This window comes from Hesperophylax consimilis, chromosome 1 (assembly GCF_061612785.1).
Source record: "Hesperophylax consimilis isolate HC1 chromosome 1, BYU_Hcon_1.0, whole genome shotgun sequence".
NCBI lineage: Eukaryota > Metazoa > Arthropoda > Insecta > Trichoptera > Limnephilidae > Hesperophylax > Hesperophylax consimilis.
Genome location: NC_142836.1, coordinates 27,855,631 through 28,094,352, shown reverse-complemented (window position 1 = coordinate 28,094,352; position 238,722 = coordinate 27,855,631). Strand labels below are relative to the sequence as shown.

The 238,722-nt window shown below is 33.9% G+C and overlaps 1 protein-coding gene across 1 annotated transcript; it reads left to right on the top strand.

Moving 5' to 3' along the window:
- The first annotated feature begins 34,656 nt into the window (after positions 1-34,656).
- Positions 34,657-167,082, top strand: LOC149426560 (GATA-binding factor C-like). The gene is made up of 8 exons (XM_089637472.1): positions 34,657-35,223; positions 45,648-46,311; positions 71,631-72,095; positions 79,711-79,862; positions 124,906-125,040; positions 162,406-162,667; positions 163,182-163,342; positions 164,314-167,082. Exons 2-8 carry the CDS (start codon positions 46,146-46,148, stop codon positions 164,338-164,340), a joined length of 1,368 nt encoding a protein of 455 aa, XP_089493598.1. The 5' UTR covers positions 34,657-35,223; positions 45,648-46,145; the 3' UTR covers positions 164,341-167,082.
- The last annotated feature ends 71,640 nt before the right edge of the window (positions 167,083-238,722 follow it).

Genomic DNA, 238,722 nt, shown 5'->3' with positions numbered 1-238,722 from the left:
ACTACAGATCCGAAGGTCGCGGGTTCGAACCCGGCGTGCGCAAATAAATTTTATTTGATTAATTTGTGTTATTTCACAATTAATTAATTTAAAATAATATATAGTATATTTGCGGCACGTTCCAGAGTGGAAGATACTCTCAGTATCGCCCTGGTGTAAGACCACCATTCAGAATTGAAACGTTGCTTGAAATGGCTTTAGCCGTGTTTGGTGACCAGATCTGAATAGCCAGGTAATTCCCCACCTTCCTCTTCCCCATCTCCCTCCCCTCCCCAATACCCTCAGCCTCACAACATACCCCAATTGGGGATGCCATAGTCTCACTGGCTCCAGACGGGAGCAGTTGGGATTCTTGTGCGGTAATACTGTAAAATAAACATCAATTATTTACAATATTAGATCAATAATGTTCCATTAATTCTAGCCGTTGATTCAATATTGCACCTATACAATATATTTATAAATGACAAAGAAATATAAAGAATAAACATTAATAGGAATTACAAAATGTTAAAAACAATTAAAGACAATTAGTAGTAATACAGTTTTCTCATGATCATAATAAAATCAATAAAATAAACTAAGATGATAGGATTATTTCACAAAATAACAAATTAGGTTATCAGTTTAGTAAGTTGCATTTTATATGTTTTCAAGTTACATGAAAATGTCTACATCTCGTAAGGCATTTTGAGTTTTACAGATACGTCCTAATTATATTTATAACCAAATAATTAAATAGACATGTATACGGGTTCGACAGTTGTATTTAACTGACTAAATAAAATAAATTTGCATACAAAAAATGCATAATTAACACGCAAAATGTCTGTTTTCCTGTATTATGTTTTGAAAAAAGTTGTTTCTAATAAAATAATATAAAAAAATATTTGATTTCAATATCTTACAAAATTTGTGGGTTTATTTTTATTAATTTAATTGGCACCCAAGTGTCACCCTTGCGCGATGTTTGGTGCCGCACTGTATCCAGTAGATGAGGGTAGGTACCTAAGCAACTCCCCCTCGTCCGATACATTTCGCAAGTTGTGTAGAGTCGCCGGGCACGTGGTAGTGATCCATCAGCGGACTTTACATGTGTTATTAGTATCCTCGTGGGAAAGGACTTCCGAACTCTTGAACCCCAGTGGCGACATTAGCCCGACGGCAAACACGGTACGGTGATTGTTTGTTTTGCTTCAATGGATCAGCGGAATTATAAAGGGATTTATTCTTTTCCCGATAGAAAAAAAACTCTGGGATGCATATTGCGATATTTGGGTTGGTATTTGCTATAAACACTAGAAGTTTTGTGAACATTGAAGTTAACTCGCGTCCAAAAATATGTTTGCAATTTGCTTTTATCTAATAAATCAAAACCAGGATTTCCTATGAAATCATAAGATTTTTAAGTACCTACCCAGGTGCATAAATTAATTATCAACCATAAATGTTTTACGTAATTTTTAAAATATTTCAAATAAGGAATTGTATAATTTATCCAAAGAAACATCCAAGTTTGTTAAAATTCTATTAACCATGAACGACACCATCTCGATGACAACATTTTTTTCAAACTTTCTTTTGGCCGGTAGGTACGATAACATTGTTTATTTCGATTTTTTTCCAGCTCGTAGTAAGAACCATGATTAAGAGAACTCTGGCGGCACAAAAATGTAGTTATCGACACTTCAACTATCTTGAACCGGAACAGGAACGCAATGAAAAGATTTACATAAGATGAAATGCCAAATGGGGATGTTAAAACAGTTACCCCCAGTCAACTAAAATCCTAGCCTGCAGCATCACACAGTTAACTTTGCAGGCGGCCATATGAGAATATAACGAACAAACCTACTATTTTTAAATCTATAAATGTTTGTATTCACAATATCTATAGTAGCCACTGGACCAAATACACCAATTACATGTTTGCAACTCTGTGTTCCCCTATTGGAGGGACTATTAATCGTATTTATATTACTTTCATATGTTGCCAGAAAAACACCTGAAAAAATGATACTAATAATTAGATAGTTACCGAAGTACTTACCTATTTTGTAGGCATTCTAATTCGTCCCACTCGTCCTAACTGTTTGTTCTCGTAAAAATTTCAACTAGATACATACGGACTCACCTGCCTTCTTGCATTGTTAATGGTGCGTTGAACCAAAACCTCCTAGATCACAAGGCCGGGACAATCATTCAAAGCAGCCTTTTAACTTGTATGGGATTTTAGAAAAAAAATCATTTTTAATAATTTAATTTTTAATTATTCTTATTTTTGAAAACCTCAATGTTTTAGTTAATTTAATTTTGAAGTGAAAATTCTTTACGCGCGTCATGCAATTTCGAGGACCGGAGTAAAACCGACTCATGACCGTCACGAAAAACCGTGATCATTTCGCTATAGGAGCCTAGCTAATATTATATACCTAGTTTAGGTCACTCTCCAAACTCGGCTTCGCGGTCTAGAGGCAGAGCGCCCGACTGTCGTCATGAAGAACCGAGGTTCGATCCCCGCTTTAACTATTTTTTTTTCTTTTTGTGATTTTTTTAATACGAGGAAAAGTGATAAAATGCTCTCGTGCTGCGACTTTTAGATATTTTGACTATATGATATTTTGGTCGAAATATAGCTTACAAATCAAGCCGGTAGAGTCGCTCGGTATTTTGATTAATTATTTTTATTTTGAATCATTAAAATTACTAATCAAGGCGACTAATTATACCCTCGCAGACGTGCGTGACAAGTTTTTTTAGTAAAAAACACAGCCGTAAGTGAGTTTTTCAAAATTTAGAAATGTTTTTAATATTCAGACTCCATACGGGTATGAGACTGTTAAAACAAGATAGATCTTTTCCAAAGCGGACAAATATACGGAAATATTTTGAAAAACGACAGATATGACTTCACACTGCCGATATATCTTCGATTCGACCCTATATAAAGCGTTAACGAGACGTTATGTGATATTATTCATTTGCCGTGTTTGAAAATGAAAATTTGCTTGGGACAAGTCAATTGAGGAGTACACGTTGTATACGCGGTTCTCGTCGCGCGAGATACCTCTCCTCGCGGTCTAGAGGCAGAGCGTTCGACACTCGTTATGCAGGACCCGGGTCCGAATCCCATATTTTTATAACTTTTAATTTTTTTTATCACATGCTACTTATAAATATGTCAATAGACAGAAAAAAAGAGAGAATGAAATGAATAGAGAGAGAGAAGAATACTAAAAGTTTCACTTCCGTCGTGCGTAGGCTTGCCACACACTGTATTCTTTTTTGGAGGTTCCCATACAAGTTGATTCAGTGTCCTGACTTTGTGATCTAGGAGGTTTTGGTTGAACTGATCGATTTCAATGAGAACATATGACCAATTTTATTGTATTACATTTTAATTATTTATTGCCTTTTCTTTTTATTAATATGGCTTCTACAATCCAGCTTGAATCTATTAAATCAGACTTTATGGTTTCCGGCAGCGCATTAATTTATACTAGCAGTTAAAAACCCGCTCCGCGGGTTTTTGCTGCTAGGCCCTGCGGGCGGCACTTACTTCGGCTGCGCCCAGTTTAAGTGATATTAACAACAGTTACATTTAATAGATAGATATTAGGTCATTCACAGAGAGAGGGTGAGTATATATTGTTAAAACACGGAACAGGAAGGAGTTAATGAATAATAACATGCTCAATTTAGGCATAATAAGAATGACAGTTGTTTGAATAAATGAAATTTTACGTATTTGTGATGGATTATTTCAAATGAAACACTATTATTGACTACATGTCTACAACTGATATTAACTGTTATGGTACCTAATATAATTTGCTCATAGGAGACTTGCAGTGCTTAAATATGTGTTACAACCGTCAATGTCTATAAGTTGAATCAATATCGTATAGTTTGTCACAACAATTAAAGATAGTTACAACAAAGTTGACTGAAATAATACATTATTACATATTGATTAATTGTACCCGTGTTTATGGATAAAAGGAGGGTAATTGTGCAATGTGATTAGCAGTCGGTTTAATTAAAAGGTGTGAATTTTACTCCAACTGGTGGTAATTCTTTTCCTAAAACTGTTACTGTATCTAATAAAGTTTAAAGTTAGATTATATATACACCTTCATCAGGAGAGTAAAAATCTATATATAAAGGTAGATTATTACAATATAGCGCCCCTGAGGTGATATCTCACAAAAGCGGCGCCATGCAAATTGTCCAATTAATAAATAAATATAATGTTTACATTTTATTATGTACGTATGCATTGATATACAATGGAAATAGATAAAATAATGTTATCCGATTAAACTTTATTTTATTAAAAAACAAATAACTTTTTTAACTTCACTTTATTATATACAACCAATACATGTTTCATGAACGAAGTATACACCGAAGTCAAAAATTAAATATAGATTACAATTGGAAAAAAGAAGTGGAAGGAGGGGGGAGGGGTAAGAGTAGGCTGGGTTTATAAGAATTAGGAATTACAATATGAAAGACCAGTTAAGTGGGAAAATATTTAAAAGAGAGTTTATAAAAAAAAAATCTTGTTAATTACATCTACTTTTATAAACATGTTCTCTTATTTCTAAAATTTCGAAATTATTTATTTGTGATGCTTTATATCCTGTGTGAAGTATTTTAAGACCTGAAATTTTTTTTTGCATATAACCATAAAACAATATATTCATAAGACAAATAACATTTAATAACGGTTATTCTAATAAATTGATAGTTGAAATACTAAATAAAATAATTAAACATATTATCTTCAAACGGTATTTTTACCCTAGTTCTTAAGATATAAATAAACAATGGCGTAGAATTCTGTTTGTGGATAACGACACTTCTAAAATTATATATGTATATAAACATTCCTGGTACTATTCAACCGGCGTTTTACACTAATAACAGAATGAATAAATATATTCTTAATAATTAATATAGATTAATAAGTAATATAGATATAGATATATAAGTAATATAGATTGCGAAAATCAAACAAAAAAATCAGGAGTTTATAAACTCAATTGGGCTGGATTGTAATTTATTTTACAAAGGTAGAACCAATAGAAACTTTGAAGTCAGAACTAAAAAACATCTCAGGGTTCTAAATGGAAATAGTGAATATGAGTTTGCAAATCATCTTTTGAATCACACTTTCGATAAAAATTCAGGTCTTAAAATACTTCACTCAGGATTAAAGCATCGCAAATAAATAATTTAGAAATTTTAGAAATTAGAAAACATGTCAATATAAAATCAGATGTAATTAATAAGCAAAAATAAAATTATAAATAATAATGAAAAATGCCATTGCAAAGTAGAACTAAACTTCCAGAAGAAATCTTATTATTAAACACTTGATGTTCAAGTAATTTTGCATATTTAAATATACGCGCCAGTCATTTGATTCGTTTCTTCACCGCCAGAGGGGCGCTCTGTCGGCCACCTAGCCGCGATGCGTATTCGGGTATCGGCCATATTGAATTAACGCGTGCTTTTTTTGTCAAACGTCAAACGTAATCACGTAATTGTGGATAATTTTCACTGTAATGTAATTAATCCAATGGATTATGAACTTTCTAAGACATATTTTCTTCGATATTATCCAAAAATTGTATAAGCAGAAACGATATTTTTTAAGAAATATCGTATTACATGTGGCGATTCTATTTCAGTATGAAATGGTGTCTTAATCTTTAAAGTCTTATTTAAACACAATTTGAATTTGACCAATCACAGGGCCTACACCGTCCAGACGCTGGAGTAATAATATTATCAGATCACAAAAGTTGGAAACGATTTATCTTTGGGCTTCTATTTCATAGAAAAGCCTGTGCTCACTAATCTATTTTAAAAACTCTATTAAATAGATCAGGTGGTTATTACTTAATATGAATTACATAAAAAAATCACCTTTAGTTTGTACCAGAGACATATTAATAGTATTTAAAAAGCTTCTTTAAAAAAAAAAACATTTTACGACCGATACCTACCTACCTACCTAGGTAGATACCTACCTGTCAAGAATGTATTTTTTGAATTTCAGTGTAGATTGTACCTTACGACAATTAGTTTCAATTAGCATCGTACCAGAGTTCTTCCACGTAGCGCGTAACGATTACTCTCCAGCCGGTGGTCGTAGGAAAAAGCTTTCACTCACCCGGTGGCCTGACGCAGTAAAACGGCACTAGAGCTGACAGCTCTGCTCACACCGCGTGTGCCCACAGATCAGGTGTTCCAACACTCCGGCACGAGCGTGTCCGTAAAATAGAATATTTTGTTTCCGCGTATTGAATAGACATTCGAGTAATCTACAGAAAGAGGTAGTCAATAACAATTCAGCAGATGCAGCGCGAAGCTCGGAAAGCACTCCACAGCTACTTTATAGCTGGGTAGGTAGAGTATAAGCGCCGTGGAACAATGGGGTCGCCTCGGAACAAGGGCATTCTGAATCGTTTTGTCAAACAGCCCATTGTCTTCGAGTGTCATAGAGAGACCTACATCAGCGAAAATGCAACGAAATGTAACGCAACGTTACACGGTGTTAGTTACACCGTACGGTTCTCCCGATCCCGATCCCGGGTCTGGGGTCCTACCTCCCGCACTCTATGTGCCTATGTGCCTATGTGGCTGTGTGTCTGTGTGGCGGGTGACTCGAGAGACCCCGGGATAGTCGCTATCTGCTTTTTATTGTGCCGCGAAAATCTGAAGGGGAATCACCGATCACCGTTCCATTGTTTCATCGGGAAACGTTATACGGTGAAATTACCTATAGACAACAAATCATGCTTTAAGTTTCAAAAATCCATTGAAATAATTCTGGAGTAGGTTGAGTTCGTTTGAAGAGCAATGGGATAAACCACTTTTAAATAACTTTTGTTAACGTACGAGGTTATGTTTGCTATTCACCGTGGTTTCACCTTTCCCGTACAGAAAATAACGCAATCTAATTGAAAATTTATTAATTCAAATACTTGCCTCAATCATTGTTTTAAAAAGATTGAGTTTTCACGATAGGATCGTTCCTATTCATTATTAAATAAAATATTATTAACTTCTTATGAGAAGTGTCTAATTTAAAGGAAAGTATGTAAGAAGTGAACTTTGGTCGCAGAGGCCTATTTTGTAGTAAAGAGGAGACACAAAAATTGATAAATAATTTCACAGCGGAACTGTCGAGCATATCCAGTCGTATAAATACTCTTGCGGAAAATGCTCCGGTGCCGAGGGATCAAAAGCACATTCCATTGGAATACCGGGAGAATGAAACATTCTTACTTGACGTCTATGTTTTAAATATTCAATCCATCCATCAAGTTATCGGAATCTAAATGACGGATTGATAGTGTTTCGATGTTTTAGGGGTAGAATCGGCCATTATAGAAATTAAGAATTAGCATATAATTCGTACTTTCTGGTTGCATATATCAAGAAGATATTCATATTGATGTATCCAGCGAGGGATGGTTGTTTGGTTGGTTAGTCTCGCCACGCGGCCCGGTGCAGGGTGCGGGGGCACCGGGAGGGGGCGGCGGAGCCCGGCCGGGGGGCGCTAATCGGCCGGGGCGCCACGTGCCGCCCGCTTATCTGCCCGGACACTCTCGACACCGATACCTCATCACACCCCATCCAGTTGCAGCGAAGAATATAAAAAGAGATTTATACTTTTCCGAACGCGAGTGGAAATAAAAATATAAACGAGATTTGCGGTTTGCGGCGGGTGACGAAACCCCCCGACTGCCCCGTGACCCTAAAGGTGGTTTTAAGTTTTTAATAGCTAACTATTTCACACGCAAGGGTTGGTAAATGCGCCCGCCAAATTTAATGTTCGACTTCTAATGTTCTGTGTCCCAATGGGCAGTGGTTTGTGTTACTTCGTCGTAGTTTCAAACTTAAGCGAATATCCACCACTGAAGAGATAAAACTATAGGTATGTGTGCGTGTCCGTGTGCCCGAAAAACTATTTTTCCTAACTTCTGCTAAAATTTATCAGACATTTTAAAACGTGGTAGTTACTCTTTAAGAAGAAAAACATAGTTTTTTGCCTACATGGAACTTCGAGTTGAAGGTCTATTTTAAATGGGTAATATCAGTTTCTTTCAAATCGGTTTAAATCACACTTCTGGAGATTATCTGTTCAGTGCATTACACTACTCAGAATGAAGTACCTAAGGGCTTAAGGTGTTCGGATGAATATAATAAATAATAATAATATTATGCGACTGTATGATTGTTTTGGCTGGTAGTTTATTTAGAAACGCGTTAATTACAAAATCTTTTTATTGTGTTTGTTTAGTTAGGCGTGATAGTAATAACCCAATCGAAGTCAATCTTGGAGGTTGCAATAGTTATGAGTATATTCTATATTTTTCATTTCAAATAATACATATATTTCCATGATAGTTACAAACAACAAATACTTTTTTTTTGTATAAGCCACCTAACTAGGCTGAGCTGTTCGACTGTTCCTTTTCTCTAAGTATCGTAGAATGAAGCGACTCTAGATATTTTTTCATGATTTTTTTAAAGTTTCTGGTAAACTAGCAGGGAGAAAAATCTTAAAATATTCATTTAATAAATTTGAATGATTTTAACTTTTTCAAAAAATAAGCATAATATGTTCTCGCAGTCACCACGCCAAGAGTGGTGACTGCGAACAGCTACGTAATTATCTCTGTAAACCGTATTAAACTTTGTCAATTGGCAATACATACTCATGTTTTTATTAATTTATGAAAACATATATTTATGGGGAGGTGGGTTCAAAGTTGATATTTGTAACACGTTAATCGATTTATTGTCTTAGAAAAACATACACGCTTAGTAATGATTGATCTAGCAATTAAAATGCAAACGTATAGAACAGAAGTGCAGAGATGCGTGTATAATAACGTATTGAGTAAAATATGATTCATATGTTCCAAAAAAAAAAAATATTGTTAAAGAGATATAAAAATCTATGTTGAAAGAAAGTGAATAAACGGGAACGAAACAGACCTATTATACAATTTATTGATTAACGATAAATGAATGTTAAAATAGTGTCGCCCACGTTTTTCCGTGATCGGTGTAATTTTTGATTTTTGGTCATTGTGATTTAGGTTTTTTGCAAAAACCTCCTTTTAAAAATCGATCTTGTATTGTGCTTTAAGGTACAATTTTTTTTCTGTAGGAATTTTTAAATTTCTTATTTCGTACCTCCGATACGGCTTTTACAAAAATTTCTGGAGCATAATATTGTTAAGGCTTTCCTACATTCTTTTTTATATACTTTTGTAGCGTGTTAAAAAAATTACACTAAATTGCAGATAGGTATGCTAACTTTATTCAAAAGTGTTCTAAAATAATTAATCATTTTAAATAAGAAATATTATTGATTAATCATAATTTATTTATTCATTTTCGGGAAATCGACATTATATAGTAAAATAAAACCAAATATGGATTTCCTCCTTGTGACCTTACCTCTACTGAGGCAACATAATATGGAATAAGTAAATTAAATTTGTGAGAAAGGAACATGAATTAAAAAATTGGTACAAAACAAAAGATTATATAAAACGAAAAATTTACAAAACAATACATTTATAGTCATGGAGAGAGCTTGTAGATATAAATCCAATCGCAACTGATAATATCAACCTTGGAAAATACGATATTGTAATTATTGCATAGTCTGTTCAGGCAAGAATTCAGCTTATACTGACCTTCACAGTAGTTTATACAACACGTTAATAAAAAAATCAAATTTTAAAAATTCCATGAAAGTGAATTTTTAAGCAAACTCACAAAGACTGGCATTAATTAACAACACACGTACATCCAACTGAAAACTTATAACCGCGAATCCTTTCTTGTCAAGGGCACGTGATATGTGAATGTCATGCACAATGCACATATCCAGAGTGGTTCACTTTGTCCGAAGTCACATCATTCTACGGTAGCAATCTCCAAAAAAACATAATTTAAATGACATTTTAGACGTTTGCACGCAAACGGACGTACCTATGAAATTTTCAGAAAAAAACTATTTTCACCTGGCAATTTCAATTTCATAAAGAACTTAAAATTTGCAATCAGTAAATATACTAATTTTAGTTGTCTGTGCGTGGTTGCTAGTCCCTGTGAAATCTAATTCAATGAACACAAGTTTACTTTGAATTTAAGAAGCGTATTAAAAATTGAAATTAATGTAATTTGAGTAAAGAATTCAGATATGTGATGAGGTTACTTAAGTATAATATAATATTTAATAATTTCAAAAATTGGAACTGATTTGTCAACAATCAATAATTCCTACAATTCCGAGATTTTTCACGGGTCTTTGATAGTTCAACATAAAAAGTAATGTTGTTGAAACAGTATGTATAAATTGTTCTTTAATATTTAGGTAAAAATGTGTTGAAACTCGGAGGAAACCGGGTAGAAGTTTGCATATTATTTTACAAATTAAAGTCAAACACACCACTCAGATGAGAAAATTAGGATGCCATTTCGGTCGCAAATCTTGTTTGACTTTTCTTGTGCTGAAATGTGGCAGAAAAAATGAAATGTCGAGCCAAGTTGAGTGGTAACAAAGTAAATGTAATATATTATACTAAGCGGTAGAAAGCATTAGATTAAAACAGTTAATAAATCCAGTAATCCCCTAATTTCTCATAAATGTGCAAGAATGTCTCTAAATCTAGTCTAAATACTAAAGACATCGCGAGGGCCCCGCGAGATAAGGGCCACGCGCCCTTGATAGCGTATCTGGGATATCATTTATTACGGCCGCCCCTTGTCACCGGGCTTAAATCATAAAACTTAACGGCCCACTATGGCTGAGCCTCACTAGGGCTGGTCCGGGGGCGGTAGGGGAGATCCGCCCCCCCGACCGGCCCTAGCTCACGTGTTGGTATTGTTATTGTGTACGGATTAAGTTACTCTAATACTTATTCAAAAATTATTACGCTAATAAATTAGAATTATGATATCTTGTAGGTACTTACTTATGATGTCGGGTAGGTACCTACTTATTCTTTTCGCAAATAAGATTTTAATAGAGGAATAGTGTAATGTTGCAATACTTTTTGACAAGTATAATTTATTTATTTTATCAATTACAACATTTTTTTCAGACGTAAGAAAACTTAAAAATGAAGTTTTTTTGGATTTATAACAAGTTTTCATATTTTTTTCTGTTTAATTTGAAGATTTGGAGCTAGGTAAACTCTCCATTGTCGAGCAAGTAAAATTATTTGGCAACACTATTCGATTATTTTTGGCAATGGGTCATAAAAAATTCTCCATTCTTTGAAATTATTATCATCCTTCGAATGTTTTAGTTTTACCTTTATTAAGTATAAGCAGGCTCTCTGAAATCGCTTTGAATTTTAACGAAATATCGTACTCCTTGCGCAGGTGGCGATATTGATGAAATTACGTTGGTCATCTGTCTCGAATTGGTAAGAAAGGTCGAAATTTTTTTTTTTTCAAGAAGCAAATTTTCCACATAATATTGTAATAAAACCACCTGGAAAAACTCATTTACTACTCACTCTAATTTTTACCCGCGAAAAATCCCGCGTCGTAACTTGTCTTGCATATTATTTTTTAAATGAACAGCAGAAGTAAGCCATAATATACGCGCATTTAAAAAATATAATTAAAAAAATAAATGTGTGCAAAAATATCTCCTAGGGTGGTAGGTAGGTACTATTATTATTATAACTACTATAAGTACCTACTCGATAGCTTGTCAGATTTAAAAAAAAATCAGTTCCAATTTATAAAAGTTTACGTCGAAATTAAACTTTATGCATAGAATAATATAATTTTGAAAAATTAAAATGACGTTTTACAAACTAAATTTTTAACAGTAAAAGGATCAACCCGCAAAAACAAACACTTTAACACTTATTTTTTACTATAGTAAATCTATTTTCAATTTTCGACCTTCTTGCGCTATCTCTTAGATGTTTTTTTTTGGTTTTACTGTGGATTAAACCTTCCTCCCCAGGAACTGAAGACAACCGAGCTAACATCTGAGTCAAATCCCAATTGACATTTATTACCTTTATTAACTGCTGTAATGTAATCCAATTTCCACCAAAGGTGGATAGAATGCATTGGAATCACCAACGAGTCGATCTGCCGAGTTTTGGCTTTGCAGCTGGGTTGATTTCCAATTCGAAAGTTCCATTGCATTCTTAAATAATTTAAGAAAACAAAATCGAAATTCAAATAGTTATATTTAAAAAGAAGTTTACGGAGACTCAAAAAGGAATTTATTATATTGTTAAATTCAACGACCTCCATGGTCTAAGGGTAAAGCTCTCGACTAGCAAACGAGAGGTCGCCGGTTCAAATCCCGACGTGCGATAGTTAATTTTGTGTTACTTCACAAATTATAATACCTATATAATATATTTGCGGCACGTTCCAGAGTGGAAAATACCCTCAGTATCGGCATGGTATAAGACCACCATTCAGAATTGAAACATTGCTTGAAATTGCTTTGTTCGTGTTTGGTGACCATATTTGAACAGCCAGGTAGGTGCTTCTCACATTTCCTCTTCTCCATCTCTTTCCTCTCTACCAATCGTGCATTGCCATATTACCAAAGCTAAGCTGTGTGTATTTTTGTAATCCGAGTATTAATTAATTGTGCAAGAAATATTTCAAAATTTCCATTTTACTATCATATTCCATATGTTTTTGTGTTTAATTCGTAGAACTCCATTTTAAAATTAATTACAATCAAATTTAATCATTTTAAATTGAGTAATAAATCATTTAAAATTGGGAGGGGGTAAAATAGAATCATATGAATAAGTCGTCTAAACGTGGTTAAACCACATTTTGAAAATGGCCTTGAAAGCCGAAACAGCTGTAACAATAACGAAAACCAAAAAATACTTGTAGAACTTAATAATTATATTATTAAATACGATTTTAATTAAATTAAAAAAAATCATATTCAGTAATTAATGTGGCCATAGAATAAAGAAGAGAACATTCCTGGCAGACGTGTTTCGTGATTCAAATTTTGGCCAATCGGTCCTTAAAATTCCAACACAAAACTGTGTTTCACCATTATTACGAAAATCAAATGGGATAGAGATCTACGATGTCTGGCAAGTGTAAGTGAGACAGAGCACGTGCTAAATGGAATTTGTTCCATTCGAATTTGTTTGGAAGGCACTTCTAGTTTTCTTTTTTATTTTATGGTTGTGGCCAACTGAATAAATGAGCTGCACAGAGACAAATTACTGATAAAAAAAAAATAGATAACTTATTAAGAATATCTTCAAAATATTCATAATCCGGATAAAAACGGGAATGCAGGCCATTAACGAATAAATTGATAGGTATCCTGATAAATTTTTAGTAAAATACCAATAATTTGTCACAATTTCTGAACAATTCATAAAAATCCTAACATTTTCGCATGTCGGCATTAAGATGTTCCCATATTATTACGATTTTACTAAAAGTTTATCAGGAATCAGCTTGCAATCCCGTTTTTAACCGGAACACCAATTATTTGAAGAGATTTCTAATAAATCAGCAATACCCATTTTTCACAAGTACAATTTCTTAGAAATTTGTCAAAATTTTCCAAATTATTCTATTAACTTTTTTATTTATTTTCAACGTTCTTTTTGAAGTGAAACTTCTTTACGCGCGTCATGCAATTTCGAGGACCGGAGTAAAACCGACTCATGACCGAAACGAAAATGCGGGTACCCCCACCACCGATTAAAGTTCATTTGATCTAGTCAAAGTTTTGAAGTAACATATAAATGCTTCTTAGCTCATCCCGACAACTGGCGTTGGTGGTGTAATGGTCAGCATAGTTGCCTTCCAAGCAGTTGATCCGAGTTCGATTCTCGGCCATCGCACATTATTTTTGAAGTGAAACTTCTTTACGCGCGTCATGCAATTTCGAGGACCGGAGTAAAACCGACTCATGACCGAAACGAAAATGCGGGTACCCCCACCACCGATTAAAGTTCATTTGATCTAGTCAAAGTTTTGAAGTAACATATAAATGCTTCTTAGCTCATCCCGACAACTGGCGTTGGTGGTGTAATGGTCAGCATAGTTGCCTTCCAAGCAGTTGATCCGAGTTCGATTCTCGGCCATCGCACATTATTTTTTGTTTTTAACGCCTTTTTCATTCAATATCTTATTTTTTAGTAGGTCAGAACATTTTTTAAAAGAAAATAATATTGCAAAATAATAAAAACACTTATCTCACTGTGATAAAACATTACTCCGCTAGAGCGCGCTTTGCGTTATTGTGTTGGATTAAAATTATTATCTAATCCGTATATTATGATAATTGTATTACATTTATTTAATTAATTTATTTATTTTGATAATATGTAATAATTTACAGAAAAAAAAATTAAAACTATCTCCCTCTGATAAAATATCCGTTCGCTAGAGCGCACTACGCGATCTTGTGTGGGATTCTATTTCTGTACATTGTACATTATTTTTAAAAATATATTATATTTTGGGTGTGATGTAGGTAACATTATAAAACATAACAAGCTCTCATATTTTCAGAACCTACATAATATAATCAATTTATGCGGCTTTGCTTACAGTTGGTGCTCAGCGTGGTTGGCTTTCAATCAGTTAAGCGAGGTTCGATTCTCGGCTGTGGCATTTTTGAAGTGAAACCTTGTTGAGGTGGGGGAGCCGCTCACGAACGTTCTCTCTCTTCTCTTCTTTCCTCTCTCTCAGACACCAGCGAACTGCGCCACGCCAAGCATCAGCTGAAACTAGAAGTTTCACTTCTGTCTTGCGTAGGCTTGACACACCCACTTTTTTTTCGTAGATAGGCTTTTCATCCTCTGTGATCTGCACGCCAATGAAAATTGATGATACCATAGTTCTGTCCACCGGCTCCGGCCATTAGGGATTCTTGTGTGGAAGTAATAATAGTAACCGAAGAAAACAGAAGAGTGACAACATAGAACATGATAAAATAATAGTTTAAGTTATGTTAGTTCACTTTGAGTATGGTTAGGTTGGGTTGATTTTTTTTCTTCATTTTTCTTAAATATCCTGTTTTGTCATGGAACCTAACCAACCAACTACGCGTGTAATGTATATATTATTTGCAACAGCAATTTCACGAAAGTATTGTCTGCAACGCGGAGGGTGGATTTATTGGTTTACGCTTTAACACGTTATGGATAAACAAGGTTAAATGTATGGAAGACGGGAGATAAGCAAACCGGGGGGAGGCCCGTGGAACTGATTGTGTCAGATGTGGACCATCCCGCCTCGTTTTGTATCTATCTCCGCGTTACTTTGTTCCGGCAATAAAAACAACTATATTCACACGGATGGCGCTGTTACCTTGTATTGTGATACACATTCACATCAGTATACATAGTTTAGTAGTTGAGTGAATCTTCATCATCGATCTTCAAGTGCAAATGCTCCCAATAGGCTGTAGCCAGTGAGACTATGGCATCCTCTATTGGGGTATATATAATATTCTGATCTAGTAACTAAACACGAGTAACGTCGGTTTTGGTTATGGATGGTGGTCTTTTACTGGGGCGATAATGATTGTATGTACCACTCTGGATAATGAACCACTCAAGCGTCGTGAATTCAATTCTTCTGTTAGCTCAGTCCTCTATCATTGCACAAACAGCATTTTTCGCTCATAATGATGGTAGTAGGAGTTTAAAAAAAATATATTGTCAGGTTATTGGTAACCTCGAATATTTAAAAAAATAAACGTTTACGTAGAGGAGATAAAAAGAAGAACTATTTTTTACGTCGTGTCTCATATAAATGGGATAATCTGAATTCTCGAAAAATTTGTTTCAATTTTAAAAATTGCAATTGAAACATTTTTCTGTTAAAATTATTACGTTATATCTCAGTACTTAGTATCTTAGTACTTTATTGAATTCTCTAAACAAACACTTGTAATTTAGAAAATGAATCTGAAATTCAAAGCATAACTGGATTTACATAGAAAGCACAATCGAAATGAATGTTTTTAATCATACGTAGGTACACAATGGTAATCACATTCAAAGATAGGTACTAAAATCGTCATAAGAAATTTAAAATTACAACATTTCTACAGCAAAAATATAATACAAATGGTTCGACAACCCGATCCGTAAGTTTTAATCTGAAAGGAAAGCATACAAATCCAAATGCGTATTTAACCCACCCCCGAGATTTGCAAGTCGAAAGCGCGCAGCATCTCCAGAAAGAGCCGGAACCTTGTCGGTGATTTAAAAATGATATTTTTAGTAAACGCTCGGGTACATAAGTATTGTGTTATACGTGCGAGTACCAGGAACCCAGAGCAGAGCGGCGGCGGCAGGATGCGAATCATGGCCTTAGGTCTGCGATAGGGGTGTAGGGTGTAGCAGCGCGTCGCCCGGCCGAGCCACCATATCTTCGCCGTAAATCAAGCTACGAATAAAATTTATGGTCCAAGATAAAAACGCGCGAGCTTTTCTCTTTTCTGCTCCCCGCGCCCTCCCGCCCGCTCTACCCGCTAGGGGCTGGTGCTTTAAATGGAAAATGTTTTGAAATTTTCCACAAAGAAGCAATATGGAACTAGATCGCACAGGCACGCTGGTACGAGCATAATACGAAAATGTTTTTTTATGAATCGGAAAATCATCTACGTGGATTTTTGTGAGTGTGTAAGTAGGAGTTATTTATTTATTTATATTATTCGCCCATACGGGCTTTTACGAACATGTGATATACGTAATACTTAATATAGTGGAACAGTCTCAAGTTATATGGAACCCACGCAGAAGAATAGTTTTATGCTAAAATTGATTTTAATCATTGCAGTATGTTATTATAGCCTTCCTGTAACTATATTCCGTGTAGTTCACCACATCTACTATATCTGCGAAAGTATTTGCAACTGCATGAAATCTTTGCATAATATACATACATAAACGGTTTTCTGGGCGACATGTCTAACTACAAAATAATATATTACGCATAGGTACCTATTACCTATGTTTTACATAAACTATCAAGTTATAGATAAACAATAGTGCTAATGGATATTTATTACATGTCCTGTATACCGTTTAGATTTTGGTAATTTAAATTAAATGGGGGTGGATAATGTTCATAAATAAATATCACTTGCAGTGGCGTGCAATTGTTCCTCTGTGATTCGTGTTCTGATTCGAATCAGATATTTGGTCATATATTATATTTTTAAGTTTTTGAAAAAGATGTTTTCATTTTGTATATATTTTATAAATGGATTTGCACTTCATCTGTTATGATTTTTAACTTGTCCCTAGATTCGTATTATATTATTTTTGAACAATACATTATTGTGTACAACTGTGTTTTTGGAATTGTATAGGGCTGACGGTTTCAAACCTTTTTTTTATGACCACATCTAATCTCAAAACAAGGACCATAGATACTAACAACAGATATTATAAGACAATGGGCAGATTCCTATACTAGTATTAGGTGAATCTCCATTCGCTGACCATGACACTTATTAGCAAATAAGTGGTTACCTGCTAGATGCAAAACATGTTTGGTGCAAGATAATCAGTCAGACTGTATTTCACTGACGGATTCACTTTCAGAAACCATTAAAACCCGTCTCCACTTGTTATCATATTTTATTTTTTATTTTTTTTATTTAACCTTTTACAAAAAATAACGAAAACAATAGATATATATATACAACAAAAGAAAAGTCAGAATAAACTTCTTTTTGTATCTAGTTTGTCAATTATTTCAATATCTTTGAATAACGCCACTTCCCGACCCCCATGAGATGGAGTACTTCAAAGTATTTTATTTTAGTACATTTTATCCTTAAAATAGGTAATTTTATACATTTGTAATAACATAGTAGGTACCTAGGTACCTTTCTTTTAAAATTCTCAAGAAAATAGATATTTTTTATTTTTTATTTTTATTTTTTATTTATTTATTTCTGTTTATTTAGGAAGCAAAAAGTCGTACAGTAAAAAATTATAACAATAAACATTCATATGTTCTAGACCAATTAAGTTCCATTGAGTAAAATGTTGATTTAGTATTTTTTACCTACACAACATATTAAATGGCAAAAAAATAAACATAATAAAGAAATACATTAAATTAAAAACAAATAGAAAAAATACAAATTTTCGCATAGCTATACTATTCACTGCGGGTGATAATAATGTAATTTTCACAACAAAAAAAAATGAATAAAATAAAAGTATTTTAATTTATTAAGCTGAATTTTATATGATATCAAGTTATGGTTGAAAATGTCTACATCTCGTAAGGCATTGTGAGTTTCATAGATAAGTACTATTACAGAGTTTTGTTCGTATTTGGATTTACAATGTGGTATTCTAAATACCTAAATCGTTCGATCTGGTGTTTTGCTTGGGGCAACGAAATGCAATCCTTTATGTATGTTTTTCACATTATATGTGCTCTTATTTTGCAGTAATTTCTCTTTGTCACTCGTTTACCTACATAGTATATTGTTAATGGAAAATTTGTCCGTAAAATAATAAATAACCAAAATCTACACAATTATACCCACAGGACTTCAAAATCTAAAATCGTTTTAGCAAGACATAATTTTTAATATCTTTCATACGCCAGAAACTATATCCAATTGGATGATTTGTAGCCAAATGGAAATAATTCTATGTTTACGTTATGTTTTATCGAGCACCGACCTAGACCTCCGATCTCATGATCAAAAAATATGATTGCACGCCACTGGTAACTAACTACAAGTACAACAAATACCAAATTTGCAGGAATATACATCAACAAAAAAACGTAAAGCCTAGACAGAAGATGAATAGGTACCTCCTGAAAAAATAAGGTCTTGATTATTATTTTCTTGAGAATTTAATATTATCTATCATTGACGTCTTTATAGCTTTAAAGTGTGAAAGGTTTTATAATAGCTTTGTACCATTCAAATGCAGCCACTGAACTGCTAATCCCTAGAAGTGTGATCTATACAGATTTTAATGAAAGTTGATGTCACCAATTTACATTGATTTACAATTTACATAGACCACTCAACCTCCTGAAATATATACCTCAGGTATATTATCATTTATTTATTTATTAATTAACGCCCCTTTTCGGGAGTTTTACATATGAATATTAAGAAATATACATTATTTATTGTACATAACTGAACTGCTTCATTAACAACTTTTTATATTTGTTTAAAGATAAATTGAAGATGTCCACTGACTCGGTATACTTGTTTCCCTCCATTAGTATTCTGGGCAAAGAAGAATACATATGGTAGTTAGTCCCAGAATTTCTGCACTGAAATAAATCCTGACTTCATCATCTTTTATCGGTATATAACAACGAATATTCCTTTCAAATATTTGAAGAAATTTGCTATTTATTTAACGCCAAGACAGCTATTACACGCCGGTGGTAGTAGAAGCTTAACATGGGAAATAATATTGAACCTGAAAAAGATATAATATAAATTAAATTCAAAGAGAAAAATACAATAAATAAAAAAGAAGAAAAAATAATGGGAAAGATTTGTATAAAGACAACAAAGTTTTAAAATTTGGTTGGAATAAGTATTTAATATGGTCACGTAAAAAAAATACAAAACCGTCATACAATTGTCAATAATTTAAAATATGTTTGTTCAAAACGTAATGTTAATTGCTTACAATAATATATGTTACTATTTGAGTCAGTAGTTCAAATATTAATTATTTAATAAATATGTTTGTACAGCGCCCTTGGGGTGATTTTTCACGAAAATGGCGCTATATAAATTAGCCAAATATTATTATTAATGAAATAGTAATTTTTATAATTTTATTTATTTAATAATACATACGGTGTACTAGATACTCCCATACTTAAGCCAAGCTTATTGTGTATTGTGGTGACCGGATAAATCAACGCAATGACAATTCGACACACCTTTAAAAAGTGATAAAAAGTCATGAAAAGTGGTGAAACAAAAACAAGGTTAAACAGGTTACGTAGGTTAGGTTTACAAGTTAGATTTTTTCATCGCCTTTAAAGACTTTATACCACTTTTTAAACGTGTATTGTTAAAATATTATCGTTATTTGTTTGTTTATGGGCTATTATTGTATTCAGAGGACATTTTTAGTGTAATTTTTTTTTTCTATTATGGTTTGCATTGAGTGGAATCGGCAATGTAGTCGTGTTTAGGTAGGTATGCTTCAGTAGAATTGCGGGTTATTCTTGTCGGTATACGTAGGTGTATGAGTTACAGGAGTATAGAAAAGGCATGATTAATAACATCACCAGTAAGGACAAATTGAGCTTACTTTTGGCATACGGAAGCGCCCATAACACTCTTCTATTTGTTTGTCTCTTCAGCGAGTGCAGGGAACATCCCTATCTAATGTTTGAAAACATCAATTTCACGGGCGGGATTCCTTGCCGGCACGACGAATTGGGTGCCCCACCGCGGTCCAATCATAACATTCGCGCCGCGCAATTAGCATTAGTGTTGCCAGAGTCCCTAGCCGGCACAATGCTAAATGGCCGGAGTTATTGGTCGGGCAACAAACACCTCGCAAGCATTATTCATTTTTACTATGGGAAAAGGCAAATTAGGGAACATTTAGCGATTGAGCTGTGAAAAAAATATAATTCAATGAACTATGAATTAGGAACCAATGATTATTATTTAATATGACCGACTTAGTTACGATTAGCTTTATTTTATATTAGCACAGATCCGTGAAAATCACGGTGAGATTTAAGAATTTGAGAAAATATCTCAAATTTCGGAAAATGATTTTCTGTTTTAACAATATGGTATTAAATGTCCGGTCGGTGGCTGAGTTGACATCGCGTTTGGGTCCGACCCAGGCGTGGTGTGTTCAATTCCTCGGCTGGCTAAGTCCTCCATCACAACACAAGCAACATTTTCCACATAAAGTGGTGGTAGCAGGAGATTAACCGTAACCCGGGAATGTTTGTCTTTCTTCTAAAAAAAAGGTAGGTGCAATCAGTTCCAATTTTGAAAATGACACTCAAATTCAAAGCAAATTTGAGTTCATCGAACCAAAATTACGCAGGACGCACATACAACCAAAATTAGTATTTTTGAAGATTATGATTTGATATTCTCACGATATGATATATATCGTGATTGATTTTTTGTGTATTGTGCCGTAATATCGTATCAAACTGATGATGGAAATTACAAAGCTGTCTGAAACGTTGGCTAAAAGAGGAGGAAGCGCAACACAGCATAATATCCCAAACATCACGGTAATTATAATATTACCTAAGTTGTGCAGACGTATTAGCTTTGATATTTCATCTAACCATAAAACATGTTTAATAAATTAATTTTCAGTATAATACATGAAAAAAATTTATAAGCGCTATGCAAATTTAAGCATAGATTCTTACAATTACCATTTTCAATGTCCTAACATAGGACGCAAGCAATTTATTAAGACTTATTATTAAAAATATTCTGATTTTTCAGAATTAAGTTTTATTTATATTTAGAGATATTATGATGTCAAATTTGTATAAGAATATCATGAAAATCTTATTTTAGGTAGGTACTTGTACATAAAATTAATTTTTAAATTATAGTTAGTTAAAAAACTTTATATATTTAACGACGTAAGTCTACAAATAAATGTTATTTACGATAATTTATAGCGTATTTTTACAAAGAAGAACATTTCTCCTCACTCCATAATTATATGTTCACTCTCATTAGATTCCACTTGGATTGTCCTAAAAAATCTCAATGAAAATAGAAATTTAATTAAAATGAAAATCATGTCTCGCTTGAGTTTTCTTCCTATTAAGAAATCCAATTTAATTGAAAGTCTCGTTTGAGTTTTCTTCATATCAAGAAATCCAATTTAATTGAAAGTCTCGTTTGAGTTTTGTTCATATTAAGAAATCGAATTTAATTGAAAGTCTCGTTTGAGTTTTCTCCATATTAAGAAATCCAATTTAATTACAGAATATTGTTTGAGTTTTCTTAAAAAATAATAACAGATTGATTTTACTATGGATTATCATGGTACACGTATAAAAAAAAGTATTTATGATTTTTTTGTAAAGGTCTGATTAGATAAACATGGACGAGTTATGAAGAATATTTTATGAGTATTATTACGACGCAATACAACCAAAACGCGAAAATTGTGTCGAAATCTGGACATCTTCATTTATCTGATTTCATTTGATAGTAGGTACCTACTTCATATTCACATAGGTTTAATATATTATCTAGCTTATCAGCATTTAGATATTCGTAGTCTAGGTAACTAACTACTTATCTAATCATCGACTGTATTTTTTTCAGCATTTTAATTTTTCGACGTGCAATCCCTCATTGTTAAGTACGTAGGTACCCATCCATGACGCCTTAAAGAGGTGCAAATTAAGAAAATCGGTGTTTCATCCATGCAGCCGATGAAGGTCATCTGCGTTTAGATTAATACTCGTAAGTACATACTTCCCCAAGAATTACTTGTAGTAATCATATTTTTGAAATGTGAATACCGCACAGTGGGACTGTGGCATCCCAAATTGAGTCATTTCTAAGGCTGAAGAAGACGGAAAGGAAAGAGATGAGAAAGAGAAAGGTTGGGAAGTACCTGCCTATTCTATAAGATAAGATCTGGTCTCTAAACGCCTTTTAGCAGCGCGATACTTGTAATTTTAATGACCTGATCACTTATTCATTTGTTTCTCAAAATTCTATTTTTGGGTTTGCCATATTCCCGTTTTATTCGAAGTATGGTAACATTTTTGTGGGCTGTAAAAACCAAAAAAACTTTTTCTTGCAACGTATGTTTTTGGGTTAGGTACTAGAATTTAAAGTGAACTGAAATCGTTTTAGAATCATTTGCACGTGCTTATTATTAGATACATAAATTAAATATGGACCTACCTCGTTTAATGAAGATTCACAGAACGAAGCCTCGTTACAAAATTAAGAACCAGTACTTTTATTTCTATTTTGTACTGCGATTCAATCTAATATTGCGTACACATTTGCGAGCCGAAACGCGAGCCGAGCCACGGATTATGGGAAAGGAACGTAGCAACCGCAAGCGTTGTTTTGCGCCAATTGCCGTTGTTTCGCTGCATTCCCATAATTCGAGGCTCGGCTCGCGTTTTGGCTGGCAAATGTATTTGCGCCATAAGAATGCATAGAATCTTTGGAGGAATGTGAAGAATTTCAGTGAAAAGCTGATCTTGAACAACTGCAATCTTAAATTATCAATTATTTCTTACCATATGTAGGTATTGTTATTACATATTATAGACATTTAGGTGTTTACGATATGAAAGTAGTAGATAAGTGGAGCCTTTTTAAAATTTAAGATAGTTACATATACCAAGGTTTACAGAAGCACATAGGGGATGGAAACAAACTTGCAACATAGCAGAAACAAAATTTCATAGTGCGCCAATAATAATAATGTAATATTTTTGTCGAAAAATCTTGTTTTTGATTTAGATGTGAAAAGTCGTCCATTAGTAACATATCGCAAGGAAAGATGAGTTGAAAATAAGGATTTTGATGAGGAATGATAAAGAAAATTGATCAGTTCAATCAACGTTTTGAACAGTACTTCTTGATAAGTGCATCGGATCAAATGCAATGTATTTTGAAGGTGACAGAAGTTTGAACAAGGTTTAATAAAAAATCTATTTCTATCTCTCGTGAGTAAATTGGATTCAGTATGTACCTACATATCTGGAAGAACAAGCTGAGTGTACTCATTTCGTTAATATTGATTTATCGACTTTTTATTTTTGCACGTAAAAATGATATCAGATGATAATGGTTATGTTATAAGAGTTAGCGGGGATGGTGGATGGTACACATGTAAAGGAGTCTAGATGGATTCATACCAGTTTGATGTAGTAGTGAGCGGAGAAAAGAGGAGAGAGGGCGAGTGTCTCCAGCTTCCTAGATCTGCCAATGCCGCAGTGGAATCCCTGCGTATCTCACTACCTATTTGGTCTTTACCAAGCCAGACCGTTATTTATGTGACGTCGCATAAATCTCCTCCCCCCCCCCGCGCGGGCCGGGCCCTGGGGGTGGGTTGGGGAGGGGGAGCGGAGGTAGCCCCGGGCCCACTTGACACTATCTGAAGGCCGAATCGGGAAGCGGGATATTTTCTTTATGCGTCAGACAGCAGAACCAATTTCAGGGGGATGGGGTGGAGGGACTTGAATTAAGACGAAATTACTAATAGAAGAGCGAATTTTTAACAAAATATTAAGTACCAATGAAAAAAACACCTTTCTGGTGTAATCTTGCATACTATAAAACGGAAAACCGGTTTGTATGAAGCAGCGTATACTAAAATTACATAAAAAAAATAAATGCATACAAAATTTCAGCCTTACTAAAAAACGTGAAAATAAACTTTTGACAAAAAGAAAAATTTTGACTTTTATAATGATTTTTTGGTTAAAACGGTCTTTACCACGCCAATGTTGAACGGGCGTGGAAGAATCTAATTAGTAAGATAATGTTAATTAAGTATTAATCTCAAGTGACCTACCAAGTAAGTATTGTACTGTATATTTTCTCCATAAATAGTTAAGTAATAACATAGATCACTGTAGAATGTATTATAAGTTTGTACAGCGCCCTTGAGGTGATTTTGCACAAAAACGGCGCTATACAAGTCATCCAATTATTATTATTAAGACGGTTTGTGTGATTTTCTAACTGCAAAATTAGAATCAATTTTAGTTCGTAGTCAACTAACTGTGAGTTTATGTTTTAAAGAAGGTCAAATCTGTTTTAGGTACCAGGTTACAAATCTGACAATATTTGAATTCCTCCCACTAATATTATAATAAGTCGAAAATATTGCTTGTGCAGTGTTTGATTACGGAGCCCCTTATCGACCGTATCAACATTAAAAGCCATTGAGCTCGCAAGTTTGTGGCTGCGAAAGTGAACTGTATTGAACCAGCGCAATTAAGAAAAGCGAAAGAAGTAAAAAAACGGTAAGTCGGGATTCCAGAATTCCAATCCTCTTATATCCACCGTGCGACGGTACCTTGATTCCGTCCACAACATGCAGTGATTTAAGATTCGGCTAGCAGAGGATCAAACCTGCAACGTCTGGGAAATTTGCAGAGTTCTACCTCTTTCGGATAATGTGGACAATACAAACCGCATCCGGTACAATCACAGTCGCTGTGCGTACATGATGTACAAATGCGGACTTGAGGATTCCGCATTGCGTGAATATGAACACGTTCAAAACACGGATCACATTACACATAGTGTTCTCTCTCTACTAGTTTCTCGGGAAAGAGCGATGTTGCTGATGACGCAGTACGCCTATAAATGACTGCAAAACCACAGCCTACCTATGTACCCACCATTTCTCTCCATTCTCTAATGGCATGTTCATAAAAAAACTAGAATTTGCAAAGAAGTGTCAGATATCCGCCATAAAATATTTAATATGCGTATGTAAATTATTTACGAAATATAAATTTAAAAACAAAATATAATTTTGACGAAAATGATAACAAAATTAGAAAAAGGACCACAAACCAATCTATTACTACCTATTTATACGTGAAAATATTTTACCTTAACAAATTCAAATGTCTAATAAAATATCACACTATAATATAAAACAATAAAAATTATGATTTAGGTGTGTATTTTTATTTTTATTAAAACGTCTTTTAAAGACTTTTACATACAATACAGTACATCTTTTTTCGAAATATTATATCGAAAGAATATGGATAAAATATAAATAAGTGACATAAAAATAGATAATCTGCCACTGTCCCCCAAATCAAAGATAATATCAAATAAAAAGTATAAAATTGTTGTTAACAAAAATTTATAATAGGTATGTTGAAGCACTATTCCCATCGATTATTTGTAAACTTTTATATTTCAGCTTTCACTACAATATCACATACCTACCTAATGCAATGTTACAATTGCATACTAGCTTGTTGTATTTAAAAAAACATTAAATCATGAATTCTACATATTGTATACTTAATATATATTTGTAAAAATGTTAACATATATTTGTTAAATTTAATGTAATTTGTATTTTAGCCAACTTACCTTGTTTATTTCTACTTATAGGTAGGTAAATTACTGCTTCGATTCACTAGAATATTATAAATGAATTATTCATCCCACATGCTAAATTTTGGTTACATTACCCACAGGCCTTAGTGGGTTCCCATTACTTGCTTTTGTTATATTATATTATATTCGGGAAAAAATAAAAGTTAGGAAAAAAATTGGATAATTATATTCATGATAACAGGATTATATGTTTGCAATTGTATTATTATAGAACATTGCTTGCGATTGTCATTAAAGTATATAACAACCTTCCACGTAGCATCAAAAAAATAACCGACATACTTAAATTTAAATCATCACTAAAAACATTTCTTTTCAAATCACAAATGTCACTACACCATAAATGAATACCTTACATAAATTAAATACCTCTGTTTTTTTTTTATTTTTTATTCACATACATTTGTTATCACGTAATTGTTGGGTTATGTAATATAATGTGTATTTGTTGGGTTAGCTGGAAGAAATAGGATGTAACCTATAAGCTATACCCTTTGTACTCTTTTTGTGCAATAAATATTTTTTTAATTTAATTTTTTTGAATTGATTATGAAGATCGATTCCAAATATCGGAAAAATGAAAACCGCAATATGAACAGTGGCGGCTCGTGACTTTTGGGTGTACTAGAGTGCTAATATTACAAGAAATTACATTATTGATGTTGTTGTAGCTGAAAACGATTTTTTTTTTGAAAATTACACTTTGGCCATGCGCCGCACGGATTTCCTGAAAATCTTCATACAAAAAATCGAATTTTCAAAAAAAAAAAAATCGTTTTCAGCTACAACAACATCAACAATGTCATTTCTTGTAATATTAGCACTCTAGTACACCCAAAAGTCACGAGCCGCCACTGAAAATGAACACACGTTTGAATTTGTTTTCCGAAAGAATGAGATTGTTGAGAATGACCTATGAATTGGTTGAGAATGCAGAGTTGTGTAATGCGTTACTTTCGGATAGGTTAATAATTTCTATGTTCTTTGAAGATAGTTAATATTCTTTAAAAAATCAATTAATAATTAGCTATATTCAAATGAAACAGTATCAATTCCAAGGTAGGCAAGAATATGAATTTGAATGTAAATTACTTTTACGGTAATTAACATTGGCGAACGAATTTTTCATGTTAAAAAAGGGACTGTAGGCCTTTAACGAATGAATTGAAAGTGTTCATAACAAATAATAAGTTAAAAGCGAATGTTTTATGAGGACGGTGGAATACGTGTTCATACAAATATTGATTTTGATAAACTGATATTGTCGCATTCCGACAAAAGAAAACGTGTTCTCAATATATTCTGAATGACTAAAATTTTATCAGTTAATTGGGATGCTATGGCATTTTAACAGGATCATTTTTCTCCTTGCGGTAATGACATTATTAATTTTGTAGCTCCCTCTATTCGTACGCAAATAGTGATATGTAATAGGAACAATGCCACATACTCGAAACTCCATGTAAATTTTATATTACTACTCCGATTTTGTTATTTGCCAGTAGGTAGCGGTAGACACAATAATTATCGCCCTGGTGAAAAACCACCATTCCGTTGCTTTAAATGGATTTAACCATGTAATGGCCAGATGTAAATAGCCAAGATCTTCCCAACCTTCATTTTCTCCAACTTCTTCCCCTTCCAACATACTTCACCAACACAAAACACTCCATTTATGAATAACATCGTCCCAGTCCCACTCCCAGCTCCGGGCAGTTGAGAGTCATGTTCGGTATTCACTTGTCCTAAATATCAACTTAACCTAATATGCACAATTCGTCTAATCCGATTTACCCAAAAATAAACTTTCCATCTATTTCTGAAATATCAGATTAACACATAAAACATTTTGCCATCTAATTTGGGAGATGTGATTTTGCCAAGTAATCACGAAATATTATTTTTTGAATTATTGACCATACACTTTTCTCATATTTTTTACGAGGTTTTACAGATTCCATCAACTGCATACCTTTGGTAAATATAACTTCATATAATCTTAAAAATCCTATTAGTCATTACTTTTATATACCTACACAATACAATGCAAAAATCCATCCAATACGCATAATTAATTATTACAGTTCAGTGTGCAAATCTTTATGCTCTTGTGATGTATTCGTTTTCCAGAGATAATTTTTTCTGTTAATCAAAGTAGGTACATTATCTACATATATTATTTCTAAAAATCAATACAAGTACCTACCTACACACATAATATAATAAAGTAATGTTTTCAGCTTGTACGTGAAAATAACTTGTGTCAATCTCGCAATCACGTCGGATTTACGATTGACGAGTGCGGATGTTAGCCCAGATCTACATAGTATCTCGGTCCAATGTCGGGCATTATTAGATACAAATCCGCGCCCTAAACCCGCCCGGGTTCGCTTGTTCACCGCGCAGAGTACAATGGCCGAATTGATGAAGTGGCACCTCGCTGAAGGGCATTGTTCGTCACTCGGCGGCGGGCCCGGCACAACGGAGCCCTTGACTGGCGGCCGCGTGGCAAGGGGCACCCATCGCGCACACTGCACGTGGCGGGGGCTCCGATCCCCCAGTTTGCGGAGGAAGTGGTGACTGATGGGTTAATCTGGTCTTTTGGGATTAAATAGATACTAATATTTTTGGATTAGATGGCAAGAAGTTGTAGGTTTATTTGATATTTCGGGATTAGATGGGAATATATTTTTAGGATTAATCTGATATTTTGGGATTAGAGGGTAGGATGTTTTGGATTAATCTTATATTTTGGTATTAGATGGAACGAAGTTTTAGGTTAACCTGATAATTTGATATAAGATGGGAATATATTTTTTGGGTTAATCTGATATTTTGGAATAAGATGGAATTATGCTTTTTGAGGCTAATCTGAAATTACGGGATTAAATGGGTGTTTTTTGGTTATTTTTAGTTTTGTGACTATATGGAAGATGTTTCACAGGTTAGTATGATATTTTTGGGTTGATTTGATATCTTGGAATTAGTCAGGAAGACGTTTATTTGGAGTTTGGAGTTGGAATTAGTACCCATCTATAGAGGGCCATGATTGGAAAATACAAAATAACCAATATTCTTATATTTATAGATGGTAAGTATTTTTTTAAAATAATTATTTTATTGTGTGAAGATTTCAGCTGCCCAAGACTGCTAATATCTTCATAAAAAAAAAATTAAAATACCTAACTGAAAAACACTATTTAGGCCACAACAATACTGCCGTGGCAAATAAAGACACAGTGCCTTCAGTCTCAAGGACTAAAAACGCAGTGTTTTCCTTGAGAGTCTCAAGGATTACCCAAACACCTATAGAATATGAACACTTTTTAGAAAAATTATTTTAACTATATTTAAATAATATTTTGACAGTCGAAAGTAGCTATTTAGTAAATTGGTCTATTTGGTCTATTCAAATTTACGAGCCCTGAAAAACTTTAATATGGCAATATGATTAACAGCTTCATGTTCAGTTTTGAGTTTTGATGCTGAATCTGATTTCTACTGTCGGTATTCATAGGCCCCTTAATTAGTACCTACCCACTCAGCTGGTCCATTCCTTGATTTCATTTATTAATTTTCCATGCTTCTGGGCCTCCGTGGTCGAGGGGTAAGGCTCTGAATCTAAAACCGGGCTTGATTTAATAAATTTGTGTAGTTTTACATTTGAATCATTCAAAATAACATACGAGTACCTAAATGCCTATATCTAATCGGTTAAGAGTTGAAGATACTGTCAGTACCTATTGTCCTGATGAAAGACCACTATTCAGAATTGACTCGTTGCTTGAAATTACTTTATCCGTGTTTGGTGAACAGATCTGTATAGCCAGGTATGACCAACTTCCTTATCACCATTTCCGCCCCTTCCCCACCCCCTTTAGCCGCACATCATACCCCGATTGGGGATGCCGTAGTCTCACTGGATCTAGACTGTTGGGAGCAGCTGGGACTCTTGCGAGGTACTCACATAAAAATAAAAATAAAATTTAGATACTCTTCTCCCAGAGATCATCCCCTATACCTAGGCTTAATGTGTTCACCCCTTTATATGTTTGAAGAAATTAATTTAACGATATATGCATTTCATAATGGGTGTCGTCGGCCAGCTGGCCTGGTTCAAAACTTTGGCCTTAGGTGTGAAGAAATTTCCATGTAAAAGTATTATGTAGACGCAGTTCGCAAATCATATTAAAGAGGACGCAATTGAATACATTTGTACAAATCATGTTAAAGACAACGCGTTTGAATATATCTGTGAAAATCATATTAAAGAGGACGCGATTGAATGCATCTGTGCAATCATGTTAAAGAGAACACGTTTGAATGTATCTGTGAAAAACATAGAGGATGCGTTTTAATGTATCTGTGTAAATTATGTTAGAGAGAACGCGTTTTAATGTATCTGTGTATATCATGTTAGAGAGAACGCGTTTGAATGCATCTGTGAAAATCATGTTAATGAGGACGCGTTTTAATGTATCTGTGCAAATCATGAAAGAGGACGCTATAGAATGTGTATGTGCACATTGAAAGATTCAACAAAGTTTTAACTAGTTTAGAACACCCGCTTGCAGTCCTCTCTTACCCTGCGAATCCCCAAAGATTTGTAGTGAGTAGCGACGTTTATCGTTCATATTGTATTTAGTATTGATATTTATTGAAAAAACAAAAAAATGAATTTCAAATAATCATTTTATTTATTCCAAGTACCTACTCGTAGAAATAAACCTTATAATAAAATACTTTAAAAAAAGTACAATAATTTACAATTATGCATACTTTTGCATCCAATTAAAGATTGCCTTGCCAATAGAGTAGTGGAAGCATGTAACACACTTATACAAACTGTCATCGATGTTACAAATTTTTTAATTTCGAATATATTCTCATTTGGAGAGAAGAAATGGTTGACTGATTTTTAAAATAAAATTAACTCATTTACCATTAAACTTATTGTGAAATAATTCAATATGAGCGCATCAGCAGAATGCTGCCTGCTTATTAACTAATAACAATAATGTTCATTTAATGTATGTATTTTTACCTTTTTAAGGTACCTAGCCTTTGTTGGCGTAAAAAAATCAGTAGGTACACCATTACAAAAGCAAGGGTGTCTATAAAATGATTTACCTGTAATCACTAATGATTTTTCTCATGGTCCACATTGGTTAATGATTTTGGAGTTTGTTGATTAGCTTATTGCTTAGCAATGCAATTTTTGCATCCATGTTGAAGCGTATGACTTAATGTCTAACATAAACACTTAATTTTAACAGTATTTCATATTAGTAAGTTTTCTCCGTGTATGTGTACCTACCTAATTTTTAGCCGAAGGTACTTACATGTTTTCCATAATTATTTTAAAATGGCCCCATGCACGGAGATAAATTATTGAATCTTGGCGGTTAAATGATTTTGAAAAAATGTTCGAAAAGTGGAAGCCTTTCGATACGGTTTCGCAAAATAGCGGAGACGCTAGGAAATGCGATGGGTTGATTAAATACGTCGATAACACCGACGACCTCGTATTTAACTCCTTACTTTACCCAGGATCTTGGGAGTAGTTACTTTGGATGGGGTTTAACCCAGCTTAATTAGCCGAGCTGCATAGAGCACATCCAATGCAAATTATTTTTTATTAAATATATTATTTTACTATGCACTATTAAATAAATGAATTGCACACTGATTTATGGGTATTTGCAATATGATTTCAGTTTTTTTGGGTGAACAACTTGGTGTACCTAATTAAAGTATACTTAATAGAGTTCAACAAAATTCACACAAAAACAGTTGTTCCAAAAGACTATAAAACTAACTAGGTCAATTAAAAAAAAGGTACATATTTCAAGGTCAAATAAAAAATGGAATCGTTGATGTAACAATGACAAGTCTAGGCACCTACCCAGTAAAAATAACTCTTGAAAAGGTTATTGAACACATCAGGGGAAAATGGTAGGTGCCTAAATAATTTTCGGATTTTTCCGATTTTCCTGATTTTACTAACAAAATATTTTCGAGAAAACTTCCTAGTAAAAAAATTTTTTTTTAAGAATATTAAAGTTATTCGTATTCCTATTAAAAGCGGGATTGTAGGCCATTAACGAATGAATTGATATGTAACCTGATAAACTTGATGTAAAATACCAATGTTTTGGTTTTTAGATTTAAGATTAAGTGGAATGCTGTCCATAAAAGCTGAAAATCTGTGCCTACCCTGGGAAAAAAACAAACAATTAAAGAAAATTAAATCATTTTTGATAGTGATTTTTGATGATGATTTTTTCCACAATTTTGTTTATATTTTTAATATCACAATCATTCTACGTTGATACATTGTTTCTGTATAACAATTTTGTCTGGCGGAAAAATGAAATATCAATTTTCTAATATCAAATGCACAATTAATGCTAGAACCTTTGGTCATAGATCAATGTACGCCACTGGTAGATTAATATTTAGGTGGGTACGTTAGTGCAATGTCGCTTCTAAAAATCATGTAAAATCACGCTGAAAAGGTAAACCACAATAATTGTATGACTAGGATGAAATAACTCTTTAAGGTAACCAGTAACCACCCAGTGGCGTGCCTGGTCTGTACAACTATTATTGGACTTGCCATTTTTGAGAAACAAAAGAGATATAATATTTTTCAAATTACGGAAAATAAACGTTTACAGTCTTAAAGTTGGGATGTAGTTTTTAACAGTGGTAATTTTACGAAAATATTATATGATAGGTATCTACCTAGGTAGTTTTCTCATATAGGTAATATTTACGTTGATTATTTTTAAGAGGAATATATCTGGAAACCTATTATTAGACTTGCCATTTTTGAGAATCAAAAGAGATATAATATTTTTCAAATTACGGAAAATAAATGTTTACAGTATTAAAGTTGGGATGTAGTTTTTAACAGTGGTAATTTTACGAAAATATCATATGATAGGTATCTACCTAGGTAGGTTTTTCATATAGGTAATATTTACGTTGATTATTTTTAAGAGGAATACCAAGTAGCTATCAATGCTAAACTTAACATTTCTCCACAATAATCCCTTTTAGTCCTACAGGGGTGCTTTTCTTCAGAAAGGGATGAGGTACCAATACTATAATGATGAAAAACCTATTATTTTTAGGCGGCTGTTAATATTTGTATAACAATAAGTACCTACCCACGTAGTAGGTAGCGAAATAAAATGATGACATTTTTTTAAGAACCTACTCGGTAGGTAGATACCCAACTACGTGGCTTAAAAACTTTTCCAGTATGAGAATACCCATCAATATTTTTTCAAGAACACCGCTAAATTTAAAAAAAATATACTGTACGCCACTGTACCTACCTACCCACAACGGTATTTTTCAATATTTTTCGATGTTAGTAATACGTTGGAAGATACTTATTGTTATTAACTCTGTTAGGTAGGTAGGTACCTTGTACCTACTAACCTACGTAGATATTATTTGTTTATATAATTTTAAACTTTTCACCAATTCTTCCATTTTGTTGTCTTTCCCCGATTACGGTTTTTTATACATTTTAATTTTGGTTAGTACCACATATTATGTAGGTGGATAAGAAATCTAAATAATTTAGCTATCCACAAATTGTACACTAAAATTACAAAATCCAATTTAATCCGCAAGAATATTCCCGCCAAACCTTATTTTAGTAGAAAAGAGTTTTGTTTCAGCAGGAAAACGGTGGAAAAAGGACGGGGTAGGCAGTTAGGTATGAATATTAGATGTGTGTTTTAAAATAATTCCGTCTCCCCAGAGCAGAGTGCAGATAGAGATAGAGCGAGTGCGCAGATCTGAGTAGAGCCGATAGCGCAGAGCCGCCGGCTGCGGCTGGGGAACTAGGAACTAGGAACTAGGACTAACTAACTACCAACTACTACCTCCCTTTACTAGACACAATATCACTTCCTCTTTAATCTACGTCTTCCCAAACAAACATTTGTTAGCCTTAAATGGAACAAGCATAAATCTTATTAAGATATTTCCGTATTAAACAAAAAGGCGAGATAAAAAACATTAAGTTGTCAAACGAATAAAAAAGCTCGGCGATAAATAAATTATGATTTATAAAAGTGTGTTCAAAACATTCGGAGGGCCAAAAGAATCGTTTGTACTCAAACATATATTCCATAATTAAAAACAGCCATTGTTCTCCGCACAAAACAATCTATCAAACACAACAAGCAAAACAACACTAAAAATACACGACAAATGAAAAAAAAACTGAAAAAACTACAAAAAAGCTGTCAAGAACACACCCCAGCGAAGCCTTTTTTGTCCATAAGCACCTCCCACTCGGCGTGGCCCCGCCCCCCTCGCGCCGGCTGGCCAATCAGCGCGCGGCTCATATCGAGTCCCATGGCAACCGTCACGGAACAGTACGAAGAAGCACGAAGTTACACGAAATGGGGAGGCAAAGCAAAAAACTCGCGTTTCATATTTAGTATCGGGTCGTATCCCATCGGTGTCGTGTCGGGACGTTTTGTTGATTTTCTTTGGGGTACACGTTCGAACGAATTTAATCATATGTTATGTTTACCTGTCTACCGGTGTGAATGTTACCACGGATTGACACTGTGATATCGCTTTCGAAATTACCAATCTTTCGATTTGCATGGCGGAAATACGGAGCGGCGGCATTGTTGATATTTTCCAAAAATGCATCGAATAAAAATTAGTATCGATTTTCTGAAAATACATTTATGTTTTCGGGATGAAAAGTGCTTTTGACGATTGAGAGAGAGAGATATTTGACAACATTCAGTTTGACAGTTTGCGTGGCACTGCCAGTGAGCAGCGTGGAAAATCGCCGGGAAAAGTGCCGCCGAGTGAAGTGACAATGGAAAACTGTTTAGTGTGCAGGACACATTGCAATAGATGAATAGTACCTCCACATGTTGTGTACTCCTTGCAAGCAGGTACTATTGTGAAAACAGTGATTAGTTCCTACATAGGTACTAATAACCTAACATACCACCATCAAACTCTGGCAGTATATTTTGTAAATACTGCTAACTTAACGGAATTGAACCGTAAGTACCTACCTACATATCCCTCTTTTAAAAATAACTTATGAATAGACAAACAGAACAAATGAATTTTAAATTTATTCATTTTTCCACATTTTTGTGCAATTTTTATACCTATCGGTCCGAAAAATACAAAGCTGCTGTCGGTATCACCGTAATGTATCGAGGATTTGAGGGGTTGGAAAAATCGAATACAATAATCTACCTAAGCTAGAAGCTGTGTACCTATCTAGGTAGCTACTTGCACTCCTTCCATAGAAAAATTATAGCATATTGAAAAGAAATGCAGGGCAATAAGGTTATCAACCTATGGAACTAAGAATGAATAAATAATTAGTTTCCTGCAGAAAAAATATTATTTTATTTTGAATCATGCTTCACATTTCTATACAAAGGTAAAATTGCGACTAAAAGAAAAATGACTAGTCACCTCTATAAAATTAAGTTTTACCTACCTGAGATAAAACCTTTATTTTTTTCGTCGCATTCTGTCAGGATAAAAATAAATTGTGACAAAATGGAGGGAAATTTTTTAAATTTCGAACACGGTGTAAAAAAAGTCCTACGTTAGGGCTAATTTATGGCCTAAGCGAGTTACATCCCAGGCTTAGGAAAACATACACATATATTCCCTCATGGCTCAGGTGTGAATCAGATTGACGTTTCAAATAAGTTTATAAATTTATTACTCTTTTCCCCTTACTAATAAACGTGTTTTAAAATTTACACAACTGATAAACCATCATTTACCATTATTCATTTTTGGTTTTTTATAAGTGCGTAAAATTTTGAAAACGTTTATCATAATGCCCCACGTACCAAGATACATAACTAGTAAAAAAAGTACAATGGAACAGTGAAAATATTTTTTGATAACTAAGTTAGTTTAGTAGATAGGTGGGTAGGTACCTACTTACCTAAAAATCGTCATTTTTTTACGTTGCGAGCTATTCCAACAATTATTAGACACAAAACTATTTATACTATATGAAATACATATTTAATCGTTAAAAATTATTGGCTTAATTCCCAACAAAGTGAATTTTTCCGAACCCAAACTTTTAAAATGATTTTTTCGCATCACAAAGCTTTTAGAGACTACAGAAAAATCGCGACGGAAAATTAGCTAGATGAAATTGGGGTGGTTTTTCCTACGCACCCTCCTTTCCTTCTCAATATCTCATTTCACAACATTTGCCGATCGTGGGAATCATAGTCTCACAGGTCCCAAACTCCAAAACTCTTGCGTGATGTTAATACTAAACTGTATGACTTTAAGTGCTTAGAACGATTTTAAACATCTACCTTAATAGAGAAAAATAAATACGTTTAAAATTATTCATAAAGTAATATCTTTTAAGTAGCCTATATGTATTTATTAAGGAAGAAGGTAATAGACATAATATAAATCCCAAGTAGGTACTTAGTTCACTTTTACATGTAAATGAATACTCGATTCTTGCTTACTTTTCTAGTTAGGCCCAAATTGTCTGTGCAATTTACCCTCCAGGGGCGGAGCTTTATTATTTTATGTTGGCGTGGAACCTCTTAAGTCCCGCCGTGAAATGCTTCTTAATGACTCCTCACCGCCGAACACCGCATATATTTATTTTCAGTACGTGTAAATACCCACTAAACTCATTCGAATAAAAACACACAACACCAACACACGTCGCTTCATATGCTGGCCTTTTTCCCGCGAAGTGAACACCTACCTATAATGAAAATGCTAATGCAAAAGGTGGTATACACGAAAATTAGAATGCGCGAAAGACACACACTCGCGCATAAGTATGCATTTATTCACAAGTATTGATAATTTATTATTGGGGCGTTTTTTGTCGGATCGGCTACGGCTGTCAGATGCGCAACGGAAAGGTCTCTGCCAGGAATGGATGTCTGTCATAATAAGGCTCGTTTAGCATTGCTTCTAATTTTATTCAGTAGGTAGGTAATGTAGGTAGTTAAACAAGTATTCTTTCATAATACCATAAAAAATAATATTCTAAAAGTAATATTGATAGTTTTAAGAAATTGGAGGCGGGAAAATTCTCAGCCTTTTCTCATTAGATGCTATTAACTTTTCGCTCGCAAAACAAGATTCTTGGTGGAATTTACATATTTGTAGTTAGAAAATACAACAATAGTATTGTTTATTGAAAAATACTATGAATACTAATTTCGGTTGTAATTTTGAATATAACTCCGGTTCAATGAACTCTAGAAGTTGAATTTACTTTGAATTTAAGTAAAATTGGAACTGATTGGTAACAATATATTCAGGCGATGAAGTAGTACAAAAATTAACATTTTATTAAATTAATAATTCTTTATTTGAAATGCATTTTTCCTTTGATTAAATTTTTGACAGATGTCGTAATTTATCAAGTTACTAACGGTGCTCATTCGAAAGATGAATTTCTGATGGTTGTTTCTGAAAGGCAGCAATTATCCTCAGGCAAATGTTTTTTTTATGAATACTTTCACTACACACAAATCCCACAATTATTATAATATCCCGTGATTTTTACGGGTCTGCGCTAGAATTTTCTAGCATAGGAATAATTATTGTCGTGTAAAATAAGTTTTGAAAACCACGCGTTTTTTCCACGTTAAAATGTTAACCATCTTTGGATGGGTAGCTCATTCATATTATGTCGTCCAATAAATTACGTTTTCGGCGCGAGTGCTAAAAATCTACACTAAAACAAGCACATGAATTTAGATGGTAGAATTATCATTGAGTTTAGAATAAATAAACAATTAAATGGAACGCAGGGTTTTCATAAGATACCGAAATATTTGAACAAATAATAAAAAAAAACATCTGGGTTAAAAAATTTTTATTGGAGGGAGGTACTTCAGCTGTCTACCTGTAATATGATTTAATGTTTTATTTTATTATATTAGAATCAAGAGATTTTTTCATAAAATGAATACACGAAAAGAGATATATTGCGTAGGAAGCCAGAAAGTTATTTTTTGGGGTATCATGTAGGTACCTACAAATATTATAATATTTTGTAAGTATTTTAAATAGAAAGCGTGCCAGATAAATTTGCTGTTTTTTTTCCAAAAACCATTTAGTAAATAAATGAGTCAAAAAAGTTTATTTCGGTTGTTAGTCTGAATACTGTGATGTCGATTGTAAATATGGTTTTATGGATGTCGTCATTAAAATTCATAAAAATTTTAAATTTCCTCATACATTCACATAAATAAATAATTATTCTTCTCCAGTTTATTTTGTATAGCTATAGCTTTTTTAAAGATGCAATAATTCATGGTACCTATCTAGCATGTTTTAATTCTATTGTTATTTAAGCAACAAACGTGCTCACAATAAACAAGCCATGATGGAAGTGTGCGAAGACGTTAACATTGACAATACTAATTACATTTCTCTAATTACCTTCCCAATTACCGTCTGCTTCAGGAAGTAATTCGGGCCCTGATGCAAATCGGGGTCCAATACTCTGCAATTAGTTTCCAGAAATTTATTGTATTTTAACTACGTAATCTTAGATAGGTAGACAATGTTAGAATTATATTTTTTCTGAAATAAGTGCCCAGATATGGCAAGTTTTTGTGCTGAACGGCCTAAAAGAATATTAGAACTTCATTTCAAACGTAAGAAATTTTTGGGAGACTAGGAAAATATTCGGTTTGGAAAACTGACAACGTTCTTGTAATATTAGTAGGTACTTACCTACATTTTTAAAGTTTAAAATAACAAATTTCAGGTTGTGTAATTTTGTGAAAATTTATTTGCTCTTACAAAAATTTACGTAGGTATCTACAATGTACGAATAAAATACTATGATTAGGTGCCTAGGGATTTTAAAAACATTAAATTAGTTTAAACAACTTAATACACAACTGAGATATTATTAGATAATATTTACTAAACCATACAAAAATTAAGAAGAAATATTTTAAGGTAAATAGGTAAGCATACATATAATAACAATTTAATACTTACATCTAATTCATACTTCATGTTCACTTTTTATCGCTGTGTTAATTTAGTTATGTTATGTAAAACTCCCAATCTGGCGTAAGTAAGGTTTGCTAAATGTAAGCATTCTTTGCAAAAAACTCTTCATGTTTATTTTATTAATATCAATATAGTTACTGCACATTGTTCTGTAACTACTTTCAAAGTACTTATTTTGTACTCTTGTTATTGTATACAATTATTGAAATCCTTTGTACAACAAAACTCTCTATTCTTAAATCGTTTTTACTCAGTTTATTATGTTATGTACGAAAACTATGAAAATAGTGGTTTATTGAATATTTGAAATGTTAATATAACTTTATGAAGAGGTAAACTGCTTATAAATATTATATTATTAATAAAATTAATTGAAGTGAGAAGAAATAAATTTAGTTGTTACTAATCCGGGAGCGAGAACACGAATGAATTTCGCTGGGGCAGTCTGCCTATAACTACAGATATTTATTTTCTTCTGTTTCGAATATTTTGAATTAATTGTGAGCTGTTACTGGTAGGTACCGATGGTAGGTATCTACAATATTAATAATTGACTGGCAGATAAAAACACACTGCCGCAGTTTGAAAACTTTATGTTCTTTAAAAAAAACAGAGGGCGCCACTTCTGTTTACAACAATCCCAAACAGTACAGTTAATAAGATAATAAAAATTTCTAGCGTGTTTAAATAAATAATTACAATTATTTTCTGATGCTGGTGTCAAACAATGGAGAACGTAGAAATTATAAATATATAATATGATGTTTGTAAAGCAGTTTTTTATGTTTACCTACTATACCTATAACAAGATTTGAGGCAAACATAGAACATAGTTGTACTCTTATGCAACTATGCACTAAATGCCATAATAACGCTATGTTACTCTGTGAAACAATAGTATATTATTTTTATTGTACACCATTCTAAATCGTTTTTGTTTTTATTTTGGAGAGTTGTTGGTCGAGTGCGTGCTCCACTGCGAACAATCCACTAAAAGTGAGTCAACAAGGCACCTATTTATTGACAATAGACTAATTAGCCTGGCCGCGATTGCCCCGCGGGGTAGGAAGTGGTTGTAACAGCGGTTCAGCTTCTAAATAATACTATACGAGTCGGTAGGTACCTACTCAGTGCCGCCGCTCGCCTTGGCCAAGTTGCCGTCGGCTAGCCAAAACTTCTTGCTCGGTATGCAGCGCTGATAATGCGGATGTATCGTAAATTACTATAAAAGTATTAACTGCCTACTGTTAACCGGTGGCACGATGTTTTTTTTCCTGGCTGGTTTTGACAGTCAGAAATATGACTTCGTTTCGGACAGATAACTATTAATTTTGCTTTATGAATATTATACTTTCGTTCTGACAATTTGCTGACAAGTGAGGAATATTGTGGTATTGTGGACATAGATAATTAATTCGGAGATACGATCGGAGAGAGTTTAACATTTTCTTGTTGTAATATATTATGTTATGTGTGGTAGATCGAAACGGAATTTAAGTAATTTACATATGCTTTTAAAAAACTTTTTGAAAATTACAATTCTTAAAAAATATCTAATTAATGTTAATTTTGTGGAAAATGGGTGGTTCAATCATCGGATATAGTATTACGTAGAAGGTACAAAAATTAAAACGTAATACGTACCCAAGTACATAAATAATTTAAAATAAGTTCAAGGATCACGAAAAATCACTTTAAATTCATCTGACATCATCAAATGCACTAGATTAAAACAATCATCTTGTCAGTTTTGAGGAATAGATTAGATTATTTGCCGTTGAACAAAAATAAATATTGGTTGATCACGTACAGAAACCGTGTTAGGCAAATAGGTAGATAGGTAGGTATCTACCTATCTACCTACCTGCCTATCGGCTGCAAGTAAATAAGATCACGTCGATTAGCGATATCGGTAGATCTATTCGAGCACTGCTTACGTTCATGTAAATTTTATCATTTTAATAATAAAATCGATAATGTCATATCAGTAAAATTATTTTATTTTTATGACAATTTGGCAGGTTAAAGTCGGCAAAACGTTGCGAGTAGGTGTTCACTCGCCTTAATTAATAATATTATTTTATTACCAACCCACTACATTGATGGAGTCATGTGATTATGAAATTGATATCATAATTAAAATAGATGACATAAAAAATATTGATTTATGAGTGCGTACATGACTTTTATTTGGTAAGTCCCTCTTACCTATATTTACGAAAACGAAATTTATGTGCATAAAATCAACCTTCCTGCCAAGGGACTGACTAAATGAGTGAATACCGCTATCACTTAAGCTGAATCCTAATTGCATGGTACCGAGATTTATTTAATATATTATTAACTTATGAAATTGTTGATAGCTTCATCCACTTTCATGCCATCAAAAGTTGTTTGAATGCATTGTCATCGACAACAAGTCTATCTGTCGAGTTCAGCTCAATCGGATGTCAGAAAGTGGGTTAATTTCCACAGCACGAAGATTCCATTTTATTCATTAATTAATTGATTCAATAAATCAAGAGAACAAAATCGAAATTCAAATAGATGTAGGTATTTGAAAATATTTGGATGATAAATAACAATTTGGGAGGCGGGTTTTGGTACCGCCGTCTCGGGAACTATTTATTAGATAACCAACACCTCTGCTACAGGTCATCCTAAATGGTTCCCTATATTTGGTGATTTAGCAGGGGTGCCCGGGTTCATCGATGCGCCTACCCAACAGCTGCATGGCGTTCTAGATCGAGAGAGGCTGTTTTGGGGAGATCCTTTGACATTTCCAACTAGTTTCTCGACCCATCGTCTTGCACCGCAGTCGGATATATTCATATGTCCATCACTCCTGGACACATTGATGCCTATATTACTACCCAACCCTCATACCTTTTACCATACCAGAAATTCCTCTCCTTCCTGTCCATAAAAAGACCCTTTACATAACATCCCAAAAGATGACAGGTCTTGAGGGAAATTATTTTCCTCAGGGCCTCCTATATGGAGTATTTGTGAAAAAAACACAGCTATAGTGAAAAAAACCACGACAAGGCACTTTAAAATAGTAATAGTTTCTCAACCCAAATTGATTTTTATTGTAACATAGGTATGTAGGGATACTTATATATTGTGTTTTTGCTATTGTATTGACAGTTAGAAAAATATATACGAAGATATTGACAGAAATGAATTTGAAGCTCAAAGATAGTTACGATGTCTTAGATATTCCATACAAAATATATGTGTAAATTTCATGACGCCGGAGTTCATTGTTCAAGATTTACCCCAAGAACAAAAAGATTTTCTTAGACTCATACCTAGGGTGATAAATTATAATTAAAATAATATGCTTCATTATTTTGCTATGTGGATAGAATTTTTTTAATTAAAATTTAAGCATTTATTTGTTTTTGTATATATTGTATTTCCAGAAAGAGTGTGAGAAAATATCATTAATTTCGGTACATAATTATGTATCTATTTGTGTGGCCGCTAAATAGGATTTTTCATATTTTCTATTAGTAGCCGTCTGATATTTCTTTTATAGTAGTCAAAAATCCGATAATATCAATTTATTCTATGCTCTGAGAAAATTTACATCGAATTTTATGAAAGTATTTGCTGAACAAATTAATAATATTGTTTAATGATAACTGTCAGTCTCCTGCATGTAGGCAATATTACTAACATCAATACTATCGAGATTGGAATATAACAATTAAGAAAACATAACAATACAATAATTTATTTTTTTTGGGTAAAATCAGTTTTTATTAATATAATCCATATCTTAAAGATGTTTTTAGCACTTTCCATATTATGATCGATCTGAAAATAAAAAACCTGATAAAAATAAAAATTTTAACCCTCTACAACGCAAATAATGATATTTTTTATTTATTAACGTCCTTTTGGGGCTTTCAGTAAAAATTATACAATATTTATTATTCATAACAGCATCAGTAACAAAGTTTTGAATTTGTTAAGTGATAAATTAAAGATGTCCATGGTAAAATTTCTTCCCTCCACAAGTATTCTGGGCAACGAGGAATACATATGGTGGTTAGTCCTAGAATTTCTGCATAAAATAAATCCCTACATTTTTTTTTGTAAGTATCATACTAATATACTCTAAGAATTAAGGTACGACCTACTATAAATGTTTATATGACAACCGATAAGGTATAGCTGCAGATATTGACAGAACCTAATAAGGACACCTAAACGTATTTGCAGAAAATTACGAAATACAAATATTTTTTTTGTTCTTGACTGGGTCCAGAGGGTTCAAAAAACGGGGTTCTTTATCAGCACAGGTAATGTTACAAAACTCGTGATAAAACTTTTGATAAGTTCAAGTTGTTTGCGATTGTGACTAAGATTGGGCAGAGATTGCACCTGTTCCAAATCCAAAAATATTGATAAAACTGTCATCGACTGTGGAAGAAAAGTTAAGAGTAATTAATCAATTATGATTTTTAAAAATCATAATTACAAAGAAAGGCAAATCAATCAAACCATTCTCCGTTTAACAAAAATAGTATGAAATAAACATAACATTACACCATCAAGCTTATCTTTGAAATGACGGCAATTAAAATAAATCGGTTTAATTACATTACCTATGCATTATCTGTAGCAAGAAACAGTGATGGATTTGATTTATTGGTGTTTATATTTGCCAAGGGTGAACTTTGCCGATATTTTAAGCAATTTAAAACAATAACAAAAATCTGTGGAAACAAAAATTTTGTTCTCTGAATTTTGAACACTATTTCTGATATTCCAAGTTCGATGCAACTATTTTCAGCTGGCAGATTCTTTTACATGACTTGTTATCGAGATTTTAAATGTCCAATAGATTGTTCCGTGTTTTGCAATAGTTCTATACGAAGAGAGAACATTTAATAATATATAGATATATTTTGCAACTAGTTGAGGAAACCGGATAACTCAACACAATAGTAATTCAACTCACTTTTGAAAAGTGATTTAAAGTCATGAAAAAAAAAAAAAAAAAAACTAGGTAAACAGATTTAATAGGTTACGTGAGGTTGACGGCCGGCGTGGTCTAGTGGTATACGCTTTTGACTACAGATCCGAAGGTCGCGGGTTCGAACCCGGCGTGCGCAAATAAATTTTATTTGATTAATTTGTGTTATTTCACAATTAATTAATTAAAAATAATATATAGTATATTTGCGGCACGTTCCAGAGTGGAAGATACTCTCAGTATCGCCCTGGTGTAAGACCACCATTCAGAATTGAAACGTTGCTTGAAATGGCTTTAGCCGTGTTTGGTGACCAGATCTGAATAGCCAGGTACTTCCCCACCTTCCTCTTCCCCATCTCCCTCCCCTCCCCAATACCCTCAGCCTCACAACATACCCCAATTGGGGATGCCATAGTCTCACTGGCTCCAGACGGGAGCAGTTGGGACTCTTGTGCGGTAATACTGTAAAAAAAAAAAAAAAAATATGTTAGTTTCGTTTCATCGCTTTTAAAGACTTTATATCAATTTTCAAAGGTGTTTTGATTTGTCGCTGCGTTGAGTTGTCATGAATCCCTAATTAAAATATTCACTAATGTAATTCTTCCATAGTTAGTAATCTTATTATACAAGAAGATTTTTTGATTTTTAAGCTGTACTATTAAACGTCATGTATTAAGCCAAATATGTATTTAGTAATACGTAATAGTCGTGACGTTAAATAAATCAAAGCATGTAAAAGCAATATATTTTTTCTGATTATGATGTTCGAGTACTCGCACGAAATAGAGTTTGTGTTCTCAGCTGAAATTCGACACTTTATCCTGTCTTTCCTTGTAATAATAATAATTTTAAAAGATAAATCTTATCACCGAATCGCCTTCAAACACATTTTTAAGGTTATCGATTCATTTATTGTCAAGATACCGTCGTATTAGGTTGTGATTTTGATTTGTACAGTTCTGTATCAGCGTTATGATAAGGTAATATCTTCAATAATGTACCCTACATTTATTTTTGATAAGAATCTGACAATTTGATTTAATTTTTTTAAATATTTTATGTTTAAAGAATAATTCTATTTGAACAGGCCTCAGATATTAGTTACGTATATAATACCTGCATTTTAAATATTTTATGTTTTCCTAGATTAATAAAAAACTGTTCAAAAGATGTACCGAAAAATTCCTGCAGGTTTCAAAATAAATGTTTTCAATTGATTCAAATTGTTTGCCTTATGTTTGCAAAACGGTGGTAAATGTAATCGAATATTGAATTATGTGGTGTAAATATCACGGTGTAAATTGGTAGGTTATCAGTAATCGTTTCTCAAGAATAAAATAAATCAAGTCGGTGGATACCTATCGACAACCATTACGGTTTAGAAAAAAACTGAAATATAATAACTTCAAATAACTGATAAAATGTTTATTTTTGTTACAGATCCTGCAACCAGTGCATTTTGGACATATGCTAATTTTCATCACAGTCGAGGAAATATTCGAAGAAAGGCTTCTCCGTCGGAAGATTTCCTTGTGTTCTATCTAGTCGAATCAATAATTTAGTCTTTAAATTAATTCAGTGGAATGAAAAAGTTTATTTTATTGACAATTTAATTGCAATTCATTTTGATTTTACGACGGCAATAACTCACTCAAGCTCCAACAAGGTAACTTTACTATTATTCGATATTCAATCGGACTCCGCAACGTCAGTGTAGCATATAAACGTTTTATTATCCGTAGAGATCTTATTAATTAAAAATATATTTTACTTCTTAAACAGTGTTTGCCTATTATAAAATACGTACGTATATAGTGCTTCCAAATAAAAACTGGTTTATTGAGTCGTGATTCGAATAAGTGCAACGGTACGGAGAATATACTGAGAAGACATTGGGCGGAGGAGAGAGGGGTGGAAGACATCGAAGGCTCCGCGCTGATGATGGAGACAGAGCAACCCGGGAGGTGGTGCGGGGGAGGGGGTGGAGAGGAGGAGGGCCTGTTCCACCCGCTGGAGGGCGGTGGGCACCACTCCAGGGGGAGGTACTACCACCACAACCCCGTGCATCCCGCCTACCCCGCGCATCCCTCACACCCTTCACACGGTAATATTACCTATATTATTAAATTATACATATTTTATCTACCAACAATACAAAATAAGTTACGCGGTATGTTGTCAACATTTTTAAATAATTAAACTATTCGTATAAATAATTGTAAGCCGACTTAGAATTAGAAATATAACAACGATACATGCAATTAGTCATAGTGTGGATAGTTATCATGTGAAAAATTAGGCTTTGTGTTCTGTGAGAAGCAATAAATAAATAAATAAAAATCTTATTATTAAGGGAAAAACGGAAAAATTTAAGGTTCTTACAGGTAGGTTAAAAAAATATAATTTTTATATCGATATCAATTTCATATAAATTTTAATTTTCTCGCCATACAGCCTCAGTAATTTAATATAGAATATGTACGTACCTACCAGATGAGGAGAAGTAAAATTTCATCCACACTAGCTCGACAAGATCATTGTGGATATTAAAAAAAAACTCGACTTCCCAGATAATAAATACATGCACAAAGGAGATGCTCCAGTTACTTCGCCAACGTGAAGTTTATATTTTACATCGCTTTTAGAAACACAAACACAAGCTTTTACCTGGAGATATTATGTTAAGATAAATACATCTTCAATTATAATTTTAATAATTATTACGCGATTGAGATAGAACAGTCATCGCTGCGTATAGTAGAACCAACGTTATAAATTTCTGTTATATTTTGACATCAACAGAGATGAAGCATATTATTTTCAATTTATGTATGTTTCTAAAGTTCCCCGACTGTCCTTCCACGAAAGGTGATCGTAAAGCGTCGCGCCCGGCCAGGACATCTGATAGGCCCCGATATTCGTCGCGTTTATTTACAGTGAAAGGTTTTATATACTGTTTACTGACTGTTACCGCTGAGCTCGGGTCCCCGTAATGATATCGGCTTACCTGGTAATAAATTCACGTTTCTAACTACTCGGCTCATGGGAAAATTGTTGAAGATGTTATATTGACCTGCCTCCGCTCGGTAAAACTTTCGGTAGCGCACGGGACGAATTGGACACTCATCCTCGTATAATCGTGAGGTACCTCACACCAACCAGGTACCTCATTCACGTGAACACCTTGTGTCGTTAAATTAACGCCTTTTAGTACATCATATCTTGTTTCCAATTAATACAACATCTATCTACGTGAAGCTCTCGTCATTCGTAATGCAACTTTTAAAACGTGAGAACTTTTTTGGTTTAGAATTTTTTCATCTTTTTTACCATTTTTTTTCGTAGTTCCCTGAGATTTCATATTTAATTTATTGAAGCATAAGATAATACTAATAAATCTAAAATAAATATGAAACAAAACAAGACACAGAAAAAAAAGTAACGGTCTCAACTGGGAATCGAACCCCGAATCTCTAACCACTCGACCATTGGGATTTAATTATTTTACGTCATTTTAGTCGATCTGTTTTATGTTTCCTTTCATATTAATTTATTTGTACTACATTTAAACTGTAAAAATTGACTAACCATTAACCATAATGTTTGTACTGCGTAATAAATTAAAAAAAAGTGGGTGTGTCAAGCCTACGCAAGACAGAAGTGAAACTTCTAGTTTCAGCTGATGCTTGGCGTGGCGCAGTTCGCTGGTGTCTGAGAGAGAGGAAAGAAGAGAAGAGAGAGAACGTTCGTGAGCGGCTCCCCCACCTCAACAAGGTTTCACTTCAAAAATGCCACAGCCGAGAATCGAACCTCGCTTAACTGATTGAAAGCCAACCACGCTGAGCACCAACTGTAAGCAAAGCCGCATAAATTGATTATATTATGTAGGTTCTGAAAATATGAGAGCTTGTTATGTTTTATAATGTTACCTACATCACACCCAAAATATAATATATTTTTAAAAATAATGTACAATGTACAGAAATAGAATCCCACACAAGATCGCGTAGTGCGCTCTAGCGAACGGATATTTTATCAGAGGGAGATAGTTTTAATTTTTTTTTCTGTAAATTATTACATATTATCAAAATAAATAAATTAATTAAATAAATGTAATACAATTATCATAATATACGGATTAGATAATAATTTTAATCCAACACAATAACGCAAAGCGCGCTCTAGCGGAGTAATGTTTTATCACAGTGAGATAAGTGTTTTTATTATTTTGCAATATTATTTTCTTTTAAAAAATGTTCTGACCTACTAAAAAATAAGATATTGAATGAAAAAGGCGTTAAAAACAAAAAAATAATGTGCGATGGCCGAGAATCGAACTCGGATCAACTGCTTGGAAGGCAACTATGCTGACCATTACACCACCAACGCCAGTTGTCGGGATGAGCTAAGAAGCATTTATATGTTACTTCAAAACTTTGACTAGATCAAATGAACTTTAATCGGTGGTGGGGGTACCCGCATTTTCGTTTCGGTCATGAGTCGGTTTTACTCCGGTCCTCGAAATTGCATGACGCGCGTAAAGAAGTTTCACTTCAATAAATATGATCATTGGAACATAATGAAAATACATAAATATGATATCTCAGGTAGATAAGTAAACTGCTAAATGAAAATCTTCTTAAATGAAATATTTTTCGATACTTATAAATCCGGTGTAACTATATCCAATCAACGTTTTATAAAATTAATTCTCAATATTAGTGACATGCGATGGCCTTAATGGTACTGCTAATAAGGCACGCGAATCTAAAACATCTCGTGGTTACATATAACATTAACCTGCAGTGTGTATCTGGCTTGGCAATGCGTAGATACAATTCAGAACGTATTTGTTATTCTTCCGATTAATATTAACGGTCAAAGTTGGGCCGATCGCGTTATTCGTGGCGGGGCAAGTTTTCTCATCAGGCAGAAACACTTTAATTAAGCCACGAGCGTGCCACAACTTATTGTGCCCCCTGCGAATGAAAGCTGGTCCGTTTTCTGTTTACCGCATGTTAACTTCGGCAATTTAACTTCAATTTCATATTGAAATGAGTAAAATAAATAAACACGCTGATAGTTGCGCAGGGATTATCTACTCGGTGGTGGTGGCGGTGCTTTGATTGCGTCCTCTGACAGGAGATGGAGTTTGTGTTTAATAAAGTACCAAACTTCAACAGAATATTAATTTGTTTTTCGATAGATTTAGCGTTACGTACTACGGAATAAATATATTTTCTTTATAGGTAATTATTTTCAGCGTTGATAATCTTCTTAAAAAATATATATAAATAAAAGTTCGGCCAACACATTTAAAAAAAATCTTAATCCCATTTTTTATTTTTATTTTTAAATGTCAAACCGCACAAGAGACCCAACTGCACATAGCCGTCTGGAGCCAGTAAGATTATTGGATCCCCAATTGGGGAATGTTGCGAGGCTGAAGGTAATGAAAAGGGGAAGGAGATGGGGACGAGGAAGGTGGGGAAGTACCTGGCTATTCAGATCTGGTCAGCAAACACGGCCAAATCAATTTCGAGCAACGTTTCAATTCTGAATGGTGGTCTTACACCAGGGTGATACTGAGAGTGTCTTCCACTCTGGAATGTGCTGCAAATTTACTGTAAATTATTTTCAATAAACTGTGAAATAACACAAATTGATCAAATAAAATATATGTGCGAACGCCAGGATTTGACCCACGACCTCTGGCTTGCTAGTCTATAGCCTTACCCCTTGACAACGAAGGTCGTCGAATGTCGCCAAAAGCATTAAACATGAATCAATCGCCACTGTTTGCACGTTTTATTTTCATTATGTATTATTCTATACGGCTATATTATTTCAATAGTAGAACATCACTCCACATAGCCACGTGATATTATGTTATTCAGTATAAGGCATTTTCAGCTACATATGTCGGATAAATTGATTATAGTTGTAGGTTACGGGTTACGGGCGATGTCACACAAGACGAACAGAGTTGGTAGGTTGGTAGTAGTTGGCTGTAGCTACCATCACCAGCCACGGGTGTCGGGCTCGGTTTAAAGTTTCATGCGAGCTCCAGTGGAGCAGTGATTTGTGGTAGCTAGCGCGTGTAGTATTATTTGAGCGCGGCGCGCGGATGGATATCTAAATTGCTCAATCGCTGTGAAATTGGTTAAATATCCAAACCGAAGCGCCATATTGGTGCCCGTCCTGGACACACCAAGCACTCTCAACACACCGAGTCATGGACAGGCGCGGACCTGTCTACCAATGATATAAAGATACCACAATTCTATATATTATTATCACCAGATTGTTCTAGAAAAAACAACATTGCAAAGCATTTGAGCTGAACCGAAATAGTATTCTCATTTCAATCAAAATATATTAGGTATTTTCTCGTTATTTTGGGTTATAATTCAATGTTAAGGCGATGCACTACGTCGTGTAATATTTTAAATTGAGCCGCTATCAATAACAACCCTTACGTAGATGGCGATAAGGTTTAAATTCCCGCTCAACACCATCCGCCTGTTTTGATTTATGCAAGAAAAAAAACATGGCCAAAAAGTGCCTTTTATTTTATTTTGTGGATGTTCATGCATAAATATTTTTTTTCCGATCATTTTATAAATAACTTAATTTGCCACATTATACAATAAAATTATAACCGAAAATGGGTTCGTAAGTAGGAGATTTTGAACTTTAAAGCAGTTTTAATAGGCCTTATACATTATTTTTTTCTGGTCTTAAAAATACTCGATTATTTCAAAGGCCAAGATGTATTCTACTCGCCGTATTTAATTAAAGCATCTGAAACATTTCTAGGCGACCAAATATTCAAACCAAAAACACATGCTTTTGCATTACTACGTATGGCATCGCCTTAAACTTTCTCCTTCTTTAATTTCTAAGATTGTTATATCATTTAAACTTGGACTAAGTGCCGTACTGCAGTCTTATGAGAAACGACTCCAATACTTCAAATTTACGACCCTGGATAAAAGAAGACAATTTTCTGACTTAATATGTCTATACAAAATTATTCATGACAAGCTTGAAACAACTCATTGTGTGAGCAATATTCTTATTAAAGTTCCTAATAGACGTAATCTAAGGAGTCAGGATATATTCCATCTAGAATTATTTAAGAACAATATTGTATACTTCAATCCATTGTCTAGAATGTGTCGTCTGTACAATTCTATTGAGTGTAACTACATTGACATATATATGCAAATAGTCTCGCTTATTTTAAAAAGCAAATTAGCAATAGATTGTGAATGTTTGTTTGTTTTTTTTATTTACTCTATTTGTTTTGTGTTTTATTTTTGTTGCTTTCGTTTATTGGATCATATATTTATCTGTATGTTTTGTTTTTGATATCTCTTTTTTTGCCTTTGCTCACGTTTTGCTTTTTATATTTTTTTGTTAATACATAGTGTATAGTGACACTTAAATTGTACATGATGTGAACATTTTTAAGTGGACTTTTGACATATACGTTTTTTGCAGCGCTTATCTAATGATTTTTTTCATGTTAATAGTCTGTAAATCTGCCTAAACAATAAATAAATAAATAGATAAATGAATGTTTCGAAAATTGTAATGCTGTTCAAAATCCAAAAAATAATCACGATGCTACTCCCAAGAGTTTGTGAAATAGCTTTTCCCCGAAAGCATTTAAAAAAGTAAGATCATAATATTTAATTGGGTTTGAAAGGGGCATAATTTAAGTGTTTAGAATTTAGATATTCAGGCACTTTTTTTGAATAAAATACCTTTGTCTAAAGATTTTACAAATGAATTGGTGAGGAGGTTGAACCCTGCGGTGATACAGTGTGAAAACCAAACTTTATCAATTAATAATGGTGAACACCATAAATAACACATGTACGATCATAATGCGGTAAAACCTTATATTCATGTTAATTAAATTACCTCATTTGCTATATATTTTAAATGTTTACATAAAAAAATATATTCTTGATGATCACAGTACGAGCACAGTGCTAAGGAGATTCATTGTTTTATGTAAATAATTAATTGCGTTTCTTTCGTGTTAATTATTCGCAAAGCACGGTATTATTACATTTTCCATCCGAACATAATAAATAAATAACTTCATTAAACTCATTATCAGGCATTTAAAAATGCGTTACTTTAGTAACCACGCCAAACGTCGTGTAATTAAAATTAAGTATAATTGTGTATTATGATAAATGTTGGGAATTTAGTAACGATGCTTACTATTTCAAGCTCAGAACATAGAACTTATTGTAGAGAAGATTAGTACAGTGACGATGCTAACTATCGACTTAGAACCTATTAGTACCCATTGTTGATTCTTCCAGTAACGATGCTTACTTTTGTAAGTTAAAAATCAGAACCTGTACATAAGTACCCAGAGTAGATTCATACAGAAAAGACGCTTACTTTTCTCTTTTTGCTTGCCATTATTCACTAAAGCCAGAACGAAGTACCAATCCATAAGAACCCATAGTAGATTTATTCAGAAACGATGCTTACTGTTTAAGTAATTTTGATACTTTAAAAACTTGGAACTTAATAATAAGTACCCAGGGAAGCTTTGTACATATAATTCTCACCGTGCATTCAAACAAATAATGACGTTGAATGAGTCCAGCTCTGATTCAAAATACGTCGCGGCAATGCGTGTTTTACTAAATCGAAAATAATTAGATCAGATATCGACAATTTAAATAGACCTCCGATAGCATTATGCGGCGGTATGTCTCAATTGGGCCACTCCACTCGTATAATATAACTGCTGGACTGTATTACGTAGGTTCCCATCAAATTCATAAATAATTAGACTAATGGCTGGTATGATTATGATGTTAGCCGCTATTTTGGCACTCTAATGGAATTGCATTATTCAGTGAAGTATTCTCGTTCTGCAGAGAGGTTACTGTACTAGCGTGATGTTGGCTTTAATGATATTCAGCAATCATCAACTAACTGAATTCAGGGACTAATTTAATTTAGTGCTATTAAACCTATAGATTTTTGGAATTTCGTTATGTAAACAGAACAATTTTCCATTCAATGTTAAATCTCTCAATTGTATTGAAAAAATGTTATATATTTTGTTATTGTTATACAGAGCACACACTGATCATAATTTAATATTATATTTTTATGTAATAAATAGAGTTGATGATATCCTTACTGGATCTCCCGTGCTGAGGATTTTATTTACATAATTATTAAATTTCAGTTGAATTAATAATTTTAAGTAATTATAAATATATTATGTAGTGTTTTTCCGAAATAATTGTAAATTTATTAAATGATGTTTTTAGTGCAGTTGAGTGTTTGAGGTTTCAGTCTATATTTGGTGTCAGTTTATTTTCTATTTCTGATCTCCTTATGTTTTGTAGCTTTCTATCTGAGATTTACATGTTATAATATTGTTGTGATTTTTTTTAATGAGAGTGGGATTTTGTTGTCGAGTTTAGTATCATAGTATTTGTAGCTGCTTGTTGGATATGTTTTTGACCCTGATCTTTAGTGTTACTAATATACGTAATAATGTACCTATGTGCAGGAATGATAGAAAAATGCACAGAAAATATAAAACTGGATGATACAAGCGTCATTTCAAATGAAAACCTTCCAGAAAATATGACAAATTAAATTTTAAGTTCCCAATGCAAAAAAAATATGACTGACTTTTAACTATTTCTTAAATTTTTTAAATTCTTTTATTTTTATCAATTTTTTTACATTTATTACATACAATATTATATAAATCAATACGATAATGAGAACCCAGTAAGGCGCAGCCTGTGCGTGAGTAATATATTGAAATAATTATATTAATATACCTAGAAAGAAACGATATTCGTTCATTGTTTTTATTATTTGAATCTAATTGAACAATAACAGTGCACAAATTATTGAAATTATGTTTGTGGGGGTGCCTTGACAATGTAATGTTTTCAAATACGATAAACTTTTTGTTCAGCACTGTAGGTACGATTCCTAAGAATATGTTTTATACTTGGTATAAACATAATATAAACAGTTAAAACGGGTTGTTTGGCAGAATTTAAACAATTCATAAAATTTCAAAGTTGATTTTCAAGTTCTGTAAAAGTTCTATTCAAGTTCTGTTACTATTTCAACTGGCCAGTAATGATATAAGAACAGAACTTCAATAGAACTTTCATAGATATTGAAAATTTATGAATTGAATTTCGATGAATCGTTCAAATTCTGGGAAACATCCCGTCCTTAGTCTACAAAACTATTCTTAACTTTCATATTTAGAATCGAAATTTTGAAATGCTCCAACGATGCCATTACACATTCATGCGGAGGACCTACTTTGATAACCGTGGAAGTGTTTTCCATTAGAAAGAACACCTTCCAACTACCTGCTTCTAATTACTGAGTACACAGCACATGAACAAATGCACGGACAGGTACCGGCAAACCGACAACTAACAACCAGCACACCCACACAGTACCACACAGAGCCACAACAGTACTAGTCGGCATCGCAAGTTGCTAAAAGTCAGTGTGGATGTGCGAGTGTACGTAGAAGTGGAAGTACCTACTCAATTAATAACAGAACTGACGTCCGATTTCACCGGGCCACGCAAGATTTCTTTTAATGCGAAAAGGCATTCTTAAGTCATATTATTATTTCCATTAGTTGGCAGAACATTTCGGTGAACAGGAAATGAGTGTTGCATGTCGGTATTTACATAAAATGATCGCTTTTTTGCCATAGTTATCCTTTGAACCTTGAGAGCGTGCAACTATGCTTGGCAGCAATTTGGTTCAGGGTGCATGCACAATCACATTGCACGGTGCATGTACGCCGTACGGATGCATGTCCAAATAACCACTTGCAAATAATAATAACATCTCTGTCATTCATTCTGCTCAAATAATTAGAGCCAAACATTTCACTTTTAGGAAGCAAGCATAAACATACAAGTCATGGATCGAGAAATATTTTTAAAAAACATGCTTACTCATAAGTTGTAATTCCTTTTTCATCCATCATTAAAAACATAGATAAATTAATACGTTAAAAGTATATGCGACATTATTCAACGGGAACTTCGATTCTAAAATAGGTTTACGTTCCGCAGCTTACCAGCCCAGGAATGCGCTATGCAAGAATTAATTTAAAGCTAATTGAACGCATCTGATTACCGGGCGGCAGATTTGCGTAGACTACCGTAGCCATGTATCCGCCTACGTTGGCCTCACACACACGGGCACACAATAATGTCAACCTCCGCACACACTATCGGCTGGGAGGTAGGACTGACGCTGGTGTACTCGCTGTGTACGTATTGTACTTGCATATACGTATGCAAAATTGTCATCCTCCCGCATGTGTGCATGCCCGCACACTCGCGCAGCAATTACCCGGCTTCCCATTGGCCGGCCGATATGCTTGTCGGATTTTTACAAGTCTGCGGTTGACGTTTGGACTTTTTGTGCTATTGGCTTTTCCGCGGGGGAGAGAGGGACGCAGCGCGGGCACCGAGGTCCTCCTCACGGCGGTCGCGGCCATGCGCTCCCATTGTACCATCTCAAGCAAACTAACTACTCCGCAGATACTGCCGCGGTACAATGCACTTGACGAAATCCGGATAAAAGTATTTCAACTCCCACATAACTGAAATTTTAAGAAACCGGGATCTTTGAAAACTCGATAAGAACACTCTTTTATTTAAGTTCTAAAATATTAGAGTATTCACAAACACACAGATATAAATTTTAGGTCTAAATCTAAGTTTTATCCGAAAATATTTAAAAACTTATCAAATACTAATATTTTACATATAAACATAAAACAGGAGGAATTTTACTGATCGTGACAATTTCAACGTATTTTTTTAAAATTTTATTTATTCATTTATTCTTAAATATATTTGTATTACAAAGGTATAGTATATTTTCCTCCACGCTAGGAGTTCACCTGTGTTGTGGAGGACTTTTTCAATTATAAAGTTATATAATACTAAAACAATACAGTGTAGTTAGTTACATAGAGAAACAATAAAAATTAAAATATAAAATAGATTTTGCCATAGTTATAACAAAAAAAGTGAAATATAAAAAATTAAATATTAAAAGGATTGTAGCCAGTTCCATGTGTGTTTTTTGTATTCTGTAAGATTAGATGTTTTATATTGTGTTGGAAGTGAATTGTATAGTTTTATAGCCTGGAATCTGTAGTATTTTTGTCCAAAGGATGTGTTTTTTGGTATTAGTAGTTGGTGTGCATGTCTTGTTCTAGTATTGCGAGAAGTTTGTGAATATCCGATATGAATACATGTTTAAATTTTTAACATACCTAGGTATCTTCTATTATGTATAATAAAAAAGATATCAATATGATTATGTAGCTGCGTACGTACCTACACAAGTGTAGATTCTTTCTGTCTAGAAAAAGCGGCCCAGATGAAAAAATGCATATTAAAATAATGCAGTTAAGGTTGCTGCATTTCTGCGTAAGTTTTGTAATATACCTACATATAATGAAAAGGAACGGAACAAGCTCTCCCTTACTAGAGACTGCACAGAAAACACGCCATTTTGCACGGCGTAATGTTTGACAGGAAATAGGCGAGGTGTAAACACGGATTTTTCATTTTTTTTTTTATTTCACCCCACAGTAAAGTTTTATTTTAGCATAATAATGTAGTAGTAACAAGTTAAAATAACATGATACTAAATTAGTTCTATCGGATGATAAAATACATTCGTGCCTGACATTTTATGTTTTTGCAGTTACTTTGATTATTACTGATATGTTGAAAAACATTAAAAAAATTTCAATATTTAAATCAATATAAATATAAATAGAAGGTTCTTTCATTCCTTAGAAAAAATGTGCGTTCAGCATAAAATAATGATAAGTAAATGTCAGATTTAAAGACGCGATGCACTAATTACAAATAAAACAAGTATCCTTAATTAAACTGAATGTTTAAGGCGAAGCACTACGAAGAAATACAAAATCATGTGTTTTTGATTCGAATATTTGATCGTTTACAAATATTTTAGATGTCTTAATAAAATGCTGCGAGTAGAAAAACTCTTCGTCTTTGAAATATCGAGCTTCTTTAAAAAATAATACTTTTTATAAGCCCAGAAAAAAATTAGTATCAGGCCTATAAAAACTGTTGTAAAGTTCAAAATCTCCTAATTATGAACGCCCTTTCGGTTTTGGTTTTATTGTTTAATGATTAATTATTAATATGGGAAATTAAGTTCTTTGAAAAACTATCATAAAACATTTAAATATTTGTAGCTGGTGTTAGGTGGGAATTTAAACCTTATCGCCATATACATAATATTGTTAGCGACTTGATTCAAACTATTACACGAAGTGGCGCATCCCCTTAAAATGATTTTTCCAAGTCAGCGCTAATAGGATGTCATTAAAAATAATTCAAGTATGAAATGCGTTTTGGTTTCGTCGAGGCGTAGATAATGATTGAGATTTCCACAAATAAAACATAATTTAAAGCAGCAGTACGCGACATGCATAAAACGTCTATGTGTTTCAGTCTTTAAAAGAGTGCTTCAAAATTATACCTAATTATCGTAATTTAATTTCATGTACCGCAGAGTTAATTGAGTATAAAATAAAAATAAGCACCTAATTGTTTCTCAAGAGAATTATGGTATAATTGCAGTAAATTGTGGCTTTTCATGGTGAACAATAAATTGTAAGCTATGAGGCCATTACATACTTATCTACGTAACGTAATTTCACCATTGTCATTTGCGTAAAATATAGCCTCTGTCAAAAAATGAAATGTATCAGTCACTGTCGGTTTCCACTTAATCTACGCCGTAGCTCATTTTTCTTGTCAAGATCTTCGTTTGGGGGATTTCAAAATTAACCTTTTAAAAATAATTAAATTACAAAATAATTTTCTAAAACCTAATGATGTTTAGGTTACTTGATTAAAAGCGTGGCTTTGAATGGCAAAAAAAATTGATTCAACACAATGCAAACAAATAAAATTTACTAAGTACTTAAGAAAGATCAGTACTAAGATAGGGTTTTTTTCTTTTCAATCCTCAATAAAATCATAAAAGGCAATTGTGTCGGTGAAAAGTTAGTTGGTTATTAGACTCGTCAGTGGTTGTTTCGCCTCGAGCGGCCGTGGGAATTGGTGAATAATGGTTTATCCGTCGCTTTTTTGTCAACGCTAATTCAATACAATTACGTTGGAAAATAAGTCGAGTGGCTGTCTCTTGGGTTAAGCAATTCACACGCATGTTCAGATTTTCACAGGGCGGGTGACTGCTATAGTTTTCAGTGGGGCCGAGGTAAGAAGACAGTGGACAGGCCCGAGTTACAGATAGAAAGCGAGATAAGAGATACTGCATAGCGACAATCGTTGCCACTTAAAAACATATAATAACCACAATAAGCCAAACAATGATTTGATAAGTACTATAAATTGATTTTAATTATCTTAGCATGATTTACGATTATTATTCAATGGCTACTTAACGCCTATATTTTAATTCATACTAACTTGAGCTCTGATGTCGAACTTTTTTCTATCGACAAAACCTTACGAAGTTTTGATAACATTAAGTTCACCATAAGAACACATTAAATATCTTGCCATCTCGTCTTGGAATAACAAAGATATTGATGTTCAAAGTTTGAAGTCTGAATAAAATAAATTTATGAAAAAGAAGAAATTTACGACAAACGTATTGTAATTGATTTTTATATGGGTTAAAGAACAAATTTTGTGCAAAAAATGACAGATGAAACCTTGTTGCTTAGAAACTCAGAGCAACGGGGCCCTATCTGATTATTTTATTTAGTTTTTTTGGTAAATGACATGCTTTTTTCGTAAGGAATGTTCTCAAACCTAAAAATAATACAATTACAATACCCACGTTCTGCACATTTACTCTTTCACTAATGTCATTTTAGCTGCTTTGACAGTTTAGCGGATTAGTTTCAAGCAATTGGTAGATAGAACCTCGTTGTCCCAAGCAAATGAGCACAAAGCACAAAGCAAATGGAACCACACGGAGAAAAGGAGTATTGCTAATTTATTGAATATCTTAAAATTATTGACAATTTATTAAATTTTATCAAGATGTAAGTTGTCCGTAGTTGGAACTTTTTTGTAATAAAATAATTATAAGATAATTTAAATAGAAGTTTGTTGCATAATTTGTAAGGAGAATGATCAGAGAAGGAACTCAACTTCTAAGAAACTTGGTGCAAAAACGTCAATTTTGGCAGAAATTTCAGATAGAACTTTGTTGCTTGAAGGGAACATCATAGCGAAGCTATTGCACATAATAAGCTGTAAATAATAAGGACTACCTACTAACGTATTTAAATATATGAAGAATGTAGATAGGTCCACACCTATCTACTCTCGTTACGAGTTTTAATACAGAGAGAAGTAGCAATAATAAATGTTTAAATTAGGTAGGTACATATAGATTGGAGATTTCAATCTCGTTTCATGCTTATATTGCTAGGAAGCATTCTGTGTTTAAACATTCATAGTGGGAAATAAATGTTGTTTTGAAGGTTTAAAGGAAAAGCACGCGCGACGTCCAGAGTGAGGAATGGTCCCACCTCGGCAGGAAGAACGTTGCATGAATGACGATTTTTAAAGCCAACGACGAGACCGCTTGTTTATGACATTGCATTTTCTAGGAAAAAAAATCCAACGAAATAATTTGTTTAAAAAAATCAGCGGTGGCCCCAACATGACTTGTATCTAAGATACAGTCTGTTCGGATATTAACATTTTACATAAATCACATAAAAAAAGTTAATAGTTTGATTGTCAATTTTGGAACAAAGAGTCTGAATTTCACATTTTTCTTTTTAAAAAGTTCGGAAGTACATAGGTATGTACATGTTAAACATACTAATTTGGGTTGTATGTGATTATGTGCGTGATGTGAAATATTCCTGCGTAGTGTAATGTAATTCATGTTACTGTTCATTTTATAAATTGGAACTGATTGTGGGAACCAAGGAATAAAGAAGGTACCAAAATTATTATTTATTTTACAATAATAATACTATTTAAAATGTGCATTTCTTATGTTTAAGTTTCCTAAAGGTGTTCGTTTGAAAGGTAAAGTTCTGATCGTCTCTCTTATTATTTTTTAGGAAAATATTTTATAAATACCTTCAGCTTAACAAATCCAAAAATTATAATACCCCGTAATTTTTCACGGGTCTACGATACGGCAAACCTTTTGTATAATTAAAGCAATCTCATTTGTATTTTGATTTAGGCGTTTGTACGTAATCGCTTGAAATTATATTCCGAAAGAAAAATCTGTCATCAACAAAACATAAAAATCTTACATTAGGCCCTTCTTCCACAGAGATACTCAAGTATCGGATACTCATATTGCGGACAACTTGTCGCGCATCGTCCGTACCGTAACGTCGCTACTGATATCACGAGACCTGCGTTGCCACCAATCATTGTTGAATTTGTCGAAACATCAAAACAAGAATACTTTCATAACCTCACTGACAACCAAACAGTTGCTGTGGCAGTCGTTTGTATATTTTGTAGTTTTGCTGTTGACCATTTTGTTCTTATCAGCACACGCATTGTTTCGAAATGCCTGACACAATAATGATGAAGCTACGCCTAAGCAGGCTGGCCGCGGGCGACTGGTATCGTCGATGAGTTTACAAAATGTCTGCAACATTTACTCTGTACGAACCTTAGCGCAGATCTATTGTATGGTGGTAGTCACCACGATACTTAATACAAGATACGATACAGTATCGGGTACTTGCTTACTCCTGTGGAAGAAGGGCCTAAACCTTACAAAACATAATGTACTGTGTGATTAAGAAAACAAAGCAGGTATGAAATGTTCCTAAGAATGTGGAACGCGGTTTGCTGTTCCCAGAAAAGTCGTAGCCAGCTCCATAGCAAAGTATAACGTCATAAACCAGTTCCTCAAATAGACGAGTCAACACCCGCCCGCCTGTAATTAGTATTCTAATCGATATAATTATCGCCTGAATCAATGGTGCATTATATCCCAGCGGAGGCTCTACACTCTAGACTTCCGGGGTTTTTTTCTGTCAGTACACTCGTTGACAGTTTGTTTCCTCTCATTTCACGTGTAGTTCCGATCGCACATGATCAGCTCTGTCAATTTCAAATATTTACCAAACAGAAACAATATTCAAAAACTTAAGTTATGTTTTTACACCACTTTTATTTTGAATTAATATTAACAGCCAACCAGGTTTCGCTTAGCTCAAGCTTCATCAGGGCTTATTATATGTTTTTACCACTACGCTAAAATATATTGCCACCCGATTGATACTACTCCTCAATTTTTTAGAAGAACTGTGCAAAATAATTGTATTACTCTTCACCACTATTCTAATCTTACAAATATACCTATTTGATTTGCGGTTTTTGTATTTAATTTGTCGAACTCAGGGCAGATGTGTTGAATGATGCCCAGAACGTTGGCTAAAGAAAGAGGTAGCACACGGCATAATACCCTAATAATAAATCAACATAATTCTTTCGGCCGTGAAAATCTCGAATCATATATTCTGGGATATTTTTTATCACATCTACATTTTTACACATATTTGATGTTAGCACTTGTAAAGATCAAAAGTAATTTATTTTTTCTTTAAACTCTGATTCAACCGCCTTTGAGAATGACCACGAACAGCCACTGACACTGCTAGGTACTAATAAAATAGGTAATTTAATTGGGTAGGTCGGTAGTAAAGTTATACGTCAGCAAAAAAGTTTTCATTGGGAAATCCTCAATATTTGAACATTCTTGCCACCCCACAATGTATTCTTTTAATTTAAATGTTGAATTCGTGACGGTACTTTTTGCTGAACAATTTCACTTATTTCATGGTATTCGTAAATATGAAAATTTTTATGTAATTTGAATCGTTGGTAATTTAAAAAAATCAATTTTATCGCTGCGCATGCAAAAAAGGAGATTTAATCTCACAGTAAGTAACGCAGACAAGGAAATGAAGAGGGATACCAAGAGATTGTTTTTAAACCCGCCATTGCACTCAGCAAGTCATTTCATGCGGCATGTGCATCGTAAATTACGTGAAATATGGGTAATTGAGCTAAGATATTGGTAAAGGCAATAAAAAGCAATAATCGTGACATTAACAACAACCCGTACAGTAGCCGAAGGAATCTCTTAGTATTCAGGTGGAAAGTGTCGCCTACAGAGAAGAATTTATAGCCAGAAAAGTTCGGGTGGCGGAGGACTACTATCGACACACACTCCGGGGTGGCGCCCATGCACTCCTTATTGGTATTCCCCGTGGATTCAGGAAATATACAAATATATTATAACTAGCCAGTAGCCAACAGTTTTCCGAGAATCAAACGAATTTTATGACTTGACAATGCTTGATATTGATGGATTACTTCTTGTTGTTAGCCGCCCGGAGGAGTTGTGATGAAGCTACCTGTATACTTACTGAACCCCTTGAAATTTCTTGTTGATATATTTGTAAAGTGTGTTGAAAACAATACATTTGAATTCTGCTTAGAAAGTAATAAATTCGTGCTTAAAACAAATACAAACAGCTTTTCTCTCGTTCATTATATTATCATATTAACAATTTTAACGTAACTATCATTTGGCGTAGTATTTAGGAAGACTAACAAAACTGGTTATCGATGACTAAATAATATTACGGCACTGAAGTGTTGAATATAACTAATATTATAATGGAACGAATTTAATCACCTATTGATTCATCGGTACAAACCGCTTTTTGTTAGTTTACGTGGAACTCTGTAATTATCATAAAACAAGCTTTTATTCCTCACGTACGGCACTTGGAAATTTGTTTATGAATATGATTATTTAATAACGATACGTGATTGAACTGGGAATATTGCATTATCTTTGATTATTTTTAAGGTATCTTGTCTAAGATTGGAAATATTTAAGAGGAGGGAAATGCTAAAACAGGAGACGTAGAAAACTTGTAACTTTTTTTAGAATTCAAAAGTTAATGTGTACGTTTTTGGTGCCTAATATTTACCAAAAAATATATCTCTATAATGGGTAGGTTATACCGACCAGGAATAAAAGGATATAAAATAAAAATTACCTACGTTTAACCCCATTACTTCCATTGAGCTTATTGCAAAAGCAGTTTGTCTCGCTTTGAATGGCAGTTTGTCGCCGGGTTATAATTCGTTCATCTTTGTAGGTTTATTCGTCGCGACAATAATAGCACAAGCGCACTCTAACTCCAGAAGGCGCGGGCGCGGGGTCGGGCATTCAAATGAATGCTCCCCCGAACTGTGTATAATAATGAAGAGCCAAAAGCATTGTGTCACCGGCTCTACTGTGGCTCCGGTGACCTCGTCACCGTCCACCGTTCTCCTCCTCTGCTGGGCTGGTACCCGGTACTCTATACTACACACAATGGGCAGCCCAGTGAGGAGTGGCTGCGCACAATCCCGGGAGATGAAACCTCCCAGATAAGTCCACACTCCAGCTCTATCTCCCGGCTCATCTCTCTGTGCCCTTGTTCCAACAAAAGATCCCCCCTGCGTACGACCTCTGCGAGATGAAGTTTGATGTTTGGACTGTTGGATTGAATGGCGGCTGCGTCGGGCCGCATTATTCCACGGGATTTACAAACTGGTAAACTTCCGATCGGCGAGGGTGTTCATGTTCATGTTCAAGTCATTATTGTGAAAGCTGCGGGAAAATACGACGCACTTACCCGTGGCTGTTTCTGTGTGCCTGGTTAAACACTCGTACATACACTTAGCATGTTAAGCACTAAGCACTAAGCAGTAGGCCACAGGCACCCACCCAACCCAATTCAATACATTAGCCGGTAAAACGTATCGCGTTTAGATTAAAAGCGAGACATTACTTTGAATCTAAACAAACCCTAATACTTATTATTTATTCAATGCATTTCTATAAAGAACAGCAGTACGTTAAATATGCTTAAAGTATTTGAATAAATTTTAGATATAAATCTGCTTTTATGAAATTTGGATTGTGTAAAAGCACTTGCAGATAATTATGAACATTTCAAAATCACGCGAAAAATGCATCAAGTTAATGGCGTAATGGAAAAGCGATGTAATTTTATCACTTTCATCGGCTAATCCTATGAATTTTTAAGAAGGTAATGAATGGGTAGCTTACCTATAATTTATTTTTGTTAATAGATAGGTATCCATTGTCTAGCCCAATGTGGATACTGTAAATGAGAAACTACCGAAAAGACGCAGAAATAAAAATAATCAGACCTTAACGTTAAATATAAAAAAGATAATGACATTTGTTAAATATTACGAATATATTTTGTTACACAGTTAGGCACCGAAATAGCGAAAAAGGGGTATTTTGATGTGAATATTTATTTTTTATTACGATACGTCTCGTTGGAGTTATATTTCTCACTGCAAGCCGTAAAACTGCCTTCAGTTACTTCAGTATGCAAATTTCCGTTGAATATAGGTTAAATGAAGAAGAAATGTAGTTTAATTTTCCGTTTTTTTATTTAGAAATGTTGAGTAATCCTGATTGAAGCCATGGAGGGGTGTAGCACCGGAAGGTTGCGCGCTAGATCGCCCAGGTTGATAGGACACGTTTTAATGCACACCATGATGGTTCACATCACAGACACACGGCTACTCCGTACAATGTACCTATATACCGTACCCCCTTCCAACACACACACCCCCACACCGGCAACTAACACTAGCCAATATTGTATTATCGATGCCTGGTTGGTTCTAACGCAGCGGTCCATGTGTGGGAAATGTGACTGATGGGATTTTATGGCCTCGAGAACTGCACTGAAAGAATCGCATAATACCCGTAACTATCCGTGCTACGCGATTCAAGACTTTGTCACGTTTTACGTTTTATTTATATAACTTTGAAATAAATGAGAAAAAACATGCATTCTTAAAACTGCACATGAAAAGTTCTAGTCTTGATTTTTTACTATAATTGTGTCCGAAAAGAAAAAGAGGACATGTCAAATAGTTAATTTTGATGTAATGTATAAAAAAAATTAATTTTAACACATTATGCAAGGAAAAAGTGTATCAGTGGAAATATAAAATGATTTAAAATTTGACTGAAGCTAACGATTAAATAAGTTATAGGGTACGTTTCAGTATTGACAAGGAATATAGGATTTGTTAACTCTACTTCTCTCGTTACTATATTTGACTCAAATCCTTCCATTCAATTTTTTTTTAATATAATTTAAAACACGTTTATTAGTAAAGGGTTATAGATTTTACTCAACTCAGATGAAATTTCAACAGTCAGAGTGCAACAGCTCATGCTTTTAAATAAAATTTAAATAAAATAAGTTTAATATTATCCCGTGGCGGAATTCGAACTTGCAACATTAAAAAAAACAAAATTATATCCGTAGCCACGCTGTGTATGAAGGCTGTCAGATCTTTAGCATATATCTGTATAGATACTCGTAAGATTTGCTCATTAGACTTATATAATAATAGGTAGATGCTTCAGAGTTAGTATCACGTAAGGTCGTATCGTATATTCCGTTGTGCGGTGGCGGGCGTCGCGTCGCGCCGTCCAATCTGCAGTAATTGACGACATTTGCGGTTTCAAGCATTAGCCCGTGAGACCCTGAGCGGGTGGTGGGTAGGCGGGATGTCCCCGTGCAGAGAGCGGGTACACGCTGTAGGTATACTGTATGGCCGTGTGCATGCTGAGGTATAATTAAGTGTAATTTGGTAATTACACCAGAGACACCGCGCGCACCCGACCGGACAGCGGACAGCGGACGTACACAGCCGTACACCGTTGTACACTTCCTATGCAATGCTTTGCCAAACAATCCGAATACAAGCGAATCAAATGGAAAATCTGTTCAAAATCTACGCTTACAATAAAAATAATTAATTAATTCCTAATACAAAATTAGGAATTGCTATTCGAAAATTGGCTGATTCTGTTAGTAAGAATTGATTTTGAACACACATACTTTTTGTGTTTTTAACAATGAAGATACACTATTTTAAAAATTAGATAAAATGATGACCGAGTCCCAATACCTTCTCTTTTTTTTAACAATAATAATTCAAACACATAGGTACGGTGTTGTCTTATTATTAAACAGTAATTTCATATACCTATCCATAATTCATCTTAGCGAGATATATTTATTTTTTATTTAATATTTGAAAATTTTTTTTTTTACATAGATAAGTATACAGGATATGAACAAGATATAAAACAATAAAAATTAAAGTAGCCTTTCCTCACCATAAAGAGACAATGCTCTTGTGTTTGGTGAGGGAATTCTAGTTCAATTATATATATGTTAGTATTAAGGTAAATAAATTATTAAGAAACAACACAAGATTTAAACAATATTACTTCTAGATGTAAGTAGTGAACGTATTTTGGACTTATAATATTTTAAGGTAATTTTTTAATTTAAGGTGAAATTACTGAATATTTTCGTTATTTTTTAAATTTAATGGAAGGTTATTAAAATAAATTATGCCTAGATAAAGATAGGTATTTTGAATGAGCTTAGTGTTAAATTTGGGGATTTTAAAAGTTTTCTGGTATCTTGCTGATGTATTGAATTGCAAGTATTTGACTGTATTTCTTTGTAAATTTGAAGTATTGAATATTTTTGATACATTTTGTCTACTGTAGGTACTTTAAAAATTGAAAAAAGAATTTCAGTAGAAAATTTTGACGGTTTTTTTCAACATTACTTCGATTACCAATCTTTGAACTACTTTAATAATAATTAATATTACTAAATACATTATTCATCATATTCAAGATAGAAATGGTTGTGATAGTTTCATGACACCAGAGACAATTGTGTAGTTTCATGACACCAGAGACAATTGCGATAATTTCATGACACCAGAGATAATTGCGATAGTTTCATGACACCAGGGATAATTGCGATAGTTTCTTGACACCAGAGATAATTGTGATAGTTTCATGACACCAGAGACAATTGAGAATTGGCGTTTGAATTTTGGTTTTAGTTTTTATGTTAAGATAACATGGTCGTACTATATAACTTCAAAACGATTTGACCTATTTTAACACAAAACGTGTAGGTACACATTAACGTAATGACAAATGATTGATGCGGAGTAAAAAGAAGTTTCTCAGAAATGTTATTACGATAGAGATATGAATCACAACGATTTTGATCGTGTTTATCATAATTAACACAATTAGTTGTTGAAGACTTAATCCATTGCAAAATCGGGTGAGAGGAAATGATACCAGTATCAGGTGACAGATTAGCCGAAATCCACGTGAAGAGCCAGGGGTTAGTTATTAAGAGATTAGATACACTAATCTATCGTCAAGAATAATTAAAAAAGAAAAGACTGCCAACTATGCGTTATTCGCTGAATCCGAAAACACCTGTCATCAAAAGATAAATGGTTAAAATATGTTGTATTATACAATTTTAAAAAGGTTGTCCTCGGCCCCAGTGACACATTTAGATGACACAAAATATGCTTGTTAGATTTTCCACATTAATTTTTTTTGATCATCCATTTTCCAAAACAAATTTTTACGGAATAATATATTTCACGAAAATAAAAACATTTCAAAAATTGTTAAAATTGTCGTATTCGAGGAGGCTACTGTTATTGAATTTGTTAATGTTTATTCGTTAAAAGTCAATAAAAATAAACTTTCACAAATAGCACTTCACAGTAGAGTGTATTTTTTATGGTGCATAGCTTAACACATATATTTTAATTGTATTTATATAGTGTACCAAAACGTTTATTCTTTCTCATGTAGTATTATGTAATATGAATTAATATCGCCATTTTGATTGTCCTAAAACGAAAATTTTCGAGTTTTCAATGCACTGTAAAATATTTTCTGTACTTAATAAACAAATAAGTAAAATATTCATTAAATTATAGGTACGCCACAAACATAAATAATCGTAATGTACAAATTATTTTAACTTCATCAGCGTATGTTGTGACCATAGAAGGCCATAAAACAATGCTATGTAATGAATTATTTTGACATATCCGACTTCCCCCGTACGCTGCTCACACAGTACAAGATATTTATGCACCCCAAAAATACTACCGCCGATTCAGGCAGTTTAATTAACTTATGCAAAAGACGTCGCAGGATATTAAAGTATCATAGAAAATTGACTCCCCCTGGTGGCATGAAGTGTTGAGATATTTACTAATACAATCTGTCCGCTTAACTGATTTGATTGTGCTAATCTTAACTGGTAGTTGCAGGAATGGGGGATGAGGGTGGTTATTGAATCGTGATGATATTCAACTAACATCTTTATCTGGCCGGGTGGGAGCGCTTTGTGTTTTCTCTGGATGTTTGTAAAGATTTCATATTTCCTAATCCCCTTCAATTAATTGAAAAACATTCATGCAAACCCAATTCAGTTTAAGAAGCATATATTCGAATTCAGATAAAACAAAAACTTTAATATTTTTCGTAAGCTAACAAACACATAGAAGTAGAAAACCGATCTTCCAAGTAAACGAACAGCGGCAGGTTTGCGTGTGCTAATAATATTTTATTGATGTCACGATACAGGGTTTTCCAATAAAAGGTGTTATTTTGATATTCAATCGTAAAAAATCAATGGTTTCGTTGCTTGTATGGCACGTAGCGCCGTTTTTTTGAAAGTAAACGTTGTCCCAATCAATATCATTCAATTCCGGCCATAAAAAATCATTAGTCATCTCTCGTTAGCGCAATCCATTTACCGTAACTGTTGCTCCAGCCTCATTTTTGAAAAAATAAGGTCCAATGACTCCGCCGGACCATAAACCGCACCAAACAGTCACACGTTGAGAATAGAGAGGCTTTTCAACAATAACTTATGGGTTTTCCGAGCCCCAGAAGCGAAAATTTTGGTTGTTGACGAAGCCACCGAGGTGGAAATGGGCCTCATCACTCAAGATGATTTGCATTTGATTCACTCAAGTGAATTTTAATAATTTCAATGCATTGTTGAAGCATGTATCGTTCCATTTTTATGAATGGCGTAGTTTTTACTTGTAAAATGTCAAAAAATGACAGCTTCAAAAGTAACATCTACCGAAATAGCGGGATATTCAAAATAACACCTCTTATTGGAAAACCCTGTATAATTAATATATTGAACGCATTATTAACATAGTGAATAATTCAAGTTTTAGGACGAATGAGTTCACTAATTGCATCATAATGTGAAGTTACAAGAAATGCATTACGCTGAAAGCATCTATAATTTAACTTAATCGTACAAAAGTTCCTAAATATGAAGTGATATAATAATCAGTCTCTCATTGGTCGGAAGCTCCCCGTAGCTTTTCCGCTACCCCTATATTCCCGTATTCCGTATTATGGACGGTTGGAATCGCTGGCTGTTATGAAAAAATGTAAACATCTGCTTCCTAACGATTTTCGGGGTCTGTCCCTTGATGCTTATCTGCTGCAGCGATGGCTGGCCCGATAGCACCCAACAGCTCGTAGCTAGCAGCGGGCCGGTGCACGGTGCGCCGCGGTGGCTCGGAGCTTTGTGTCAGCTTTCACGTTTTTGTAGACTCTCATTATGTCTGTCACTGGAGCCACAACACTACACACATTGATGACTGATTTTTAGCAATTGCCCATCACGCGATTGCGTTGTCCGACTGAAACGAGTCCGCGACACATCCTGCTCGATTATTAATACATTACTGATGACCGACACGTCAATTAAAACGCGTTTCTGTAAAAGTATGTTTGCGTGAACTGCTTAAGTAAAAAAGATAATTACTACTCAGTATACTGCCTATTTATTATTGTGTACCGTCATTAATTAGAAGAGTACAAAACTTAAAAACTAAGTTTTTCATCACATGTCCTAGGTAACATTGTGCATTATATATTCCCACCAAAATATTGTATGTATTTGTGTTTACTAAAATGTTCAGATTTGTTGTGATTAAACATTGATTCATCGAATCAATAAACTTGTATTAGGTTTGGCGAGAAATCGCTTTAACAAATTGGTAAATCAGATAATGGCGTCAAGCTATGCGAGGAGGTAGGGCCTAGCCACGGGGGCCCGGAACCGGCTATATTCGGGTTTGGTTTAGGGAACACGAGGTGCCCAGGCAGGGCAGGGCTGGGTACACTATCCACTACCCCGACCCCCGACCCGTATTATAGGGGCGCTCGCAGTCAATAAAGGTATTACTATTCATCAACCATTTCATTCAAAGCTCTCGAAACACAATGTGATTTTCTACTATGTGTTTTTAATCTGCGGGAGATCAACGGTTCTTTTAGGATTATGTACTACTCGCATCTATGTTATTAAACCAATAATATACACATACGCACCCTTTCCCTTTCTATTGTGGGTAATCATATATCAAATTTAAGGATGTGTTTCGCTTTAGCTCGTCTATCATGCACCTAAATGATGTTTAGTGTTATTAGGTACATATATGTTTTTATCAACTTCTTCGGATTAAATTAAGAAAGCTACTATCAAAGGTTTAAACTTGGATCGAATTACTAATAAAACTGGTGTAGAAGATCGTTCTCATTCTCTTTTTGTAAGAGAATTATGAAAATGTACAATTATTTATGGTAGGTACCTAATTTCGGAAATCTTCGCATGCATTATACGTGAATATTCTTATTGGTCTAAAATTAGGAATGATGTGAATTGAATGTCGCTATTAGTGGTAATAACAATTTTAAAATGTTCACGCTGACTGAATCCTCGAGGGAAGGAACGGCGATACAGGACAGGGATATGGGAGGGCATCAAATCATGGAAGCCGCTTGAGGCCAGACATATGTTTTTTGAAATAATTGTAGGAATAAATGAATTAAGGGAAGTACTTAGAGGGGCCCGCTCCCCTCGAATATTGCGGAAAGCTTATTGGTTGAAAGCTTTCGCTAAGGACGAATCAGCTTTTGGTATAATCATGACATGACAATGGAAGACGCACACAAACAAAAAACTCTCCGTTTACATTTGTGTGAGGTAGATAAATTAAATAATACATGTGTAAGGTATTCAGGCTGACATCAACATTACATTCACTGCCGCGAGTATTGATCGCGTACTTTCCCTTGCATTGCCAATGCTAAACGGAGGAAACAATCAAATGCTCGATTAGGATGGACGCGGTGATAATGGAAACACAATGTTTATTTGAAATCCGTAATCCTATTGTTCTAAACATGCCATTTTTGATTTATTTAATAAGAATGGTACTTGCGTATTATTTTTGTTTGTAGGTGTCAAATAAATATCAATATGTAAACCGTAAATATATATGCATGTAGCTGTCAAGTCCAGGCAACTTTATCAGAGATGTTAAAAACTTTTGTTTTTATTCATAGGCCCCCGATCCGGTGGAGCCCAGGTGTGTCGGCCTCACTTCCATGCACCCCTACCTTGGCTGGACAAGCCATGGGGCTACCAGGAAGACAAGCCCGCGGGGGCGCCGGGCCCCCACCCGCTGTTCTCGTTCCCGCCTACGCCGCCCAAAGACGCCACCCCGGACAGCGTGCCCTCCGCCACGGACTACCAGGCTGCCGTGGCGCACGCGGCGGCCATGTCCGTGGCCTTCATGCAGCAGCAACAGCAACAGCAGCAGCCGGGCGCGCAGGACCAGGGCCCCGGAGACGTGAAGCCCATGCTAGCGTGCGCGGCGCAAGCGGCCAAGCAGCGGGAAGGTGCGCAAGGCGGCGAGTCCGCCTATGGGGGCTACGAGTCCGGCTACCCGCCCTATCCCGCCCCGCCGCTGTATGCGCCGCGCGCCGCCTCGCCCCACAAGCCGCGCGCCAAGTCGCGCACCAGCGCTGGTGAGCCCCGCCGCCCACCTACCCCGCCCCCGCCCCCGCCCCGCTTGCTCGCACAGCGCACGCCCGTGCCGGACACCCAGCCACCCCGCCACCCCGCCACCCCCGCCGGCCCGAAAGTCGATCGCGAGGGTTGTCGTGCCCCGGCGTCACTCCTGGAACCCAAATCAGCCGTAGATGCTAAATAAAATAATCGCGTGTGTCTTGAATTACAAATCAGACAACGCCGTGGCATAACAACCCGAAATATTGACAATCGGCTAAATATGACGGCGAAGCAACTTTGCACCCGTTAATATTTGTGGTGGAAGCTTCTTGTTGTTTAACAAATCAACTCTCTGCTCTCAATCTCTCTGTCGGAACTTCGACATTCTTGGAAAATTGCAAAATCTGAGCGTTTTCCGACGACAATCTTTTCACTTTTGATGACTGTTGTGTCATCCAATTTTATATTAATCGCAAACTGCTCATCATGATTTGTCATTTGTTAATGTCCCGCTTAAATGGTATCCCCTGTCTTTCTTGGTTGTGGAGATGAACTATCTACTAACTCATTGTTCCATATCAACTACTACTAACTCAATTACCATCCACTAAGTTTTTGGCTATTTCCGTCGGATTCAATATTTCGTCAAAAAGACAATGCAGCGGTTACGCGGTCCGGTCATAAAACATTTAAGATCCGATTATAAAACAGAATATAAATGAAACCGAAAAAATGCGCTTCACCCAATTAAAATAACATAGATAAGTTTGCTTTTTATAACCATTTAAATTAACAGTTTACGAGAGTTTAAACACGATAATAAATTTAGAAGGTTTTACAAAGCCTCGAAATAAAATATAATCTCAGTCATTTTTCGTATATTTATGGAATTTTAATTCACGCACCGAAGTATTTCGTACGAAAAGTTCCTCTGTGGATCAACATAATGGAATTTTTCTTTTAATTAATATACCTACCCGTAATAAAACTTTTCATGGATTTAATCCCACGTCGAGATAGCAGATATTTAGTTTTGATAAAAATCGTAAAATAAATATTTTGTTTCAAAAGCGCTCATAATAATTAAATAAGGATCCTTAGATTATACAAAATAACCATTGAGTTGATTTCTTAAATATACTTTTATAATACATGGCGCCCCGTGATGACATTTAAATATTTATTTATATAGGAATATTAAATACTATATTTCAGTTATCTATAAAACCATAGGATAAAAGTGGGTATTGCCGAGATTGGGATGTGAACTCTAGGAAACCTCCGCTATCCAATATAATATTCTAAATCAAACTACCAGAGAAACCTGTACGTCCACCGAGAAAAGTTTATTTATTTCTATTCTTGTACATACATTTTACAGATGATTACAGTTAACATATATAATATACGAAAAATGTTAATAATCAGTAAATGTGTGTGGATAGGTTAGTAGTAGTATTTTGTGAACACTTCATTAGGAGAATTTGTGCTGAGGTGTGCATATTCCGTCATAAGCAAATAATCAGTATCCTCCTTGAGATCTCAAGAATGACACCATGGTTCCACCAGTGGCGGCAGTATTGTATATTAGGTTAGTAGCAGTTAAGTTGAGTGAAACATCATAATATTATGTAAATACGATGTAGGGAAAAGAAAAGAAAAGGATTCAGCATGAAATCAACAAAAAAGCCTAAATAAAATAGTTAACGTTTTAGAATATTGTATTATTAAAACTGTATCATGAGATTTCCGCCTTCACAGTGATGTAAATAATTGAATATTGAAAACTTGGATTTTCACGTCAATTTTTGACTGAAAAACTCTTTTAAAATTCAAAATTTTCTCGAACAAATCCTTGCAAATAACGTGACCTTTAAATTGCTGTGAATAACAATTAACGTCTTAATTTAACTATTCAATTTAAGGTCTGTTTTAGCTTTCATTGTACATACATTATTTTGATTGGCTGAAAAAAACCTGGAAAATGGAATGTAATTATTGTTCCATTGTTCTAGAGGCAAGTGTTTAGTGTAGATATTCTGTAGGTACTTGATCGTACAGTGAAGCCGTTTCTACCATATTCTCAAAGCAAAGAATAAAAATAAATTTGTTTCCAAATTAGCAATATAAAATCGTAAGTCTTTAAGGTATAGTACGAACGCCAGTAAACCTGAAGCAGAGTTTGGGTAGATGCTCATTATAAGTGAAGCAAAAGCGAACAGAATTTTAGATTAACTCCAGAAAGCTATGAAATCAAGTTAGGTAGGTACTCGTACGTAAATAACGAGGATTTGACGAAACGACGCTTTCCGCACATTAAGCGAGTCGGGTTTTCACAACGCTACAATAATTAAAAAGCTAACTGCGTAAATATAATCGGGTAATGAATTTTGAGACAATAGCGTTTCCCAAGGCACAGGAACTCAGGAATTCGCGAGGAAAAGTAATACCTAACGTGCGCCTCGGTGTTGTAATGATTCGGCGTGATGCTCAATTACTTCCCACTGTAGACTGTAGGCTGGAGGCACTGTACTATACAGTCCGTAGATTTGTACACCGTACAGCGTATGGCCAGCGCATACTGTATGCACAGTGTACATGTTCATAATATGAGGCATGTGGGACATCGGCGGAAGTACGCAGGAATGCATATTACGTGTTTCATTTTTATTGCAATCATTTTACTACCGTAACGTTCTATGCCAACACTATGTACCATTGAGGTGCCCGCTGTTATCTATATTATACCTTGACGTACTGAGGAAAAGCCACACAATAATATTACAATGACGGGTGAAGATGAATAGGGTACAAGTAAACAACACCGCTGATATTCTATTCACTTTGCATCCTTCAACGAATCACCTTTGAATTATTCTGAATCTTTCCTTTTAAACAATTATTTAGGCATATTTATCGTAACTGCGGAATATGTTATTGATTTTCCTAATGTATACATATTACAGTTGACAGTTCACAAAACAGCCGTAGTATTCGAATTTATAATGACGTGCAGGTTTCTATTATTTTGCCTCGGCAAAAATTATTATTCATAATGTTAACCGCGTAATCAGAATAACCGATATTTACTATTATGGGGATACGATTCGTAAAATTCTAACGAGATTCTGCGCTCTTTATTGCAGGACGCGATAAGGGTGACTTCACCGCTTAATACCGATCGCCTCTTTCGATTTGCAAAAAAACATGTACGTTTTATTTTGATTTTGTCAAATTCAGGCAAAATTTGAAATATTTTTTAGTAAGGGTTTAAAAACAAAATTTGCCACATCATACAATAAAAGTAAATTCGAAAAAAAGGATCTTAAGAATTACATTTTACTGTTCAAATAGTTTTTTAAGGCCTAATATGCACTGTTAAAACAAAAGACAATATGTGTTCTTCAATATTTCGTTAAAACGTGTAAAGTATCTCTGGGCGATAAAAGATTCAAACTAAAACACATGAAAAGCAGTCATGGACCAAATGAAACCGATTATTGATTTCTATTATTAATGAAGATGATTTTATAGTTATTTCTTAAAATTAGTATATAAAAATTGAATTGAGAAAAATTAATAAACTTCCCATTAAGTAGTGGAGTCGAGAAACAGATGTTGAACGAAGAATTCAATTATCAGAGCGAGACATTGTAAGTTTGTAATGTTAGCAAATAGGTGCTCGTGCTCGCAAAAATTATGACATATAAGGTAATTGTTGAGTGTGTTTGCACGGAGCTCATTTATCATTTTCACTTCCTTTTACGAAGACTAATTACCTACTTGTGCATAATTATTCAACAAAAAATGATGTGTTCAGGAAAAAATATTCGCGTTTGTTCATTAACCCCTGCCTAGTCAACCATAAAATACACACAAAACAGTATTTTAGATCGTATTTCAGAAGAAATCATGGACATGTTACTTGTTATCAATATAATTGCTCTTTTCTGATATTACTTTTAGCAAAACTTTTTGTTCACAAAATTATGAAAATCGTTAATGTCAATGCACACTTACTACGTAAGAACCAATTCTTCGAAGCATATTTGACATTTGAATTTTTTTAACCTACGTAATTTCAGTTGAGGCATCATTGTAATTTTGAGATGATATATTAGGGGTAGATATGAGATTCGTTTTTCGGTGGGTCGATGGGTCGATGTTGTTGTCGTGACATTTTTCGCCTCCGTGACTGTCACAAAAGTCTTCTCTTCTCATGTTAACAGGGAACAATGTTGCCAAACACAACTCCTCAAGACTCTTTTGCACCCTCCACGAGAGGGTTGAGAACAGTGTGAAGTACAATTTTACACGTCCCGTGCGTGCGTCAAGATGTACAGCAGTAATTTATTCGCACTTACTACAAAATCATCCACAAAAGACGTGTTAAGTCATACAAGTTGTTTTAACTAAATATTGAAATTATTTAGGCATGCTTCATTCCCGCCACATTTTAATTTAAAACCTTTGTTTGTGTTATGTTGATAAAAAAATTTTACTATTGAGTTTCGAGTTTAAAGGACTTAAATACAAAATGTTCATAATGGTGCTTTTGACAAAGTTACACCACAACACCATTCAAAATTTAAAGAATTTTTGCATACGGATTGTAAAACTATAGTTCGTCATCACGGGGCTGTCAAGTTAACCTGTCTATAACAGCCGTTTTAAATACCATTATATAAATTTGAAACGAAAGAAAAAACCGCCCAGTATCTCGATCATAAATAAATATCCCAATTTATATTAAAGAGTGGGTGGGGCCATTCTTATTTTTTTCGCTCCAAAAGAAATCGAATTTAACCCTTTTTTTCTTCTTCCATTCGGGGGAACGTTGCGGTGCAGACGATGGATTTCACATTAATTTTATATTCGTAAACTTTCCGATAATACGGGGCGTAACCCGATGTCCGATTTTTTTCTTGCGGTGTGAGATCTGAGGTAATCGTTTTCGATTTAATGACTCGAAAAAAACCTGACCCAAATCCCACCGATTTTTAATGCTTATTAATAAAAATTTCTTATAAAACCTATTCGTAGTAAGGTGAACTTCAATTATGATGAATAATTAATTTGAAGTTTTTTTTTTCCAAGGTGTTAATCGGATAATGAACGTCAGGTTTCACAGCACGAGAGACGCATTCATGTTATTTTTTATTTGTATTAATAAACAACAAAATGTTTATACCGTTTTAAAAGTTCTCTCTACGGAGTGTTCTCAGCACCTTTTCTTAGCTAACCGATACAAATTTAAAAGTTCTTTCTACGGAGTGTTCTCAGCACCTTTTCTTAGCGAACCGATACAAATTTGATTAATATTTTCATATAATACATTCTCAGATAAGAGGCATCGCTCTCGAGCGAAAATACTTCACGATTTCGATTCTACTCCTCCCCGACCGGGAACCGAGCAGTCTAGTTATAATTTAGTATGGGAGGGCGTCAACCAGCTGTAGATGGATTACATGATCGTCCCTCGCACTTCCAATCTTCATTCCAACAAACCACGATCGAAAATGAACACCGATAAATTAGCTCTTTGAAAGGGTCAGCTTACTTCCAAGAACCGATGAGGTACCTATACTGTGTGGTGTTCCCTTTACCGAGGAGACTCCAGTTTGCTGGTATGTCGGCGTTGGCATTTAAAGATCTTGGGCAAACTATATTACAGCAAAGAGAACACCTTGTTAACTCCATTGATGGGATTAATCGACTTTTCATCTCCGCACTACAAATACCTTCATATTCGACTTGTAGCGGACTCTGATGAACTAATCACGTTGCTGCAAGTGGTTATTACCAGAGAACAATAATTACTGACGTCAAACAATTTCATCAACCTTTCGGTATAAAAAAATAAAAATCTTGATATAAAATTTGAAAATACTGATTAATTACTCATAGGTGGCCGGTTCGAAGATCAACTTCCTTAACTGCATTATTATAATATGGTGATAAAACTATGTCTACATACTACAAAAGTCTAAAGCCTTATAGATTATAATGACGTCCCTTGTTAACAAGTCAATCTTACCTCATTAGCAGCTTATCTCGAATACATCCCATCTAAGATCAGTATTTTATTAATATACATACCCAATGTACTCGGGTGTTGAGTACATCACGTGTTATAAATGTGTTCGTGTGACACCTAGATGCACTGTCTCCGGCATTACTAAACCAAAACATTGCTTTTTGTTCCTAGAGGTGCAAGCGTGGTCGTACAGCGGCCAACAACTCCCAATCAACCACCTTCCCAACACCCACTAACCAACTTCCTCCCTTAAATCTAAACACCACTCCTGATTCACCCCCTTTTCACCCTGATTCCTATAATTCCGGAGGTTGCACGTCGCATGTTAAAATATATTTCAATCGAGTGTTATTAACAGTTCTTTTCATGATTATTTTCCTGCCGCCATTTAATTTTATTACGTAGTTAGCAAACATCGACATTTGAGTTTCAGTTCTGTTAACACTATTTTCATTTACAAAACGCGAGTTGATCAAATTTTGTTTGTAGTTAATGTTTTCAATTTTATTTCGTAGTTTGTGTATTATTACAATAGTAAAGTGTACTAATTCCATTATCATTTTATTTGTGTTACGTTTTCGTACATCTTGTTTTCAGTCATTCATTTAAAGGGAAAGCTTATGTAATATGTATGTACCTAAATGTTAGAGTAATTTAAAAAAAATAAGTTACTACTTATCAGACTTCAGCCCCTGAGCCTGATTTTCTTCCTTCTCAGCCTGCGAGGACCCAGGTAAAATTCACACTATTCTTTGAGCTTTTAAAAATCAAGATTTTATAGCATTAATTTATAATTAAAGTTTCAAAATTTACAAGCAAATAAAAAAATTCATTAAAGGCGGATGAATCTCTACGTTTTTTTTCACAAAGCAGTATTGATTTTTAAATTGAGCTACATGTTTTGATTAATTGCATAGTTATGTATCTACAAATTTATTTTGACATTTCGTAATTGATCTTCGTACGTGTAGTGAAAAAAACTAACGTAATTAATGACTCTTGTTAATCTTATACGCGGGGTGATGGTTGCATGAACATGAAGAAATTGTAAAACGAATAACCGAACATTTTTTTCATATAATGTTTCTTTTACATAAACTTCTCTTATTTTATAACTTCATGTATTGGGTGACGGAAAGAAAGGAACTCTGTTTAAAACATATTTGTGATTAAACTAATATTTATAAATAATACAAGCCGTGTTTTATAGATGAATCATTAGTACCAACCGGTAATTTTATGATACAGTTTTGTGTAAAAAAAGATAATTTTCAAGTTAGCTCTTTTTTGCTTTGTCTGAAAAATGGAATAATTTGAATCCATGTTCTCTCTTGTTTTACAGCAAAATACTTGTGCATTTTTTTTTACTTACTAAGAATATCAGATTGTGTTTGGAAAACATGTAAAAGATTGGGACACGTTTGTATGAACTCTTTATCAATCCGACACGCGTGTATGAGCGTGAAACACGGTGTATAATTTTGAACAGAATTTCTTTTACTTTTTAATGTGCTTTTCTGTAGATTTTAGCGCGCTATTAATTTACTGTGCACCTTATTGTATCCATTCTAATATATGTGTGTAATTATGTTTAGAGGGTCGCGAGTGCGTGAACTGCGGCGCCACGTCTACTCCACTCTGGCGAAGGGACGGCACGGGACACTACCTCTGTAACGCCTGCGGACTGTACTACAAGATGAACGGCCAAAACAGGCCTCTCATCAAGCCCAAGCGGCGACTGGTGAGTGTAAGATCCATTTATATCCATCCACTGTAGGACCCTAGGAACTAGGAACTAGGCACTGGGCACTAGGCTGCCCAGCAACAGTCTTTTCTGCTGCTTAGATCTCATCCATACATTCATCCCCTATATTGATGGAGAACTTTTTAATGCAACAAAAGCTTGTCTTTTTGCAAAATCAAAGACAAGAGATACTTAAAAATGCAACCACGCTGTCAAATCATTTAAAACTTTATTAAGGGGTTTGTTGGGTGTTGGTTGCTTTAATTTATACCTAAAGAAGAGTTAAGTCAATTACAACTGAATTTTGCGTTGGGCTTTTGTTGCATTGAACAGCTCAGAAAAGCGTTGAAAAAGTGACATACACATCGGACTTCTCGAGACAATTAATTTCACATGATATTTATGATAACCGAAGGAAAAAACCCGATCAACTTGTTTGACCAGAGCGATCTAACTGGGTTTTTATTTTTATTTTTAGAGCTTTAAAAAAATTAACGATACTTACATCAATCGTCATAGCTTGTATTTTCAAGCATCTAGAAGGTGAGTGTACACTTATGAGAGCTTATTAGGTAGAAAATATTTTTTTTTATTTTTATCTTTAAGAATTACCGTTTCGCGGTATGATAATATATATGTAAAATACGACATTATTTAAAGTTTTTTCATCCGGCAGAACGTTATCACCAGTTAAACAGCAAACATTGAAATCTCGATAGTTTTCATGACGCATTGCTTTGGCACGTGTAGTTTTGCACACCGTTTCGTTTCGGTAGGGCATAAAATCCACCTGCATAGTTCTATCAGGAGCAAGTCGGACCATTAATCAGCGAGAAGCCATCGTCCGTCTCGCAGCGGCTGCCGCGGCCGGGGCCGGGGCATTATGATATCCACTTCTCCCTGATCCGCCGATAAGCCACTATCTCGTGGTTAGCTGTCGATAGATCATAGCTGGACACGACGTGCGATGGGCTCGTTGTCGGTAGCCACCGGCCGCTATCCGCTATCCGCTATCCGCTATCCGCCAACCACTGGCCACTGGCGACCAGCGAACAGCGACCATCGAGCCAACCCACTGCACCGTGAGAATCTAGATTCGCGCTACTGATAGATTTACCAGAATGCTCAAGGAATATCAAGTCAAATTTCAGAGTTGAAGGTATGTACCTTCAGTATCGCCCTGATGAAGGACCACAATTCGATTTGAAACGTGACAGGGATTTAGCGAACTAATTTATTTCGAATAACCCGAAAATATATAACTTTTCCCTACACCCATCGTTCGGCGTAGCGGAAAAAGTTGACTGTGAATTTTGTGCAATGATAAAGCTTTTCGTAACAAAAAATATAATAAGGCAAAAATATAAAAAAATAAAATAAATATATAGATACATCAAAAGAAAAAAATACAAAATAGTGTTTGTTGATCAGTGACTTTACTTATAATAAATTTCTACTTCTCCGTTCCATATGCCAAACAATTTCAACCAATATTAGAGGTAATAATTGCCACTTGGGCATTTGGGACCCTGGTATGATCATAATCATTTTCTTTCCCTTCACCCAACAAACACTAAAAATACTTTTAATAATTAATCCTTTGCTGTAAAGTATCCACTCATTACTTACTAGTAATAGCGGTGCAGTACCTACGCACGATTTTTAGTGACTCACAAAAAAATTATCGTAAATTTCATCAACCTATTGTGCACAGCACTTAGCGGGTATTCTTGTAACTATGAACTGGCAAAATATTTCAGAAAACACAGCACTCCTAATTAAACACGGTATTGTTTGTTCAAGCTGAAGCCTCGAGGCGGTATACCTGAAGTGAAAGTTATTGGCCATTAAGGGAGCAAAACTACCACATGTTTTTAATAAACGAAGATTGGAAATCGATTTTTTTTCTTCATGAAAAAAATGTGAACACGGAGTATCGACCTGCTATCCAATATTTATAATTTTGGAGGGCGGTGGAGTTATTACTTAACTTACGAAATAATAGCCGAATAAAATTCCACAATGGACATTCTTTTGCAATGGTTAAAACGAACGTGTTCAGGTGGGTATAGCAGTTCTCATTATAAAGTTGACCAAATTACATTAGCTATAAATATTATAAATTAGCTCTTTAAAAGAAAATAGAAACTATAAAAAAGCAAGCATGAATGCGTAAAGAAGTTTTTGCCATTTAAAATAATCTTTATTTTCTACTAAACTGCTGTATTCGTTGAAATTAATGTCATATGTGCCACTAGGGAAACTGTTTATGAAAACCAAAACTAAATCCGGAGGCATTGAATATGCTAATGAGTCATATTTTGTTTCCTTATGATTCGCTGTTTCGAATAAAGTATTGTAAATTGGTTCATTCGTGTGAAACACGGCTCTTTCAGTGTTTTATTACCAGTACCAGTACCAAGTGCTTTTGTAGACGGTTTAATGAGGGCAACATTCAAACCACATAAGGGGAAATAATAATATTGTGCGGGAAAATAAAATAATATCAAGTATCGATTAATTTTAATTAAAACATTTTTACGTATTTGTTCAACCGTTCAGTTGATATTTGATTTCTTGGAGTTAAAATTTGTAATAAAAATAATTTTGAGAAAACTGAATTGGAAGGTTTGCAAACCTAGAGACATTAGATTTTACGATAATTTTTGTTTAGTTACATTTTATGCATATTATGTAAATAAGATATTTTGAAACCATAATTTTATGGAGATACAATATCTGTGCTCATAAAAAAATTGCTTAGAGAATTACGATGTATTTTCATATGTTTATATCTTTGAGACGGTAGGTTTAGGAGATGCAATATTTGAGCCCATAAAATATAAACTATCTTTGGTACATTTCAGTATTTAACTCATTTTTCTCCAAGTTAAAATATTTTAACTCTAAACCATCGATATAACAATGCGTGATTTTCTTTAAGCATTTAATTGTGTATTTCCTAAAACGACACACATAAAGATTTATTATCCGTGTCATTTATGCACCGTATGTATGGGTAATAACACTAATAATGCACAGTATTAATTATAATTTGAGTACATAACTTCTCTCAATCTCGTGTTGGCACTGTTGGTAGACTCTTTCGCTGCAGCAGCTGGTCGAGTTTCTTAACCACGTAGGATTCTTGCTGCAGAGTCTCCATCTTCTTTCTTCATTTCACCTGTTCCTGTTCTTCATTTTACTTTACTTAACTTCACTTTATTTTGGTAATATTTATATATTTTTTTAATACCTGCATCAACTGTAAAGCGCCCCTGAGGTGATAACTCACAAAAGCGGCGCTATAAAAATTGTCCAATATTTATTTATTAAAGATGTAGGCGGCGTCTACAATTTTAGCACAAGTTTAGTGTAAAGATTACTCGTTTCAAATGAATAAAGAAATAATTTATTCAGTGGTTATATCAATTTGTATTTGAATATTCCTTTTATGCTTTTTTCTTAATTAGAGCAATAAGTTTGGAACATGGAACATATCTAGACACAAATTTGTTTGCTTAAAACACGTTCACGCAGAGAGCAGGTTTCTAAACTTTTGAGAGTGACTTATATAATCACTCAGTTAAATGACTTACGACCCTATACATATGATCAGTCAGTTAAATGACTTACAATCCGGTACATATAATCAGTTAGTTATATGACTTACAACCCGATACACATAATCAGTCAGTTAAATGACTTAAAACCCGATACATATGATCAGTCAGTTAAATGACTTACAACTCAATACCTACACATGCAAAACGCATTTTTAACAGACCAAAAAAAACTCAAATAGAATTTGTACGAATGTACGCAAATGGAATTTACCAGCGATATTTTTATGCCTACCAATACCAATTATTACCAGTATTAAACCTCAAAATAAGCGTGACGGTTTATGTTAGCCAATAAAATAAATAAATAAAAAATAGTCCATTTAAATTAACGCGTTGACGATCCCCTCCAGGGTAGCCTACCATTGGTTAGAAATCCGTGAGTTAGAATAGGTGTTAGGAAAATAAGTTCAACACTTAAACTTTAAACGAAACAAGTACAGATTGATAAGGATTTCAAATCGGGGGCAAAACAGTGGGACTTTTGTGGTAAAAAAGACTGGCTACTTTATAGTCATATTGTTATTATTATTGGGTAGATAAAGAAGGGCCGCGAGCTCCGGGGCGCAGCAGCGCGAGGGGGTAGAGAAGAGGCGAGGTGATATTGCTTTATAACAGCAGTAAAGCGGTTTTACAATCCATTGTTTCATTCCCCTTAGCGGACACATGTAGCCGGTGCTTATTGCGTCCGCGATATAAACTGCGCCCGAGCTCGAGTCTGTGCCCGCTGCTCGCTGCCTGCTCTACCCAGTGCGATGGTAATAACTCCACACTTTGGCTCAGTTGGATAGCGACGTGCAGTGCCAACCCACTGGCAAGGCGCCACTTACATCAAACACAACAGATTTTATTCAATTAATAGTGTCATTATAGACAACCCCACGCTGCGAACACTGCTCCTAAGCAATGTGTTTATTTAAACATATTACCATTATCACTTTTATCAGCAGTTCGTATGTGTGTTATTTTTTTAATGTGATCACCAACCGCACGTTACTCACAGCTGTTAAATATTGTTTGGGTAGCACGATATATGACTTTAAAACTAAGCTGTCTATTTAATGTAATGTACCGACAGGCACTGCGATTTCAAATTTGCTTGCGAAAACACAACTTTATTTTAGTAGGTATTTTTTATCAAGTTACGACAATTCCGTTAAATTACATGAGTCAGTTACCCGGTTGTTAGATGTGTGTAATTACTTTAAAAACAAACATATTCAGCATTAGTATTAAACGGGGTGAAAATTTTATACAATTGATAAACAGCTGTGTATGCGAAAACCTTACCAATAGAAACTGACATTCAAACTGACATTTCATGGAAAGATATAAACTTTTGGAATTTTCCAAGGTATTTTAAATGTCATTTATATTTCTTATTTTTGAAGATGTCGTAAAGCAAATACTATTTTAGAAACAAGATAAAATTACTCTTAAAATTTTTTTATTTTAAATATAAATAATTAAATATACGACGAAATATTTTTATTTCAAACACCAAAAGAATTAAAAAAGCTTACGCCAAACATTTTTAATCACAACGATGAAAAACTTCAGAGAATTGAAAATTAAAATCACATAGATCTTTAATTTAAGGAATATGCAAGAAAACTGCGAGTTCACGTTTTACCCCGTATGAACGGGGTAAAATTTTCTTTTATTGTATGAACAATAAAAGAAAATTGAAGTTGCTTTTAATTCTAAGAAAAAAAACTGAAATTGTAAACGCATTGCTTGCACTTCTTAAAACGTTCTTGGATACATGTTTACCAACACACGCATTAGGCATTTATGTTATGAAACAACATCACTTACATAAAATTCTTATTAAATTTAGACAGTAAAATTTAATTTCAATATTCCATGCCATTGGTATAAACCTACTTTTTGACATACAATGAATGTACAGTTTAAAACATTCTATTTTTGTTTTATTTGACTGAAACTGGCGAACGATAACAAAAAAATTGGTAATGGTATTGAATTAAGATAATAGTTGATAGTCCAACAGAATTCAGGTCTAAACTAAAAATTTACCTTTTTAAGCTGTCATACCCGTAAATTAAATATACCATTCCTGAGAGAAAGTCCAGTTTTATCCAATTAATTCCTAAATGCTTTATCTAAATTTGGCTAATAAACAATTATTAAATGTTAATTAAGTGTTAATCTCAAGTGATCTACCAGGTAAGTATTGTACTGTAAATTATCTCCATATATAGTTAGTAATAACATAGATCATTGTAGAAATGTATTATATATTTGTATAGAGCCCTTGAAGTGATTTTGCACAAAAAACGGCGCTATTAAAATCATCTAAATATTATTATTTATTATTAATTGACTCCTTTATGAACAAACAACGATTTACGAAGATATTTCAAGAATACATAAATAGCTGTTACTCGATATATTGGTAGTTGACGGCTGGGAAGTGTTTTTATTATCATTAAGGCTGAATACTTTTAAGATAAGTCTAGAAAACCTTTAGCTACCCCGAGGACAATATCTATAACTTGATGCTATCGAAATGTAAAATCACTTGACCTTATAAAAGGGACAAAAATAGCAACCACTTCATAAAACAGCTTCCCTGTATTCCAGGTACGGCAGGTAGAGTGGTTAAACATTTGCTTTCATTAATATTTATTGACTTCTTCATATAAAGTATAAAGATTTAGATACATTTTATATTATATTCCAACCTTTTGTAAAGGCTCGGTCATTAAACGCAAGATAAATTGTTTTCAATAATAGTTATGTGACAGAAAGCGGACACTCAATATTGTTTTGTGTTCCCGGGGCTGGCTTGACGGATGCATTGTGAGAGGAATTCCACCTCGGGGTTTGGGTATTCTTTAAATAAAAAATAATGTCAACTTGAACCTGAATTCTTGGTACTGTTCAGTAGGCGCCAAATATCCGGCGCCCAGGTAAATTTATTGCGTAAAACATTTAACGATAATAAATTAAAACTGGACAAAGTGTTTTAACTAGAATTTTATTTTTAAAAAATCACGACTGATACGAGAACAGTTTTGTAGATTGATTAAAAATGATTTCTGAACTGCAATGTTGTTAATGTGTTATAATAATTTACTCTGATATGCATAATAATGTCATCACAGAAATTCCTGTTTTTTTTTATTTATTTTAATATTTATGTGATGCCACAAAACAGCAGTTGATTACTTAAGTATTAAGACAACATTTTTTATTAGGTAGTTATCGGAGTATATATAAAATTATTTACAAAATTAACGAATATTTATGAAGCAACAATATTTTAATTGCATTCCAGTCACATTTAGTCGACGTGCCACTGTTGGCTTAGTGAGATGAGTGCGGAGGTCGCAGTCGCAGCTTCTGCCTTGTCTCCTGTGCTTGTAGCAGGCTGCTTGCTGCTTGCTGGTTGTGCTTGTTGCTAGTGTCGTGTAGTGTTGGTTGAGAGAGAGAGATGTGGAGGATGGAAGTAGTAGTGGTTATCCATCACTCCGCTGGAAGGGAGAGCAGCAGGGGGGCAAAAAATATCTCAAATATATTTCCTTTTTTATCACTCTTATTTATTGCTACCAGAGCCTCGCCAATACCTCCGCTCTGTGCTTTATTTTTATTTCTCTCTCGTATGGACATTTATATGGTGTTTATTGTTCCCGTGAATAAAGACAACTCTTTGAATCTAATACTTCATCATTTTTTTATTATAAAGGAAGATTAATGATACGCTTGTTTCTTTAGTCATAGCGTTCCTTTCAAGTTATAGATTTATGTCCGCTTTACCTACAGCGATCAATAAACACTTTCAGAAAGAATCCTTATTAAAAATATACAATTAATTAACGTGTCACTGCGGTTTAACTTGCGGCAAACCATACTGATATCTTTTAATTAGTGAATTTTTCTTTCGTGTCATGGGTTGATGCTTTATTGTTTTATTGTTGGTATGTACGAATAAGGTCATAAGGTATACCCACTGACCTACGAACTCACGTAAATAAATATAGGAAATACAAATAGTAGAGTTCAGTCAAATAAATTGCAAGCAGCAGTGGTGTGCAGCCCATGAAGACTGAAAATCTGTGCCTTACCTGAGACAAATGAACTATTAATGAAAAAAAAATGTTTTTCGAAAAGTATTTTTTCTATAAATTCGTGATTATTTTATGTTTCATACGTTCAAATTGTATGTAAATGTCAAATTTACACCTTTTAGTAAGAAAATAAAATGGCCATTTAAAAATCAATGCAAATTTAACAATCGTACTTGAAAACTACATAGGTAAAGCCTAGTATTGGTCATGACTCAATGCACGCCAATGTTCACTATATGAATCTAATAATATAGTACCTATGTACCTATCTGTAGAATTAGAATTGAAGAACTGTTGTCTGCCCTACAAGTAGAGCCACCTTCCGAATAAAAGATGGATAGTGCCCTCGGGATACGACGGTAAACATTTTAATTACATCAAAAATATTATTTATATCACCATTGTGTAATTTTTTGGAAACAGGATTCCTCACGGACTAAACGCCATTAGGCCGGGTGATTGCTACCTAGGAGTTGGAGTTGATACCGCCTTGGGACTTTGGACTCGAACCCGACGCGATTCTGTTGAATAAATCACTCGGTGGTCGGACCACTGCGCCTTTTTCTCTTCTCACTTCTTAACTTCCTATTCCTAGCGAGACCTGTCAAACAGATATCGGGTAGTTCTTCAATAGACTATTCAACGAACCCCCTCTTTATTACACAACAAAAGTACCAACATAATATTGTGTCTTCGCCGTTTTGTTGTTGGGCGCTATACGTTTCTATTTTCTATTGTAATAAATGATAGGACGTGCAGGCGTGGGAGTTAATGTAACATTTGTAGCGAGTCGAGACTTAGATAAAGAAATCATCCCGATACAAACACCAAGGGTGTCGTATTTCGTATTATGTAGAGCTGCAGACAGACGATGTCAACTGATTGAATAAAGAGACTCAAGACTGAGTTTTTTACGACATATAGAAATAGTATGCCAACCCTTGACACTTGACAGCCATCTTAAATAAAATGAAACACTAGAACAAAGCAAAATTTTATGATGTAAGTAACAATAAAGTTTTATTTCGTTACCCTCGCAGGTACATTTTTTGTACCTGGTGCAATTGTGTCCCATTTTATTTCTCACGCATTCTTTGTAACGAAGCCATGAATTTGATTAAAGAACACATTAAGAATAACGATTAAGTCTAGGTGTATCCCATGAATATGCAAAAAGAGTCGAGGCGAGGCCGATGAGAAACATTTGCAAACTGCGGACCAGTGTTGGTGGCATCGGGCAGCGGGCAGCGGCCAGCGGACAGCGGCCAGCGGACAGCGGGCAGCGGACAGCGCGGCGAACGTCGTCACTGACGTTTAATCATCGCCAATATTCCTGTCATGCTCGTATGCTAATTCTTCTCCAAAAATGATTAAATATACAGATCCTCCAAATATTGACTCACATTGGAGAATGATTTGAATTTTGATATTATTTGTAATGATAGACGAGCTTATGTTTTCGATTTCCAAGAATACACTCTCTTCCTTTGTTTTAGTTAAGCCCGTGAACATTTTCATAAATAAAAAAAATAAGAAGCACTTTAAATATTTAATATAAGAGCAAGATTTCAACTTTTATATTCAGGTAAGAAATCACAGCAACTTATCAGTCAGAAGATATCATTATTTACTCACATTCAAATAAAGATTAGATTATGTAGGGTTATGTAATGATACTTTTAAGGTCGACACAAAAAATGTCCTAAAATTGATTCTAATATTACGCTTGTTAAGCGTTCTAAAGTATTAAGTAAATATATGTTTTCAGGGTTTGTAACGATCCGACAAACTTATTATTTAACTCAACATTTTGCCTCTCGCGTTTGAGTTGTTCGGTAATGGATCAATAAACGAACGATTTCGTGTGGCGCGGTGTTTGCAATGGGCTGTGCTGTTCCTGTTTAGTGAGGAACGAGTAACACCAGTGAACTGCTCACGCACTCGAAAAACCTTTCATATTATATTGTTCCTCCATTTGTTCAAACCTCGCAGAATTCGATAGCGTTGTTTAAACCGGTCGAAAACCGTAGGTATAGAAAGTTGGAACAATTTATCACGGAGTATTACACTTATTAGAAAACCAAATGAAGGCATTCACACTAACCGAACGTTCCGAGTGTCGAACAATTTGTTAGCGATAAATCAATACGGGCAAACCTATTCTTAATTGGTTCGAATGAGTTATTTTACAGTAGTCATAATTACTGACGATTTTCTGAAGTGCGTTCGTTCAGTTAAGTGATTTTAAAGGAACAAGAAACCTTTAAACGATTTCTGCTAAGGAATTTATTTTGAGAATGAAAAAAGGGTCTCTCGAAATGCTTTACAATGGGTAGGCAAAATATGTTGAAAATGCTAATGTATTTATTCAGAAAAGAAAGCAAAGAATGTGTTTAAAAATGAATAATAGTTATAAATGACAACATCGACAATTTCATCGGCTGGAAACGGAAATTTAATGCAGATTATTTAATTGGGGAAATTGAAAATTGTTATTAGTCATATTAATAAGCAGTTGTATATTAAATTGAATTCTTTCAATCGAGCTCTTGGAGTAAGTCAGTCTGTAGTATATCACCACTTTTATTTGAAACGCTTAACCCAATCGCTACTTGTCGATTTTTTTCTTCTAATTTATGTGGGAGCATTTATTTGAGTTACCATATTATTAATTTGATGAAGTTAAGATAAGTCAATTGTGAATAGAAACAATAGCACATTTCTTAAATGATAAATTTTCACGAATTTATGATAAGCAGTTTTTGGAAGAAATTTCGATAAGAAAACAAAGACCCAAATTCACGTAATGTTATAATTGGTAGTTTATCTACATATCTAATTATGTATATCTACCATCGAAAGTTTTTTTCAGTTATTGAATCCTAGCAAACGTATAATCCAGCTTGAAAATGAGCCAGTTTCTTGTTGAAGTATATATTTTTGGTTCCATGATAACTCAACACAGAGACAATTCAACACACTTTTAAAAAGTGATATAAAGTCATTAGAAACGATGAAAAAAAAAATTAAACCTAACCTAACCTACTTAACCCAGTTAATAAAGTTTTTGTTTCATCACTTTATATAACTTTTTAAAGATGTGATGAATTATCATTGTGATGATTTATCCTATCACCGTATTTTTAAAAGAACTTCTATCTCCTGGTCATTGAGAACCTTAATTTATAGATATAGATTTAAAATGTTGAATTTTACAGGAATTTTCTCCGCAACTTTCGATTGTACAGAAATGTATATTTTCCTTAGGCGCACCTCACTCTTGTTCTGGTCCGTTGATTTATTTGGTTGGGGGTTTTTGACTCGCGCAACCACAAATTATGCGGTAGCCACCTCGCCCGCCGGCCGACAGCCAAATTGTTTCCAATCACAACCTCCGTTCCCCTTCTTTCTCTTCCTCCCGCCACACTAAACACTTTATTCTCCTCCTCAACATACACTTCCCTCTGACTCTTCTTCCCTCTCAAGTGGTCACCCTCACATTGTGAGTTGTTAATCGGTAAATGAATCACAGTTACTGGGAAATTAAGCTTTCAACGAATCGATTTTTGTTTTTAAATTTTAACACCTACGTGGTAATGAAATGCAATTTTATAAGGCATTCAAAAACGTGCTCCCGTATTTGGGAATGTTATAAATAAAAGTTACAGAAATCATTGTCGTAACCAATTAATGGAGGTTCCTTCCTTCCGCGTAAAATAATTCAACGATAAGGTAAAAGAAACATTATTTGATCACCATGAAATTTAATGTAAAGCAGTTGATAAAAAAATCCGTGGAGTGTTAAATGATTACACCTAACAAATTCAATTACAATCGCCCAGTTCAGTAAGCAGAATCACCAGCATTATACTACACGGTATGTTTGAATTTGGACCAATAATAAATTATTGAAGTTTCCCAGTCATGCCAGGGCCCGGGGCGCATTCACTCGTCAACTATGTTCACGGGCATCATCGAGAATTTAACGCACATTTGATAACTGAGCATTAAAATTAATATGATAATAAGAGACTTTGAAATATGACGTGACTAAACGATAATATATATTGTAATTCTTGAAGGATTTATGCAAATCGTTCGAAATTTGCTTAACTTCCGATGGGTAAGATGACTGGTTTTGACAAATTCCGGTCGTCTTGTTTAGCCTTGTCTTATGGAGATATATTACACCGATTGCACACCGAGATATAATCGAAAACATAAATTATTAACATGTTATTGAGTTATAAAATAATTAGCAAACTGATTTATTCGACCACGAACGCAGGCAGAGCAGATTAGTTGTACGAAATTCGGTTCTTCAATTTTAATCGATTCGTTTCAACGTTTAAAAGTAATTCGTTCGGCATGAATCGATTCATGGATATAATAATAAAAAGTTATTATCTGAGCACTGGATAATTTATTTTTTGTGAGAATACCGCTCAAGAGTCCCAGCTGCTCCCAATCGTCTAGAGCCAGTGATACTACGGCGCATAGTGGGCTGAAAATCGCCTTTCATAGACATAGATACTTGAATTTTCAAGGGTATTTTTTTTTGGCTAGAAATGGATTCTGCTGATCATTACTATGCTATAAAATTTCGTATAAAGCAATTGCGTGTACATATGAAGGAGTTATCATTTTTTTAAGAAAAAATTGTATGGCACTGACATTAAAAATAAGGCTATCTCTGGAATCATAAGGTTGGCCATTATATCCTTACACACAGATATACTACTATTTATTTGTATTTTTTTGAAATACTTCGTATTGTGGCGCATTATGCGATTTTGTTTTTTAAAATCGTCAAAGTCGAAAAAAAAACTTTTTTATGTTGACGATTCATTTTAATGCTTAAATGCTTTACATATGAGTAGGTATGCTTTGTCTAGTTTACAATATTTTATTCACACTGCAAGCCAAAACACTGTGCACAGTGGGCTGAAAATCGCCTTTCATAGACATAGAGACTTGAATTTTCAAGGGTATTTTTTTTGGCTAGAAATGAATTCTGCTGATCATTTTATTTTTATTTTTTTTATTTGGTACATTATTTTGTTACAATTTATGTTTTCCAGTAATGTAGGCCTCACTGGGTGGCTTGCCCGTGCTGAGGCCTTCATTTTATAATATGAAAATCTTATCTACATATTACATTTAAAGAGAAGATAGTAAATTTGAAAAGAAAATAATAAATTTAAAATTAAAAATAAAAATACATAATAATACATTTAAAATTAAAAAAATAATACAATGAAAATAATCTTGTGTGTTTGTGAGTGATGTGTGTTTATGTTGGTTTTGTGTGTTACGTGAAGGTTTTATTTTTATTTTATGCTATGACATTTTGGTAATATTGTCTTTTTTGTTGTTTAATCCATTTTGTAATTTTGTGTGTGAATTTATTTTTATTTTCCTCAATTTTAATTTCAATTTTTAGACTGTTGAAAGCTTTTATAGCATGGTATTGGTAGTGTCTTTGTCCAAATGTTGAATTTACTGATGACTATGATTTACTTTAAAAATGATGACTCCTTCATTTGTACACGCAATTGCTTCATACGAAATTTTATAGCATAGTAATGATCAGCAGAATCCATTTCTAGCCAAAAAAAATACCCTTGAAAATTCAAGTCTCTATGTCTATGAAAGGCGATTTTCAGCCCACCGTGCGGCGTCCCCAATTGGGGTATGTTGTGAAGCTGAATGTATTGTGGAGGGGAAGGAGATGGGGAATAGGAAGGTGGGGAAGTACCCAGCTATTTAAATTGCTTCGATTCAAACTGAGTTTTATTTGGAATATTCGTTACTAAGTATCGAATAAATCATACTCGTATGTCACTAGTGCAGACGATAACATTTACCTTAATTTCGATAGATTACAAATACGTCAGCCTGTACGGTGTATACTGTCATTATTACACCACTCGTACACGAGGATTTTGAAATAAATTTAGAAAATAATTATATTGCATACAAAAAAACGGAAATGCCGATTTTGTATTTCATGAATTTCAAAAGCAAATTGTCATAACATTTTGATAAATTTAATTGCAAACAAAATATTACTAGTAGATAATACGTTTCTTACTGTTTAGTTTGAGTTTATGATTTTCAATACCATTAGTTATTAAGAGAGCTATTTTCATAAAATTTTATATTATTTTAACCTAACCGATAAAACAATGAAAAACCGCTTGGAAAAAGTAATCATTAATATTGAAAATTAGAAACGTTTATTGGCTAAATTGACATTTAAAGTTAATCTGGCAATAAAAAAACAACAAACATAATACGAACAAGGCTAGTCAGACGTAGTTAGGCTATTGGGTGAATGGAAAAGAGGTAGGTGCTTACCTAACAATAAAAAGTTTGAATACGTTTTTCTGTCACGTGCCTCGAAGAATGATGTGTTCATTTGTGCAGCAGGGTCATAATTGAATTGAGTTATTCAGAAAACACACAAGCCACAAAATTACGTAATAAAAAAGTTTTAAAGTTGTGTGTGCACCTTGAAAACATTGTTGAAGTCAGATTGACTAATAGGGGGGTTGGGTGTTTTGTGTAAGACCGCAACCAATTGTGTTTGAAGTGTTTGACAGCAATTCAGTAATCGGTCCGCCGAGGAAGGTGAGGTTGGTTGGAACGCACTGCCTACTCCGGAGGGTACAATTAACCTGACAGTCGGACCTGCCCACTGCCACTCACGCATTACCGATTATGCTTTCTGAGTCGTCATCGGGCTTTGTGACAAAACGATCAAAACTAATTTATGAAAATACTTATTACGGCAGACGGTATTCCAATATATAATGCACAAGGTTCGCGTCTCGACTGATTCACTAACAGCAGCAATAATTTTCTAATGCTTTTAAACTCAACCATAAATAATTAAACACGTATTGAAAATCTTTAAGTAATGTAAATTGGATAGATTGATTCCTATCTATAAGTGTGCTCTTTACTAATTTCATAACTTTCGGAGAGTACTTTGCCATTTTTTTCTATCGAGGGAATGTAATATAATAACTTTTTTGACTAGGCAAATGTTCAGAATTATCTTAAAAAATAACACACACACGAAGAAAACGAACTTATATGAAATATTCTTAATTTATTAAAATCTGGTCAAATTATTGGTTTTCCTGTTAAAAATGGGATTGGAGGCCTGTAACGAACTATTTGACGAATTTCATGACAAATTATCAGTAAAGCAAGAATATGTTATGAGGATGTCGGAACACGTGTTCTTACAAATAATACTATTGTCGCATCTCGTCCATTATATTTATTCGGATAAGGAAATGGTCATGCAGTCACATGTTAAAAAGCCGTAGATACTCATTTTTCTTTTTATACAATAAAATCATAACCGAAAATGGGTTCGTAAGTAGGAGATTTTGAACTTTAATTCAGTTTTCATAGGCCTTTACATTATTTTTTTCTGAGCTTATAAAAAGACTTATCTAAAAAATACTCGATTATTTCAAAGGCCAAGATGTATTCTACTCGCAGTATTTAATTAAAGTAACTGAAACATTTCTAGACAACCAAATTTTCAAACCAAAAACACATGATTTTGCATTACTACGTATGGCATCGCCTTGAGGAAAGTATGTTATAAATCGGTAGAAATTAAGGTTGCGGGCTCTTAAATCAATATTCACATTTACACTTTACCGAATAAGTACCTACATCTCAGATACATAATAATAACTTAAAATAAATATGATTATGGTGTAGGTATTTAATTTTATTTAACTGTTGAATCGTCAAGTCAGTGACAAAAAGCTGAGAAGGTTGACATTATTTATGAGTCCATAAATTGCTCATTTTAATTCATAGCACATATTGTTTCGATCACTGCACTGGTGGCTAAGGCAAAATACCAACATAACAAGGTATTCATCGGATTTTTCGGAGGTCCGATACCGTTCGCTGTTTCAAATATCTTTTTATCCCATAACCAATAAAGTATGCTAAAGTGTATAATATATATGTCGTATCGCCGTAAGCCATATATTTATGAAGTAGGTATATCTAAGCACTCGCAATTTGAATTTCGATTGAAAATAGTTTATATTTACCTGTAAATAAGAAACTCCATTTGCTTTCAAATATTATAAATACCCTTTGATATTAATAATACATCCAACTCCAGTGAAATATTGGAAATATCGACAACTCTGGTCGCTAGAGGCGCTAGTGTAATCTATTGATGTTGACATACCTTTCAATGGCGGTAAATTAAATTTATTCAGTTCTTAGTGGCGGTGTTTCTAATTTATATTTTGATCAACATTGATTAAAAAAATATATTTGACTTAAAAAGTAGGTTCTGTGCGTGAAATTTACGGATGTTATAATCACAAACAACAAAAACACTTTTTTCAGGAAGCCAAAAAACGTTGACATGATTTTTATAATTGTGGGAGTTGAAATAAATTAATAATAAGTAATTAATTGCAATAAATAATAAATACCCGGTAATGTTATTTAGTCCTCATTAAGACTTTTATAATTAGAATGTTATATTTGACATTTTTTTTCTTTCTAAACCATCAAAGACATAGACACGTTAATATATTTTTACGGATGAGCAAAAACACCAGTAAGGTCGTATGTAGGTTACATATTTTGTTGATGTCTATAATTTATTATCATAAATAAATAATGTATTGTAAAGAAAATCAAGGCACACAACTCACGCCGCTGGGAAGCGCTAGTGCAGCATGTTGAAATCAGAATGTATGGAAAATGTCAGAAGTTGAAGGTATTAATATTATAGGGTATTTGACAAAGCTTAGTTCACACGTGCTTATGTATGTTAATTAGTTTGAAAAGCTATAAAAAATAGCATTGTGGTGCGATTTTTAATTTTGAAAAAAGGTTTTGTGTTCTAAAGGGCGTGAAAATAAATAATATTTTGTGTAAATGTAATATTTATAATTGATGAGCTTTCTACTAGAAATAAAAAATGTAACATTTTCCGGAATGCTTTATCTTCTTTGCACGTCCGTTATTTCTGGTTTGTATAGTTATATCGATTATAATCTGATTGTTAGATAAATACACGTTCTTTCCATGGCCGCAAATAAAAGATAAGATTTAGTCTTTGGACACTTATTTTTAAGTTTTTAAGCGTATCTATCTGTGTTTTTGTTAAAATTCGGTTTGAAAATGATAAATTAATAAAAAAACACGTTTTATTATAATCACGGCAGGAAAAAAACAGAAATTCTTTAAAGCTGCACCACTTATGACACATTTTATAAATTTAAACTGTTGACAAATAAATTGAACATAATGATTTTGGTAAAGTTAAATTTTAGCATTTGCCAATAATTTATTCTTCATATATAAGTAGAATTATGATTTTTAATGTAAATGAGAACATTTTTAAAGTAAAAACTCTCTCTTTGAACATTTAATATTTGAGAAATCACAGGAACGGATTTTTCGAGGAACAATCATTTTCATATTATTTTCTTCTAAAAAACATCAATTATTGTCACTTAGTACGCAACGACGTAACTTTATTTCCTTTATTGGGTACTATTTTTAATACAAATTTTACACGAACAGCAATTCATGCTAAATACAATTTTGTGCAATATAATAATAATTCATTAATATAAGCTGGTGATTGTGCTTAGAAAATAAGTGGAAATATTTAAAAAAAAAAAGTGTGTAGTGAAAAAAAAAATTATAAAAAGGAAAAAAAAAACAAAAGTTTCAACAGGGAAGTTAGTAAATTGTTAAAAAAACACATAGAAATATATTTCAAATTAAAAATTCGTCACATTTTGAGTAGATCCATTTTAGTGAGCATAGAAGCAATGTACCGAAGAAGTTTTGGGGGCCGGGCGGAAAGAATCGTTTAGTCACGAAGCTGAGCGAATGAAGTATCATTCCGTGCAAGAGCGTCGTCCCGTCTTGCCAAGAGTCGGTTTTACACCTAGGCGCGCCAAAAGATGTTTCACATCAAAAATGTATATCTTTTTTGTTGTTGTCAAATTATTCGTAATCTTGTTAAAAACGGGACTGCAGACCTTTAACGATAAATTGATAGGTTTCATGTTAAACTTTTAGTAATAAAGGAATGTATTATCTCGACTTCAAAACGCATGTTCATAAAAGTCAGTATCTTCGCATTTCGTCTTTATATACTCGTAGTAACAGGGCAAACGCAGATTCATGAACACGTGTTCTGATATAATAGGAAAGTACTAAAGTTTTATGAGGAAATGGCCTGCTATCCTGTTTTTAACAGGATTTCAATAAATCATCAATATTTATTTTTCTTCGTGCATGTTTTACTTCCAAAGCTGTTAGCTAAATTTATGTGCACACTGATAATTTCATATTTAATTGAAATTCTATAAAAACGCTTCAAAACACTATAAAATATTCAAGGACTAACCTACCTTCTCCACCCTCCTGTACTCCTGTAGGTACTGTGTCTCCTGTCGGCTGTCCGCTGCTCGCCGCCCACAGCGTTCAATCAAATGCGCCACCGCACTGTTATTATCACGGTTCCTGCTTACCACCTTACCAGTAATACACACACATAATGATACCGTTTTATAAATCTTTTTATACTACACTACTATTTTCAGTGTTAATGTGAGATATTTATGTTGTTTCGATGACATTACCAGTTAGGAGTGTCCTATAATAATGAACGCGCAAACATTATGAGAATCTTGCATAGACCGCGGTAAAGCTGGGAGAGATTAAAAGATCAACTTGCTTGAGAAAGGGTCGTTTTGATGACTAGTTCCTGCGTTTTTATGTTTGGCTTTAGAATGATTCGCCGGCTATTGCGTTCATCCCTTCCATAACACCTTTCTCTTAAAGATTCAGGCTTACTTTTTTTATTTGGTTAAAATATGCTACACACAGCTAATCCAAATATGATGTATACCATAAGGGAAAATCAGATCTGCTGTATGGCTTTAAAATTATTAACAAAAATACCAATTTTTGGTTAAATCACTGGTTATGAACTCGAATATGCTTTAAATTTAAGTGTCATTTTCAAAATTTGAATTGATGTGTCAAAAATTCAGACAAGCGATAAAGTACCTACAAACAAAATGTTTTTTTTTACTAGAAAATTATTTCAATTCTAAATTTGAAATGTGTATTTTTAAAATTTAAATTTCTTTTCGAATAAAGTTAGATTTCGTAATTTTTCAAGAGTCAGCGATTTTTGATTTTGATTTGATTTTATGGATTCTTTTGTAAACCTATAACAATGTCCTTTCATGTTTCCAACTAACTGGCTCATTTGGCCTTATTAAGCGCCCCTGAGGTGATATCTCACAAAAGCGGCGCTATACAAATTATCCAATAATAAATAAATAAATAAATACTGCCTTACTATATTACCATCTGATGGTTGTATTTACTTGACTGATTTTACATTACATTCACAAAATTCTTTAAATATGTGTACCTACTACACTAGATCTAAGTAGTTTAAACTTTTGTGCGATACCATAAAAAAAGTGCTAGTATAAAATCAAGGTAGAGGTTATTTAAAAAAAAATGTATCTCGAAGTTCATCTAAATTTAGATGAGTGACAAGCCCGCTTCGGTCATCCTCTACCCGAGGCTTTACTGGATTAGCGACTTGCGCACTAAACCAGTTTAAAACACCGGTGCCTCTGGATAAAATAATTACGTTGACGAGCATTACGAATTGATCCGTCAATAGAACTAAAGACTAGATACGGGAGGATGTTTCACGGCAGCAATAAGCGCAGTGAAGGTAGGAGCAGATGAGCGATGCTGGTATCTTGTATGACCCGAGGCCACATTTCGTCCCACGCCGGGACTGTACACTGGACACTGGGCTCGAGAGAGACTGGACAGTGCAACGGGCTGGTGGTATTATGGTTATTACGGAAAACGTTTCACTCGTGATTACGGATAATCATTTTTCAGTGAACACAGGACTACACGGCAAAGGAATTTCACAGCCGGCCGATCTAGACTACTGTGTGCGTTAAGGGGAACGGCTGCGCGACCTTTTTCATACAAAACTTAAATTAGGATTTGACACCAAAATACCCAACAAAACTGAATGATTTAAAAAAAATAAAAGAAATATCTAGTACGAAAGCTATTTTATTAATTAGGTTTTAATTCTGATATATATACCATTAAAGAATTCAATTTCGCATGATTTTTGAGGCATTTTTTTGTGAGTTAATTGTGATTATTATAAAAAAATCTTGTTCCACTTACAGTGAAAAAAAAACGGTTCCATGATAACTCCTCAAAATGACCATTCAACACACCTTTAAAAGGTGATATAAAGTGATTAAAAGTGATAATACAAAAACTAGGTTAAATAGTTACATATTTAACCTAGTTTTTGTTTCATTACTTTTCATAACTTTATAACACTTTTTATAGGTGTGTTGAATTGTCATTTTGATACGTTATCCGGTCACAGTATTTGCTATACCTTATGATCAGTTTGTTTGGGTATAATTTCCTCTAATACAAATGTAATGCGAGAAAGGCCGCGTAGCCGTTCCATTTTCAGTAATTCTTTTTAGAAATTACTAATAAAGAATTACTGAAAATGGAACGGCTGCGCGGCCTTTCTCGCATTACATTTGTATTAGAGGAAATTATACCCAAACAAACTGATCATAAGGTATAGCAAATACTGTGACCGGATAACGTATCAAAATGACAATTCAACACACCTATATTCTGTGATATATGATTTAAGATTTTCACGGCCAAAAGTATTTTTGTTATTTGTTTTTGGGTTATTGGAAAATAAGTGCTCAATATTTAAAAAAAGTGTATAGTAAAAACAAAAATTATAAAAAGGAAAAAAAAAACAAAAATTTGAACAGGGAAGTTAGTAAAAATAGTTTCATACATTTTTCTGTAAACTAAAAAAATGTATGGAATTTTATTAATCCACCGTACGAAATATGTTTTATGCGCAACACGGCATAATACCCCAAAAACAAATAACAAAAATATTCTGTGATGTTCATTTCATAAAAAAATATAACAATATTATTTTAAAAAAAGTAAATAATTTTTGGTTAGCAATTTTCAGCATAAGCCTGCCGTTGAAAACTCAGTTATAAACCTCTATTTTTTTTTACATACGTCGTTACGAGAAGAGGTAGATTTCATTTTATTTATTTCATGTAAAAGTTGACATATTTTTGTGAGAAGTTTTTTCATAGAGAATTAAATACGATACGTAGTTTGTCTCTGTTCTTTACCAAAATAGAGCCGGATATTGTGCTTGGTGTGGGCATTTACCTATACAATTGATTTGGTCTAAATATTTTAGTTAAAGTTATTTTTCAAAATCAATGAGTGAATGATATTTAAATAAAAAAAATATTGTGAAACTTTTAAATATTTGTGCCTGAACTTCCCAAAACAAATGCATACATCAAAACAAGCGGCTGTGTCAAGCGGGAATTCAAATCTTATCGCCATCTACATAAAGAGTATTATTGTTAATAATAATAATTGGATGACTTGTATAGCGCCGTTTTTGTGCAAAATCACCTCAAGGGCGCTGTACGAACTTATAATACATTTCTACAGTGATCTATGTTATTACTTAACTATTTATGCAGAAAATATACAGTACAATACTTACCTGGTAGGTCACTTGAGATTAACACTTAATTAACATTATCTAATTGTTTATTGGCGAAATTTAGATACAGGATTTAGGAATTAATTGAAAAATTGAATATAACTGGACTTTCTCTTAGGAATGATATATTTAATCTAAGGGTACGACAGCTTAAAAAGGTAAGTTTAAAGGTTTAAGTAAGTAGAAAGGTAAGGTAAGGTAGCGGCCCGATTCCAAATGTTCCAGGACGTGGTGCATCGCAGAATTCGCTAGAGCATCCTAAGAGTGCATCTTTGAATGGTACATTGTTAATTTTAGGTCAATATTAACCAAATAAAACATGCGTTGCTTTAAAGCTCATTTTAATAAGCGTCAATAAAACATTCAGATTTATACAAGAAAGCATTCAATACACATCCTATTCTACAGTGAAACTAGTTTCACGATCGTATCGACCAGTCTACACGCTGCGGCCGTACGGAGGCATGAATATATACCTGTACAATGTACACGAGAACACGCATACAGGTGTAGGGTGTAGCGATATCGCGTATCAGAGCAACACATCGTCCTAGCGGTCCGGACTCTGCTATAAATACCTACAGTCTACGACAAACACAGGACACGGGACACGGGACGCGGGATACTTTCCCACGAAGCTTTTTGGGAATTGTTTCAGAACCTGGCAGAATAAAGAACAATGTATAATATCGCCGAAGAAAAAAAAACGCACGATTTCAGAATTGATAGATTTGCTCCGTTGAGCAAAAAGTCTCATTTTCATGTTTGCTTAAAGACAATAATTCCAACAGATTTTATATAATATTCGAACTATAAAAATCCGTCAAAAATCACGGAGTGTTATATTTCCAATTTTGAAAACGTTATTTAAAATAGCTTCTGTGTTAAAATATTATATTATAAGTAAGTGTAGGTACCTATTGTATCGCTTGTCTGAATTATTCTTACACGCAGTTTCAATTTTTAAAGTGGCACTTAAATTCAAAGTAAATTTGAGATAATTGATCGTGAATACTAAAGAATATTTCACTTAACGCAACGATAGCTGAAATGAGTATTATTAATAATATTTTAACTAGTAGTTTCGCCTGTTTCAATTGTTTATATGGAACAAACAATACATTCAGACCGGTCAGTGGTTGAGTGGGCATAGCGCTTGGGTCTCACCCGAGCGTCGCGTGTTTGATTCCTCGGCTGGCTAAGTCCTCCATCACAACACAAGCAACATTTTCGGCTTTCTGTGATGGTAGGAGGAGATTTTCAAACATTGTTGGGTTATTCGTAACCCGGGAATGTTTGCCTTTCTTTAAAAAAAAAAAAAAATAATAATAAATCGATTTTTTAAAGCTTCGTAGCTCATGATGGAAATAATATTATGTGTTGAAAACAGCTGCGTCAGCATTAGACAAAGTGGAAGGTACTCCCCGTATCGCCACGTTGTAACATCATCATTCAGAATTGAAACGTTGCTTGAAATAGCTTTGGCCGTGTTTGGTGACCAGACCTGAATAGCCAGGTACTTCACCGCCTTCACCTTCCCCATCTCCTACCCGTCCCCACTATCAGCCTCACAACGTACCCTAAATGGGAATGCCATGACTCTTGTACAGTTTCACATAAGAAAATAATTACATTTCCAGGTAGTTTGTTTGTTATTGAATATTTATTTAGATGTATGCAAATTTATTCATACATCTGGTAAAAAATATATAAAATAAAGTAAATCATATAAAAACACAATACAAACTAGATATAGTTCAAGAATTAGGTAGTATAAACGAGGTAGTGCGAACTGTGTAAATTTTACGACGCCAGAGCTCACATTTAACGAGTTTTTTGTGATATATAAGAAGAGTTCTTTGATTTGATAACAAAGAATCTTACTTTCATATTGAAATAGTAAACATCTAGACTAAAATCGTAAACAGGAACTCGACAGGAATTTATGTAGTGACTCTAATAATAGTAGAACAGTTCAAAGATCCTTAGATTGTGCAAAAAGGATATCCGGATCCACTCTAGCCAAACTTAATACAAATATAAATGAAATCTAATTGACACCTTTATTATTGTTGGCGAGATGGTTCCGAGAAGCAATCTGGTCAGTGGCTGTGATTGATTCCCCGGAGTTTGACGCTAAAAGCCCCATTGTGTGGTGCCCGGTGCCCGGTGCCCGGTGCCCGTTGCCCGGTGCCGGTGCCTCGTTATACCAGGACAGGGACGCGACAAGTGTAAGCGGGCCTTACATTTTAAAAGGCTGTTATTTGAAGAATGCCCTCTTCTGGCTCGGATTGAATTTAATGCCCACTTATGCACCCGTTGATGGTGTCCGTTTTTACAGCCATCAAATTATTCTATAATAACAACGCAGACAATGCTTATACTTACCAAATAAAGGGAGAATATTTGAGTCAACAATTTAAGCCAACAGTGTTATGAATATTTTTTTCATTATAGTAAGAACTAGCTTCTCATCCTTAGAATTGGAGGGTTACTAAAAGCCCTTAACTACTGTCGTTCATATTTGAAATTAATTTGTGCTCTTCATTGAACTATTCCTGAATTGATAGTGATGTGTTGAAAAAACTCACCTTAGCTGAATCAGTAGCTTGTTTTTTTAGTTACCTGCAATAATAAACGGTCGTGTTCCTAAATATAAATTTGGTAGCTTTAAAAAAATCTTTAGGTTTTTACTGTATTTTCTCAAACACTTAAACGATCATCCTCTGGATCGAGTTTCACGTTAAGAGATCGCCATTCGAGTTGTTGCCTCGGATGGCCCTAACGATTTATCGCTATCGTTCGATAAAAAAGTGAACCAATTTCAAGTTGAACACCACTCAATAAATTCCTCCTTCTCGCGGGGTGGTAGCAGCGGGTCTCGGCCCGGAGGTAAAAGGGATAACTGACCGTAATCGCGTGAGATTATCCACATGCGTGAACTCAGTTCCTGTTATGCGGATCAGTGTTTAGTAGTGATTGATGACGACTTCCGCCTTATGCAAAATATGATTATACTGCACCGTCTCGTTCTATAAGCTGCCTCGCAGTTACTCCGGTTAATTCATCTATAACTCTAAAACGGTGTTCTCAATCTCATAAATCCCATTTAGCTTAACTTGTATTGACGCATTTCGTATATTTTTATCGTAGAATTTTACTGAAACTATGAATACATGACAAGTGGGATTACTACATACAAAAGCTTGGCTGGGATCGCGTGCCGAGTCAAAGTTGAGCTTCCACGATGTGTCATTTTATAGGTACAAAGGTCGGAATGACATGAAAAGTTTTGTAATCAATAGCGTAGTCGTGCGACACATTGTATTGGGACATTTGATCCGTCTGGGCGAGAATCGTTGGTGGAATCAAAGCGATTCGCGGTCCCGGAGCCCAGGAGCGCAGAAGCTCGGAAGAGGTGGGAGAGAATTCAGGGTGCGTGCGTCGCGGCGCAATGCTGGAGCAAAAAATGAACAGCTAAACAGACTGCGCAAAACTTGGATCGCCTATATTCCTCACATAAATAATGTATGGGGCCGCGTGACACTAAATAACTATGGCCATTCAAAACGCTACGAAAAAAGGGGGCCAAAAAGGCAGCTCTTTATGTCGCTCCGCTTGTAAATTTCCAGGCTGGGGGGCTTCACATCACTCGGACGTGTGTGCGGTGCGGGGTCTGCACACTATACAGACTATTGTTTCCCGATATGTTCGCCGATATTTGTTCCCAAATTGGATAATTTATTTCATCCTACAAGACCCCTGATGATCGAGCACGGTGTTTTATATACGAACAGCGATGGCACATGTCATCTTGTTGTGTTTTATTACACCTAGTCCTGTTTCATTACAGAACATTCACAACTTGACTTGGAGATATGAAATAAACGTTCTCCAGTAACTTAACGTTCTTCAAAATCTCGCTCATCGCTAAGTTGATGATCGTGTGAGGATCGGATCGCTTTGTGGTGCCTAATCTAAATCTAGGCACAAAGTCAACATAACATCAATTTTTATATAAGGAATCAAAAAATTTACGTTTTTTATTTTTTAATTGTCTTTTATATAGTTTTCTTCTAGATGTGAATAAATATTTAAAAAAAATAAGTTGCACCTCAACTAAAAACTCTCCATAAACCTAGATAATAAGTCCGTGCAGATAATTGGATAAATAAATGGATAAGGCATTTCGTAGATTTAATCGAACTTATAAAAAGTGAACTTTTCAAAGTGAAACAGAGCGTGTAAAATTATAGCAAATTGGCTTACAGTCGCATATAAGGTTTTGTTAACAACGTCTGTAGAGCCATTCTATTCACCGCTGTTAAAGACGGATATTCACTCTTTAAAAATAACCAAATATGTGGTTACAGCTTTTAAAGTGACCGGAACAATTTGACTCCATTAGGTAAGAATATGTTTAGAGTGGTAGAGTGAATAGTTTGGTCGATGGAGAACTTAGCTTATCTGAACAAGGCGTTTACAAGAGTATCGTGTGACGTTATAATTTGATTTATAGTTCGCTAACCGCGATCGGATACTTGTTATTCGAGAGGAAAAAACTCAGACAAGTCCGATCTGACGTTTCAAAGTAGTTCACTTTTCTCAAAGTCCACTTACTCCGTCATACCTACACAATATTATAAACCTTCTATAGATAGGCTACATTGGAAACATAGTAAGCGTCATTACGATATTTCACGACCAAAACTGTTTAACTATTAAAATAATAATCTTTTCTTAGGTACCTCCACAATCTTGAATAATTTAGGTGATTAAAATGAGATAACCAGTAATGAGAAAGTGTGAAAACATTTGAATACCACCATTGAAATACGTGAGGAATATAGCTAATTAATATAATATTAACGATATAATAAATCAGATAACAACACCATTAGATAACACATACTCCAAATGCGATAAATAATACTCTACGTGCTTATCATGACAGTATGTACATAACACAATAGTGTTTCCTTAAAAAATGCTTCATAAATAATGCATTAGCCCACAAAAATGATTTATTACCGGTCAAAATCGCAATCGGAAAAAGCTAACAGATTTGGAGCAGTAAATTGTACGGGCGAGGTGTAAACCGGTATGCTAATACGGTGTCCACTATTTATTTTATCAGAAAGTAGACAAACCGTGACAATTGTGGTATGCCTTATGATATGTAAATGTGCGATGGCATCACTACCAGCTACAAGCTACGACCTACAAGGATTAGATGAAATTACTTCACGAATGTCAGAAGAACAGAACTACTCGAATGGAGCCAAACAATCAAACGAAACGTTTGGAGATATTAATATTCTGACAGTTGCTTGGATGTTTCGGCAGGGCAAAACGGTGCGGTCGCGGTGGCATGAACATGTGTAAATACTTCATGTCTTTGTTACACTTTTTGACGTTTTTATTATTTAAATTAATCCACAATAACACACATTATGTAAAATAATAATACGTAAATATTAGGATACAAAGTGACTGCTATTGAAGTTCGACTCTTTTGTTCTAATAATGTAATAGATATTTTATTAACACTTAAAAATAAGTCATACACGAACGTTCGCTTCGCATTCCAATTAGAGTTGTTAAATCATCAGCTCACTTGAGAAAATTCCTGAGCTACTGTTAAAATAAATGTTCATTATAAATTAATAAGGCATTACTAATACATATATGGATGAAGCATAAAGCTAAAACGTGAATTTGCAGAAGTCCGTCTAGTCTGGACGAGAGTTTGCTTCAGTAATTAATTACTGAGTAATAATATCTGACGTTTTATAACCGATGTAAAATACCAGCTTCGCTCTTAATCCAGAGCAAATCCTGTAAGCCGACCAACAATTCCTCGATCATTGTCACACAATATAATAAATATATCGATTAATCATGTCTTAACAAAGCTGGTTATAAAAATAAGCAACAACAGTGACCGATAGCTTGGACCGGTTTGGTCTAATAAAAAACAATACACTAGAATAACTGACTAACTAAATTTGGGTCGGGTCTTGTCAAAAACTGGACATCGTAGAAGGTAAATATCAAAAGGTAAACAAATCATTTCGATGTCCCTTTCTGAAATCGTTAGTCGTCGGATAATAAGTTCACAATCTGAATGCGGATACCTAAACACCTCCATATTTTTTTTTCAAAGGCTTATTCCAAGATCAACCCAAGAAAACGTTTCGTCTATTGTTATGTCACTTTCAATACTCATCTATGTATTGTGTAAATTATCAAAGTGATTTATATTCTTGTGGTTCTCTAAAAAATATGTATATAATAACATAATTATTTGCAGTTCGAATAATTTACATTAATTTTATTAAAAGATACACAGCTAAAGAGTGTCGTAAATTCTGTTTGAAAAATCATTTTTTGAGTTGAGTTTGAGTAAATGCTCTACATTCCCACTAAAAAGTAGGCATGAAGAACGAAATGAAGTCCTTAGTACCAGAAAATATAATTGCTCTTTCTGGTCAAGGTGGTAATATCAGATGGGAGCTTAGTAAGATCCACAAAAACACAAAATAATGTGATTCACCACAACGCTAAATATTTTATAGAAAATTCGTGAGTCCGACACGCAGTAGTATTAACAAGAAAAAGCTAAAAGCACAAGGGAAGCAATGCTGTTCTGATTAAAAGTGATTTTTTAACTCTTGTATATATTTTAATTTGTCAGGTACTTAAGTATCTATTTTATTACAAGTCTGCATCCAAGGTTTCGGAAAAAAAAACACCTTTCTGTAATTAATTTATTGGATTGTAGCTTTCGAAAACAAAAATGGAATCATCGACATTCAAATAATAAATGTAGGTTCACACATTATTAAAATAATGCTACTGGTTTGTACAGAATTAAGGTTAGCAGTCTGTAAATTAAATTACGTAGGTAGGTACATCCACGGAACAAACCGGATCGCATGGCGATGAGATCCAGAAATGTCAAGAGGAGATTAGAGATAAACCTTAGATTTCAATTAGTAACCGTGTCTCTGTCTTATTCATGGATACATGACATTTATAATAAAGAAATCTAATGCTTATAACTGTACATCAATTATGGTTTACGATTGTCAAATACCAGTTTAAAAGACATTATGAAAAATGAAAAACTTCGTTCTCCAATGCCACATGGTTGATTCAATATATTTTTTATTATTCACTACATGATCTGCTATGAATAAAGATACAATATTCTTTTGTGGTTTATAAAAAGTGTTTTATAATCCTCTTTTGTCGTGAAAAATTTATGATAATATTACTTGATTATTCCCGTTTATTTACCGATGGCTTAACCACCTATACATCTTGACTCGTGCTTCACCTGGGGACAGGTGTATTTCCTTGCCGCCCATAATATTATTTATTTTACAATGCATTCCGAATATACAAGTATCTTCCATACCAAAAATCGAATCGTCTGTTTGTCGCTCACGCCGCTCCGTACTGACCCCATTATAGAACAAGAATTTTTCACTAATTAGTGACGTTTGATGTCTAAATAATTGCACAACTTGATTAGCTCCTTTGTTTTCTTATAATAATACACTATGAACCAAGAACTTTTTTACAATAAATCTCATGCGGCTTATTTTAGATTGTTTGGTAAATGAATAGTTTTTTTTATCAAGTACATCTAATTCAATGATAGTGATTCAAGGTTCTTCAGTTCACTTTTATACTTAATAATATTTTTTTAGGCAAAGAAAATTAGGCAAAAAGGTCAACGTATGAGTTTAAAAATTATATTCCAATATTATCTCACAGACCTTTATGACATTATTTAAAAAAAAAAACAATGTTTTATTTCGACATACACCTGATAAAGCAAGAAATCTGCGTGCTGGAGTAACCGAAACTCTCGAACGATGAGTCATGAGATTTATACAGCTACTATTGAATTTTATAGTTTAAAGCAACTATGTTAAGCTCACAATGTCATTCCCATGCTTTAAATTATTAGTGTCCATTTTGTTTGATAGATGTTTTAAAAATATTCATTGAAAAAAAAGATCGAAAACATTTAATAACTTTGAGTTACCTCTAAAACCTACAGCAACGTGTGTTTTGCAGTAAGAATTTCAGATATTCGACCACTTAAACATAATTTCAGATAATTTTGAAAGACAAAGGGCAGCACCTTTACACACATTATTACATGTGAATTTAATCCCCTTAACATACAAAACAGAGTTAAATATAGTATCGGGTTTAGCCGGTTGTTATTATGACTAAACAGTAGTTGGCCGACTAATCACAATGAAATTATCAAGCAGGTGTTTTAAGGCTTAAATCCCCGGTGGAGAAGAACGTATTAGCCTTCCTTAACTCAGTTGCATTGTTACCTTTAGAAATTGAAAGGTTACTGTAATATTATGGGTCGAGTGGCCTTAATGATTAAAAATGCCGACGTTGGGCAGGTACTTGAAACAAAGGAATAACAAATTTAAATACATTGCGTAGAATAACTAAAATGCGGCTTTAAATTAATTAAATATTGGGTAGAGGATTAAAATTAAAATAGTGTCTTATGCACATTCTCATTTCTTATAAGTAATGTATACTATTATACAATATTTCCTAGCAATGAAATCTAGTAGTGCTTTTCTCAATACTATGATTAATTCACCATAAAATACTCCAAATCAAATAGTTATATGTCTACAGATTTCTATACCTATCCTGCAACTGGAAAAATACTGCTATTATCTATTTTTCAGTTCCAGGGATATCTAAGCTAGGTATTCAAAGATAGGTATACTAAAGATAGGTGTATCAAAGATAGTTCATAATTCGTGTTGCAAATTATGTTGAAAATTTCGTTTAAAAGATAAATTTGTAAAATTGAGTTAACGAGCTCAAATTCCAAATGGCAAAAGCTGTGCAAATTTTATGACATCATACCCCACTGTTCAAGTGATTTAAATGCGACATTCTAACTGATTTTATGCTCTATAGATAATAAAATAATTATTTCTGACAAACGAAGGGGTACTACTATATGCTCCATTGGAACATTTACCTCTTTCTCACGGAAGACCCAGGAGCGGTCAGAGATCTCAGCTGCAGGAACATAATATTAGTTTTCGAATGTTATTATGATATTTTGTTATGATCTCATATGATAATTAGTTAAGGGTTTATTTAACTGACTAACGGTTTTATGCTGTCTAAGTTTTTGGTTCAACAATGACCGGTGGGACTTGTGTGCCCGGCACAGGGGGCAAGGTACAACAGGGCACTGGCACTGGCACCTGCCCGACACCAAATTTACAACTTCCGCAGGGTCCCATCCTCGAGTTATAAGGAAAAATCCAGATAGCATCCAAGTCGTTTCTCGTTGCTCGTTGCTCGCCGGACAAACGAGGATGTGTAAATAATCCGGATATAACACCGGCTACTGTTTACTGACGGAGAAACTAACAAATCTTGAGCCCAGAAGTTTACTGTATATTTTGCACATCATGAATTCACACAAAACTTGAAACATCAGATTTAAAAATATTAAATTTTACGAGGTCAGATTAAATCTTTTTTATAGTATGTTTTTTATCAAATCAATTAGTGAAAAAAACAAGCATTCCCAATCCACAGCGTGTTTTACAGATGCATTATTAGTAATCAACTTTTAAGATTTTTGTAAAAAGCTCTTAAAAGTATTAAATATCTGAAAAATTGTTAGTAATCATCAAATCATGGTAATATATATTAGTAAAAACATTAAATTAAATTTTGTTGCCACAGAGATTTGATCATTGAATTGTGAGCTTTCGGGATAACCTAAAGACCTGCCTGTGTCTCCGAAATGTTTTTTTTAAATAACCAATATTGTTATGAGGTTTGTCCGCTTTTATGGTAAACAAGATATTTTAATCACAAAATCTTCTAAATAAGGTTGCGTGGCTGATTGAGAATATTGGCATCTTTAGTCTAAACCGCACACAACGTCGACAAATTATTGTATAGAGTATTTAGAATACCAAGATTTAATGGAAATTGCACATAAATTTAAATTACAGTTCTGCTACCCTGAAATGAATACGCCTTTATAATGATATCCATATTTAAATATCTAATTTGTCTTCGCTAAATACCTAATAACGAACATCGTAACATTTAGATAATTCAGTCGACTATCCCGTACCCGGAACATGTTAAAATGTTAAGATGTTAAGTTACAGCGGCACAATGCCTTACAAGTTTGAATTGAAATGTGAGATTACCTTTCATCGAACATGTCAATTTATCAACATTGCACCGGCCAGTTAGTTAGCGCATGTGAGATCGTTCCACTTTTTCAAATCTTGATTGCGGTACATTTGTTCGTGTGAATTGGCACCGCGGCCAATAAATACTCAACGTTATTGATTATTAATTAAGTTGCAATTGGATGTCTTATCGATGTAATTTCCGCAGTGTATTGCCTGGTGACTGGTGCCCGGTGACTGGTGAGGCTGGTGGCCGGTGACTGGTTAGTGTATTATAACCACCCGGTTCCGCGATAACTGGTTCCACGGGGCATAGAGTTATGTCTGGGAGCGGGCCTCGGGTCATACCCCGCGTAGCACTGCTGCACTCGCTCGTTTGGTCAAACATATTGTCTACAGACTATAGACACACCACATACCCGTTAGCGGTAGTAAACACACCTGAGTGGAACACTTCCACACTGAACACATACGGACATTTTGGTCTGCGAAATTAAGAAGCCCGAACACATCGTAAGGCTGCTTTATTTCTCAAATCGCACAAAACGTAAAGTTTTGGTCTTTATCACACAAGAGTTCAAGGTTGAGTCAGTATAACTATGGCATCTTAATTTGTGGAATTTAGGGGGGGGGGTAAGTACAAGGGAAAAGTGAAGGTTGGGAAGTATCTACTCAACTATTCCGATCTAGTCGCTGAACATAGTTAAAATCATTACAAGGAACATATTGAATGGTGGTTTCTCACCACGGCGTAGATTCTAAAAGTATCTTTCACCCTATAATGAGCTGAAAACATAATATTTTAATTAATTTCCAGATGAAATATACGCATTATTAATTAATTCACACCGAATTTCAAACCCACGACCTTAAGGTCTACAGCGAAGGAGCTTTCCGCTCTGGCACGAAGGACAAAGACAAAACAAATATTGTGCATTTGTGTTGACGCAGATTTTAATAAAAAAAATCCGCATGAAGCTGAATACGTTCCAATTTAATATTATTACAACGAGTAAAATATTTAGAGCGTTGGGAGCTTTAAATAGATTTGTGTTCCTCCTTTTTAATACAAGACGTAATAAGTTTTGCAGGGCAATGTACATTACGTACGTATACAAAGGATGCTGCGATAAAGTCTCCATATTATCAAAACGCCCCCTAAATCGAGCCTTTGTTCCCGACGCCCTCCAAATCCTTAAAGTGTCCTTCGGGAGCCATATCAACCCCGCCGAGGATCTGGGATAAGATACTTATCTCAAATGCTCGTATATTTACCGCATAACTGCTCAATCATACATAACGAAATATACACTCGCGCATAAGTAACGAGCGAGAGGGAGGTAGAGATTGTCTACCATTTTATTTATTCGTCAGCGTGAGTTCTGTTCGGGATAAAATATTGCTTTAACCTTCCAACATTCAGTACCTACCGGGTAACTGTTAAACGGTCTCACTATACGGATTGCATTCTATGTTTAATAATACGTACGAGCTCACCGAGTGTCATACAAACAAAATTACCTATCTGTTTTTAATAATAATATTTTGATGCTTTTCATAGCGAAGCCCAAGGACGTTGTACATATATGCTTTTCAAGGCTCTATCCTAATAATAATTTTAAAATAATATTACACAAATTTTTAAGTGCTAACACAAGTTCATGCGAAATACATACATGTATATAAATCCACCATAAATCGCAGTATTTTGTTTGTAAAGCCAAAACATTCGTCTGCGTTAACACGCCTGTAACACATTAAAATACCTATTCAAATAAAAACCCCGCACGGAGAAAACGAAACGAAAGCGTCGACGTATTAGAATTACCACCGTAGGCACGTACGAGTACGTAGCGCCCTCTACGTGTGACAAAAGAAAAATGTGTTTTGGTTCGAGAGCGGGAAAGCCGAAGTTACGTAGGTTCCGCCACGCTCCAATCGATACCGGCACCCACCTACCCACCTACCTACCTAACTACCCCGTGGTGGGAACAGCGCCGGCGTCTTATCGCGCAGATGTGGAGAATCAGGGACAGACAACCACCCCTCTACCGCGCGCCGCCACCCTCCGCTGCCGTACCACTACCACACCGGAGTGTCTATACACCAAGCGCACTAGTGCGCCGCGGCCGCTTATTGTTACTGTAGCGTACCTATGCCCGATGGAGGGTTGTGAGGGATGGATTAGTTTATCATTTTCACGTAACAAATGAAAATGAAAATTACAAAAAATGGTGCAATAGGAATGTTCCGTTCATGAATCCGTAAATATTAAGATATAAAGAATCAAACGATGTCAATTTGGGTGATAATAATTATTACGTGTCTCAGACACCCAATAGTATTATTTGATGACCACTGAGTTAATTCATGTGTGACACTTCGAATTGGAGAGCGTTGTTTGACGGTGTTTTTTTGTACGTATTTAGATGTTAAGCTTTCCGTTTTTCATTTTAAAATTTTTCGTGGTATTAAGACGATATTTAGATTTTTATCGATTCGCTTAAAAAGATTTGATTCTTTGATTGCTCCCTAAAGGTAGCTTGCGAGAAAATATTCTTCAATTCGATTTACACATTTTCAAAAAGTCAATAAATCAATTGAAAAAGCTATACATGTGAATAATAACACTGTTTTTTTAACTACTGTACTAAATAATAAACTACATTTTCTTACTTCTTCAATATTAGCAAATTAACTTTATGGCGTTATTTTAGTATAATTAAAATAAATAACTTTGTATGCATCTGTTTAGTCAAAAAAAATAAATTAAATAGCGGTGTACACAAAGTTATTTATTTATTTTTAAATTAACATTTTTTCTTAATTTAGCAAACTCGCTAACTCACTAAAGGGTACTGTAAGATTTTTCAATATAGTATATTCTATTTTCAAGATAATATATTTTATTTATGTAAAGCGCGCTGAGAGTGCATAAAGAAATCGCTAACGAAACCCGGGTGTTCCGAAAGCCTAGTTGATATTCAGTGCGAACTATTCGCGTGTTGACTGACTGTACTGTGTACACCCATTAGAGTTTAACGAGTCCGCCCTGAAAGCCGAGTGCCGTGACCTGTCCTTGCATCGAGGTTAATGTATTTTGAGTAAACCACGGTTGACTTTATCCATCTTTTCATGTCTGGAGGTGTCCTCATTTATCTTCCTCTTTCAAATTTATATCTTATCTTTTTTTCGCGATTTTCCTATCTTTCCCTTTAGCCCTTATCTCCATCTCCACACAGAGTTTTATGGCCGCTCAGGGCGATGGCTCTCATTGTGCGGAGGGCGGGGGTTGGAACTACGTACGGTATGTACTGGTTTTCTATAAGGGTTCTCTGCATTATTTCAGGAGGGCGCTTTTCATTTACCCTTTTGCTTGATGAATATTTTCTATAATATTTTCTATTACTTATTATAACAGGTTTCGTAATAAACATGAACAAAAGTATAGAATTTTGTTTTTGAAGTGGTTCGTTTTACAATGTACACTTGTTACGCGGAGAAAAATGAGTAATGCTGATTTATTAAAATGTCTTCAAATAATTGGTAATCTTGTTAAAAACAGGACTGCAAAATGCTTCCTGATGAAGTGAAGTGTTAGTTAATTCATAATAATATCGGAACACGGGTTCGTTTGTCAATGACGAAATGCAAATTATTAGGATTTTTATGAACACATGTTCGGACATAACTAACTAATTAACCATCACGCCGTTTCTCCGCAGGGGTAAACAGAGAAGACAGACCGCCAAACAACTCGGTCTTGGCACACACTTCTTGCCTCATTCACATTCATACATCGTCTCATACATACTCTTCTATTATTCTGACTTTTGACATGGCCCGACTCGAGTATCTGCTTCACTTGATTGTGTCATTTCTTTCTTGGGCGTCCCCGACTTCTGCTACCGTTCGCATTTGCATCATATATCCTCCTTACACTCCTTTCTTCGCTCATTCGCTCTACATGCCCAAACCATCTAAGCGTCTAGGCATGTTCGGACATAGTGAAAAGATATCGGTAAATTACTTAAAGTTTGTAAGGATACTCATCAATGCATTCGTTAATGGCCTACAATCCCGTTTTTTTTATGAATTCGTATAATTTGAAGAGACTTTTAATAAATCAGCAATATTTTTTATCAGGAAGTGTACTTAAAAATCGCTACCGGTTCCGAGAATCTAAAATGAATTTAATTAACAAAATAATAGCACTCAGTAAATAACTTGTTTAAATTCTGTGAAACCACTCATTCTCAGTTTTTTTTTCAAATGTTTCTGGCTTTCACCCTTCGAGGGTGTTATAGTACTCGTACATCAGTTCAAATTATGGAGAGAGGAAAGATAGAGAAAGAAAGAAAAAAATACAAAAAATTGAAGAAATCTCTTTTTATTTTTGTATTACACATAGCTGTGAGAACATATTTCATTAGCAAAAAGGTATTTTTTTTTAGAACATGAAAATATGTGGAACATTAAAATTATGTTTATCTAAAATTAATTAATCATCGCAAAAATTTTCACCAGCACTTTCAATTTGAACAAACTTCAGAATCTCAATAGATTCATATCCACGAAAAGTAAACCCCTTCGGGAAAATCTGTTCAGCGAAAATGGCGGACATGCGCCTGTGCAGTGCCATCGAATTTTCCGCGACGCCCTCTCCTTGTCCCCCTCCCCAGCCAGCCAATGGCAGCCTCCTCCTTCCCCTCCCCGCACTCCCCGCACCCCCTCTTCACAGAGGCTCCTCGACTCTCGGCGCTGCGCTAGGTGTATGCACATTACTGTTTACGTTTAGCCTTTCATATTTTCCTATTGAATTTTTTGAATAGGAAATTAATTCAGCTTCAGCCGTTCTCAACAAATACGCAGAAGTTCTCATACATAATTCGATAATCTGAGTTTTCATCTGGAGTGCATATAAAGACGTATTGTTTGTTTATATTTGCTAATGGCTCTCATTTCCTCCAATCGAGCCTCGCGCAAAGTATCTACTCTCATTGTTTGGAGTCGCATTACGGCTAACTTATTGTTTACTTCACGGAAGATTCTCTCTTAATTCATTTTACTTATCTATTAATCTCCCAATGTGAGGCTACTTTACGAAAACACGGGGTTACTTTCGACGCTGGGAGACTTGTGGTACTACCGCACCAGCTCAGGTACATTCAGACAGTGCTCTTTGTCCGTCTCGGAACAAAAAAATAAGCGGGTACAGCAGTGGAACAATGCCTTTTTGTTTTACGGTATATTTTCATACATTTTACGGTCCGTGGTTCTGTTTTAACGGGCAAATTGGTCAGAACACACTACACGCTGAATATGGATGAGGCTCTCGGAATATAAACAACAAGTAAAACAATTCCGCCACAACTGCCGTAGACAAAATGCCTTCAATTCCCTTGTTTAAAGAGGAGCATTGGGCCAGCGCGTCATGTTTGGGATCATTTCGGGCTTATAGTGGCCGGCCAGAGGTTGTAGACCCCGGAAATGTAAATGGAGCTTCTAGTTGTTGCTAAAAAATAATCAAAAACAATGGATTTGTTTGATCTATGAAATTAAAGCACCTGTTTATCTATCGGAGATCTCAAAGCGTCCGGATGTGAAGATAACCACATTATGTGAAATGACGAACATTGACGTTCACAGTCAATGATTATTGTTCAAAGTTACAACTAAAGCAGATTCCTTTCATGATGGTCGTATTTTTCTACGATGAAATAGATGGAGCAGATAATTTTTAAAATTAGTATATTTAACTACATAGTATCGAATATCGTAGCATCATGATTGTTTTTTGTCAGACAAGTAGTAGCCTCCACTCAGATTTTTTTAAACATTTAAACCATTAAAAAATCACATTGTTAAAATACTTTAATTGAAATTCACGCTTTTTCAGTACATAATTGGTTGAAAGAATGCTCTTACTCTATTTTCTTTTCTGATTTGGAAGAGTACAACTCAAATGACAGATTTAAACTAGAATGGTTCGAGGAGTTCTGTAAGATGCTACTTGAACGAAGAAAAGATCTGCTCGAACAATAAGATTGTAAAGAAAAATGAACAATGATGAGCGAAGTGGATGTTAGAATTATTATTTCTTTGTGCCTTAAGTGCGTGACCCTTATAGCTAATCCAGATTATTTTTATACGAGATAAAAATAATTTCTTAGTGATTAAATTCATGCCATACTCACCAAATCATACTTTCATAATATAAGATTTAGCGTTTTTCAGAAAGATGATATTAATTAAGAATTCTCTGTAGGAGAAATAAAACATCGAGGTTTTCATTTAAAATTGCACAACCCTCTTTTTCCGTGAGCGTTTTAATTAACGCAGGGTTTTGTGTTGTTATAACATAATTATGACAACGATGCAACATTCAAGGCATCTTAGAGCGTAAATGAATGCATTTTTCGCGAATGGAAAAAATACATAAGAACTTTAATTACGCTAACGAAGTCAGAATGTAATAACTCTATTTTTTCATGGTCTTCACATTTGCTGAATGTCTAGAGGTAATTGAATTACGAAACCATCAACATTTTTTCCATAAATGCCTACATATAGTAATAATTTAGCATTCATATGAACGGGTGGGGGTAGGTTCAGTAAGGAGATGGTGGGGGGGGGAGGAAAGTTTTTTGAGACCTTAACTTATTATTTACACCGCATTGATTAAAGATATGGTGCAAATAATATTGTTATATTATCCTGGAATGTAATCGACGAGTAATATTTTCTTTTTCTCCTACTCAATACTGAGACCAATGGGGAGGAGAGGGGGGTTGAACCCCGTAACTCCCCCCTTTATGTACGCTTTTAGTAATAATAAAGTAAATGGAAGTATAAAGCTCAGCCATAGTGTCAGATCCCTAAAAATCTTAAATCCCTTTTTTACATTCTAGTTTCGTGTGAACATATTTCCCTCGCACAGAGAATGTTTTCGTGCGATGTTATGGGGGGAGAAAAGCATATTTTACCGATTACAAAGTGAGCCAGAACTACTTTAATAATAATAACATGCTTTGTGGTTACACCAATTTTCCTACACTTTGGTACTTGAAACCAAACAATCGTAACCCCGATAGATACGATATTCTGACAAAGACCCTAACTCAACAATCTGTAAGGTTCATTTTACAGAAACGATAAAAGCACAATTTCAATTTGTAACAATGCACGAGTTACTTGTGTGAAGTAGGGGACATTAAAACAAAGTAACTTTAAATGCTGCATGAATCGAATATGTGGAAACAAAACTTATTTAATTTAATAAACTCTCTGCCATTTACTTGCACTACTGCAAGCAGAAATTCATTAGGGGGAAATGACCAAAACAAAGTGCTTAAGTTGTTCTACAAATAACTATGAATTATTTGACATATTGATGTAAAAACATAGGAGATACCTTCTTGTAAATTCCAAAATAATAGTTAAAATATCATTATGACATCTATATACGTAATAGTATTATGTACTTTTTGCCAGTCACAATTCCTTTTAATATTTAACAAAAGAAGCTCAGAAAGAAGCAAAAGCAGTTAATGCTTTTATACTATGCAATGAAACAAACTCTTTTAAAAGTACCTACATACATATAAAGTAATGCAAAATATTTAATTTGGGGATTAATCTACATAATTACTTTCGACGGATTTACGAAATTTACACGTCATTATCAAAATACGACCCGCAAAGTTTTGATATCAGCAATAATGTTGATAGGTAATTAATCTGACAACCCCTTATTATTTAGCAATTGACGGTTTTAATACAATATTTAAAAATAACCATATTTATTTAATCTCGTACCAGTTGCAGCCACCCCGATCAGAAGTAATCACATTTCTATGAGGGGGAGAATGCAGCGGGTTGATAGTGATTTGATAAAATACCCGTCGACCAGAAAAAAAACAAGGAGTGTAATCGAGTTTGTACAAGGGTAATGTATTCCATCCCTTGATTTGATCTGTTTAGTGCCACCGAGGGGGCGCTAATCTCTTCACCCGACTTCATCCCCTACTAGATCCCTTATTCATTGCACCAGAAGCCAAGGTTCTCAAAACTCACCCCCTGTTTACCGACGTTTTGACACGTACGGAATACTTTTGAATTTTATTGGCAGAAGGTAATGAAGTTTTGAAGTTGATTTAATTTATCGAAAGACAATTGTTTAAAATACTATTGCTTTGCATATTAATTCCATGGAAGAGACATTAAGGTATCCTTCATGGCCTAATTAATCCGTGCAGAGCTGTGAATTCTAAGTAAAGAAAAGGGCGCACCTAGGTCTTGAAGATAGTTAAGATCATGTATGAGGGAGGAAACACAAAAGCTGGCAAATAATTCCACAATCGAGCGGCTGAGTATAAGAAAGTTTCGTTGTAACAAAAACCGTGTCCAATACTGAACTCCCGGCTAAGAAATGGTGCCAAAGGTTCGATTAAGCTTGAGCGCCGTCAGTTAAAATGTCGATAGAACAACTGCTATGCCCGAAGGATGTGAATGATACAAACCGGTAAACAACTATTGAAACTCTATGTTATGGCAAACCTTCATTTGATTCCATTAAATTTAGAGTTTTTCAACATCAATAGCTTTTATATCGTGTGTGAGTGGTTTCCACAATTTTTAATTATTTTTTTTTTAATTTCCACAATTTCATCCCTTTACCAGGCAACCCTTCAGTGGACAGCGCGCGGCGCACCCGTAAAAGTTTGAAATCATTCTCTATTCACTATGTGTGAGTTTTGGCGAGTATATTCATATATTACCAGTATCTTTAAGTGTTGTCTATTCTCCTGCATTGATTATCTAACTCGTAGTATCCTAATAGTTTATAAATTGTGCTTTAGAAAATTACCCTGTCATTTTATCCGTAGCTGCTGCTCAAATTATTAAACAATCCTTTTCGATTGTTTTTTAGCTAGAGAACACATACCTTCCCACATACATTTATTATTACGAAGACATGTTTGATAACCTTAGAGTTTACAGTGACATAAGCATATTTTTGAATAGATTAATTTAATTGAAATTGATGTAATTTTTACAACTTTTTGTAACATAATACATTTTGCACAACACGACAATAAGCATTAAAATCAGGGAATATATAATAATAATATGCTTATACTGCAATATCCACAATAAGTTAGTAATTATAGCAATATGATGAATTAGCCAGGGTAACATGCAATGTGGGGATGATAAGGATAATCCGAGATACAAGGTGCATTGTAAGCACACAGCACGGGGTTGATTGAATTGCCCTGGCACTTGGAATGGGAGAAACAGATTAGAATGTAAATCATCTGCCAAGGTAATCACCAGAGCTGGAGATTATTAAATTTATTGTATGCAGATGTATTTAGCGTTATCGATATTCGATCTCGAGCCGTGGGTCATCTCACCTTGTTTATTAAACATTCTTAAACGGTAAGAATTCGTAAAAATCACATAGCTTCTTCCATCAGAAGGAAATGATAAATTATTACCAAAGACAGACATATTATACAAAAGTAGACATCTAGTTGAATTATTATCAGTTTATAAAATGATGGATACATTAACTCATATCCTAAAGAAACCGATCACGTATTTAGGAAGCAAAATAAATACACGTTTTATTTTTGACATCCGTAGTAACTAATAATCAATAAATACTAGTAAATAATATCGCGTCTGAATCGTTTTAATTTAAATAAAATAAATTATATACACCACTATTTAATCAAAGTAATCGACCAGTTCCAAAACCAAAGATTTCTTCGTCAATATAAGCGTATGATAATGTAAATAACAAATTTAAGAATAGTAAAACAAGCGTAGATAAATAGGTACCTACGTGCAAATTAATTAGTTATTTTAAAAATGCTATAATAATTGTATGAAATAAAAAAAAATCATCACAAAATAGGTAATTATTACATTTACGTGTATAACAAAAACTTTAATTAACTAATACATTTATGTTACATCAAAAACTTAAATTAATACCATAGAATCTAGGAATAACTAAGATATCTAAATAACAATTTTTTATTATTATTAATGAAAGTATCAATGTGAAAATAAATTAAAGAGATGGCAATTTAAAAAAAATGTATGGTTTTGTAATAAAATCAATATGAATAATTATTGTTGTTAATAATATCATTTAGAAACTACAATGCACCGGGCTATAGTTTTGTTGTACAGCCCTGCAAATGTTATTTATCATAATTACGATGAATTGCACTTTCTTCGGAATACACGCTGTGAAGTATTTTAATACACCAGTTATCCTGCTCGAATTGGATGTATAAACCATATAAGACGGGCATTGTTTCAGTTTGTCCTCGTGCGTCGCACTTGTTGGGTTGACTGTTCGCCAGCTTTCTTAAATGGACGGCCGTCTCGACCATTTCGAATAAAATCAAATAAATACAAGAGCAGTAAATATTTCGTAATGGGTATTTCTGAATCAAATTAATGCCATTCTCGTAAGTAAAGATTCAATTAGTCTAAAATCTAAAGGTTGCCAAATAAACAAACAACATAAAATCATGAAGTCTTGTCGGAGAGTTCAGAACTCTAGAGCCGTAGCTGTAGTTTGTGCCCGAGCTCTCCGCGCTCTGGCTCTGGTCGGCGAGGTTTACGTTGCTTCCCGTATTGTCCCCAACGTACTCGCGTATAACTGCGCTCGTTCCTGTCACAGTATTGTCAGGCTTAATTGGATAGCGATCCTATTGCCCGATAAGGCTTGCCGGGAGGGACGGAAAGAGCACCCTCCCTCGCGAGCGAGCGGGACAAACTGTTTCGGAGGGATGCCCTTATCGTAAAGGGAACGTAAAGGGGACGGAGGTGTAATCTGAGGACTACTGACAAAATCTCGGATAATTACCTGTTTCGCTCGCGCTTACGCATTCTAGCTATGCGGAAAAGAGTGGGAAGATCTCGGAATACTCAGATACTCGCTGTTTTCGAGGAAAATTCTATTTGAGCTTGCGCGAGGGGAGTGAAAGGAAAAGAGGGACTCCGCCGCAACCAACGTGGCTTTTCCACTAAACTTAAAATCGATACATGTTTTTATGTTCGCGGCAGAGATATTATAACGGCCATTTTTATTTACAACGACGCATCTGTCTACATCTTACTGCTGGAAATTACTTTTAAGTGCTTATTTTCTTGTCTTCGATAATTTTATAGGCAATTTTACAGTAGTTATTTTTTTAGTAGATATTTTACGACATGATTACCATATAGGTACCTAAGTTATTGAGTTTTTTCCTCGGTACATAAAATAGAATGTGGTAAAATATTATTTAGTGAGAGGGTATCAATTTTTTTCCAAAAAGCGCAGAACAAACTAAAATATAAAAAAAGTTTGCATAAATTATTGTAGGATTTTAAAATCTTGTACAAATATTCCATTGTCAATCTATTAACATATGGCTATGCATGGCGTACTTCATAGCATGGCTTATAAAACGATGCGTACAACTTTCCATATGATCAATTATCGGATAAACGAAATCTTATGGTACCATGAGAGGGGAATCCCAGCCCATGATTCTCCCCTCCTTGACTGCAGATATAATTCAAAAAAGTTTTTCCTGCAGCTTTTTTAAATCACTCGAAACAAAAATTTAAAACTTTTCTTGATTGAAACATCCAGATTTTAAGTGTTCGTTAAACTGTCACTAAGTTAAGGTGAGATCAATTGGTTAACTTTAAAACATATCTAGTAATAAATTAATACTGTTTAGTCGATAACGACATATATATCCTCTTGAGGAGATTTTTACACAAATGACGCTATGCAAATTATCCAATTATTATTGCTGTTGACAGTAAATTGTTATAATGAATAAGTGAATATCGTTATAATGGGAATTGAAATTACACATTTTTTTATATTTCTTGGGCATTAAGTATGTAAAAATTACTGGTAGCAAAGTAAACAAAATTTAAGTTACAAGTGTACATTGGAAAATAAAACCCAATAAAACAAAAATGAAATAAAAGCTCTTTTAAAAACGAATGCGTCGACTGGGTTTGGTAAAACTAAAAAACCTTTAAAGCCACAAAATGAAAATTTTGCAGGAGACATTAAAAACGAGTATTTACAAATTGGTAATCAAATTGGTTTCAATGTAAAATAAATTATTCTTCTTATAACAATGAGAAATTTGAGGGTTTTATCGAAATACTATATATAAAAAATTAACACATAAATTTACTTTATAGTATTAAAAATATCTTAATCGGCAAGAATTACTTTACATTTAAAAAAAATACTCTTGAAACTTTTCTATATAAAACCACTAAGAAGTATCATTCCCAAAAATGTGGCTTGAAGGCTTTTACCAAAACACGGTCGGCGTTGAACATTATACCTATAATATGTTACAACTCTTTCTCTCGCAATGTATCGTATCGATATGATCAGTGAAATTGACACATTATCTAACTCACACATAAAATTCAAAGAAGTCTTAAGTGACATCTTTACTTGAAAATTGTCATTGTATACTATCCCTGAATTTACACATGTAACTATTGTTTTTCCTTTCTTCTCCACTCTCTTTGCAGTGTAAGATAATTATTATTTTTGTATCCAACATTCTGAAAACATTTTAAAAAGTGATTGATGACCTTATTTTGCTTATTGTAGGTATTATTTGTGATCACTCTCTTAAATGTTCTCAATAAACAATAAATAGATATATATATATCCCATTTAAAAGTTTGTTATAGGCAAATACGTAATACGCACATTTGAATGTATTATGTATATATTTGCTATAATATATAATATATTATAAGATAAGGTTTTACATCCATACAATCAAAGAAAAAGAATGAACAATAACAAAAAGCTTGTCTAATTTCTATTAGCCTAAAAAGCTCCACTCATGACCGTAAAAGCAATAAAAAATGCATTCACAAAGCACAAAGCGTTACATTGTAGGCAACGCGTGAATGATGGATCTGGGTGTATTATTATTGATGAGGTTTTAAAATATCACAAAAAACGACAGTTAAATGTCAGGTGATTTGGAGTAGTGTGGTTATTAGATTGTATTTTTTGTACGTTTTGAAACTTTATATATTGTATTATGTTTGGTTCAGCGTCTTTATACTCCCAGAAAGTAAGTATTTTGAATCAGATTTTGAATATTTTCTTTAAATCCTGTCTTGGTGAGATAAATATTTTAAATAATTAAGGATACTTAAAATATCTATCAACCATTAATGTTTTATTAGATAAGATGTAATCGTTAGAAATTCGTAGGAATTGTATGAAGTCTGTCCTATCAATCACTACACCCGCGCGCCTAGGACAATATTTTGAATAATTGTGTTCCATTAGAATTAATTATTTAATTGATATCATTCAATAAATATTCATGATCAGTACTAAATTGTCTAACTTGTGCGTTATTATTTTTCCAGTCGTTGCAAAGCGCGGCGCGGCGAGCGGGCACCTCATGCGCCAACTGTAAAACCACCACCACAACGCTCTGGAGGCGCAACCAGAACGGGGAACCTGTTTGCAATGCCTGTGGACTGTACTACAAACTACATAATGTAAGTGCATCTCGTAATTCTACCCAATCTGTTTTCAGAAGTTTCTGAAGAATCATTTTTCTATGCACAGATAATAATACCATTACTCTTCACATTGACCACGGTGGGAAATGTTATTGATTGTTTCAATATTATTTATTTTGTGAAAGGGACGTCGACGTTTTGTCCGAGACCAGTGATTAGAGACCGATTTACATTAATCAATAGTAAATGCTAGTACTGAAGTGCTTTATTATCTGTCTCACGAAGCTCGTCTCAATATAGATTTTATATGTTCTAAATGACAACCAATTAAAAGTGATCAGAACGCTTTACGCAAATAAATGCAGGGTCCGCTTTTAGTCAAATCAAACTGGTATCCTTCAAAGTTGTGTAGCTTACAGCAATGTTAATCTCGTACGTTTATTACTTAATCCCAACCACCAGAGTGGGCAATAAATAAATGTAAAAAGATATTTGATCTCCGGTGCGATTGTTGTCGTGGCTAAATGGCAATCGAATAAGTACCCCCTGCTAGGGGCGCCCCTGGGGCTGCGGCGACTTAGGGCTTGATTGTTCGGGGCTTATGACAGCGGGGCCCGGCTCCCTAATCGGGTTTATTACCCCTGCCTCCCTCCCCGTGCGTGCTCTAGGTGGCAACTAGGAATAGTTGGACGCCTCTGCCGGTGCCGAGGGTTACCTACACACTACACTACACTACAGCTACACACGCGACTCCTACCTAAACACATTATCAAATTCCAGAATGGTTAAGATAACTTTTCGCATGCTGAACAATAATTTTGTCTGCTTATCGTGGCTGACTGATTGTGAGCATAATTTTACATATTTCCCGTGAACCGCGAACTTACCCCTTCATGTTCAAATTCGGGAAACATTTACGTTTCAGATTGTTTATCGACGGTAATGCGATATGAAAATAAGAAAATAAATACGTCGAAAGCGTCATAATATTTTACATTTGTTTTGCGTGAAATAAATATTTCGCACGCGACAACCACTTTCCAGAGGGTTTTTTTGTTCAGTGTTGCTTGAATTCGTGTTCCATATCTCTAACAACTTCATTTGGGAATATTGATTACAAAGACTAGCTTTAACTTTGCCCTATTGTAGTTCGCAGTAAACTCGCGTTATTGTTATACAAATAATAAGAAAACAATAAATAAACGGTTTTTAGGGTGATTGGAGAACAGATTTGTAGAACCTATTTATGACCTTAACCTGCCGAGTCGGGTGTCGTAAATGATTTTAACATCTAACAATAACAACATATCGCGAAACAAAGTAACTATAAAATGGTGCTTGAGAGATGTTATTGTTGTTTACTGAAAACTGTTGTTTCCTGTAACAGTAGCTAGGGGTTGAGTGGGGAGTGAGTGGAGAGGAAGCTGTGATGTTCTGTCCGCAGTAAGCAGTAAGGTACAATATGCTACAGAGTGGCTGTTAGCGCTGGGGGAAGTACGGCCAGGTAAAGCGATCTTAACAATGACTACTTCATGTTGTATTAAATCGGACCTATTCTACTAAATAAAACCACTTATTACAAACCAAAGCTTCTAAAACCCTTATAAATGTAAACTGTTTTCATCACGTTTTAATTTGCAGCATCTAATTCGACAATTAACCGAGCTCTTCATACTTTAAATAATATTTGTCTTAACTCTAACATTAAAATTTTTTCGGATTCACTGCCTAAATTCAAACGTGGCATCATGTCAATAATTTAAACTATTAAATGCGCATACACACACACACACACACACACACACACACACAAACACTCACGCATACATGACATACGTCACACACACCTATATACTACACACGTCGCCTGGTAATTAAGGAATAAACATACCACATAGCAGACATTACAAGGAAACATAACATAGGTACCCAACATGAAGTATCGTATTCCTGTATATTGTTTCATCTCTGTAAATCATGTACTGTTTGTTTCTATAATATAAAAAAAGCAAAAAAAATACGGCGTAGTTCATAATTTATATATTCAAATAATTTTAAATATACCCTTGCTTGTGAAGTGGTGTACTGGATGGGTAAAAAAAAAATATATATATGTTTTGTTCATTAGAAAGCTAAAAAACACTGTCGTTATAAATCGCTAGTCTAAAATTAAATAGAATTCATAAACTTTGCTACTAGTTTTTTTTTATTTGCGGGGTAAGAGGGTGTTCCAAACTAGTTTGTACAACTTATTAAAATCTTCGATACCATCGGTGTGCACAAATATATTATACATTCAAACATGTTCTCTTTAAAGTTATTTTATTTATTGGATAATTTGTACAGCGTCATTTTTTGTGAAAAATCGCCCCAAAGGCGCTGTGTATAAATCTAATGGTGAAAACTCATCAAATGTCTATTTTTTTCATCGCATTTAATGATTTTATATCAATTTTTAAAGGTGTGTTGAATTGCCATTGTTTTGAGTTATCGTAGAACCAAATCTGGAGACATAAATAAAAAAAATGCATTATTCCGTGGGTTTTTAAAAAGAGTTGTGGTACAATAACAAAACACTGCGAATAAAAAGCTTAAAATGTAATATAAAAGTTTGGGGATCAGCGATAAGTGATAGCTACCCGCTGAGTAAGTTAATACGCCATATTATTACAAGTATAAAGGTAAGTAATGTGCTCAAAGGAAGCGAATCTTTTATTGCTCACTGCTCCTTGCTCCACCCGGAGACGGACTAAACAAACACTTGGCATTCACTTACAGCCCTCAGCCTCTTTTCAGCGATGTTATTCTAACAGTAGGTTTGATATTATTTATAAACTGTCGCATTACCTGCTCTTGAATCCGCCACACGGTGACTACAAAGTAATGTGACAATTTTCTAAAGTTTGTAAAAATATGATCGGCTCCGATCCAGTTTTAACAACATCTTATAGTAATCTTTTTTCATATTGACTATGATAATATGACGTATTGTCTTTATTTTCTTACTATTAAATGTAACTATTTCTTATTAAGCTTCTTGGTAATAATCAAACTGCAATTGAAACTAAAAAGCTGCATAGACCGATACCACTTTAATATGTACATTCAAGACGAAATTCCGAAAATTTAATGACGCCAGAGCTCGCCGTTCACAAGGATTAGTGTGAAAAACAGATTTTCTGGAAAATAAAATAAGAGAGAGAAAGTTCAAGGTTAGTTAATGTTTCAACTGGAATTTAACGGAAACTGTTTGGAATGTTTTATTCATTTTGTGATTGACAGTTAATTGAGTCAGCATATGTAGGTACTGCAAATTCAGGGTTTATTTTTGGCTAATTTCACATAATTTTGCAATAAAGTTGACGTTATTTTTTTGATATTTTTAACCGCTTACAAAATTGTAATAGCCATCGAAAAAATTTTGTTTATGAAAAGCTTTATTTGACTGAAAATTGCAAATTACGCGTTATTCGCATGTAAAAAAATATGAATTTCGCGTAAATGTTCTCATTATCGCAAACTCGAATTTTTCACGGCTCTGGTCATAAGTCTCGTAAGTGAATGGAAAGCATCTTATGAAGAGAGAAAATAACTAATAATAATAATATCATTAAAGAAGAAGACGGTAAAAAGACAGAGAAAAATAAAAAGATAACGGTCACAACTAGGAATCGAACCCAAAATCTTTTGTCTTATCGTCAAAAGAAAAAGTTCTTCCTGAATAATAATAATATTTGGCTAATGGGCGCTCTACAAATATATAAATACATTATACTGACTTTCAACTAAGATTTTTAATGATAACTAGTGAATTACGACAAAAGTTTACAAGTACTGACAAAGTATATTTTTACAACTGTGACTTAGTAAAGAATAAATATTTTAAGGCTTGGTATTTTATGAACATACTGTTCTCGTTGAGAATCAAAACATTTTGATAGTTTGTATGTTGTAATGCATATCGGAGAGGGTAGCATTGCCAAGTTGTAGCAAGTACAAAAGATTGCTCTCCAAGTATCAGCCCTACATTCCCGTGTTGAGTTACAATAATTTGACTGTTGAGTGGCTCCCATACATAGTGGCGGCGCGCCGCTTTGCCAAGGTTCATGGATCTCATCCCCTGTGCCTTCTGCGATCTGGGACCCTTGGATTCCAAGGGGCGGTAAGTGGGATCATTCCAAAGGTTCTATTCATAAATATAACGTTTCAAATAGTAAGACCGATTAATTTTTCTCAAAACCTTACCTCCATATATACTTGTAACTTGCAACGATCTATTGAACTAAGATTTGAATAAAGATTATTTTGAGGAAGCTAGGATAGCTCAGTTGTAGACTGTATGTAGATACTAGGGATACATTTTAAAATTATGACCTATAACACAAATTTTATAATAACAAACACGATAGTTGGTAATTATGCCCGAACCTACTATCTGGTTTCTCCCAGATTTAAACAGTCCTTTTGCAAAAAATCTTCTCGTCATATTCGTACAGGTTTTTAATCAATGAACTTTATAGCCAATTATGGAAATGTCGTTCCGAACTAAAAGTGTAGCTTTGATCTCTAAATTCCAAACACGGTAGGAACATTTCGGGACTCCAGAGAGAACCGTTCGAGAAATATTGCTTATCCATATGATCAGGTTAGGTACCTACTAATAATGGGATAATTTGTTTGAGCAATTTTTATGAAAACTTACCTCGGGCGTTGTTAATATAGGTACATAAGATATTTTAGTACTCATCTGTACTGTAAGAATTGCTTCCTGTTTAAACATGTAAAACACAATTTTTGTTTTAGTTATCTTCCCATATTACAAAATATAATAAATACTTGCCATCAAACAAAACAGAATAAATATAACAAAAATAATATTCAGTTCAAAGTCCTAAACGATATCTGCGTAGATTAAGATAAAACTTAAATAACGCGCATAAATAAGTTTTTGAAAGTTTGGCTTGATTAAGTTTGAATTCAAAGCCCGTTTTGAACTTTAAATCCACAGAAGCCGTAAGCTTTAACTTAACTCGGCTGTGAATTCAGGACCATTAATAATCTTTCAGAATAAACAGTTTTCAAAGTTTTCAGTTTTAGAGGGAATTCAAATATTTTTTTAGTTTTTGTCGGTACAAAAAATAGAATTTCAATCAATGTTTTGAATTATTGATTTATTCACCGTCGAACATTTGGTATAAATAAGTAATTTGCTTCCAAATTATTTGTTTTCTAAATAGTAAAATAATAGGATATAATGAAGTATTGCCAAAACCAGTATAAGTCGATGCATATTAAGTAAAGCAAGGTTTGTCGGTCAGCGTGTTGTTATTTTAGGAGGTAATAAAAACAAAAGTGTTTGAAGTAAAAGTAAATGAGGAGAACAAAGCTCGGATCCCTCCGTAATATCGGATCTAAAATGGCGCACGCACTTCCGGCCTCGGAGCTTTTTATCGTTCTTCCGTCGTTCCCGCGCTTTAGGACATTTCCGGTTTGCCAAATAGACGGGACTCGTTGGAAAGGAAAGGGAGGTAAAATATATATATTATATTTACAAGTGTTTTTCCATCGTCATTACTTCGCTTCTATCACAAGGACTAATTTTAGTAGCCATAAAAGAATTCATCGGTATTGTGTTCAGTTCCCACAAAAAATATTATGGTTCGTGATTTTTATTCGATTATATTAAACACTTAACCATCGACTGATATTTTCTGACTAAAATCCGCAACCAAACACCAGATTCTAGTGATCTTTACCACAACTCAAATGTCTAGCTGTCATATTTTTTTACGATATGCACTATACGAAATCTCTCTCTGAAAAGAAAAAGCTTTTAGTCTTCCTAACTCGTATAAAAAGAGCGTCAACTATCGCGTCTCTAGGAATGACGGAGAGTTCTTTGGTAGTAGGGAACACAATGACAGAACACGGGCCAATGCGCAGCCGATCTGCGCGCATCTTCTGACGATGCAGCATTCCAACTTCTGAAAGAATAAAGTATAAAGTGTAATGCCTCTCCAGATGTCAGGGCTTAACCCAAACGGCACACGGCACAATGGCCCGAATAAAACCGTCAATTGACGTCCTATCATAAAGGCCGATCTTCAGAGATGAAACTCACTACAGACTACAGAGCCATCAGCGTGCCCGCCCGAGGAAATTCTAAACTGAACCTAGCCCAGACGTATCTACTAGTACCTATCATTTTATCTATCTTTCTTTACAAGAAGAAATACATTTGTAAGATATACGAGTATATATATATAAACTTACGAAGAATTCGAGCTAAATCAGAAAGTTTGCAATATTTTAAATGGAAAGGACAGTGCGCAGCTTGCCTCAACCACTGAATTAAAATAATTATCTGTCTTTAGTACTTAGTACCTTTCCGTAGATAACAAAATACCATAAAGTGAATATAGGTTTTTGTAATTTGCATAATATGAGAATCTGGTCTTCAATAAATTTATCCGCGAAGCTGAGTATTTAGATTCTCTATTTATAACTCCTTATCCACTGTCAAGTAATTGGTGTTTTTCAGTTTGATAATAAAGTATGTATATATAGCAATCGCGTAAATATAACATCACACCCGGGTTGAGTTTTTGTTATTCAGCCACGAAAGGTTTTATTCATCTGCTTTTCTAGACTCAATTATACTATGGCTGATCACAAAGGACCTGAAGAGATGGACATCTCCCGCCTATCGCTTGATCTGTGTGAAGATTGGAAAAATCACAAATGAGATAAGGCGCGGCTTGCTCTAAATAACGGAGCGGGTATCGCTACGTACCCTGACAGGAGTAACAAAAACAATTATTTGCATTAAACGTAGAGTTTTATACTTTATCGATTTTTCTTAGAACTGGAGGAAGTTATACAAAATAGAATATGATGATGGAATAGGTACAATAGTAGAAGTATACGTAGAAATCATTATTACTTAATTTTACCTATGTTGAATTGATTTACAAATAGAAAATTGATATTTCTTATCAAATAAGGTAGTCAATGAAGTGACAAGTAAACCGAAATAAATATTTTTTTATCAATACATTGTGTCAACCCAAATCTGCGGGGAGCAGAAAAAAGTGTGCGTTTACCAAATTTGTGAACCTACACTCACATATCAGCGTTTCGCGGAAACCTAAATTGAGGTATTATGAAGCTTTATCTGCGTCATCTCGGAAATCTTTTATCGAAAGTGGACGCCACGCTGAATACAAAAGGGAAAGTATCTAAGTCTCTGGCAGAAGTTGGTGGCTTTCTCTAGAGAAGTGCAGATGCTGTGCCCGATGGCGTATCAGATAAGATAAATACCTACCCAGCATCCAGTACTGCGTACCTACCGTCTTTCCAGCCAAGGGACTCCTCGACATCTCTCGTACGCACATTTTTTAGAGGGCTTTCGCTATTCTCTCTCGATCTCGTCCTCAGATAAGGATATGTTTGGTGTGTTCAAAAATAATGGGGACATATTTAGGTGTGTGTCTTAAAAGGGATTTCATCATTGTTCCGTTTGACATGTTTGGTAGTAATCTTTTAAATGCAACGAGGTATGTCGAGTAGTTTTTCAGACGCATTATATTATTTAGCTAGTCTATTTCTCGCTTTTGTATTCATGAATTAACCTCAAATGAAATATTACGCTTAGGTAGGTGCTTACCTACCGACATACACGTTTTGATAAATAATTTATTGAATCAAGGAAAAGGATTTGATATCAGTTTTTTGTACATTGTGGAGTGGTTGTGTATTATTTACGTTCCTCGAGCTTTTGAAATAATTATTTATGACATCAGAGTATGCATGTCAACAGGTAATCCAAGCATGAAAGCCGCATGTCAAAATAAGTGAACGTTAAAAATTGCACAATTAAAATGTTTAAAATTGTTTCAAATTACAGTTTTCTCCAGTTTATTAATTCATTAAAAAACCACTTAAAACTCGAAATGCTCGCTGTCCTCAAAATGTGATACAATTTAATGAATATTGTCAGCGCCCGTGACGAGATCGCAGGCCGATTCTGAAATAGTAACTGCCGACGGGATGGCTGCTAGATGAGAACGGAGATACCCTGGATCCGGGCCACCTTATCGCCTCATCATCACCTGCCGACGCCGCCCATACCCGAGCCCCGTACCATCTAAAGATGGCCAGCAGACGCCAGCAGCAGCCACTGTTTCACCAGTACCAGAATATCGCGGTGTCGACAATTACAGCATCTCTACCTTCTGTTTTAGATCTCTTACCGAATCGGACGATCATGCCACACAGAATATTATGCGTAATCGTACGAATGCGAGTCAAGTCCGGTGGTTCTTATGTTCATTTTGCACGAAGTGTTACAGTTTATCAACTTCACTATCAAGTAAATGAATGAAGAGAGTAACTTCCCCGGAAAACAGGGCTATAGTAAAATTCAGTATAACAGAAGCAATATATAAAAATGCAATGAATAATAATATGTATATTTGTCTAGAATACTTTATGTTATGGTTTCTACAAAAAAAATATTCGATTTTAAGATTAGTTATTTCAACGTTTGTTAAAATTTGATTCAGCTCTTGGTGTTATTAGAATGAGAGTGAATGCTGGCCAGTTTCCGAGCCACCGTCAAATGGGCAGTGGGGCGACTGACCGATATCGATCTCGATCTCGAATACAAGCGCGCCTATTCATCTAGAATCGTCTCCAGATCAGTTGACTTTCCACTGAACCGATGGCTGGATTCCTGGACTGACTGAAGTCTGCATCTGTACCCGTGCTCCGCTCTGCTCGAGATGCGAGGTACGAGTATCATATCATCTGAATCAGAGCAGCGGCAGCGGTCACGACTCGAGCAGGGCTGGAATGAGTGATGAGGAGAAGCCCTTGCTCAAACAGCATTCTTCAAATCATTGTTCAGTGCTCACTCTGCACAGAGAAATGTGGAAGCGGGCATAGTTTTATTATTTGAATCCTTGTCGTTAATAAATTACTATTAATGTTTCACGTGTCATTTCGAAACACGGTTTTAAAATCGTTAATCATTTTAGATGGAAGTCTTTTTCAAGGCTTAGTGCACGTACCTACTTAAAATATAAAGTTCTGCAACCCAGGAAAATGTTGAAATTTGCCAGAGCAAACCGTCATGCTATGAAATATAAGTTTTTATTGTCCCTAGATCCAAGATAATGTTTGTTGCTACAGCGGAAAGTGTTCTAAATTAAAAGGCTTTAAAGGTTCCGTAGATAAATGCCCCATTTAGGACATAACATATCTGTCTGCGGGATAATCTTCCTAGAATATACAGTGTCTAGGTGACAATACAATGCGCATGTGTTTTAGGCGACTATTCCCATTTGGCCATTGTTCTGGACGCCTTAATCCTTGGCTTATGTCTGGACCAACGTAATCTGGCGCCTCAAATCAGAGGTGCTTCTGTTAAACGCAATGTTTTCTATGAGAAGCGGTGTCAAATATGTAAGGATAAAATCAAAGATTGATCCCGAGATTGAGCCGATGTTTTCATCACGGTGTTGAGGAGATGCTTGATAACAGATAAGTTTACCTTCTTGTTTGTATTTTCGTGTTTGTGTTTGAGGTTTACAAACAGATGTTTTCTTTAGTTGACATGCATTTTGGTGTCGTTTGATACACCGGCTTTCAAGGAAGCACGATAGTGCGACTAAATTGAAAGAAAAATAAAGCCACAGATAACTTAGATATGTATCTAATCTTTTTTTACCTTTGTTGCGATTTTAAAGTAGTTTACGTATTCGCAAACAGAGAAAAGATGATAAGTGTACATTGATAACACATATAACCTGATATTTGAGAGTTATGACAAAGATTCTCTTGTAAGGTAGGTATTTATTAATTAATATGGAAGGTGCATACGTTATTAAACTAATGACATGTGACTATGCATTAACCTGTAAAGGGAACGTAACGATAACTCTGGCATACGTATGAGTCACATTAACAGTAAGATCGCGCTATTGGAGCAAATAATCTACATTAGGATTGAATTAGATCCGTGATATTCAAACATGGCGATCTTCGGAAATGAATGGTGGCGTTGTGCGGCGTGTGTGATGAGTGTGTGGAGTGTGGAGGGCACAGGCTGGCAGCAGGAAGGGGGACAAGGAAGGGGCAGGCGGGGGACTGTGTCCGGTAGTGTCCTGATGCTATCGGCGGTCGTTAGGGAGCGCGTCCATCACCAGCCACCGATGTAGATGGCCGATAGCTCGGGTTATCTTTGGCCCGGGCCTACACCAAGCCGCAGATACCATCGAGATGAATGACAAACATCGACAAGATTAATACCCCGCATCAAAAGTAGCGAACCGACCCTTCCGCGTTGATCTCGGAGTCGGCGCGTGAAATATACCTTTCAACAAATTCACGACCCACTTTGTGAGGCTTGAACGCTTCTGGATGGAGCTTATCTCTTAGTCGACCGATTACACCGGCTGCCAAACATACGAGAGGAATTCGCTTCTAAGCTCGAAGCTCGATACGCCACAAGTCATGTTATGGTACACAAGCTCGCAGCTATACCTGTTTATTCATTAAATATATCAGAACTAACTATGTCACCGAAGTGGAATCAAGATTAAACGGGAGATAAGATTATACTATTCAATCGCAATAGCCATATTAAGATTTGTTCCTTGATCTTGAATAGATGGCGCAATGAGCTTTAAAATTCAATGACTTTATTATATTATATCATTACGATAAAATTAAACGACTGGTTTGATTATTTTTCCATATTTTATCGACAACTAATATGAAATCAGTATCTAATCAATATTTGCATCTAGATTTGGTTTGAGATACGCGGATTTAAGCCGTGCATTTTTGAAATGATTTAAATTGTTGAATTGGATAATTCTGTGTGAACTATTTCACTTCCTTATTTTAGAATACGTGGCCATCCGGAACAAGTACCTGCTTATCTAGAGCGCAGACACAACACTGAAGTACATCTTCGGACAGTTTTTTTACGAACTTGTCAAGTATACATCAAAATAGATTTGTAATAGGTCAAAAACCTTTGGTAGTATTCTAAAATAAGCTCCCTTCTTTTTAATCGTTCCACAAGAGTGTGAAGAATCAGTAATACGTTTGCTCTACAACAGAATACGATAGAACAGTACTAAAGAAGGAGGTAGTAAGACCATTCTGTGTAACGGACTAGTGTGCTGCAAATTTGCATACCGAATAACCAGATTATCGCTTTATTCTGTATATTGTTCTGAACAAAGAGAGTTTAAGAACCTGCAATGCGTGCCTTTAACTTTTTTAAACTCATTATAACAGTGTCTATTCTATAATAATTTTCTTTATTATTAACCTTTTAGTATTAGCATCTTCATTACAAGAACATAAATACATATAAAACTTCACAAAATACTCGCAATAGGTCCTAGAACAAGACACACGGAGAAAAATGAATATTGCCAGTTTATTAAGAATCTCTTCAAATTATTGGTAATCTGGTTAAGAACAGGATTGCAGGTCTTTAACGAATAATTTAATAGGTTTCCTGATAAACTTTTTGTAAATTTTGAATATGCGAGTATTATCACGTGTTCTTATATGTGTTCCGACATCATGATAATACATTCCTTATTGATTACCAATACATTGAAGAGATTTTTAATAAATTAGCAATACTCATTTTTCACCGTGCATGCATTCCAACTACAAATACCTAAAACAAACACATTATTTGTTCAAAAACACTACAAATACCAGGCTATAAACCTATATAATTCACTTCCAAGAATTTAAAACATCTAGACTTAGAGAATTCAAAAAACACGTTTCACAAAATTTTTTATTACAAACTATTTAGAAGTCTATTTTATAACAACATTTTTATTTCAAGCGGTTTTCTTTCTTATATACTATAACTTAAGTCTTTAGTCCACAAGTCCACTGTTATCATTAAGTCGATATAAGAATCTAATAACGGGGGTTTGCTCGGCGCTCACGTATTACTAAAATCTTTAATGTTTCTAGAGGGATCCTGATGGATATAAGTTATTTATATTTTAAGATTAATAAAAACAGGGCTTAACCATTAGAATATTCTTATGGAAAACGTTTTGAAAATGTTATGAAACGTTTTTCATCTATAAAATTAGCGATAAGCACCAGATTTGATTTTTATAAACAACGAATTAGTAACTTCCCGAGTGATCCCTCTAGAAACATTCAAGATTTTAGTAATACATTCATCAGAAATAGTTCAAATAAACCCCACGGAAGATCGATTTTCTAGGCTCGCTAGGGCAAAGTCGACCGTAGTTCCGCCTATTAAGCCGGGTCGCGCGCCGAATATTGTTTTTACACAGCTTAATCACTTATGTTGTTAAGATTCTCACTTTATTTTAGAGATTTGATCAGGGCAAATTCAACCGCAGGTCTGTCTAATACATCAGGGCCGCGCGTCGCTTATTTTTGTGCACGGCTGCTTCACTTACGTCGTTAAGATTCTGGCTTTGTTTTAAGGGTAATGTCCATTAAAACATGCCCCCCCCAATACAGGTGAACTTGGAGCGGGGAGAGCAATATCTTTGTATTATTAATATGTTAAGAATATTGGTAAAAAAAGTCGAGACCATTGCAGTGTAAAATCAGTCCGGTCCTAAAATAAACACACAGGTTATTTGATCTTCACAACCTGTTTCAGAAATTATCGCTTATAAAGAGATAAAATCAAGTAATTTTTGAGGTGCAAATTTAATCGGATGTTTAAAGTGTTTACGTAGAATAGAAACACGAATAAGTAAGCTGTTCCCATCTGGAGCACAAGTGATTTGTATATCACGTGATCCATATTTAAATGAGGATATTTCGTTAGTTAGTTGGTTGGTTGTGTTGAGTAGCTAGTAGATATAGTGTAGAAGAAGTAGTGAAGGTATACGGAGTGTATTGCCTGGCCTAGCAGAACACAATAATTATCTGCTCTGTGGGCAAGCTTCGCGTTCATTTTCAGATTGCGCGTCACGCCGACCGTCCGTCACAATTTTCTCATTACCTTCAATTAAAATGAAAACAGTTAAATTCCCGCTTCTTTGTTTCGAACGTATTCAAAATGTAGAACAATAATAATAATAATAAGCTCGAGCAGAACAAAGAATATGACGAAAGTTGCCATTACGGATGGAATGAAAAATATAAAGGAAACTGTTGCGGTGTTACCATGTTTAATAACCGAGTTTCGTGGCACTCGCCGCGATTTCACTGGCAGATACTGTCACTGGAAATGTTAGTGGTCATATCAATGTTATGAGTGCTGAAATTCGGAAACAAAAACTAATTTTGTAATGCTCGTCAAATGTCTCTTGTTTTTAAATTAGGTTATTCGAAACACCCAGCGATTTCTGTTCCGGAAGTTATCAACGTCACTGAGCGATTAAAATTAAATTATTTATCTGCTTACTTGTATAGCAGCAAGTTGAGTTTTCCACTCAAAATAAATATCTAGCATTACTCCGACATGGCTTTCCAGCAGCTGTAAATAAAAGTCAGGTGTTAATTGGTATTTTTTTTTATCAATATCTTAATTGCTATTTTCACACCACTCGCACTTTCAACGAAAAAAAATTTTAACGAATAACTCATACGGAGGAATTGAATAAAAAGTACATGTACGGGTGTCTTTAAAAGGAGAGGCAGGATTCAATTAGACCTAATTGGCCACGCTTGCGAATGGATAACAGTGTTACACTTGTTTTGGTTCTTTAGCTTTGAAGCATAAACACAAAGCAAATAATCACAATAGTAAACGCAGCATTTCTGCTGCTTTAATTTGAATTCTGAAATTACTCACACCTTTATTTGACGGGTAATTTAACCCGTATGCCTAATTATGAAGTAATTCTGTTATACAAGAATGCCTAGTTTTCGAGGTTCAGTCAGACAGATTGCTTTATTTTGGTACACATTTAAAAATCAACCGAAATGCGGTGTGAATAATTTACATATTTCCGACTTAGGTACCTTGCATTACGTATTTAGCTTTACTTAACAATATTAAATATAACGTCGTTTTATATTATTTTTAAAGATATTTTCTAAGAATTACATGAATTTTCTACAAAATCTTTCCGGAACAACAAGTAGAAAACGGTGTAAAACGGAAAAGTATTTTGTGAAGTTACCTTTTCAGCAGTGACGGTTTTCTGTAAAGTGTGTTTTTGCATGAAAAATTTAAGGAAATAAGCCAAATTTGTATTATAAATTGACCATACCTTAAGCAGTGCATCATTCAAATTCCATCTTTCTGTATGGCACTCATACTGCTCAAAAGGGAGTCCGAAATGAATCCCAAATACCGTATGTGCTTTACTAATATAAGCTCCTATGGGACCTCCCGTCATATTTCTTAGATTCATACAAAACATAAGAGTGGTAGGACCCACAAACCACGGGAAAAAGTATTACATTCTTTGGCCTTGTGTCGCCGAAATGTATTTTGTTGCTAGTTCACTATCTCTGATGCAGTGATGTAATGACGTTCCCATATATAGAGCTAGAAATAAAAATAAGTACCAATGATTTAAGAACATAGGATTTTCTTATATATCTGAGGAAATTAATTTCTTCCTTTTTTAATGTCTGATTGAACTCCCAGTGAGATAGGCCACGAACCGCCACTGCTTATCAGTGACAGATATTGAATTATATCTACTTTATATTCTCTTTAAAGTACAATCAACTCATTTTTGTATGATTTTGAATGTTGTCTGAAATTTTTGGTACAATATTTGAAAAAAAAACCGTTCATTTTTATTTCATAATATTAAACGGTTTCTACGTAGGTATCTAATATTCACATAATTTTATTAAAACTCCGTATTGTGTACTGATTTAATAAAGCCTTCACAACCCATTGAATGGACATATTAGTCTGTATTATTCTGTATTCTGTAGTATTCCATCGTGTGTATTTTTGGAATTATATCTGTCGACATAGTCCCATGAATTAAGTTTTATACCATTGTCTACATAAGTTTTGTTTGACAATGAAATCTAAATGGGAAAATTTAATTATGCGTTTGATTTATGCGTTACCAGGCTCTTAATAATATACGGTTGGATTGGTGTATCTAAGGTTCTTGTAAAGTGTTCTGTAAGAATACGCGTTGTACCAATAATAGGTAGGTCTCACTTTCTATTGAGTGATTGTGCAGTTTTATGAATGTGTGATTATTATGAAAAATAAACGTATTGCAAGAAAATAAATGCATTCGAAATGTTGATCACGTTCGATTTTCACAGAAATCACATTAATGGGGTGTTAACATCCTCTCGATAAACTGTCCATTACAATAAATAAACACTCGCAATAGGCAGAAATCTCCGCTATCTTAATAATGAATTTATTATATGTTTGAAAGACTAATATCAATTAACGGAGCTATACTGTTTTAGTGTGTACTTTGTAGAACTACAGATTTAAAAATTATTTCCAAAACTTACAGTAAATATGTTATTATTGAGGTGAGGTGATTTTTCGCGAAAACGGCGCTACACAAATCAATATAATATTCATAAATATCATTATTATTAAATCAAATAGTCGAGTACTCAGTAGGTACCTACTTATAATCATCTTCGTAGAAATCTTGGGAAAAATCGTATTTTATTACAATAAGTAAGAATAAATATTGATAAAAACCGTTTAAATAAGATATTTTTTTGTCGCCAAACAGATTATGATATTTTTTTCCAACTATCTACTCGAATAAATAAGATTGCGAAAAACTTATATAATTTTTTTTCTTAGAATTTTGGTAAATAAACATTAAAAAATCCACAAAAAAATGTGTGGCTTACAATACTTTTAATTGATATTTTCAAGAGTCGTAATTCCGAACATCTCCAAAGAGGCTGTATCTCGTGTTCCGAAATTGACAATTATTATTTAAAGACGGGGATTGGGCCGAAGTAAGTGTTGGACTTGACATAATATATCAAGTGGGAGCAGAAGCAGCGGCTACCGGCTACTCCACCACTCTGTTACAGCTACCGTCTGGAAGTGACCGGCGAGTTAGTGTTTTTATAAGGGACTTGTCCGATACTGATTTACGCTGATTAGATACAGCTCTGCTCCCTGCTCACTGCTTCTGTTGCCCGGATGATTTAAGTGCTGTGGAATTTGCATATATTTTTAAATAATACGTACGTTACATTTAACTGACGCGTTATTTATGCGTTCACAAATAGTTTTGGTTTAACACGTTGTAAAGTACGAAGTGAAGTGTACGAGATATAGCTACACGGATATTAGAGTCACATAAATAATTAAAATATTCCCAGCCACTTAAAAACTTTTCTCTGCATTTAGTTCCGGGATGAAACAAATTATTCAAATAGTTTATTTTACAATTGAAACGTCAATCACATAAGGTACAATTAATTCTGATCGTTGGTAGGTACCCCATATTGTTTTTATTATTTCTATATTTCGTAAAATCAAATATTTAATTTTTTTTTCATTATTTTCCATTATGTAAGTAGGTACTGTAAATAAGGATATATGAATAGGATTTGTTTACGTGAATACCGAACACGAATTCCAACTTCCAACTACCCAGCGGGGTTTGTAATGCCAGGTCATTTAGATCTGGCCGGCAAACACGGCTAAAGCAATTTTATTAGCTGTATATTTACTAGCTGTACCCCGCCCCGCGTTACTGTTGCTAAGTTTTGTCTGTGCAGATAAATAAACAATAGCGCGTGTTGGAGATTTTGAACAAACGAACAATTACATTTTATTTATATAGATTTAGAGGTTCATCATCAAAAATCCTAACAGGAGAATAAACAAACATACTATTCAAGGTAGTATTAGATACATAAGAACAATAATAGAAAATTGTGTTGTGGTACAGTAAAGAAACAATAATGGTAGGTACATTTAAATTGGATATATCTTGCATTGAGGAATAAATTTTAGCATAAAAACAAACTCTTAAACAGGGTAAATGTGATTAGAGATCTTGAAGTCCTAATGGACAGTAAGCTTCTTTTTCAATCTCATATCGAGCATATTACGTCGAAGGCTTTGAAAATGCTGTGATTTATACTTAGAGTATGTTCAGTTTTCAAAAATCCACAAACATTTAAGATTCTCTACATATCTTACGTCCGAAGCCACCTAGAGTATGCATCAACAGTGTGAAACCCTCATAGTTCTACATATAAATCAAACATAGAAAGAGTTCAGAAAAAAGTTTTTGAAATATGTCTCTTATCGCATGCGAAATGATAAAAACAATGTGTCCATGAACCTTAAAACTCTTGATCAACGCCGAGATATCAGAGACCTAGTAATGCTATATAAGATAATCCATTATTTTATTGATAGCCCATACCTTTTACAAAATGTTCATTTCAGATGTCCATTAAGAGTAACTCGATCTCCGGACACATTTTATATTTCCAAGAGCAATACTAATTATCTTGAAAATGTATTTATAAGAAGAAGCTGTAGCACCTTTAATAGATTATGCACAAATATCGATGTGTTCAATACGAGCCTCGCAGGATTCATAGCATTCCTAAGAGAGTAGCGTTCGATCGTTGCGGGAAACTTAGTAGTGTTAATGTCTGTATTGTTTTTGTATGGGTTGAATCTGTAGTTTTTTTATTTCCATTTTTTTGGAAATTTTCCTTTTCTACTAGTTAGTATTTATATTGTATTGTATTATTTATATTCATATGTTTTTCTACCTATATATAAAATGAATCTTCTGTGGAAACTTTACTGGTTTATGCAACTTAAAAAAAAAAAAAGAATTAATACACTGTTTGTGGTTTACCAATACATACAACAAAAGAGTACAACATTAGTCATCGTCCAATGTATAATCATTTTATAGGAAATTCGCTACACTTCTCAGTTCACCTCCTTTATTGAAACGACATTTCAAGCAACGTTTCGATTTTGAATTGTGATCTTTCACCAGGGCAATTCTGAGAGTATCTACCAAACTACCTAACACTTTCTATTAAAAAACATATGTTAGACCATTTTCAATATCATGCAATTAACCATTAGGTCTCGAGTGAAAATCAATAAAACCGTTTCCATAAATCTTTATTTTAGTTATTGGTTGACAGTAAAGCCTAAATGCGTTTAGTCATGGGAACACAACAAATAAACTATTTGTGACGAATTTAAGCATGATTTGTTGTCACAACAGCCTAAAAAAACAAACATGTTTTTTAAACACATTTCAGCGGCTTCTTTGTCAAAACGGTATAATATTTCACGGACGCGTGCACCTGAAAAAACGCACTTATCCTGGGGGAGTATTCTTATTAAAATGGTGTACTCGTGCAGTTAGTTTGGGAGGATGGGCGGCAGATGAAGCTAATTAACGATTAGTGGCGACGTCTGGCCGTGACGCCCGCCGCCGCGCATCTCGTCTTCCAGGAACACCCGCCGTCTGAGAGACCCTGCTGGATCCGAGATGACGTCACGCTCATACAATGAAACCTCCGGAGAAACAAAATACCAAACAATTGAAGAAATTTATGAAATTTTTTACATTAAAGAATTTTAGCTCTTGTTCCTTACCGTTCCACAAACGAAAAATATATTTTTTTTATCATACAATAATTAGGTTGGGGTTGTTTCAAATTTTAATCACACACTTTCTGACGTTTCAACGGTAAAATTAAACACTGTTTCTCGACCCATTTTCACACTCCACTCCACTTTCACAGTCGACGGCAATTTAAATTAGAAAAATGTAAAAAAATACTAAAAATAAAATAAAATAAATAAAAATAATAATTTAAAATAAATAAATAAAAATGATTACAACTAACAATTTGTAGGCTTTTTAAGACAGTTAAAATACAGTTAAATTAAAATAAAAACTATAGCAGACTTAAGGTCATGCGATGACCAGTGTTTTTTTATAAAGTGTCCTCTGCGTGCAGTTTTATCTTTTATAAGCATAAACTTTTTAATATAAGTGTGTTTGTCGGAAGTTACTTTCAAGGTAAGTATGTTTTGGTATCTTTTCTAAATAACAAATGTAGATCCTAGGAAATAAATTGTACAGCGCCCTTGAGGTGATTTTTCACAAAAACGGCGCTCTACAAATTATCCAATTATTATTATTATTATTATTATCATTTTAGCTTTTGATCAAATTGTAATCAGCTTGTCTTTTGCGTAATAATTTGTTTTTACTTTGGTTGCTTTCTGTTTCATAAGCGGAAGTAAATTTTTGATGTATTTTTTTTATTTATCTTTTAATTTTTATCTATCTAATCATTTATCTTTTTTATTTATCTTTTCTATATATCTTTTTATTTATATCTGTGATTCTATATAAATTTGCATTATCTAAAATTAGATCAAACTCCCGCCACCCCGGAACAGGCTCAGCCTAGTGAGTTGGATTATACCAAAAAAAATGTATGTTAATTTATTGGTTAATAAATATTAAAAATAAAAAAATCGTAAAATTATTCTTTATTATTTAGATATCTTGATCGTGTAATGTTATATTTTGATGGCCTCCGTGGTCGAGGTGCAGGTCGACTAGTAATCTGAAAGTCGTGGGATGAAAACCCGGCGTGCGCAAGTAAATTTTATTTGATTGTTTTGAATTATTTAGCAATTAACTAATTAAAAATAATATACAGTATATTTGCGGCACGTTTCGGAGTGGAAAATACTCTCAGCATCGACTACCATTCAGAATCGAAACGTTGCTTGGAATGGCTTGCTGACTAGATCTGAATAGTTATCTTCTTCCTCTTCCCTATTGCCTCTAGCAAAAGAAATCTTTTCAGATTCGATTAGAAAATATATTAAAAATAAGATCACCTCGCTTAGTTCGCATTTAAAAATAATATCAACACATTATTTGTATACATAATAATATATAATGATTCCGTAAAGGGTTTATAAAGCGATTAAGGCCAAATGAAACCTTTCCACGCGAAGCGCTTCATTAAGTAAAGGGTAACACGGTGGGATGATATTTCGGAGTTTACAATTTAGTGAGCCGTCCCATCAGCCATCAGGCATCAGGCATCAAGGAGCAGCCATCAGCAGCAGTCATCCATCAGGGCTCCTGGCGACAGGGCGACGTGGAGGCCACTTCGCTCCATTTAACTAATACTGCGCCCGCCTATGTTCTCCCTCGCTCTAAAAAACTACACCGTTTATCTCTTACAGCGGGCTATTAATACAAAAAAAAAACATCCTAAACATTCAATCTCCCTTTGCGTACATTCTGACTTCTTACTAATAGTGCAGGGATAGCGAACAATAACAAATAATGAACTGCAATCATTAAACAATACAAATTCCTTGTGCGTAAGTAGGTACGAGTGCGACATTTTCAAAATTGGAATTGATATATGCACTTATGAAGGAAATTAATCAAACGATAAATTTCCTACTATAATATATTTAACCAGACGATTAATTTTGTTCTATATTTGTCAAGTTACCTACATTCTGTGATTTTCACGGGTAACAACTAACTAGTACACAAATCTATCTATTTAAATATTTATTGAAAAGTGTCTGTGTGTTTGTGGAGTGGATTTGATTTTTATACAAATCTACAGTTTTATTCCGATTTCGATGAAATTTTGCACACTTGACCTTTGAAATCTTTGTAAGGCCGGGGCAACGACAGAGACTTCAGCTAGTGTAATTTATTTATATAATGAACACCTTGCGTCAATTACGTGTATACTTATCGTATAAGAAACATGAGTAAATAACAAAGCAAATTGAGATCCTGTTTAAGTAATACGATATAGGAATTCCAAGAGATATGTGAACACTTATATATACAGTAAATGCTTATAGGTAGGTGTATAATTTAAAAAGTATATTTCTAGTTGAAACATTGTCTAAATAATAAATTGTGTAAGAAATAAACATCTCTTATAAACGTGTAAAACAGTAAATAATAATAACAAAGCTAGCAATGAGATTAGTCTAATTACATGATCCACTTTATAAAGCGCCGTCTAGTGATTCAATAACCTCAAGGGCCCTTTTTCGTTGATTGCACGTAGCTCTATAAAAACAGCGCTATAAAAATTTGTATGAATGTTGGTGCCTTTTCTAAAAAAATGTGTTTTGTAATTGACTTAAAGTTTTCAAAGCAAGTTTCTAACCTCAAACTGGTAGTAATGACAAACACTTGTGATCCATCACCGCTTTTTATTAACAATTAGATATCTCCACCATTAAAAGATTCTCCACCATAATGATAATAAAACAAGCAACATTAAAGTTGCTTAACTACAACTTGTGTAATAACATAAAACCAGCGGATATTTTGAGTTGCTCGGTTCCGTTCCGATTTGACGATGTTAAAACTAATTAATGCGGCCGTTGTGGTGATTTAATAATTAATATAGAGAATGGTTTATACTTTATACCTAGTTAATGCACTATATAAACAAAGCGCATATGTATTATATTAGTAATTCTTTCTGAGAAATACCTACCGGTACATTAACTTGCTTAAGGTATCATAAAACTTTCATGGTAAACGAACACAAGTAGAATGCCCAAATTTATTCAGAGACCTTATCATAAAACGATTACAAGTAATCTTACTTTAATTTGTAGACGCATCAATTAATAATAACGTTTCTAATTGTTTGTATTAGTGTACTGTGTAAAACTAGTATTTTTTAATATGCCTGATAAGACAGTACTAAAAATCTTTTTGTGTTTTCATAAAAAACAACCACCTTGTGATTTGACATAATATTATTATTCCATTATTGAACCAAACACTTTTTTATGACCGTTATTTATTTTAATTAATTCACCAACCGGTTTCGCTTAGTTAAAAGCTTGGTATATGAAAATTCTAGAATTTTAACGTCATTTTCCTATGTGAATATTGCACTAAAGTCCCAACTGGTCAGAACTATATTATGAAGCGGAAAGGAAATGGGGAAGAGGAACGTTGGGAAGTTCATCTTGTTTGATGATCATCATTCATCATATTAACTATTACGAGTTTAAAGTAGAAAAATCTGTTAGCTTTTTCCAATAGAAAAAAGTGAACCAGTAGTTTTGTGAATAGTAAACCTCACGTAATGTTGATTATTCTAATTAGTTCGTAACGCTCATAAGAACTCTGGTGGAGTAATAGGTTCTATCCAAGACGGATGGACCGGACACGGAATACACAAACAAATTTATAGACAGACGAAATGCAAAGCGATCGAGTTAAGTGAAGTTAATTAATGAGTACAAGCTCTGGCGTTACGAAATTAGTAGGTAGGTTCATTTTAAGATGAATTCTCTATGGAAAACAATGTCCAACAACAAATTTTCACTGAACTATCAAAAAGAAAAAAAACTTACGGCTTCCGTAGTCGAGGGGTAAGGCTCTCGATTAGCAAGCCGGAGGTCGCGGGGTTCTAATCCCGGCATGTGCAATTAAATTTTATTTGATTGATTTGTGTTATTTCACAATTAAATCATTTAAAATTAATGTAATATAAGTTTGCAGCATGTTTCAGAATGGAAGATGCTCTCAGTATCGCCCTGGTGTAAGACCACCATTCAGAATAAAAAGGTTGCTTGAAATGGATTTGGCCGTGTTTGGTGACCAGATCTGAATAGTCAGGTACTTCCCCACCTTCCAATCTCATCTCCTTTCCCTTCCAAAAACATATATCACAATTGGGGGTGAGATAGTCTCACTGGCATAAGACGGCTGGGAGCAGTGGGGCTCTTGGACAATTTCATATTTAAAAAAAAAAACAAATTCGTGACACTTTAAAAAAAATAAATGAATGTTGAAATCTCGGGCAATGCCGGGTGATAATGCAAGTAGCGTTTTAAAGATTTAATATATTTAGTTGTTTGTTTAACCGCTGGTTGTGTGTTTCTGCGCAGCTTGCGGGGCATTTAACCCGCGATACTAATTCATTTGGATCTGCATGAGTCTCTTCCCTGTCCTTATTTAATTGGCCGTGTCTTCTGACCAAATATTCTCGGTAAAGATAAATGAAAGCGAAACAAGACTCAAGAGAGAAGACAACATCTTGTGTGATTTAATATTTTCCATTTTAATTAAACATCACAATAACACGATCAATTGAACATAAAAGGACATGGGGGTAATTATTTTTGCGAATAATTACGAAGCTATTTAAGGAATGCTTAATGATGCTGGCGGTTTTGGCAAGAATAATTATCGTCAATTTTAATTACGAAGATTTTTTTTTTGCGTAACTGAGGAAGTTTATGTTCCCAAAATTTATATTTATTACAGCATGGTAATAATTTTTATATAATATTACACTGTCCTGAAAAAACATATGTTTGTGTTCAGGAGAGGAGAACTTAGATATTACAAATACTTGTGTATATTATTATTGTGCAAACTTATAAAATGGAACGATAATTTTCATGGAAAAGTTTAAAGTTTAAACTGAAAAGATACTAAGTGAAGTATTTGCCACCTAAATGAAATAGTTCCTACACAGGCAGTAACAGCACGTAACCGAATGAATTTAGTCAGCGATTTCTGAGTTTATTTGGAGTAAAAAATAGTGTAGTTTTGCCGTCGGATAATATTTTTTTTCAATTAAAATTGTTATATTTACAAAATAAATAATTCTTACTGTCATTAAACATATCTATTACCTAATGAATTGTTTATGCCGCCGTTCTTAAAATTAGTAAAATATTAGTAATTCAGAATATATCTGAACATGTGTTCAAAGCGGGTGGCCTTGTCTGAATAAATATAATGGACGAGATTCGAAAATATTATTATTTTGAAGAACACATATTCCGACTTCCTCATAACATATTCGTGCTTTACTTATAGTTTGTTATGAAATTTGTCTAATCATTCGTTAAAGGCCTCTAGTCCCGTTTTAAACAGAAAAGAAACTAATAATTTGACGAGATTTTTAATAAATTAACACAATATTAACATTTCATATGAGTAATTTTTCTCCGTGTAACTGGTCGATTGGGGTTCAATTCTCGGACATGGTAATGTAAATGAATTTTAATGTCAAATAGTTTGTCGCATAATTAATATATCCAATACTGTAGCCAAGTTCGTCGCACAATTAATATATCTATTACTGTAGTAAAGAGAAAATAGTATTTAGATAATGTCGCACAAGCTTAGATACCAGTAGAGATCTTTCTAAAAAAACATACTGCTGTAGCAAAGAAACAATACTATTGCAGGTAGAACATACGTTATTTATTTATATTACATGATTTTATGTTAGTAAAATGTATGTGACTAAAGAATAAATTCGTCGTACAATTTAACTACCATTCGCGCCTCGCTAAATAATATACGAGCGAAGTCGTCGAGACTTTGAGGTTTCGAGACTTTAACGGGGGTGAAATGAAAAGTTGAAGTTAACAGGTTTGCGGGGCCCTGCCGTAATGCTGCCCCGGGCTGAATTAGTGCCTCCGCCCCCGTGTTGTGGAGCGCCTGGGGCTCTGGGCCTGAACTCGACGTGGACCATTATTAACACCGTTGTGTACAAATTGCTAAAAAGTCTCTCAATTATTATAACGACAAGAAGTAAATAAAGGTAAAAATTATTAATAAATGACAAATAACAGCTTGTTAAAAGAATATTTCTAACTTTGCTGCGTGTAAGTATAGTATAAATGCAATAGAGTTTGAATCTAATTCATATAAAAAGTTACAAATTTGCGTAGTAAAATGCATTTACATTGTTTGCGTGTGCCTTAATTAAATGAGGAATTCGGTTAATTTCCTGGAAATTAACACATTGAATCGTATGAGAAATATGAGCAAATTAGATTGAGCGCATAATAATGCTTAGCTTTCACAATTCAATAACATTTTTCGGATGCCGCACATCATTACATTGGCCTCTCATTAAACATGACAAAAACATAAATCTGTCACTCTTCTAGTAATTCCCGCATCAAGACTTACTTCCGTATTTTATATGGTCATGGTATTTATTTTTTAACATTAGCTTCACACAGAACTTCTGTTACAGAAGGCGCTGAGACAATTTCATTTCTAAAATGACAAAAACCCTATACGTAGCAATCCACCACTATACCTCACAATGCAAGCAGATCGGGTTGTGTTCTGATTAACCTGCTGGGTTTCTTACAAACATCACCTACAAGATAAAATTAAACTTAACCAGATAATATAGCTTCTAAAATATGTGTATTAAAAGTATACAAGATGTGCTGAATCACAGATTCAGCGTATGTATTTCACCAACCTCCGAAAAAACGCTTTTCGCTGACCAGATCAGGGAGGGAGGGGAGTGAGAGTTACGACGGAGGAGAGTCCGGGGTGTTTTAATGCCAGGGAGGCAGAACCAAACTTTGCACAATTACACACTTTAACGCTACGCGGACCCTTTATTTATAATCATATAAAATTATTTTTAAATTCTCAAAGTGTGTACAAGTGAAAAAGTTTCCACATAAAAGATAACTTCGTACGAATTATGTCAAGTTTTCCTCGAAATTAAACACATTTTTAGAAAATATTTCTAGTTTGAAATGTGTTGAAAATTATGAACGACAAACTTATTGAATGTATTTGTAACTCATTTCAAGTTTAAAAACAATGTTTAAATATGCATAATGAAATGTTCTAAACTAAAAAATAAGTACATTATTCCATGCTTATAACATTGTTATCAGTATACGAATATACGTAAAATGCACAAAATATTTAAAAAAAGTAAGTTTGTTTTGTGATGGGAATTGAAGCAGCAACCTCAGTCAAAGTCAAATGCGTAGATCATTTGCTGTAGAGGTGTCAATAACAATAATAATTGTAAAGACTAGACCAAAGGTTAGTCACCCGAAGATTTACATAACAAGAATAATAACATTGCATTAAAGCGAAATGCACTACATGGGCATAGTATCGACACCGTTCATCGTAAGCGATTATTTGAAGATAAACCAGTTGAGAGAGACACAAATACTAAAAGTTTTCTGAAGTTGATAATGAAATTAAAAAAAAAAAAACATCTTTATTGGTAAAATCGAGAAGTGATACCAGAAAAACTCTTATCAGTTCTTAAATAATCAAAGAATTTCACTCTATTTTTATCTAACCGTAACCGCATAATAACCGGAATATTGTTAGACTTATGAACTTTTTTACTTTACATTTGTTACATTAAATAAAGTCTAAATAAGTATCAATTTAAGGCGAAGCTTAATGTCAAATCACTATTTTGATTCATCTTTATAACGAATTGGTGTACATTATGAATACAAAAAAATATGTTTTAGAAAAATTAAAGGTTTTTCTATTGCTTCGCTTGAGTAGAATACAAATAAATATATCAATTACTCAATGAAAAATATAAATGCAAAGAATTAAAAATATATATTTTTTCAATAGAAATGTATGAACGCATAAAGGAAACAACTCAAAAAAATACAGTATTATAGTTAAGATTATCTGTGACAGTTTCACTTGATTAACTTTTTTGCTTTCTTATAAAATTATTAACAAAATAAATAAAAAACATTTTTTCCTTGAAATCGAACGTTTCTAGACTCCGTTTGTCAAGCGATTTTAATGTCGATATAAGGTATACCAAGAATATACACATTTTTGGCTTGTAGCTTCCTCTTAAGAGTTACAACTTAAAATTAAAATTTGTTAATTTTTCGAAGAAAACTTCTTCGGAAGGTTTTCACTTTGTGATGGCATTATTTATTTTAATTAAAAGACAAATAACTTTATATCAAATGAAAAACTTTGTTTACATCACTTTATTTGTACACAATCAACATGTTTCGTCTTTTTATTAAAATAAAATTTGCTAATTTTCTTGCATTGACTACAAAAGAGCACAGGTATTATCCAAAGTCGCTCTCTCCAGAAACGGAGGTAAATTGATAGGGATATCTAATTTAGAATGTCACGGTACGCCACTGATCTGCTACTACAATCAATTTGTAAGCGCATAACACTGTTAATGCAAGTAACTGATTACCTACAGATGTAATAATAGGTCAGAATGCGTATTCAATTGGTCTGATTTACTGCATTACTCACCATATCGAAAGCCGATTAATTAACAAAGTGGCCAGTTACCAATGCACTTAGCATATCGCCACCTGACGGCAGGCTCTGATGTAACGAGGTGCAAGTGCAGTATGCAGTGAGTGCAGTCTCGCCACCGGCGCACGTAGTACAACTCTCACCGAAATGTGCATTCGTACGACGGCCGCGAGATGCATATTGATTGGCGATGGATAAATGGACACTTGAAGACAGACCGTCTGTAGACCACATGCGTCACGAGATCCGATGGGTTATCGGTGACCGAGGGAGGTTATTGGCTCCGCGGGTCCGTCACACGGCGGCGGCGGGGTACTTGAAAGGGTGAAATAAGTAAAATTACTATTTAATTATAATGCATGTATGACCCCGGCTTTGACTCAAATATTTAGACAGGAGAATTATTTATGGGGGTTATCAAAGAGCGGCATCGGTTTGCAATTGATCAACTGTAAACCCAATTTGAAAAAAAAAATTCTTCAACCCAACCTTCATTATATAAATGTGGGTAATATCGTCACTGGGAAAACTATACAATGATATTTTATTATTTACTTTTCTTATTACCAATTTACCAATTACCTTATTACCTATTTACCTTATTTACCTATTTACCTTATTATTCTTATTACCTATTTATTTGGGACATGAAAGGTTTATGGTAAAATTTAGAAATATTTGATAGTTTTGTCTCAACAATGGGCTACACTCACGAGTAAAAGTTGTGATACATTGAAATGTTTAAGTATATTCATTAGTTTATTTGATTTAATGAAGGATGTGGGCATGCTTTTACAATATCGTATTTCCTATAAATTGTAATCTTGACAACGAAAAACAATAATTAACTCTTACCGCGGGTAGGTGGAATTTGTACGCCAGCATGCGTGTAGTTCATTCAAATCACAAATAATTGAAGCTGTCTAATGAACGTTAAATATGAATATTGATTTCCTCACTTGCCGCCGACTTTATTCTAGGAAAAGGAAGACAATAGATTCAGTCATCGCGCCGGCACATGGCCGGGACAGGGGACGTGTGGCGTTTGCTTCCTTGTCCTTGTGCGGCTCCCCGATACATTATACTCTCCCGCTCGTGACGTTTTTTGTTGATTAGGTAATAACTTCATAACGAACGTACCTGAAATCTTTACTTTTATTTGAAGGCGTCTCTTAGAGCTTTAAAATTAGTCAGATCTGAGACATGTTCCTGAAACCTTTACTATTGTCTTTCATTGGAAGGCCTCGTTCTCTCAGAGCTGTGAAATTAGATAGATAGGTATATTTTAGATGGAAAAGGGGGAAGAAAGATAATTACCAAAGTGAAGAAGTGTTCGATATAAACATGGCTAACTACGATATAAACATGGCTAACTACTATATAAACATGGCTTACTACGATATAAACATGACAAACTACGATATAAACATGGCTCACTACGATATAAACATGACAAACTACGACATAAACATGGCTAACTACGATATAACCATGGCTAACTACGATATAAACATGGCTAACTACGATATATACATGACTAACGACGATTTTTTCTATAAAACAAAATATTCACCTTGTAAAAAGCAAAAAAATTATTTTATTTGAAATTTTATTTCTGTCACCGGTTTCGTTTATGCTTAAGCTTCATCAAGGGTAGTACATTATCAACTATCAATAATTATTACAATGATTGAATACATGTCAAATACATTGAAGCAGTAGAGAGAGTATTTATTGTATTTTCAATTGCCATTCTCGAAAATTACCTACGTGATGGCGTTTATCTTCAACATGAATAAAATTAAAATAAATATTTTCGAAGCACTTAAAAACTGCTTTAAAATCAGAAAACTCAAATGTTATCTATCCATCTCAAGGTATCATTTCAACATTACCTCAATAAATTCTCCCGTCTTAAGAATCAAATAAGATTCAAGAGTTAATAAGAGTAAAAAAAGTTAACGCTCACTTATTGTACGCTTTATGATTTGATATAAAATAAATTCGCAAACTTGAATAATGTTTAAATAAAATATACACACAATTGGCATTTTAGTAAATTTGCCAAGAAAAAACTAAGCCTTGTTTACTCGTTGATAGATTCACCTTATGTACCTACACATCAAAGTATTTATATCAAGATTCAATAAAATGTAGCTTACTTAATTAATTGAAACGTTAAAGTGTGAAAATTCTCATTTGCAAGTAAAAAGGCTTCAAGTGATTTACTATTCTAGTAACCACACATAAATTATGATTATTAGCAAGGAATTTTTATGAATTTAAAGTGATAACAAATCCTCTCAGACATTCATCTCTCCATTCACATTGACGTCAGCTGAATACCCATGACTGCATTTGATTATTCCGTTTGGATGAGCCAACACAAAACATTAAGTCAGGAGAAGAAATAATAATATTCGAACAATATTAATCGAGCCTTTCTTGATAGGAATTCCAGTTATTCTAGGGCGGGAGGAGGAACACACTAACAGGAAATTGAATTCCTGGCAGGAAGTGGAGTTGGTTTAAGTTGGATGCTCTGGAAGTGTTCGTCTGCCGCTGGGAAAGTTTCCGCAGATTGCATCAAACTCTCGAGCCGTTCCAGCCCAGAATCTTGCTGCAGACTTATTAAGAATATTGTGGACTAACTTATTTTCCCACAGCCAGACGAGACACACAAGCTCTCTTCGAATCTTACACACACCTTGTGGTAAAAAAAAGTTATACGTATAAACTCAACGTTACGCTTAAATATATAAACCAATAAATTAGCTAAATCTACCATTACTGCACAATTTAATTTGTCGAAATATCTTCAAAGTTGCTTGCTTGTATTCTCCTCTGCTGTTTTCTGATATCACTACGTTTTCTTTCCTTTGTATTATTTATCTATGATAAATATAATATCTTCCAATCTAGGTGAGTTTTTTGTATTTGGATTGTTCTCACGTATGAACAATCTGTAAAATCCCAGTAATAATAAATAAATTAATTTAATCTAAAATAATTGAAAATTACACTTTAATTTGTGGTATTACCTTAATTAAATTAGCATAATTATCTTTGAACACTATTTTATACAAGAGTGGTTGAGAAATGATTATTTTCATTTAAATAAATTACTTATCATAACTTCATAGTTAGCAGATACTTAACTTAGTATGGAAGTGTCATTCGATTTTGCTTTTATTTACGAATCATTCGATAAAGATTTTTTTCTTCACGTAAATCCTACACACATCACTTTTCCTCGTTATTACACAAAGAAAACTCACAGATATAAAATATGCTAATTTATTAAAAATCTCAAATTATTCGTATACCCGTTAAAAACGGGACTGTAGACCGTTCAAGAATGAATTGACAGATCTCCTAACAAATTCTCAGTAAAACACGAATGAGGGTAAAATATGAGAATGTCATAAAAATTCATATATTGTCGTATTTATTTATTATATTTATCAGGAAAAGGCAGCTACATGAACACGTGTTTCAATATAGTCTGAATGTATTAATATATTTTATTAGCAACTGACTTGCAATCACAACAGGATTTTTAATAAATCAGCCGTAGGTACTCACTTTTCTTCTTGTATTATTATTATATAATGATCGCACTCAATATTAAAGTAATATAATAATAGTTTAATAATGAAAATAATGTAAAACTGAGTTTATAATTGAATTCGCTCGGATCCGATGCATATAAAATTGCAAAATAATTATAATCGTGTGCTCAGTGAGCATTCGCTATGTGTAAATAATTTCCTTGTTCAGTCGTCATTAAATAGAGCGACTGCGCGTTATTTTCCACGTAAAACGGTCGGTGGGTGTAAGAATGCACAAAGCGCATCTAGGTTTCTGCTGTTATAATGTCATCAGTGGTTGCGGAAAGTGCATTGTCCTTTTTATGTGCACTTTTATTGTTGATAGACTGCCGAGTCGCGCTGCACATCAAACTGGCCGACTCAAATATTGCACTCCTACTGCACACTCACAAGTGCAACTCATTATTATGCAATGCCAATGGAATAAACACATTATTATTTATGGCTATCATTGGAAACGATTTCAATCGCTAAGGAAAATATTAAGGGCTTCCGTCCAAGGGAAAGTTTTCAGAAATTCAGTTTATACTTGGTTTTACTATGTAATAAAGAAAGACATTATTTTTAATTTTTAATGTATTTAGACTGTTTTATGCTATTCTCGGGTAGCTACGAGTAGAAATTATTGATATAGTAGTAGCAGTTCAACTTTCTACTATTCTATTATTTTTATCATTTTATTCTATTTTATATTCAATTAATCTCGTTTTTCTTCTTTTTGTTTTCCTGTTCTATTTTTTTTGTTTTTGATCATATTTTTTGCATCTCTATATGGAATGTGTGGGACTGCACTATCCTCCCCACACCGGAATAAACATTTATTATTTTTTATTTCATATTTCCGACTTTATGTCCGCGTTAAATCTTCCCCATAGGAAAAATTAAACCCCTCTACACACTTTTCCACAAATGATCATCTAGTTAATCAACATTATGCAAGTGCATTATATGAGCAAAATAAATACAAAACAATACAAGAACAACACGTCAACTCACCAGAGATCAAATGGGAAAATAATTCACCGAATCCAGATATTTTCATATCAGAGCGTTCGGTTTGGTTGAACTCCTAACAGGGCCTATAAATCCTACTAATCCCTGAACATAAATATTAAAAAAATCTTTCGTTATCCTACATGAATTTAAAATAACTGATTTTTGAATTTTTATAAATTTTTTGATAGATCTATATTATTATTATTATAGTAGATTTTTTCGCTGATAATATTAAATATTGATAAATAAGTGCACTATATAATTGTTTGTGTATTTGAACTGTTCATATTTATAACAAATATACAAACTGTGCAGTCAAAAGAATAATGGTAGAATATAATGGCATGGGAGATGAAAATAAACACTTAAGCATTCGATACAAATATTTTTTTGCATAAATCGCATTAATTTTGAAGAACAAGAAGCAATTCATTGACATTACCCATTTAATTATAATTTGAAGAAATCGCAACGAAATGCAGAACAAGGCTACTTTATTGGTCAACCGATTTATTCTGTTAACAAAGAGTTCAGCGAATGAATGGCAAATCACTTATTAATTTAATTACGACAACACCTTCGGCTTCTTTTGAAGATATCTGATTTTTAATCCTGTGAGCATTACAAGTTAAATAATTAAACGACGGATCGGCGAGTTGGCTGGTTGGAATTAAAACACAAGCAGAAGCGTGTTGAAATAAACGTCGACACAGATACAGACTAAATCCAAGTATGTCACAAGCGAGTTAACTAATGAATGCGGAGCATTTGTGGCCAAATAACAAGTCCAATCGATTACAATTACTTCGAATGTGTGCCTACCATTATAAGAATTAATTCGAACAATAAAACATTTACCTTAGTTGGTATATTTATAAATGAATCTGTTACTTAATGCGAAAACTACCTAAGTATAATTTAATTAAAGCGTAATTAAAGATGATTTGTGATTTTCACGGCTATTTAGTTTGAGTATTATCGTGATTGTTTTTTAGGGTAATATGTCGTATTGCACTTCTTCTTCGTTTAGTCAACTTCTCGGACAGCCTTACATCTTTCCCACGATTACATACGCGCGCTAAGACAATGGAATGCTGACCGAAACTTTGGCTAAACGTTGGCTTCTTTAGCCAACGTCTCGGGCAGTCTCATGCTAAGTACAAACAGGACAAAATTTCCGTTTGCGGTTGCTTTGCTCCTTTTCGGTAGTTTGTGGCTTGGTTCGCGAAAATCTTGTCCTGTTTATATGCACCCTTAGATATGCAGTCTTAAGGAGGACGTGCAACCCGGAGTAGTACTCTAACAACCAATCACAATAAAGTTTTCTAAGATAATCGAATAAAATTCTACAGACCATATTATTCACTATGTGAAACAGACTTTTCCTTATTATTATAAGTATGTTGTTGGGGGATTGATGCCTAAGTAAGGAAGTCCAATGGACAAATTTGTGGCTTATAGCTAAAAGTACTATATAATAGTCGATATAGAAAAAAAGTATTTATGAAGGTACCATTGACCATTTTAACATGAATAATAGTTAAAATATGAGATAAAACATCAGCATTGTCTCAATTTAAAGAAATTAAGAACTCTTATTTTATCTTATTTATTTAAGATTTTATTCCAGCAGGACTGGGTTGGTCGTGCGAACCCAGTCTATTGATTAGGTTTAGTTAGGTGCTCTGTTCTTTCAGGAATCTATTAATTCTTTCAAGATTATATTTTTAAACTTTTGCAAACTTAACTGAATACTGAAAATGTTAAATTTGATACACTTAGCATATAAATGAGTAAATGCTTACAATTTGATTGTTTTAATGATACTTAATGTTAATACTTATTAATGATAATGTTACGAGGGAATACTCGATTTAGTATGGATTCCTAAAATAAGTGAGTGATTATCTCTTATTGTATTAGCCACTGGAATGATGAATGAATCGCCGGCACCCTATTTTACTTTTAAGCTAAATAGTTGTTCGAAATGGCGCTAATGAATTCACGACATAAAGATCGCAATGAATTATTAATCAGTGTTCGCTTGCCGCGTCCGTCTGCGACTTGTGTGAGGCCGCTAGCTTCGTCCGGTGCATCTTAATGTCCTGACCACTGAAGCTTTTATATAGTCCTTCATATTTAACAGGCTGTTTGATGGGCTATTTGTCGTTTCAACTCATACATGGAGTTTTTCAGTAAAACCTAGCTTACACGTTTTAACTAACACGCTGACTAACTAACCACCGTGCCACGGGTGTCCCTAACGAGTAGGTAGACAGGATGGAGCGCCACAAAATTCTTTTGCGGGACGCACTCCTGGTTTCATTCTTCACAGGAGTCGACTCAAGTATTTGATTCAGTTCATCGTGTGTCATGTCTCCCTTACTTCTTCTTCTATATAACTACCACTCACGTCATATACTAAGGTCTAGGTAGGTATTCTTCAAACATTTAATCTTTCGAAGCGTTCCTTTCTTAAGCTCGTTCATGATGTTTCCATTACTAACGAATTGTTATTGAATTCTTAACACCCGTGAAACGATCATACGCGTTTTCACCATACACTTCTTAGGGAATTTCCGAATTGATACTTCGGAAAACATCAAAATTATAATAGGTATTCAACTGATGTGTATTGAATTGAAATTTGATGAATTTGAACAATTCATCAAATTTCAAATTAACTTTTCGGTTCTGTGAAAGTTCTACTCAAGTTCTGTTTTTATGGGCCAGTTGCTTCACAGAACTGAAATAAAAACAGAACTCTAATAGAACGTTCGCAGAACTTGAAAATTAATCTTCGAATCCGATGAATTGTTTCGATTCTGTGATACAACACGTCCAAAGTTTAATATTTTCAGACCGAAAGCACTAAAAATATATATTTTTTTGATTCCCATTAAGAACTAATCCTGTTTATTTGAAAGGCATTTCCAAAGAGTAATCAGCGCACCTGCACAACAATGTTGTGCAATTATTAATATGAAATGTAGGTAGGTAGGTATGTGAAGTTCTAATAGATAAATAAATAAAAATTATTTGGCGTAACCAAAAGCAAAATGTTATTATGAAAAAAAAAAATGTGCACGATCAGGCTTTATTATAAAAGAAATACCTCTTTTATAAAACACGAACAATTGGTATAAAGTGACACGTCATAACAAGCAGCGCGCGCGGGCATGTGACGCAATACTCTAAATATTTTGGCTGTTGAGATAATGAGTTGAGAGTGGTGTCGCAAAAAGCCGACAAGAGAATCTGCAGTTATGCGTGTGCTGTAGTCTGTTGTATAGTTGTATTGCATAGGCCGCATGCAACTAACTGACATGCAACGCCATACACCAGACATGCACTTATTCAATAAAGATGACCCAATAGCTGTCTTCTTCAAAACGACAACCTTTTACAACTTTCTCAATAAGTAAAAAAAGTATATTATTGAAGTTTCTTGCCTGAGTTTTTGTTAATACATTCTGTATTATTTTTGTTAGAGTCAAAGAATTTACGTATTTTCTCATTAGCATATTACAGTGATTTGGGGTTAAACCTAAATTTATCACATCTATTCTTACCTACTTAGTTATTTTTGATCATACTATGAAGATTGGAACCTTAAAGCTGAATTAGTGCGACGCGTATGTCGGTCGATTTCGGTAATACGAGGGTGGATGAATGAAGAGCTGTAGTGCCACGCAATGATATGCGCTGCGTACGAGGACCGTCGGTCCAGCTCGTCAGCGTTTCGTTGTTGGTGGACCGACGGTAGGTACGCCTGGCACTATTTCGTTGTTGGTGGACCGACGGTACGCCTGGCACTATTTCGTTGTTGGTGGACCGACGGTACGCCTGGCACTATTTCGTTGTTGGTGGACCGACGGTACGCCTGGCACTATTTCGTTGTTGGTGGACCGACGGTACGCCTGGCACTATTTCCAGCCTAAGATAGATAGATGGGAGACGAAGAAGAGAAAAACGTGGTACCTCATTGCTTTAAAAGCTATGTGACTCCGTTCAGATATTCCGGACTGCAGTTATAGAGTGAATTTTGCCCAGATGATAGCCAACCTCCACTAAGAGAACGCTCCACAAAGAATAATAAGAATAGTTAAATATTATCTCTTTTTTAAATAATTATTGAAGAAGATAATATAAACAACATTTTTCAACATTGTTGAGAATCACTGAAAATCAAACTCTTACTTCAATTTTTGAATTACAAACAATATCTTAAATTATTTCTCATATTTTCAGTTGCTAACTTTTTGGAATGATTGCAAAGTTCTATCCAAATATTTTTACTTCCTAGATTGTATCTTGGATAAACCTTTCTAATTTTAGGTAAATGGGGCACCTTTTGACTTTTCTGTAAGTCTATCATGAATATTCAATTTACTAGAATTAACTCTTATTCTTTTTTATGCCTTTGTCTCCTTCACTGAGAATTGTTGATATCGTCTTCTTGATAAGTTGAATATAATTATTTATTAAAGACATCAAAATAAACTTAAATGGTTGTCAATCGCCGACTATGGGCGACTCTGTCTAAGAATTTTCTCCACAATTGCGAACTTAAAAAGTTTAGTGGCCGCGCACTTTCTTGGAAATGTACGTGTTGAGCCGATCCTTTCATCCTCCCACTCCCTCTTCACATCACACATCGCCAGCAACATAACTATGTTCATTGAATGCGCGGACGTTCATCTCATATCAGAAGTGGTGAAGTTTAACAAAAATGTGACTGCCGCGCAAGAGTCTCAATAATTGCGCCCAGCCGTCTGGAGCCAGGGAGGACTATGACAACTCTAATTGGGGTGTGTTGTGAGGCTGAAGATGGTGAGGAAGGGAATTAGACACAGAGAGAAATGTCGCGAAGTACCTGGCTAAACAAATATGATCACTAAGCACGGCTTAAGCCAATTCAAACAAAGTTTCAATTCTGAATGGCCTTTGACATGGAACGTGCCGCAAATATAAAATTAAACGCAAATGAAATATTAACTATGATTTTATTTTGAAATAATTAGTTGTGGATTTTAAACCCACAAACTCCGGATTTGTAGTCGAGAGCCTTACCCCTCGACCACAATCTTCAACGATTTTGCCGTGCTTCAATGAAATATTTTACGTTTTTAAGCAACTGACTTCACATCAAAATGGTCTAGTTTTTTTTTCATTATAGGTAATTATTATTGCTCTTCAATTTTGTTCCTGAAATTTGATAGTTATATACTCGTAATATTATATCTATGATATACTCTGAAATTATCAATCTTAAGAAATTTGATATAACGAATAAAAATATTATTTGAGGGGTATTTTTAGAAAACTAATGGAACATATTTTTAGAAAACTAGTTCAGTGCTATCAAAAATTGATTTTTAAATGCATTTATATTCAAAATATGTTTTTAAATATTGTTTTTGTCAAAAAGAAGCTGAAAAAGGAACTTATTCTTTGGAAAATCGACGCCATCGAGTCATGTTTCTTGTAAATTGGACACCTGTCTTATTATGACCAATGTTTTGACAATTAAAACTAGCTCATTCCACATCATTCATGGGGATTAAGTAGGAATATTTAAAATAAATATCCTCATCTCTTATGTTTAATACAAATTTGAGGAACTATACATATAAAAAAAACATAGCTTCATAAACTCAAAATGATTGTACTTGAGAAACTAGAACACTTCTAATTTGTCCTTTCTTTGACAGGTGAACAGGCCACTGACGATGAAGAAGGAGGGTATCCAGACCAGGAATCGCAAGCTTAGTAGCAAGAGCAAGAAGAAGAAGGGCGGAGGCTGCCTGTCGCTGGGTGGCATGGGCGGGATGGGCGGCATGGGCGGCATGGGAGGCATGGGCGGCATGGGTGGCGTGGGCGGCATGGGCGTAATGGGCGATATCATCAAGCCATTGCAGGACTCCAAGGGCGGCTTCGGAGCATCACCCTTCGGAAGCGCCATGGGAGACTTTGGTAGGTCTACATTTATAAGTAAATTTAGGATTAAAATCCAGACTTGCTATTCGACCAATGCAACAGAAATTCCAATTTCTGAAAGCTCCGTTGTAACCTCTATTTCTGTGATACTCTGCACGTCCTGCACGAGGATGAGGTACATCAGGGAACAATTTTATAAATATATTGGAGTGGAATGGTTTAACCAATTACCCGTTAATATAGGATTAAAAACAAAACACACAAAGCGTTAAATACCTTCCTACATTGCTCTGCCTTTTTAACAAGAGCATTGCCATAAAAAAGGTGTAGCACTATTATTGTTATATATAATTGTATCTGTTATTTGTATCACAAGTAAAGGAAAAATTGTATGACAATGTATTTCAAAACTTTCCATTGGTTCAGTCTTATATTAAGTTGCTTTAAAAATGTTCAAAGCTTAACAAAACTTGTATTATCATCATTCGTGTGCTGATGTTCTTAAATTTGTTCACCAAAATCATCATTAATATTAAAGTATATTTTCCAGGTCAACATGGCGCGCACCTCGGCGTGCACCCGGCGCACGCGCACATGTCCGCGCACTGGTACGGCGCGGGCCCGGCGCACCAACCCTTCGCTGCGCCCCCGCCGGCCCCGCCCTCCGCCTACCACCACCACATGACGGGGCTCACCTCTCTCAACTCCATGGTGAGTCACCCTTACTTGTACTACACTAGCCAGAAGCGGAATTACATTCATCTAACTAACTATTCATTATGTTGCAATACAGCTTTAGAAGCCTCCACAAAGTATTTGAAAGGTTTAATAACTTCGACTAACTGCTCAAACAATTTTTAATAAAATCGCAAAGGCAGATTAAAGTATCAATAAATATAATAGTCCACCGTTGCATTTGCTTATTTTGACGTATTTGATTTATCTTAAGGCTCGGTTTTGCATTTAAAAAGAAGAGAAATAATACTGAATATGTTTGAAAGGGAGATATTATGTATTTCCGAATGGAATGGAGGGAGCGTACGAAGCGCGATTATAATTAATAGACTTAAGCGACTGTTGCGAAAATATTTAATACAACAAGATTTATTTAAAATAGTCTAAAAGCCCTCGGCAACTGAGTTAAGTAGCATTTCGAGAAACAAAATGATTTTTTTTCATATCTATGGCATGTTAAATAACAGAACCAGATGTGTTTTTTATAATTTTCATAGCATGTTTGCGACTTTGTTCTATCGAGAGAATTTCACATAATTACTTTTTCCTCTACGTATCTGAATGGAGAATATCTTAAAAAATAAGATATATTTTTGTACTTAAATTTAAAGTGCTCAAGGGAAGTCTGTAGAAGTTCAGAATGATGTTCATCTCTCCATCACTCGTGAGCAGTCGAGGTGGTAAATGTGTTTTTAAGAATACCTCAAATCGGAGAGACGGAAAATAGTACTGTTCTCCGATCATGAACTCCACGATTCGGATTTTATTTAACTAGCTTAATTGTTGTTCCGCGATTCTCATGTTGCAGTTTGAACCTCATAATAATTAATAAAATTCCGACAGGCGTGACATACCACAGACAGACACTGTAACAACAGAGGTTACGTGGTACAATCATTTAAATATTTGTACACTGAAATAATGAAATGTGTTTTCGTTTGTTGCAGTCCGGTTGGAGATCTGAATATACGTGATGAGCTGAGGACGATCCGGGAGACTGTGATGGCAACTCAGATGATGTAAATATAAATAGTACGGATTACAACAGCCTCCGTTATTCCTGTGAACCGCTGTATTTACTCTACGGTAGAAATTCTTCATCTTAATACAAATCTGGAAAGTCTCAGTCATTTCATCGTCAATACGTTTTGCTTGTTCATTTTGTATACCACTTTGAAGGGATGAAAGTACAAATACTGATAGGGAAACTATTCTTAAAAAATACACGTCGATTCATTTATATTATTTATTTATCTTCGAAACTTTATCTTCTTCAATTACTTCTTGAACATTTTCAAAGTTTCTTTTAACAAAACGGAAAACAAATGGTATTGAATTTAAGACTGGAAACCCAGCTTTTTTGTAAATATTGAATTGATTTTATATCATTAATGTTTTGTCAAAAGTGTAATTGAAAATTGTGGCCATATTATGTAAGAACATAAGTGATAATTTTTATTATTATCGGAATAAAAAGTATGTACTTTGTAAATTCATAAAATAAATAAAAAAAACTATAGATATTGTATAAAGATAGAATAAGACGTATGTTTAAGTTGGTGTGAAATTATTGTATAGTCAAAACATGTAATTTTGTCTCAAATCCCAGTAATTCGACAGGTAGGTTTATATTAATTTTTATCTTCATTCGTGTCTCATGTTCATCAAGAAACTCCTAAAAACGGAGATCGTTAAAATAAAATCACCCCCCAATATTCTAATTAATTTTCTTTTATAAGTAATTAAGATTACAGAGCTGTTAACTAGTAACTATGTAACTAGTTATACTGATCTCATATTGAGCCGTTGAAGAGGAAAAACTATTTTATACCCAAATGTATAATGACGGTGAAGACTATCGAGTACTGATTTGAGATGAAGTTACCAAATGTTGTAAAAGTAATATGAAAGAAGATTGTTTTATTATTGTACATTAATTAGATAAACACTGTTTTTGGCACTTTTGTGAATTTATTTAAGTTTATCGCTACAAAATATCATATTAAAACACATTTATTAGTAAATTCAGTAGATTTAAGACTTTTAATTTAATAATTGTTTTAATATGGTCGTAACACTGTTTCGTATAACTTTGGTTACGACTAAACTAAATGAAATGTGCAATGGGATTAATGTGTTAGTTTATAATCACTGTGTAGCTTATCGCCAACAACAGGGTGTTCATGACACTTAATTCAAGTAATTATTTTTTTAATTATTGTGTTTTCTATCCATAAACCTGGAAAATGTTGACGTACTTTCTTCACATTATAATAGTATTATTTTAATCATGTTTAATGAAAAACTATCCGTCACTGACGATTTTATTGTCTCATGTATACGAAGTTCGCAATATTAGACATTTAGTAAAATTAAATCTAAATCGTATACCTACCCATCACATTTCAACATATCAAGATTATTAAACTTTTTTAACCAAATGGATCCTACATTATGACGAAAGTACGTCAAAAGAATATCATTGTCTTATTTTGAGATCTCAATATTCACTGTGAAAATATTTATTTGAATTAACTGCTTAAATATCACCAGTATTAAATATGTTAATTATTTTTACATTTAATTATGAAACCTACAACTTAGGAAAATTAATAAAGTCGAGTCACTCTACTATTTTAACCTAAAAATGCATTGCTATGTTTTATTAATTAAAATTCTCTTTTCATATTTAAAAGACTTAACGCAACAGGGTTTTTGTATTATTTATTTGTAAATAAGAGTTTTTTAAATTTATGCTTTTATATTTTACAGTGACGACATATTGACTGCACAAAAAACTGCTATAGAATTGATTTTACAAAAAAAAACCGAGCGTGTAATTAAAAAAACTGTAATATTATTAGTTAATTAATTAATTTATTAGAAAATCCGTTCAAAGAACTGTTAACGCGTTCATTTTCCTTATTGTTTCCAAATGTATTTAATTATTTCAATATTCAGGACTAAAGCAAGATATATACTTATACTTTAATATGTACTGCAAAAAAAGTTGTGTAAATACCGATTTATTTAATAATCGTGAAAAGCATCCAACAAAAACAAAGCATCCTTAAAGAAGATATTATGCATTTACCGGATAGTCGTGCATATTCCTGCAACGTTAGAATATTGTTAAATACATATATTATGGTGGAAATGTTTGATTGCTTTTCAAATATTATTTATTTTTGTATTCATAAAGTATTTATGCTGATATTGTAAACAATAATTTTATGAAGCATTCAAGGAAATGAATTAAACAATTGTAAAAATTATGATAAGACTATAAAATATCGAAGTAATAATATCTAAAAGTACTGCTTTTATGAAATTTTACATGTAATTATGCGACCGCATTATGACGAAGTATTATTTTGCAATTAAGTAAGAGTTTTCAAATATTTAAACTTTTAACTGACAATTCGGAAATGTTCTAAAAGTATAATTTAATTACAGATAAAATTACTATTTAAGATTTTTTTGTGAAAAACATTTAAGCATTCATAAAAGCAGTTCTTTAAGGGTAGTTTTAAGATTTGCCCATCGTGTGATTGTAGTTATAATTTATTATTAAATCGTTGATAAATTCCATGTTAGTGTTATGTATTGTGAAATGGGGGATCATTGTGAAAGAGACGAACCAATTAAATGATCAAACAAAGAAAGGAAGGAGCCAGAAGACAGCGATGAGCAGATGACAGATAACAGATAACAGATGACAGTTGACAGCAATGCATACAAATAATGATAATAAAATAATAAAAATGAAAACACTCTTTAAATTTATTTGCTATTCCATTCTCCAAAAAAATTCCCCATTAAAATTTAATGTTTAATTCAAATTGTTTATTTGATTGAGGAAAAAAGACTTTGAACTGAACTGCAATTTTCAGCACGAATTCTTTAACATTTTATGTTTATGGCGTGAAATTTAGTAGTTACTGGAGATTAAAAGAATATTATCAACAGTATATGGTGTAAAATATTTTGGCTGGGCGTAAAACCAAATAAAATAAAATAGTATAGTTGCAATACAATCTGTCAGAATTTAATATAAACAAAAGAAAGATGAAAGGATTTTCACAGTTTCACTTCTACTACATTTCGCATAGTATTAATTCATTATATTCAACTGAAAAAAATAAGGATATATTTATTTGAAAATATAACAAAAACACTGATTTTAAATGATAGAAATAAAAGTTGCAATCGTGATGCAGATACCGCAAACTTTACAATGTTAATTAAGGAGTTCGCTGGTGCATACAAAATTGATACATTAATATGATAGACCAGGGTCACACACGCTTTATGAAGGTGCACATAACTTTGGCACACCGTATATAGGTAAAATCCGAAACTATTTAAAAATATTGTAAAAGTATTGTAATATCAATTTTTTCGAAAGCAAAGAAAATAATCACAATTCACAATAATTAAACAAACCATGTTCGTTCTTATAACGCAATGCAATTTCGCTTGGATTTTTAAAGGTATGCCTTCTTTATTTGCAATTAGTTCACAGTCGACTACATTCGGTTAAACATATCTAGGCAATAAGTAGAATCCAGTGATGCACGAGTACCCGTGGAGAAGGTAGGTACCCGACAGAATAGAAAATACCACTTGGTCGATTTCGGATTACTTGTCAATAACACTATGCTCCTTTCGACACGCTTTAGAAGGCATACCCAAATCCTGATTATGGTTTGGCAACGTAAACAAATATTTTGATCCATTTATTTTATTTATGTGAGTTTTATTTACAAGCATGTTAGCATTAATACTTACGAACATTGTACCTCATCATAAACACACAGTTTTTTTCAAGAGAACTGGATAGGACCTATCTACATAGATCACATAGTGAGAATCTAAATATATTAAAAACATTGAAGGTTAGTTACGATTTTTAAAAACACGTTCACAAAGTTTTATCTTTGTTTCGCAAATTCTAAAAATAAACTAGATTGTTATTTTAAAACAATATTGAGTACCTATTTACTTATAATAAATCCAGTGGAAGATTGATAGAAGGCTTAGTAGTGGAAGGCGACGAATCTCATTGCTTTGTAATCTACATGGCTGGTACGAGTGCAGTTATTCAAGGCTGCAACCTACAGGGCTCGATGATAGTCAAAATCCGATAAGAGGAACCACCGGAAGAATAAGACAAATGAAAAACAATAAGTAAAAGCTTAACTTAAATCGAATTTCAATTTATTTACAGAAGGAATAAAAAATCTGAGCTGAGTTTATTTGAGCGATTGCAATACGAAAAAAAATCTTTCAATTGCACAATGTACACACATGATTTCCAAGAAGCCCTCGCCATAGAAGGGAATTAAAAAATAAAAATCGATAATACAAATTCACAGTCGGGTCCTTGTGGCTTTCTGGCGGAGATAAGCCGATATTTGACTGGCAGATAATAATAAGGTTAGGGAACTACTGGCTCCACCGTACAGTCATAATAGAAATAGATCAGTGGCCAAATTGAAAAGTCAGTCAAGCGGTTGACGAGGTTAAGCTAAGCCGCAAACTGCCAAGGAACGGCAACGGACCCTCACCCGAGGGCGAGGGGAGAAGGCGGAATTCCGTTCAAAGCGAAAACGGCAATTGAATCGACTCTGTTGTGAGATGTGATGGGTCGAATTATTCGTATCGGGAAGTAAGTACTAATGTTATCATTCCTGTTGCGAAAATATATTATTATTTTAGAAATTAAAATAAGTTACTTAATAATTGAATTGGTCTTCGAATTCGATTGATCAAATATTGTAGAACTTTAGAAATTATAACTTTTGTGGTTGATAGCTGAGTGGGTACGATGCACAGCAGATTTACTAAAGCTGGATTAAGTCTTTTCATAGCCGCAACATTAAAAAAGCATTGACGGTGGTGGTTTTTAGTGGCTCTCGACGCTAGAACTAAACGCCGGGGTGTTTTTTTACTCCCTTGCCAATGTTCTTACAAAAGTTATGCATTGTGTCAAGATCTGTAGTAAGTACACCATTTTTAATGTTAATATAGTAAATAATTTACGAAATGAAAAAAACGCTCTTTCCGCAATACAAATAGAATAACATCGAGTTAAAACCGAGACTTAGAAAACAGTTAGACGTACTCCCACCCCACACTTAAAATCATTGTATAAATATTACATGACGCGAAAGGTTAACTTATTTGCACGACATGGGTATGGTACACCAAACTTACACCGGGCGAACTTATGTATACAAGCGCTCAGCCGGCGCGTAAGAACCTAATAAGTAGAAACATGTAATTATTATTACCCCGATTTACGGAGCTAGCTAGTTTTCATCAAACATTTTCTGTGTTGGTATTAGCAGATACATAAAAACAGGTACCTACTTACTATTAACAATAATTGTTTACAAGTGCCTGATCTGATTTACTTGTTCTTCATATTGGCGTTGAGTGACGGCTTCAATATTTTTTTATTAAATGATGATAACTGTATTTTATATTATGATCATAAAACTTCTCCTGCCATTTGAAATAATCGTTCAGACTAACGCAATGATTAAAACACCCTTTTCATCATAATAAGAATAATTATTATTTAAGAATGCTATATGGTTACATAATGATCAAAACGAGTTTATATCAAACCAGACGGTTTGTATTGAAGATGATTATAATTTGTAATTACATGGCAACTTGAATATTACCATGATCATTAATTTATGCAGGTTTAAGATGATATAAAAATATCGGTTCGAGTAAGTGACCAAACACCTTGCAGGGTAAAAAAATGGGCTTCCAACGCGAGGTAAAGAAATTAAGATTCCGAGTATAATTATGGATCACTCCTCACAGAAGACACCAACTGACAAAAGACAAACGTAACAAATGCCCGCCCGTGTCTAATTATTAGGTGTGTGAAAACCGGCTGCTTTAAGCCATACCCAAACACATTTCGATTCAAAGAATCCTTTACAATAATCCGAATTATTGCCCATGGCGCTGTTCAAATATATCGATTAAAAACAAAAAAGCAAACATAAATGCTTCTTTTAGTACTGGGCCGAGCCATAAATCTCACGATGCAACACTCCCCCAAAACAAGCGCTGTGATATAAATATTTATAAGGCAATGATAAAAATAAAGGAATTGCGCTCTAGGCTTAATTTCCCCATAATCGAGCACCACCAGTGTGATATATTAAAACAGCCGAATCATGTTCAAGTATCTTGACGGGCCAACAGTCATCTTCGTGGTGCATCAGATATTACATATACCTATATACCGATGTATTATTGAAGGCTTGTATTTTGTACACAAATTTATACTTTAGATTTAATCCAACCCCCAAAGCAAACCCATGGAAATTAGCAACGGTCGCAGGCAGGAATTCTTCAGAAAATAATAACTTTACATCACCGTTAAATATCTTGCTAAGGATTTCAAAATTATCAAGAGACGATATGTTTGCATACGAGTAGGTACCTACAATTTTTTAAGGGACGATATGTTTGCATACGAGTAGGTACCTACAAATTTTTAAGGGACGATATGTTTGCATACGAGTATGTACCTACAAATTTTTAAGGGACGATATGTTTTCATACGAGTAGGTACCTACAAATTTTTAAGGGACGATATGTTTGCATACGAGTAGGTACCTATAAATTTTTAAGGGACGATATGTTTTTATACGAGTAGGTACCTACAAATTTATGAGGGACGATATGTTTGCATACGAGTAGGTAGGTACCTACAAATTTTTAAGGGACGATATGTTTTTATACGAGTAGGTAGCTAGAAATTTTTAAAGGATGATATATTTGCATACGTTTAGGTAGTAGCCCACAAACTTTTGTTGTAAGAAAATAAAAGATTTCATTTTAATAATCTATTTGGCGGTGAGCTCCGACATCAAGAAATTTGAACAGTTTTTTTTTATTTTTTTTTATTTATTGTTTTTGTGTTTAATTCTTAGAACTCCATTTAATTTTTTTACAACAGTTTGAAAATGGCCTTGTAAGCCGAAACAGCTTTCACAATAATAAAAAACTAAAACACTTGCAGAACTTAATAATAATATTATCAAATTTAATCTAAATTAAATTTATAAAAAAATTTGAACAGATTTTTGTGTCTGGGATTTTCCGGTCATCGCAATGTATTTTTAGCTAACGTAGCTAGCGTAATATCCATTATAATCCATGAAACCTTGAATTAAGAATATAATTTTAAAATACAATTAAAAAAGTTTTGGAACTCTTGCAAAGCCGGGTAGTAACTACTGGTTATTAATCCTTAGCCATTCCGCTGTTCTCAATAAACAAATGAAAAGGAAGAGCAAAATCTATAATTTGCAAAACGAAAAATAATTCACTTAAAAAACCACCACATTAGCTTAGCACCACAGTTTGCTACGCAATTGAATTCAGTCGGCGGTTCGCAGGTTCGATCCCCACACAATAGTAATATAAAATATGAGTGTTTTGTAAATATTGTTTAAACTTCGCAGTTGATTTTACGCTGTGGTTATGAACATTTAAAAACAGTAAATAATAACACGATGAAGAAAATGATCACAATGTGCAGAAATCAACGAATCCTAAATAATGTTATTCCTCCCGTATTCCGTATGAAATGGCAGTCATTGTTGAACAAAACTGACAGTGATGTATGATGGAAGTTATTTCTTTAATTAATAACTCAAACAGAATGTTCTCCCTTTTCTTTCCAATATTGATTATACCTTCGAAATTCAAAAGTTAATACAGACTACCTACTAAATATATTTGACTGAGCGTAGCGAAGTCCTGTTTTAATTCAAACGTTTGACATTTTCTGTCTGTAAATTTGTTTGTATATGTATATCTTTTCCATTTTCAAAAATCTGCTGCATTCACTTTATCAAGCAAGCCTTACTTTGGGTACTAGATGGGTAACTTTAACTAGGTGGCTAACTTTTCAATATTATAGTACCTACCTGCCCGGAGAAAGTTTAAAAATAATTGTCATTGAGATAGTGACGTTTCGTTCGACAAATTGTATAATTCCTTATTTGAAATAAAAAAAGTTAAAAAATATTATATGGTGTATAGTTTACTATTTACTTACCTACCTACAAATCATATGATTTCGAAATAAATTTTATTTTGATGTATTAAATAAGAGATAATTAGAATTAATTTTTTGGACATGAGGTCTACTTTAACCAAGTCCTTGAGTAGGTGTGGGTACCAACCTTGGTAAATTGTATCAAAATTTTATTTTAATCAGCACTTTTGGCTGACAATTCTAACATAGACATTCTCGTAGAATTGGGGCTACGGTGATAAGGATCAAATGGAAAATGTAGGGTTCATTTCTTGATAGCATAGGTCAGTCAATCATAGTCACAGGCTTCATAGTTGACCGGCTGCATGCATAGCTTCAAATAGAAACATAGTCGTTGCACGCTTTAGGTAGTTTTAGAGCGTGTTGCGTTTATGTAGTGGGTGTATTTAAGAAAATATTTGTTGGCAGTTGGAATGATTTTTTATGGAAAAAAATCGAGTAAGTAAGTATATTTTCTAGTCATCATAATATTATATAGAGTTTGTTGGTCTGAGCTTTAACGCGATGTTGAAGCGTCGTATTTGTCGAACTATCGACTACCAACCGGAGTGTTCGCCTTAGCGCCCGGTCACACGCTAATATTATAACAGTTGTATATGAGTATTTACTTGGTTTAACTAATTAAATAGAGGGTAGCTATTGTCACATAGTCAAGCGTTACTAATAGTAAACGGGTCATGGGTCCACACAAGTAAACAAATTAATTTTAGTTTTTAAAAATATGCCAAAATACAAACTGCTTATTCACTTAATTTATTGTTGTTGTTATATTTTTAGTACAATGATTTTAAACAGAACGACAATTTTTTCATGTTTTTTTATGTTTCTTTATTCATTGAATTGTTTGTTACATGCATTGAGGATTTTTCGACCGCCATGCTAGGCACATGCCCGTGGGCCTAGCATGGCGGGCACACGGCCATAATTGTTTCGATAGCTTTGGTAAACTGCGTTCCAGGCTGGGAAGTTACATTTGATTTCGGTAGCCAGATGATGAAAAGGTATTTAGGAACGAAAATAAGAAAATTGGTACAGCTGGGAGGATGCCACCAGATTATTTAAATAAAAGGAGAAAAATGAGTAATACTGATTTATTAAAAACATCTTAACTAAAACGGGACTGCAAACCGATTCCTGAAATTATTTGTAAATTCATAATAATATCGGAACACGTGTTCATCCACCTGCGTTTGTCTTTATAATATCGACGAAATGCCAAATTTCCAGAAATTTTTCGGAAATGCGTTCGGAAATTGTGCCAAATTTTTTTCATAAATTATTTAATAAAAGTTTATCAGGATACCTATCAATTCATTCGTTAATGGCCTACAATCCCGTATTTAACAGGAATACGAATAATTTTAAGAGATTCTTAATAAATTAGCAATATTTTTTATCAGGAAGTTTTCTTCGTGTAGATCTCGTGGTGGATACCTTCTTTTCCCTCACATGCACTAAAACTCCACAGCGTATTAGGATTGCTTCCATTTTCGCGTAACGCAGCGAAGCACTGCGTTATCTGTCAGCAGTATATAATTCCTTTGTATCCTCTCCATGTATGTTGTGTTTTAGATTAACATTTTATGTATTTAATGTCTTTTTCTGAGCCAGATCATGATAATGTCTTTGTCCATAGGTGGTATTTGTCTTCGGAATCATGTGTCGATGTCCATGTTTTGTAATTACATATGTTGTGCAGTACACAATTATATACAAAATATAATAGTTTATTCATTGTACATGTGCAGGAGTAGCAGGGGTGCAACAATACATTTCGAAATAATAAAAACAAATCTGACGAAATAACAATAGGTAGATAAAATAAAAAATGAAAATAATTGAATAATATTAAATACAAAAATTTATGCAAATAGCCGTTTATGGAGCATATTTGACCATCTTCAGCCTTCAGAGGGACATCAGGGGTATATAAATATATATAAAATAACAAAAAATGATTACGTATAAAGATAATTATAACTCTGTTATATTTTCCGTGTTAAGTATCTATTACATAAATAAATAAAAAAATAAAACATTTTCACATATGCCAATGGCGTAAAAATAATAAATTTATGATGAGCTTTTCCAATCATCACTTAAATGTTTTATCGTGACCTATATTCTGTCCCCCCGGATCTAGCAGTACAAAAGCATCTGTCAACTTAACCAAACGAATCCATGCGTTTAAAAAGAATAACACCTCTAGTTCCCGTGGCGTGAATATCCGTGTACCAATGTACCGGGGTACCAATGTAACAGTTCAAGACTCAAAGCGCTTACTACGTATCGAGGCGATTACGAAACGCACCGTTTGTCTGGAGTGGCTTCTTGGACCAGTGGTCACCCACTGTTATTACCGTGGGGCCATACATCACGACACTTGGAGCGGCCCGCCCCCGCCGCGGGCCGCGGCCCGACACCTGCCTGCCCTGCGCCGCCCTGGCTCTGCGGCCCGCGGTCCGGGGCCCGGGCCACCAAACTGCGCAGGAATGCCGGTTCGGTGTTTAATTATTGCTTGTTACTTGGCACAATCGGTGAAAACATTGTGATCATAATATTACGCTAATTCATTTGGTAAGATTGACACCCACTTCCAACGTCCAACCAATCTTCCTCCCAATTATATCGACATTGATTTATGCAAATGTTTAATCACAAATCGATAGATACTCTTTTTACTGAACAGGCAAACGTATATGATAGTGCTCATTTTTATATTACATTTTACTAGCGTAGACCCGTGAAAAATCATAATCCTTTAAAAAGAAGAAACCTTTCAAATCCCTAGAATGGAGGGTGAAATATAACAAAAAAACCACATGTACTCTGTAAATGATGTATCAATAAAATAAAATAAATAAATAAAATAGATGTTAGTAAACTTGCATTAAACAGACTTCTGTCAAACACTTAAACAAAGAAAGTACACATTTCAAAAGAAGAAATATTTATAAACATGATAATTTTGGTACCTACTTTATCGCTTGTCTTGTATAATTTTTAGTTATCAGTTCCAAATTTGAAAATTAAGAGATTATTGAACAGGAATAATTGTATATTTATCTCGGTTTTTGGCTGCCATCTTATGTACGATTGAAAAATTGTACACGAACTAAATACACTCTATACGGAAAAAAACTTACACGTATTAAATAATGATAATTTAAAAAGAATCTCTTCAAACCATTCATAATCCGGTTAAAAGGGGATTGCAGGCCTTTAACGAATGAATTGATAGTTTCCTAATAAACTTTCAGTAAATCACGAATTAAAATATTTTCGCATTTCGTCATCGCATATTATCAAGACAAATGCAGGTGCATGAACCCGTGATCCGATTTATTAGGAATGTACTAAAAGTTTAATAGGAAACGGCCTGCAATCCCAATTTTAACCGGATTTTAATAAATAAACAATACACACTTTTCTCCGTGTAGATAGTGTGTTAGACAAATATGTCCATTTTTAATTAATATCAGACATCCATTGACTTTTATACAAGTCGAGGATAAATATTAATTAATGAGCGACATCCATTGACTTTCATACAAGTCGAGGATGAATCTTAATTAATGTGCGACATCTATTGACTTTTATACAAGTCGAGGATGAATATTAATTAATGTGCGACATCCATTGACTTTCATACAAGTCGAGGATGAATATTAATTAATATGCGAAATCCATTGACTTTTATACAAGTCGAGGATGAATATTAATTTATGTGCGACACCTATTGACTTTTATACAAGTCGAGGATGAATATTAATTAATGTCCGACATCCATTGGCTTTTGTGCAAGTCGAGGATGAATATTAATTAATATGCGACATCCATTGACTTTTATACAAGTCGAGGATGAATATTAATTAATGTGCGACATCCATTGACTTGTATACAAGTCTAGGATGAATATTAATTTATGTGCGACACCTATTGAATTTTATACAAGTCGAGGATGAACATTAATTAATGTCCGACATCCATTGGCTTTTGTGCAAGTCGAGGATGAATATTAATTAATGTGCGACATCCATTGACTTGTATACAAGTCTAGGATGAATATTAATTTATGTGCGACACCTATTGACTTTTATACAAGTCGAGGATGAACATTAATTAATGTCCGACATCCATTGGCTTTTGTGCAAGTCGAGGATGAATATTAATTAATATGCGACATCCATTGACTTTTATACAAGTCGAGGATGAATATTAATTAATGTGCGACACCTATTGACTTTTATACAAGTCGAGGATGAACATTAATTAATGTCCGACATCCATTGGCTTTTGTGCAAGTCGAGGATGAAATTATAATATTTATTATTGAAGACAATTTTAACGGAAATGATGTTTCAAATGAAATATGTGAAACCGAAAAGACAGATAAAGATTCAGTCGCATCTAGAAAATGAACCCAGGACATCTCCTTTGCCGGGGAAGTACTCTGACCACTGAACTAATTCGACCATGTCAACTTACGTCATTTTGAACTGTATCATACTTCGAGTGAGAGAGTTACCAACATAATCTTCATTTTATTTATTACATTTAGTTCAGGTTGAATCTTGTAATCATACATAAAGATAGTAGCCAAAAAAAACATGCGTCAAGAAAATAAAATAATGTCGCTAATATAATATACACATAATACAAAATAATCGTTTTTGAAAATATCACTTATGTTCAGCTATGATAAAGGTTTTGTAGAATCCAGAATCCATCTTACTTGTGTTACTTTTTCAACAAAGTATGCCTAAAAACTTGGCACCTACTCGTAAAATTACAATGGTGTTAGTAGCACAAGCTGCCCAATGAACATGTTTGCAATCCTGAAGTTCTGGAACGTATTATGCTTTATGTCCCCGATAACTTAACTTTAGCTAGGCAGCACAGGCTTTTTATTTTTCCAAGAGGCAGGACCAACCTACCAATGATCATGTCTTTGCGTTGGGGAGTATGACTACACTCTTGAACATCTTTTTTCTGAGTTAGACATTTTTCATTAAAACTTCAGTAACTAATAAACGTAATATTATTCTTTGTAAATTTAGTGAATTAAACCATTGGATTCACTGTATTTCACAATAAACAAATACACAAATAAAATAAAATTTGCATCTTCAGAAACAAACACTCTATGCTAAAGTTGAGATTAATAAATAATTGAAAAATACTTGCTTTCTTGGTTGTTATTTGCAATTAAATGAAGTTTATAACATAGATGGAAGGGTGTGTGGGGTTAGAATGAAAAGTTACGAGTCCTTTATTAAAGTCATTACCTATAAGTAATGCACCTATCCAATTTTACAACAACGTATCACTAGAAAGGTACCCTTTTTAGTGAGTACTCCCAACTGCTCCCATCGTCTGGAGCCATTGAGACATGGGGTATGTTGTGAGGCTGAAGGTAGTGGGGAGGGGAAGGAGAGTGGGGAAGAGTAAGGTGGGAAAGTACCTGGTTATTAAAATCTGGTCACCAAACATTAAAATCCAATTCAAACAACGTTTCGATTCTGAATGGTGGTCTTTCACCGGGGCGATACTGAAAGTATCTGTCAAATACAATTTACTTGTGCACGACGAGATTTGAACCCGCAACCTCCATATTGGTAGCCACTTAACCACGGAGGCCGGAGACCTACATACCGAAAATAATGTAATTATTACTTGTGGCTATATAAACAATAAAATATTTATGTAGACATTATGAGTAGGAACAACTATTGATTTTACATAATATGATGCGGCAATTCCTCACGGGGAAAGTAAACTTTTAAATCCCCTCACCTATTCTCCGGGCTTTCAAAGGAGCTGTCATCCATTGTAGCCGGAGTTATATGTGTCAGGGAACAAAGGGTCGTCAGACAACGGTGACATATTTAGTAACTAGCAACAAAGGGAGAGCTTAATATCGGGGCGCCGGAGGAATTCCCGACTGTTGATGACGAACCGCCTCTTTCACCCGTTTTTTCAATCGTCTGTATTGCACTTCGCACAACAGTGCAGTTTTTTCATAATGTACCTTTCCCCGAACGCGATGGCTGGCTAACAGGATCGCTTATGGATTATGCGCAGTAGCAACAATGTGCTTGGTAAGTGAAGTATAATGGCTGTAAACATTCACATTGTAAGAATTGTTGTTAGGTCAGTAGGTAAGTACCTAAGCTAAGATACCTACCTAGATAAGCAAGTTCTTAACAATCAAAATTCTAATGTCACTTTTTGCTGAGAGCTTTTAGAATAACTGAGTAAAATTATCAGAAAACTGGACGATACAATAATATATCCGTAATCTTGTTTTTTTTTTCGATATTGATCATTCACAGAAAGATCTGTCTGTATAAAAAAGAACAACGGTGAGCTCAGGCGTCATGAAATTTTCCCTTTTTTTCTGTCTGTAATTTTAAGTTAAAAGCAGTTCTTTTTGATGCGAAATAAATTTTCGAAATGTGCTTAAATAAACTGTGATTTTTTTAAAGAGTGCTAAATCTCTGGTAGTAACGTAAATATCAGTCTGAATAAAATTTACAAAAAAAAATTATAAAACGTTTGCGTATATAGGTACTTGTTGTAATGATCCGACCCAAGTGGGTAGAATACATTAAACTTTCTAGTTTTCTCTAAGCTGCAAATAAGATTGATAAAAATGCTAATTTAGCAATTTGAAATGAATTTATCAGTCCCTCGCTGTACGGACAGATTGCGTAAGAATGTAAGCGAGATGTATGAGGGATCGAATAGGATTCGATTTAGAATCAATGACACATGTAAGTGCCGGGTCCATCGCCCAGCGTCCACATCCACCTCCAGTGTACAGCGAAGTGTACAGATGGGGGCTCCAGCCCCGCTCTGGGGTGGTCAGGAAATAGATAAATAAAGCGGAGATAAGGAGGGAAGATGAATGCCACTGGCTGACAGTAATTGCCAGGCATTCAATATGAACAATGGCGTCACTTTTAGACTAAATGATTTGTTTTACACTTTTCGAAAGTAAGCTGATTACTTCTTGTTTCGGTTTCAAAATATTATTATTGAATATCTGTTTAACTAAGAGCACTGTTAAACATGGCCTAAAGTATAAATTAACTAAGAACAACGTTAAACTTAGCCTAAACTATAAATTAACTAAGAGCAATGTCAAACATAGCCTAAAGTATAAATTAACTAAGAGCAATGTTTAACATAGCCTAAAGTCTAAATAAACTAAGAGCACTGTTAAACATAGCCTAAAGTAGGTATAAATTAACTAAGAGCTATGTTAAACATAGCCTAAAGTATAAATTGACTAAGAGCAATGTTTAACATAGCCTAAAGTATAAATTGACTAAGAGCACTGTTAATCATAGCCTAAAGTATAAATTAACTAAGAGCACTGTTAAACATAGCACAAATTAAGCAAACATGAACAAAACTATTCCCAAATGAAATACAGTAACTTTTTGTTATGGTAGGTATATCTGTTCTGAAACTCACGTGCGATGTCACGTATGTTACAATATATTATTCATATACATTCATTATTACTTCCTTTTACTTTCAAAGACATTTCCCTTATTCCTAAATATTCCCTTTAAATGTTGACACAAATTATAAGAAGACCAATTTAATATATAAAAAATACACGCAATTTAAGTGAAGTTATTTGTAAAAATTTTGTGATTTTAAATACTGTGCCCTTTTTCTGATCGCCTTAATTTTAATATAACGTGATCAAAAAAACACGGATGTTAATATTTATTTCTAAAAAAAAACAAAACAAATAGTTCACGCACGTCCTTTTAGCAAGATAAAGTGCCGAAAACAATGTGCTGGCCGTGAGGAAAGTGGGGTCCGATACAACCAAATCCCCAATATGTGATAAAACAAGTGTACGGCTAAATCACCCCCGGAGCTGGTAGCCCCCAGTATCCCCTGCCTGCAAGGAAACTTCGTACTAGGCCATACATCGCGGGATTTACTCTAATATATTATCAACTACCCAATGCTCAATAGCCTGAAAACGGATATTGGACATTGATAGCGTATAAATAAATTACAGGATTTATATGACATCACACGTACAAATTTTGGATGCATTAAAGTTATATGATTTCGGATAACTTTAGAATGAAAAACCACTATTCAGAATCGAAATGTTATTTGAAATGGCATTGACATTGCAACCTTCCTTTTCCCATCTCCTTACCCTTCACAGTCTTCCAGCCTCACAACGTACCCCAAATGTACATGGTATAGTTTAACTGTCTGCTAGCAGTTGAGTGGTGTTTTCATGAAAAAATGATAAAAGAAATAAAGAAAAGTTGTTTTCTAAATTTATAAACCACTCTTGAGATGAAATTTCATAAAAAATACATATTGCGCGTTAAAAATAAGACAAGAAGGTACCTATTATTATTATTCTATAACATGAAAAATGAAAAACTTTGACCGTTTCCAGAAAAAAATCCTCTCTATTTTTAGAATATTTAAATAAATTTAGAAAGAGTACCCATACCCAATTGAAATCTTGGCATAATAATAGATGAGAAACTTGATTTCACGGCCCACATTCAACAAATTGTAAATAAGGGTATGAAAACATTAGGATTTATGAATAACAATTGAAAATTTTGAATCGTTGCAAATCATAAAAGTGTTTTAAATATCCCTAGTTATAAGCCTCATAGAACATAACTCAATTTTTTGGTTGCCCTTCTACAAAATTCATATTCATAATGTAGAAAGAATTCAAAGAAAATTTCTACGTTTAGTAAATTTTAAACATAACATTCCTTTAGAACACAATTACCTGTTGTTAGTGAATATTTAAAATATTCCAACTGTAGAGAACAGATGAAAAATAATCGACCTAAACCAAGTTCAAATTATTGTCAAATATATCTTCAGATAAACATTTGTTACCAAGACTGTGTAAACGTTGTATTGGCATAGAGCTACAACTAGAGGCGCTACTGCGTACTAATAATATCTTATCGAAACTTGTTCCACTATCAGAACGCGATAAGCGGTGCGCGTAGACCGTATTCGGTAGTTTTAGTTTATTGTTTCTACTTAGTAGAAATTATTATTTTAAAATGTTTTTATTAATCTTATCGTTGATTTGGAAGATATTGACAGATAATCTATTAGATTAAAACTCTTTGGTTAGCTAAAATAAATAACATGTTTCACAGCTAAACAATGCCGTGCAGGTGCCAAAACATAGCTTGATAAGAGATTATCATTTGTGGATCTCTATATTCCAAGATAAAACTGAACTAAATTACAAGTAGAGTATATTGATATCACCTCCACTTAACATTGAGTCACTTGCATGACCTTCTGAGGAAAAGGCGAAGTATAGAAGATGCCTCATCAGCCGATCAATATTCCGCCCAATCCGGTATAATCCCGCCATCAGTCTCCCGGTTACTTCCAGATCATCGCCCGCCTCCCCCGGGACGGGGACAGTCTCCATCTCACCATCCCGGCACATCCCGGCACATCCCGGCATATCCCTGGCTAAATGCCGCCATAAAACCAACTTGCCGGACATTTCAAGTACCAAGGAACATAAAACGAATAATAATTGAATTCAAAGTGAACGGTGCGAAAAATGAAAGATGGATCATAAGATTAGGGAGGTGAAGCTTATTCAAGTAACTTACCTACCTGGATTTTTACAAAACTGAACACAAATATTCACAAAATTATCTTACGCAAATTCAATATTAGAAATAAATATTTTTTTGCCATTAATTTACAGTCCACCACAATTAAATATGAGTTTACAACGTTTTATCGATTAACTCTTCTTTAATCATGTTTTGCCTGATAAGTAAGTGAGTAGCGAGATTTTTATGTGAATATCGATCAGTGAGACCATGGCATTCCCAATTGAGGTTTGTTGCAAGGCTAAATCTGGTGGGGAGGGAAGATTGAGGAAAGTGGAGAAGTATCTAGCTATTCAGTTCTGGTCACCAAACACAGCTAATGCCGATTCAAGCATCTTTTCAATTCTGAATGGTGGTCTTTCAAAAGGGCGATTTTGAGAGTAGGTACATGTTATATTTCACCCTGGAAAGTGCCGCAAATATACTACGTTATATTTATTGTTTTAAATGAATTAATTGTGATACAACCAGAATTTATGAATTTTATTGAACACGTGACCACTGGATTGATATTCAAGAGCCTCATTCCTCCACCCGAGAAAAAATGAGCGAGCCGAACCATTAATGAAGGGAAAGGAACGAAGCAACTGCAAGCGGCGTTTGACGCCATATGCCCTTGCTTTGTTCCTTTCCCATTCCCTTCCGTTTCCATATGTCATGGTTAAGCTCGGTAGTTCGGCTCGCCTGTTTATACGCACCCTTACATGTATAAAACCGTCGTCTGTACGACGTGGTAAATTTTAGTGTAATGGTATTCGATACCGATGAGTTATTCTTGTTTGTTTTAGTTTAAAACATAAATCTCCTCCTTGACGGAAATAACGGAATAACCAGTAGCAATAGAATATACATCTTTTGGTCATTACTTCCTTTGAGGAAGTACCGAAGCGAAGCAGATATGCTTGGAAACCAAATTGCAAATCGTATTGGCCACAAAAATTAACCAGATAGTTGTAATACGTCGAAGGAAAATATTTCTTCCTAAGTTAGAATCCATCAATATCTGACTCAGTGAAAGAAGTGAAGAATTCCGCTAATTCTTTGTTGTTTGCTTCAACACCAGAGATGGTCTCCAACAAATACAGATTACGATAAGTAAGCTGTAATCTGTATTGATTCAGATTTTAATCAGGAAGAGAATCTTTTATAACACGGTCTGGTGAAGAAAACGAAAGTTGACATACATAATAAATGAACGACATAAAGGAAAAAAAACATGGAAAATCACTACCCAAAATCATAAGACACACTAACAGAGCAGAAGCCGTGCAGAAGGAAACATAACAATCGTTGGAGGAACAACCTTAACGACAGCTGGGTTATGCTGGCCACAAAATTATAACACCTGAAAATTATCGTGTAGGTCTAACTGGAGGGCTTTTATTTGTGGTGGTGGTAGAAAACTAGGAAACAGGGCAAGCCAGAATAAGAAAAGTGCCCAATGGTAGATAGCCACTCGAAGCGACTTCAAAAGACGCAAAATAGAGAAGGAGTTATTTTAGAAGACTAAGGAGTGCTAATCACCACATCCAAACTTTTTGTTTTTTGTTTGCTAATGAATAATTTATGCTTTTACATGTTTTTTTAAAGGGTGGATACGGTTTACACGTAGTTCCCTTGGCCAATTAGGCCCATTGCGCTATCTTCCATTTTACCTCAATCTTTTAACAACAACCCAGTCTCTTTAATAAAGTTCACCAGGATTGTTGTTGGGTATGTGGCTATGTCTTCTGGTTCTACTGTATGTCTTCCCAGGTATCTGAGCCTAGTTCCCACCAGGGCAGGACATTGGCAGCATAAGTGAATTGGAGTCTCTTCATCCTCTTCACATTTCCTGCATCTATCGGTGTTTTCCATTCCCAATATCTGCATGTGTCTCATGAGATGGCAGTGTCTAGTTAGTAGTCCCGCCAGTTCCCTCAGCGCTTTTACATGTTTAGTTATATTTTGTTTAATGTGGTTCTTACTATCTGTTTTGAATTTGTTAATCGGTGTAGATTTTCTAGTTTCCGGCAGCGCATTATAATATTTCATCACTTTGTAGAGTAAACTGTTTTGGGTATTGGTTTTATGGTAATATGATTTCATTGCACGTCCTTGGGTCGTGTCTGTGAAAGCCCTTAATATATCTTCTGAATATTTTCTATCACTGAAATTTTCAATAATTTCACCATTAATTTTTATTTTGTTTCCACTGCTTGTCTTCACCGTGCTCTCTTGTGATCTCTCATGTTCCACCTCATTCCTTTGACAGTGCAGTCCTTTTGAGAAAGTTAACTTCAGGTACCCGAGTCTTCTCCCCACCAAGTCGGGGTAATGTTACCAAAAACGAAACAAACAAAATTTAAAATTAAATATTTTACGAGCGAGTTCAAATTGTAGTCCCTGCCCAGTGGCGGTTTTCTCTAATACAGAGGTGCAAGGAGCCCTCTAAGAATAACTACGGCCAAGAAGGATGACCACAGTTTGAACAGAGCGCTACTACTCAGTAAACTAAACTCTACAAAGTAACAAAATCCGCCCTCACGAATGAACATCACGACACAACTCTATTGTAAAAATAATCACCTATAGGAATCTGGCCCAGCGCCGATTCCAGAACGCACAAGGAAGCTGGAAAAAACCTACATATTTCATACAACATAATATAGTCTGTTTCGAACAGTACTAGTAAGTGTAGGTAGGCCAAAATTCGTTATTATTGTGTGACGCGATGGGGTTGTTGGACTCTGAAACGAAACTACGTTACGGAATGCATTCGGGTGACATAATATCTGCTCTGCGTCTGTGGTTTATACAATTTTTACAATAATATTAAAATATTTGCTTTATTGTTAACCGGTAAATTCATGTTTTATTTACTTGTTTCTGTTTATCAGCAATTGTTTGGTGCAGTCAAGCACTTTCAAATCTTATAGAACTCACCGATTTTGTAAACTGCTCTATTAACATAACTTTATTCAACACCACTTGTTAAACATGTTCCTAAGCTACAGATTTATTCGTTAATGGACGTATTATTTCGTTTCGCTGTTACAATAGGCACTTATTGATATATTTTAACGATTATTTTTAAAGTTCATACACAAATAATTGTGCTAATTCTTTTACAAACGGTCTTCAAGGTCTGCAGTCTTTTAAAATGACATGAAATCATACATCCTACGAAAAAGAAAAGTTGCCCACAAAAACCCGATTTTTGTCCGTTTTTAAATTGATTTAATGTTGAACTCCCAATGATTTAGGCCATGAACCGCCACTGATCCCTGCATATATAATATAACTCCTCTTCTTCTTTTAGTGCTTACTACGGAGCATTAAAAGTACGAGTAAAAAATAACATGGTTTAATAACAGCAATCGAAACGATTTGATAAATTATTCAAAATGCAAAAAATGCAGGTGTCCTGAAATTGCATTTGACATCAGTTGTGACGTAACAGGAAAACGTGCAGCAGCCTGAAATTATTCCATACCGCCAGCTTTTGTTATTCAATTTAGTAAATAAGGAAGTTGAGTAAAAAATATTTTGACTTATAAAAAATATGTTCATGTAGATCAAAAAATATCGATTCTAAATATATAAATATATTTCTATAATATTATTCTTAGAATTAGTTAAACGTTCTTGAAAAAGCATTCAATAGCAATAGACTGTATACGCTCCACGATTGGTCGAAAGAATTCTGACGTCACATGTGTCGTGATTGTACGTACAACAGATCACCTATGGTGCATCTCTTTCTATTACATGAGAGATGGTCGGTTTAGATGAGAGAGGTGTATAGGCCAAAGGTTTATTTGGGTTGGTCAAATATATGTACGTATTTGTTGTTATTATTATATGAAATGGATTTCTAAAGATATATATTCGTATAGTGCTTTATAATAATATGTTGTTTATTGCATAACTTAGAAGTTTTTATTATTATACATGTCACATAGCATGTGATACACTTCAGGCCGCCGGCCGCCCAGAAAAGTCAAACAGTGAACTGGGCTGTAAACCGTTATTTTACTATTGGTCTTTACTTTTCCGCGCGGTGGTCCTGAATTCGCGCGGGGAACGTCAACAAGTAGCGACGGCAATACCGTACAAGTACCGTACCGGGCGAGAAAAGCAAATATTCTAATATAATTATAATATAATTAAAATATTAATTTAACTATGAAATCTTAATCAATTTTTTTTTTTTTTTTAATAACATCAATTCTAATAGACGGTTAACATTGGTAAAAAAATTACTGGAATTCCTTGTTGAAGAATTACAAATTTTTCGATACAAAATGCTTATGCGACGTGGTTTTCACAGTTCGAATGACGTCACACCACACCCCGCCTCTTACCGCTCGGATTCCGCTCGTTTTGGCGGGCTTAATAAAATTTAAACTTTGAGAATTAATTTAATTATGAAAACAAACTTTAAAAAAAAAAAAAAATACCAGTATTTAAGTTTGAATTCGAACATTGATAAAAAAAAAATAAAAAAATGGACTCAACTTCCTTATTATTATTATTTTGCATTCTTGTCGTAATTCTGAAAATATTTTGTAACACGTAAGTGATGAATATTGTATGAAGGAAATATTGGAATTTGGCGATATAATTGTTACAAATTCCTTTCAGCTTCAAACAAGAAAATAATATTTTTTTTGCTAAATATTTGAAAAAAGGTGGCACGCTTCGCCACGTAATAATACGCATTTATTACCATAGTAATAGTAAAAGATTGCATGAAAGTGGTTTTTGCCCCAGTTATTTTTGCACCTGTCAATATTTTATAACGCATAATAATAAGGTAGAGGAGTCCTTTTAAAGGACGCCCAGGATTTCTATTTCGTCCCTTTCCAATTTAACTAGGATAATTACGTGAATAAATTGTTGTATTGCGTAAAAAAGTTTTCGCTTATTTACGCAGGCAACTGTCAATTTAGTTTATGCGAACTAAATATGTACAACTTTTGTCTTTTCACTAAGGCACATAAAGGTGTTTCAAGAACTTTACCAAATGCTGGCTGAGGCTTTGCCATGAGCGCATTAGTATTATAAAGTAGAATACTTCTATTCGGAATATACAATTCTCAATTCTTAAGACCTTGTAAAAATTGACTGAACGCAAACGAAGTCCTGCTTTGGCTCGATTATTTTTGTTTAAGGTTTTGTTATGTTCCAGTTCCAGTTCAATCTGGTGGCTATATTGGATACTGCCTTTTTATCCCGCCAGAGTTCAAATCCTAATAATAGAAAAAGGACCTGACGAACCGGACTGAACAGAACTGGACTTGGAGGATTGGAGAAGCAGATTTCTTAGAGTCTGCTGATATCCAAAATGACTTCTAAGGACTTGCCAACCAACACCGAGAATTTTTGTTAATATTATTGTATTGAACTTGTAATTGTATTACTTTTATTGTATTATTGGTATTGTTATTTTATAATAGTTATGGATATTGTATTATTTTAATCATACTATTCTAATTTTTTGTATTTTGTTACCACCATGATACGGGCATTTGCCTAGTTTAATAATAATAAAAAAATTATGGTAATGAAGAAAGTTTGAAAAAAATTAATTGTCATCGAAATGGTTTTATTTCTCCCGATAAATTGTGTAATTCCTTATTTGAAAAAAAAAATGTCATGGAAAATGTTTCAGGTTCATTAAATATAATAAATAAAAAAGAAAAAATCAGAAAAATGCTTTTATAGACGAAAGGTCTATCGTCGAAAATTATCTTCGTTTTTGAGTTACTTCTCGCACTAATTTAATGTATAATTCTTATTCCCGGTGGTTACATCGTGTGGCGAACTAAACATGATCTGCCAATATATTTTTTTTAAATTTGCAATACATGTTTTTTTATTAAGTTGAAAACAAACAAATTAAAAATCAATCTTTATTTATAACTTTATGAACATTGCTTACTTCAAAAAGCAAATAAGCTACATGCTGCTATGCAATAATCCTGTAAATTAGTTTGTTATTATTATGTCCGTACTTTTGTACTTTATAAAATAAAATAGAAAGTATATATATATATTTTTTTTCAAAGAAAGACAAACATTCCCAGGTTACGAATAACCCAACAATGTTTGAAAATCTCCTACTACCACCACAGAAAGCCGAAAATGTTGCTTGTGTTGTGATGTATAAATTGTAAACTCCCAATAGATGCTTAAATAAATAAAAAATATTTTAATTTTCGATTGATTTTCAAACTAGTTAGTTCTTTATCGGTTTCACCAAAAATAATAAAAAATCATGATTCAACATATAATTTCAAGAAAATTTGGCTCTAATACTTACGTTTTAAATCACTAGAGCCACGATTATCCAATCAAATTGGAACCAATTGGCTCTCTCACTAGTTGCACCACCCCTGTGGTTAGTGGTCGGTTAGTTGCCGAGTGTTTACTTGTGGCTAGTGGTTACTTGTGGCGCTAAGTGTGGGCCCGAGCCCGTGCAAGACACTGCAAGGTGCTAGGGCTCGTGGGGCTGGCGGGGCTCAACCGAACACTGGACACTCACAGCCGGATGGGGCTCCCATGTGTAATGCAATGTTTAATGACGAGTCGGGCCCCGTTAATGACGGACAGGTGAATCGGCACGAGCCGCGGACTGGAACAGGGTGGTTTGGAATCATCACTGACTTATATACAAATTAATGCTCAACTTTATAACATAATTTCAAGGCCGCTTTTCATTTGGTGGACAAGCCTGTTTCCTTTTCTAAAAGGTGTATTTGTTGTGCAGATACTTTAATGCGAAATTACTAATTTTACAATAAAGTAATTTGTTTTTGAATTAAAATAACGATACCTATTATCCAGGGTGTGTTTAAGGAGGTAAAGGGGGGCTTAGTGGGTTTAACCCCCCGCAGTTGGCCTCAGAAAGGAATAATACTTGTACAATAATTTCCTGGAAAATAAAACTATATTATTTCTGTAATCCTTTATCGATTATTATACACAACTTAAAATATAGTATATTATGCCATTTCTATATAACACTCTTAAATACACATTTACTTTTTCTTCTAGAAACTGTTCTATTATTGTTACATTATTCTTTCAACAATGTCATTGTTACTGGCTTACATAGAGGTATATAACTTACTAATGATATATTATATATTCTCTAATTTTTTTATGAAATAAGTCAATTTAAAAAAAAAGTTATGTAAATAAAATAAGCTTTGGTAAGCAGAGGTCCCAATTTAAGAACCGATGCTTCTTAAATTATACAATTTAGTCTGGATATTGAAAATTAACAAATACAAGAATAAACAAACAAGGGTAGACAAATAAGTACAAATGGACAAAAATATTACATTGAGTTGTAGCAAATTATTATAGGTAATAATTAGTCGTCTGAAATGTACAAATTGAAAATATCTCCCGATCAGGCGACTAACATTAGTTAATTAATCATTAAAAATAACATTCTGCGGTGATTATTATAAAAAAGTGAAATAAAATAATCATAATTATTACATTTATGTACATATCAAAAACTTTTTTTAATTAACACAACAGAATCAAGGAGTAACTAAAATGTCTAAATAACAAAAAATAAATTATTATCCATTTCCATATCCATTTAACTGACGATTAATAAAAAAAGAAAAAGTTTTACGCTAACCGATATCTAAGTAAAAGTTTGTAAAACAGAATTATATATTTGTGAGTTAATGGAAATGTTCAAAGCTCCTTATTTGATGGTGTAAGTGACGTTTTGAGCTCAAAATAATTGCGTTGATCTAGAAATTGCATGCAAAAACAGCTGTTTCAATGAAACAATTAATTATACCAGAGGTCACTTTTCGATAGTTTTGAGTAGCAAATATTTTCTTTTATATTTTAAGATTCAAGAATATTTTGTAAATTCTAATGCACCAAGAACATTTATTTTTAAACATACACAAATATAACAACACATGAATAAAAACGTGCAAGGGACGTGCGAGTTAATTACAATTATTTTCCTGGTCACACTGTAATGTTTAATGACGGGAGCACCTGATTCTTCTTCCGGTTATGGAACCAAGCAAGGAGGGTCGAGAGACTCTTCCAGTATTGGAACTTAGTGGCAAGTGCATATTTAATTATGCGCAGGGTCGGACAGAGACAAATAAACATGGGTGTAACCAAAATCCTTAAAAAACCAAAGTAACCACAATAAACCAGTGTTCCAGTTATGTTTCAAAAAAATATTAATAATGAAATCGCATTTGTTGAAATGGTTATTAAAATCACGCTTTTGTGATTTCCATTCTTATTTTTTTAATAAATATTTTTATAATTTTTCGTTTTATTACTTGTAGTATTGTTCATTACTTTGAAAATATTTTTTTAATAAAAGCCTTGTGCAAACTGTAGATACAAAAAAACATATTATGAAGTTCCACAAAACCGTATAACTATTTCAAACAAACAAAAGCTTATTTTTTCTCCAGTCCACACATATTTAGATTCAGTGTTTCCAATCGTATGTTTGTAATTTGATTCCTCCAAAGAATTAACTGTGTCTATTTTTAAGGCTGGCCGCATACATACGTTTTTCGTATTCGATTTCCGAATTCGTTTTCCGTATTCGGACATCCGAATGCACGGAATCAGTAGAAAATACATTAACTGCCGCACACGTTCGTTTTAGTTCCGAACGGAACAAATTCCTTACGCACGTTCCGAATGCGAGCCGGCGCGTTCGGAGAAACCGAATGGAAAAAACCTAATGACGTCATGTGGAACGCAGCTATTGCATACAGTTTGTTTGTGCCGACGCAAACGTACGGAATTTTCCGTTCGTAATTCAGTGTTGCCAACGGATCTTGACCTAATATCGCCGTTTCTCATACATAAGGTAGCGTAAAGTAGCCGAATTTGCTGTTAGGTGGGACATGTTTAAAATTGATGTTTTTGAAGTAGCTTAATTGGCGACCAGCCGCCTTTTAGATTTTTTCGGCGCCGATTCTCGCTCTGAGTAGCCTAAATGGCGATATATCGCCCTTGTTGGCAACACTGGTACTGACGTTTATACATTCCGAATGAAGAAAAACGAACGTTTACGCTAGTCTCACGGAATTCCGAATACGGAAAACGAATCCGGAAATTGAATACGGAAAACGTATGTATGCGGCCAGCCTAAGACTCTGGAAATATTCTTATTTACATGTTTTATTCTATTGAAAATCGTTTCTTGCTTTTCAATTTTCTGTCCATTTGTTTCGTATACTATGCCACGGTACATAGGTATTATGACATCAGATTTTAAAATGAAAATGTTACGACTTAATTTGTTCGTGCCCCTTTCTGCGATACATTTTCCACTGCTTTCTTGGTTCTTGGTCCAACCCTGTTTATCCGAACGTCTTACAGCTGTATTCTTGTGGTCGGATTAAACCAATGAAATGCAAAAACTGTTGTAAATATGAAATGTGCCGTCTATAAAACAGTTATTAGTTTACAAATTGAACTGTAATAAACGAATAATAAAAAAAGGGTCGTAGGATCTATTGCACTAGGGCTACTATCAGAACTTACGATACATAATTACACGATGTGTTAAAACCAGTGGCGGATCCAGGGGGGGGGTCACGGTGGTCATGACCCCCCCCCTGGGCCCCAGCCCAGGGGGGGTCATGACTACCTAGGTCCTGGGCCCATCCAGGACCTAGGTGGACCACTAATTAAAATTGTTAAACATAATGTTTTTATATATTTTTTGTCACAATATAAATTTTATTTAAGTACTTTCAATATTTAATTAATTTAATATAATACTTTGTTTGACGGCAAACGCATTATTCGGGAACGAACGCATCGAAAATTCGAATGTTACCGCGTCACCGCGCACTGCCACCGGCGCGCGCTTCGGCCGCCACCTTTCATATTATTATGACACATTTCGTGTAACCACGTGTGACGCTTGCGCGCGCTTTGTTTCGACTAACGTCTAGCGTCTAGCAAAACCTAACCTCAATCGGAACGACTAAACTTTATTAATAAAGTGTTTACTTTTATTTGTTTACTAAGTTAAAAAAAATAAGTTCCAATATAAGTAATAGTGTTCTTAAAATTTTTTGCTGCAAATTCAATTCATTACAAGAAATGGTAAGTAATCTAATCAGTTTCTTCATTATGCCAGTGTATGTGTGTTTAAACTCAAATGTTATTTGTTAATGTTCTAAGGCTGGGGTTAGACTCGTAAGTTTTTTTCCTGTAAATCGCTCTTGAAGGCGAGTTTGGCCAAATTCCCAATGTAAACGACACCAAAAGTCACTTAACGTAATTTTAGTAAGTTACAGAACTTATTCTTTCGGAAGTTTTTTGACAGGTCTGGACAGGTCTAACGCGCCCGCGCGAATTACCAGCCTTCCTATACTTCCTAAAGCAATTCTTAAGGCGAGACACAACCTCGTTCATCGAGGTTTTGCCCAAGGCTAACATTTTAATTTATTTCGGCGAAATTATAATTGAATTTAAAAAAAATAATATTATGCCGCACGAGGGATGCAAGTTATTTATATTTTAGATTAATAAAACAATACCTTACAATTAATATATTTTACGTTCAACGATTTTAAAACTTTATAACCCGTGTATAACTATAAAGTTAGCGGACTTAGCGGTAAGTACCAGATTTTATTTTTCTAGATGATGAATTAATAACTTCGGAAGTGGACACATTTTTAATATTTGTAACAAATTCTTCAGAATCAATTAAAATGAAGGCTAAAAGTGTGGATAGATTTTTTTACTAAGATTACGAAAACGTTAGTAATTTTTTTTAGAAATGCATAGTATTATTTTTAATGGTGGATTTTGAATGATTTACATGAAAATGTTCCGTCTCCGATTATGTTCCCTTAATTTTGTAAAATTCCACACTGATTATTTTTTTTATACGGCAACACTCCAGGAAGCAAAGAAATAACGGTCAACAAGCTGTTATTATTTGTCTATTTTGTCGTGACAAGCAAAGTGTTACAATAATAATGTCGAGTCAAATTCTGCAAATGCAGAATGCTACGGATATGGTTGGCGAGTCTTCTTCTTCTTTCGTATGGTGGGGGGTCAGAGGGGGACATCTAGATCTGCGAGCCATATTAGGGCCTCAGGCGTCGCCATGTGAACCTCATCAATCCCGCCGGGGAATGAATGGAGCGGGCATTCGTTGACCACATGTTCGGTAGTCTGCACCGCACCACATTCACACATCGCCGACTCTTTAAGGCCCCATCTGTGCATCATGTGGGCACAGCGGCTATGGGAGCACCTTAACCTATTGATGGCGGACCAGGTTTTGCGAGGCAGTGAGAACCCAGGCTTTAATAAGAAATCCACCTTCGATCGAGAGGTTCCCTCAATATTCAGGGACAATATTTTTAATTGTTCCCCGATATTTTTTGACTCCCCTTGGCCGGGAGACCTATCGGTCTTCGGCCCCTTAAATAGCGGCATAGTTTGTAGTTGGAGGCCCACTTAATTTGGTATCCGCTTCACTCACTGCACTACCTACACGCGCGGTAACAATAACGTGCCGGTGGCATCGCGAACATCGCGGCGTACACAACCGTTGCGTGCGGTAGTTGGCACACTACTGGTTGGCGAGTGGAAACGTTTTAAGCAATCATTTCTTTTATATATGATGGCGAATAACTACAACGAAGAAAAGGAAATTCAAAAAGTTGCAAGATTCCTACACACAATACTATGTTGAAGACACACCTGACACCATGTTATATTGTGGTGAAATAAGAACACGATTAATAATTGTAATCTGTACTGTATTGGTTGACAATTGACATTACACGAGCCTACGCCGCCCGGGCTTGCGGAGCAAAAGACAATCTTAATGATATACCTAGTGTTACCATATCCAACAATACCTACTTTTTACTTGTATATATTATTATCAAAATTAAATTATAACTTCTTTTAACTGTAACTGACCGGACCTAAGTCCTCCATCACAACACAAGCAAGCATTTTCGGCTTTCTGTGGTGGTGGTAGGAGTTATTGTTGGGTTATTCGTAACCCGGGAATGTTTGTCTTTCTTTAAAAAAAAAAAAAAAAACTTGACCACGACTACGTGACCCCCCCCTGGCGCCAAAGCTGGATCCGCCCTTGGTTAAAACCAGAAATAGTTGGCTATTAGCAAGCAAAAGTGCGAATAATAAACATTACGAAACTGAAATTAAATTAAAATCGAGTATAAAAACCGGTTCATGTTTCTCTTATTGAATTAACAATTCTATTTAATTGTTGAGAACTGTACCACATAAAATATACAGTGTTACTTTAATCATATGATCTACTTTCAGTGCCTTAATAAAACTATTAAAATTAATATTTTAAGAATATTTATTTAATGTTGTTTTAACATTAGCTTTTGCAATTTTTTCCACTCCATGTTTTGACTTTACTTTGAGAATATTGTAATAAAAAACTACCTAAATAATAATTTATCCATGTGGTGTGTAAGTTATACGTACATACAAAACAAATAGATAAATTGATTTATTTTCATATTTCTTAATTTCTAAGATAACTAAATTTTCCAAGTGACTACCTAATACAAACAACGGCGTAATTGATTGCAGGTACAAAAGCGCACATTATTTATAAATTCACTGAGCCTCCTCAGATAAAGGTATCAGGGTGATATAAATCGAGGAGTATGATGCAACGGTTTCGACAAACGACTCAATTGTTGCGCACAATGCCAGCCGGACCACGGTAATTTGGTGTGAAATCCTGATTCCACGGTCGTCAGGCGCGGGCCGCTCACTGTACCACCAGGAGCACAGCAACATCAAGGCGAACTCATTTATATTCACACTATAAATAATATAACCATCTTAATCGTGCATGTTTGGTTGAGTGTTCTATATTCACACTCAAAAAAACTATAATAAATAAGGTTATTGTAAAATCATATAGAATCATAAAAATCCTATAAAATATCCGAGGTTTTCGAAATCAGATGAATTCGTCATATTATTTTATAAAAAAAACAAACCCGCACCGAAACCGGAACCCTCCTCTTTATATCATATAATAAAATACAAGACACAGACTGCTGGAAGTTTTATGTCACTACAGTGGTATTTCCAATGTAAGTACCTTATTTTTTTAATGTGCTTTATAAATATATATAATCCTGAATGAAAAAGTGTTTACAAAGATCGTCTGTAGATAATTATAAACATAATATAGCAAGTGAATAATCACGAGATATTACTATATTGCATAATTTGTGAAGCTGAAAGTACTTGCGTATACTTGGATAACATTGCCTTTCAAAAACAAAAATTGTAAATTTTCTTTATTATATTATTTTGTTGACAAATTACAGAGACGTCAGAAATTTACCTTTCGAATGCACACCGTTAATAAACTTTAAAATCACATGTCAGAATTATTAATAAACTAAATATATAATAATTTTATGACCAAAAATAGGCGCCTACTTTATTGTCTGAATTCACACAATCACCAGTTCCAATTTTGAAAATTTCAAAGTGAATTTAAGTACATCTCGCTGGAATATTTCACACCACAGATAACCAAAATTAGTATGTTTAAGTTAAATACTGTTGATACCTATCTATTGGAAGTACAAGGCGTGGTGGTAAACTTTTTTCTCGTGTAAATATAAAGGTAGTTTAATCGTTAAAGTTTCGTGTACTTGAATAGGTAGGTTGGTATTAAATTATTGATATTAATATTAACGTGTTTTGAGAGTTAAATACGTTGCTAGAAATGACTTTAGTTATTCTTAGTGATCTGGCAGTGTTTAGGTTTTCATGGTCTTCGTCTATCCTTTCTCCTTCTCTCCCCATGTACTTCTTCTGGCAACATTCCACGATATAGTGGATGACATAATTCTACTGGCTCCGGGCAGTTGTGATGCTTGTGTGGTCATCGCATAAAAGCACACTTGAATTAATTATAATGTCTACTATAAACGGATTTCTATTCAACGGGCACCTACCTAAAGTTGGATTTATTTTTATGTGCAAATGATTAGGTAAGCATTATAATACATCTTACGGCCAGGTGGTATAATGTGTTTACTCTCGGTAACGTAATGCAAACGCGTATGCGTGTTCTTACGTTACGATTTAGGTATTCATAATAAAAATTGTTTGATCGCACGCCAGCCAATATTCGTCAAATTTATACAACCAACCCTGCCATTTAATGACGCTATTATATTAAAAAGTCCATTAAACATATTTGCTTTTAATAAGGGAAGAGGTAATATTAGTGAGGGATCGCCGAGGATTTGCCCGCGCTAGATGTCTCGGCACGCGCCGGGGAACGTGATCGCGAAAGCAAATTGTGCATTACTTAAGACTATATTTTTTAAGTTTCGTGTCTGACGTTATTACGAAAGCGGCATCGGCAGGTGAAACCAGAACAGGTGGATATGTCTCGGGCCCCTCGCCTTACTTCATCCTTCTCGTGCACACTACTCAACTCAACTCAACTCCACTCCACTCTACAAGTCCACTCGCATCCCAACCGTCAAAAGGTGACAAGTCATGACGATTTGATGGAGGATGGTTTGAATCCGAATCGAAGAGCCCCTTTGTGACCGGTATGTTTTCTCTGTTTCTTTTGAATGTTTGTTAAACTTACATCGATTGAGGAATGTGTTTCAAATGCCACTTGGAATGACTTCGTGTATAAAAGCTCGATTATACCTTTGAACATCTTTAAAGAAGAATGATACAGATTGATCGCCTTGACCTATACCGACCTACATCAAAGGGAGACGTACAGTGTATATCTACTATGCAATAATAACTATACTAGAATAATAAATATTTAATATATGTATATTTAATAGAGATAAGTTTTCGTGTAGTGAACATCATCTTTAAGAATTTATTATAAGGTTAAATAATTATTTTAATCTACTTGAAATTCTTAATGGTTTATTTTATTAGATCTTCGTGTACCGCCGTTCTCGGAAGTTTGTTCTTGAAGCGTCGTTATCGTGAGGCTTACCAGTGTTCACGTGAATATATTACCATATTCCCGTATGCTTTACAGCGTGCCTTGTCTTACCAGTGCCCTTTTATGGGTAAAATACCCTAAAACAAACTTCTTAGAAAATAAAAATGCTTCTTGTAAACACGGAGAAGTAATTGAATAGCAGTGATGGAAGCATAAACTGTGATTGTTAGAGTTTCCCGTTTGCTTTTATAAGCCTGTAAATTGTCATTCGAGCGGAGAATACTATTAAAGGGAAACTGTGTTTGCATTATACATAAATACTAATCAGATAAAAATTCTCCTTGTTCGCTGTTTCATACTGGATATTGGTAAGGAAAATATTATGTTAAATGAAAACCGGAAAATATTTTAATATTTTGAATGCAATGCAATTTCGGCCATGAAAAAAATATGAATGCAATGCAATTTCGGCAATGAAAAATATTGAATTTAGATACCTAACTATAGTTTTCGGTGTTTTTGAGACAAAAATTATGTATCTATTCAAAAAATATTTATTTTGTGCCTCACCATAATCTTCAAATAAACTAATTTTGGTTATCTGTGCGTGGTTGTTTTTCCCGTAAAATCTGGTTCAATGAACTCAAATTTGTTTCAAAATTGTGTTATTTTACGAATAAAGGGATCAGCATATATTCTGTGCTTTTTCACAGGTCTTCACATATATGCACTGAACAGTGATATGCAGAGTTTGCCAATCATCTTATTTCCACCGAGCACACTTTAAGGGCGCACAAGGGTACTAAATTTTCACAGTAATAACAATAAAGGCAAAAAATTAGGTAACCTAAAAGCACTTGAAATCAGAATATTTCTAATAATAATTCTATTGTAGGTATTTAATAACCAATTAAAATTAATCTTATAGTCCTTTTCTAGAAATATTTCCAGTAAACCGCTCTGTTCTCCCCGTAATCTCCCTAATTACCCCTTACCGTTTGTTGACCTCACACTCCAACATCTGTATTTTTATTTATATCTTATATTAGTTTTAATATTCCCCTGATGATGGAAGGTTCACTTCTAAAACTGGTAGAGCAGTGTGTTAAAATGAAAAAAATAATCATTTGAATAGTAACATAAATCTAAAACTATAAAGTTTTTTCCCTAAATTAATATTTATATATTACTGGCTGTTTATGATTTTTTATTTCAGTCAACGACAAACATTTCTATAAAAAGAGATACGTTGTTTTGTAACGATGACGCTTTTAGTACTGGACTTTTGGACTCTTTTATTCGCAATATAGATTACTCTTCGCATTGCGAATACTATAAATTAATAACAACATATCATACCAAATGAGAACGCTGCTTATACTAATGTAATATAATGTTTGCTTTTGATTGCGTGTTTCTCGAACATTCCTCAACCGGAAGCAAAGGGGATCTTGGAGTTTCTTTCGGACTTTTGAGCTGCTTTAAATTAACACCACTTTTATTCGTTTTGTTCTTCTTTCCATTGGCCAGGTGGCTTCGTTACGTTTTATTTGGCTTACCACTTAACCACCAAGACTGTCTGAGAAGGATCTGATTAGTCGCGAGGGTTTTTGGTTTGTTTTTTGTCACATCCATGCATTGAGCAGTATTAAAAGTCTGCCATTTCTGGGAATCTTTTAATTGCCTCCGGAATGGGGACCTAGCGTGCTGGACATTTGGGAAGTGACCACCGAATCCAAACACTGTATTAGGACATACCCATTAAAGATGAATTGATTTGTTGGGGACTCAAAGGTAATCATTAAATTATGGTGACGACTACGTATTTGGTTTAAGCTTTTTTTAAATCACGCTATCGAGATGAACAAAAACGTAGATTGGAAATCAAAATACATTGATTATATCTTTTTTTATGTGAGTACTGCACATAAGTTCTAACTACTCCCAATCGTCTGGAGCCAGAAAGACTACACGGAGAAAAATGAGTACAGCTGATTTATTAAAAACCTGATGGCACGCCATTTACCAACAAAATATCAGTAAATTATATCGAAACACTTGTTTTTGCAGCTGCTCTTATCCATAATATAACTACTATTTGCGAAAATATTATAATTTTTATGCACACGTGTTCCGACATAATAATAACAATACGTGTTTTAAGAAAATCTAAATGTCGTGTCGGTTTTAACAGGAATATGAATAATTTGACCAGATTTTTTTTTTTTTTTTTTTTTTTTTTTTTTTTTTTTTTATTTACGCCCTAATGGGCTTTTACATGAAAATATACATTTACATTGATTACAATAATTGAACATAAGAAGATAAATGGAGTTAATTGTAAGAAAGCAACACATATAATAAAATTTTGTGCAAATTAGCAAAACACTAATAAGATGGATTCAATATAAAATATACCCAAGCATGAAATAGTAAGTAAAAGAAAGTTCAACATAAAAAGTAAGTAAGTGGGTGTGTTTAAACCCAGTATTAATTGTGAGTTTAACAAATCGATAAACCAATATAAATTAGAGTGTAACTTACTCGTGAGGTAAAGAACATTATAACAGAGATTTAAAAAAAAAAAAAAAATAACAAAATAAGAGTTGCACCTGTAAAAAGCAAAAACTAATAGAATTTAGCAATATCGACATGAATAAGAAATAATAAGATCTGAGATGGAACAAAGTGTTATGTATAAAAAGTAGTTAGTAGGTATATGCATACAATTATAAGTGAATAGTAGAGCAAATAAAAAACAAACAAATATGGATATAATTTACTTGAAAGGTTTCGAATGGGAGAAGATGTAATAAAATTATTAAAGCTATAAAAGTTAATTATTAGCCGATAGAATCGAAATAAGTTGCCTTTTAAAGCTCACAAAATTGTCAAAACCAAACATATCTATAAGTTCACAGTATTTATTCGCAAGGTTGTGAATTCTAGGAATTGGTGAAAAAATAGAATAATTAGTGTTGAGGTTCTTGTTAAATTTAAAAGTATCTTTACTGCGAGTTTGCCTAGCAGGAACATTAATGCAAATAAGTTCCAACAAATTAGGGCTGTCAATTAAAGATTTAATAATTTTGAATAAAAATAGCAAATCAATTAACACTCTTCTATCAGATAATTTAAGAAGTTTAGTTTCAGCAAGCAAGTTATTGTAATTTATAAATTCGATTGGAATTTTCATTTTAAAATTAATGTACCGAAGGAATTTATTTTGTACTTTTTCTAATGATTGAGAATGGACCTTGTAGTACGGTGACCATACGGTGGAATTGTATTCTAATTTGCTTCGTACTAACGAGCAATACAGATGTTTTAATGTTGACATACTTTTAAAATTTGCTCCCATTCTCAAAATAAAACCTAGTATTCTCATCGCATCGCTTGTTATTTCATCGATGTGTTCGTTAAACTGTAGACTCTCGTGGAATATAACACCAAGATCTGTGATACACGAAGAAGATTAGCACCATTCATAAAATAGGAAAAATTAAGTGGATTTTTGCCTTTGTAAAAACTGATAATCTGGCATTTACCTAAATTTAGTTGCAAATCATTGACAGAACACCACGCACATAGTTTATTAAGGTTCAACTGCAAAATTGCGCGATCGTCATCGTCTTTGATTATTCTGTATATCTTCAGATCGTCGGCAAATAACAGGACTTTAACATTAGTAAAAATATTAACAATATCATTGATAAACAAACAAAATAATATTGGGCCCAAGTGAGATCCCTGTGGTACTCCGCTCGAGGCAGCAAATGTATAAGAAGTAAACGAATCTATCTTGACTGCTAAGTACCTTCCTAATAGATAACTCTTAAACCAATAAATTAGCCAAGTTATTATTATTTGCAATAAATTAGCCAAATTTTATTTCAGTAAGTTTTCTCTGTGCATAACATCCCCATTTTGGGTATGTTTTGAGGCTCAAGGTAGTGGAGAGGGTCATAAGATGGGAAATAAGAGGGTGGGAAAGTACCTGGCTATTCAGATCTGGTCATCAAACACGGCTAAAGCCATTTCAAGCAACATTTCCATTCTGAATTGTGGTTTTTTACCAGGGCGGTATTGAAAGTATCTACTATTCTGTAACTTGCAGCAAATATACCATACATTGTTTTTAAATAAATATTGCGAATAAACACAAATTAATCAAATTTAACTTTTCTTCCGCACGCCGGGATTTGAACCCGCGGCCTTCGGATTCATTACAACTTTACTTCAGATTCGTAATAACTGAACCATGGAGGGCGTCAAAAAATTAAAACATACATCTGAGCTTTTAGAAGTAAAGTAGTTAAAACATTGGAATTCTCGGATTTTCAATGCGTTTCAAAAAATGCCCACCAGACTGAAATTGAGATTATGAAAAGGCAAGAAGAAAATAATTGATGATTATACTAATGACTGATGATATATACACTATCGGAATTCCACCCGATGAAAAAAATAATTACATCGCCAAAAATATAATAATAATATTCTTGATTATAAGAGAATAATTATGCACTGCATCGGAGGGCATGTGAGATAAATTTTATAGTTCTTAAGAATCGAACCAGAAAACATTGGGCATTGGGAGTTTCGGGATGGGATCCCAGGAAAGTCCTCCCCTTGCACTAAGCAATAAACAAGGTGGACGAAAGGCATTAAATCTCAGGCACTTTACGCGTGGCCCACCCCTCCGAGCAGGTGGTGGGGAACACAGCCTTCGGTTGGCGTCCACAAATATCTACTTTATAATGGTGCCTTCAGACAATATTGAATTATAGAAATTGGTGACTACCTGCTTTTCCGTAATACATAGAGGTTTCCACTGGTTACTTACAATAAATTTATTAATAATACTGATTTCGGTTGTGTGTCTCTGTGTAATAACGGTTCAATGAACTCTTGAACTTTTTCTTTGAATTATCACAGTTTTCAACATTGGAACTGATTTGTTGGGAATATTCAGAAGTGACACAAATAGATAAAATGGTTCCACTTAATAATAAAACAAAATTTTTGTAAGTTTGTATTTTACTTATATTATGTGTTCTTACGTCTTCTTTCAAAAAGTTGACAAAAGTGAAGAAATGTTACACCCCGAGGGACCGAAAAATCTTCTGTCGACGGAGAGTCTATCTTCGAAACAAGAAGCTGTGTGGTCCTGGGGATTATTGTAGGAAACCATTTAGTTCCATTGGTTTTCTCCCTTGCGATGTAAGAAGTACATATTATACTTCTCCTTGGAAGTTCTGAGGATAGAGGATAGACATGGAGGATAGAGTAGATTAAAACACAGCTGTATATTAATTTATAAAACCACGTAGTACATAATATATTCAGAAAGATATTGCTCATCTGGTGGAAAACACCAAAAGTAAAAATTACAAGCATTACAAGTTGAGTCTGCAGAGTTCTAGATGTAGATCAGAGGTTCCCAAACTTTTTTTCCCCGTAAACCACTTGCCAAATTTTTTTTTTCCGTAGACCGGGTGCCTGCCGAATATTGAATTTTACTAAAACTATTAACGTACCATGTAATAATCATTTATATTTTTAGTAAAAAGATTCCCTTCCCTTGCCTGCCCAACAACCGGGTGGCGGTATAGTTGCGCTGTCTTTACATTGTGCAGAGAGGGGCACCCTTGTGAGGTATTACACCAAATGAAAATGAAGCAGGATAAGCAACGGGAATTTCTTTCTGTAGCTAGCCCTACAGAACTGCCCCTTAAGTTCTTTGTCAGTTTTTTATTTTATTTATTATTTTTTTTTTTAATATTTTTTTTTTTTTTTTTTTAATATATTCAATAATATTGTTATTGGGTTTATAAAAACAGTTTATTTTTAAACAAGTTCTGCTGTGTAATTGTTTAAAAATAAACTGTTTTTATTATTCAATAATATTGTTATTGGGTTTATAAAAATAGTTTATTTTTTAACAAGTTCTGCTGTGTAACTTGTTTAAAAATAAACTGTTTTTATAAACCCAGTAACAATATTATTGAATATATAAAAAATTGAATTAAAATGGAGTTCTACAAATAAAACTTAATAACAATAATAAATTCTTTGTCAGTGCTTATTCCGGTCATTTCTTCTTATCACGTGTTTTCCAATTCATCAACGTTCCATTTCAATAGTCAAAATGTCCTCAAACTTTGTTTTGAAGTCTGTGTAAAGTACATTTAATGTTGAACGTCATTATTAACCTGGAAGTTTTTCAAAAACAAGTTGGGAAACTAGGAAAATTCCAATGTGCAATGTTTTGCTTGAATATATTAATTCTGACGAGAAAAGGAACGCAGACTCTATTTATATACCTCAATTAACAACTTTACGAAATATAAAAATGCAAATATCAAATAAGTAATTTCTCAGTCTATTATATTTGTTTTAGGTCTATTGTGACATTTACAGAACTCCTAAATGTTGACTTGAGGTAAATAGGGGTCCGCTCGTATGTACCCCCATTTGAATCTCGTGGACCCCCAAATATTTTTATCGCTGACATAGACCCCCAGCAAGCCGATAGCGACCCCTGGGGGTCCATATAGACCACTTTGGGAACCTCTGATCTAGATCATCCATTTATATCTAAAATATTGCCAAGCGACGCATTTGAGCCAATCTTCTCCCTATATTCTTAATGCGCAAATAATTGTTCTTACGGGGTACTTTTTGCACACCAGCGAAAAATACTTCCATAATAGAAAGGCTTATCTATATTCTGTGTCACTATGGGAAGAAACCGGTCCAGCCTAAATTTTTTATTGGTATAAGTACCTGCCTTTTGTGCGTACCACTATACACTACACTGGCATCATGGACAGATTCGCTGAGTCACCCTACTAGGCTGATCAATGATTTATTGTATTATAAAACATATTTGTTTCGACTTCTTCATTTTTTGGTATCAAAATCATGAGTAGGGTAATGCTACGGTTGAATAAGCACTATGATGCGCTTGATTTGAAAGCAGTTTTGGACAAGTAATTGGTACACCTGATTTTCAATTTATTGACAATGAAATGATTCACTGCATCCCCTCTTTTTTACTACTGGCACATTAAAAATGTGTGTTGGTTTATATTTATGTTATTTCGGGTTTTGTAAGTTATTAATGGAATATTGAGACAACCCGTGAGAATGCCTTGACTTACTAATGCTAACACAATGTAGCCTATAAACCTGTTTCAGAAAGATGCACCTATGAATCGTATTTGATTGCAAAAGTGTATTCAAATCTAATACGAAAAGTTTTGCATTTTTAAAAATTCTAAATGGTAGAAGAGATTATTGATGCATTTCAAACATACTTTTTAATATTAGAAGTATGAAAAATGAAAATAAATTTTAAGAGCTGATTTCAGTTTTTTTATGAATTTTTTTCGACAGCTAAACGCTTAAAAAAACATTGGATACAGGGTTACGCTTCGACGCATTTTAAAATACATTAGGCCGCTGATGATGTTTTTTGACAAATTTTACTCGAAAACGAAAGCTCAAATCAAAAAGTCGTACCTCAAAATCGACCTGATTGAAAGATTGTTATTTTTTTTGTTAAACCTATCTTAGGGTGAGATTTAAAAAAAACTTTTTGCTCAAGTGGATTTACACTAGCATTATTTAATGACCTTACTCGCAAGGAGTGAAGTTTTTTTTGTAGCAAAATTAAATAGGCGGTTTGTTTTAGCATAATGGTTACTAATCCCACCGTTGCATATCGTGGTCCATCTCGAACTCTGCGTACCGAGCAACGGCATTTTTAATTACGGCCGTCCCATGTTTAACGCGGTCTCGTTACGGAGGGAGAGAGATTCCTCGCCTCTCGTGATTAATCTTGGCCGGGAAGATGGGAAGGTGGGAAGGTGGGAAGGTATGAAGGTGGTGCAGCCAGGCTGGCAGTGGGTCCAGTCCAACGGAGAGCGGCCAGCCGAGAGCGGCCAGCGGGCAGCCCAGCCCGCCCTCTCGGGGTGCTAACACCGATAACAATACACACACCGGCCACCAAACAACAAAACAAGACAGCCGCCATGATTGGACTTGCGCGGGATTTATAGACTCGCCTCGGAGAGAGGTGTGGGAAAGGCTGTGATACATGCCGAACTCTTGTAAGACACTAAATTCATATTTAACTCCGACCATCAGTATCGCCTCCCCCGTGCTCCGCTTGTATAATGAATATTAGCGAAAATTACCATAATTCAACGGAAGACCGGTTCCTTAAATTAAATAATTCAATAAGCAAACTGAATTATAATGGAAATCGCGCATTAGATTTGCACACATTAAAGATGTTCATTCCTAATATGGTCCCAACATATTAATATCAAACCGTATCAAAAATATTAGTATCAAATTTTGCGATTTTGACATCGTTTCTGTGCGAAAGTGCTATTTTGTGCATCATGGAATTGCTAAAATTCTTTAAAAGTATATACTTTCGTCCTATTAAGGACCTCATAACACAACCGGATTCAAAGTAATACAACACGACACCGAGAGCGCTAATATTGAGATTCATATTGTAATATTATTTGAGTAAAATAATTTATTTCGATATTGCTAATTGGGCATCAATTACCAAATACCTCTCACTGTAGATACAAGAAGGTAAGTATCCAAGTATGATCAAAGGAATTTTCAACATGTATATGGGACAATGTAAAGTTTCCAGCATTACGTGTTTATCCCCCCAAGATTTCGAGTGGCAGTATCTCGCCAGAATCTGAGCTGAAACCAAGAGGCCTAAAATTTGGCTGGAAAATGAAGTCGGGCCAGCCAGCCTCGCGGCAAGGCACCAACGCATATCGGCGATTTCAATAAATTTAAAAATATAACGTGTAATTTAGCGTTTGGTTAGAACGGCACGACTCCGGCCGTGTTCTGGGAGAATGCGTGGAACTCTTCCAATGAGTGCACAAGAGCCCTGTATCTAAAGAGTGTGTTATGTTGTTTAGTTGACGCCTTTAGTCGGGAGGGGCGGCAGATACCATCCGTCCGCCCTAACTCAACTGCTTAGTGAGAGCTGTGCCTTATACCGTGTACCGTGTACCTTCTATCTACCAGATACTTCGCAGAGTATATCTGGAGGCATTTAACTCAAGTAATAGGCCCTAACCTTTTGTGGAGATGGGAGCGTCGATGCTGGCGGACATTATAATGTATATTATGTAGGTACTTACCTATTAGCACAAATAAACATAACGCATCGTTGGAATACCATGAATTTGAAGATGATGAAACCATTTACATTTGCTGAAAGAATAAAACGATAGTGTTTAGTAACCTGGACTTTTGGGCTTGTAATTTTTTTGCCCCCAACCGTCTGGAGCGAGTGAGAGTATGGCATCCCCAATTGGGATATGTTTTGAGTCTAACGATAGAGGGGAGGGGAAGAAGATGGAGCAAAGGATGGTGGGGAAGTACCTGGCTATTCAGATCTGATCACTAAACATGGCTATAGTCATTTCAAGCAATGTTTCAGTTAATATTAAATTCAAGATAAAAAGAGATACCTATTATTTTATCATTTACACAACCTTGCCATAAAACACACCCAGATAGACTACCTCTGTGGCAAAACGGGGAAATCCGGGGCTTTGATATATCAGTACAATTAAAAACGATTATAATAAATATGGTACATATGTAGTGAGATTTAGATGTTTTCAGTGGGTATCACCCTCGCAAAAGAAGACCCAGTTCTGAAGATGAATTTTGCATAAAATAAAATAAAATACGTCTTATTTTTCGTAAAATGTCCAACTACAATGTTCCAATTCAGAGGAGTCAAAGGACTCATGTGTCATATGCCTCCAACTGGAATATATTTGATATAAGTACCTAAAAGTGCCTACTTAATTATACAAAAATATTTTTAATTTCATGAAAACCAAAATATACAAATTTTTCTAATTTTAGAAAATAAGATATCCTAGTAAGCAAATGTTTATGACTCTGCGGACTAATCAAATCGCTGCATCAATTATCTCAAATATATTATAGGTATTTCACAATTTGATTCTAAATATATTATAGGTATTTCACAATTTGATTCTAAATATATTATAGGTATTTCACAATTTAATTCTAAATATATTAAAGGTATTTCACAATTTGATTCTAAATATATTATAGGTTTTTCACAATTTGATTGTAAATATATTATAGGTTTTTCACAATTTGATTGCAAATATATTATAGGTTTTTCACAATTTGATTGTAAATATATTATAGGTTTTTCACAATTTGATTGTAAATCTGCATAGGTACTTTTGATTATAAAGTTTGAATGAAGTGACTTTTTGCTAAAACTTATGAAATATAACGATATTTATATATTTGGGAGTAAGTCAATACGATCACTATGTCTTACATTGTACTGTTACTAGCCGCCAACAAAAGTATATCATTGAAAAAAATTACAATAAATTTCCATAAAAGCAGCGAAAATCTATGTAATTGTATCACACGTATCCATAAATAACGTTTAAATGTTCGCATTATTATAATCGTAGAATAAGACACTTAGCGAGGGACAGGTGTGAAGATGAAAAAGGGAGTGATAAGTTGGGAGAGATCGTGCGGCTGCGGGGAGGGAGGTGAGAGATGGGAGGGAAATGGAAAAACGCTCTGAGGGTGCCCGGGGAGCAGGAGGTGTAGAGGGGTGTGGGGAGATGGGCGGCCCCGCCCGACCTGGTATGGGCGCTATAGGACGCAATATTTCACCCGCTTAACAAGCTCGTGCCACCTCGCGGCGCATCGGCGAACTTCACAACTCACGATAGCATAATATGTTTCATATTTGCCGGAATGTATTTAACGGAGATAAATTGTGTCCAATAGGTCGTGAAATCAAAAGGAAAAAAATGAGACAAGTATTTTTTATTGTTATTTATTAATAACAACAAAAAAATACTCGTAAAAAAAACTCCGTAGGCATGTATGTAAAGATCAAGCAGATTTAAAAAAATATTATATTGTAAAATTATCTTTGATATGACAGTTATTATGCAATGCACACATGATTACATTTCTCCATGTGAATGCATTACCAACTCATCCCAAAACGGTATTTAGTTTTGAAATAAATAGTCAACATAAGATTTGAATATAAACATTGAAAAACATCTATTTAAAAAAAAATCACCGTAATAAATGGCTTAGGAAGTTTTTGGGTACTTTTGAATAAATTTATAAGTATATTAAAACACAGTCCTATTAGAAAATTATTAGAAATATATTTACCTGCGCATCTCTTGTTTTATTTTGAGTTGATTTGATATATGATTTTAGCAAATTTTACTTCGTGATTACCGTTTTTGCTATTATTTATATTATCAAATGTTTGTAAAAGCCCTTACTGGCGCATTATATTGTGTTATTATATAATGTTTGACTAAAAACAACATATTTTATTAGTTTTGATACATAATATGTACATGCGAAGTTTCAATGCAATCTATTATTACCCAGACCTTAGATACTTAATTCTAATTATAAATAAGCGATTGCCGAATAATTTTCATTTAATTAAGATTAATTAAAAGTTAGATTTAGCCAACAACCAGTCTATTACGCAAGACTACCAAAATAGTTCACGTAGGTTTGGAAGATCAGTATTTCGTAGTAGTTTTTTCAGATACTTACAGAGATTAGGAGAGGTAAATTATTCAAGCTTCTTAATTTCATAGTTTAAATATGGTGTTAATGGTTTGTGGTTAAAGAAGGCGCAAGGCTTCCCTGGCTATGATAGTCCCGATATGTTAACGAGAGTCCATCGCCCGATAAGCGAGCCAAGATATCCGATATCTGGTCCATCTACATCTATGATTACAACGTGTTTAGTTTTATAATAAAATTCAATGAAAGCCTCGCATAAACAAACCAACTATGGTCCCTTTTTTATTCACTATCATATTTATTATCTAGAAATCCTCTCCACCGAGCGCCGCTATTAAAGATAAATTATACTTAATTATAGTGTTAGCGCACTGAAACAAGGTTAACCTCTGAACCTCCCCTCGCTTCGTCTTCGTCTTCTATTTTAAAACAAGGTGGGCCGAAATTTTATGATCGATTCCTCTCTAGCCACTTCGTCGGATTGATTACCCACATATAGACAGGGGGTCTGTTAATATCTGGTTAACACACCGTGGCCCCGCTGCGGTTGATTGGCCAGGGACTTTCCGACCGATTTGTTGCCAGTTATTGACCCTTTATAAAGTGTTTAGTCTCAAATTTATCAGGTTTTATGAGATTTTATATTCAGGAGATGACGAAACGAAAGGATTTTTTAATGTATTTTTTGTGCGGGATCAATTAAGTTTTTGATATTTCGTGCGACCGAAAATGCTAATGAAAGTATTATCTGTTAGATTAGTTTCACGGAGTTAAATTAAAAAGGGACACTTTGGCTAAATCAAACCGTTTCAGATTTAGAAAATTTCAATATCAATTCTTGAGAGACAGTTTTTGAAAACTCATGGTTACATTTTTAAATAATTAATAACACCATTTTACGTCGGTTAATCCGGTCAGTATGATAGCCGTGTTTAAGAGTACCTTTATATCTCTGCCAAATGAGCTTTCAAATCGGATTAATTAACATTAACGTAGAAATGATTGATTCTCGATTTATTAACGGCACTGGCACTATTGATTAATAAACAATAATAACGATAGTTAAGGGCCAAGAGCTGACAGGAACAGGTGAACCAGTGTGCCGCCTATTTGTTAATTTTGCACCTTTAATATCGACTTTACCTCTATTTATAAAACAACTTCCTGTCAAAATTTCATCTACATAAATAATAACAAGCCAGGCAACTTAGTAACTTCTTAAGAAATCCAGTTCTGACCACTTGCAAAAGCGCGTACATAAATATTTAAATACAGTATGTAGTGAAAATCTCACGTTATATTTGTACTAGGAATATATTTTGTTATTTGGGAAATATTATAAGGGTGTTTTAATTTTTACCGTAATCGAATATTGTATTCTGTAAAGCCACAAGGATGCAACTCGCCTGCATGCATTAACATTACATTATGTAGATTGTGGACAGAGATATTAATTTAGGCTGATCAAGCCTGCACATGATTCATAACATATGGTTAAGTTTAAACATTATTTATGAATGGAATATACTTACAACTAATCTGTTTTATATTTGTGAACTTAATTTTAATGGAAGAGAGAAGTGCGTAACTATATATTATATGTACTCTTCTAGACAGGTACCTACGATGATTAACCTGCATTCTAAATTTTGAATAATTGGTATAATATTGCATGTACGAGTACCTACTTTAATCTCATTTTTTTAGATTTTCGTTTATATTTCTATTTTATTTAAAATATCTTATTATCATTCAGTTTAATCTTTATTTTTATTTCTTATATAATTTTTAATAATGCTATTTTGTTTATTTATCACACACATTTATTTCCCCTATGTTTTATTATTTGTTTCTACAATATATTATTTTCCTATTTCTTACATTATAATCTAAATCATGTATGAATAACATCAGGGTCGGATCTAATTGATTTAATATATAGATACTTATAAAAAATAGCGGTATTTAGAATTTATGATATTTAAGTCACTTGAATAAAGTTAAAAAAAAACCTTTTATGAGGTTTGCTGTTTTTCGCTTTATCTTTGAGTTTATGGTTTTCAAAGTGTGCCCCCAAATCAGTGTGCCCTTGGGTATTTTGGCCTTAAATTCAAAAGTAAGTTTTGTATGAAAAAAGCTGCGCTACCATTCCTCTGTAGTAATTTTTTTGAATAAAAATCATATTCAAATAGAATTTTTGCCTCCTTCTCCCCCGTTCGGTTAAATGGTTGTAATTTATTGTTGTATTAATTATGACAATTAAGCACGTTCATGAATATACAACCCTTTCACACCATTCAACTTTCAGTCAGTTAGTTTTTTTTTAAATAACCAGTCTCTAAAGCAAGGGTTAGCGTCGTATTGTTTAATAATAATATTGTAGCCATATGCTCTAAACATACTACGTCATGGATTTTTTACTCTGTAATCCAATCGAGATAGATTGGTAAATCTTTTTCATTAGTTTTCTTGTTTTTTTGTTTACCAATAAATATCCGGGCTGTTCCTACATTAACGCCCTTTGTTTAGTACCCATACTTCAGTTTATTGGCTCTTATAAACTAATGCACGTATTATTAATTATTATTGTTGAGGCATTCCTTTTTTCTTGTTTCTGTTTTAGTGGGCATGAGAATGCGAGCTGTAAATCTCGCTTCAGTTTTACACGAGTGTGTAAATCCTTCAATTATTGTACTCGTCTGGCGGTTCCGGTTGAGGCTTTCTATGGGTACATTACTTTAGAACTAATAATACGATAAAATATTAAATTAAGATTATTTTCTTCCTTATTAAGAATAATTCATTGGATTTGCTAGATTTTTAGAGTAATTTTTCTCACGAAACAGGAAACGGTAACTATTAGTCGCCTTGCCTCATATTTTAAAATGTTATTGTTTGTTTAATGGTTGCATTGACATAGACATTCTAAAATGGTTGCATTGACCTAGAAATTCTGAAATTGTTGTATTGACCTAGACATTTTAAAAAGGAAAAGCTTTCCAAGTTTCATAACGCTAGAACATACTATTGCATAGTTTTGGCATCTTATTTATTTTGTTATAAAAAAATTACATTTTTATATCTAGTATAAACCTTTGAACAACTTATTTCCATGACATTAGGGACACTTTACAATACATCTCCAATTTATTATTTATATTATTAAGGCTTTATCCACTAAAAGCAGTAAGGCTTTTAGCTTCTTTAACATCTGTGGATAATTCATTAAACATATTAAACCTTTTAAAATAGAGATTATTTTGGGTTCAAAACAAATTTGTTTTTGGAAATCTTCTCGTGGGGTAACCATGTATTCCGAAATTAAAATTTGAAATCTTAAACATGTATTTCGGGATCATCTTACTTTTTAGCTTAAATAAATATTAGGGTATTGTAAATTATTCGCTGTCTCGCACTTAACATTCCTGTTTTTTTTAAATAATTATCTTAGAATACCTACTACAATTCAATACTGCTCGCATGCCTCTATTTGGAATTATTTGCAATTCTTTATCTGTGTTTGATTGCACAAGAAAAGGACACTAGAGCAGTTATTTAAATGAGATGCTACTTTACTATTATAAACAAATTAATTTGTATTTACATCTAATTTATTCCTTATTATTCTTTAAAAAAATACCTCCTTGCCATTTTCTTATCTAATAATTCAGAGTTAGAGTTCAATTTGAGTCGATTGTCTATTATAATGCTCAAGTATTTGATTTCCTCTACTGCCTCCATTTCTTCTTGTCTATGATAATTTCACTTTAAAGTCCGTTGAATTTTTTACCGTTTACCATGTATTTACTTTTTGACACCTTTAGTTTTAATTTGTCGTACCGAATTTTGAGCATAACTTCATCAAAATTATTTCCCGTTAAATATAGTTTAACAAAATAGTTTTTCTTCTTTATAAAGATAATTTGGGAAATCATGTAATAACGATATGTTTATAATAGTACTGTGGGTGCTTCATTTCTATAATATTATAAACTACATAGATGTTTATGGTGAATGGTGTTTGCGATATTCTATGTTTTAGAAGCGATGACGATCTTCCGAAATATTTTTGTTCTGGAGATAACCGATGGTAATTGATATATTGACCATTTTTTCGTTTGAAAAGTGGAGATTGTAAAAGAAGAACAATGGTTATCGTTCTGGTTCTGAGCGGTAATTAGAATGGACCCCCCGCACTCATCTCCAGAGCTGGCTAATAGGCACAGCATCGCTGCCGAGTCTACTGTCAATACGTCAATACACCATTAAGGGTCTTCTCTTCAGGTTTTCAATCACGTACCTCTTTTTGGTTCATAGACTCTTTTAGTTCTGACCAAATATCTTATAGCGTTTTCCTTTATGAGACTTAATATCAAATTATCCTCAAGTAGAACATCACTATCACATAAATTACATTTTACCTCGCCAAAACATTGAATCTAAAAAAATACATTACGTACACAACATTCATATCAAAGACACTCGAATACCATTGTTTGAATACCTAATGAGTTACTATAAATTTATTATGTATGCGAATTTCTGTTTTATTTATTTGCAGTTAAAATAATGCCATTAAAATATAAAAAAATAAATTTAAAAAATAATTATAATTACCTATTGTTAATGTAAATGCGTTTTATGTGATTTGGTGTTATTGCATGGAAAATATCTGTATGTACATTTTGTTTTTATTCAGACCAAAACATTATGTTTGATTAAATGTTTTGTTGTATTTTGTATGAATTGTTTCAATGATGTAAGCTTGTGATTAACGAGTTTAATTTTGTAGTACTTGAAATGTCTTTGTCCGTGGGTAGTATATTTTAGTGGAATATTAAGGATGTAGTTTGGTGAAGATCTTGTTAATATTGTTTATTGAGACTGTAACAGAATACGGAGTTTGGATTTGAAGAGATTAAGGATTGGGGATTAAGAGTAATGTTGTTTAAAGGTAAACTTAAAAGAATTCGTAATCAGCGCTTTCATAGATGGCGCTAATTCAATTATTTTATCCGTGATTCAATCCAATATTGTATTTGAATGACTTTCTAGAAATAATTCGGTTTTGTATACGGACAAAACTATTTATTAATATTACGTTTGTAGGGGCGCTAAAAAATAATTCGTCTTAATATCTTAAAGCATATCTTGCAAAAATGGTATAATCATAAAATAATTAAATTAACGCCATCTATGAATTCGTATATTTTAACGTACGTTTTGTTTATGCTTAAAATTTTAAAGGATAACTTGCAAAAACTGTTTATTCCAAATATAATTAATTTAGCGCCATCTATGAAAGAGTAGATTATAAATTCTTTTAATTTAACCCTTAATTTTAATAATTTTTAATAGCTTGAAAATTTGTCTGGTGGTAAACGACGGTACTTGAAGAATAATTTTAATTATTGTCTTTTGTGTTTCTACTAGTAGGTTAAGACCAAATAATAAAGAATAACATTAGAAGTGATCCAAATATTCGCCTAATCGAGGTTTAAATTTCCAATACAAACCGTGTTTACGAAATTTAAATGGACAAGGAGCGCAGGGCTATTAGACTAAATGGAACATTTGTTTACATTCAAATTTGTATAGGCACATCTAGTGTAATTCTGTATTCTATGTACTATGACAATAGTTATTATTATACTTTTATTTAAATCAACACATATTTGTATAGGCGCATCTAGTGTAATTATGTATTCTATGTACTATGACAGTAGTTATTATTGTTTTATTTAAATCAACACACATTTGCATAAGGACATCTAGTGTAATTATGTATTCTATGTACTATGACAGTAGTTATTATTATTGTTTTATTTAAATCAACACACATTTGCATAGGGACATCTGGTGTTATTCTGTATTCAATGAACTATGACAGTAGTTATTATTGTACTTTTTTTTACATCAAAGGGTACACATTTGTATAAGCACATCTAGTGTAATTCTGTATTCTATGTACTATGACAGTAGTTATTATTATTGTTTAATTTAAATCAACACACATTTGTATAGGCACATCTAGTGTAATTCTGTATTCTATGTTCGATGACAGTAGTTATATTATACTTTTATTTAAATCGACACATATTTGTATAGGCACATCTAGTCTAATTCTGTATTTTTTGTACTCTGATAGTAGTTATTAATATAATTTTATTTAAATCAACACACATTTGCAGTATTTTTACCCACACGATTACCTTACATTCCTCAATAACATTTTTTGTTTCATACCGTTAATTTTACATGTTTACAGAAATAATCTAAATAGCAAAATAATGGCACACCCATCGTTGTAAAGGAACATAATTTCTAACGTTATTTCTTTTCGCTTGTTATTTATTATCAATGTTTCAGATGCCAAGTGTTCCAGAATAAAAAAATAGTTATAATGTATGCAGGGTGTTAAGGGACGTACTTTACTTATTTTAACCAGCGATTCAGTGATAGTATTAACATCAGTAGGTATTGGAGAGTTAGGATCGTGGTGAGGAATTTGTCGATTCCTAGGCTAAGTGACCAGTGATGACATGTAAAAAAAAAAATTACTTGGTTTTGAAAAAATTATATAAAAAGTGATCGGATTCCAAAACTTCAATTTAATTTGTTACTTCGAATAATGCCAGGAATCACCGGTCAAATTAAGTCAATTACGTCCCTTAACACCCTGTATATTAGCTTACAGCACTTAGATGATACGTTTAATTGGAAATATAATAAACAAGCGGTGTCTTAATAAAGCACACTGGTATCTCTGCCCATCCTAATTATTTGGCTATTGGCAATCAGAAGAATTGATTGGATTCATGATATCAATGTCCAACTCATTTTAACAACAACGAGCTTTGGCTTACGGTGTATAGAGCTTATGTAGGTACCTACCTCCATCCTCACTCTGAGATGCATCTAAGGCGGATAATAATCTTATTGGAGCAATGGAGAAGAAAAAAATTAAGTGTCTAGAAGAATGACAAGTGAACATTACAGAATGTGAATTTCAAATCTTTGGTAATAGTACAGTGGCCAAGACAGTGAAACTATCATCGATCGATTAAAAAACATTTTTTGTTTGTATTATGTTATCAGTTATCATTTGCGTGGTTAAGTTGGGCATTAAAGAATTTTTTTTTCTTATTATGTCATCTGCTGCATCTTATAGCACGCTCCTGATCTCATTCTATGATCTGAAACATTCACTTACTACGCTGTCTTCCTAAAGCATTTCATTCAAATATCTTTCCCACCATCAATCTCGGGAAAAGATATACTTACATCACAATTCGGAGGCGTTCAAAAAATAAGTGATACCCCTTACATTAAATGTCACCATTTTACCCAATTGCACGGGAAGCAACTGTAAGGGAATTGGATGTATGTAAGATTGAGTAAATAGTTATAGGGTGGATGTCTCATCACTGCTGATGGTTTATAAGCCTCTGAACGGTTTTTTATCAGTACCAGAAATGTTGGCTTGTAAAAATGATTTTATGACCCAGATAATTTCACGCGAGGCCGCCAACATTAATATTTCGAAGTGCAGAACTAACTTACCAATGCTGATGTCCTGGGAAGACTTTCTATGTTAATTATTGTGGATATTTTTCACATGTCCTACAACTATTTTAAGCAAGAAGCATTGTTCAAGGCGATGCACTACTTAGTAATTCAAAATCATGTGTTTTTGGTTTGAAAATTTGGTCGCCTAGAAATGTTTCAGATGCTTTAATTAAATACTGCGAGTAGAATACATCCTGGCCTTTAAAATAATCAAGTATTTTTTAGATAAGTCTTTTTATAAGCCCAGAAAAAATAATGTATAAGGCCTATGAAAAATGTTTAAAGTTCAAAATCTCCTACACACGAACCCATTTTCGATTATGGTTTAATTGTATAATATGGCAAATTAAGTTATTTATAAAATGAGTTAAGTTATTAAAAAATTTTAAATATTTGTGCCTGAACATCCACAAAATAAAATAAAAGGCACTTTTTGGCCATGTTTTTTTCTTGCATAAATCAAGAAAGGTGGATGGTGTTAAGCGGGAATTTAAGCCTTATCGCCATCTACGTAAGGTGTGTTATTGATAGCGGCTCGATTCAAAATATTACACGACGTAGTGCATTGCCTTAACCTCTTACTTTGTGTAACTGCGTGCAAGATATTTTGTCCCACATGTAACCTTATATAGTTACTATGCCAACAATTATTTTTGTAATTTTCTTTATATTTTCAATGTGTTGGTTTTTATACTGTTTTTGAAAAATATATAAATATGTGTATTTTAGAATAATAAAATGAGTGTATATCAATAGTGATTAAAGCCGGTAAGTACAAGTACATGGTAATTTCGTTCAGCTCATGGTTAAGAAAAGTGCTATCTTGCCATCTGGATCCCATTGTTGACTCCGTTAAGTTACCAGTTACCAGAGCTGGTTGGAGGCTGAAGGGGGACTGACTATTCTCAGAAAGTGAGTTGGCAAAATTGATCGCCGCGATGATATCCTGTCAATAAAAAATATTAGTGTTATTAACGAGGTACACTGACAACTTGACAGAATTTAAAGATATTTTGCGAACACCTTTCTACTGGTAATTCGATTATTTTCTATTGGCGATTTTTAAAGGGAATAATGAAACCAGTGAATGTTTGTGAGACTTTTGTTGTTGAAAGGTCTTTAATAGTGGGTAAAAGCACTTTCTAGATTTAGAATTAGATTTCATGTGACTGTAAGAATTAAATTATCTTACTACTTCTGTCATGGTCCATCAAATATTCAATAAATAAATAAGTAATTCAATAATGAGTGAGTACCTAGCATTAAAGTACCTACATACACATTGAATCATCCCGTTTCTTACTTCCATGGTATTTAATGTATTACCTTAAATTGACCGAAATCTTTATATAGTGTTTCATATTTTGCTGTGGTAGACAGAGAGACTGGAGATATCCAATATTGTACAAAAACCTTTACGGTACATCTTGTTGGGCCATGTAGACCACCCCACCTACTGCAGTTTGCTATTCATCTTCAGATGATTAACTTTTTATAAGATTCTGCGCCGAGTTGAAGAAATATTTTATTTAAATTTTTAATATTCATTTATACAAACGATGACTTTATTTATAACTTCAATTCAATATTACAAATCCGATTCTTATTAGAAGTGAAGTGTCCAGTGACCCGTAGCCAATAAAGTGAGAATTAATTGAACACCAATAAATAATGTTAATACATGCCAATCCGAGAAGGATACCCATAGTCATTTTGACGGTAAACAAAACAATACATTTTATTCCAGTCCTTCATTATATCGATTCACGGACAATGTGCTAGTCAACCTTAAGATGCTGGGACGGAAGGATTGTTAGGATAAAAATAAAAGGATCGGCAAATGGAATGACATCATAAGAAGTTTAAAGGCTCTGCAAGAATGTTATATCTTGGTCAACAGGAGTACTGGAAATAGATGCACCACACTTTGTTGATTTTTTAATTGGCAAATGTAGTGAAAATCTGCACAATAACAAGAAAATTTATATACGGTTCCAACCTTGATTACTACCTAAATATTATATATTATGTGCGTACCGACAGGTCTGAACCGTCACCGATATCGGCGCAGAGGTCTCGGTGATTATAAAAATCAAACATGGATTTTTTGACGTTACAAATTAGATATGTATTGGTGTATTGTTTGATGAGTACACGTTGTTACCGTCGAATGGAAGAATACTAAATGATATAGAACCAAAGCATTAAAATTTTGAAAGGTTTCCTGATGAATTTATGATAGTTAAAAAAACAGCTCATTTTATAATTCATATATTCATACAAATAATATATTTGTTTTTCTAAACGTAAGGTATATTTATATTGTTTTTCTTTACTTAGAGCAACTAGTTCTTAGTATCGTTCTTAATTTTATCAGTTTAACGTAAAATGTTGAATGTCTCAGAAAAAAAAGAATTTATTTGCTTTCATGCAATTGTTTTCACTTGTTTGTTCCATGTCTTCTTGGGGCGTCTCCACTTCTTCGACCGTTCACTTTAAAAAAATTTCAAAATACGTGTTTTTTTTATCCTTCTTTTTTCTGTTTATACTAGCATAACAAAAATTGCTGTGTAATAATATTGCAACATCGTTCAAGAGACGTTATATAATTATAGTATTACGGCCATTGGGCAGTAGGTATAATAACAAACATATATTTTTATAAAATTAATCAGTTACTTGCGATAAATTAAGCCGCTATTCTTGGCAGAGGTTATTTATTGCGATTAAAATGAGAGGGAAATACGAATACATCCTACATTATTTGATTTTGCCATTCTTATAAATTACTCAACTTTTGACAGATGCTTACATGAATGAATAGAGGGAAAAACGTTACTGAGACAACGCGCCTGGTTCCATTGAACTAGGTCCAGTCCATACTATAGCGGGCCGTTCATATAGCTATTTCATTTGTACAAATTTATTCTTTGAATAGGCGGTACTATAATTTTGTTCGATTGATATGAATATGAAGTGTATTTAATATTTTTATAACATCATTAGACAGATATTTAATTAGTCGTAAATTTTCAAGTGAACAATTAATAACAACTTTTACTGACATTCGAAAAGTAAAGTTCTTTTCACGAAAGATAATGATCCTGAGGCAACTACTTTTTCTGAGAACTTCAGCTTCCCAAATCCCACAATAGTAGTATCTACTGTTTTTCACGGGTCTGCGCTGGTGTTTATAATGTATTGCCTTTAGAAAAACAATACCTAGTCATTAAAAAATGCCTAAAATAGAGATGTGAGGCGCCCTCGAGTATAGATGTTCGTACCAATCGGCGCTCCATTAGTTAAAAAATAAAGATTAATATTATTTAAGTATTGATCTATTGTTGGTAGTCCTCCGCACGACACGCCGGGATATGTTTTATAGTTTGGCAGAGCGGCTCGCGGCCCAGCGGTTAAAACAATGACTGGCAGAATCCGCGCTTGTGGTTCGCACCCCGCTGCGGCGCATTATCCACCCCCACCCCCCTGCCCACTGCCTATCCCGACCCGGTGTAACTAGGATGTCCGACAGCCGTTTGATTGCTCCTCATTTTTATATGAATTCCCATTGTCCAAATAATATCGATCCTAATTTATTCAATATACGATGACCAGATATTTGAGGTCGAGTATCGTTCTAGTATTGCCGCTGAGAAAAAGATTAGTTACCTACCATAGCCGAAAAAATAAACGGATGGAAGTATGCTGTGGGCGTGTCCACGTGTCCATGTGTCATGTGTAATAAACAAATTAAAAAAACACAAACTATTATTAATAGACCAGTTAAGCAAGCGAATAAAAAAAACCTAAAAACTCCGACGGTACACATAAGTTTTGGACAAAGACACCACAAATATCAGGCAATAAAAGAATTCAAGAATCTTTCACTCGATACAAAAACTTAGGCAAACAAAAAACATTACAGATAAAAACAAAAAAGGCAACATTACAAATATTTTACAACGTAAAATAATAAAACATATATACGTTGTATACAAAAACATTACAACACACACTTCATTATACAGAGTTAGGGACGTAGGCAATTGACTTACTTTAACGAGTGATTGAGTAAAAAATGTTAATGCTATTTTGGTAAACATAAAGTATACACTACATAGTCGGGTCATCTTTACTAGAACTATTTCATTTAATATACACGGTTGGTAATTAGTGGTTCAGCGGGAAACTGATGAATCTACATTACATAGTGGCAATCGAATATTTTCAATTTGACCATAAAAAAACCAACTTCGGGCCGAATTACTTCAAAACGAAATCTATACCTATCACAAAATCGAAGCCAAATATTTTTTAGATTTGCCAGTTTTTGCTTGTACCATAAGTTTCTAGACACTGTATATAGTGCCAGCATAATAACCACTTCAGTATAGTAATATTACATAAGCAGGAATATTTTTCCCGAAGGCTTGACATCTCTCGAACAGTGAACTCTGGTGATAACAAATTTGTTGGTCTGGAATTTCTAGGGCAAAGCAACTATTTCAGCTGAGAGTCATTTCCATCAGCTATTGAAATAGGAATTTAACTTTAAAAGATAAAACAGACGCAAGTTTTCTTAACCTAATAAAAATTATGGCATTATTTATAATTAATGAAATAATGATTTGAAAGCTTTCAATCTATCCAATCTGGGTATAAAACTATTATAATACATGTATATGTATTATTAAAAATACTAATTTCGGTTGTGACTGTCTACATGTCTAACTCTGGTTCAATGAATAGTACCTACTTACTCAAATTTGCTTTGAATTTAAGTTTAATTTTCAAAATATGATAATACAGTCAGGTTCATACACTTAATTATTTTAATTGCCATTTTTAAAATTGGAACTGATTTATCGATAATTACGACTATTCTTGATTTTTCAAGGGCCTGAGCTAGTACATTATAGAAACTTTAAAATATTAAGATATTGTGTTGCGGGTAAAACTTTCCATTACAAAGTTACTAATTAATTCTAAAATACTTAATTTTCTGGTAAAATTTGTATTGTTTGATTAGTAATAATTTCAGAAAAACAAGATTGGAAAAATATTTTCGCGTAGTGAAAAAGAGTAGTTAACAAACCTAATTTCTAGACACAATAAATAATAATGTAGATATTTATTGTTATTAAGTTTAATTTGTAGAACTCCATTTTATTTTTTTATTTTTTTTATATATACAATAATATTATTATTGGGTTTATAAAAACAGTTTATATTTAAACAAGTTCTGCTGTGTAATTATTATTACGCGTGACAGCTGTTTCGCCCTCTAAAGGGACAATTAGATCTTTTTGTCACATTTGCTAACTCCATCAACCGTAAAATCTGCTTTACGGTTGAAAGAGAGTGTAATAATAAAATTAATTGTTTAGACCTAACAATCGGTAGAGAAAATAATAAACATACGTTCGAAATTTTCCGTAAGCCTACGTTTACAGATACGACCATTAATTATAAATCTTTACATCCATGGTCACATAAATTATCTGCCTACCACTCAATGGTACATAGGCTTACTAACATCCCACTCGACAAGAAAGCATACGAGAAGGAAAAAAATACAATCCTCACTATTGCTAAAAATAATGGCTTCAAGGGTAGAGACATCGAAAAAATAATTAATAATAATAAACACAAAAATAACCTTAAATTAATTTACCCAGCGACTAATAATAAGACGAATAATAAATTCGGGTGTTTAGAATTCATCGGACAGACATCTAATAAAATTGCCAAAGTCCTCAAAAAATGTGGCTTAGATATTGCCTTCCGCACAAATAACAGCTTAGGATCATCTCTTAAAAACTCAAAAAGTAAGGTACTCAAATTACAAAATAGTGGCATTTATAAACTCCAGTGTGACGAATGCAACGCTGTTTATGTTGGACAAACGGGTCGGTCCTTTAACACTAGGTTCAAAGAACATATAACATCTTTTAAAAATAATAATAAAATGCAATCTCAATTTGCCAAACATCTCCTAGATGAAAATCACTCACTTAATGATAATAATAAACCAACTCCGTTACACGTACAAAATAAAGGCCGTAAACTGAATCTTTTAGAGCAGTTAGAAATTAACAAAAATTCTAATAATCCGAAAGCTATTCTAATTAATGAACAAACCAAAATAATTCGTTCACCCCTACTGGATATCTTCAAACCTAGTGCAAATACGAGTGCACATTGAAGTACTTAATTATACTATTAAAATAACCCTATGAGTCATCGTTTGGGAATAACTAACATTAAGACATTCAGTCAAATTTAAACATTACACTAATTGGGGAAACTTTACTTGGGTAATAACCATCAATAATTTCTAACATTTTTACACAGAAATCAATTAAGAAATCAGTAATTTAAATTAAAATACCTACATAGAAATAATATAAATGTATCGTCTGTAAGTGGGCTACCCACAGTTTGATAATGCCTTTAGAGGGCGAAACAGCTGTCACGCGTAATAATAATTACACAGCAGAACTTGTTTAAATATAAACTGTTTTTATAAACCCAATAATAATATTATTGTATATATAAAAAAAAAAAAAATAATAATGTAGATACCTAAAACATATCTGGATTATAAACTAGGTTTAGCCAAAAAAAGAGTATAGTTCAAATGGCGATGGAAAGTTTTTATTAAATTGCCTGCTTACAAAAACGTGGAAATAACCCGAAGGGGATTAACAAATTTAAATATTTGATTACAGTGCGCACCACTGTTTTGTCGGAACTTCCAATAAACCGCTCACCGATCAAACAAAGCGTATCGTTTCCACAATACTTTTATCTGTCGTGTCATCACATGATTACACGTCATGATTGTTTATACTCTCTATATAGAACATGTCCTATGCCGGCCAGACATCGCACAGAACATACCATTACATTCATACGTACTAAGTTATTAGTCTATCACTCTATATCATATGGTTCTATATTTTATCCTACAGGAGTCATCATAATTCTAAAGCCAAATATTATGTTTTTAAAACTCCATAGACTTAACACAAGTGATTATTTTCAATGTTGAATAATCTCTTTTTTTACTACATTATACCAGTAAATAAATTTTATTGTTATAGTTATTTTTAAAAGTTTATATAATTTTAATTTTCAATGTTTTAATTTTTCGGGTCTCCTGAAAACGCACCAAGTCTGTAATTTTTCTATTTGACGTCATCAGTAATAAAAGCCGGCGGCTTCGAGAGTGAACAAGTTTTTTATTCTTAAGTTTAACCGCTTTTAATTTTGAAGAACATTGTAAAATGTCATCATCTTTTTACTACAGTTATTGTAATCTACCAAATTGCAAAAATACATGCGAAATAAACCTGTCCCGATAAACAATTTTAGTTTTCTAAAACCCCCATTATTCTAAATTATGGTAGAAGTAAAATATTTATATAAACTAATTTTTACTCGAGAATCACCTCCAGAAGTTTCTGCATCCCCGGACACCCTGTATTATTGTGTTAGCAGATTACCATAATTAATACTTGATTCTGTGTAAAATATCTACAATAATATAATGTACATTCCTCTTCCAATCACAAGCTAAAGCTTCTCTGGAAAAGTAGTATTAAATATTGTCATTGTAAATCGTAAACCTCATTACTTGTATGTACTTTTTTCCATTAATAAAAAAAATATATATATATACATATTAAGTGATAATGCCGCTCAACTGACTCGAAATGCCTCCATAAAATAATTCACGAATAATAATCTTCTGATAGTATTATTGTCCCAGCGTCTGGACGATGTAGGCCCTCTGATTGGTCAAATTCATATTATGTGATTCGGATAAATTCTGCATTGGGGGTCTGCAGGCAAAAAATACCAATCTGCCCCTCAATATTAAGCAACCGTAAGGTTCATTTCGGTTTGCAGGCGACTGGATACAAAAAAAAATAAGACATTAAAAATTAAGACACGATTTGATACTGAAAAAGAATCGCCACATGTAATACGATATTTCTTCAAAAATATCGTTTCTCCTCATATAATTTTTTGGATAATATCGAAGAAAATATGTTTTAGAAAGTTTATAATCCATTGGATTAATTAAATTACAGTGAAAATTATCCACAATTACGTGATTACGTTTGACGTTTGACGAAAAAAGCACGCGTTCATTCAATATGGCCGGCAATAGCTGGCCGACACAGAGCGCACCTCTGGCGGTGTAAAAACTAACCAAATAACTGGCGCGAATATTTAAATATGCAAAATTACTTGACCATTAAGCGTTTCATAAGAAGATTTCTTCTGGAAGTTTATTTAAACTTTGCAATGGCATTTTTCATTATTATTTATAATTTTTTTTGCTTATTAATTATATCTGATTTTCTATTGACATGTTTTATAATTTCTAAAATTTAAAAATTATTTATTTGCGATGCTTTAATCCTGATTGTTTATTTATATCTTAAGAAATAGGGTAAAAATACCGTTTGAAGAGAATATGTTTAATTTTTTTATTTAGTATTTCAACTTTCAATTTATTAGAATAACCGTTATTAAATGTTTTTTTTTCTTAGGTTTGTCAACAGTGATTCATATCAAAGCTCTCGAAATTCAATTACACTAATTAAACTTGGCTGATACTATCACTAATTACAGACAAACACAACATTGATGAACACAAAACTATAAGTAAAGAATAATGTACATGTATGCACCTACATGCGTACATGTATACACAAATACATACACTTACACTTATATAATGTTATTTGTTTTATGAATATATTGTTTTATGGTTTTATGCAATTTTTTTTTCAGGTCTTAAAATACTTCACACAGGATATAAAGCATCACAAATAAATAATTTCGAAATTTTAGAAATAAGAGAACATGTTTATAAAAGTAGATATAATTAACAAGAATTTTTTTTATAAAATCTCTTTTAAATATTTTCCCACTTAACTGGTCTTTCATATTGTAATTCCTAATTCTTATAAACCCAGCCTACTCTTACCCCTCCCCCCTCCTTCCACTTCTTTTTTCCAATTGTAATCTATATTTAATTTTTGACTTCGGTGTATACTTCGTTCATGAAACATGTATTGGTTGTATATAATAAAGTGATATGAAAAAAGTTATTTGTTTTTTCATAAAATAAAGTTTAATAGGATAACATTATTTTATCTATTTCCATTGTATATCAATGCATACGTACATAATAAAATGTAAACATTATATTTATTTATTAATTGGACAATTTGCATAGCGCCGCTTTTGTGAGATATCACCTCAGGGGCGCTATATTGTAATAATCTACCTTTATATATAGATTTTTACTCTCCTGATGAAGGTGTATAATATACAAGTGTATAATATATAGAATATATATTATATATTCTAACTTTAAACTTTATTAGATACAGTAACAGTTTTAGGTAAAGAATTACCACCAGTTGGAGTAAAATTTACACCTTTTAATTAAACCGACTGTTAATCTCATCGCACAATTACCCTCCTTTTATCCATAAACACGGGTACAATTAATCAATATGTAATAATCTATTATTTCAGTCAACTTTGTTATAACTATCTTTAATTGTTGTGACAAACCATACGATATTGATTCATCTTATAGACATTGACGGTTGTAAGCAGGGCCTAGCAGCAAAAACCCGCGGAGCGGGTTTTTAACTGCTAGTTTTAATTAATTTTCTAAAATATAAATTATTATAGGCGCGTAAATAATATTTTAACTTCGTTAACACAGTGAAACAACAACGAAATAAAAACATCTTCTAAATACATATATTCAAAACACAAAAACCAGAATGACATGTGATTCGTTACCAATGACATCAGATTCAGTCGTACCAACCAAATATTTTAATATGATGGTGTTTCAGTCATTTTTAAATGACGTTTTATAAATTCTACGCATGATACTAAATATTTATTTGAATACCCGCACAAGAGTCCCAACTGCTCCCAACCACCTGGAGCCAGTGAGAATATGGCATCACCAATCCCCAGTGGGGTATGTTGCTTAAAATGGCTTAAGCCGTGTTCGGTAACCAGATCTGAATAGCCAAGTACTTCCCCACCTTCCTCTTCCATATCTCCTCTATCTACACACTACCTTTAGCTTCACAACATATCCCAATTGGTTAAGCCATAGTCTCACTGGCTCCGGACGATTGGGAGCAGTTTGGATTCTTGGCGGTATAAACATTAAATATATATTATATTTGGTGTCAAGAGGAAATCCCACAGGCGTAAATTTCACTTTGGTATGTACAAATACTGCCAGAATTACGCACGGACGAAAATACACACAGAGATAATTACACCTCATAGAATCACACTTACTGGAATTAAACACAGATACTAATACTATAATTACACACTGTCTACTAATAAGAAATGTCTCTTTGTTGTTTTTTCGTGAAAAACCGTAACAAATCGTTAAATTTCTCAAAGAGTTCATATCAAATCGCAACATATGAAGAAAGTTAATGTTGTGCGTTCGCGGATTAATTTTCCTATAAAATAAAGGCGGTTCCAGTTGGAAGAGTAGATTTACAATTTAATCTAATATGTTCCATTTATACCTCATCATGTGGGTGGTCTGCACTGATTAACATAATTGATAGGCGATAATTAAAAATGAAAGTACTGCAAATTATATTTGCAGATTAAAAACAGGTATAAGTTAAGACCAACCTCGGTCTTTGAGCTAATTGACGCGTGAGCAGCTAGAATATTAGTGACAATTGAAACATCAAAAATTAACAAATTCATCTCTCTTTTCAACGTTGAAATAATAATAATAAATAATATTTATTGTCTTACAGGATAATTTGCATAAAAATGTAGGTATACATTGACGGTAGGTACTGAGGTGCTCGCTAGTGCCGTCGCTTGACTTGTATTGACCGCCATAGCTATCTACCATAGAAATCCAAATTGATTGAGACTTTTTCTAAAGTGTCAGCTACACTACTCGCTTCGACGCTTCGTCGAAGTCCTCGACGAAGTTAGCCGAAGTTCGAAGTGCGTGCCCACACACTCGTGCAACTTCGCGAGTAACGCTTCGAGTCCGACTCGGGCGCATTTACCGACAACAATCGGAAGTCGGGCGAAGCGAAGCGAAGTTGCCCGAAGCGAAGTGAAGTTCGTGCCCACACTATCGTATTCGGTCAACTTCGATCAACTTCGCGAGTAGTGTAGCTGGGCTTTAACATGAAATCCGAGTATCATTTTGACGAGATGGCGGCAAACCGCGTAACCATATTTTTGGCACCAGGAGGTTTCGAGAATATTTTGAATAATCTACGACATCAGAATGCAGCGCAGTCCGTTGTGGGACTTTTTTTGCATAGGATCGGAATGTTTTTAAATTAATAGTGACGCTATAAATGAGTGAGTTGGGTAAATTATAATACATTTGTAAAAATAACAAAATATTCAATTTGTGAGTTATCACCTCAGGGGTGCTTTACAGTTGATGCAGGTATTAAAAAAATATATAAATATTACCAAAATAAAGTGAAGTTAAGTAAAGTAAAATGAAGAACAGGAACAGGTGACATGAAGATAGAAGATGGAGACTCTTCAGCAAGAATCCTAGGTGGTGAAGAAACTGGACCCGCTGCTGCAGCGAAAGAGTCCACCAACAGTGCCAGCACGAGGTTCGTCATCCGTTCAGTTATGTGTCTGCTGCTAATAAAGAGCGCTGACACAATATCCTCACATAGATAACAGACCTTGGCAGCACCGCTGTGTCGTTCGACGAAGATAGAAGGTGGAGACTATGCTGCAAGAATACGGTGGTGAGTGTATATATTAGTGATACAACTTCAGGAGTACAACATCCATTATAATAATTATTCTAAAAGTTTAACGCACTTTGAAACAGAACATGGAAACTTCTATTACAATCATGGTGTTACTTGCCCATTGATGAAGGACTTCAACATAGCATAGAATTGAACGCATTAGGTGGGCATGCATTTGTTAACCCAGTCACTGAACGGTCTTTGTTCCGATATAATTTATTTAGGTAGGTACATGGAATATGGGATTCACAACATTACAAACAATAGTAAATGCTGGATGCAATTAAAGCAAGAAGGTAGGTACCCATTCGTGGGTGGATACTTGAAAGTAGTTTAACACTACTGGTGGGGGGAAGGGGGGATACACCGATTTTCTTAAATCAAGTACCGAAGCGTTGTTAGGAATTATCGCGGGAAAAAGAGCTTAAATCCGCACCTACCCTGAATGTATCTATCCCTTACTACGCTCGTTTTGCTCAAATACATCCGCTAAACAAATAAAAATACCCCACTCATAAAAGGGGAAAATTTGATGACGATAGATCAAATCTGCTTCTTACCGGTTAGCTATTTTTTCTACTCTTAGCAATATTTATTCTGTAATTATGTAAGCTCATTGCGATGAGCTTTTAGAGTGAGCCAAACAACATAAAAACGCTCGTCGGTTCTGAGCCGTTCACCATTTCCGTATTGTTATGTAGCACTTCCGGTTTTTCATTTTTATTTATAGCCTCGGCCCCCGGAAGCATTTCAACCTACACCTTTCTGTTTAATTACCTGACATATTTTAATTTCGTTTTATAGGGTACTTGAATTTAAGGGATTTCTAGTAGACAATGTTTTTACCGAGAATAAGTCTACGTTAACTTCAATTATTACACTATGTAATAATGAGAATATGCCAATTTAAATAGCATTGTAACTAAATTTGTTGTCAAACTTTAAGTAACCAGTCGATTACATAGGTAGATAATATTAGTTCTGTGAACAGTAGACCTCGCGTCCAAAAAGGTATTTTCCTAATTTTCTCTTATTTAATAAATCACAATGAAAATCATCTCTGAAATAATTAGATTCGTGAGTAGATACTTAAATACCTACCTACGTTAAAAATATATTTTGTGCAATTGTGAAAAAATGATTTATTTAATAGCTTATATTTTCTAATTTAAAACACAAATAAATAATGTGGCAAATATAGATACTAGATGTTTGCTATACTTTTTGATTAAAAAAATATTATTTAGTTTGGTCAAGTAATTTAGCCACAAACCCAAATTTAAGTTTTGTATGAAGAGGGCCGCGCAGCCGTTCCTCTTAAGAAATTATGCAAATTATTCAAAGAAACACAAAAAATACGATAATTCTTAATTTAAACACACCTATTTTGTTTTCGGTAATGAATGGGTTCAAATCTTGGAAGCGTAAATAAACCCACTTCCCAACATTCGATCGAGCTAAAACTCAGCAGATATACTCGTTGTCGATGACAATGCATTTCATCAATATTTCGTGTCAATCACGAACACACACATATATGCATTTCTCTGAAATCGGTTGACATCACAGCAGTGAATATACGAAATAAATGTTGGTCCTACCCGATCGGCATCTGGCTAGGGCCATAGCGCGGCTGACTCCGGTTCCTGGAAGGAAGGTACAATCCTCAGCCAAACCAATTTTTTGAATTTATTTATTAAATTTTAAAATTGATATTACACGCTTTAAAAATAAAGTTTTTTTTTAGGTACGGTTTGATTTGTCAAACTTTCTTTAGACAGGTAGGTATCATAATATTGATTACTCCGATTTGAAAGCTCGCAGTAGAATCCACCCTTATGCGAACTCTGTCGGGATAAAAATGTAGTTCCAAAACTGCCATCATCTTCAACCGGAAACGGAACACAGAAACAAATTTACAAACAGATGAAATTACAAACGGACGAGTTTATTAATTTGAAGGTGCATCTGCCTTATGAGAATTTTCCAATTATCAAAGTTCTCTTTCACTGCCATCGTATTAAAGAGATCAAGCCCATTAACCATTAAAAAAAAATCGATGATAAGCTGTTTTACCATATCTCATTAATTGATTTTACAAGATTCCCTTAAGAAGGATCAGTGTAATTTAGAAAGTATTTTATGGGCTGTACGTTTTGTGTTGTTTTACTTTTTAAGTAGGTAGGTACTGAATTCATGTTAAGGCCATACGTAGTAATGCAAAATCATATGTTTTTGGTTTGAAAATTTGGTCGCCTAGAAATGTTTCACATGCTTTAATTAAATACTGCGAGTAGAATATATCTTGGCCTTTGAAATAATCGAGTATTTTTTAGATAAGTCTTTTTATAAGCAAAGAAAAAAATAATGTATAAGGCCTATGAAAACTGCTTTAAAGTTCAAAATCTCCTACTTACGAACCCATTTTCGGTTATGATTTTATTGTTTAATGTGGAAAATTAAGTTATTTAAAAAATGATCGAAAAAAATTAAATATTTATGCCTGAACATCCACAAAATAAAATAAAAGGCACTTTTTGGCGATGTTTTTTTCTTGCATAAATCAAAACAGGCGGAAGGTGTTAAGCGGGAATTTAAACCTTATCGCCATCTACGTAAGGGTTATTATTGATAGCGGCTCAATTTAAAATATTACACGACTTAGTGCATCGCCTTAAAATATTATATCAATCAAGTCCAACGATCTAAAAAAAAATATGCACAGATCTTACAACACTTAACACAGGATGAACAATAATTTTATCATCGTATTTGTAATGCAATGATAATGCAATGTTTAATACAATTTAATCCTTCTTCTAATAAAGATCAAATATTGATTATTTCTTTTAGCAGTGCTGTGTTACACCTACTCGTTTCCACGAAAGAACAAAACAGTATTATAATTAAATTTAAATAGAACATTAATAATATTTCCAAATGAATTAACCAACTTGTATGTATGTAAAGAAATCCATTTATTGAAAATTACGCACTAAACTTGTGTGACCATGAAATCTAGGCAAATTTATATCTAGGCTTCAGACCATTTCTCCCACCATTTCCCTTACAAATCCTTTTCTTTGTAGCTTGAAACTTCTCGCCTGAACAAAGCTGAGTACAAAAAATGCTTGTTAATTTATTATTAATTTAAATATGTTTTCCCCTCGTAAGAAATGCGAAACGAGTTTATTTCATTATCTTGGTGAAATCATCGGGAATTTTAAAATTTCACAAGGGTTTCAATACTGACTTCACCGCGGTGTGTTCTAAATAAAATTTGAATATTAATTGCGCACTCAGTGTACACTTAATTTATGATGGAAATAATGTCAGAGTTAGCCAATGGTTCTGTTGCTAGGTTTCCACTGTTTCCAGGTAGGGTTGCCACAAATGGATATGAGTACTGGCAGCTGTATTTGGGTGCAATAATTCTTGAAAAATATATGCACACACGTTTTCAGATTTCTAGTTTAAGTAGATTGTAAGTTTTTTTTACATTAAATTTGAGATGCTGTGTCGAGGATCTTTTTTAAGGAAAGGAAGGAAAAGAAGTTATGTGAAGGTAAAGGGTATGAGGATTGGGTAGGAATCTAGGGATCAGTGTGTCCAGGAATGACGGAAATATGAATATATCCCTCCCACTGCGGCGCAAGGTGATGGGTCGAGATACTAGTTGGAGAGGTCAAAGGGTCTCCTCAAACCAGCCTCTCCCGATCTGGCACGCCACACAACAATCTTGAACACACCTCTCTCAATGAACCTGGACACCAAAACCAAAAAAAACGGAACTAAAACCAAACTTATAAACCTAAAACACTGCAAACCATTTGGGGTGACCTATGGCAGAGGTGTTGGTTACCCAATAAATGATTCCCGGGGCCGCGGTTCCGAAACCCGCTTACTAAATTAAGAATTAGTAGTGTCATGTCAAGAATTGTATATTTATCAAATTAAATCACACTTCTAAGTTAAAATAAGATGATTGCATTAATTTAATCAATTCTTGGTTGGAAATAAGGAGGGGTTTATTTTGTTGAAAATGTTTCGTGTGATATCGATAACGATTTTTTTGATAAGATAAGTGAAGTAAGTAAGTACTTACTATGCTTTTATTTTTATACTCTGATTTAGCAAATCTTGTCAATTTTTTAATACGTCGTTGCAAACAATGTATTACCCTTATGTGATTCTTCTTCTGGTGCCCTCTCCTTTTCGTGGGTTGACTTTCATCAAGGCTATCATTCTATAGGTAATATGGACTGGTAACATAACTGCACCCTTCAAAAATACAGTGAATTCGTGGTCGGTGTGGCATATTTCCATTGTATAAATTCCATAGTCTTCCCTTTGATTTTTACATGAGTATATATAATTGTATTTATCGTACCTCATGATATTGGGAAGTAAGATATTTACAATTTATAAATCTTATGCAATAACACATAAGCTGCCTAACGGCCACATTTGGAATCCTGATGTTCTGGAACGTATAATGCTTTTAGTCCCCGAAAACTTCATCGGAGCTAGGAAACACAGGTTTCTTATTTTCCAAAAGGTAGGACCAACCTACTAATGATCATGCCTTTGGGGAAAATAACTTTAACTTTAACTTTCTTAAACCACCCCTATTTTGAGATAATACTACAATAATCGTAAATATATTTTATAAAATATTGCATATTTTTTAACATAATTGTTGTAATTAATGTAATGTTAGTTGACCGGTCAATGGCTGAGTTGGTATCGCATTTGGGACCCACCCAGACGTCGTGTGGTCAATTCCTCAGGTGACTAAGTCCTCTAACACGATATAAGCAACATTTCCACTTATTGTGGTCGTAATAGGAGATTTACAAAAATTGTAAAGTTTATTCGTAACTCGGGAATGTCTGTCTTTCTTTTTTTTTTTTTTTTTTTTTTAATAAATTAAATGTTGTTAATTATTAATTTCGGGGAATGTAATTTGATTCACTGTTTTTTACAATAAATAAATATATACATATTTTGGGTAATTCGATGAAGAACTTTCAAATTAGAAGTCTTTCCACGAAGGGTAATTTGATGAATGAGCTATTTATCGACATTTCAAAAGCATGTACCTTCCACAAAAGCTTTTGTGCAATTTCGGTGTTTTTGGTCATTCGATGAAAAACTTCCAAATTAGTTTGTTTATCTGTCAAGGTTAATTTGAGGATGGGGCTACATAATATGTATATTTCAAAGGCTAATAGTCTAGGTCTAGATATCGAGGAAGTAAATCTTTTATTCCGCGGGAGGCACAATCACGGCGCACCCCTGTCCAAGGCTCCTTGTAAAGTGTACACCCATACTAAAGTGTTTAATAATAGCGGCTATTCGGACATCTGCCCGTACAGTGTACTGTGCACAGTGTACAGTAAATGGGCAATGGGCTAAACCAAAGTGGAGGCAACCAAGCGAAATCTAACGGTCAAATAACAAACAAAGACCTCCGCACGAACAATCGAATTAGTAAATTGTCGAAGGTTTTCTGCATCTTATGTTGGCCATTGTTGCTTGTGCTTTACTTTGTTCTACGACGTACAAGCAATAAGCAAATTTATATTGTTTTTCGTTAAATCATTCACGGTTTTCATTTTAATTACTTTGATGTTCTAAATCTTTTCTGATGGTTGAAGGTCGGAAAAGACAATACTATATGGTAATATTTATTATCAAAACATATTATAGATGCGATTTCTATTTCATTAGAAAAGACTTTACCTTAATCTTCTAAATTTTTTTATTCATTGTAGTTCATTTACACTGTTCATTATCTACGCTACGTAGGCAAAATAATTTAGAAAAATACTAATTTCGGTTGTGTGAAATGTAATTGGATTAAAAAATGTAATTGAATGTAAATTGTAATCTGTAATTCTGATTCAATGAAATTTACTTCGAATTTCTGTCATCATTTTCAAAATTGGAAGCGCTCATTTGTAGAATTCAGACAAGCGATAAAGTAGGTATCAATAATGTAATATTTTAAGAGATTTTTTTTTTTAATTACCTTTTTTAAGATTGAAATTATAATATCAATAATTTTGAAAGATTTGTTTTCCGCGAACACAAAATAAGATACTTTTCTTCAAAGTAAAACAACCTTTGAATTTTTGATAAATCATTTTAACTCATGCACATCAGGATCATATAATTCATTTGATAATACCTACGCACAGAAAAATTATAATTCCCGTTGTAATTGACAATTGGCTACTGATATCAATGCATTTCAGATTGTTATCTCAGGTGCGAAATTTAATACGTAGTTGCAGATAAGACCAATCATAGAGTTTGAGATTTTTAAAATTTTTTAATTTGTTAATTTATTTTAATTAACATACCTTACATTATAACATTTTCTTTTAATTGCTATGGCCCCTACAATCCAGCTTGAATCTATCAACTGTTGCAGACTTTATAGTTTCCGGCAGCGCAATATAATATTGTATTTCTGTGTATAGTAAACGGTTTTGTGTATTGGCTTTGTCCTTTTTTGTAGCCTAATTTCATAATACGTGATGTGTTATGTCTGTCAATGTCAATGTCGTGTATAATTTTGTTTAAAGTATTTTGGTAATATCTGTAAATGTCCGAGATGTAAATAATTTTGTTTGAAAGTATTTTGGTAATGTCTGTAAATGTGCGTGATGTAAATAATTTTGTTCGAAAAGTATTTTGATAATAGGTTGTTCATTGTTTTATGTATAAATATCAACGGGAATATTTTGGGAATCAAGCTAAATGCTAAACTTACCAATAAGTAGGTATATGAATATTATTGTTTATTTGTTCTTTGGTTTCAGGAAAAATCTATATTCACATATTCAAGATGAAATATCTCAAGAAAGTATTTGTGCACCGTTAAACGATCGTATAATAATTTTGGATCGCTCGACCACAAATCAGAGTATATTTTATTATTAAATATCCCCATAAAGTTCATACTGAAAAAAAAACACATTCGTCGGTTGTTAGCAGCGTAACAACATGTGATAAACAATGCATGAGTTTATGATATGACTCCACATCTCTAGAACAATGCAATGAGGGTAGAGGGAGATGGTCACACGGTGATCTAAACCAGCACACAGCGAGTGCGAGAGAGACCACCAGTGGCCGCTTCTACAAGTCCACCAGAGATCGGAATGTTAGATTAAGGATGATGGGAATGTTGAATTAAAGAATACAGCGTGTGCTAAACGTTTTGCAATTTTTTCAAAATATCTGCATAATGCGAAATAAAATGAAATACTTTCAACATTGACATTCCATTATTGATGAAAAGTATCATTGAAATAAACCACAACTGATTTATTTAAAATTATATGAATATTTCGTATCGGTTTTGTATTTTTTTGTACATGCTGTATTAAATGACGATTGAAAACCATATTATGTTCTGACTCTCCAATCAATGTATCTGACAACGAGAAGAGCGTGGCATTATAAATTCTCTATAGAAATTATATTAAGAACAAATTGCATTACGACAGTATTTATCTTCGAATAATAACTCAATTCTTCACGAAAGTAAAATATCTTTGGGTTAATATTTCTTCCGATAAATATACAATTATTATACATTTTTTTGTTTAATTGCAGTTGCTTCCCTTGCGTGTTCATTTTTTTTATTCATCGTAGGTATATCTCAAAACAAAGTAAACTCGTACCTTAAACAAGTCATTTGTATGTGGGATGTGTTCAACTTGCGCTCGGCTAGTAATTTTACCATAAATGCGAATAAATTAATCATAAAAATATCCACCAGCATTCCTTGCTGCACTCGTAAATCTCTTCATACTGTTTGTGCGGCCATTGAACAAGGGTGCTTGAAATGTGCGTACTTTATGCTAAGCCCGCGCACGCCACTGTTGCTGGTGCCTACACTGCCTACTACCTACTATAATACCATGCCATCTACTCATTGTAGGTTCGTGGGGACTACCCCGGGCTACTTTTTATCACGGTCTCCGTCATTATCGAACTCAACATATTTATATAAAAAAGGTTAAACATGTTATACGATGTTTTTAGAACAAACTGTAGAAGAAAATGCAATCACCGGCAAGGCACTATCGATCGAATGTTAACTGGATTGAAAATTTAAAAAAAATAAAAAAAATCCATGGATGTTGACGTGAGAAATACATGTAGATAATAACATAATAATGCATGTAAAGCATGAGGCGTATGTGTGATAAAACCATGTATGATCGTGTGGGAAATGTGGGAATCCGCAAAGAATGCAAGGCTATTGTAAGGGTAGTGAGCAAGATTAAGAAAGGGACGCTTAGATGGTTAGGGCATGTAGAGCGAATGAGCGAAGAAAGGAGCGTAAGGAGAATATATATACGCAAATGTGAATGGTAGCAGAAGTCGGGGACGTCCGAGGAAGACATGGCACGATCAAGAACAAGCCAGAATAATAGAGGAGTGAATGCGTCGTCTCTGTCTTCCCCTGCGGGGAAACGGCAAGGTGGTTAGTTAGTTAGTTATCCATGTAAAGCTCATTCCATAATACGCTATATATATATTTTTTTTTATAAAATAAGTACATTATTAATATGGATAGTAAACTTTTAACTTGGCACAATACATAAATTAATAATATATTGTGAAATGTTATTTAGAAGAAAAATCTGCATATTTAATCGTTATCCTCCCGGTTAAGAAGTCGGCTAATCGTGTTGCCTAAATAGGTAAATCCACCCTCGAGGACACCACCCTTTGTCACGTGACCGTCACCCACCGCGCTGTTAATCTAAAATGGTGATAAAAGAGCTTTTGCACACTCCATCCTCCCTTCAATCTCACCCGAGGCCGTTCTCTACTTAGTAATGCCATATTCTCATATTTATATGTCTACGTACTAAACGAGTAATTACTACCCATGTTTCATCAAACTTTACTCGCTTTTTTATGTAATATTTTTTAGAATAATTGAAAACTTTTGAAAAAATAATACAGTGTCGCATCTGTTTTAATTAAATGAAACTGCATTTTCACCGAAAACTGAGCACAGTTGCGTTGGATTAAAAATTTCAGAAAGGAAAACTATGTTGCCAGAGAAGAGAATTTTCTCTTTCAGGAAAACACAAAAATTCAAAATAAAATTTTTGAGTCAATGCTGAATGTAAAAAAAAAACATTAATGAACTCCATTGTTTTACACGGTGTCCGGAAACTTACAGTAAAAGCGAAAAATTGTAAGTCCACATCACATTGAGAACCCAAAAAACCTAACTTGCTCCATCTGCGCAATATGAAATTTAATATAATACGCAGTTTTCGGCAACAAAGGGGTTAAAAAAAATATATTTTACGCCTTTTCAACTACATTAATCAACCGATTTAATCCACTTTAGAGCCATTTAAAAAAAAAATTATAAAATTCCAACTTTGGACTCGATTTATTCTAAAACGAAAGCTCAAATAAAAAAAATAATTACAAATGAGTTATCATGATGTTGGAACACGTGTTCATTAAAATCCTAATATTTTCGCATTTCGTCATTATATATTATTAAGGTAAATGCCGGTGCATGAACACATGTTGTGATATATTATGCTACGTATAGACATGAAAAATTTCCGTGAGCCGAGCCGAGCTGCGAATTATGGAATAGGAACGAAACAATCGAAAACGGCGCGAAACGCCGCTTGCGGTTGCTTTGTCCTGTTTATACGCACACTCAAGAATAAAGTAAAAGTTAAAATAGCCTGCAATCCCGTCTTTAACAGGAAAACCAATAATTTGAAAAAAATGTTAATAAATTAGCAATACTCATTTTTCTCGCACCGTGTAACCTACCTACGCAATATACCTATGTATATAACTATACAGTTGTATTCGTATAAAACATATATGGCGTGTACATATTATCATAGTATCATATTATGTAGGTATTTATTCCAAATTCTTCAAGTTTCAACGTCAACATAACAATATTTTTTTTTTAAATATGTACGTATAAAACAAAATCTTTTGCATAAAAAAATAAATCTTTTGTTAAAACACCAAAACCCATACCTTTTATCGATATTTTAGCACAAAATAACAAAGTTATAAAGTAACCCATAGAATATCTATACACTGGCAGTATTTTTATTGCAAGTTCCACCCCTAGTTAATATCCACCCCCAGCGTGTAAAGTAACCTCTCCGGGGATGTGATGACTCTCCGCTTCTCCCCTTGGGACTCCCGTCACCAGTCACTAGTCCCCAGTCCCCAGTCCCCAGTCCCCAGTACCATTCCACAGCCACTGAGGCTAGGCAGAGCACACGCGGATCACAATAATTTATTATTTAAGAGTCATAAGCCGATTAAACTACCAATAACTGAAGGCAGCTTTGTTTTGATTCCCACATAACAAAGAAAGAATGCCATTTTAACGCTTTATCATAACTGTTTGTTTGTTTTATTATTTAATGTCGTGATGAATGTCACTAATAGTGTTGGTTATTTTTCACAAATTGTATTGTGTGGTTTCTAAGCATTGATAATTTATATATTAAGAAAAAAATATTGATCTGATAATCATATAAATATTTATTTACATTTAATAATGTCGT

What these genes read in the sequence shown, in the direction of transcription:
- LOC149426560 (XM_089637472.1), top strand. Translation starts at nt 46,146, where the DNA reads ATGATGGAGACAGAGCAACCCGGGAGGTGGTGCGGGGGAGGGGGTGGA. An exon ending in TCCCTCACACCCTTCACACG is followed by an intron (nt 46,312 to 71,630) that starts GTAATATTACCT and finishes TTTTATTCATAG; the next exon opens with GCCCCCGATCCGGTGGAGCC. An exon ending in TCACCTCTCTCAACTCCATG is followed by an intron (nt 163,343 to 164,313) that starts GTGAGTCACCCT and finishes CGTTTGTTGCAG; the next exon opens with TCCGGTTGGAGATCTGAATA.